General features: G+C 43.0%; 18 protein-coding genes, 2 long non-coding RNA genes and 2 pseudogenes across 31 annotated transcripts in view; 8 read left to right on the top strand and 14 right to left on the bottom strand.

Moving 5' to 3' along the window:
- The window catches only part of LOC110162772 (carboxyl-terminal PDZ ligand of neuronal nitric oxide synthase protein-like), a 193,626-nt gene extending 152,676 nt beyond the window's left edge, over window positions 1-40,950 (bottom strand). The window contains exons 1-2 of the mRNA XM_055164636.1: window positions 40,533-40,950; window positions 36,365-36,436 (exon numbers count right to left, since the gene is read on the bottom strand). Coding sequence (XP_055020611.1) covers window positions 36,365-36,436; window positions 40,533-40,637 — 177 coding nt within the window. The 5' untranslated portion in view covers window positions 40,638-40,950. The remainder of the gene's footprint in view (window positions 1-36,364; window positions 36,437-40,532) is intronic.
- On the top strand, window positions 13,874-14,650 carry LOC129412019 (uncharacterized). Its single transcript, XR_008633542.1, has 3 exons — window positions 13,874-14,048; window positions 14,123-14,185; window positions 14,511-14,650. It is a non-coding gene; the product is annotated as an uncharacterized LOC129412019 (long non-coding RNA).
- Window positions 40,951-46,799: 5,849 nt separating the features above from the next.
- LOC110162798 (fetuin-B-like) lies at window positions 46,800-52,498 on the bottom strand. Its single transcript, XM_020927696.2, is given in 9 exon segments — window positions 46,800-47,310; window positions 47,733-47,923; window positions 48,131-48,223; window positions 48,317-48,352; window positions 48,354-48,422; window positions 50,051-50,217; window positions 51,076-51,163; window positions 51,241-51,354; window positions 52,228-52,498. Coding segments are annotated over 9 exon segments (1,476 nt in total). The 5' UTR covers window positions 52,435-52,498.
- A 10,697-nt stretch (window positions 52,499-63,195) lies between these two features.
- LOC110162816 (fetuin-B-like) lies at window positions 63,196-74,644 on the top strand. The gene is given in 10 exon segments (XM_020927724.2): window positions 63,196-63,472; window positions 64,891-65,004; window positions 66,039-66,126; window positions 67,522-67,688; window positions 68,835-68,942; window positions 71,059-71,151; window positions 73,027-73,217; window positions 74,058-74,166; window positions 74,169-74,243; window positions 74,245-74,644. Coding segments are annotated over 10 exon segments (1,485 nt in total). The 5' UTR covers window positions 63,196-63,265; the 3' UTR covers window positions 74,578-74,644.
- Window positions 74,645-75,231: 587 nt separating this feature from the next.
- Window positions 75,232-112,909, top strand: LOC110162821 (epidermal growth factor receptor substrate 15-like 1). The gene is given in 27 exon segments (XM_055164635.1): window positions 75,232-75,366; window positions 79,272-79,313; window positions 80,231-80,320; window positions 81,605-81,652; window positions 85,337-85,432; window positions 86,015-86,083; window positions 86,393-86,518; window positions 87,119-87,178; window positions 88,938-89,207; window positions 93,737-93,894; window positions 94,360-94,407; window positions 94,409-94,514; window positions 96,117-96,179; window positions 96,762-96,847; window positions 98,088-98,160; window positions 98,557-98,718; window positions 98,969-99,166; window positions 99,730-99,906; window positions 100,304-100,436; window positions 101,118-101,168; window positions 103,319-103,452; window positions 103,789-103,855; window positions 103,926-104,068; window positions 104,161-104,254; window positions 104,925-105,065; window positions 107,432-107,448; window positions 107,796-112,909. Coding segments are annotated over 27 exon segments (2,826 nt in total). The 5' UTR covers window positions 75,232-75,339; the 3' UTR covers window positions 107,943-112,909.
- LOC129412220 (5S ribosomal RNA) lies at window positions 86,912-87,029 on the bottom strand (annotated as a pseudogene).
- A 2,634-nt stretch (window positions 112,910-115,543) lies between the features above and the next one.
- On the bottom strand, window positions 115,544-141,552 carry arhgap39 (Rho GTPase activating protein 39). 3 transcript variants are annotated; one of them, XM_055164632.1, is made up of 16 exons: window positions 141,193-141,552; window positions 140,896-141,120; window positions 140,655-140,819; window positions 140,409-140,507; window positions 139,871-139,999; window positions 139,602-139,671; window positions 125,921-126,352; window positions 124,387-125,620; window positions 124,094-124,258; window positions 123,692-123,877; window positions 122,797-123,010; window positions 122,118-122,191; window positions 120,824-121,023; window positions 119,126-119,217; window positions 118,859-119,028; window positions 115,544-118,468 (listed from the first exon to the last, which is right to left on the bottom strand). In XM_055164632.1, exons 1-16 carry the CDS (start codon window positions 141,470-141,472, stop codon window positions 118,274-118,276), a joined length of 3,930 nt encoding a protein of 1,309 aa, XP_055020607.1. In that variant the 5' UTR covers window positions 141,473-141,552; the 3' UTR covers window positions 115,544-118,273. The 3 variants fall into 3 exon arrangements, with proteins under 3 accessions (XP_055020607.1, XP_055020608.1, XP_055020609.1); XM_055164633.1 differs by lacking the exons at window positions 140,655-140,819; window positions 140,896-141,120; window positions 141,193-141,552 and adding an exon at window positions 140,611-140,627; XM_055164634.1 differs by lacking the exons at window positions 139,602-139,671; window positions 139,871-139,999; window positions 140,409-140,507; ... (1 more) ...; window positions 140,896-141,120; window positions 141,193-141,552 and adding an exon at window positions 129,686-129,921.
- Window positions 141,541-146,787, bottom strand: LOC110162801 (uncharacterized). Its single transcript, XM_020927698.2, has 7 exons — window positions 146,551-146,787; window positions 144,083-144,169; window positions 143,952-144,010; window positions 143,458-143,740; window positions 142,662-142,808; window positions 141,647-142,041; window positions 141,541-141,582 (listed from the first exon to the last, which is right to left on the bottom strand). Exons 1-7 carry the CDS (start codon window positions 146,654-146,656, stop codon window positions 141,541-141,543), a joined length of 1,119 nt encoding a protein of 372 aa, XP_020783357.2. The 5' UTR covers window positions 146,657-146,787.
- Window positions 146,788-147,125: 338 nt separating this feature from the next.
- Window positions 147,126-153,095, bottom strand: commd2 (COMM domain containing 2). 2 transcript variants are annotated; one of them, XM_055164639.1, is made up of 6 exons: window positions 152,930-153,095; window positions 152,632-152,709; window positions 151,062-151,144; window positions 150,402-150,476; window positions 149,689-149,791; window positions 147,126-149,377 (listed from the first exon to the last, which is right to left on the bottom strand). In XM_055164639.1, the coding sequence occupies exons 1-6, from the start codon at window positions 152,994-152,996 to the stop codon at window positions 149,130-149,132; spliced, it is 654 nt and encodes a 217-aa protein (XP_055020614.1). In that variant the 5' UTR covers window positions 152,997-153,095; the 3' UTR covers window positions 147,126-149,129. The 2 variants fall into 2 exon arrangements, with proteins under 2 accessions (XP_055020614.1, XP_020783395.2); XM_020927736.2 differs by having other exon boundaries at window positions 149,693-149,791; window positions 152,930-153,092.
- A 688-nt stretch (window positions 153,096-153,783) lies between these two features.
- Window positions 153,784-168,981, bottom strand: lmnb2 (lamin B2). The gene is made up of 13 exons (XM_055164638.1): window positions 168,577-168,981; window positions 166,515-166,651; window positions 165,676-165,832; window positions 161,087-161,212; window positions 160,881-160,979; window positions 159,805-159,876; window positions 159,112-159,237; window positions 158,336-158,556; window positions 157,916-158,150; window positions 157,469-157,576; window positions 157,202-157,321; window positions 156,926-156,997; window positions 153,784-156,072 (listed from the first exon to the last, which is right to left on the bottom strand). Exons 1-13 carry the CDS (start codon window positions 168,787-168,789, stop codon window positions 156,037-156,039), a joined length of 1,722 nt encoding a protein of 573 aa, XP_055020613.1. The 5' UTR covers window positions 168,790-168,981; the 3' UTR covers window positions 153,784-156,036.
- Window positions 168,982-172,478: 3,497 nt separating this feature from the next.
- Window positions 172,479-176,463, top strand: rfc2 (replication factor C (activator 1) 2). Its single transcript, XM_020927737.2, has 6 exons — window positions 172,479-172,729; window positions 173,008-173,113; window positions 173,221-173,322; window positions 174,310-174,568; window positions 175,057-175,317; window positions 176,108-176,463. Exons 1-6 carry the CDS (start codon window positions 172,519-172,521, stop codon window positions 176,216-176,218), a joined length of 1,050 nt encoding a protein of 349 aa, XP_020783396.1. The 5' UTR covers window positions 172,479-172,518; the 3' UTR covers window positions 176,219-176,463.
- Window positions 176,464-176,691: 228 nt separating this feature from the next.
- Window positions 176,692-191,379, bottom strand: ddx27 (DEAD (Asp-Glu-Ala-Asp) box polypeptide 27). 3 transcript variants are annotated; one of them, XM_055164702.1, is made up of 22 exons: window positions 191,058-191,379; window positions 190,362-190,517; window positions 190,060-190,119; window positions 188,096-188,267; window positions 186,130-186,182; window positions 185,972-186,055; window positions 185,795-185,900; window positions 185,178-185,351; window positions 184,900-185,050; window positions 184,702-184,801; window positions 184,487-184,628; window positions 183,987-184,140; window positions 183,814-183,895; window positions 183,530-183,707; window positions 183,315-183,421; window positions 183,139-183,229; window positions 181,925-182,016; window positions 181,398-181,518; window positions 181,218-181,323; window positions 180,533-180,592; window positions 180,436-180,456; window positions 176,692-177,014 (listed from the first exon to the last, which is right to left on the bottom strand). In XM_055164702.1, exons 1-22 carry the CDS (start codon window positions 191,139-191,141, stop codon window positions 177,002-177,004), a joined length of 2,307 nt encoding a protein of 768 aa, XP_055020677.1. In that variant the 5' UTR covers window positions 191,142-191,379; the 3' UTR covers window positions 176,692-177,001. The 3 variants fall into 3 exon arrangements, with proteins under 3 accessions (XP_055020677.1, XP_055020678.1, XP_055020679.1); XM_055164703.1 differs by having other exon boundaries at window positions 188,096-188,264; XM_055164704.1 differs by having other exon boundaries at window positions 188,096-188,261.
- A 2,184-nt stretch (window positions 191,380-193,563) lies between these two features.
- On the top strand, window positions 193,564-205,247 carry pltp (phospholipid transfer protein). 2 transcript variants are annotated; one of them, XM_020927715.2, is made up of 15 exons: window positions 193,564-194,217; window positions 195,365-195,487; window positions 196,964-197,063; window positions 197,503-197,631; window positions 198,579-198,734; window positions 198,949-199,012; window positions 199,300-199,455; window positions 200,677-200,853; window positions 201,738-201,797; window positions 201,883-202,047; window positions 203,369-203,436; window positions 203,523-203,565; window positions 203,646-203,709; window positions 203,804-203,880; window positions 203,947-205,247. In XM_020927715.2, the coding sequence occupies exons 2-15, from the start codon at window positions 195,379-195,381 to the stop codon at window positions 204,034-204,036; spliced, it is 1,458 nt and encodes a 485-aa protein (XP_020783374.1). In that variant the 5' UTR covers window positions 193,564-194,217; window positions 195,365-195,378; the 3' UTR covers window positions 204,037-205,247. The 2 variants fall into 2 exon arrangements, with proteins under 2 accessions (XP_020783374.1, XP_020783375.1); XM_020927716.2 differs by having other exon boundaries at window positions 193,564-194,238.
- An 816-nt stretch (window positions 205,248-206,063) lies between these two features.
- Window positions 206,064-222,193, top strand: trappc8 (trafficking protein particle complex subunit 8). Of its 2 annotated transcripts, none has more exons than XM_020927662.2 (29): window positions 206,064-206,339; window positions 207,135-207,341; window positions 207,599-207,688; window positions 209,068-209,242; window positions 209,613-209,766; window positions 209,873-209,930; window positions 210,109-210,338; window positions 210,649-210,764; window positions 210,877-211,027; window positions 211,122-211,222; window positions 211,466-211,571; window positions 211,718-211,849; window positions 212,142-212,366; window positions 213,314-213,416; window positions 213,579-213,773; window positions 213,846-213,982; window positions 215,522-215,587; window positions 215,683-215,773; window positions 216,159-216,304; window positions 216,393-216,814; window positions 216,919-217,099; window positions 217,168-217,264; window positions 218,548-218,616; window positions 218,721-218,770; window positions 219,342-219,461; window positions 219,570-219,665; window positions 219,855-219,997; window positions 220,114-220,203; window positions 221,529-222,193. In XM_020927662.2, the coding sequence occupies exons 1-29, from the start codon at window positions 206,183-206,185 to the stop codon at window positions 221,755-221,757; spliced, it is 4,137 nt and encodes a 1,378-aa protein (XP_020783321.2). In that variant the 5' UTR covers window positions 206,064-206,182; the 3' UTR covers window positions 221,758-222,193. The 2 variants fall into 2 exon arrangements, with proteins under 2 accessions (XP_020783321.2, XP_055020976.1); XM_055165001.1 differs by having other exon boundaries at window positions 213,311-213,416.
- On the bottom strand, window positions 208,010-208,127 carry LOC129412218 (5S ribosomal RNA; annotated as a pseudogene).
- A 423-nt stretch (window positions 222,194-222,616) lies between the features above and the next one.
- rpl36 (ribosomal protein L36) lies at window positions 222,617-224,914 on the bottom strand. The gene is made up of 4 exons (XM_020927725.2): window positions 224,805-224,914; window positions 224,471-224,565; window positions 223,550-223,684; window positions 222,617-222,730 (listed from the first exon to the last, which is right to left on the bottom strand). Exons 2-4 carry the CDS (start codon window positions 224,561-224,563, stop codon window positions 222,641-222,643), a joined length of 318 nt encoding a protein of 105 aa, XP_020783384.1. The 5' UTR covers window positions 224,564-224,565; window positions 224,805-224,914; the 3' UTR covers window positions 222,617-222,640.
- A 746-nt stretch (window positions 224,915-225,660) lies between these two features.
- mrpl55 (mitochondrial ribosomal protein L55) lies at window positions 225,661-232,271 on the bottom strand. Its single transcript, XM_020927720.2, has 3 exons — window positions 232,092-232,271; window positions 228,942-229,134; window positions 225,661-225,882 (listed from the first exon to the last, which is right to left on the bottom strand). Exons 1-3 carry the CDS (start codon window positions 232,133-232,135, stop codon window positions 225,730-225,732), a joined length of 390 nt encoding a protein of 129 aa, XP_020783379.1. The 5' UTR covers window positions 232,136-232,271; the 3' UTR covers window positions 225,661-225,729.
- A 96-nt stretch (window positions 232,272-232,367) lies between these two features.
- ctns (cystinosin, lysosomal cystine transporter) lies at window positions 232,368-243,447 on the top strand. Of its 4 annotated transcripts, none has more exons than XM_055165005.1 (11): window positions 232,368-232,644; window positions 232,843-232,941; window positions 233,602-233,680; window positions 234,231-234,321; window positions 234,742-234,842; window positions 235,060-235,197; window positions 236,078-236,177; window positions 236,844-236,963; window positions 238,545-238,715; window positions 239,945-240,062; window positions 241,328-243,447. In XM_055165005.1, exons 2-11 carry the CDS (start codon window positions 232,845-232,847, stop codon window positions 241,513-241,515), a joined length of 1,203 nt encoding a protein of 400 aa, XP_055020980.1. In that variant the 5' UTR covers window positions 232,368-232,644; window positions 232,843-232,844; the 3' UTR covers window positions 241,516-243,447. The 4 variants fall into 4 exon arrangements, with proteins under 4 accessions (XP_055020980.1, XP_055020977.1, XP_055020979.1 ...); XM_055165002.1 differs by having other exon boundaries at window positions 232,369-232,624; XM_055165004.1 differs by having other exon boundaries at window positions 232,369-232,685.
- A 732-nt stretch (window positions 243,448-244,179) lies between these two features.
- On the top strand, window positions 244,180-246,746 carry ndufa11 (NADH:ubiquinone oxidoreductase subunit A11). Its single transcript, XM_020927757.2, has 4 exons — window positions 244,180-244,339; window positions 245,300-245,392; window positions 245,660-245,782; window positions 246,569-246,746. Exons 1-4 carry the CDS (start codon window positions 244,261-244,263, stop codon window positions 246,679-246,681), a joined length of 408 nt encoding a protein of 135 aa, XP_020783416.1. The 5' UTR covers window positions 244,180-244,260; the 3' UTR covers window positions 246,682-246,746.
- A 631-nt stretch (window positions 246,747-247,377) lies between these two features.
- Window positions 247,378-257,598, bottom strand: pde6d (phosphodiesterase 6D, cGMP-specific, rod, delta). 2 transcript variants are annotated; one of them, XR_008633563.1, is made up of 6 exons: window positions 257,359-257,598; window positions 255,526-255,614; window positions 253,320-253,445; window positions 252,366-252,471; window positions 248,185-248,658; window positions 247,378-248,095 (listed from the first exon to the last, which is right to left on the bottom strand). XR_008633563.1 is itself a non-coding variant. In XM_020927743.2 (5 exons), exons 1-5 carry the CDS (start codon window positions 257,406-257,408, stop codon window positions 248,577-248,579), a joined length of 453 nt encoding a protein of 150 aa, XP_020783402.1. In that variant the 5' UTR covers window positions 257,409-257,598; the 3' UTR covers window positions 247,378-248,576. The 2 variants fall into 2 exon arrangements, 1 of the variants encoding a protein (XP_020783402.1); XM_020927743.2 differs by having other exon boundaries at window positions 247,378-248,658.
- Window positions 257,599-258,893: 1,295 nt separating this feature from the next.
- On the bottom strand, window positions 258,894-281,184 carry slc5a9 (solute carrier family 5 member 9). The gene is made up of 14 exons (XM_020927671.2): window positions 281,146-281,184; window positions 277,974-278,086; window positions 277,291-277,362; window positions 276,828-276,932; window positions 276,354-276,518; window positions 275,990-276,095; window positions 271,847-271,927; window positions 270,514-270,719; window positions 263,637-263,772; window positions 263,088-263,195; window positions 262,187-262,337; window positions 260,199-260,367; window positions 259,444-259,659; window positions 258,894-259,193 (listed from the first exon to the last, which is right to left on the bottom strand). The coding sequence occupies exons 1-14, from the start codon at window positions 281,165-281,167 to the stop codon at window positions 258,894-258,896; spliced, it is 1,950 nt and encodes a 649-aa protein (XP_020783330.1). The 5' UTR covers window positions 281,168-281,184.
- Window positions 281,185-284,750: 3,566 nt separating this feature from the next.
- LOC129412108 (uncharacterized) lies at window positions 284,751-285,551 on the bottom strand. The gene is made up of 3 exons (XR_008633579.1): window positions 285,405-285,551; window positions 285,269-285,335; window positions 284,751-285,191 (listed from the first exon to the last, which is right to left on the bottom strand). It is a non-coding gene; the product is annotated as an uncharacterized LOC129412108 (long non-coding RNA).
- Between the last annotated feature and the right edge of the window lie 606 nt (window positions 285,552-286,157).

The following is a 286,157-nucleotide window of genomic DNA, read 5'->3' as shown; positions in this document are numbered from 1 at the left end:
GTACTCGCACGGCGATCTACCCACACGACCTTGGCGATCGACTGGTAGATCGCGATCGACGTATTTAGCACCCCTGTTCTACACCAACAGTATTTTTGATCACGATTATGGTATTGTTATCAGTATTGAATATTGAATCTATTCCTTAGTATCAAAATCAAATTTGAAATGTCAGTATTGTGACAACACTAGTAAAGAGTACACACTACAGTCTATTTCTCCTTCACTGCACCTTTCATTTCTGTCCTTGTAGGCTCCAGTAGGGGTGGGCGATATCTCAAAATTTGAAATATATGGAGATATTTTTTAAACTCGATATGGATTCTGACATAATGTATATATCAATATAATGCTTATATTCAATTCTGATTTCGCTGCTTCGTTTGTTTGTCTTCTCTGTCATCGCCCTCGCCTCCCTGATTTTGCTGCTTATGTCTCATTCACTCGTCACTATCACCGTGAACGCTGAAAGTTGGTGCCAGTGAAAAGCTTCTAGTACCACGAAACTTTTCCACCATTTACAGACAAAACCATCAGCAGCACATCCTCATATTCCACCGAGTCGTGTCCTTAAGTCCAAAAGAAGCTGAACGACATCAGCAGCACAAGGAGTGCACTGTTTATGCAAATGAGTCATGTGCTTTTAAGTTTTGTTTCTGTAAAACGTAAACACAAGTGCACAAAACTGCATTAATCACATTATAATACCAAACAGGCTGATGTGGCTCTATAGTCGTTATGTTTTATATGTTGTAAAGTTTAGTCATGTAAAGTTTGTTTATGTAGAAGATTTTAATGAATAATCTGCTGCAGTGTCACTTGTACAATAGTGTGAACGTTGGGTTTGATCTGCAGTGGATTGTGGGAAACCTCAGTGCTCCTTACTGCTGGATAGGAACATGGATCTATTAAAATAAGGAACATCCTGAGCTTCCTTGCTGAAGGAGCTCATGGTTCTGGTTCTGGTCTGGAAAACAGAGTTTATGCAAAAATGAGCTTGAGTTGAGTTTTATTTATGAATGAAAAGAAGGAAATATGTTTTATTTCTTTTATTTTACAGTTAAATTATTATTTATGTAATTAGGGTTTTTTGTCATCTTAAATGTTCCTATATGAACTGCCGACCTCTTACACTTCAATTAAAAAAAAAATCCTTGTGGAATTTGTTTTTGCAGTTTTCAGTTTTAGAGGGTTATTTTTTCCTGTAAACATATCGAGATCCATATCGTATATTGAGAAATAACAAAATATATCGAGATATTTTTGATCCATATCGCCCAGTCCTCAGCTCCAGCACCTGAGGACACATCTCCAGGTCCAGAGCTGATCTTAGATGTTTGGGGGTTTGGGGTTGATGGAGAAAACCAGAGTGTGCAGAGGAAATCCACCAAGACCCCCCATGACCTCTGACCTCTCTGTGCACCCCGCGACCTCTGACCTCTCTGTGCACCCCGCGACCTCTGACCTCTCTGTGCACCCCGCGACCTCTGACCTCTCTGTGCACCCCGCGACCTCTGATCTCTCTGTGCACCCCGCGACCTCTGACCTCTCTGTGCACCCCGTGACCTCTGACCTCTCTGTGCACCCCGTGATCTCTGACCTCTCTGTGCACCCCGTGATCTCTGACCTCTCTGTGCACCCCGTGATCTCTGACCTCTCTGTGCACCCCGTGACCTCTGAGTGTGGTGACAGGATCTCAGCTTATTTTCAGAAACTGCCAAACACAGTGTGGCTGATTTACGACCCTGATGGAAATGTGTGACGCTTGTGAACTTTCAATGAGCCCCAGAAACCTCATTATGAAACAAAGCATCCAAACATACACGAGCAGGCAAGAGTTTGGACACACTTTTAGACTTTAGACTTCCTAGTCCACAGGGGGAATTCATTTGCACACAAACTTGTCTGACATATACAGCAGCAACACAACACAACAACACACACACATTACAACAGACATTATGATGCACTCAGCGAGGCCTTTTGCCCTGTACCGCCGTCCTGAGGGCAGAGGGGTGAGGGGTGAGGGCAGAGGGGTGAGGGCAGAGAGCAGAGGGGTGAGGGCAGAGGGGTGAGGAGTGAGGGCAGAGGGCAGAGGGGTGAGGGCAGAGGGGTGAGGGCAGAGGAGTGAGGGCAGAGGGCAGAGGGGTGAGGGCAGAGAGCAGAGGGTGAGGGCAGAGGGGTGAGGGCAGAGCGGTGAGGAGTGAGGGCAGAGGGGTGAGGAGTGAGGGCAGAGGGTGAGAGGGAGGGTGGTGAGGGCAGAGGAGTGAGGGCAGAGCGGTGAGGGCAGAGGGGTGAGGGCAGAGGGGTGAGGGCAGAGGAGTGAGGGCAGAGCGGTGAGGGCAGAGGGGTGAGGGCAGAGGGGTGAGGGCAGAGGAGTGAGGGCAGAGGGCAGAGGGGTGTGTGTTTGGAGCTTGTGTTTGCTTTCAGAGTGTCATACAGAATGGACTTAATGAGCCTTTAACTGTACAATATTGTTCCTCACTCAAAAACATACGGACACTCTGTTCGAGAGTTTCTGTAGTTAGGCTTGACAAAAATCTGATACTAAATTCATACTCAAAACTAGATAGTCATCTGAGCAGGTATCGATACAAAAAAAGTCACAGAAATGAGTCTTGTTGTAAATCACATATAAAAATGTCTAAAGAAAGTGTTTCTTAGTATCATAGGTATCGGTAACTACTAGCGCCCCCCTGTGGCACCTGATTTTCCCAGCAGTCTCCCATCCAAGTACTGATCAGGCCCGGTCCAGCTGAGCTTTTGCGAGCCGACCAGGTCAGGCTTTGACAAGGAGGTTTGACCACAGTGTGAAATGTGAGTATGGTGACAACACTACCTGTATTTACACTTGCTTCATTCACCCGTTTCATTCCCCTGGGCACTAGCTCCTCCTCCTCTGCACTCAGGGATCACTTTGTTGTGATTTTACACACATGGTAACACAGAAGTCTCCTCCCAGACACACACGGAGCATTTCTGCACCCAAATCACATTCACTAGAAGCATGAATTGCTTCTGTCTGTCAAATGACTATTGCTGTCAGCAGATGGAACTCATTCACATTTCATTGCTTGGAAATGGGACTTTGCTTTTAAAGTGTGTTTACCAAACACACATTATTCTAAGTTCTAAAACATAAAATAAGAATGTGAAAGGGACCAAACCAGCATGTTTAAAAGCCAAAAGGAAAGCATATTTCCACTATAAAACAGTTAAAGGCGAAGTATAGTTCTGCGTCGACTCAATGAGCACTGCCGCCGTCGCTTTGTCGCTGTCATTTTTGATTTATGGATCTGCGTCAAGGTCTATGCACCGTGAAGTAATTCACTTCAATTAGAATATATGTCCATTTATATATACAGTCTACGTGTGACCTGCAGACGTATAATCTCTGAAAAGTTTAACATGAATCATCTCTAACGTGATAAAAGCACAGAACAGACTCATTAGAACAATATTCCTCTGTCACAGAAAGAACACACATATTCCACTGAGTCGTGTCCTTTTTAAGTCTGACAGAAGCTGAACTGCATCAGGGCACAAGGAGCGAGCTGTTTTTATAGTGTTTAGTTTATGCAAATTAGCCATGTGGTTTTAAGTTTCGTTTTAAACACATTATTTTTCAGTGTATATTCAAAGAAAGGAAAGCCGAGTACAGGAAATGTGTGTAGTGCGGTGGTACGGAGGACCAATCACAGCTCTTATCATCTGCGTCGCTTCCCCTGCTGTCTGCGTCACTTCAACACATAGTTAGAAAATTTGGGAGTTGCACATCTGTCGACACACTCTGTGAAGGGGGTTCATGCTGACACAGACTCTCTGCATCGTGACGCAAACGATTCAGATTCAGATTAGAGTCAATGCTCCTCCACATAGAGACACTGTATATTATACATATATATACATATATATTTCAATAATTACTCTTTTTTTTATGCTTCCACTTTGTGGCTTATTAAAACTAGGGGTGTCAAATTGCGATTAATTAATTACAGTCATATTTAGCGCGTTATGTTTTTTAATCGCGTTAATCTCATTTTTAATCTCTAAATTTACTGTTTCTGTATGCGAGTTGCTTTATTATTAAACCAGTTTTTATGTGTTGTTGGGACAACAACACACACACACACACAAAAAACACATTTATACATTTTTTTTATTTCGGTAATTCCACTCATTGTCGGAAACCCACACAAAACGCGCGCAGTAAGAGCGATGTAAACGTCCAGTAGCCAGTAGAACAGAGGCAGCAGTGCACAGGTAAAACGCATTCGTGTCTTGGAAATTATTCTCCCGACGTGAAATATAAAAGAAAATAACAAATATACGCCTACAACTTAAATGTCACTGGTGAAAACAACATGCATAGGCTCATGATGTCTGCACTACTGTCCTATAGTGACCTGCCACATGAGGGGACACACACACAAACACAAACACACACCTTCATCATCGTCATTAACCTGAGAACGCGCGGACCACGTTTCCTTCCGTAGACACTGCGTGGACACCGACGTGCTGCCGTGAGCCGCGTGTGGATCGTGTTTTCTCACTACGCTGCGTAAACCGCGCTTCCTCCTGTGCGTCTCTAAACCAGAACTAACACCAAGACTAAAACCAGGACTAAACCAGGACTAAACCAGAACTAAAACCAGAACTAAAACCAGGACTAAACCAGGTCTAAACCAGAACTAAAACCAGAACTAAAACCAGGACTAAAACCAGGACTAAACCAGGTCTAAACCAGAACTAAAACCAGAACTAAAACCAGGTCTAAACCAGGACTAAACCAGGACTAAACCAGGTCTAAACCAGGACTAAACCAGGACTAAACCAGAACTAACAATAGGACTAAAACCAGGACTAACCCTTTAAAGGACTAAACTAGGACTAAAGTAGGACTAAAGCAGGTCTAAACCAGGACTAAACCAGGACTAAAGCAGGTCTAAACCAGGACTAAACCAGGACTAAACCAGAACTAACACCAGGACTAAAACCAGGACTAACCCTTTAAAGGACTAAACTAGGACTAAAGTAGGACTAAAGCAGGTCTAAACCAGGACTAAACCAGGACTAAAGCAGGTCTAAACCAGGACTAAACCAGGACTAAACCAGAACTAACACCAGGACTAAAACCAGGACTAACCCTTTCCAGGACTAAACTAGGACTAAAGTAGGACTAAAGCAGGTCTAAACCAGGTCTAAACCAGGACTAAAACAAGGACTAAAACCAGTGATCTCATATATAAAGCATTTCTCTATCAATAATGCATTTTAGTGCTTTTAGACCTGACTGCTGCTTTTGACACAGTTGACCATGCAACTCTTTAAAAACGCCTTGAAGAATGTGTGGGTGTCAGGGGGACCGCCCTGGAATGGTTTAGGTCGTACCTCTCTGGGCGGTCCTTCGTTGTAAGGCTGGGGGACTCCACCTCGTCATCCACCCCTCTTCTTAGTGGAGTCCCCCAGGGTTCAATCCTGGGGCCTATGCTTTTTGCACTTTATCTGCTCCCTCTTGGAGAATTTTTTAGAAGACATGGCCTGTCTTATCATTTTTATGCAGATGATTGCCAAATTTATTTACCCATTGGCAAAAAGGATCACTGCCCCCTGACACCCCTGCTCGACTGTCTATCGGACGTCAAGGCGTGGTTGGCCCAAAACTTTTTGAAACTCAATGAAGATAAGACTGAGGTGATACTGTTTGGGGCCAACAGTTCCCTCACTAATGTGGGATTCCTCAAAAATCATGTTCGTCCCACAGTCACCAACCTTGGCGTCATCTTAGACAGTGATTTTAAATTTGATAAACAGATTAACAATGTTTTAAAATCAAGTTTTTATCATTTGCGGCTTTTATCTAAAGTTAAACCTTTTTTATCTTTTAAACTATTTGAACAAGTTATGCACGCTTTTATTTCATCACGCCTGGACGACTGTAATGCACTTTATTCCGGCATTTCGCAAAACGCATTTTACCGACTACAGTTAGTCCAAAATTCTGCAGCGCGACTTTTAACAGGAACAAGAAGGAGAGAGCACTTTACCCCAATCCTTGCATCTTTGCACTGGCTCCCTGTTAATTTTAGAATTGATTTTAAGATTTTATTGTTTGTTTTTAAAGCTTTGAATGGACTGGCTCCACAGTACGTCTCGGATCTCATCCAAATTTATACCCCTGCGCTCTGAGGTCCGAGGTCCAGCTCCAGCTCAGGGTGCCTAAGACGAGACTTAAAACCAGAGGGGACAGGGCTTTCTCTGTGGTCGACCCTAAACTGTGGAACGATCTGCCGCTTCATGTTCGAGCAGCACCCACAGTGGAGAGTTTTAAATCGCGTCTGAAGACCCACTTTTATTCTCTGGCTTTTAACACCGCGTGAGTTGTGTGGTCCTCTGTGTCTTTTATTTATTTTTATGTGTTTTTATTGGTTTTACTGATTTCATTTATTTATTGGTTTATTTATTTCTATTCTATGATATAGTTTTAGTTTTATTTTATTGGTTTTATATTATTTTACTAGTTTTATTACTTTAAGACTAGTATTATTTTAGTAATTTACTTTATCATCTTATTGTTGTTATTTTTATGTATTTGTGCAGCACTTTGGAAACAGTTTGTTTGTGAAATGTGCTATATAAATAAAGTGGATTGGATTGGATTGAATAATATTTTTAATATGGTTAAGGAAAGACTGGACTTTTTATTGTCTTTAAGTACACAAAAGTTATTATGTTCAGATTTCCTCGTCTTTGCTACTTTACAGCAAACAGTTTCTAATTCATGGAGACTTGGGCTCAACAGCCAAATTGGAGAGATTTGTTAAACAATAAATGACTTTATAAAGTCACTTTTTTTATTCTATATCAGTCTTTTGATCTGCCACAATAATGTAATAATGAATTTTAATGAAAATACCTCAAATTGAAGGCTTTTCTCAGCAATTTTTAGGTGAGATTAAAATGAGATTAATTAGATTAATTAATTACAGATCATAATTAATTAATCTCTAAATTTTTTTAATCGCATGACAGCACTAATTAAAACACACTGTAGCTGATTTTTACTTATGTGAAAAACAGAACATTTGAAACAGTCTGTAGTGGTCCATCCAAAATATTCACCCCAGTGAGTTTCTAAGCACTTTTCACAAGATCAGGAGCCTCGTGTATAAAAGAGTGGGTCAAAATCTACTTGAAAGAGTTTGTGTGAACAAAACACAAATGTCACATTATGCAAAAAAAAATATGGGATATTGGGATTTATAACAGCTTCACTCGCGTTCCTCTAGATCATATGTACAGAAGAAATATGCGCACATGATCTCACCTCACACCACGCCCCTTTAATGCCTCCATTTCACCTTAAAGGGACAATGCCAAGTGAGTTCTCAAGATTTTACCTAAACATGAGCTGATAATGAGCGGGTTTGATTGACGCATGGAGGTAAAGCGGGAGGCTCAGGGGTAGGGGGCAGTGCAGCAGAGAACACAGTGCTCAGGTGCACGTGGAGGAGTGTGCACGTGGAGGAGTGTGCACGTGGAGGAGCGTGCACGTGGAGGAGCGTGCTCATGCGTTAGTCTTTATTCCCTCTAATGATCGCAACACTTTGTAAAATTTCCATACTCAAATAAACTGTGTACATTTTTAAGTGTTCAGTTCAGTTCTCTGTGTTTCTGTGAAAATAAAGTCAAAATAAACAGTTTCAAACTTTCACCATACCTGACTCAAACCCTCTCCCCTCACAGCTGCTTGCAGCTCTCTTCGGCCCTGAGTGTTTCTGGAAAGTGCGTACGGCGTACACCAACTCCACAGTCTTTCACGTTCATGTTGCTTTTTATGAAGAAGACCGCCTTTGGCGTGAGAGCTGTGTACCACACTCCCGTCCTTGTCTCATGTGCACAGAAGCTTCATAACCGACGCCCCACAGCACAGTTTGATGTCACGGTCAAGCTAACAACCGACCCCAGGAGGAATAACCATCATCAAGGCAACAGTTACTATAGATCCAAATAAACAAACAACAACTAGTGTGCTAACACACACTTCCTGATTCTCAAATAATAAAACACTAGATGCAGAGTCAGACAGCACACAGTGAACTTATTTTGCCCCCAAGAACCGTTATACAATACACAAGTACTGGGGCTCAGATACATGAGAGTAATTGGGTTAGCAGAGTTTGTAATTTGCAGCGGTTGTGTAAAAGGCGACACACTGCTGGCTCAGAACCTCATAAACTGGGCCAAGTGAAGAGGGCTGTATCCAAAATGACAAAAGAGAAATGTCCTTTATTTTTCTGACAACCAAAAAACACAGTGAAAAACACAATAGGCTGCAGGTCTATGGAGAGAGCAGATTAACCAGACTGCTTTAACAAAGGGAGGGCATCGTCGCAAACTTTTAATGGCCAGAATAAAACTCTGTGCGTATGTGTCTGCTCAGCTGTTGCCATGGAGACGACCCTTGAGACGTTTACAAGGTCACACAAGACAAATGTTTGGTCCATTTACCGCTATTCAAAATTACCACAAACATTGTCTGGCATCTTAAGAACTGCTGAGCTCTTAGCAGAAGGACACGATATCATTGTAACTGGAGAAAGTGCATTTCCATGCTGTACCAGACCCACACTGCCAGCTCAGCCCTCGTTATCTTGGCCTTTGCTTTAGAGATTCAATTCCTACATCAGATGCATAAACTGGACTAGACTGGACCAGACTGGAATGGACAATACTACCCTGCGTTACAACCTGAGCCTCCAACTGTCAGGCTTCAGCAGTTGCCCCTACACCAGTGATTATTCCAAATGTGGAAAATTTGATTGGAGTTCATTTTGCACTGAAAATCATTATTTGTGTTTAAATGTTTCAATTTATTCACTGACCAAAGTTGTAGAATTAGGCTTGTGCAACTAATCTAAAAAATGGGCATAGTGTGACCTCACTGTGACCTGAGCACCTGACAGAGGGACAGCAGGTCCCAGTAGCTCCTGAAAATGCCGTGAAAACCTCTACCTTTTTAAGCTGAGATATATTTTTATTTCTTTATTTTGATTACTTGTACATATACATTTATATAATTATGCCTTATTTGAGTCTCTTGCTATTTTTTCTACTTGTGTGCCCCGGCAACGAGGGCCTTGGGTCCCGGCGCCAGCAGCGAGTACCTTGGGTCCCGCCCGCTCATTTGCATTTTGACTTGAAGTTGAATTCACCATAACTGTACTGCACACAGCTCTGTTGTTATTCATTCATTAGCCTATAGCAGTAAGATGGTGCCAGAGGAGAGTTGGGGCAGGATAGAATGAGCAGCTGAATCACAATAGGTCAGGTGTGTGATAATGTTTATGAAGACCTATCACTTGATTTGATTTCACCAGCACACTGTGCCCCAAGACATACTCCAGGGCTGTAATGTAAAGTCATGGGCAGAAGCAACGTACTGATATCAGATTTTCTCAAAACCTCAGGCTCTTCCATAGAACTCACTTTATTTGATTAATGTGTTTGGGCTTTGAGTTCACTGGGCCAGAGCGAAATAAATGGGCAAACACATTAATCAAATAAAGTGATATGAGCACATTTAACATGAAAACAATATGTCTATACACATTCAATTTGAAACAAAATATTAAACATATAGCCTAATACAAAATAACAACTTTATACATTTTTTATCTAGGTCAAGTTAGGGCGTGCGGCGCACTAGCGCCCTCTATTGACCAGACACCACTGAGCTACTGTGTCCAAGTAATTTCCCTTGTGGATCAATAAGGTTTGTCTAAGTCTAAGTTTAAAAGGTCCAATAAATACAGAGACATGAACCATAAACCAGGTCAACAAATTTACCATCTGACAGTAACAGCGAACTCCACCTGAGGCTCTGACCTGACTTTGCTCAGGTCAGACCAGAGGGGACTCTGCAGTGCTGATGTCAGTGAAGTCCTGAGCCAAACATCGTGGTGATTGGTGCCTTCATGGAGCAGTCTGAGGACATGTATTGGCTCTCACCAGGGCTCCCCTCGTCACTGTCAAAGGATGAGGACATCTACAGGTACAGCTCATACTGTCACTCCTCCATCCTTCCTCCTCCATCCTTCCACCCCTCCATTCCTCCTCTGCTTCTCCACACTTCTACACATCCACTATTCGCTACTCCAATCCACCCCTCCCCCACTTCTCCACTCCTTTACTCTTCTCCTTCTCCTCCTCCACTCCTCTACACCTCCACCTCTCCATGCACTGCACAGGATGGAAGAAACGAGGGAGGGAGAGAAGCGAGTAAAATAAGAGAGACCATTAAAACTTTACGCAGACACACTGGCTGAAACAGGGATCAATAGCCCGGGTTGGGGCTAACCACTCTGCCGCACAGAGCCTGTCACAGCCTGTGACTGTGGAGGCCTGCACCTGAACACATTAAAGTAGTGTTTGTGTGTAAACTTTGTGTATAAACTTTGTGTGTAAACTTTGTGTGTGGGCTGTGTCCTGAAGGTCCTCTGCCTGCACACCAGCTCATTACACCCACTTCCACACTTTAGTTTAACGAACTCATATTAGACTCTTTTCTGAATGATGTTCTAATGTGGTTTCCTCATCACACACACACCTGGAGTTGTGTTTTGTTTCATTCACACATGTTTAACACACAAACCTGCACATTTAGCACGAGTTCTTCTTCCTTGTGATATCATGTGGTGATACAGGAAGTGCTCCATTGTGTTTTTTAACTCCACATACCTTCACTAGAATCATTTGGATGGTTTCAGCCCTTGGAATTGCCGATCTCTACTGAACTAAAAGGTAAAAGGAGCTGTTCACTTGAAAACTACAGTTCCACATGACGCGGTGGAACAGAGTGTTTGGAGCTCTAGAGATGTAGACAGACTCATACTAAAGAGTTACTCATGTGAATGAAACAAAACACAACTCCAGCTGTTTTTGATTATACATTATTTAGAACATGACTTAAAGGTCACAAGAGTTAGTTTTGTGTGAAACACAATGATACAATTCAGTATATTTAAGAGCCTATGCAGTTTGAGGGCTTTTTATACAACTTTGCACATGATAATATTGATTTTAAACCAGTGTGCAGATAAACAGTGTGCCCTGAGGGAGCCAAGTGCATCTTGGAAAAAAACTCCCATTTGAGTTAACTGATTCACATTGTCAGCTGATGTAGTCATGGGCCATTTCAGGAGAGTCCAGAGAATGTTTCAGAGGCAAAACACACCCACCTGAGCAGTATGGCAAAGGTCCACACACACACTGACTGTGTGCACACTTCTTGCTCCAGTAAGAGCCATTTGAGAATATTTGAGCATCACTTTGACATTGCTCCATGGGGTTTGACAAAAATTGATTACCAAATGTATATACGCAGGTTTAAATTAGACATCTTAATTGTGTGTGCCTGTGGATCATGATGTTATCATTTGGATATTTTAAAATCACAATAGTCATCTAAACGACTTCAGTAAAGAAACAAGAGCACCAACTCCTGTGTTAGAGAACTGTGTGGCTCAATGGGAGCTGAGGTAAACGTGATCACAGATTGTTACCTTGTTCACTTGTATGTAAAAGCATCAGGTGAATTTCAAGGTGTCTCATGGTCTCTGTCCTCACACTGAGAAAATGGGACTGTGGATCGGTGGGAGGGGCTGGGGCCCACACATCACACTGTGACTGGATGTGGATTTATTATTAGGTACAACACTTTGACTTTGAGACTCTGTCAAGGCCCCACACTGGATGTGTTTTCAGGTGGATATAATCAGGCGTGCTTATTCTGGCACTAAAACTCAGCACGGTCAGTCACTCACTCAGACTGGGTCGGGCTTCACGTTCACAAAGAGCTGAGCTGTTAAGAGATCAAGAGATGAATGCACCAAAGTGTAGGCCTTTTTAAAATCAAATACCCAGGGTCAGAGATGGCTTTACCTCTGTCTATGTGTGCTGTGTGCACCACAAAAAGCACAGTTTAGGAGCATTTGGAGACAAAAGTGGACGAGCCAGAATGAGGTGAATAGAGAGACTCAAAGAGTGAGAGATACAGGACTACAGTCAGTGTACTATACTCCATACACAAGTCAAAGTCTAAATCACATTTTAAATCATAGTTGACAGTGCATTTACATTTCGGGGAGTATTTGAACTCACATTAAGACTGCCAAAATATTTCATATATTGGGATGATAATACAATAATAATACATACTTTTAAAACAGACCTACAGTATCAACATTTCGGAGCTTCCTTTTCTCACTAACCCTCTGAATTTGGATTTGGAGTGATTTGTAAATGTTTGAGCAATCTTTAATTGCTTATTTTCAAGATGCCATTTTGCTGATCTCCCCCTATTTTCAGCACTTCCTTTTCCAGTTTTATGTTCTTAACTGTGATCCACATATGATTTGGCAGTGTCATGTAGTCATTTTGGTATGAATTTAAAAAATCTGCTGCTCACTATTGTGATGTGCAGCATTCCATAGGATACGAGTCTTGTGATCACAATTACGCCAACGTCAGCTCCCATTGGGCACGAAAGTTTTCTAAAACAGAAGCCAACTTTTTTCTTTTTTTTCCTTTTAGATCAATTCTGTGTTTTAAAATGTTATAAAATAATGATTCGTGAGGGTTAAAAATGATAACTGTAGAGCAGACACACTCGTCTTATCTTCTTTAAGTAGTCACATTACACTGTTGAAATGAAAAAGTCTCACCAAAATACTGAATGTGATCATAGATGAATCCTCCAGCAGTAGAGGAATCAGAGTGTCACTATCACAGTTCAATAGAGTTTTCACTCACCAACCTTCATGAAAAAAACAATGAACAGACAGAACGATCTCATCTTATATTTAGCCTCTATTGAACACACTGAAAGTACACCGACTCATTCTAAATTGATCTACACAGATGCACAACTACCTGCACACAAAAATATATGGTATGAATGTAGTCCTATACGTCCTGTAATCCTGGGGGGGGGGGCTGTATGGATCACAGTGGGAGCAGAGCTGTTGGAGCTTGTTGATTACAAAGTCTCAGCACAAATAATTAAAACCTGCAATCAATCCAATCACTACAACTGCTGCCTGCCATGAGTAAAGCAGCCCACATTTTGTTAAAGGACTTTCTTTATCGTGTTTATTGTCTGTAATCCCTGCAAAAGACCATTCATTCTGTCATCTTAAAGACTCTACATTAAACTCGTTGTGGTGAATAATTAGGATGTTCAGAATGCATAAGGGAAGAGAAAAAGAACTCTGGACCATGGCAAACTGGTTTAAATGAACTAATTCTGTTTTTCACATTCTTAACATGATCCGATACAGCCCATTGGAGAAGAGATACTCCTTACAGTGAACAACTAGTGTGTGATTTTTTTTTTACCTATTAGCATTAAGCTTTCTTTTGTGATTTTATAAAACAGAAAAGAGTCCAAAGCCAGAGTATAAAAAGTCTAACTTAACCCTCCCCACAGGACTACAGATGAGCACAGCCCCATGCTTCCTGGAGGAGTCCTGCTGAGAGCCAATCAGAGGCCCACGGCTTTAATAAAGGTGAGTGACGATCTCTGGTTCTCAAATGCACGGGACAATACAGCAGAGAGTGGAGAAGAAAGTCCTACTCTGAAATGAAGACCATCACTCAAATGAAAATCACCATTTTACTTAAGGCTGTGACCCACTCAGGATTGCATTTGAACTTATTTTAATTCATACTTTTTCAAAATCAACATGAAACCTGTTCAGATCTGTCTTCTTCTTTTATTTTCTAATGCTGAAGGCCTTTAGTCATTTAATTGATTAATTGGCCGGTAGCTCATCGATCTTGGTCTTAGTGTAACCAGGGTAAAGTTCAATTCCCTTATCCAGATCCAACCCAGGTTTTCCCCTCTCCACATGATTTGTCACCACCCATCACACCGCCCATTTCACCATTTATCCAATCACACATCCCCAATCAGAGTATATAAGGTCCCCTGACTTCTCTCTCCTCAGTTGTGTGGGAGAGGAGCCAGGGGACAGAGCTTGAAGGTCAGTACATATACACTGTTTCATTTCAAATTCTCATGTTCCCATTTTTTAATTTCACCATTCACATCTTTTAGAACCAAACCCGGTATGCAACATTGTCACGTGTGCTTTCAATACACCAAAACACTGCTGAACTGGTAAGTTAGAAGTGAACCCTATTTATTGATGTATTTAATGGCTTTTGTTCTTGTGGCTTTGTATGCTAGTGCTAATGCTAGAGCTAGCATGCTAATGCTAAGGTCAGCCATTTTGTCAGGGCCGTATGTCTTGCTTTATGTAGCATATGTCCATGTTAGCTTAGCATGAGCATGCTAACAGCTAGCATGCTAATGCTAACATGTGCTCCACATGATTAGTTGTAATCTTGTAACTGATTCACTTATGAATTCTTGTAATGTTAATGTCAATGCTAACGCTAACTGAAAATATGTTCTAAGAGGCCTTTTGTTAATGTGCACACAGGCCAGGTGCCCAAACTTGGGTTCAAATTGATGGCGAGCTAGGAACTGTCCTTTGAGAGCTTCGGTCTGGTAGGAGGCTAATCGCCTATCCTCGCTCTCCCACCTACTCCAGCTACCTCCACTACATAACTATTCAATCAACCGCGCTTTATGGACATCTTACAACCTCAAATAATAATACTGGACTTTAAAGTAGTTGGACTCTGTTTACACCCTGGGCAACCAGACCCAGTTCACAAGGACATTTAACTGAGTTTTTTGATTTTTGTTGCTGCAGCTGTTATATATTTTGTTGTCTCACTTACTTCCTGTATAATACACTTTCATTTTCCACTAATCCCATGCCTCAATTTACTGCCCCTGCCCTCCAGTAGCCTTACTTAGAATCTTCTGATCATTCAACCTTGAATAGAGACAGACTGGACAAAGAGACACTGAGCACTCTCTTAAAGGTAAAAAATGTCTCTGGGGGAGTTTGTAATTTATTTAAATTGCATAATTTGAGGAAAGCAATCAAAATGAGCTCTGCATACTGGCCCAAAAATATGGGCAGAGCTCATCGGCCACCGGTTTCTCTGGATTCTAAACAATCTTTACCTTATCAGTCATGAAAAAAAAAACATATTGGTCAGATACAGAGATACCACGTCCCCTTTTTAGTCGACCAATCAATGGGCAGCACATGTCTTAAGTCTACCAAGAGTTTTATTAGTACAGTACAGTACTACAGACCTATTATTTTGTGTGCTCTGTGGTCCATCCGTCCATCAGTGAAAGGCTGACCTGAGGACAGTGGTCAGAAGCCCTCACACAGTCTAGACTCTACAGGAGCTGTCACCAGGAAACAGCTGCTAACAGTTTATTGACTGGACAACAAGAGGATCGATGGAGCTCTGACAGGTTCAACAACAGCCTGACCACAAGCTCTTCTGAGAGAGCCAGAGAAGAGCCACGGCACAGCCACGGCCTTTCAGAGCTCCTACATTACACTCGATGGATTCTTGTGAGCTTTTATGCCATACCTCCTCCAAAACACACCTGCAGTTGTGTTTTGTTCCATTCACACGTTTGAGTAAGCCTTTATTATTAGTTGGTCTACATCTCCGAAGCTGAATATTGCTCTGTTTCACCTTGTGATGTCATGAAGTGTTGGTTTTCAAGCTGTTGTCATTTATTTTGGCCCAGAAGGGAAACAGTTAATGCAGTGTTCTCCACAGATGCAGTGACTAAACAGCTCCATGGAACCTCACAGCTGAAATATCTGAACAGAGGTGGGTTTTATCTTTCAGTTACTTTTGATTTTCCGTTGAATGTTTAAGCACAGGAGTGTGGGAGGAGCTGCGGTCTGTGCTGCTGCTGCTGCTGCTGGAGATGACACACGTGAACGGAGTGTGGGGAGAATTCTGGGGAAATCCCTAGTTTGTAATTATCTGTCATGTTTTATTACATTATAAAATGCAGTATTCAGAGTATTCACAGTGCAGTACTCTGATTGGCCCATGTAATAGAATACATTACAAGTGCAAGTTACTGGACCAAGGAAATATTATTTAATGACAAGTTTTGCAAATATAACCCATTAGATTATTGTGTTACCTAAAAGTAATCTGATTACATCAATGACTAAGTAATGCATTACTGCCCCACATGCACTCTGGACAGACATGGCCCTGTACAGCACACAGAACTAGCACAAGCATTAGGCAGTACAGTTCCTCGATCTCCACTGAGTGACGTGCACAGGTTTCACTGCTCATTTGACTAAATATTATGAACAGAACTCAATTACAACAGATTATTTCTAATTATATAATCCACATACAGCAATGGGAAGAATACTTTGAAAATGTAATTTTTATTATATTTATTCTTATCCATGGTCCATCAGAGGTTCTAGAATTTGATGGCGTGATCATCTGAGATGGAGGGCAGGGCTCTACAGAACTCGATAGGAGATTCACATCCACAAAACCTTCTCAGAATTTGTTTGGGATATGCTCCACAAACAATAATCTTATACTTATTATAAATTAATATTAATGTTATGTTTTAAAGCCCTTTCAGTTGAAACACTCACATCCTTTGAAGCGATTGTGAAAAAAACATTTTCCTTTAGTTTATTTCTCCTGATAGAGAAGAAGCTGAACTTTGTATTCTTAAGAGTTCATCAAAATTTATCTTCTGAACATGTCATGTGCATGTATTCACTGCTGAGCACCAACACTGTCCAGAGAACAAACACAACAGCTGCTAGCAGACCTCTTTTGCAAAATGGACTTTTCAGAGCTTTTACCCATTTTATATTTGTTTCCTCTCACCATTTGATCACTCAGAGTTGGAGTGATTCGGCACCGCAGTTTTCCAGCGCAGCAGGCCTGTTCCTTTTATTTAGTTGCTTTAGATATATATTGTGATTTAAAAGGTGGAAATTACAATCTATGACACCTGTGGATCTTTATGTTATAACTACAGCAGACGCAAGAACAATAAGTCTTTGATATCACTGGCAGAATGTTCTGTAACCGCTTTTAACACCAGCTCCTCAGCTGAATTATGATTGTGATCCTTTACACATTTCCTGTCCTCAGTGAAGGATACTTGGAGCAAAAACACAAGAAAAATCAATAGCTTTCAGCCAAAGACTTCATTATCAGTCTGGATGGACACACTGCTTCTGTCAAAAACTGTTCTGAAAAGTGAAAATGGCGTCATAATAATAATAATAAAGTCCCCTTAAAGCTCCTCACAGCTCCTCTGGCCTCTCATCAGCACTGGGCCTGTGCATAGCTCCACGCTCTGGTGTGTACGCCCCGCCACCATCCCCACAGCCCAGTGCCTTTAGTGGGCTGCACTTACTCCAAATTGCCCTCAATCAAAGTAATGTGGGTCATCTGGAGCTCTCAGCAAGACCTCTAGACTGTGTGTACTATGTGTACTTTGTGTACTGTGTACCACAGTCTCCCCTGGTCCTGTGTAAACTGAGTACTAAGAGTACCTCAGTGTCCTCTGGTCCTGTGTGTACTGTGTAAACTGTGAGTACTAAGAGTACCTCAGTGTCCTCTGGTCCTGTGTGTACTGTGTATACTGTGTATACTGTGAGTACTAAGAGTACCTCAGTGTCCTCTGGTCCTGTGTGTACTGTGTATACTGTGTATACTGTGAGTACTAAGAGTACGTCAGTGTCCTCTGGTCCTGCTCTGACAGGAGACATGGAGCATAGCCAGGCCTCAGGAGAAGCTTTTGTACGACCGAGACGTCTGACAAATGACCACAGGAAGTCCTTTTATGGTCGCGGACTGTCTGACCAAAGCAAACTGCAGACTGAGCTTTAAAGTGGAACTCAACATGATCTGCTTTTGAGACTTCACTGTGTATGTGGTGTTTGCAAAGGACTGTTCCTAGTCATTTTAGTGCAAACAAGGCTCATGTTAAACAAAGTGCACTGCTGTGCTGTACTGTGGGCACTCCCCGCCAGCTCAGTCCTTCTTATCTTCCAGTCCAGGATCAGCTCAGTTCATTCTCTTTGAACTGTGGATACACCCACCACCTCCTGAATCTTCCCTTCAGTTTTCCAGGTGTAAGGGTCTGACACCTGCTCATTAAGAATGCACCGTCCATCCAGCTTTTCCAGCTCTGATACTGATATCGATACTTAAGCTTTAAGTATGTGCTGATACTTAATATTAACCAAAACCAGTGTAGGGACTATCTGTTCTGTTATTTATCCTGCAACTAACTACTGTACAGCTTTGTATGAAGTGAAGTTCAAAGCTTTGCCTGAAATGTTCTTCAGTAGGTCTTTTTATTACATCACCTCTATGGCGCTCCACCACCACTAGAAAAGTTACAAGGTGTGCCTTTAAATCAAGACTCACACACCCTGGAGCTGTGATCTCCTGCTCATGGGGGTCTGGGGTTAGGCCCCTCCAGCATGTGCTATGTCTTTCCTGGGGCCTCTTCCCACTGGTACAGCCAGGGGCCAGAGCAGGCCCAGAAGCCTCAGCCTTAGCTGATGAGGTGGAGCAGCAGCTCTACTCCAAGCTCCTTTCTCTAAGGCAATGCCCAGTCACTCATTTCTATCACTCACATCTTGTCTTTTCTGTCACATATACATGAGTAAACTAGTACTGTGTCTATGTTGAGTATTGTATAAGTGTGTGCCCACAGATCTCCTCTCCACAGGGCGACCTCTGTCTCAGACCATCATCTCATCAAAGGTCAATTCTGCTTTGCCTTTAATCACAATTCTAATGTTGATTTATTCTTAATTACAAACTACTACTGGATATGCAGTAATTGTGGTGTTTTGGTTTTTAAGATGATTATCCAAACACAAACCCGTAGTGTCACTCCCTAAACCCCAGCACCTCCAGCCTATCATGAGTCAGTGCTAGTGCAGCATCTGCAGCTCAGGGTAGGACTTCTGGAGGTTCTGAGGCAGAGCTCCTTTTCCTGAATACTTCTGTGTTTTTTGTTGAGGAGTCTTCTCAGTTGCTTTGACACAGACACAGAGTTGGTCTGAAGGATTAATTGAAATCATAAAAGCGTGTTATTCTTGATTAGTTTAGCAGTTCATAGTTCAGTCTTCTCTCAAATGTCAATGGTTCTGGGTGGGTTTCAAATGCGCACTGCCAACTCAATTTGAAGTTTAACAAATATTATAAATCAAAGTTAGAAATGGTTTGTATAGAACTGTCTGTGTCCTAAACCAGTGATTCTTAACTTAGGGCTGGGGTACATAGGGCTGGGGTACATAGGGCTGGGGTACATAGGGCTGGGGTACATAGGGAGCCCTCTTGAGGGCTGCACAGTCAGAAGAATGTAATACATTTAATATAAATACTAGGCTCCATGAAGACAGCAGCTAGTGTACCCATCACCAGAAAAGGGAGCAGTGCAGGATCATTTAAACCAGGAGTGTCAAACTCATTTTGTTCCGGGGGCCGTATCCAACCTACTTTGATCCCAAAGGGGCCGGGTCAGAAAACTAATGGTATATAAACCCCAAAAATAACAATAAGTTCAAATATTTGTGCAGAGAAACACAAATTTATTACAGAAATCTTTTTTAATTGACGAACTCTTTCTTTTACAAAATATTATGAACAACCTGAAACTTTAAGAAAAATACAATGTCAACACAAAGTTTTAACATGAACTTGTTTGCAAATAGGAATAAGTCAATTTTTGTTGTAAAATCCTGCACTCGGCTCCACTTTTCTCATGTTGGACATTTTTCTGATGAGGGTGTCACGGTCAACAGTCAAAACGATCGTCCTTTAAGAGCGTTTGGAAAGGGACAATCTTCATTTGTGCTGCTCTGGTGGGAGGGGCCACGTACAGAGACGCTGCTGTGCTCAGCACCACAGAAAATTACTAATATTTTAACAGAAAATATAATTAACGTATTTTAGAAGAAAATCAACCAAGGGCCACATTAAAAGGTCTTGGAGGGCCAGATCCGGCCCCCGAGACGTATGTTTGACACCCCCGATTTAAAGGAATGGCAGTTTGTTTAAAAATATCTTCTTGGCAAATCAAATTAAGTGTGTAACTGCAAAGTGTGTAACTTCTAATTAAAAGATGCTACAGACTAAATCCAATCAAATAGTGTTGAGTCTCGGCAGACTGTTATTCTCCTCAGATAGAATCAAAGAGTGAATGAGCGAGCTGACGGAAGGAGGGTGTGGCATCTGAGAATACTTTGTTCAGTCAGTGCCTTCACTGTCTGAGCACATTAGAGAATACTAGGATACATTATTTTGAGTTCAGGTGCACAAATGGATCCGGAGAGGGCACTAAACATCCAAACTCAAATGGCCTTTGCCCAAAACCGGTCAGTCCCAGTCTAGAGCAGCTCAGAACCTCACAGGTGTGAACAGGTGTGAACAGAGGCCATGAGGCGTTCAGGGGCATCTAGTACTTTAGCATTAGCGCTAACACTTTGCAGCTGTAATGGATTTAAAAAATGACTCCCATACACATAACCAGACTTTTCATGGAAATAATTAAGCCACATCTCATTTATGGTGAGCATTTCAAACATTTACTCACATGTTATTTGCTCTCCACATCACAAATAAACTCGCTGAACTCCACTGAGTTGGTCCAACCTGTGCTGGTCCACAGTGGAGAGGCTGCAGTTTGTCATCTCTGCTCATCTAAAATGAATGAGTAAAGTCCAAACACATGTCTAATGTCCTGGCTGTTTCTTACCCCGTGCAGTTGAATGCCTCTCCTAGTCTGTGTAAATGTAAAGCTGACTGCACTGTTATATGCAGCAGGTATCTGAGGATGTACACACTTCTCCATATGTGTTCTGGGGATCACTGAGATTCGATTCACAACTCCTCAATCATAGTTCAGAGTTTACAGCATTTTGATGAATCTGTTTAAATTGGAGTAGGCCACTTATATATATAATATAACATACAAGCACCTCAAAAACATATCTAGAAGAATCTGGAGCAAGAACAAGCATAAGAGCAAATTGACTAGTGTATGCCCATGCACCACTGAGGGTTTACACACATATAAGGACACGGAAAGTACTACCTTTTAATGTTCACACTCTATTGTCTAAAGAAATCATCGTGGTATCAATATCAGTATCGGAATTGAGTAATGAGTCTATTTTCTAGAATCAAAAATGAAGTTTCAAATTTTGTATCATAAATCCAGTCCCAGAACTCAGAGCTTTGTGCGTGGGAGCTTTCAGTGGTCAGACAGGAGGAGATATTTGCTCAGAGAGATGAAAAGTTTGTGGAAGTTTGTGGCAGATTGCCTTTTGTCCATATAAACACATACTTTTACTAAGAATTCCACATGAAGTTTTACAATTGAGAGCCCTGGAGTTATAGTCACATTCATGCGTGTCTGACTCTGCTGTGTCCTTCTCCAGAGCCCAAACTGGACTCCAGTCACAAAGCTGCATGTGTGCTTCCTGAGGCTTTTTACACCAAACTCTGTCACGTCATGTATTTAAAAGGCTGATGCTCACTCCAGAAGCTCCTCGCTCTAACTGTTAGAAATGGCAATTTTGTACCATCAGAATATAGAGCTCATAGAAGTGATGCAGTACAGTACTCTCCGTACGTGTTGTTTTGTGCAATACCAAAACCATTTACAGGCACATTTCTGATGCGACGGACTGGAAAAATACGACTGGAGTATTGTTATTTTATTGAGTATGGCCCACCTTCCTATACCGGATTATGTTATTTTATTTCTATGAGGTATAAACTGTAACACATGCTGAAGTTAATATGATTGACTGAGATTCAGGAGCAGGAGCACGCCTCAACCTGCTCCTGCTCCTCTCCAGTCAACCACGGCTCAGCTCCACCACACTGTCAATTACCCAGAAGCCCTATGTATCCAGGCCTATCCCAACAACAACCCCCTCCCTCCCACCTTGTGTTTCTTGTTCATCTTTCAGCCTGAAGACCTCGTCATCTATAGAGGACGGGGAGGTCTTCAATGGGCTGGGCTGGCCAGAGACAGAGTCCTTCTTTAGTATATTTATGGGGAATAGTTGTGTGGGTGATGTAGGCTTGTGGGCGGAGCCTTGTTCAGGCTCATATTCTAACCCAAAGGACAGTTTGAATAGGGCCCAGGATCGCTTGCTGAAATACTCAAACAGATGGCATCGAAAAGCTTGTCAGGCATGATTTTGATGAGGGAACAATGTCATAAGATGGTAAAAAAAAGCTTTTGCATAATACCCCTTTTAATAGTGTGAGTCGGCTGCCAGCAGGGGGCATATGGACTCTTTGATGTCTTTTCTTTGAGCTGAAGTAATGATTCGCTTTTCCTCATTTTCACACAAAAACACACAGTATTAAAAGGGCCCACATCACACTATTTCATGATGATGATAATGTAGTTTCCTCATCACAAACAGACCTGGAGTAGTTTCATTCACACATGTTTAACAATCAAGCATATTTAGTTCTTCTCTCAAAAACAGAACACTCTGTCCCACCTTGTGATGTAATGTAATAATACAGGAAGAGCTCCACTGTGTTTTTTAAACTCCATACACCTTCACTAGAATCATTAAGCTCATTTCAGCCCAGGAATTTCCAATCCTTACTGAACTAAAGGCAAAAGGAGCTGTTCACTTGAAAACTACTACTACATGACATCACAAGGTGGAACATGGCATTTTGAGCTTTGAAGATGTAGACAGACGAAGAATAAATGGTTACACAAACAACTCCAGGTGTGTTTTTGAGGAGGTAAGAGCATTACAACATGGCTTAAAGCTCACAAGTCAGTTTTGTGTAATATTTAGATCTTTAGAACCACGATGTGACGATATGAGCAGAACAGCTGATCGTCCCTGGATGAGCTCACGAGTGGATTTCAGCTGCAGCTCCAGCACTGCACACACCGAGTCTCGCGCACACCGAGTCTCGCGCACACCGAGTCTCGCGCAGTCTCGCGCACACCGAGTCTCTCGTGGTCACACGTGGGAGAAGGAGTCAGCTTCACTTGATTTCATTAGAATTCATTCTATAAAACATGTGGTAAATAAAACATGACTTACTTAATAATGGAACAAATCCATTAAAGGGTTTTGGGGATAATTTAAGAATATGATTTAAATGTAAATGGAGACACCTCAGGCAGGTTCTACAAAATGTCTGCTCACACACACACACACGCACGCACGCACGCACACACACACAGGCACACACACACACAGGCACACACAGACACACACAGGCACAGGCACACACGCACGCACACACACACGCGCGCGCACGCACGCACACACAGGCGCACACACACACGCGCACAGACACACGCACACACACACAGGCACACACAACACACACGCACACACACCGCACACACATGCACACACAGGCACACACACGCACACACACACAGACATACACACACGTGCACGCACATGCACTCCTAAGATCTACAGCGCATGACTCAGTGCATGAAAGACTACACACTCTGCACCTGCCCCCGTCTCACCCGCCCCAGTCTCCACCACCCGCCCCCGTCTCCACCACCCGCCCCCGTCTCACCCACCCGCCCCCGTCTCACCCACCCGCCCCCATCTCCAAAAACCCACCTCAGTCTCCACCACCCGCCCCCCGTCTCCACCACCCACCTCTGTCTCCACCACCCGCCCCCGTCTCCACCACCCGTCTCTGTCTCACCTGCCCCTGTCTCCTCTAACATGGAGATGGAAATACCCAAATATTGAGTACAACCATATACTGTATTTATCACAAACATCTCCTGCCTCCTCCCAGGTGGCCTCCCACCAACAAAATATGAAAATATTGTCCTGAAACTAAAAGATGTCGAAATAGCGGCATCAAAAAGTATCTAATTTCTAATTAATGCGCCCAAAATTTGACTATGGCATACTAAAGAGTAACTCTATCCAATTATTGCTCTGAAACTAAGAAGATTTAATGCTAATGCTACAATGCTAATTGTTAGCTGACCATTTACTAGATTTAACATAATTAACTCTAATATATATAAACATTTTACATAATCTTTTTCCATTAAATATAGGATACAAGAAAAATATATTTGTTTTTCAAGCAAACACCATCAATAACGACCTTTTCATATTTGCCACAGATGTAAGGAAGCGTGCTGATAACTGATGGGGGGTACACAATCTGACACTATATGAAGAGATAAATCATTATGACTGCTGGATGACAGTGACAGTTACGTACAGAAAAAAACAGAGTGCGACGTTTAACCTTTAACTTTTAACAGCTATTTGAAAGAGACAATAGGAATACATTCCAAAGTAGTGTGACACTTTTAATTTCGTAAATAAATCTTGATTAAGTGATATAGAAGAAATTATTACATTAGTGGTTACAGTTATTTCATTTTAAAGTTTTATTTATTTATTTATTTTTTTTATTAAACCAGCCAATAATATAATAACTAGTTGATAATGTAATAACTTTCTACATTATTGGTAAAAGCTCATTACATTATTGGCTTCATTACATTTATTTAGTCATATCAGCCCCACCATAGACGCACACAAAAACACACACACACACAAAAACACACACACACACACACACACACACACACACACACACACACACACACACACACACACACACACACACACACACACACACACACACACACACACACAGCAGGTTTATCAGGCTCTCCTCACTCTGTTTACAGTGAATACAGAGAAGGAGAATGCACACAGAGACAAGTACACGTGTGTCATTTACACAGACACATACATGTGTCATTTACACAGACACATACATGTGTCATTTACACAGACACATACATGTGTCATTTACACAGACACATACATGTGTCATTTACACAGACACATACATGTGTCATTTACACAGAGACAGAGACAGAGAGAGCAGCTTTATCGGGCTGTGCTTGGTTTACTGTATTCCCTCTTTATACAGGGAGAAAGGGAGAGAGAGAAATAGACAGACAGAGAGAAAAAGAGAGAGAAACCGATGGAAACACAGAGAGAGAGAGAGAGACAGAGGGAGACAGAAAAATGTGAGACTGTGTCTGTGTGACCTTGTCTCACTTGCAGCGTTCTGAGCCTTTCAGCTTTTTAACCGTCATCTCCAGTGTGACTCAAAACAAGTTCCAAAACCGTGGAGTCAGCAGGACTCCCTGATCTATCAGTTTATTCATCTGTCAACCTAAGGCTGTGCAATTAATCACATTTTGATTGTGATTTCGATTTGTGTGTCAAGCGATCTCCAAACTCATATAATCGAGTTGAAATCATTTTTTCGGGTGCACTCACTCTAGGACTTAAGAACTGTGCCCAAGCACAGACCGCCCCTAAAGTGTGGCACGTTTGTCCAGTGTGAACACTATCAAATCATGTCCAGGCATGACACAGTTGGGACTTTGGCCCCGTTGGAGGAGGTGGGCCAGATGTTGTTCATGTACACGCTCGACGTCACTACACGAGCCCAGTGTGTGCACCTGTGTGCCCTGATGTTACTCATGTGAAAAAAATAGTGGATAATGTCCGCTCTAAAACACACAGTGAATCCACGCTCACCTTCAATAAGGACTGTAGAGACAAAAGTTTTGCAGCGTTGTCTCCTCCTGTCCTCACTCCACGCTGTTTTTATCTCTAGAAGCTCACGGAGGAGTGCATATGGCAGCATTTATTTTCTTGGTTAAAGCGTTCACTCTGCTGCCACATGTAAACAAACAGCACCGCGTGATGACGTCATGGGGCTGTGGCTCGGTTCAGTACAGTTCAGTTCAGTAAATAATCATGATGATGATTTTTTTCCATAATCGAGCATCAAGTACTAAAACAAGAATAACGTTTGAATGAATACGAGAAAACAAGAACATCAAGTCCACAGATATGAAATGAGGAGATGTTGAGGAGATGTTGAGGAGATGTTGAGGAGATGTTGAGGAGATGTTGAGGAGATGTTGAGGAGATGTTGAGGAGATGTTGAGGAGATGTTGAGGAGATAAACTCTTGTGGTGCACTCGTTCTCATTAGGCGGCTGTTCTGGCAGGAGCACTACATCTTCATAAACAGGTGGGGCCCAATAGCCCGACTTACTCATAATTATGGAGGAAATCAGCCCTCACAGCTCAGCGCGCCGCTAATCTGTCTTCACTAATATAAAGAGGGGGTGCTTTAAATACAGGACATGTTAGCATTAGCAAGAGCATCACAAGCGTTCACTATCACTCATTTGTGTCCATCAGTGTTGTGCACACAGGTCAGCTCAGGGGGAAAAGACACATTACATCAACAGTTAAGAGGTGTCTTATCTTACAGTATTATGTGTTAAAGAGGAGCTATTCTGCAAAATAAACACAACACTTTCTACCATGTTAGAACATTGTTCCCTCATCCAGAACATGCCTCAGGAGGTTTTAGATGTCAGCCATGCATGTTTGAGTAATCTAGCAATCTTTCACAAGCCATATTTGAACCCTTCTTATGGTTGGCAGTATGAGCCTGTACAAGGCTCCACCCACAAGTCTACATCACCCAGGCTCAGACAATTCAGCATAAATATATAAAAACAAGATACAAAAGCAACTTGACAAACCTGATGTGATGTGCAGTCGTTTCATTAGCAGGATGTACACTGATTGCGTTGTGGTAGTGCTCTGAAGGGAGAGTGACTTAGTGCGGGGAGCAAAAAGAGGGAGTCAAAAATGAAAGTGAAACTTATAAAACATGTAAATACATTTTCGGCAAATACAGCATTTTCAGAACAATAACAATAAAGGTGATGTATGTTAGCAGTTCCATACATTTTTATATGAATATTTCCTAAATATTACTAAGATATGAAGTCAACATGTTCAAATCCACTGTTGACTTTACAGTGGTGATGCTGCTCTGTTTTGATCCTGGGGTCCAGAACATACACTTTACAAAGATGTAAGTCTGGTCACTGGTGGAGTAGCCAATCAGAAACATTCATGGTCCATCCAAATTAACAAATATGGCAGATAACAAGAGGGGGAAAAACAAAACCCTAACCCTAAACATGGCAGATTTCAACAGAATCAGTGAAACATTAAACTCACGAGTCACAAATAAGCACGTTGGGTTCATGCTTGAGACACAATAGACCCAATGGTGACCAGACTCATGTGTCACTATCTTAATTTACAGAGGGAGATCAGTGTGTGTTTTCTTCCACAGAGGGAGATCAGTGTGTGTTTTCTTCCACAGAGGGAGATCAGTGTGTGTTTTCTTCCACAGAGGGAGATCACTGTGAACTCATCAGGCAGATGTTCTAATGTAAAAGTTGTTGAGATAATGATCCAATCTGTATGCAGAGATGTATGAAAGCACCTGCAGCTCTAGTGCAGGCCTCTCCATAGAAAAGCCCTATACTGAATATATTCGTACAGAGTTGCATGGTCTAACAGCAGTTCACATTTCAGGGAAAGAAATTGGAGCTTATTTTTTCACACACCACTTTTATTAAAAGATTATCTCATTTATTTTCAGGGAAAGACATTTTAAGACTAAATAATATTGAGTCGTACACTGTGGTTGATATGAGCTCAGTATTTCCGATCATCTCGTCCAAAGTAGATCCATGTTCCTGTCCTTCACAAGTACTGCATGCTTACAGTTACAGTACTGTCTCCAGTCCCTCCAGCTGCAGCCACTGATCACATTATACATGACCCACAGCTTATTCAAATAATCAAAAACTGACATGTGTGTTTCGCTGCAGCACACACCTGTGGGGCTGCACCACTGTGAAAAATCCAGATGTGATTGTGTGATTGTTGTGATGTGATTGTTGTGTAGATAGATTTGTGTGCAGATTGCAAACAGCGCCAGGAGCACTCACATTTGAGAGACTGAAATCTGAACTGATAGACCATTACTAAACACAAAGTCTACCAAATCACCCTGTGAGTGGTGTGTTTATGAAGACCAGAGCACCTGTGATGTCTGATGGCCTTAAACAGAAAGAGTCCAGGAGGTCGATGTGAATGGGAGGATTAAAAGTGTAAAGTCCTTTAAAGTCCACACTGAGAAGTGTGGGCAGAGGGAGGGCGGCCATGTTGTTTTTCCTCATCGTAAGTGAAACAGTCCAGAGTTAATCCCTCGTTAGGACTCATTATGTTCAGTCTGAGGAGCAGAGGGCAGCAGCAGTGATCACGCTCCAACAGTGTGTGAGCTCCACAGCAGCAGCCAGACAACTGCAGTTAGAAAAGTGCATTTAAGGTTCTCTGTAGTCCTGGTTCGGTCCTGGTTCGGTCCTGGTTCGGTCCTGGTTCAGTCCTGGTTCAGTCCTGGTTCAGTCCTGGTTCAGTCCTGGTTTAGACTAGAGACAATGATGCCTGGTTTCTTGCCGTTTGGTCTGAGCTCCTCTTACTTCCTGTTTCCTGTTAGAATCCCTTCCACTTCCTCTTGTGTCACTTCCTAAAAGAGAACAAAGACTAGACTCAAAATAACACTGTTTATGTGTCCGCTGTAGAACAGGAGCTGAGGTGGTGTGCCCAGACGCCAAAGGGGGACAAAGCTGTGAATATGATAATGACATACCAGTGCACACATAAACACAGGTGTCATCCACATGTGGACGCACACAGAGGCCTGCTCCTACACTTGTTGCAGTATTGATGGCTGTGTCCAGCAGATGCTCTAATTGCTGTGTCTGCTCCTCTCATGAGACGCTCATGTTAATAATACATCTGCTCTATGGCAGTGGTGGAATACAGATTCAGTGGAGACACTGTTTGTTTGGACAACATCCAGAGTGTCAAAGTAACACACGTGGCACAAAGAGAGGGAGGTCCTATATAACACAAAACAGACTCTTAAGAGCTTTAAGCTGTGTATAATGTCTATAATACTGTGACCTCCTCAAAAATAGACCTGGAGTTGTGTTTAATTTCATTCACCCATGTTTTAGTAATAGTATTAGTATTTATTTATTAAAGCGACAATGCATATTAAAAGACAAAGTAATGTCAGAGACAAACATGGACTTGTAAATATGCAGAATTGTAGCCAAAGCTCATTTCCATCCTTAGTCCCTGTTGAACCAAGGCCACATCGCCCATACAAGTCATAAAACATGACAAAAACTACAACCCCTGCTCCCACACACACCTCTCACTCATCATTAAAATGTACAGGTCAGACTTTCATGACTTCTCTCATGTTTCTGGAGCTGCACCCGATATTGTGAATAATCACCTATTAAAACAATCCACTTCAAGTAGAAAAACTGTTATTGGCTTTAAAAATAGAGCTGCAAAGGTTTCATAAACTTACTTTAATTCTCTGATGTTTAAACAGGCCACCTGGTTCAGTTTGACATTGTTTAAATAGTGTTTTAATAGAGTGTTTTATAATTGTAGTTTGGCTCCTTAAAGTAAACACATTATTCATAAAACAAAGAAGGACCGCAAGACACCAGAAATGAATCAAAATGAATTAGCAATTTGAATCTCAAAGGCTGAAATTATAGAAGAGAAGTCATTTCCTCAGATAACAACATTTTGTCTTCTTCTGTCTTAAACCTGCTAACGCTGTACTAAAATAAATCATGAAATGGCTCCTAAGAGACCGTTTAGGAGTGAGGCTGCAGGACCAAAAAAGAACTCAATTGGAGTTGGAAAAAAGAACACAGAGCAGGGAAGGTCACGACACATGCGGGTCCTGCAAGACTTACAGTGTCATTCAAATCAGTTGACCTCTGCCACTCTGCCACTCTCCCACACTGCCACTCTGACCTCTGCCACTCTAACACACTGACCTCTGCCACACTGACCTCTGCCACTCTAACACACTGACCTCTGCCACACTGACCTCTGACACTCTGGCCTCTGACACTGTGCCACACGGCCCTCTGCCACTCTGCCACACTGATCCAGTGTATTCTCAGGAGAAAATATCCCTGCACACTCCTGGCACGTCACAAATGTCCTTTAACACTGTAAATAGCCACAGTGTCTAAAAGTGCGACAAAGTGTTCATAGTGTGAAACGCTGCTGTTGTTCATCAAGGTGTACATGCTAATCTACGGCACTTTCCTCACTCTTGTTTAGGGCCACCAAATGTCTAGAACCACTGTGGTATAGGATTTTGAGCCCGCGGTGAAGTGACCCCAGAGTCAGAATCCTATTCTGGTATGTTGACCCCCTATAGAATGTTAACCCCCCCCCCCCCCCCCATGAAAATCTATATTTTATTAATAAACAACTTGAATTCTATAGAAGAACTTTAAATATTAATAATATATCTGCTAATTAAAACATATTGACATATTTAAAAGTGTTTTTTGAAGAACTCAGATGCATTTTTTATGTCGATTATAACTTTTGAATGTTAAAAATGACTTAGTTGTTTAAACATATTTGACTGAAAATGAGGTAAGTAATGAGTTCAGTAATTACAGTGTTGTATAATGATCTGGAATCTTGTTCAAATAGACAGGGCTGATCAGTTGAGTAGTTAAAGGGGAAACCTATGGCTTTAATAATCTGACCCCCCCAATATGTTTATTATAGTTATGATGATGTAAAGTAAGAAGTCATGTTAGTTGAATATTGACAATGATCAGTTATATATAAAAAATGTCAAAATCCTATGACTATAGTAATCTGACCCCCCAATATGTTTATTATAACACAACATGACTAAATTCAAGGTCATTATTCTTACAAACCATTGCCTAAATTGACATTAAGATTAAGGATTATCTGAACATATGAAACTAAAAACCATAACAATGTAAAACAATATAAAAAGTGACAAGATTACTGTGTATATGCAGTTTTAACAATACGTTACATTTACACAAAATATCAAGTCGTTCTCCATCAAAACATTCCTCAAAATACTGTATAAGAAAGTGAATATGTAGCAATATATAATAAAAGTAAATGATATGAGAAATAATGATCAGATAAGTAACTACTAAAGAGAAAATGTAAGGGGAGTCAAAATCCTATAGGGGGGGTCCCTTTACTATAGCCGTCTGCTGACCCTGGGGTCAAAATACTATCTCACACCGGCCTCAACATCTGACCCCTGACCCTGCAGGTTAGACCTCTACAAACATGTTCCAAAATGCATGATGCAGATTTTTCTTCTCTCAGATATTTATAGTCCTGATGAAAATGTGAAGTGAATGGCAGCTATTGAACACACAGCTGGTGGTTTTGTAGATGGGACAGAGCAGGGGGCACACAGAGCACAGCAGGCAGCGGTAGGCTCCAGGAGGATGTGAGTCATGTGCACTGGGCCTTTCCGCTGCCGACTCGGGGCCCCTCAGGAAGCAGCTCCACACACAGGAAGTGACCAGTACCAAGAACAATAGCCCTGATCACATGACCACTGGGCACAGAGCAGGAACATGGACTAAAGTCTAGACAACAACTGCTCTGATTCATTTACTATTTTCTCATCAAACACACATACATGACCAGACCAGTCAGTTTGGACACACTTATTCATGTATGATCTAGGTGTCCATTATTATTCACATTATAGATTCGCACTGAAGGCATCAAAACTCTGAAATGTGCATAGGCTTTACTCTTTTGCACATTTTTGGTTTTCCCCCTACAAACCCTGACATATCACACATGTGAAGCAAACATCTGAGCATCAATTTGACCAGAAAGAGCTGGCTTAGCCTGAACTACAGCAGGTGAGCTGATTTGTGCTGTCAAACATTACAGTCACACGCTCGATAAACAATGGTTACATGGGATTTCCTTTAGTCATTCTCACTTTTTTGTTGAAAACTAGGTCTGTAATGATAATAAATCAATTAATTGTACGATACATTCTATCGAGTGCGTTAAAAGTTATCTTGGCCGGAAAAGTTATTTGCATGTTTGTTTGTGGAGACATCGGGTGTTACAAAAGACTAAGGGCATACTGAGCCAACCTAACCATGTTCTGCACTCACAGTTCATGAAAATGCCCTCTGGGAGGCACTATGTCACCCCACAGCAAAAGACTAACCGTTACACCAAATCTTTTATTCCTTCTGCCATAAGGCTTTTAAATGGAAAATGAATTTGTTCCGGTGTCCCTGATGCTCTGTGGTTTGAACGTCTGGTGTCTGTCTTTCTATTTCTTTATTATTTATATTTATATATTGTGCGTGACCAGATATGTGCGAACTGAATTGCCCTTTGGGATTAATAAAGTTGTTGATTGATTGATTGTTTGTTTTCCTCGCTCTCTCGCTCTCGCTCTCAAAGAGAGTGAATGTTAGAAGCTTCTATCGCTCTCTGACTCCTCTCGTTTAACAAGTGTAATGACGCTTGAACCACATGCGCTGTCTTTATCAGCACAGCAGATGCGCGCGTAGTCTGCGTGCAGAAAGCGCCGCTGTCTGTGCGGCTAACATGAAGCCGCACCACAAGCGCCGCTGTCAGAGTGACAGAACAGTTCATCATTGAGTGCCAAAACAAGTCACGATGCCGAATCAGCACTGGTGAGTGGGACACGTCTCAACAGCCATGTGCGTCAAATACAGCGAGCACAAACGACGACAAGAAATGTCTCAAACCCCAGCAGTCGATAAACCCAAACCCGAGTGACAGAACAAGCCCCGCCCCCCGGGAGAACCCGAAATCCACTGAAATCCCATAAGACACCGACACGACACCAGACAGGACAGAGACTCCCTCATAACGAAACAGCATCCTGTGTCACAGGTTCATACGAACATTTAAATGATCAAAACTGCCGAGGCCACAACAGCAGCCACAGAGAGAGACACAATATACCAATGTAAGTCAATGAATAAAATCACTTTTACGGGCAATTTTGTTACAGAAACTTAATAATCCATTTTATTTATTGCTTTGATTGTATTTGGTTCAGCAATGTTTTATTCAAGTGCATTTTCAAGTCCTCGCTGTGAGCAAGACACATTATGTTAACAAGTCTGTTTTATTTAGGCCTGTTGTTTTTGGTTCTTACAGTTCCTGTGTTAAATGTTATTTATAAAATAAAATTTATTGATCTTTGAAAGGATGTGTTTGCATTTTTATTCCATGGTCATTATAATAGTTGAAATTGGTCTCAAAATGTCAATATTATCATTTATTGAAATAAATTCTTGGTCAATTAATCGTTTAGCAAAACCTGTTATTGTTACAGGCCTATTGAAAACCAAACTCCTAACGGAACCATGAACACTCGTATTCATCACTGGCTCATGAAAATCATGGTAACTGCTAAATATTCTGCTAAAGACATACATGCAGTACACCCCAGTGCGATGCTGCTATAAAGTATCAATGAGAAAAATCATATTTAAAAATACAACCATCTATGACAACGATATGCGCCCATCCACAGCTGTGTTCCCTTCAAAGCCGTGAGGGAAGACAGTAGACATTTTGTGTAGGATCCGTTTTGCACTGAAGTGTTCAAATCAAAGTTAATCAAGAGCTGAGATTAAAGGCTAAGAAGAAAAAAAGTGCAAATATACAGTATGTGTGTAGAGTTGGTTCAAATATGTAGATTAAAGAGATTTGATGATGTAAATCATAGAAAATCCTGTAGTCCCTGCAGTGTCCTTTTTCCTGTGATGTGCTCAATCTGCAGCCAAAACCATCAGCCTGAGACACAGGATAGAATAAAAACACTATATGGACACTCGCTGTGACAAACAACTGAAATCACTGAAAAAAAAAACTGATCAAAACAAGTCAAAAGTGCTCTGCAAACTACAGCTAATGTTACAAATCTGAACACACTCTGACATTCTACTGTGACACAAAAGGACAGTGCTGCCTCTTCTCATGCAAACACCAAACAAACCATGGAGGAGATGCAGGATGATGATGATCATGATCATGATACAAGACACAGTTTGGATGAGACGAGACACAACCTGAGATGTGGTTCACAAGGAAAAAGCAAGACCACATTGTGACATGTGACTGAACTTCAGTTTACAAATGTGGCCTCATCATTTCTGTTTCATATTCCTGCTGTCATTGTAGCAAGTTTAACCAAGAAAACAGAACCATTTCATTTGCCCCATTCCAAATAATAGTAGGCTATAATCTTTTAGATTCAACTGTAGTCACAAAACCGTTCAATGTCTAAAGTCGTAGGACATGTAACCTTAGGGGGACCAGATTTTCAAAATTAAAAGTGTGACAGTCCCACTTTGGGGTGGTTGGTAAAGAGTAATAATAGAGCGAATAATTCTTACGCACTCTGCCTGTTTTCAACTCACTTCTGAGTCACTAGTTCACCTGAGAGTCCCCGTCTGCTCATTTTCAAGTTTTCTGTATTTTAGTTAAACAAATGAGAATATATTTCCCTCTTGACTGTTGGCGAGGATCACACTGGTCTAGAATAGAGACACCTGGGACATTTCTTGAATAAAACTTGCAAGACACAGGTTGTATATAAATCTGTTGGGACAGAGGACACGGGCTCAGATGGGACAGAGGACACGGGCTTAGATGGGACAGGGGTCAATAGGGGACACATGTGTGTAGGAATGGGGTGAATTAAGTAAAAAGTAAACAAACTCAGCACAGCATTTAAAGAAGCGTGAAGCAAACGCACGGACGTGTTTGACGCACAAGTCAGTGGATGAACACACATTTACAGTTCAGAGGCTGTTATGTGGCTGCATCATAAAACCAAGGCTCAGCTTGTTCTCGTAAAAGCACCACACAGTTACTCGTGTCCGGTAAAAACATCAGCCCACACACCCTCAGAGAATGTATGAAAACGCACAGTCGCTCCAGCCAATAGGAGAGCACGAAACAGCAGAGCCCGCCTCCAGAAAACATCCATTTAACCAGAAGATTCCAGACTACTTTGTACCACCAACACAATTCTTCTAAAGCAAGAAAATCCCATGCAGACAACTCTTTAAATCACTCAGAATATTAAAGCTCAATATTTATAATAGATCTGATTTCTCTGTAAAAACTGGGAGATCTGGGGTATTTTTGTTGTAATACATACGATTTGAGGAGGTTAGACTTTAGTGGCCAATTATCAATTAATTCTTAATTCTAAATCTTATCTGTGACAGCTCAGACCTTTAATGATACATTCCATTTAAAATTGGTTTACTGGGATCATTCTTTTTTTTTTTTTAAATATTTGGTCAGTGGCATGAAGTAGTTTCAATGTCTTCATTTACATCTCTGTCATATCTCTGTTTTATCAAATCATAAACAGAAAGAGAAAAAAAAGAAGCTTCTCACTGGTGTAAAAAAGGTAAAAAAAAATAAATAAATAAATAAATAAAAGGTGGGAGAAGTACTGAAAAATGGATATTAATGCTATTGTTGTCTTGGAGAAGTGCAAAAGACAAATTTTGAGTATTTGGCCTATAATTCAGACGATTCAAAACGACCTCAAAGAGACAGAAGCATCAAGCGCTGCCTCCTAAACATGAGGAGAACGTGACAATTCATTTCCTGGTCCATTTATGATTTGTGACATACTTGAACCTCAACCAAGACTTTTACAGAGGACGGTAGTCCTCAGTTACAAAGAAAAAAGAAAGAAATTGGACTCTTCTAGCAGCATACTTTTACTCTTGAGTAATAGATATTTTTGAAGTCACAGTACAGTTACAGTAAAAGTTGTGTTTCTTCTTCCCACGCTGACTGAGTCTAAAGTGACAAAAGCTTTATGTGACAATCTGACATGCTTTGAACATTTGTGTTTTTTGAAACTTCTTCACATATGATTTAGTTTGTCTCTTTTCGTGTCCAGATTTTGTGCATTATTGAATCTTTTGTTCTTCAAATTATATTATCTTCAAATTTTCTCTTTCTTGAGTCACTTCTTGGACCATTACTTTGAATTATTTTAAAGTAATGTTGAGTACAATTTGTGGTTCCTCTACTCTGCCTCTAATAGTAAAGATATTGTCATCAAAACAAAATACAAATATTCATTTTTGTCAGTACCTCCCACTCCTACATGATGTGCCGAATATTTAGTATAGTAAACAGAGTACACGTGTCGTGTACTGCAGGGCAGGTCCTCGGGTGCCAGGCCTCTTTTTGGCACAGGGGGCACAGTTGCCAGGTCTGCTACTTTACAGTGCCTTTGGGCTTGTTTCTTTTATGATGTGAAAGTGCCAGTGTTTTTTTTTCCGATGTGTGTCATGATCACAGAGCAGCAGACAGAAGAAAGAAGGAAATACAGACTGTTAAATATGCTCTTCAAATACGTGCATCTGATTAACACTGGTTCAACAGCTTGGGTACTTGTTTTGGCACAAGACCGACCCTGACAGGACCGACCCTGACAGGACCGACCCTGACAGGACTGACCCTGACAGGACCGACCCTGACAAGAGGCAGGAGCAGAGAACTCACCCTGATCCTCCTCATGGCAGCCACGATCTCCACACGACTGCTGGGCCGGGCCACGTCCAGACTCCCGATGTACTGAGAACACAACACACACACAGTTACACACATAGTTACACACTACACACACACAGTTACACACTACACACACACAGTTACACACTACACACATAGTTACACACTACACACACACAGTTACACACTACACACATAGTTACACACTACACACACATAGTTACACACTACACACACATAGTTACACACTACACACATAGTTACACACTACACACATAGTTACACACTACACACACATAGTTACACACTACACACACATAGTTACACACTACACACACATAGTTACACACTACACACACATAGTTACACACTACACACACAGTTACACACTACACACACAGTTACACACTACACACACAGTTACACATTAGGTTTTACAATGGCACTTCCTGGTTGGACACAGCAGCAGATGTGATCTATGTAGCGGTACTCCCATAACTGTTACCTAGCAACCACAATGTAAACAAGGGCCATAGCTTGTCTAAATGACACATTACATTATGATTAGAATAATGCAAATGACAGTAACACACAGTTACACACAACAGCACACAGTTACTGTGTGTAACTGTGTGCTGTTGTGTGTAGTTACAGTTACACACAATAGCACATAGTAACGCACAGTTAACACAAGTTTTTTTTGTTTTGTTTTTTTCAATGTTAATATTCCATGATCAAGTGGTATCTCTGAGCACACTCAGACAGACGAGCCCTCCTGCTCCACCTCAAATGCAGATACATTCAGTTTTCACTTTGTTTGTTTGTCCTGTTTGTTTAAGTCATGTTCATGTAAAAGGAGAATACAGAATCTGTGTTGGCCTCAGCCCAGCTCCAACTTGAGATAAGTTTGTTTACTTTTATAATGTCCATCAAACAGCCTGCATATATATGACATATACATGTCATCAGCTGGTTTGGAATAAAATGTTTGTTGGCTTTTATTTTCACTTGACTCCCAGGTCTTCCCATGGCACAGGGAGCATCTACAGCAGGTACATATCACTGCATTCCTCTTTGTGTGTTTTTCAGAACAAATCCTGAACCTGCAGTGAAGCTCGAGCTGTAGAAGAATGACCATCATTTCACTCTACTGTGACACCTGTGCGTGGAGAACGGGGTTTAAACTCTTCCTCTGGAATCAGAGCCTCTGCTTATGTGTGCTGTTCTGATGTGACAGAGGTCCCCTCCTCAGAGTTTCTCCCTGACTGTTCAGTGAGGGAACACAGGAGGACCTGAGTGTGGCCCTGAATGACTTGTGCTTGTGCACAGTGAGTTCTGTTCCATACAGTCTCACTGACAGACCAGATTGAAAGTGAATAATCATGGTGGTTAAGCATGCTCCTTTTAAATGATCAGGTGCATACATTAAGGTCAGGGTGGGCCGTAAAAGCTCCAGATCTGGTTAATCAATTATGTAATTTGAGACAGGTTCACCAATGCTGTGTCCTGAACTAGAGTTATTAAACATTCTCTTTTATCTTTCAGGAGATGCAAAGTTTCTGGTTGATTCAGCTCAATAATATGATCAATTGAAAGATATATTTGTAATAAAATGGGTAAATGACAAATTATAAGTGTCATGTGTATATTTTAAAAATACTCACACAAATGATAACAGTCACAGCACAAAGCAGCACAAGCAAAATACAAGGGCTTTGTAGAATTTTCTGCTGTTTTTGAACACTATTTAACATTTTGAGGGACTGAATGAAACAATAAAAATCTGATAATATCTTTAGAACTACAAAAGCACAAATGAGCACAAAACAGCACAAATGAAGCACAAAATACTGACATAAGTTTGTGTGGTTTTAGAGCATTTTGAAGCTTCCTGGGGCCTGGCCCCCATTTGACCTATAAAAGAATCGTTAATATCTCCAAAACTAAAGCTGCCCAAACAAAACTTTTTAAAACACAAAGGAAGCACAATTGACAGTTTTTGTGTAGGTGTGCGTTTGTGCGTTTGATGGAGGGCCAACTTCATGGAGGTCCTAAAGCTGGACTACGTCACTTTTCTGTAGGAGCCTGCGCCCCTTGCTTGTCTCCATGCTTGGCCTAGAATGTGCTATAGGAAATCAGCTGGAAGGTCCCCAAGCCGGAAAGTCCCCCTTTTGCGTTTCAATGACCTATGAATGAATGAATGTTTCTGACCTAAGTGTAGAGCGTGCTGGAGCATATCACCTGGGCAGAACATCACTCAATCACCTGTGGTGAGCGAGTGATGAGGGAGTGAGGGCTACAACTATTTCAGAAGTTTATCTAACATATTTCAGTAGAATACATAATTAAGACTTTCCTAAAAGTGATTCTGAATGATTTTTGAACAAATTCTGTAGCTTTCTAAGTTTCTTGTGTTGCACTGCTTACAAATTATGCTCATAGCAGGTAAGGAAATAATTCATATTTCTTCCTAAATCAACAGTTACAGATGCTGTAGGACATGGGCAACAAGAAACTATTATTTAAAATATGATTTCAAAGTAAACACCTGTGACCAAATGAGGATTATATTGATATTACAGACTGAAAAAATGTGTGCCTCTTCAGAAAGATCTGTAAAATGACATAAACAAAGCTCCACATTTGGTCTGGTACATTCACATTTCATTTTATTATAATATAGAAGCTGATTTTCTAACTCGGTACATCTCAGTGCAGACACGGCCAACTAAAGGCCGGAGAGAATGCCCCCCCTCTCCCGGGCACAGCAGGTACTCCTGTGCCGCCCAAGAGAAGGGAGCGCCCGGAGGGAGGAGGGGATGTTCCCACCGAGAGAAGGGGATTCCCAGTTTTACTTCATTGCTAAACTGACCTTGAAAAAAGTGCATTGTTAAGATAAAATCCACTTCCGAGATCTGACCTGTAACTTCACCTGCTGAGACACCTCCACGCTAAGAAGTTTATTTAATTTATTTATCTGTTGACTTATTTTAGCAGTATTTGGTTGCATCAGGTGTGTCTCTACAACCTCTAGTATACATGCAGTACACTCTGCAGCACAGGTACACTCTGCAGCACAGGTACAGTCACAGGTACAGTCACAGGTACAGTCACAGGTACAGTCACAGGTACACTCTGCAGCACAGGTACAGTGACAGGTACAGTCCATACTGACGCTGGGTGAGGGCAGCAGACAAGCAAAGCACACTTTCACACTTGTACTATAATTAAATCACACCTAAGTACATTTCTGTCCTAAATCAGATTTAAGTTGTAAAGTTTTGTTCATCATTTCATCAGCTCAGTACTTTTAAAATGAAAAAGAGCTGTACTTAAAATCTGTATGACAAAATAAAAGGAAGTGTACGTTAGATTTAGATTTTAAGTTTCATAAACTATGTCCCCTGATACAATGGAAACATCTTCACCATGTTCTCCATGTTGAAGAAGTGTACTGTCCACGTATTCTACACATGTTGGACTCGAGGATCAAATAATTTCATTTATAATTTGGTGTTTTGGTTCAAGGCGATTATCCAATCAGAAAGCAGAATGAGCCTCACATGCTCCTCCCTAAACCTCAGCACCTGCACCAGTCCTGAGTCAGTGCTAGTGCAGCCTCTGCAGCTCAGGGAGGGAATTCTGGAGGTTGTGAGCTTCACATGAGGCCTGGTCTGTCCATAAACTGAGAATGAGACACACTCTGTCTGCGTCTGTCTGCAGGTGAAGCCTCTGGAGACACAGGATCAGTTGGGATTGTAACACCTTCGTTAAAACGGAAAGAGCACAGGATACAAACAGTTCCTTTCATTATGCTCAACAATAGTTACTGTTTTACAATGTACTATTATCAGATTAACGCACTACTTTAATGTGTTTATGATAATTACCAATTAACACTTTGGCGTTGTAGTCCATTTACGCACAAACTGTACTTTGACTATGCTATGGAATGCACAACTTCTACTGAGTATTCCACCGACAAGAAGACATGGTGCATTCTCCCACCTCTGTCTCACAGACCGTGCTCAGCTTTGAGCGCTACACGTGTCCAAAAGTACCAGCGGCCGCGGAGATAAACAGTTCGATGTAATAGAGCTGTAAGAGAAAAAGCCCGTGAAGCCCCCGCGCCGCCACACCACCGCACTTCAGAGTTTACCTTTGCCTCGAAGTTGATCCCATGCTGAAACGCTTCCTCGTTGTGCAATGGTATCCTCAGATCGTGCCCATCGTCCACCAGGTTATACTTGGTTCTTACGGGCATTTTGGCTCATTAGTGGCGCCGCGACACCTTCGTGAGCCGTGCGACAAACAAACCCGCTCCAACGGAACCAATCCTACGGAGTAATCCCCAAAACGAAAGCTAAATCCAGCGATCCATGGCAGCCCAAGTCCCCGGATCGCAGCGCCGAGAAGGAGAGGTCCAAGAGGCGGAAAGGGGACTCCGTGGATCCCCGGTCACGCGGTGTGGCCCGGGTAAAATCCTCGGGGAAAGCCGTGAGAGCGGAGGAGGGCCAGGGCGCGCAGAGGACATGTGTTTTTGGCCACTTTTCTGCGAGGTGCGTCCTGAAGTTGGTTCGGACAGACACGGCTTTGGATTGGAGCAGAGACGCGCCGTGAGTCAGAGAGAGGGGCGGGCCGAGGCTCTGGGACATGCCTCTCCGCTCCAGGGAGACCAGGGCCGGGCAACAGCACAACCACAGAGCCCTGAAAACGGAACAAGTCAGGCCCGGTAAGAACTCAGAGATTTAGAATGAGACCAATGAGAGTGTGGCCAATAACAAAGACATGGTGCGTGTAACTGAGCATCGATCATAAACTAAGATGAAAACGTGTGGAAATCTATTTAAAGGCACGCTTAAGTCACTTTCTATGGGTGGGACGTCACCTGCGCGATACCATGGAAACAGAAAGTTAAAACAACAATTTGGAACATTCTCCATGGAGAGAGATGGGCCTCAGTTTTATGGCATAGGCCTCCTGTGGAATGCCAAAGGAACAATGAAAGAAAGACGATACTTTTCTACGTTTTTCAGTTTAATAAACACAACCAAACTGAAAACACATGCTTTTATTTTAGATAACTATTTTTGGCTAAATAAATCACATACTGTGGCTTTAAAGAGGATGATAGAAAGTCTACAAGTCTTTCAGATGTATTTGTCTGGAGATGTTGAGATGTCTTGCCATCTCGTTTCCGATGTAATGAGTCCTAGAAGTTATGAATTTAACCTTTTACAGCTCAGCTCTCATCTTATAGACAAAAATAACTACACAATTCACAATAATGCAAAGAAAAAAGTTCCCAAGATAAACACTGAGCCTAAAATGATCTAACATGTATTGAACGATCTAAGACGTTATTGCTGAACAGTTTGCAGCTCTGCATGCAGAGTATAAACCATTACTGTCTACACCAGTGGAAAAATACTAATGTTATCTGAATAAAACAGCACTGTGGGCATACACTGACAAAGGTTAAAGCCACAATATGTAACTTCTCAGACAAAAAAAAACAGACTCAAATAAAAGCATTTTTTTATTGCACTGACAAACATAGAAAAACATCATTACAAACTTCCTCCTGCTTGTTTTCATGGAAATGTTGTTCCTTTGGCTGTAATATTCCACAGTATGGGATGTATGAGATACTGTATCTAGCTCCATGGAGGATGTTCCAAAGTGTGGTTTTACTATTTGCACTGAATCACAAAGGTGATGTGCCTCCTCCAGAAAGTTACACACTGTCACTTAAATGGACCCACAGATCTACAGGAGAGCTGATGGGATAGTTAAAGTGGCATTTTAACCTTCTCTGTAAAGCAGCAGGCTGAGTCTGAAAGAAGACCCTGTAATGGTCACGTACTGGTGATGTTAAGTACTATGCTGCCATCTAGTGGAGTGAAGTTAGCAAACAGGCAACACTAGATCATTATCAGATTTCTAGATTTTTATTTCAGAATTCTGAAAATATTATCCACAATATTTTATATAAAATATAACATGTCCACACTTAGCTGCATCCAGAACCATGTCAGTTTTCTGGCTGCACAGTTCACACCCGTTGCCATGGATGCATAAACCACTTGTTCTCTTAAGTATATAATGATAATGTTTGTTCTTCTTTTCTGTCTCCTTGGTTGTTTCACTGCCCTTAATCTGCTCCACTTTCACTTGTTTGTTTCTTAAGTAAACTGCTGTACATGTGGATGAAACAGTGGGGTGGGGTTGCTGTTGTTTTTAATCATTGTAATTTTTCTGTTGCATGTGAAGCACTTTGTGCTGCATTTCAAATGTATGAAAAGTGCTATGCAAATAAAGTTTGATTGTTTGATTGATTTTCCCTTCAAAACTCCGTACAGTTTACCTATCCAGCCAGAACCACAGGATTTGACAAAACTTTACAAAGATGTGTGGATCTGGATTTCAGAGGGTGTCTGAAGTCAGGATGCTGCTCCAGGTCCACACGTCTTTGCAAAGTTTTGTCAAATCCTGTGGTTCTGGCTGGACAGGTCAACTGTACGGACAGACAGGCAGACGGGCAGATTAACCAATCCAATGTTTACACATAATTTTTTATTTTTTTTTAATCCGACATAAAGGACTGAGAAACAGTGTGGATATTTACAGAATCAACAATCAAAGCACCAAACTATGATTTATTTCAGGTAAAAGAAGTTATATATTTTCTCCCTAATGTTATGAGAAGTTTTGTGAGGAGATGTCTTCTGTATTTGAGAGGAACGTGATACAAATTAGTGGCTGTGGTTGGATTGTCTATAGATGTTTTTCAAGTTCTGTTGTCCAGTTCTAGTCCCTTCTGGATTTGAACAGAATGTAGAACGTCCTGGCTGCTTGGGCAAACATACAGCAGCTTCTATGTCTAATGGTACGAGCATGGCATGTCAAAGGCCTTTGTTGACATGCACACACGAGACAGACAGATAACACGCATCATCAACACACTGAGGCAGATCTCCACCATGTCACACACACTGTTTCCTCTCTCATCCATTTAAAAAAAGAGTGAAATGTTGAGCTCCACATCGGCTTGTTCTATCTCAGCCTGTCACGTCAACTTATCGTTCAATACAGACAGATGGAGCAGTCTTTTATTAACAGTATTGTAGATTTAGAATAGTTTTTGTGGTTTAAATCTGCTCTTGGGTTTTTGTGTCAGCAGCATACATTTGTTTCAGTATTACTGTTTATCATCTGTAATTACTTAAGCAATAAATCTCTCCACAGAATGTGTTATCATGATAATTTTCCGGGTTTTAGTTCCATCTAGAGCAGGGGTGTCAAACTCATTTTGGTCCGGGGGCCGTATCCAACCTACTTTGATCCCCAAGAAAACTCATGTCATATAAACCCCAAAAATAACAATAAGTTCAAATATTTGTTCTGAGAAACTCAAACCTATTACAGAAATCTTTTTTAATTGATTGACTCTTTTACAAAATATTACAATATTATTAACAACCAGAAACATTAATTTCAACACAATGTTTTAACATGAACTTGTATGCAAATAGGAAAAAGTATTTTTTTGGGGGGAAAATCCTGCACTTGGCTCCACTTTTCTCATGTTGGACATTTTTCTGATGAGGGTGTCACGGTCAACAGTCAAAACGATCGTCCTTTAAGAGCGTTTGGAAAGAGACAAGTCTTCATTTGTGCTGCTCTGGTGGGAGGGGCCACGTACAGAGACACTGGAGACGCTGCTGTGCTCAGCACCGCAGAAAATTACCAATATTTTAATAGAAAATATAAATAAAATATTTTAGTAGAAAATCAGACGAGGGCCAGATTAAAGATCTTGGAGGGCCAGATCTGGCCCCCAGGCCGTATGTTTGACACCTGTGATCTAGAGCCACAACAAGTTAATCAATTAATCGCAACTAATCAGTTATTGAAATAGTAGTTAACGATGTGACTAATCAAATAATCATTAAATGGTCCACACACAGGCTCCAACATACACCATGAACTGAGAGAAGATGTTTCACCACACACAAATCAGCATTACAAGTGTCACTTTAAAAAAAGGTACTAGAATAAAGTCCTAACATTTCGACAAAAGAGAATAAAGTCGTAGTTAAAATATCAAGATTTAGCGGCCAGCATCATTGTTAAATGCACATGAATATTTTGCCACTGCAAGCAGAGTGCAAAAGAAAGAAGCTCATCTGAGTTCAATGCTTCAATAAAAACAAGGATGAGTGTAGAACTTTATATCATGTCCCTGTTAAACTGTTGAGTTCTCTAGAATGCTACTAATCTCCATGAATTGTTCACTTGGCGTTGAGCTTTCTACCCTTCTTCTTCACACTTGTGTGCAGACTTGTGGCACCGTGTGCGTTCAGACTCTAGAGCTCATGTTTACACAGTCTACCTCTTCCAGTTTGATCTCATTATCTTTTAACGCAAAGTCTTTTGTAGTCACTTTGATTCAGCGTTGGCCCCTAAATCATTAAATGTTCACTTTGTTTTTGGTATAATTATGTTTTGTTGTTTTTTGGCTACGACTTCAATCTCAAAATATTACGACTTTATTCTCGTAAAATTCCAACTTTAATTTCATAGATTTTATAGATGTCATAGAGTCTGCATAATACCTGTTTTCAATGTGACACTTATACTTCTATCTTCATATGAATTAAACAACAAATTGCTAAATTAAAAGAATAATCACTAGGTTAATTGATTCGACTAGGGTTGCAGCCTTAAAGGTTGTATAGAGGATTTTCCAAGAAACGAGAAATCCAGCGACTGTTTGTCCTTTTTCAAATGTTGCGCATGCGTGAAACCACCCCCCCTCCCCTACAGCTCCCTACGTAGAAACACCTCCTCCTTACGCCAGAAACAGGTTTGTTTACAGCCGGTGCCCTGTACATGACTTGTAAACAACTAACTACAGTGTTGGTTAGGCAAGACGGAGAAGTGAGGAGCGGGGGGAGGGGGTGCGCGGACATTTTGTGCGCGGACGAGAAGTGAGGAGCAGGGAGAAGAGCGGAGCGGAGAGGAGAGAGGAGAGAGGAGAGGGGAGCGGTGCGTGGAGATTCCGTGCCCAGAGAAGTGAGGAGCAGGGGGAAGAGTGGAATGGGCAGCGGGGAGAGGAGCAGGAAAGGGGAGCAGAGAAGGGTGCACGGAGATTCAGTGCGAATGAACTAGCTACAACACGCAGCAGCAAGCGGACTCTTTCTTTGCCTTGAAAATTACGTTTTCAGACATAGGATATCGCTTTTGTGTCCTGAAAAACATTTGACTAGCTTTTGGAAATAAAGTAAGTTTTCATAATAAGCAGAAGTGACCTGTCCAGGAGTAATTTGTGGACCAGTGCGTCAGTCTTTAGTCCCTGCGTCTGCTTCAGTCGCGCCATCGCTGGAATGAATCTTCAAGAATCACCTTAGTTTGGCTTCGCTGCTTTTCCCCTTGTCTTCTTCTTTCAGCGACCTCAAAAACGGACTTTCTTTTGCGGGGAACTGCTCCTGGATTCTTGTCGCCATTGCAACAAACTTTGTGCGAACTGCAAGGAAGATATAGGTCAAAAAAAGCCGCTAAGAACTGTTGTGTTGGTGGAGTAAACAGCGTCTGTGCGTCTGTGGACTGCGTGACAGGCGTACGTAAACCACGTACCGGCGGCGCGCAGGTAAGTCAGTTACGCTAGAAACGTAGGGAGATTGATTGACAGCCTGTCAGCTAACAGATAACGAGGCAGTGTCGTTATCTATTGGCAAATGTTTAGCCCCACCACGTCCAGAGTTGATGAATTTTTATTCTCTTTTTTTTGGTCATCATAATTACAAGGCTACTGCATCTCTATAATGCTATCATTGACAATTTGAAACAAAAAAAAATCCTCCATACAACCTTTAATTCCATCTTCATAAGAAAGTGGGACACCACTTTTGTCACACCATGGCGTCAAAGGCGTTGGGTTTACATGTCATGTCTACTGGAGACACACATCGAGGCAGGTCCAACGTTCATGCGGCATATTTGAGTGTTAATCCCACTGGTGTCAAGCACCAGAGCTGAAAAATCTGAATTTTGGGCGAAATTAGCCACGTGTCACTGAGCATCAAGCATCTGTCTTCAAATGTACTGTAGAGCCGACTAACTACAGGCACAACTTGACCATCGTGTCTAAATCAACACTGCATTTCTTATCACATTCTACATACCCTACCCTGAAGTTTGTGAAGAGTCCCATAAGGATTTTAGGGTTAGGACAAAATAATAACAGACACACTAGCCACTGTAAGCACATTTTTAATGAGAGTTTAATGAGAGGACAAAAAGACACGTCCATCCACATACAGCTGCTACATGTCTAATCCTCTAATCCAGCTGCTGTGGTGCACACACACTTATCCATACACTTACTTTACTATTTCAGGAGAACAACACTGATACTTTCCTATTATACCACCACCTTAAATTCAGGATCTTCTAGAAACAATTGATCCACAATGGTGGCTGCGAGGAGGGGAGGGGGGCACTGAGCAGACACTTTGGTGGGGAAGGGCCCGATGGTGGGCTCCACCTGTTCTGGGATCTGGGGGTCAGGTTTGAGGGGCAGGGTGACTCCCACCTCGGGGCCGGCCGCTGGGACATCGGGGAAGGCGGGCAGAGTGACGGGCGCGCCCAGGGGAGGGATCTGCCTCCACATGCCCTCTGGGTGATCGTGCGGGGTGCTCTCGTGCACGTGGCCGTGGTGGTGATGGTGGTGCTCGTGCTCATGCAGGTGAGCGTGCTTGTGGTCGTGGTCTAGTGCCATCTCGTGGTCGTGCTGGTGGGTGGACACGTCGGCGGCGTGCTGGTACTTGTGGTGCTGGTTGGGGTGGTCCTTGGTGTGGTCGTGCGCCTTGTCGTGGTGGGCGTGCACGTGATCGTGGCCGTGCCCGTGGTCATGGGAGTGGTCATGAGCATGCCTGCAGGAGAAGTGAGTATAAAGTGTATAAACAAATGAACTGTGATGTCACCCACAGCGTTCAGCTCCAGCTAAATGAAGCTCATGGGGCAAATCTGAGCCAAGTTGTATAGTTAGAATTCTAATCACAAGTATCATGGCAACCAAAGAGCCAATCTCGAGCAAGGCTGTTGAAGGTAACCCCCCTTCTCGTCTGCACCGCTGGTTTAGCAGAAAGTGGGCTTAACTTAACAACGCTGTCTATCGCTATCAAAATGATGAGCCAGACAGTAACAGAGGGGCAGTATTTTTGGATGCAGCAGGAAGCGCATCCATGCTCACTCCCTGTTTAGAACATGATGGCTTAGCTGTGTCTATACAGTCTATGGAAGTGAAGGAGGAGCGGGTCATTTGGCTGAAGGTCTCTGGTGAAGTATTCCTTACCTGTGTCCGCCGTGGTCGTGCGAGTGGTGGTGCTGGTCGCTGTCTGTGTGTTTGTGTGTGTCGTCATGGTGACCGTGGCCCTTGGTGTGGTCGTGCACGTGATCGTGGCCCTGCTCCTGCACGTGAGTGTCGTTATGACTGTGGTCCGTCTCTCCACCGAGCAGATGCAGCTTCTTCTCCCTCTCTGATGCCTGGGAGGAGACATCATCAGACTGAACTTTCTCATACTGCTTTAAAATAAACATATCTAGACTAACTACTATATTTTCTAACAAGAAAACTATCGTAGTATATAGACAGGTTTTGTTTTTTTTTAACGTGTTGACTACATATAAGTGATACAACAACACGACTGTAGTTTAAACACAGATCTGCAAAATCCTGAAACATGGACCTACCTCAGACTCATAAATCTCACACTTTACAGTGAGGAACTCCTCTTTGGTGGGAGTGGGAGCGTAGACCAGGGAGCCTTTGCACAATCCTCTGTGCTAAAGATAAACCAAGTGTTATGGTCATTTTCACGTGTTTGTAAAGCTAGCGTCCTTGGTCTGTTTTATATTCTTGTTTCAGCTTGTACTTACAGCAAACTCACAGTCCAGGGGGGAGCAGTCTGCTCTTGTCTGCACCAGTGGAGCAGTTGGTCTCCTGGATGGTGTACTCTGCAGCATAAACCACACCCTCTCCTATCTGTCAAACAAAATAACACATTAATAACACAGAGCAGATCATAACAGGATATTAATGTACATGATATTTCAAATGATGCATTTAGGTTCTACTTGAGACTCAGGAGACTGCAGATCAAATGAATTCCAATTTATATTATTTGGTTTATTACTGTATATAGACAAAGTCGATTTCTAATTGTTTTTAATCATTTGTAAATGATCATTAGTTTATTATCATAAGTTTGTACAACACTGTGTTAGGCTCAGCTCTGTACTGTTTATACTGTATAACACATTTGGGTGGCAAAATAATAGAGATTAAAACATGTATTTTTTTCTCAATGTCTGTAATGTAAAATACTCTTCATATACTCAAGCCTGTCCTGTGGCTACTCTGAGAAATCACTTCATATCTGAGGAGGTCCTGATATGTTCAGATATATTTAACAAACAGAACAGGGCTCATACGACACCTCTGCCATGTTCCTCACTCTACAGAGATGAGCACAGAGCTGCTTTAGCTTTATATGAATCAGTGGGCTTGGCTGTGTTGGTATCTGACCTGTATCTGATCTGGTTCTTTCTCTGGTATGTTGGACTTGTGCTCTGGGCTGATTTCCTCTGCATGCTCCTGCAGGTCTGTTATCCTGATTAACACTTCTATTGTCTTGTGTTTGTAACAAACAGCTTCATTCTGCATCTTACAACCTATTCTAGAGCTGTAGTCGACTGGAGAAATTCTTGCATGACCAAAGAATCGTCCTGCCGATCAATTAATCGACTAAAAAGGAGGTGTGGCAAAAGTTCTCTATGTATCTTACACAAACTGCACTCACAAGACTACAGCAACTAAAAAACAACCATTAATGAAGAAAAAGTCCTAGGAAACAACATTTTACATTAAATGCCAATTGACTCACTAAGTTCTTGACAAATTTTGCTACATCATTGACTCAATCAACTTAACAACTCCAGACCTACAGCCCAATCTTCTCTCCTATGACAGTGTCAGCACTGACATCCAGCACATCCCTCTTGTCCATTCAAGATGGTCTTTTTTAGGTTTCTAGTGTAAAACACATAGTTATCTCCCATTTCTGTAAAATGTTTCATTTGAGGAGGCCCATTTAAGTGCTTTTACTCACTTTACTCACTCACTTTACAAATTATATAACTTAATTTACTACAAACTCCACCCTTTTACAAATCACACATATAACTGAGCTGTATAGTCATGTTTGTGCAGTTATCTTCTTGCATTAAAGTGTTAATATAAAACTTTGTGTGTATCTTTTACCAGCAGATTGACTAAAACAGAAAATCATCTTATGCTGGAGATTTAAGGCCGTTAGCAGATCCACTAAAAAGCCCAACTATCTTCCTATCTCAAATTATTACACTACCTCTTCTCTATTATTATCCTATTACAGCCCATATTGATATACAGTCTAGTCCTTTATTGCAGTGTACTTTCAGTCAGGTTCACTCCTAACTCCACATGTGGAGGTGAGGCCCATTCACCAGATGATTACAAATGCTTAACAAGTGTTAATGAGATGCTAATCCTGGTCTGCTAAATACTCTGTCTGTGCCTTAGATAAGCTCCTCTCATGTTCCATTGTCTGATGTTCCATTGTGATGCATTACCGCCGAGGTGGCTCTTGTGACTTGCAGCAGTGAGAAGTGATGGGCCAGTTCACTCTCACTGTTGAACTTCTCCAGAGTTTTAGAGACCGTCTTTTGGATTTCTTCATTGTCCTTGTCAATATGTGTGGAACAGTCAGGGCATATCCTATGCACTTTCTCTGCAGACACTAAACACACAAAACATGTCTTATAAACCATGAGATAAAAATACACAGCAAATGTAATACAGTCCAACAACACCTCTAAGTTTGAAAACAACTTAACTGGCAGCATCTCTTTCATGTTACAACAGTAACTAAACTTCTGCATGTAATGTTTTATCAAAAAAAAAAAAAAAAAAAAAAAACAGACAAAACCAAAATCTGGCATTTTCATTTTGGTTGTGCTATTGCAGTGAAAAACATGCATCCTTATTGTGAACGGACCTCCATCTCCACAAACCTGATGCTTATTTGACCTGTAGGACACCCTAGTCCTGTTTGTTTCCATGAAAATGTTGTACCTTAAACTATAATGCTCCACAGTATCTATCACCATACAGAATATTCTGAATTTAAAACTTTCAATTTCTATGGAGTTATGCAGGTGACATGTCCCCTCCAGAAAGTTACACACTGTGCCTTTAAAGGTCCTATGTCATATCAAATTGACTCTTGTGAGCTTTAAGCCATGTTAGAATGCTGGTACCTCATCAAAAACCAAGAGTCCAGTTTTGCTCCATTCCATTTCACAACTACCTTTTATCTTTTGTTCAGTAGAGATTGGCAACTCCAGGCCTGAAATTATCCAAATGTTTCTACTGAAGGTTTAGCACATGACATCACAAGGTGGAACAGAGAAGAACACCATCTAAATATGCAGGGTTTGTGTGTTAAACATGTGTGAATATTATTTGTGTTTAATGAATGAAGATTGTTCTAACTCCTGTATGCTGTGTACAGTATGATTGCCCTGTGTCTGTGAAGTATTGAAACATGAACTTATGACCTAAGTGCACAACATGTACATGACAAAGTGTTGTTTACCTGGTCTGACCACACAGTTGTACTTGTACAGCCTCACCACTCGGTGCACTCTGCTGATGAAGATGGCCACTTTGCACTGTCCATAGACCTGCACAACAACCGAGGGCTCATATCGTGGGAACAGTCAAATAACACATAATGAGCCTGAACAGTTTTGGTCCTCACCGGAGTGTGGACGATGTCTCGAACTTCACAGTCCTTGTATTCAGCCTTACTGAGGACGCTGCAGTTGGTCTCCAGGACGTTCATGGTCAGATAAAACACATCACTGTTCTCTCCCTGTAACACACACATATACATGCATGCACACAGACACACGCACACACAAACACACACGCACACACACATGCACACACACATGCACACATAAACACATGCACACAGAGACACACACATAGGTTGTCAACACCGCAGCATGCTCAGATCTGTAAACATATAATATAATATAAAATGTGTATAGTAAATTCACTGAAGAGCTAATCAGCATTTACAGAGGTGGTAGTACTCAGTTACATTTACTTACCCCTACTTGATTAATAAAGTTCACAGTGTAACAGACAAATATGTACTTCCTCGTCCCACTGTGAGTAAGTCTACAAGTGACAAAAGCTTTATGTGGACAATATGAAATGATTTTGTTTTGAAACTATTATGACTTAAAGATGGAGTATGCAGACAGACAGCACACGGGACCATCTCTAGATCTGGAGCGGGTCTTGGTCAGGACTAACTTGGAGCTGGAGGATTTCATCAGTAGGGCTTGTTTTGGGTTGATGGGGGAGTGCCTGGAGGAAACCAACCCAGACACGGGGAGAACATGCAAATTCCACTCAGATACAGGGAGAACATGCAAACTTCACACAGACACAGGGAGAACATGCAAACTTCACACAGACACAGAGAGAACATGTAAACTTCACACAGACACAGAGAGAACATGTAAACACCACACAGACATAGGGAAGGTCTAAGTGACCAGGGAACCTGGAGCCTTCATGCTGTGTGAGTTGTAGCAGTGTCAATAATTGTCCAAACAAATACTCTTGGTGAAAATACATCCTAAAACAATGTCCAGCTCCTGCTGGTTCCAAACCTTCCTACACATGTGACATGGTCTCTGGAGAGACGTCCTGCTGCATGTGGTGCTCTTACATGTTTCTGGATGTGGGCGTTGGCTAGGTCGCGCAGGCTGTACACATATCCCTCCTTTCGGTCCTTGTTGATTTTGTCCATGGCCTGTCTGGCAGCTCCCAGCACCACGGGGTCAGTACAGGACGCCTGCTCGGGGCCCTCCTGCTCCACGGGGGCCCCCCAGGAGGAGCCCAAAAACACCAGCAACAACAGAACACAGGGCTTCATGGTGGACAGAGGCAGAGTGAGAGGAGCTCCTGGGCCTGGGGCTTTTATATACACTGAACAGACTGAGACCTCCCAGTGCCTCCAGCACCCCAGCCCCCTCAAGAGCCGTAAACAGGACCTTTGACCCCGCCCCCTTCAACATACAGGGCTGATCAAACACTGGGACCCCAGCAGCCTTGCACTATGGGCAGTACAGTCATGCCCCCCATGACTGGACTGAGGGAGCGTGACATCACCCATGGTGCTTATCTCCAGCTACATGACTGTTTTTATCTCATATGACATTTAAAATCACAATATTGATCTAAAATGACTTAATAAAAGAAAAAAGTGCACGTTTGATGTGCACGATGGTGTAAACATCATCCCAACAAAGAGCTGGCACCTCCGATGGATAGCCACAGATCACCCTCGCCAGCAGCAGATTTTTTTTCATTTGTACCAAAAGTGACAGAATCTATTATCAATTAAGAAAATAAAATTGAAGAACAAAGTACAGAGCAGAGGGCATATGCTGGTGGCGGTGAAAACAAATGGCATCTTTAAAATAATCAAATAAAGATTGCACAAACATGCACAAATTGCCACAATTACACCTTTGGGTGAGGAAATGGTGAGAGGAAAATAGGTCTACTTTAAAGGGGTCCACCACTCTGTGTCAGTGTTATTGCAACAATAAATAATAAAATGATAATAAAACACTCCATGGTAATGGAGTGGTTGGACGCTCTTGTGGCTATTTGTCTCACATATTGAGGAGTTTTTGAAACTTTTTGTTTTTGAGCTGAGTTTTGATCATTGTATCATGGGATTTGAAGTACAGAATGTGCACTTCAAAGAGAATGTGCAAGAGACTAAGGAGATGCTACAGGCTTTTTACACCATATGTGGAAGCTTCCAGAGGAAATACTCCACACTTTGAGGGAATGAACCATTAGATCACAACACCAGGGTGGAGTAAGAATGAGGCCTTCCCTGTTGTCCCTCCCTGACCAGTCCTCCTGTGAACCTGCTCTGAGACCTTCAGCTAAGACACAAAGGACTCTGAGACGCGCACTGGAAAAGTTGCTGCTGTAAAATCTCTTTCTCTCTCTTTCTCTCTCTCTCTTTTAAGTGACGTTACCTTTTTATTAGGTGTGAAAAACAGGATCTCCTAAATTGCAGGAGTACTGTGAAATTGTTACGGTTTGCAGTTTATGTTATTAGGTTCTTTTTTCAGACCAAGCGTTTGTTTTCATACCTGACTGCTCCCTGCGCTGTTCCTCAGAGTCACGTGATGTTTCTGTGTCGTGTCGCTCAGTTGATTTAAACAGGTTTTGTCTCTGTCTTCCTCTCGGTGGAGGCAGGACGACAGCGCCACCTGCAGTCCCACTTCCTCAGGACAGTATCCCAGGTGTGTGAGAGTAAAAAAGCCCCTCGTCCTGGTTTATCGTCCTGTGAGCACGTTTCTGTATTTCGATTGCCTCTTTAATCCAGCAGCAATGTTTGTTTTCCTCTGTGATGTTTTGTGATGTTTGCTCCATCCCAGTCCAGAATGTGCTTCTCTCTTTTACAGTGGTCAAAACTGGCCGAATTGAGTTGTTCTTGTTCTGCTTTGTGTTTTGTTGCTCATGTTTCGCCTTCGCTGTTTCCTTCTCGCGTTCTGTTGTATGTTCCATTTTCGTGGACTGAACGCCCTTCCTGTTTCCTCAATGTGTGTTTTTTGCAAAACATGCAGGGTATTTCATATATGACATTACATTTATGCTCTGGTTCTATTTTTTATTTTGGGTGAACAAGTAATTGCCTGAGGAAGAGCACACAGTCGAAACTGTCAGGTATAAAAACTAACTCTTGGTGTGAAAAAAATAGGCTCCTGTGATGGTAAAGCTCAAAACAGCTAGCATACTAATCCCACATTTCCTGATTCTATGATAAGAAAACGGTTGGTTGGTTTGGTGCTTTTGCAATATGTCTGTACTGGGGCAAGTCTCAGTTTGCTCAAATACATGGTAAAAAATCTGGAACAAAACCATTTAAAATCCCAGTGTCCAAACGTCCTTGTGTTATGTGAGTGTAGTGTATTTGTTAGTATTCACTCCCCTTTCTTCTGTCCTCACAAACTGGGGTATTCAAATATGAGTGGATATAGTAGATCTTTGCACAGTCTCCATCTTTGGGCAGACATTGCATAACTGTACCAGTTGGAGTTTGGCACTATTGCACAGAAACTATTGATTTGAACAGGGATTCTCTGAACTATTTGCCTTGTCATGACTGAGGCCAAAGGTTTGATGTTAAACTCAAGTCTAATGCAACACTGCTGTCAATACTGACGAGAAGTGCAGTTATAGATTTGTAATTTTCATATCAGGATCTTCAGCATTCACATTTTAAACATGTCCAGAAGAATTGACAGAGACTGAAATCAGAACTGACAAACTCGTAAAGAATCACACTTCAAAACATGTTTGTAGAGGTCTAAACTACAGGGTTTGCAGCCTTTGTGATTTGCCACTTTCATCTGTTGATTTTGATTTGATTTCAATGAATCTTGTAGCCCTAATAGGAATCCATTACGAATCAGTCACTTCTGCTTAGTGGGGCTGTCTTTAGAGATAAAAGTGTTGAAATAAATTAATGACAGTGATTAGTTTACTGTAAGGTTGCCAAAAATCAATACACAACTGATTCTAAACCTAATATCTAGATACTCATTTGAGCAGGTATTTCTTGTTACATAATAGGCTGGGTTCATGTGGCATCGTGACCTTCTAGAACAGGGGTCACCAAACTAAGGTCCATGGGCCGACTCCGGCCCTTCACACTTTGTTAACTGGCCCCCTATCCCCTCTGCCCCCCATCACTTGAACTGGCCCTATGAGGCAATCCTCCAAAGTTGTCATGGCCTATTTTTTTTTTTTTTTTTTTTTTTTTTTGGCAAATAACACATCTGCATCTTGTATTTTCTTGATTTTTTCAATAAAAATGATTTATATGAAGTATTTATATTTATAAATGTTGGGGTCATCCCCTCGTGGACCCACCACTTGCAGGAGGATCCATATGGGGCCGGTGCAGCGAGATCTGGGCAGCGGTCGAAGGCGGGGGCCTCGACGACCAGATCTCCAGACATGGAAACTGGCTCTGGGAACATGGAATGTCACCTCCACTCACAGTTTGGGCTCTGGAACCCAACTCCTTGAAAGGGGCTGAACTCTCCATTTCTCTGGCATTGGCCGCGGGGAGCGGCGGCGAGCTTTTGTGGGCTCATTGCCCCACAGCTCAGCCACCGTGTGTTGGAGTTCACCCCGGTGAACGAGAGGGTCGCCTCCCTGCGCCTACGGGTCGGGGACAAGTCTCTCACTTTGGAATCAATGAACAGCAATGCAGAGTACTCGGCCTTCTTGGAGTCCCTGGGAGGGGTACTAGACAGTGCACCTCCCGGGGACTCCGTTGTTCTGCCGGGGGACTTCAACGCCCACGTGGGCAACGAAGTGACACCTGGAGAGGGGTGATTGGGAGGAACGGCCTCCCTGATCTGAACCCGAGCTGTGTTCTGTTATTGGACTTCTGTGCTAGTCACAGTTTGTGCATAACGAACACCATGTTCAAGCACAAGGTCCATAAGTGCATGTGGCACCAGGACACCCTAGGCCGGAGGTCGATGATCGACTTTGTCATCATGTCATCCGACCTCTGGCCGTGTGTCTTGGACACTCGGGTGAAGAGAGGGGCTGAGCTCTCAGCCAATTACCACCTGGTTGTGAGTTGGGTCCGCTGGCGGAGGAGGGACTTGACCAACCAGTCCACATGTGCTTTGTGGATCTGGAGAAGGCATTCGACTGTGTCCCTCGTGGTGTCCTGTGGGGGGTGCTCTGGGAGTATGGGGTTCGGGGCCCTTTGCTAAGGGCTGTCTGGTCCCAGTACGACCGGAGCAGGAGCTGTGTTCACATTGCCGGCAGTAAGTCAGACCTGTTCCCGGTGCATGTTGGACTCCACCAGGGCTGCCCTTTGTCACCGGTTCTGTTCATTGTGTTTATGGACAGAATTTCTAGGTGCAGTCAGGGGCCGGAGGGGGGCCGGTTTGGGGACCAAAGGATCTCGTCTCTGCTGTTTGCAGATGATGTTGTCTTGTTGGCTTCATCAGACCAGGACCTGCAGTGTGCACTGGAGCGGTTTGCAGCCGAGTGTGAAGCGGCTGGGATGAGGATCACCTCTTCCAAGTCCGAGGCCATGGTTCTCAACAGGAAAAAGGTGGCTTGCTCTCTCCGGGTGGGTGGAGAGTCCCTGACTCAAGTGGAGGAGTTCAAGTATCTTGGGGTCTTGTTCACGAGTGACAGGAGGATGGAGCGCGAGATTGACAGGCGGATCGGTGCAGCGTCTGCAGTGATGCGGTCGCTGTATTGGACCGTTGTGGTGAAGAGGGAGCTGAGTCACCTATGGTCATGAGCTCTGGGTAATGACCGAAAGAACGAGATTGCGGATACAACTGCTCGAAATGAGTTTCCTCCGCAGGGTGGCTGGGTGCTCCCTTAAGGATAGGGTGAGGAGCTCGGTCACACAGGAGGAGCTCAGAATAGAGCCGCTGCTCCTCCCCATTGAGAGAAGCCAGTTGAGGTGGCTCGGGCATCTGTTCCGGATGCCTCCTGGGCGCCTCCCTTGGGAGCATGTCCCACCGGGAGGAGGCCCCAGGACACGCTGGAGGGACTATGTCTCTGGGCTGGCCTGGGAACACCTCAGGGTCCCCCTGGAGGAGCTGGAGGACATGCCTAGGGTGAAGGAAGTCTGGGACTCCCTGCTTAAACTGCTGACCCTGCGACCCAGCCCCGAATAAGCAGAAGAAAAAGAATGGCTGGATTATATATATATTTAAATAATAATATGACGTATTTACATTTGCTGCCAAATTTTCGTCACCTGACAAACTCGAGATCCAACAGTGACGGTCACGTGCAGAGTACTGTAGTGCAGAGTACTGTAGTGCAGAGTACTGTAGTGCAGTTAAGGACAGAGTACTGCAGTGCAGTTAAGGACAGAGTACTGTTGTGCAGTTAAGGACAGAGTACTGCAGTGCAGTTAAGGACAGAGTACTGCAGTGCAGTTAAGGACAGAGTACTGTTGTGCAGTTAAGGACAGAGTACTGTTGTGCAGTTAAGGACAGCAAAATGGCGAGTGTTAAAGTACAAAAACAAAAGTGAGTTTTTTTGTCCAGTGTAAGGAGCGTGCAGTTTGTAAAGAAAGTGTGATGTTTTTCAAAGAACATAATCTGTGTCATTGGGGTCATACAGTACAATTCTGTTATACAGCCGACCCGACTCCGGCCCCCATCACTGTCAAGAGCCATAATGTGGCCCCCAGAGAAGAAAATTTGGTGATGTCTGTTGTAGAACATAGTTTAACCTGAGCTGAGACAGGTCAGAATTCTCAGGTGGAGTTTGCTGTGTAACTGTCAGATGCAGATTTGTTGACCTGATTTATGGTTCATATCTGTAATTACTGGACCTTTCCACATGGAAAAACTGAACACAAGATCAACATCTTCTCAGTATAAATAAACTAAAGTGAAATGATTTTTGTTACAGTCTGTTTTCGTCCAGTCCTGCTTTTTCAGTTGTCTCCCCCTGTCATCTGTCTCCTGTCTGGGCTACATGATTGTGGATTACTCTTTTGGATATATATTTTTGACCATTAACCATGAATCTAGAGAAAGATCCCTGCCTTCCATGTGAGACTATGACATCTTCAATTTCTAGAGTATGAATCTAACCTATTAGGACAGATAGGTCTTGTTTATGGGTCTGGGTGCCCTGACTCTTGGTACGAGTCAAATCCTCCAGCTAAGGTAGTCCTGACCTAGTCTGGCTCTGATCTGGAGATGGATCCCAGGTGTAGCACTACACTGCCCACTTCTCCTGACATGTTTTGGCAACATTGATGCGGGCGGGAGAGAGATGCTTTATTGATCTTGAGGGAAAGTTGCTGTTGCTGCAGCATTTACACTACATGTCTCAGTGTCCTTTGTGTCTCAGTCAGTGGTCTCAGGTCACTTTAACAGGACGACTGGTCAGGGAGGGTCAGCAAATCTGGTGGAAGAGTGTCCCTCCTCTGTGTCCTGCAGCATCATGGTAGTGTCCAGGGTGAACCAAGTGAATACAACAGGAAAGGGCTTGTTCTCAATGAAACGGTCCATTCCCTCAAAGTGTTTCCTCTGGAAGATCTTCTGCTACATTTGCTGCCACATATGGAGTAAAAACCTGTATCAAATCAAATGTCCATTAGTCTTATATCGCGCTTTTCCACATGTTCAAAGTCACTTTACAATTTGGTGCATTATTCATTCGCTCCATAGCCGGTGGTGGTAAGCTACAATTGTAGACACAGCTGCCCTGGGGCAGACTGACAAAAGTGAGGCTGCTGGTCTGTGCTATTGGAACCTCCCACCACCACTTTCATAGGTAATGTGGGTGGAGTGTATTGCACAAGGACACAACAACAGTTTTTGCCACTGGCACCCTCCCTGTCGCACCTGATTTCCCCAGTGTCTCCCATCCAAGTACTGAGCAGGCCCAGCCCTGCTGAGCTTCTGAGACCTAAAGGAGGTTTGTCTCCTTCACAAGCTTCTTGCGAGGTGTCCATGAATACAAAACGAAACAAACAGCTGTTGTAATGAACAATGAAAATGACAATGAAAGTCAAAAACAGGATTTATTGATTACTAAAATGAGATGCAGGTTGCTGGGAGCTGGATCGGAGGCTGGGGTGAATTCCAGTGCTGGGTAGTCCAAAAACCAGGTCTGAGGAAAACAGGAAAAAGACAAACTAAGTACTAGGAAACTGGCAAAAATGTAAAAAACAAAAAAACACACAACTGGAGCCAGTAGTTTGTACCACAGAGGATAAACTGTTGACCTGGCGAGGTGTGGATGCTTGAGCTGGTCTTTAATACTGCAGAGGCTGGTTGGAGAATGAGCTGCAGATGAGTAGTGGGTGGAACCAAAGGCAAGGGTGGTGCCAGATTCTCCGCCCAGCTCCAGACACACAAGACACAGAGGGGAGCTCTTTTCACAAAATCCAACAGTCCCTCACTTATGTCCTTTGAAGTGAACATGCTGTACTTCTTACAATAAAGTGTACCTTAAATTATTTATATATTTTATAACATAATATTTGTTTTAGTTTGGCCGTGCTGATAGGCCCTTGCCCTCTGGACATGAGAGCCGACACAGCTCAGACCACCAGACCAAATTGAAAAGTGCCTGCATCACCAATCACCAAGACAATGCCCACCACACAGCCTCTGTCCAGGGGAGAGCTACAGGAGACACAGGGTATATCAGCTCCAGGATCAGCCCCCTCACACCAGTGTTGCCAAGTCTGCTTCTTTATAGCACTATAGGGCTTCTATTTTTTAGAAAGTCATTTTCAAATTTTAAGATTATTATTATAATTTTTTTTTATGTTTTTTTTTTTTTTTTTTTTTTAGCTTGTTTGAGCGGCACTTACATAAACTACATGTTTTTTTGCTTTATTTATTTCATTCATATGTTAATGCGACTGAACTGTAAGTGTGCCAGTGCATCTCATTCAGCGGAGACCAGAGTCCTGCATGGGTGTGTTTTTGGAGACCCGCACCCGCCCACATCCGCGGAGTACCCACCCGTAAACCCATGATTTTATCAAAGTTAAACCCGCACCCGCTCGGACCTGTTAACATTCCACCTGTTACCCGCCCGCGCCCGTGATAAAACATAGACTGAAGCATCCATCAGAATATGAAGTGAAAAGTTACGACTTCAAGAATTACAATCACAAAATGAAATGAAATGATTGCGATTTCTTCTGTACGAATACAAATTCACAGACGCGACTCGACTGTCATCACTTCACAGGCTTTATTTACTGAACAGAAGAAATACTGATTGAGATGCCGGATTTTTATGCCACACACACCACGCACTGAACTAAAACTAAACCAGGACTGACCCAGGACTAACCCAGGACTGAACCAGGACTGACCCAGGACTGACCCAGGACTGATTCCAAGACAAAACCAGGAGGACTAAACCAGGACTGAACTAGGACTAAAACAGGACTAAAGCAGGACTAAACCAGAACTGAACCAGGACTTACTGTAGGGACTGACTCACAGGTGCGCCCACGTAGACTGTCGGGTGACCGCAGGTGAAAGGACTGGAGCAGATCTCCGTGCACAGGGAGGTAAGTGCTGCCTTCGCCCGATCACGCTTTCTCTCTCTCGCTTGGGGTTCTCTCTCTCTTAAGTCCAAGATTAGTCCTGGTTTAGTCCTGACCCGCCCGTGTGTAATCACTACTCACCTACATACCTGCCCTTAAAATTCCAGAACGTTAAAACCCGTCCGTTTCAGCAATTGTACCTGCGGGTACCTGACTCTGGCAGAGACTCTGGGTTTCGTACACATGTTTTGCTCTATGTAAATCTGGCAACCCAGTTAATACTTATCCCACAGATAGCCCACAGATTATACTTATCAGATATCTTAGCCCACATTATTAAAGGTATAATTAGGGGTGTCAAATTATCGCGTTAATTGCGATTAATTAATTACAGTCATATTTAGCGCGTTATGTTTTTTAATCGCGTTAATCTCATTTTTAATCTCTAAATTTACTGTTTCTGTATGCGAGTTGCTTTATTATTAAACCAATTTTTATGTGTTGTTGGGACAACAACACACACACACACACACAAAAACACATTTATACATTTTTTTATTTCGGTAATTCCACTCATTGTCGGAAACCCACACAAAACGCGCGCAGTAAGAGCGATGTAAACGTCCAGTAACCAGTAGAACAGAGGCAGCAGTGCACAGGTAAAACGCATTCGTGTCTTGGAAATTATTCTCCCGACGTGAAATATAAAAGAAAATAACAAATATACGCCTACAACTTAAATGTCACTGGTGAAAACAACCTGCATAGACTCATGATGTCTGCATCATCTGTCCTATAGTGACCTGCTACATGAGAGGACACACACACAAACACACACAAACACACACCTTCATCATTGTCATTAACCTGAGAACGCGCGGACCACGTTTCCTTCCGTAGACACTGCGTGGACACCGACGTGCTGCCGTGAGTCGCGTGTGAACCGTGTTTTCTCACTACGCTGCGTAAACCGCGCTTCCTCCTGTGCGTCTCTAAACCAGAACTAACACCAAGACTAAAACCAGGACTAATCCAGTCGAGGACTAAACCAGGACTAAACCAGGACTAAAACCAGAACTAAAACCAGAACTAAAACCAGGTCTAAACCAGGACTAACACCAAGACTAAAACCAGAACTAAAACCAGGACTAAACCAGAACTAAAACCAGGACTAAACCAGAACTAACACCAAGACTAAAACCAGAACTAAAACCAGGACTAAACCAGAACTAAAACCAGAACTAAAACCAGAACTAAAACCAGAACTAAAACCAGGTCTAAACCAGGACTAACACCAAGACTAAAACCAGGACTAATCCAGTCCAGGACTAAACCAGGACTAAAACCAGAACTAAAACCAGGACTAAACCAGAACTAACACCAAGACTAAAACCAGGACTAAACCAGTCCAGGACTAAACCAGGACTAAACCAGGACTAAAACCAGAACTAAAACCAGGTCTAAACCAGGACTAAACCAGAACTAAACCAGGACTAAACCAGGTCTAAACCAGGTCTAAACCAGGACTAAACCAGAACTAAAACCAGAACTAAAACCAGGACTAAACCAGGACTAAACCAGGTCCAAACCAGGACTAAACCAGAACTAAACCAGGACTAAACCAGGTCTAAACCAGGACTAAACCAGAACTAACACCAGGACTAAACCAGGTCTAAATCAGGACTAAAACCAGTGATTTCATATATAAAGCATTTCTCTATCAATAATATTTTTAATATGGTTAAGGAAAAACTGGACTTTTTATTGTCTTTAAGTAGACAAAAGTTATTATGTTCAGATTTCCTCGTCTTTGCTACTTTACAGCAAACAGTTTCTTATTCATGGAGACTTGGGCTCAACAGCCAATTTGGAGAGATTTGTTAAACAATAAATGACTTTATAAAGTCACTTTTTTTTTTCTGTGTATCAGTCTTTTGATCTGCCCCAATAATGTAATAATGAATTTAAATGAAAATACCTCAAATTGAAGGCTTTTCTCAGCAATTTTTAGGTGAGATTAAAATGAGATTAATTAGATTAATTAATTACAGATCATAATTGATTAATCTCTCAATTTTTTTAATCGCATGACAGCACTAGGTATAATATGTCCTACAACAGAACAGTCTCACGGTGTCCTGAGGGTTCATGTGTCTGTGCTCTCTCCTGTACTGATGTAAATAAACTTCTGTGTTATTCCAGCTTGTGTTTTTATAACTTTCAGGCTGCTACAATTTATTCTACAACACTGGTGTCATAGCAGAATTGTCATTTTATTGGCCTAACTGAGTTTTCAGTCCTGTTCTCCTCTCCAAACTCTGCTGCATCTGTAGATGTCACTGGCTATTTTTTTTTTTTTTTACAACCAAAAAACACAAACTACCCCAGCCATTTTATTGGCATAAAAGGTTTATTTTATTCCTGAAAACCTTTGGCAGTTATGCTAAAATAGTGATATTTTAATAAACAGTGTAACTCGAGATTCTCTTCAGCTGAATTGCGCAAGCCTGTTTAAACAGTAAGGGGGCGGGGTCAAAGGTCCTGTTTACGGCTCTTGAGGGGGCTGGGGTGCTGGAGGCGCTGGGAGGTCTCAGTCTGTTCAGTGTATATAAAAGCCCCAGGCCCAGGAGCTCCTCTCACTCTGCCTCTGTCCACCATGAAGCCCTGTGTTCTGTTGTTGCTGGTGTTTTTGGGCTCCTCCTGGGGGGCCCCCGTGGAGCAGGAGGGCCCCGAGCAGGCGTCCTGTACTGACCCCGTGGTGCTGGGAGCTGCCAGACAGGCCATGGACAAAATCAACAAGGACCGAAAGGAGGGATATGTGTACAGCCTGCGCGACCTAGCCAACGCCCACATCCAGAAACATGTAAGAATCACCCATTCACTTCTTCTATAAATGAGTGCAGATAATATCATTTACATGCAATCTAAGTTGCCCATGGTCATTAAAGAAATCATCCTTTGTTAAAAGGTATTGTGGAGTGACAAACACCACTGTAACTGAATTGATGCTACATACACTACTGGACAAAAGTTTTAGAACACCCTATTTTTTCCATTTATTTATTACAATTCAAGTTGTGCAAGTCCAGTGAAGAGCTTGAAATGGTACAAAGGTAAAAACTGAACAGACAGAGGTTAAAAAAGATAAAAGATACAAAACACAAGTCCAAGCTCTGCCAAAACAAACTCAGGAAAAAAGAACATAATGGTGAGTTTGAAAACCTGGAGTGTCCAGTAGCACATGTCCAGACTTAAACTCCATGGAGCTGGTTTGGGATGAACTGGACAGAAGAGTGAAGCAACCTACAAGTGCCACACATTTATGGAAACTGCAACAGACTTGGGAAGAACTTTCTGAACAATATTTTCTATTGTAAAAAAGAACGAGCCGCGAGTGTGTTCAGCTGTTCTATCTGCCAAAGGTGGACACACACATCAATCAAAAGTTTAGAATAAGTTTTGGTCAACAGTAAACAGTAAAAACTGGAAAAAATGCGGTGTTCTAAAACCTTTGACTGGTAGTGTAGATAAGTTTAATGCCATTCCACGCAAAGTAGTAACTTCTCCAGGGAAACAAGCAAATACTGGATCTGCCATCAGAAAAGTTACATAGTAGTACTTTCATTAAATAATTTGGACAACTACTACTTAAGTAGTACTATCTCCAAGTAACTTGTAGGTTACACTTACTTGAGTAAAACTGACTTGTACTATTCTTAAATTCACATGTGGCCACTGTGCTTATCTCTGCCCACAGTCATTATAGAGTAATATACTTCAAATCACTAATTTTTTACTGTAATGTAAAATATGAAAAACAGAATTAAAGTTTGTGACAATTAGCATGCTAGCAGCACACTTCCTGATTCTTGGACAATTAAATGCTTTATAATGAGAATAGAAATGCAGATGCTTCTTTTGACCTGTCATCATATCTGATCTGAGCTTAGAAACACCACATACATGTCAAAATCAGGTTCAGGCCTTTAAATAAAAACATGTATTGACATGTTGACTAAAGTCTGTTTTGACATGTAGGATTCATTTATATAGTGGTATTGTCTTTATTGTAAAAAACTGTGTTTGTTTTATCACTCTGTGGGGACTGAAGACAAAATCAGATCCTCACAAGGTAAATACTTCAATGTTGCATGGTTTAAAGATAAAATATGGGTTATTTGGGTTAATTTAGTTAGTAGGTTAGTATCAGTGTGAAGGAAATGAATGCAAGTCAATGTACTGTCCCCCAAAGTCTGGAAGCCTACTGTGTGTGTGCTGCAGGGGGAGAACAGCATTTTGTTCTATCTGACCATGAACGTCCTGGAGACCAACTGCAGCGTCCTCAGTAAAGCTGACTATAAGGACTGTGAAGTACGAGACATCGCCTCAACTCCGGTGAGTGCCAGGCAAATCAACTCTCCATTTTACACTTCCAGGGCAGAATGGGATCAACTAAAATTTTGGGGAACTTGGCAGAATCTTTTTTTATCAATAGCCAGGGGTGTAGTGGGGACACGCCGTCACCCACTTCTCCCGGCGTGAGGTATAAAAAATAACAAATATAAAATAGCTACAATTTAAATGTCAATCTGAAGCTATTAGCAATGGTGAAAACAAACTGCACAGGCTCATGAAATCTGCAGGACTGTCCTATAGTGACCTGAGGACTGAACCAGGACTAAACCAGAGCTGAACCAGAAGTAAACCAGGACTGAACCGGGACTGGGTGTCGGGATGGGCCTGGAGGTGCACCTATGTAGACAGGTTGGGTGACCGCGGGCGAACGGACCGGCGCAGCGCTCCGCACCCCACTGGGCTAAGTGCAGCCATCGCCCAGTCGCACTTTGTGGACACCCTGCTCCGTGGGCTGTCTTGCTAATCTAAGATTAGTCCTGGTTTAGTCCTGGTTCAGTTCTAGTTTAGTCCTAGTTTAGACTTGGATTAGTCCTGGTTCAGTCCTGGTTTAGTCCTGGTTTAGTCCTGGTTTAGTCCTGGTTCAGTCCTGGTTCAGTCCTGGTTTAGTCCTGGTTCAGTCCTGGTTTAGTCCTGGTTTAGTCCTGGTTCATGTGTTGTAGCCTATGTTTTCTGTTCTATAGGTTATTATAAATCACATTAATGTTAATAAAATGATTCCCCATCAATTTGAGTAAAAAAAAACAAACATCAAATATTACTGATTTTTACTGGGCTGCCGCTTTATGTTTGTACTGTGAGTTTTTTTGTTTTTTTTTGGTAGGTAGGTGGGCGGGATTCATCCCATTGATGATTTCATGAATCACGTACCCCCACTTAAAAATCCCCACTACACCACAGTCAATAGAGCTAAAATAGCTTTATATAAAACTGTGTCTGATTCTGCCAGTGGACGGTCATCATAGGCCGTGTCCCCTCAGACTCTGGTTCACTGAGCACTGTGTGTTGTTGTGCAGGTCTATGGACAGTGCAAAGTGGCCATGTTCATCAGCAGAGTGCACCGAGTGGTGAGGCTGTACAAGTACAACTGTGTGGTCAGACCAGGTAAACAACACTTTTGAAATCTTTTTTATATTGATTTGTTTGGGACAGTGTATGCTCCTGGACAGACATGATACAACATGAACATTCCAGGCTCATTTCCATCCGTTGTCCCAAGAGGCTGGGGTCACAAAAGGGCCAAACACTAAAACAAATCCATGTCATGTACACAAGAAGAGAGACTGACGTTATTGCACACCTCCTCCTCTTATTGCACACTCCTCTCAGAGCAAACAGCCCAAATGATTATGTATAATGTGAATTCTGTCTGTGTATGTATGTTCAGGCTTCAGTATTTAAACGCAGTGAGAATTATGCACTGATCATAAACTGTATAAATAAATGGACATAGCTAACACATTAGCCATTGTGTTCCAAATAGGAAGTCCTCATGCAGCGCTTCCATCTCCCTTTGATTTACACTGGAATACCCTCTGGTCCCTGGTCTCTCCTTTGGTCCCTCTCTCTTTAACTGCAGTGTGAGCCGTGTCATTTTGGTCTTAAAATGTTCATATTAACCCACTCTACATGATCCTGTTTTTTGTTTTTTTTTGTTTTTTCGCTATTTTGTGTCCATAAAGAAAAAATTTATTCATAATCTAGAGCAGGGGTGTCAAACTCATTTTGGGGCCATATCCAACCTACTTTGATCCCCAAGGGGCCGGATCAGAAAACTCATGTCATATAAACCCCAAAAATAACAATAAGTTCAAATATTTGTGCAGAGAAACACAAATCTATTACAGAAATCTATTTTTAATTGATGAATTCTTTCTTTTACAAAATATTATAATATTATGAACAATCTGAAACTTTAAGAAAAATGTAATTTCAACACAGTGTTTTAACATTAAATTGTATGTAAATAGGAATAAGTCAATTTTTTGGGGGGAAAATCCTGCACTCGGCTCCACTTTTTTCATGTTGGACATTTTTCTGATGAGGGTGTCACGGTCAACAGTCAAAACGATCGTCCTTTAAGAGCGTTTGGAAAGAGACAAGTCTTCATTTGTGCTGCTCTGTTGGGAGGGGCCACGTACAGAGACGCTGGAGACGCTGCTGTGATAAACACCGCAGAAAATACAATATTTTAAAAGAAAATATAATTAAAATATTTTAGTAGAAAATCAGCAGAGGGCCACATTAAAGGTCTTGGAGGGCCAGATCTGGCCCCCGGGCTTTATGTTTGACACCTGTGATCTAGAGCCTGGGCCCTCTAACCGTGAGCATCGCGAGCTTCATTTAAGCAGCACTGAACACGTGGGTGACATCACACTCACTTAGTCCACTTTTACACTTTACATTCTATGGCACTGATGCATTGTGAGCGTATTGTGTGTGTGTTGCATTTGTGTTATTTCATTTTCTTTCATTATAAGACATGTTTTGTGTGTTTAGTGTCTGCAGAGAAAGTGCATGAGATTTGCCCTGACTGTCCCTCACATATTGACAAGGACAATGAGGAAATCCAAAAGACGGTCTCTAAAAGTCTGGAGAAGTTCAACAGTGAGAGTGGACTGGCCCATCACTTCTCACTGCTGCAAGTCACAAGAGCCACCGCAGGGGTAATGCATCACAATGGAACATCAGACAATGGAACATCAGAGGAGCACAGACAGAGAGGCTCCGAATCTCCATGCATTAACAGATTAGCACCTGACAGTCATTGGAATGAGTGAGGGGGCATGCTGGGAAGCCCACCACCTACATGGGTGTCAACACACCCACTGTCTATACCATACGAGAAAACATAGTTTTTTGTTTACATCAAGCTTTTCGGCACGTGCACAGTGGCTGGTAGACAAAAAGTCAGTGGGGCCGCTTGTTTGTGTTGACAGTTGCGTTGCATATGTCTGTCATGAGAGAACTCGTCTTATTTTGAAGTAGGTTTTGCATTTTGTTTTTTTGACACAACTTCATCATCTTACTCTAAGTCACGGAACGTTGAGGATCAAAATGTTAATTTGAAAAGTTAAAACTTGGCAATAACTGTTGACGATGTTTATGTTGACAATGTTGATGTTGACTTGTTGATACGGACGCTTTTTGTCTACCAAAATGGCTGCTGCCCCGAACGTGACGTCAACGTGTTTTCTCGTATTAACAACACTCTCTGGTCTACTCTGGGCTAAGCAGCATGCTAGTTAGCTCACTGTCTCGCAAAGCTAACTTTTATTAAAACACAAAACATTAAAAAAATAACCAATTAATATTTAAACAAAGTTTAACTACAACCAACCCACGAGTTTTTATATGTAGATTACTACCATTTGTGGCGTATTTCCACTTCCATTTTTAAATGTATTTTATTTATTATTCCTCAATATTAGCATTAGAGTTAGCATTGACACAAAAACACCCATCTTTATAAACACAGAGGTGTTTGGGGGAAATATTCAACTATTCAACTATTAAAGTATTTCTCATGTTGCCAAGGACATCCACCCACCGCTCGCTCTCCACTGCCTGGTCTTAAAGTAGATCTAATTATTGATTTTATTGCCTCACTAAAACCCCCATAGAACATCATATCATTGAACAGGAAGTAGTGATGCTAACAGTGAGCTGCAGAGCACTGTTGTGCACACAGGAACAGAATGGTCAGATTCTAGAATGTGTTGAAGTCATATTCCCAGATGGGGTCAATAGAGACATTTTTCCTTATGACACTGCTTTAAAAGAATTTATTCCTACTCCTGTTTCTTTTACAGTATGGAATGGGTATGATGTACAATGCAGAGTACACCATCCAGGAGACGAGCTGTCCCAACACCGCAGACAGGCCCGCAGACTGCCCCCCTCTGGACTGTGAGTTTGCTGTAAGTAACAAGCTGGAACACAGAGAAAGTCACACTAGCTCTGCAAACCAGGGCTGTAGCTCACAAAGAAATTCTTGTCCTGCTGATTGGTTATTCTCTACTATAAAGGTGGCAGGGCAGAGGCTCGCAAAACTATTACTTAGGCAAACAAAACCAATTATTACGTGTTAGTCCAATATTACACAAAATTAACTTTTGTGAGATTTTTTGTCATGTTATTATGTTGTTACCTCCTCAGAAACAGATCTGGAGTTGTGTTTTGTGTCATTCACACGTGTAATCTTTCATTATTAATCTGTCTACATTTTCAAAGCTCAAATGCTTTATTCCACCATATGATGTCATCAAGTAGTGGTTCAAAGTTAACACCTCCTTTTACCTAGAGATCCGCAGTCACAGAGCTGAAATCATCTAAACAATTCTGGTGAACATATATGAGATTTAAAAACACAGTGGAGCACTTCCGTTGCCACATGACATCACAAGGTGGAACATCGTGTTTCTGTTTGAGAAAAGAACTCAGCCTAGATAAGCAAGATTTGTGTGTTACACAAAACACAACTCTAGATATATTTGTGACGAGAAAACAATATTATAACAAATCAGAAAATAGCAGAATATGGGCCCTTTAATCTGCCTTTTTACATAAACATATATACAGACATTATGTTTGTTGGTACCCTCTGGTAATGAAAGAAAAATCAATGGTCACTGAAATAAATTGAAACTGAAAAAAGCAATAATAAATAAAAAAAAAACAACTGAAAAATAACCAGTGAAAATCAGACACTACTTTTGAATTGTTCTTCAACAGAATTAACAAACTAATGAAACTGGCCTGGACAAAAATGATGGTTCCCCTAGAAAAGATTATAAATAACTGGACAACTGGGACATGTTAAACTTCGGTGTGTCTCTAATCTACATCACAGGTGTTTTCAAATTTGTCCTCAGTCAGTCTGTCTGTTTAAAGGGGGACATGTGTCATTGTGCTGTTTGGAGACATGATGGACACAACACTGAACATGGACCAGAGAAAGAGAAGAAGAGAACTGTGTCAGGAGACTAGAAAGAAAATGATAGACAAGCAGGTTAAAGATAAAGACAATAAGACCATCTCCAAGCAGCTTGATGTTCCTGTGATTACAGTTACACATGTTCTTCACAAGTTTAAGTTCCACAGGACTGAAGAGAACCTCCCTGGACGCGGCTGCAAGAGGAAAATTTATGACAAATTCAAGAGATGGATCATACAAATGGAAACCAAAGAAATGAAATGTGAACTTGAAGGGCAAAGTACATCAGTGTCAGATCACACCATCCATCAGTGTTTGAGCCAAAGTGGACTTCATGTGAGGACACCACTGCTGAAAACAAATCATAAAAAGTGAGACTTTGTCACAATCCAAATTGACAAGCCACAAAGTTTCTGGGAGAATGTCCTTTGGACAGATGAGACAAAACTGGAGCTCTTTGGCAAGACACATCAGCTCTATGTTCACAGACACAAAAATGAAGCAGACCAAGAAAAGAACACTGCCCCTACTGTGAAGCACAGAGGAGGTTTGGTTTTGTTCTGGGGCTGTTTTGCTGCATCTGGCACAAGGTGTCTTGAATTTGAGCAAGGTACAACAAAATCTCAAGACTATCAAGGTATTTTGGAACAAAATGTGTGGACTAGTGTCAGAAAACTTGGTCTTAGTCGTAGGTCATGGTTCTTCCAACAGGATAACGACCCAAAACACACAGCTAAAAACACACAAGAATGGTTAAGAACAAAACACTGGACAGAAAAGGTGAAATGAGCTGAAAGATGCTGTCTGGAGAAGGAACTCTTCAAACCTGAGACAACTAGAACAGTTTGCTCACATAAGTTGGTCAAAATACCAGTTGACCAGAGCAGAAGTCTCATTGACAGTTACAGAAATCATTTCATTGCAGTGATTGCCTCAAAATGTTGTGCAATAAAATATTAAGTTCAGGGTACTAACAGTTTCATTATTTTTGTTTTTTTCAAATGATTCTGTTGAACCACAGGTGAAAAGCAATGTTAGGGTTTCGTGGGATAATTTTCAGTAAATTTCAAAATGACCATAACTATTTATTTTGTCTTCAGCACAAAGGCTTCTGCAAAGGCTTTCACATGCATCATCCCAATCCCGCTGGTGAGGAGTTTCTGAGTGTGGAGTGTCACATCTATGAGCCTGAGGTAGGTCCCATGTTCCAGGTGAGAAATCCTAAGGCACTGTTTACACTACAACACTCCTCCAGACAACACAACGCTCAAATGATCTTCACGTGCAGCCCTAAAGCAGCACCATAATATATATTCCAGAATACCAGTGGCGAACCATGGACCTGGACCCTGGGCCTTCACTCGGACTAACTGCTGGCTATCATCACATCATTATTTAAAAAAACACCTAAATGAAGTGAATCGCACATTCACTTACTTCATATATTTGTTTAATAATCATTAGCTACTGTTCAACAACTAATCTGAGTCCACGGCCCGCCCTGGTCGGAGCATCTGAATTCAGATACAAAGGCGTCCAAATACAAGTGCTAATGTTGCAGTCTCGCTTATATTTGCTATCACAGGGTATTAGCAAAGGCCCAGAAGATGTCGTGTTATGATCCTGCCCATAACTCAATGAAATATGATTGGCTAAGACAACTGTCAAACTCAAACTCAACCTCACATTGACTTGAATTGCATTGGTCTTCATTCCAGCCACTGAAGGTCCTGCAGATGTTTCTTTAGTTCAGTGCTGCAGGAGGAGTCACTGATTTACCCAGATATCACTGGAAGAAAAATGTGATTGGTCCATTTCCATTCCATTATATCACAGGTGTCAAACATACGGCCCGGGGGCCAGATCCGGCCCTCTAAGACCTTTAATGTGGCCCTTGGGTGATTTTATACTAAAATATTTTAATTATATTTTCTATTAAAATATTAGTAATTTAAGTCTCATTACGTGGCCCCTCCCACCAGAGCAGCACAAATGAAGATTTGTCTCTTTCCAAACGCTCTTAAAGGACGATCGTTTTGACTGTTGACCGTGACACCCTCATCAGAAAAATGTCCAACTTGAGAAACTGAGTGCAGGATTTTCCAAGAAAAATGTACTTATTCCTGTTTGCAAACAAGTTCATGTTAAAACATTGTGTTGAAATTGTATTTTTCTTAAAGTTTCAGGTTGTTCATAATATTATAATATTATAATAAGAAAGAGTTCATCAATTAAAAAAGATTTCTGTTATAGATTTGTGTTTCTCTGCACAAATATTTGAACTTATTGTTATTTTTGGGGTTTATATGACATGAGTTTTTTTGATCCGGCCCCTTTGGGGTCAAAGTAGGTTGGATACGGCCCCCGGACCAAAATGAGTTTGACACCCCCTGCATTATATTAACCTTTTCTTTTCAATGATCTAGAAATTATTACTAGTGCAGTGTTTATTACTCACTGAATAAAAAATATTGAAAAAATATATTAGTAGTGCAAAAAAATCTTTCAGTATTTTTTCTTGGGCCTACACTGAATACATTGAAGGCCTTGACGGTTCCCCTCTGCAGAATGCGATTGATACTTTGCAATGGCATCATGGTGGGGATGTTATACAAGAACATCTATAATGGAATGTTCAGCAGTAACCATGGAGACACAATGCACACATTAACAAACACACAAACAAACACAGCTAAAAAAGAAAAAGAAAAACTAGAAAAAAAAGTGATTTAAACAACACATTTTCAGGAGCCTGTGATCAGTACAAGCGTTCATGAGCGTTCTTGAGCTTGTGACTGCAATGCGTGAGGGACTTGTTTAAGAGCGCAAATCATCTCACCTGTTGTAGTTCCAGCTAAGTCAGTTATTTCTGGTCAGATTACGTTAAATTAAAGATCAGATTAAAGTCTTAAATAACAGAGCAGTTCCTACAGTTAGCATCACAGCCACAGGGAATGTTAAACTGCTCTGCAAAGTATCAAAACTAAAATAACTCCTCACATCTCCACACAATTACCTCTGCATTATAAATCTGATGCTGTGTTTGAAGAAATGATGTCTCCTCCCAGGCATCAGAGAGGGAGAAGAAGCTGCATCTGCTCGGTGGAGAGACGGACCACAGTCATAACGACACTCACGTGCAGGAGCAGGGCCACGATCACGTGCACGACCACACCAAGGGCCACGGTCACCATGACGACACACACAAACACACAGACAGCGACCAGCACCACCACTCGCACGACCACGGCGGACACAGGTAAGGAATACTTCACCAGAGACCTTCAGCCAAATGACCCGCTCCTCCTTCACTTCCATAGACTGTATAGACACAGCTAAGCCATCATGTTCTAAACAGGGAGTGAGCATGGACGCGCTTCCTGCTGCATCGACTCTGGCTCCACCCCTGTCTCTGTACTTAATGTTGGCAGATTCATCATTTTGGTCTTAAACTGCACATAGGCTAATGGCCCTGATGGTGTGTTTCATGGTCATACTTGGTTTCTTATTTATTCATGTTCAGTGTTTTTTGGTCTTCTGTAGCTGTGAAGTCTTTTCTCTGTGTTGAAGCATGTGACCCCCTGTCCCACGGGAGACTGTAAATGATCATTTTTATCTGAAATATTTTGTCTATAAATCAAGGTACAAACATTAATAAGAGACAAATCAGGCGTCTTCTTTCCCTGAGGTCAGTCCATGGATCTATAATAAAAACTGGATAAGACTGCTCTTGTATAGGTCCTGCAGCTCCCAGGAGCTCTGGCCCTGTTAACAATTCTCCCATAGAACACAATGTACCTGACCCCTGACCTCTGACCTGACCATAGAACACTGCATTTTTTGTGAAAGTGCCCATGTTCGCAACAGTTTGGATTGACAGTGTTGCTAAGCACCTGCACCGCTAGTTTCGCTGGGAGCGTTACCTTCATTGGCACTTTGGTTGCTATAATACTTGGAGACAGAATTCCAAATATGGAACTCGGCTCCAAATTCACCCCATAACTGCCGGCCTTGATGAGCTTCATTTAGCTGGAGCTGAATGCTGTGGGTGACATCACAGTTCATTTGTTTATACACTTTATACTCACTTCTCCTGCAGGCATGCTCATGACCACTCCCATGACCACGGGCACGGCCACGATCACGTGCACGCCCACCACGACAAGGCGCACGACCACACCAAGGACCACCCCAACCAGCACCACAAGTAAGTACAACACACGCCACCAACGTGTCCACCCACCAGCACGACCACGAGATGGCGCTAGACCACGACCACAAGCACGCACGCTCACCTGCATGAGCACGAGCACCACCATCACCACCACGGCCACGTGCACGAGAGCACCCCGCACGATCACCCAGAGGGCATGTGGAGGCAGATCCCTCCCCTGGGCGCGCCCGTCACTCTGCCCGCCTTCCCCGATGTCCCAGCGGCCGGCCCCGAGGTGGGAGTCACCCTGCCCCTCAAACCTGACCCCCAGATCCCAGAACAGGTGGAGCCCACCATCGGGCCCTTCCCCACCAAAGTGTCTGCTCAGTGCCCCCCTCCCCTCCTCGCAGCCACCATTGTGGATCAATTATTTCTAGAAGATCCTGAATTTAAAGCAGCAGCATAAGTTTGAGCTGAAGTTATGGTGAATGTGTATTTTCATTTTTCTTAAAACTCCCATTAAAAGACAGTATTACAAATAATAAATGGTTTCACGTGTTACTTTTTATGAAAAAAAAAATTATTGTGTGTTTAAACTTAATTTAGCCTGGAATGTTCCATTTAGCATTTATTTATTTATTACTGGTGTTTCTATTGCTCAGAAATACCATCATTCCTTCTGTGAACAGGGGTGAATCTCCACAGATCTGAACTGTAATGTAACCTGCCTGTCTCACTCATGATAGATATGTTTAATCCATACAGTAAGAACATTAAAAAATTACATCTTACCTCCAACCGCCACTAGAAATGTTACAAGGTGCACCTTTAATACTGAGATATATTTTAAAATTAAAATCACTTGAAAAGAGCAGATTGCGCTATTGTATGTGTTTACATCAATTCAAGACATAATCAGAACATAAAGCTGAAACTTTAAAGAAGCCATATACGTGCTCACTGTATTTATGTTATTCCAGAGAAAGTGTGTTAAAAAAAAAAAAAAAAACGTTTGCGAAAGAAGGGGTTGGTGGGAGGGCATTTTGGCAGGGGTAGTTTTATGGCATAACACGGGGCCACGCAGAGACTCGGAGCGTCCGTGCGTGGAGCGTCCGGAGCGTCCGTGCGTGGAGCGTCCGTGCCTCGCTCCTGGGCTCCCGAGCTCCTGGGCTCCGGAGCTTTGGCCTGTCAGCCTGTGGGAGCGGCTCCGCGGAGGGACAGCACAAACATGGCAGCGCTCACATCGCTCACTCAGGTACTTTCCCCTCAGCCTCCCCCCGTGACCTGCTGTAGACCGCGGTTTAGACCTGGACTCTGCTTTCTCTCATCGTTTCACTGTTCGATTTGGAATAAGCATCTTAATCAAAGGCAGGACAAAGCAGATCCATGAGCCGGGCCTGCGCAGAACCGTTATCCAGCCGACTGCCCTGCGCTCTGCACGCTAGCACCGCAACCCAAGGCTCAAAATACTGCATGATTTTATTACACATATCGCTAACTTTCAGTATGCCAAATTGTGCCTGCATGTCCAAGAGCATTATGTATTTAAGAGGAATAAAAACGCACTCAGGGGTAACCGGGTGCTTAGTTCTCAGCTAACGGCGGCTAGGCTAGCTCTGTGATTGAAGAAGAGGAGATGGATAGAGCGGAGCGCAGTGAAGATGCACACGCTAGCTGCGCCAGACCAATACTGTAGTCAACCTAAAATAAAAGTCGAGGTGGAGACCTGGGTCTGAACTCGTTTGGTCCGCATTTAGACCTATGACACTGCTGCAGTTTAACTTTAGTCCTGGTTCAGACCTGAGTTCAGTTTATCTGCTCTAGTCCAGATTGAGTCTAGACCTGATTTGAACCTAACCGCTACATCATCCTGATCTGATCCTCGTTTAAATGTGGATTAGAACTACATTGTCCCGGTTTAGTTCTCGTTTAGGTCTTATCTTGTCCTGGTTTGTGCGTTATGGTCATTCATTCTGTAGCCTTTCCAAACACAGCTGACTCAAATGCTTAACGCAAAGTAAGACGCGTTTTGGTGGTTTTGCAGCCTAAAAAAAGCATGGACGAAACCATGGACACAATGGTTTGAGTATCAGTCACTGACTGTGTATAGGTCAGATGGGCACACGACTGGACGTTACTGCAGAAATACCACACACCGTATAACTGAGAAATACACGCAGAGATTACGCACAGTGGAGAGGTGGTCACGTGATGACGGTGCTTTGAGGTGGTGTCCCTCAAATGATTCCAGAGGGACACAGAATGACGTCACAGAGTTATTACTCATGAATGATGTGTAATGATATATAAATGTGTCTTAGTTACTGTGAGAAGAACCGTCATGTCCTTTTATCCACATTGTCTAATAGGGTTGTCAAAAGTTTTGAAAATCTGATACTAGATAGATAATAGATACTACTAAATCATAAGACATTTTTCACAGTACTAAAAAAGTGCCATTGACAGGACAGAAATGAACATTCCTGAATGTCTATAAAATGATGTTGAGCTGGATCAGAACATGCAGAAGAGCACATAGACCAGTACACACACATGGACCAACATGAACCTACTGCACCACTGACGATCACACACATATAAAACACATGGAATAGAAAAGAAAGTACTACCATTTAATAGGGATGTAACAATAACCAAAATATCGTGATACAGTATCGTCAAAAGTCTCACAATAATATCGTGGGCACTCACAATATATCAAATCCTTTGCTTAAATGCATGGTTTTATTGTAGTAACAGTTTATAAACATAGGGAACTACATATCCCATGATTCATTTCAGTGCAGCAACATGAAGAGATAAATTTTTTCTTCAATTCTTGGGATTATGACAGTAATAATTCACACCACGTAGGCATGAGAGGCTTGCCAGGAGTGGATAATGGCAGGAAGACCAAGATATGGGCCTGTGTATGAACAAAAGAGGGTCACAAATGCTTGATATAAGCATGCAGTGCGTTTTATAACTAATAATGAACCAGCTATGAGAGCGGACTCGAAAAGAAGTAAAAGCATGACTGCCAGTAAATCCTCACTGCCATGTGCAATAGATGGCACCTCTGGCACTGAGAACATTTTGGAACTTTGGCGTCAGCATTACAGGAGTTTATTTAACTGTATTCAGAGTGAGCCTTGTATTTTGAATGATGTTGACTATGCAGATGTAATTCTGTCACATGAAGTCCTTAAAGCTATCACCAAACTGTCAAATAATAGGTGTTTCAGCAGAGCATCTAAAGTTTGCAAGTGTGAGGTTAGCACCACTGCTTTCCATCTGCTTCACAGCTTTCCTTGTTCATGGATTTTTACCTGACTCTGTGTAAACTATGTTGCTAGTCCCTGTCATTAAAGATCAAATTGGGAAAGTTGGCAGTTCTGACAATTACAGACCTATAGCTTTGGCCAGCATAGTGTCAAAAATTTAAATAATCCTGTTGGACGCGATCTCAGAGTTTATTAAATCTACGGACAACCAGTTTGGGTTTAAGGGTCTGCTGGGCACAGATATGTGTGTGTTTGTGTGTGTTTGCTCTAAAAGAGATTATTGATAAATACAAGAGGCAGAATTCATCAGTTTGTATGTGTTTTTTAGATGCTTCCAAAGCATTTGATAGAGTGAATCACCGGAAAATATTTATGAAGTTGATTCAGAAGGGTGTGCCCAAATACATTGAGCATAATTTGATGTACTTGTTTGCACAGCAGACAATGCAGATTAAGTGGGGAAATGGTGTGTCTGCCCAATTTAGGGTCAGCAATGGGGTCAGACGGGGGGATTCTGTCCCCAGTTTTATTTAAATTGTATTTAGATGAATTGTCAACAAAGCTAAAAACATGTAAAAACTGGTTGTGTGGCTGGAAATCTTGTTGTGAATCATTTAATGTTTGCAGATGGCTTGGTTGTTTTCAGTCCAAGCACCGCTGGTCTCCAGCAGCTACTCAACTTCTGTTCTTCTTACGGTGTGGAGCACGATATAAAGTATAATGCAACTAAGAGTCTGGTCATGATCTGTAGGAGAAGATAAGCACATGAGATTTCCTGACTTCTGCCTGTCAAATGTTGTCTTGTCTGTTACAACAAAAATTTAATATCTTGGGCATATCATCACTGCAAACATGACAGATGATGATGATATGTACAGACAGATGTATGAGCTATGCTCAGACAAATCCTCTTATGCATAAGTTTGGTTCTTCTAAAAAGGATGTAAAGTTGTTATTGTTTAAATCATGTTCATAATCATACATAGTATGCTGTTGTACACAGCTCACCGCTGGATTAATTACAAAAAAGCCGGTTTGCAAAGACTGCAGGTGGCCTACAATGACGCTTTATGGGTGCTTTTGAGGAGGCCACAATGGACGGCTGCAACTGAGATGTTTGTTACTGCACGAGTGAACAACCAAGAACTTGAATGTACTCGCAATGTCACTCACAAATATGAAATTCAGTGCAATAAGATATCAGTCCAATATGTGGAGAGACTGGTGTGGTTGTCTTTTAAAAACATAAATGTTTGTTGTTTTGTAATGTCACTGTCCTTCTCTGTTTTAAAAATGGACCATGAGTCTGGATGATGATGATGACACCAAAATCTTGTCAAGGTATTTTAAAAGCAAAAAAGTGTCCCACCTACAGTTATATTAGCCTCTTCAAAATATCGCAATAAATATTGTACAGTGAGATGCTTATCGTGATAATATTGTACCGTGAGATTTGGATATTATTACATCCCTACCATTTAATGTTGAAAATCAGTTTTTTCTTATGTCGTACCTGACTTGGTATTGAGAATCTAGTCTATTCCTTACTGAAATTTGAAATTTGAGTATCATAATAACACTCACCATCATTTTGTCATTCAAAAAGTTAATAGCTAATCAAATTTAGCTTCTAAATTTCCTCACAAATCAACTATTGAATAATCACAAAAACATGAATAAACACAAAATCTAATCCAAACAATCTGGACATCCAGAGTGTTTATAATGTGCAGGATTCAGACACATGGAGATGGGCTCATAGACTAGTCCACTCAGGTCAGACTGTGGTGGACTGCTCTGAGCTCAGATATCTCCAGCCTTTTCACATAGTTCCCCAGAAGTTCTTAACCTGATGCTGATGCTCCTCTGTCCACAGCTGTCCAGTGGGAACCCCCTCTTTGAGAGCTTCTACAGACAGGTGAGTCATGTCTATAGAATACAGGCGGCGTTCAAATCATGTCTGAGTTTTAAACAACACCTATGCAAAATGACCTGGAGTTGTATTAGGGATGCATGATTTGAGAAAAGTATGCAATATTCAATAACCATCTTTTGTATTACTAATAACAACAATAGTATTGCTGCACAGATTTTGCTTCATTCACACTTGCGTCAGTAATTCATAAATCCAAAGCTGTCATCTCTGAGCCTCAAAAATACTTTGTTCCATTTTGCCTGGATTGTTGAGTCATAGATATAACTCTTCTGTTTAAACCATCACTGTCCTCATTCTGTGGTCACACTGTTCACAATGAACACATGGCTCTGTTAGCATAGCAGTCACAGAGCTGAGGACTTCAACTGTTTAGGTTCTCAGTGTTCTTTCCCACTGCCGACAGCAGAAGAAGCTCCAGAGCTTAAATGCCTCTATGGAAACAGAGATGAAGTTTATAAAGTATATTTTTCAAACCTAGACATTATTTTTTGAAGGTTAGACAATGTGAAAACTTATCTCAAGTGATCAAACACATGTTTTAAAAAGAATTAAAGCCACAACAATGCTGTTGTTTAAAACCTTTTGTGACCTACTTATTTTTAGTAATTTGTACAAAGTTCACTATAATTTGATAAGCTGATATAAATTGATGTTATGTATGATATGCAATATATACTGCCTGATAAACAAATTCCCTTAGAGATAATAAAGTGTTTATCAATCTTTCTTTTGAGTATGTTTCTCACAAAAAAATATACAAAATGCATAGTCAATAAATAATAGGTATACAATGCAAATTTAATGTTAAGTATTTTAGCACATTTCAGTAGTTTTGACCTGAGCTAACCTGAGCTGACCTGAGCTGTCTGACCTGAGCTGACCTGAGCTGTGTTTTCCAGGTGGACCCAGGGAACACGGGCAGGGTGGGGCCCACTGAAGCAGCTCTGTTTCTGAAAAAGTCTGGCCTGCCTGACACCACACTGGGAAAGGTATGTGCTGCTGTGTGAGCGCATTGTGTGAGTGATCAGATGTGAGTGTTCAGATGTGAGTGTCCAGATGTGAGTGTTCAGATGTGAGTGTTCAGATGTGAGTGTTCAGATGTGAGTGTTCAGATGTGAGTGTTCAGATGTGAGTGTTCAGATGTGAGTGTTCAGATGTGTTCAGATGTGAGTGATCAGATGTGAGTGATCAGATGTGAGTGTTCAGATGTGAGTGTTCAGATGTGTTCAGATGTGAGTGATCAGATGTGAGTGATCAGATGTGAGTGTTCAGATGTGAGTGTTCAGATGTGTTCAGATGTGAGTGATCAGATGTGAGTGATTCAGATGTGAGTGTTCAGATGTGAGTGTTCAGATGTGTTCAGATGTGATCAGATGTGAGTCAGATGTGTCAGATGTGAGATGTGATCAGATGTGAGTGTGTTCAGATGTGAGTGTTCAGATGTGATCAGTGTGAGTGTTCAGATGTGAGTGTTCAGATGTGAGTGTGAGTGTTCAGATGTGTTCAGATGTGAGTGTTCAGATGTGATCAGATGTGAGTGTTCAGATGTGTTCAGATGTGAGTGATCAGATGTGAGTGTCAGATGTGTGTCAGATGTGAGTGTTCAGATGTGTTCAGATGTGAGTGTTCAGATGTGAGTGATCAGATGTGAGTGTTCAGATGTGTTCAGATGTGAGTGATCAGATGTGAGTGATCAGATGTGAGTGTTCAGATGTGTTCAGATGTGAGTGTTCAGATGTGAGTGTTCAGATGTGTTCAGATGTGAGTGATCAGATGTGAGTGATCAGATGTGAGTGTTCAGATGTGTTCAGATGTGAGTGTTCAGATGTGAGTGTTCAGATGTGTTCAGATGTGAGTGATCAGATGTGAGTGTTCAGATGTGAGATGTGAGTGTTCAGATGTGAGTGTTCAGATGTGAGTGTTCAGATGTGAGTGTTCAGATGTGTTCAGATGTGAGTGTTCAGATGTGAGTGTTCAGATGTGTCCAGATGTGAGTCAGATGTGAGTGTTCAGATGTGAGTGATCAGATGTGAGTGTTCAGATGTGTTCAGATGTGAGTGATCAGATGTGATGTGATGTGAGTGTTCAGATGTGATGTGATGTCAGATGTGAGTGATCAGATGTGAGTGTTCAGATGTCAGATGTGTTCAGATGTGAGTGTTCAGATGTGAGTGTTCAGATGTGAGTGTTCAGATGTGTTCAGATGTGAGTATTTATGTATATAGTATTTATTTATGGCTTCTTGGATCTTTGTTTGGTCTGTTCATGCTCAGATCTGGGACTTGGCTGATCCTGATGGAAAAGGCTATCTGGACAAACAGGTATGTGATACTAAGCTCATCACAGTGTTTGATCCGAGCGCTGCCAAAATGAGATAAGATAAGATCAATTTTACAAACAGTCATAAGGCTGGAGTCTTAAACCATATATTGTTAAGTGATGATGTCACACATAGCGGTTCCAGGTCGAAGGTACATCAAACTAAAGATTAGGAAAAGAAAGGATATAAGGTAGACTTGTTATTTAACTTGCATTTACTTTTTAATTTTAAATTTATTTACAATTTTCACTCTGAAGGACTATTGGCTTAATGGAATTTATATATTTGAAATGAATGTTTCCCTTCTGCGTTTTGCTCTTGGATGTTAAAGGTCCTTCATTACACTAAATTAATTCTTGTGAGATTTAAGCCATGTTATAACCTCCTCAAAAACAGATCTGCAGCTGTGTTTTGTTTCATTCACTCATGTTTAATTAACTCTTTATTATTAGTCTGTCTATATCTCCAAAGCTGAAAATGCTCTGTTCCACCTTGTGATGTCATTAAGTGGTAGTTTTCAAGTTATCTTGATTATCTACTATCTTTTGGCTGTTATTTAGTAGAAATTTCGGGGCTTAAATCATCCGAATGATTCTAGCAAAGGTGTAAGGAGTTTAAAAACACAGTGGAGCACTTCCTGTATTAACACATGGCATCACGAGGTGGAACACAGTGTTTTCTGTTTGACAGAAGTACTCAGCCTAAATATTCAGGGTTTTGTGTTAAACATGTATGAATGAAACACAACACAACTCCAGGTGTGTTCGTGAAGAGGAAACTACATTAGAACAGATCATAAAATAACATAATATGGAGCCTTTAAACTAGAACAGTAGTACACTTGAAATTTTTATTATGCACTATTTGTAAATTGGTGACCCTTAATAATAATCTTAAAACAACAGAATAGGGTCCAGGGCACATCTGTCATTTAATTTAACACCAACAAGGTTAGAATTGTGACCATTTGTTATGTTAACATTGCCACAGACAAAACAGCTGCTAGCTCCCCTTAACCACTCAAACTACTTTTTTGTGTTATTCTTATCCCAGAGAAATCAATGACAGAAAGCATTTCCATCCTCTGTGTACTGAGTTTTGTTCTGTTTAAACAATAAAGAACTCAGCACTGTGGCGTTGTGTGGAAAACAAAGCAAAGCCAGCTGTGAAGTGGACAGCTGCTTGGACTCAGAAATACTGTGTGCAATCCATAGTTGGACTGTCTGTCCAGGGCAGTGTCCAAACAGCTTTTTATTGGTTTCTATGCTTAACTAATTGCCGTAGAAAGTACTTATAATTACACATAAAAATAAACACCTCAATAAAAATTTTTTGTGTGAAATATAGTAGACACCGGACACTTAAATCTACATACACTACTGGTCAAACATTTTAAAACCGCACTTTTTCCAGTTTTTGCTTTTTACTGTACCAAAATCTATTCTAAACTTTTGATTTATGAAAGTGTCACCTTTGGCAGATAGAATAGCTAAACACACTCGTTCTTTTTACAATAGAAATCAAATATTGTTCAGAAAGTTCTTCCTAAGTCTGTTGCAGAAGTTTCATAAATGTGTGGCACTTGTAGGTTGCTTCACTCTTCTGTCCAGTTCATCCCAGACCAGCTCCATGGAGTTTAAGTCTGGACACTGTGCTGCTGCTGGACACTCAGTGTTTTCAAGCTTATCATCTTTTTCTTTTTTCCTGAGTTTTGTATCTTTTATTTTTTTTTTAACCTCTGTCCGTTCAGTTCTTACCTTTGTACCACTTCAAGCTTTTCATTGGACTTGCACGAATTGAAATGCAATAAATAACTGGAAAAATGAGGGTGTTCTAAAAGTTTTGACTGGTAGTGTACACACTGCATAGTTTTCAATCTTAATCCTGAAGAGGTGGGTTTATGCACATTAACTTTCTGGAGCTTTCTACCATGTTATAACTTTGTTTACTCATCATGCCAACAGGTTTTAGATGTCATCCATGCATGTTTGAGAAATCTAGTGATCTCTCCCAGCCATATATAGTTAGCAGTACAAGTGTGTATAATGCTCAGCCCACAAGCCTACGTCACCCATGCTCCCACACAGCTATTTTCATAAATATACAAAAGCAGAATACAAAGTAATACACTACAGATTCACAAGCCTGATACTATGTGCAGTAGTTTCATTCGCAGACGCTGATAGTGTTGTGATAGTGCTCTGAAGGGGGAGTGACATGCGTGTGGCGCAGAGAGCATCAAAATCAAAACTGAAGTTAAACATGTTAATACATTGTTTTTGGCAAATTTAGCATTTACAAAACAATAAAAGGTAACATGCTGATCTAAATATGTGATGTGTTAGCAGCTAATACCTCATACAACTAAAATATCCCCACTTTTACTCAAGTAAAACCTCGTCGAAGTGTCATACCCCCTTGATTACACAGGGGTATTACACCATGGGATTTTAACTGCCAACACATCATATTTAGCTCACCTTGTTATTTGAATCACCAAAATCAACATATTAACATGTTGAATAAGGTTAAGTTGCATTTTCTGATGCTCTTGAGTCAGATTTGTGAAGATGTAGTGTCTTGTTTTGTATATTTATGTAGAATTGTCTGGGAGCATGGGTGATGCAGGCTTGTGGGAGGAACCTTGCACAGAATCTTACAACTAACTGCAAAGACGGTTCGAAAAGGGCCTGGGAGAGATCATGAGATTAAACATGGATGGAATCTAAAACCTCTTCGGGCATGTTTTTGGTAAGGGAACATTATAATGTAAGCTCCAAAAAGTTGATTTGAATACCCCCTCTTTAACCTGTATAATAAACAAGGCAGTGTTTGTTGTGACTTATTGTGAATTCTAGATATAGACAATTTGTAAAAGTAAATTTGTCCGGACTGTAATGACCAAGGCCTGCCAAAATCACACAACTTAGAATACTCCAGTGCATCACATTTTGGAATATCTTCAACATTTAGTTTGGTGCTAGAACACAGAGCAGAGTCTCTACAGGACGGAGGGGCTGTGGTCATTAATGGACCCCTATTCTGCTCTTTACTGAGCTACTGGATGTTTATTTTTATTTTATTTATTTATTTGAGAGAGGGACAGCGCACAATTTTTGCATTTTTACCTTAACAGGAGAGATGCATTGTACATCAGGTTGTAGCATCAGTGCTAATTTCCACCTGTAGTCCCTGGACAGATTCATTGATTGATTGTATTTAACTGACCTTGACTATCAACTGTTCTGGAGACCTGTAGCATGTTTTGGGTTGTTGTTGAGATGTTCTAATATCGTTTCCTCATCACAAACAGACCTGGAGTTGTGTTTTGTTTCATTCACGTTTAACACACAAACCCTTTTTCAAACAGAAAACACTCTGTTCCACCTCGTTATGTTATATGATAAAGCAGGAAAATATTTTTGATCTTTTAAAGGAGTTGTTAACTTGAAAACTACCACTACATGGCATCACAAGGTAGAACAGAGCATTTTGAGCTTTGGAGATGAACATCTATCCATCCTGTCTATAGCTGGATAAACATATATAGCTTTAGTTTTTGTATAGTAAACTAAAAGAAAATAAACAAATGAGAACACATTAGTACTTTTTCCTCCTGCTGTCAAAGTGGTCAAGTCCTTTGTATTTCTCAGAGTAACAGAGTACTGCCCCTCTGTCCCTTCAGGGCTTCTATGTGGCTCTGCGCCTGGTGGCCTGTGCACAGAGTGGCCAGGAGGTGGCACTGTCCAGCCTCAGCCTCACCGTTCCACCACCCAAATTTGTGAGTATGCTTTGTCCTTTAATGCACTTTTATCATATATATTATACCATTAGTTAATTAAGTAATTCAGTTTCAAAATATTCAAAAGTATTTTGTTTAACCACATTTTGCTGATTAATCTTATTAACTCATCCATTTAAAACTCAAAATTGTTGCATTTCCGATACATTTTCGGAGTGTCTCTAACTGTCTCTGAGTGTCTCTGAGTGTCTCTGGCTGTCTCTGAGTGTCTCTGGTTGTCTCTGAGTGTCTGCGGCTGTCTCTGGCTGTCTCTGAGTGTCTCTGAGTGTCTCTGGTTATCTCTGGTTGTCTCTGAGTGTCTCTGGTTGTCTCTGGTTGTCTCTGGTTGTCTCTGAGTGTCTCTGGTTGTCTCTGAGTGTCTCTGGCTGTCTCTGAGTGTCTCTGGTTGTCTCTGGTTGTCTCTGGTTGTCTCTGAGTGTCTCTGGCTGTCTCTGAGTGTCTCTGGTTGTCTCTGAGTGTCTCTGGTTGTCTCTGGTTGTCTCTGGTTGTCTCTGGTTGTCTCTGAGTGTCTCTGAGTGTCTGCGGCTGTCTCTGAGTGCTCCGTCTTTGTGTTTCTTACAGAAGGATAGCAGCAGTCCGTCTCTGGGCAGCGTGGTGCCGGGTGCTGGGGAGCAGCACTGGGCTGTCAGGGTAAGTCTAGACTCTTAGACTCTGAGATTTAGTGAATAGAAATGGGCCCATTGAATTTCCATACCTGGATGAGTAAAAAGATAACATAGAATTCATAGCATAAAATTCCACTCTAGGGAAAAGTGTATTCAAGTTGATTTTACATAATATGTCTCCTTTAAGTCCAAGTCTAAGTCACCCTTTACTGTCACCCTCACATCCTCTGTCACTGCCGACCTCTGCTGTCTCTGTGCAGAAAGTAAATATTAATATTATATATTAATATTACAAATATTAGTCATGAATCCAAAAGTGTGTGTGTGTTTCCAGGCCGAGGAGAGGAGTAAGTTTGATGGGATCTTCGAGAGCCTGGCTCCTGTGAACGGGCTCCTGTCTGGAGACAAGGTCAAACCTGTGCTCATCAACTCCAAGCTGCCTCTGGACATCCTGGGCAAGGTGGGTCACACTCATGGCTGTCAGCTGAGGACTGAGGAAGAGTAAACTAAACTGTTACTTGGTTAGCAGTATAGCTCAGGCAAAATATTATAAGTAGTCATAAAACTACTACAATATAGTAAGTAAGTAAGTATGTTTTTTTTAATTTATATAGCACTTTTCACAGAGATTTGTCACAAAGACACTTTATAGAGCATTATTCATTAACACCATACTCCAATGGTAAGCTACTTTTGTAGCCACAGCTGCCTTGGGGCAGACTGACTGAAGCATAGCTGCCGGCACCATCGGACCCTCAGACCCCCACCATCACTCACACGCACACCACTTTCATACTAGGCAATGTTGTTGCAGTGCCTAAGGACACAACAACAGTTTTATATGTCTGGTGCCCCCCTGTGGCACCTGGAATTCCCAGTGGTCTCCCATCCAAGTACTAACCAGGCCCAGCCTTACTTAGCTTCTCAGATCTGACAGGATCAGGCTTTGACAAGCCAGTATGGCCACACAAGTACAAATACTTCAAATAGTTACTCTAGTAAATGTAGCTGAATAAATGTAACTTCCCAAAAACAAATGTTCTAATCTGTTCTGTCTCAGGTGTGGGACCTCAGCGACATTGACAAAGATGGCCACTTGGACAGGGATGAGTTTGCAGTGGTAAGTGAGGCACTGTGAGTCCAAACATGTAGGAGTGTCTGGAGTTGGATCATTTCTTCATGTTTAGTCCTTGTTTGAGCTCGGTTTAGATCTGTTTTAGACAGTGGCAGACAGTGCACCTAGGCCTTCAGTAATGCTCTGCCTGAAACAATCCACTCCTCAATAACTATTGCATAAAGCATCTTATTATAAAGAGCCGTGGAGATTCTGTGCACGAAGAAGTGAGGAGAGGGGGGTGTGCGGTGCACGGAGAAGAAGTGAGGAGAGGGGGGTGTGCGGTGCACGGAGAAGAAGTGAGGAGGTTGGGTGCGCAGAGATTTCATGTGACGACCATAGTTTTGCGAGGATTCACGTGATACGGAGGGATGTAGCCAAGGTGGGGACCACTTGTTGTCAAGGCGGCCGCTTTAACTCTAAAGTGCTGCAGGAAACACTGATATCTCCAGTACCATCCTATAGTGACCTGCAACATGAGGGTCCAGGACAAAAACAGGACTAAACCAGGTCTAAACCAGAACTAAACCAGAACTAAACCAGGTCTGAGTGCGTGGACTGGCCCAGAGGTGCGCCCTCGTATACCGTCAGGTGAAAGGACGCGCGCACCTGTCGGCCGCTCGCGCTGCTCAAGTCCAAGATTAATCCGTGTAGGCCTGGTGTAGTCCTCGTGTAGGCCTGGTATAGTCCTCGTGTAGGCCTGGTGTAGTCCTCGTGTAGGCCTGGTGTAGTCCTCGTGTAGGCCTGGTGTAGTCCTCGTGTAGGCCTGGTGTAATCCTGGTTCCATTACTTACAGATGCAATTTGCCGCTTTGGTATGATTCGCTCTGTGAATGTCTAATAAACAGGTCTGAACACAGTGACATTGGCGTACGCCTGCTAGAAGGCCCTGGTGACACCAACTCAAAATCTGATTGGTTGGAGCAACAGTTTAATGGACATTTATTTTGTGTTGGAGGACCTGCAGAATGGATTCTGAAGGCCTCAGGCACACTTCTTTAAATTTGAAAATCCATGTTTGGGAGCAGCACAACCATCGGAAAAGCTCTGAAAGAAAGCGGACAGACATCCATCTGTGATTCTGATGTTTTATTTTGGCCAGCTGAGAAGGCCTTGCAGGCCTGACAGCCCACCACTGGTTTTAGATCTGTGTAGTCTGGGTAGTAATGCCTGTTTTAATGCTTGCATGTTTCCACAAACAGGAGTCCCTAAACAGGCAAAGCTTATTGTACAGTCGTTTAACATGCTGAGGTGCTCAGGCATGTTACCATAGAGATATACTCAAACAGGAAGTGATCTAGCTTCATAGTACTAGTAAACCAGGGATACCCCCAAAGTTACCTGTAGTTAATTTGAGTATTACAGGGCCAGGTTTAGTCTGCATTTGTCTTGTTTTAACCTAGGTTAAACTTTCCTGCTTTATGACCATCGTAGTCCAATGATTTGGACCTGTTTCAGGCTTAGATATACTTGTTTTGATTAAGCCTTGATTGAGTACTGCTGAAGTACTGTAAGTGTCTACACATTTCTGTTGTGAATCAGAGTTAGGTGGTTGTCCTGAGACTAGTAGAGACCTCTTACAGTCCTGCTATAGTCCTGTTTAAATCCTAGTTTAGACTCTACTAGACTTTACTCCATATTCAGCCCTGGTCTAGTACTGGTTGAGTTCTGGTTTAGTCCTGGTTTAGTCATGTTTTAGTCCAGGTTTAGTCTTGGTTTAGTCTTGTTATAATCTGTTAAATTGACATGTTTTCTGTGACCACCAGGCCATGTACCTGGTTTACCGCGCCCTGGAGAAGGAGCCTGTCCCATCAGTGCTGCCCCCCTCGCTAGTCCCTCCATCTAAGAGGAAGAAGAGCCTGGTGTCTCTATCCGGGACATTGCCAGGTGTACCTGGTGTACCCGGTGTGCCCGGTCTGCCTGCCAGCCCCCCACCCCCCAAAGACTCCCTGAGGTCCACCCCGTCCCACGGCAGCATGACCTCCCTCAACAGCACGGGCAGCCTGTCCCCCAAGCACTCTCTCAAGTCTGCTCAGGTAGAACACACTCTCTCAAGTCTGCTCAGGTAGAACACACTCTCTCAAGTCTGCTCAGGTAGAACACACTCTTCCCCAAATATTACCAGTTTACCCCTACATAAATCAGTCCTTTGTCCAACAAATTGTCTCCATCCATCCATTTTCTTCCGCTTATCCAAGGTCGGGTCGCGGGGGCAATAGTCTGAGGAGGGCCTCCCAGACTTCCCTCTCCACACACACTTCCTCCAGCTCTTCCAGGGGGATCCCGAGACGTTCCCGGGCCAGCCGAGAGACATAGTCCCTCCAGCGTGTCCTGGGTCTTCCCCATGGCCTCCTCCCAGTGGGACATGCCCAGAACACCTCCCGAGGGAGGCGTCCAGGAGTCATTCGAAACAGATGCCCAAGCCACCTCAACTGGCTCCTCTCAATGTGGAGGAGCAGCGGCTCTACTCCGAGCTCCTCCCGTGTGACTGAGCTCCTCACCCTATCTCTAAGGGAGCGCCCAGCCACCCTGCGGAGGAAACTCATTTCGACCGCTTGTATCCGCAATCTTGTCCTTTCGGTCATTACCCAGAGCTCATGACCATAGGTGAGGGTAGGAACGTAGACTGACCGGTAAATCGAGAGCTTCGCCTTTTGGCTCAGCTCTCCCTTCACCACAACGGTCCGATACAGCGACCGCATCACTGCAGACGCTGCACCGATCCGCCTGTCAATCTCACGCTCCATCCTCCCCTCACTCGTGAACAAGACCCCGAGATACTTGAACTCCTCCACTTAAGGCAAGGACTCTCCACCCACCCGGAGAGGGCAAACCACCTTTTTCTGGTCGAGGACCATGGCCTCGGATTTGGAGGAGCTGATCTTCATCCCAGCCGCTTCACACTCGGCTGCAAACCGCCCCAGTGCACATTGCAGGTCCTGGTTTGATGGAGCCATCACGACAACATCATCTGCGAACAGCAGAGATGAGATCCTGTGGTCCCCAAACCGGACCCCCTCCGACCCCTGACTGCGCCTAGAAATTCTGTCCATAAACACAATGAACAGAACCGGTGACAAAGGGCAGCCCTGGCAGAGTCCAACATGCACTGGGAACAGGTCTGACTTACTGCCGGCAATGAACACAGCTCCTGCACCTGATGGAGAGTGTAGAGCTGGTCCAGTGTTCCACGGCCAGGACGAAAACCACACTGCTCCTCCTGAATCCGAGGTTCGACTATCGGCCGGATTCTCCTCTCCAGTACCCTGGCATAGACCTTACCGGGAAGGCTGAGAAGTGTGATCCCCCTATAGTTGGAACACACCCTCCGGTCCCCCTTCTTATACAGAGTGACCACCACCCCGGTTTGCCAGTCCAGAGGTACTGTCCCCAACCGCCACGCGATGTTGAAGAGGCGTGTCAGCCAAGACAGCCCCACAACATCCAGAGACTTAAGGTACTCAGGACGGATCTCATCCAACCCCGGAGCCTTGCCACCAAGGAGCTTGCCAACCACCTCGGTGACTTCAGCCAGGGTGATGGATGAGTCCACCTCTGAGTCTCCAGCCTCTGCTTCCTCCTCGGAAGACGTGATGGTGGGATTGAGGAGATCCTCAAAGTATTCCTTCCACCGCCGGACAACGTCCCCAGTCGAGGTCAACAGCTCTCCCCCCGCACTGTAAACAGTGTTGGTGAAGAACTGCTTCCCCCTCCTGAGGCGCCGGATGGTTTGCCAGAATTTCTTTGAGGCCGTCCGATAGTCCTCCTCCATGGCCTCCCCGAACTCCTCCCAGCTCTGAGTTTTTGCCTCTGCGACCACACGGGCTGCAGCACGCTTGGCCCGCCGGTACCCGTCAGCTGCGTCAGGAGTCCCATGAGCCAACAAGGCCCGATAGGACTCCTTCTTCAGCCTGACGGCATCCCTTACTTCCGGTGTCCACCACCGGGTTCGGGGATTGCCGCCGCGACAGGCACCACAGACCTTACGCCCACAGCTCCGAGCGGCCGCATTGACAATGGAGGTGGAGAACAGAGCCCACTCGGACTGCATATCCCTCACCTCCCCCGGAATCTGTGAGAAGCCCTCCCGGAGGTGTGAGTTGAAGATCCCCCTGACAGAGGGCTCTGCCAGACGTTCCCAACAGACCCTGACAATACGCTTGGGCCTGCCAGGTCCCTCCGGCTTCCTCCTCTGCCAGCGGATCCAACTCACAACCAGGTGGTGATCAGTTGACAGCTCAGCCCCTCTCTTCACCCGAGTGTCCAAGACACGCGGCCGGAGGTCAGATGACACAACGACAAAGTCGATCATCGACCTCCGACCTAGGGTGTCCTAGTGCCACGTGCACTTATGGACACCCTTGTGCTTGATATGGACACCCTTGTGCTTGAACATGGTGTTCGTTATGGACAAACTGTGACTAGCACAGAAGTCCAATAACAAAACACCGCTCGGGTTCAGATCGGGGAGGCCGTTCCTCCCGATCACTCCTCTCCAAGTGTCACTATCGTTGCCCACGTGGGCGTTGAAGTCCCCCAGTAGAACAACGGAGTCCCCAGTTGGTGCACTGTCCAGTACCCCTCCCAGGGACTCCAAGAAGGCCGGGTACTCTACACTGCTGTTCGGCCTGTAGGCTGACACCACAGTGAGAGACCTGTCCCCGACCTGTAGGTGCAGGGACACGACCCTCTCGTTCACCGGGGTGAACTCCAACACGTGGCGGCTGAGCTGTGTGGCTATAAGCAAGCCCGCACCAGCTCGCCGCCGCTCCCCGTGGGCAACACCAGAGAAATGGAGGGTCCAACCCCCTTCAAGGAGTTGGGTACCAGAGCCCAAGCTGTGCGTAGAAGTGAGCCCGACTATATCTAGCCGGTACCTCTCAACCTCCCGCACAAGCTCGGGCTCCTTCCCCCCCAGCGAGGTGACATTCCACGTCGCCACAGCCAGATGCTGTGTGTGCGGACCAGGCCATCGGGACCCGACCGCCGCCCAGTCCTCTATGCACCCGACCCCTATGAACCCCTCTGCGGGTGGTGAGCCCACAGGAGGGTGGACCCACGTCGGCCACCAGGCGCTCGCATTCGAGCCCCAACCCCAGGCCTGGCTCCAGGGTGGAGCCCCGGCTGCGCCATACCGGGCGACGTCACGGTCCTCGATATTACACTGTTCATATGGGTTCTATGAACTGCTCTTAGTCTGCCCCGTCACCTAGGACCTGTTTGCCATGGGAGACCCTACCAGGGGCATAAAGCCCCGGGCAACATAGCTCCTAGGATCATTCGGGTACGCAAACTCCCCCACCACGGTAAAGTGGCAGTTCAAGGGGGAGGAGAAATTGTCTTATCAAAATAAAAAATTCAGAGCTCTGAGTAAAAAACTATTGTGTCTCATCTACCCGGGTAGTATTATTTTTTGTTTCTTTCTTTTGTTGTTGCACAAGATCTTAGCTTAATTCAGCTGTACTGCAATGAAGGCCAGGTCCACCATGGAGAGATGTTTAGGCATCCAAGAGGTCCTCAGGTCCTGGATCCAGTGAATCCAGCCTCACACCGAACAGTCCCAGGTCAAATCGGGACAACAAAAAAACCAACCTGCACAAGCAGGGTAACATTAATACAATTTTCATGAAGTACAAAATCAGTTCTGGTTCAAATCATTTCAAACTACTTCAAACTGGATTACAGTAGCTTGTAGGTTTTTTACACAATGCGCAGTATTCAACACGTGGCACTAGCAGTGCACATGATAGTGTAACAACCTTTCAAATCTGTTTCTTTGTATAAGTTCTGACTTGTATATTGTTATACATTTCTCCAGTTGTTTTTTTTATACATTCTCTGAATCATGTAAATAATAAATTGTCATTGCATCATGTAATTAAGTCAAGGTAAAAAACAAGATGAAGCTAACATATCACTTTAGCACACTCACCGGAGAAGAAGAACAAACAAAACCTGGACAAATCTTCCTCTCCAGAACTCTTTGCAATTTGATTTATCTCTAAGAACCAAAAACAAGTTCTTATAACCATTTAAGTAATATTTTACCACATTTTTGCACAGTATAGCTTACATGTGCTGTCCAGTTTCTTCACAAGATGGCGGTGCATTTTCAACAGAATCTACAGCATCCTCTGCTGGGCGCATATGACACCGCATAGTTAAACGAAAGTTAAAGGAACACACTCACACAATTAATAAGTAAAACTTGGGTGGGTTACACAGGTATCACACTTTAAACTTCGTCCTGGCAGCCAGGTTACAATCACAAACAGCTGGCTGTAATCCGGGCAATCCTGTGTGTTGTCATGTAGTACTTGAAGTTCCAGTGACCACTGGAGGCAGCACACTTTTGACTGTTTTTTGAGGAGGACCCACTACTAGTGAGGTAATTACAGTCAATAACAGCTGTAAGAATTTTGTACCTCGTAGAACCCTGGGGTGTTTGACTTTGCCGAATCATGACAATTTATGCTATTAATAAAACACACACAAAATGCACTTGAAAACACTAAATGAGTAGAAACAATATAACAAAAAGTAAATCCATGCATTCTTTTCTCAGCAGCCTGTGAATTGGGTGGTGCCTGTGTCAGAGCGTGGTCGCTATGACGACATCTTCCTGAAGACAGATGCAGACATGGACGGCTTTGTGAGCGGGCTGGAGGTCAAAGACATTTTCATGCAGTCAGGACTCTCCCAGAATGTCCTCGCACATATATGGTACGAAGAGACCATGGCCACTGTTCACATCACATCTTTGTAGTAAACAGTACTTATGTCAAATCTGCTGTAGGTTTTACACAGAATAAACAGGTTTAGGGTTCTAGTGCTACAACCTGGCACAGTGCAGCTCTCCTGTTAAGGTTCATGTATATTGTGCACTGTCCCTGTATCATAAATAAACCAAATTAATAAATATAAAATAAGACATTTTGTTGTTTGCTGATGAAATTTAGTAGTTTATAGCCTGATGTTACAGTCTTAACATTAAAAACAGAGATAGTTCATTTTAAACGGTTTGCAGTCGTCCAAAGTTTTTCCTCACTTACCTTATGCATTCTGAGCATCTCATGCAATGACTTATAAGCATTTTTCACAACTTTCAGAAACTAGTGTGAAGTTTTTCCATGACTGTAGAGCTAACAAAAACTAGGGTGCTAACATGCACTTCCTGATTATCCACAGGGCTTTGGCAGATACCAGGCAGATGGGGAAGCTGACCCGAGAACAGTTCTCTCGCCATGCACTTGATCCAGCAGAAAGTGAGCAAAGGCCTGGACCCTCCCCAGACTCTGAGCGCAGACATGATCCCCCCGTCGGAGAGGGGGACCCCGGTGCCTGTAAGTCCACCTCTGGTTAACGATGGTGTGGTGGTGTGGAATAGGTTTGACTCACATATCTAAATTTGTTTAACTATGAGCTGGAGATAGGTCAGAAATCAGTATAAAAATGTGGATTTAAGAATGCAGATTCTTAAAATTAATATTTCTGTCATTTTCAGGCCTTTTTATGCAAAACAAAAACAGTCACAAAGTTCAACATGTTAAATAAATAAATTATTTTTTCACTATAGCTTCATAAAGTGGGGTCAATTCCAGAATGAAATTACTTTAAACGTTGCTCTAGTCTAACTGGTATAACTACAACAACCACAAGTGAACCTGTGTTGCCAAAGCCTTAGATTAGATTAGATTTAGATTTATTGTCATTGTACAAAATACAAAGAAACTTTGACAGAGCAAATCTGTAGCAGGAAAAAGGAATAAATATAGACACATTCTCACATCCATATCAATAAAAACATTAAATAAATAAATAGATTGTAGCACTGAGTCCCTTCAGGCGTTTTATCAGTGCCTGTACTCCTGGAGCACATCCACTGCTCGTGGGTAGAAGCAAGTTTCTGTGTGTGAGGGAAGTTTGAAACCTTCCCGAGGGGAGAGCCCACCACCCTCTCAGCTGTTCTCACTGTTCGCTGTAGGTCCTTCTCTTCAGGAGCTGTGTAGGCTCCGTACCGTGATGTGCCGCAGTACATCAGAACACTTTTGATATTGCACTGAGAAAAGTTGATCAGCAGCTTCTGGGAAAGTCCATTCTGGTGTGTTCACAGAAAAAATTCTCTGCTGGGCACGCTTTACAATGCTGGCCGTGTTTAGGCTCTATGTCAGGTCCTCACTGATCTGATGAATTTGTTTGTTTTTCCTCAAGTCAATTATTATTTCTTTAGTCTTCTTAGTAAATGATCATGGCCAAAGCGCTTTACAACAAGGAACCACTCACCCATTCACACACACACACCAGTGTACATGGACCCTGGGGGTGAGGTGGGTTAACACAACAGCAGCATTCATCTGTCGGAGCTGGAATCGCACTGCCAGCCTGTGGCTCAGTGGATTGAACTGCTCAACCAATGATTTTTTTAATGTTGAGAGCAGGATTCGAACTGCCAATATTCAGATCAGTGGACAAACGCTCTGAGCTACTGCCACCCGGTTATAATCTAAACCTGCAGATAGAGACACATCCAAGTGTGTCTCATTCTCAGAATATGGACAGACCATGGCTCATGTGAAGCTCAGAACCTCCAGAATTCCCTCCCTGAGCTGCAGAGGCTGCACTAGCACTGACTCATGACTGGTGCAGGTGCTGGGGTTTAGGGAGTGACCGTTCAGATCAGAGAGAGACATTTTTTAAATATTTCCAACCGGCTTAGTTAACTCAAATATGAGGCTCATTCTGCTTTCTGATTATTATTATTGTCTTAAGAACCACAGCACCAAATGACAATATCAACAACTTACCTTTTTGTAATTAAGAATAAATTAGAGAGAATTGTTAGCATTGAAGTTTACCCTTCCTGGAGTGAAATGACGTGAGCTTGAGTATTGGCGCTCGTCACCATCATTGGTGCAGTCTCATTGTTGTGCCCTTTGTGTGTGCAGGGCATGGCAGGATACATGGCCCCAGCAGGATCTGACATGGCAGCTCTGTCTGACATGAGGAGGGTAAGAAAGTTATGCCTCTTCCCCGCCTCTTTTCATCCACTTCCTGTTTGTATTCCTAATTTTTTCGTTGTCTTCAGTACCGGAGCGTCCTCTAGTCTATTTTGTTGGACAGGAGAGGTTTAGAGGGGCCAAGATCAGATGACAGATGATCAGATGAAATCACAGTTTGATTTAGTGCAATCCTCAAACTGCACTTATTTATCTGTGAACAATCAAATGTCAGAACATACAGGCTTATATTCTAACCCTGGGTCAAGGGTTCTTGTATTAGTTTAGCTGTTCATATTTCATAACATTTCTTCTAGGATCCTAAACATATATTACACATGTATCACGATATTTAATGCCACACTATGGAACCTTTTAGTCAAGAAATACACAAAATTTTTTTTTTTTTTTTTTAATCTTGGTTGGATTTATTGACTTAAAAACTTAGAAAAACATGCATTTTTACTGTGAGCAGGCTTCTCAAACTTGACTCTTATTTGGCCTGGAGGAGGGCTTCCTGTTTTTCTCTGACCGTTAGCCCTGACTGCTAGCCCTGACCGTTAACCTGACCTCACTCTGCTCTGTCTGCTGCAGGACAGTTCCAGCTCTGTGGGGTCAGGAGAGTTCACCGGCATCAAAGAGCTGGACGACCTGAGCCAGGAGATCGCACAACTGCAGAGGTGAGACAGCAGGGGATCAGACAGGTGCATTAGACAGGTGCATTAAGACATGTGGATTAAACAGGTGTGTTAGACAGGTGTATTAGACAGGTGAATGGGCAGGGTTCTATGTGACAGGTGAGGTAAGAAAGTGGGATAATGGGAGCTAGGCCTGTCATGATAATACATATTAAAGCAGAGATATACTGCGATAAACGATATTATTGAAACTACTTTCTTTTTCATTTTTACTTTATGCCACTGACACGAAGCAGGATAATCCCAGTAAACCCACAGTGTCGTTAAAAGCCTTGTGCTGCAAGAAATAATTAGCAGAATGAAAGAGTAATTAGCCACAGAAGTTACTCTTTCAAACCTCTGCATCTCATTTCTTATTGCATTACAACAAAAATACCCCAAATCTCCTTAGTTTTACAAAGAAAATGTTGATACATTTTGGGGCTCAAAATGGATCATATTTATTTATTTGTTTATTCAATAGGGACTGTACATCTTGATGAACATCTGTGAGATTGCAGTGTAATTACACCAGATTATAGCAAAAATGCTCATTTCCATGTGTAGTCCCTAGGCAGGTGACACCACAAATTTAACAGTAAAAACAATAATAAGTGACAAGCGACACTAAAAGTGTCCACAAGTCTGGTTTTCCTTTAGCCTGTTTCAAGTGTGATTTGAAAGTGACCAGTGTTGGAGTCGTTCTTATTGATAATGGGAGAATGTTCCAGAACTTAGTGCCTCTGACTGAGACACATTTTGTCCAAATGTGGTGAGTCTGTGTGGAGCTCACAGTTCCCCCGGGCCGTGGCCCTAATTCCCATCACACTGACAGTCTATGCAAAACTTTCAGTACAAAACATCCATATTTAAAATGAAGAAAATTATAAAAAATATGCAAGTTGTATATTTTTATTTTGTTTATTTTTACAGCTTTTTTTTTTTTTTTAAGTGATTCAAATGGTTTGAGTGTTGTGCCAGCAGCAAGTGACCATGTGTTTATGTATTGGTCTCTATATGAGACAATCATGGTGAGTCATAAAGGATCTTACCTGTCTAAAATTCACTAAGTTAAAATGAACAGTTTTTGTGAGGCGCTTAATGTGTTTCTTAAATGTCAATGATGGGTTCAACATCAGTCCCAGGTATTTGTACAGACAGGTGAGTTTAGGAAGTGAATTTCATTTACTGTGCAATAGTTGTTTATTTATAACCAATTGTAGAACGATTGTGTCATCGCCAGGGAGAAGTACACTCTGGAGCAGGACATCAGAGAGACTGAGGAGTCCATCAGGCACAAGACCACCGAGGTCCAGGTGCGCACCTGTCTGTGTCTAATATTCCTGTTGAGTGGACAGATCTTTATTTGCCTGGAGTCAGTAGCTCTATTACCAGGATCATTCTAAGAGCCCATAGACAATCTCGTTTTCAGGGTTTTTAATGAGAACTTTTAAATCACTGCAAATATTTTCTTAAGATATGTTGCAAATGATTACATGAGATGAGATGCCAAGAATTCATAATGTAATGTGGACTAGTGTAAACTGATGTAGATTCAAATAAAATGGGACACTTTTTAGTTAAAAATTTTAATTTCTTCTTAAAGTTATTCATACTCAGTGGTGGAAGGTAACACAGTGCAGCACTGTAAAAAAATATATATATATTTTGCATACATGTCCCCTCTCATGTCTCCGCCTGTCCCCTCTCAGGACATGCAGAGTGACCTGGACAGGGAGACGGCCGCCCTGCAGGAGTTAGAGGCACAAAAACAGGAGGCGCAGGAGCGGCTGGAGGAGATGGACCAGCAGAAGAACAAGCTGGAGGACATGCTCAACGAGGTCCGCATCAAGTGTCAGGAGGAGTCGCACATGGTGAGATGTTCTGCTGCACTGCTGCACACAGGACACACTGATGATACTGAGGCTGTTATTTTGGTCCCAATGAATTGAATTGAATAAATATAAGAGGTAAGGCTCTTAATCAAATTTACTTCTGTCTCTGATCATGAGAATATATACAGTGTATAATTTGAAGCTGTTACTTTATTGGCAGGTTTGGTCATCAGAATGTTTCTCTCAACCCATTGGGCGTATTGTTTTGACGTGTTTGTTGTGTGCGCAGATCTCCAGCCTGCAGAGCCAGATCCACTCTCAGGAGTCCGACCTCCACAGTCAGGAGGAGGAGCTGAGCCGGGCCAAAGCAGACCTGGGCCGGCTGCAGCAGGAGGAGAGCCAACTGGAGCAGAGCCTCAGCGCGGGCAAGATCCAACTGGAAACCATCATCAAGTCCCTGAAGGCCACGCAGGACGAGATCAACCAGGTACTCACAGCCTCCAGCAGGTACTCACAGCCTCCAGCAGGTACTCACAGCTCCAGCAGGTACTCACAGCTCCAGCAGGTACTCACAGCTCCAGCAGGTACTCACAGCTCCAGCAGGTACTCACAGCTCCAGCAGGTACTCACAGCTCCAGATATATATATTTTTTGTGAGGGAACAATGTAATAACATGGTTACAATCTCACAAAAGTCAATTCAGCACAATATATGTCCTTTAATCTTTGTAATTATGGTAAGTCACATGTGTTGAGAGATTAGAGATGTTTAGAGATATTACAGAGCAGCTCTGTATATTTGCACTCATACTGACACTTCCCTAACACCCACCATTACACATAAAATGTTCAAGGTTATTTTAGGCTTTGGACTTCCTGATGTCAGTGCTTCTGGGACAGGGGGAGGCACAATAGCCCAAGATAAGAACTGTTTTCTAACAGACAGCAGTAAAAATTAAAAGATTTTTAAATAAGGGGAAATGAAACAAAACACAACTTCATGTATACTATATCCCTCCCTGAACCTCCTGTGACTGTGCTGTGCCCCAGGCTCGCAGTAAGCTGTGCCAGATCCAGGACAGCCAGCAGGAGGTGTCTCGGAGCATCGAGCAGTTCAACAGCACCCTGAACGGCACCCACGGGGGCAGCATGACCAACCTGGCAGACATGGGCGAGACATTCAGTGACCGGGAGAACGGGGGATTCACGGCACCTAGACCCACCCAGGTAGGACTTTTAGGTGTCTTTTCTAAGCACTGGCTTTTTCAGTTTGAATCCTCTGATGGTGCCTTGTGATTGTATGTGACGATAGCACATCAGAGTTATTTATTAGAGGCAACAGTACACTGCCCCAGGAAAATGGATGGAAAATGATTGGATAGAAAATGAATGAATGGATGGATATTCTATGTAAATGGGCCAAATTTACCCAAATGGCACCTAAAGAGGAAATAAAAAGCATTTAATGAAAACAACACATGACAGAACTAGATCATAGATTGACAAATGCCCCTACAATAAAATGTATCTTAACCATAACAAGTCTATGTGTGTGTGTGTGTGTGTGTGTGTGTGTGTGTATGTGTGTGCGTGTGCGTGTGCGTGTGCGTGTGTGTGTGTGCAGGTGGAGGATCCATTCAAAGTGAAGGCGTCGGTGTTCCCTGGCCAGCCCCAGCCGGTGTTCCCCAGCCAGCCTCAGGAGCTGCACTGTGACCCCTTCCACTCTGAGGACCCCTTCAAGAGTGACCCGTTCAAAGGTAACTTCACCCTGCAAAATCCATAATGCCACTGAGCAGCCTTGTGTTTCATTTCAGCAGGATTCGATGATGTGCTTGTGCTTTCAAGTGCATATGACAGGTTTTCATATTTTTCTCATTTTTGACTTGGTTTGATGAGGTAGAATCTGTGGTCAATATTGATCAGAGTTTTTCAACAGTCAGTTTGTGAAAAAATGTATAAAAATACAAGAAGTAACTAAGTACTAAAGAGTTCTAAATCAGAATCTCTCTACCTATGTCAGCACCAAAACATCTATTCAAAATGAAGGAACAATTAAATGCACAAGTAAGACATTTAAAAAAAACTTAATTTAACTAAATAAAGATGTTTAAAGAAGTTGATCCTTGTTTACTGTTTGGTTGCTAGGCAACAATTATGGATTACATGCTGCATATGTCACATCCGCTGTGTAACCAGGGAGTAAAATGATATATTTCACCAAAATGAAAATGTGTTAAATATGTTTTAGTGAAGTGAATCTAACCTGGCATATGCACTTGATGCCTCATTGGATGATGATGTGCCTGTAGTTTCTTTTAATCTGATGTCTGGATGATGTGTTGGTTTCTGTTGGATGCTCTCAGCCTTTTGCTTTCTGCTTGTGACTCTTCTCTTTTCTTGCTGTTGCTTTTTTCTTCCTTTGCTCTGTGCTCCTGAAGGTGACCCCTTCCAAACTGACCCCTTTGCAAAGCTGCCCACAGGACCTGCAGGTACATGCTCTGTTAGGAACAACAATCTAAGCCACATAAAGCCAACACACATTGGGCTGCTTTAACGTGCATCAAAATTGCCACCTCCATTATTTTCTATGAGCCAACATACACCAGACCTGTGCTCCGCAGCACTTGACCAAGTGCCACAACTAGGGTTTGTTGAAACGGGACACACCGCTGCATCTGAAAACACATGCATTTTGCACTTGTGCGGTGAATACAGACATGTCTCTGCACTGTAACTGACAAAAGGAGCTCTGTAAACTTTGAGAAGAGGCACAAGCTGCAGGAGAGACAGGGAAATCCCTGGTGTCAAAACACCGCCTCCTCTCCTGCTTTACTACATGCAGGAAAACTCACGCTGTGTCTCTTATTTTATAAATAATCTGCAAATAAAATTTATTTATTAATTTATAACACAGCCAGAGTTGTGGTAAAGCCTTTTTAAGAGCCGTGATGTTCAGTGTGTGTTGACACGTAGGTTCAATATGCGGCTCGCCGTGGTTTGGCGTGTGTTGGCCTAAACACTCTACTCCCCAGGCTTTCAGTTATTGATACACAGAGCTGGGTAGAGTGGCCTACTTAAGAAAACAGTGTTAATATTTAAAAAATATACATCTTTAATGGCTACTATTCTATAATATTACTCAAGTACAAGAACATGACAATACATCAGGCAAAACCTTCTCTTCTAAACAAATGAAGGGAGCAGAAATTGTAATCAAGTAAGCCTTGTATTTGGGGAAACTACTCAAGCAAGAGTCATTCTAAGGGCAACACAGGGTACACATCTTTATTATTTTGAAGTTTATGTAATTAGAAGGACAAAATAGTAAATACTGCACTAATTCTACTTTTCTACATTAAAGAACATAAAGTACCTTAAAAATGAATGAGAAACACAGTGGGAAGAGTAACCAAAACTTTTATTCAAGTTAGAGTACAGTTACACTGTCAAATATAAGTCAAGTAGGAGTAAAAATATAATGTCTAAACTACTAAAAGAAGTACAATTTCATTAAAAAGTTACTCTAGTACGTGCACTTGAGTAAATATATCTGAGTATTACCTCTCTTTTCTTCTTATAAGTGATAGTCAGAGTAAATGTGACATCTTATGTACACTGGCTCCCATTTATGAAACTGCCGTACAGTGAAATTGATGTGTACCATGTATTTGGTGTATGACAAAATTCGGTGCTCTGCAGGGACTGACATGAGCGCATGGTGCGCACAACTCATACATACCACATACAGCCATTTCAAACACGCGCATGGAAAACAACTTTTAACTACATGAAACAGATTACCCTTAATCTATTTGTTTTTTAGAATCAGTTGAGCCAAAATTCTGTTTATTTTTTTTAAGTTTTTTAAGTGTGTTTTAACTATATTTTTGAAGCTACACTCCTAAAACATCCCAAGTTATCACCATAAACTCATTACTTTGAATATAAACAATAGCAGTTCTGTCCCTCGCATCTTGTTCCAAGGTCCAGAGCAGATCCAGTATGGGAAGTCAGAGTGGCGGCGTCCTCAGCGTTCCATTCAGGGATAGGAAGACAGTGCGGAACTGGTCTAGTGCATTATATCTTGTTCCGAGTTGCCCAACATCCACACACTTGGTTATTCATGGAAGAAGCTCTGCTCAGACTGAGGCACCTAATGCCACTCCAACTCATCTGAGACCAGCTGGAACCAGAACTGTATTCCACTGGTTCAAGCGAGGCTGTTAGTGATTTGGAAGTTGAATAAATACATAACAATGAGCCAAAAAACATATTTATTTTTTTTATGTCATTCTTTATAATTCTCTCAACAAATAAATGCAGCATTTTGCCGTATTCCACACCTTTATGCCCTAAATCCTGGGGGTGAGGCCACTTAAAACATTCTAATTCAAATGACACTGGTTTTCACCTGTCACATTTATCACTCGCTGCTCGTGCGTACGGTAAGATCAGAACTCATCGCACAAGTTGATAAATGCCACGCGCCCTCTGCCATATGTGAAAATATACACTCAAATATACACCCTTTTCACCGCAGTGTTAGTAAATGAGGGCCACTGTCTTTCTCATGTTTTATCAGCTCAAAGCTAGTTCAGCATTCCCCTGTGTGTGTTTGTGACTGTACGGTCCTGCTCAGATCCATTTGGAGGAGACCCGTTTAAAGAGACAGACCCGTTCAAGTCGTCCTCCGAAGATTTCTTTAAGAAGACCACCAAGGACCCCTTCTCTTCAGCAGACCCCTTTAACAAAAGTGCTACACTGCCATCCAAGGTACACTACACTCTCAAAACTCACACATCATGCTCTATTCTACTGCCCCTGTCCTGGGCCGCCCTGGGGAGGTATTCATGTCCTACTTGGAGGGCTTAGCTTCTGCTGGCCACAGGGTTATGGTGAAAACAACTGCTGTCACTAGAAAGAGGTTATTATCAGGAACATGTATTTAAAAACTCTAAATTCACATTCAAATAATCTGGATTTACAAATCAAATTCCAAAACTTTCTCAGTCTTTCACAACTGATCCAGTATAGCACCTTAAAGGGTACCTTTAAAGGTGCTATACGGGTTTTCTCTGTTCTTTACAGTTCTCACTGTGTCCTTTACAGCAGCAAACCAGTCACTTTCCGAGCGCTGACCCCTTCTCTTCAAGCAACCCAAAGTCTAAAGGAGCCGGTACGCCCCTTGCAATTCAGTAATGTAACTGTGGCCATGACTCCTGATGACTCGTTTATGTTGGGTTCAGATTTGTTCGGCTCCCTGGACCCGTTCGGCAGCAGCTCCTTCAGCAGCACTAACACCTCCGCAGGCTTTGCAGACTTCAGCCACATGTCCAAACCCAGAGACCCATTTGAGGGCAGGGCCAGCTGGCTGCCAGACTACCAGAAGGTGGCCCTTTAGATGCTCTCCTCATAAATGAGTACACGTGCATTTTCAAAATCAGCGTTTCACTGTGGTCATGTTGTGTTTCTTTTGTTTAGTCAGTATTTGCAGAAGACCCGTTCAGTAGAAAAAGTGACACCCCAGCTCTGCCCCCAAAGAAAGGAGTCCCGCCAAGACCCAAGCCACCCAGCGGTTAGTGTTCACAGCTCCGACACTGCACACGGCACTCCAGTACTGACTGCATGTTCTACCTGTGTCTGGGCTCTGGATTACCCGTCATATTAAATATGCATTAGTGCTATTAGAGGTGTCACCTCATTTGTTTTGTTATGACTTTAGCTATGGCATTTCATATTTTAGAATTTAAAGTAATGGCTAATTATAAATACATATTTTTCAACTTCAACACTCTGAGATTGCAGTTGGAGTGAACGTGATTTAATGAATGAGTCTGGTGAAACTATCTGGACTTTAAAACTGCTTAGGGTCTCTACCTATGACGCAACAATCCTGGTGCTCAGAAGACTTTTTTTTTTTTTTACAAAGGATTAGATTAGATTCAACAACCACATTTCTGATGAGGGAATAATGTTATGCAATTGTTAAAAACTCAAAAAAGTCAATTGTGCATAATGTGTTCTTTAAAATGCACAATAGGATACTCCTCCAGCTGAAAGCAAACCCTTCTACCAAACCCCTCTAAAGATCTGGAGATGGATTTCAGGGTACGGTTCAATGAAACTGATTAAGAAAACATGCAATGTGTAATCTCTTTCTCCTCCTCCTCCTCCCAATCCTCCTCTTCCTCCTTTTTCTCCTGCCCCTCCTCCTCCTCTCTCTATGTTCTCCCCTTCCTCCTCAGGTAAAAGCACGCCTGTGAGCAGTGAGTCCAGGAGCGATCCGTTCCAGCCCTTTGGCTCTGAGCCTGTGGACCCCTTCCACAGTAAGAAGGGAGTGGACCCCTTCAGTGGCAAAGACCCCTTCGCTCCAGCCTCCACCACAAGTAACTCTCTGAGCTTTTAAGGTTTAACACATATACTTCAGCTCCTTCTGACCTCTTTATATAACCTCATATAACTTTCCAACCATAAAAGATAGAAACCTTTCTATCTAGACTTTCAGCTTTCTGGCATTATCCTCCGTCACATGCTGCGTGATGACGTCAGAAAAACACGTGTCCAGTAGGAACTTTGTTTTCCTCCAAACACTTGCGCTCCATCCATTTTGATTGGGCCAAACTTTGCCAAAGAGTGTAGTGAGTCAAAACGGTCGATGCTCTGAGTGTCTGTGTTCGTAACAATTGAAAAAGCCACTCTAAGTGCAGATATTTCTCTAAGAAAGTGCAAATTACACATCTCATGTTTATTTTTTATTTTTTGTTTATTTCAAATAAACAGTAATAAACACCCTGGAAATGCAGGAAGTGATGTGGCTCTGTGCCCTGGACCTGACACCAGCTGTTTCCATGAGTCATTTTTTGTTTTGAGGCAATAAGGAGATTCTTAGTTTACTTACAGACTTGATATGTTGCGCTTTTGTAGCTAAGGCTCCAAAGAAAGCATTTTCTTATGTCCAAAAAGTATTTTTATATATATATATATATATATATATATATTATATATACACACATACATATATATATATATATATATATATATATAGTATATAGTATAGTATAGTATGAATATAATATAGTTTATATCATAGTTATATATTATAGATACATATTTGCTGTGTGTTTTGTATGAAAGAGTGGAAATTTTATTTTCCATTTTCTTTTTTTTATTTGTATTTCTGGTCCCGTAGCTTTTATTACAGTCATATGACACAACTCCAGCAGCAGATTGTGAAACAGGTTGTACTAAAGAAAAGGATATATAACAGTTCATTAGGGGGTAAAGAGGAAGTTTTAATAGCAAAATAAAAAAAAATAAAAATCCAGGCGAGGACAGATGTACTAAAATTGCCCTTAGGCATAACCTGGCTCCAGATTCTCTCCTGAGCATCACCGTGAGCATCACAAGCTTCGTTTGACTGGAGCCAAACTCTGTGGGCAACATCACACTCACTTATTCCACTTCTTTATACAGTCTGTGGTTTAACACAATGCAAATGGAATCAGCTTCACCAGAGATAAAATAATGTGGCTGGCTGTTATTTGTGTGACAGGTTTTTATGTTTTGCTAATTATTACTAGGTGGAATGGTACCTGTACTGAATATTTACAGTATCATAGTTTTACATCAGGGAAGTGCCAGTATGTGGGAAAAAAAATTAAGAAGAAAAGTACAAAATGAACTGAATTTGGGCTGAGTGATAATCCTGTATTCTATGTCATCAGCACAGAGAACTCCATCCAAAAAACAGATTCTATTTATATTAGTCTTGTCATCAGTACTGTGTAATATAGGCATTATGGTTCATTGGTAACAGAGCTGGAAGTACCTCTACATATGTCATACTGCTGCCCGTGTCCATCCAGGAAGTAAAATTATTCACTAAAATAAAAATTTAAATAAAATCTTAAATATGTGAAAAAATGCTCAAACCTGTCACATTCAGTGATGGGAAGAATACTTGGACAATGTATTTAGTTACAGAATAGTGAATAACTACATTGAAATGTATTTGGTAACATATTCTGATACATGGCCCAATCAGTCCAAGTCCAATCAGAGTATTCTGAATACAATATTTAGAATACCTTTCACGCAGAATTGCATTTTAATGATAGAGTAATGACGCAACATAGGGTTAAAAACAGCTTTATCTCTTTCACTGTTTTCTCTACATTTATGTATCACCAAGTGAAGAAAGAAACATGAACCACAAGAGCCGTGTTTTATATTTTTCTCACTGATTCAGTGCAGTTTGAAGCCTAAATTATGTGATCAAGTACTGCTGTGTGTTTCTCATTTTTGGAAAGTAACTGTATTCTGAATACCACCAAATAATTAGAATGCAGCTTCTCAATCTAGAATACGTATCCTCACTACATGTATTCAGGCATAGTAACAGGCATTTAATAGGCACTTTAAATCTGCACCGTAGGCCTGGCTACTGACTAAAGGATTTCACTTTATTTAGTGCAAAGATGGGACTGCACAAAATGGGACGACACAGCTCTCTTCTGAGTTTACAGTGAAATAGGGCTTTGCATACACATGTTGGGGGAAATTATCAAAATTATCCCTAACTGTGGGCCCCAAACTAGCAGCACAGTTTATCAATCATCGCTGGCTCTGGTTGGCAATGAAAAAAATCACTTGGGCCCATCTCTAAACTGAATTACTTATGCTTGTCTCTGTGTCATGTGTCTTGGTGGATAATGTGTTTTTAATGTGGGTTTTTTTGTGTGTGTTTTGACAGGAGGAGAGAAAGGCAAGGTAAGACTTGATGAAATTCATGTTCTGTTTATAAATCAGAAGTTCTAATTTCACACAATGTTCTAGTACAGTGTGTTTGCTCTAGTGAGATAAATAAATGTGCAGAATATAGATATAGTCGTCTGAAGTTGTCTACAGTGTTCACCAAGGACGATGCCTGATGGGGCTACAGGGATGATCTCAACTGAAAGTAACTAGAGGCACTGCTCTGTCTAAAGCTCTGTTACTCAAGTTACACTTTAATATGATATTTGTTTTAACATAATCTGACCATAAAGGAGGGACTATCTAGCCATGTGGAACACAGCAGCACGTGCATTCTGGTCATGTGCCTTTTTCTTCTTCAGTTTGGGAACGAGGCGCAGCAGCTGGAGTGGGCCAAACGCGAGAGCGAGAGGGCGGAGAGAGAGAGACTCAAGAGACTCAGGCAGCAGGAGCAAGAAGACCTGGAGCTCGCCATTGCACTGAGCAAGGCCGAGATGTCCAACGCCTGAGGACATGTCCCCCAACATGTCCCCCAACATGTCCCCCAATGGCTGAAGACATGTTCGCCCAACAGCTGAGAGGACATGTTCACCCAGCAACCTAGGACATGTCACCCTATGGCCCCTGACCTACACCTCAGAGGACATGTCCCCCTGTCCCACAGCAGAGAGGACATATCCCCCCAGCGCCGGAGAAGACATGTCCCCATCGCCTGTGAGGACATGTCTACTGTCTACTCACTGTTTATTATGAAGACTAATGGTAATTACTGTACTTTGGAGAACTTCAAACTAAGCCTGTTGATTGGTGAAGGAGGATGGTTCCAGCTGAATGTCCCTCCCCCAGGACTGAGGGGCTGAGGGGACACAGAGCCAGGACTGTCTTTGCTTTGGACCTCCCTTCCTCCACACTCAGAGTTTGGGTGGAAGTCTGCCTATTCTCCTGGGGTTCTCCAGAAGCTGCTGCTCTACACTGGTCTGAGAACTTCAGGACTCTTGTATTATAAAATGTCCCATGTGTTGTGTCTCCGCCTACGTCTCGACTGCTTATCCTGATGACTTCCTCCAGGGATCCTACATAACAGGTCCAGTGCTTTTTACAGTATGTTACATGTGGGTGAGTCTGCAGGGGGTGGAGGTGACCTCACAACATTCTAGAGGCCTAATCATTAAAGGTGCACTATGTAACTTTTCTGGCAAATGAAGATGAGAGACTGTGAGACAGTGATATGCAGATTTTGTTGTAATATTGCAGGTCTAACCAATAGAATGTCATTCACTGATTTCAGCTTCCTGTTTGTAGGCGCCACTTTGAGGATAATGATAAAATATTTTCTTTTGACTTTTTTATCACTTTAGCAACAGTGCTAATTTTTCATCTCTCTGAAACCCATGGATTGATTAATTGGTATTTTCATAAGAAATACCCCAAAAGATATTGGCTCTGATCAGTAATGACAATAATGGTCCTTATAGTTGCTATTACAACACATACACTACTGATCAAAAGTTTTAGAACACCACACTTTTTCCAGTTTTTTACTGTTGACCAAAACATATTTTAAACTTTTGATTGATGTGTGTGTCCAGCTTTGGCAGATAGAACAGCCGAACACACTTGCGGCTCATTCTTTTTACAATAGAAATCAAATATTGTTCAGAAAGTTCTTCCCAAGTCTGTTGCAGAAGTTTCCATAAATGTGTGGCACTTGTAGGTTGCTTCACTCTTCTGTCCAGTTCATCCCAAACCAGCTCCATGGGGTTTAAGTCTGGACACTGTACTGCTGCTGGACACTCCAGGTTTTCAAGCTTTATCATCTTGTTCTTTTTTCCTGAGGTCGTTTTGGTAGAGCTTGAACTTGTGTTTTGTGTCTTTTATCTTTTTTAACCTCTGTCTGTTCAGTTTTTACCTTTGTACCATTTCAAGCTCTTCATTGGACTTGCACAACTTGTTTTGAATTGTAAAAAATAACTGGAAAAATAGGATGTTCTAAAACTTTTGACCGGTATTGTATGTGTGGGATAGTAGACATAATGTAAATGCATCATACCTGCATCGATTCCATATTACAGGCCTGTAGAAAGTAGAGATGTCATCTGAAACGCAGTAATAGAGTGAATCTTCTCTGTCTAATGCAGCTCTATGGTCAAACACAGACACCCCCACCCGCTCCTACTGTTGGTCAGTCTCTGTAAGGTTCTGAGTGAGTGACAGGTGGTTTCAACCAATCACAGTGAAGTATGAGCTCTCACGTGAAACAGATGGCTTTAGTTACCTCATGATATAAAACTAATAACTGTACCAGAGCTATGATAAACATGTACCTAACCTTAATGAAAGCCCTGATGTATGGTTTAGTTTTACTCTGTGGCTGGATTGATGAGTCTATTATAAGGGACAGTTTTATTTTACATACAACTGTACAACCAACTTAAAGAGGGGGTATTATGCAAATTCATCTTTTTGGAATTAGTTATAACGTTGTTCCCTCAGCAAAAACATGCCTGGAGACATTTTAGAGTCATCCATGCATGTTTGAGCAATCTAGCGATCTCTCTTGGGCCCTATGGGAACCCTTCTTATGATTAGCTATAAGATTCTGTACAAGGCTCCGCCCACAAGCCTACATCAGCCATGCTCCCACACGACATTTCTCCATAAATACACGAAAACAGGATGTGCAGTAGTTTCATTAGCGGCATGCACGCTGATTGTGTTGTGTAGTGCTCTGAAGGGGAAGTGGCTTAGTGCAGAGAGCATATAGAGGGGAGACTCGTAGCATCACAAATTCAACTGAAACATATTAATACATTGTTTTCAGTGAATGTACCATGCATTTTCAAAACATTCAAAGATAACATGGTGATCTAATCCGTGTATCATTCTTTTTTTTTTTTTTCAAAATAAAACCCAAAATAAGAAAACAAAAAAACCAACTATTTTCTTCATTATTTGTCTCATTATTTGTTTTTTCCATTATTCATTTAAACACAAAATTGAAAAAACTAATTGTTATCTGTTTTTTCATTTTGGTTTTGGAGACAAATAATGAAGACTTTTTTTTTTTTTTTTTTCATTTTCTTACTTTAGATTTTATTTTGAAAAACGAATGAGCGAATAATACACAGATTTGATCTAAATTTATACAATGAATCCCTCACAGAAGTGCAATACCTCCTCTTTAAGTACTGCTTCTGTGTCTGACCCAAGCACAAGCTGCTGTTACACAGCGACCTACTCCAGCCATGTTCGTTACATTTAAGAAACATGACTCCAACACATTAAGCATTTTGTATTCTTCTGACTAAAACTGTGATTTTGTCGAGGGCACTCACATTTTCATGTACATGTGGAATAACATTTGTATTTATTTATTTTAATTTTTTTGTGCTAAATGTGTTTAGTTTTAACAAGAATTTGTCATGATATGTTATTATTACCACTGGTTGTTTACAGCTGCGTTAAATCACAAATGAACTGAAGGGAAGAAGTGGTTGTGATGTATTTTAATGGAATTGTTTAAATTGTGTGTTGTAGAGGTGGGCAATATATCATTAACTGAACAGTTCTGAAGATATGCAAGGACAATGAGTATATTGTCTATAATAAAACTAAATATAATATTAATATAAGCAAGTGAAATTTCTGGATTTAATGTTAATTTGACAGTCCTTTCACTTTTGTTTGACCAGGACATTTAAGCCCCATGCACACATAAATCCCAGAAAACTGCCGGGTACAAAATGCCAGAATGGAACCATGTAGTGTAACCAGGAAACCAAGCTCGTAACCAAGGAAACTAAGCAATGTTACTGTCAGTTTTCTGGCTTTATTCACACACAAACCGTCCCTGTGTATTTCCATTTACCTGGGAAATCTGCAATTCAAAAGCCTCATTCACACACGCAGCCTGACTTGGGAATGTACCTGCATTTTGCCAGAAGAAAGCCAGAATTTAACTATATACTCAATTATGGCCATACCACTTCTTGGTTTTCTCGGTTACAAGCTTTTCTGGTTATTCTACATGGTAATGTTTCACTCTGGTTCAGTGTAAATGATGCTGTTGTGAGAAAGAGCAGCTGCACAAATGCAGGTTATGTGTGAACAGAGCAGACCCAGCAATGTTCTGGGACTGGTGCATGTGTGAACGGGTGCCACTGCTGAATGTTCTTTTTGTACCCAGGGAACTATGTGTGAATGGGGCTAAATATGCAGGAAAATAGTTGTGGCTTTGTTCACACATGACCCTGTTCTGGTAAAGTGCAGGTAAACTCCCAGGCAAGGCTGCATGTGTGAATGGGGCTGAGCAAACCAGTTTAAGCACATTCCTGGTGGATTGTAAAAATAGTTGATTACAGTTCTTGGGGAAAGTAGTTTTGTGAGTATGGCCCACCCCTACTGTATAGTTTTGTTTCTCCAGTTCTTCATATCATACATGTTCTCTGGAAAGCAGACAGTGTTTTCAGTATTCCTGATTTGAATTGCTTTGTTTTGCACACGCACGGCCAATGCTGATGTGGCTCATGTTAAACGGAAGCGAGCTCCTGTAGTTTCCTCTGGTGTTTGTTTGGTCTGGTCTCTGAGGTGGACGCCTGAAGCAGGTGTACAGACGCTTTACTCCTGGGCTGCATGATATGAACGCTAAAATACTACAATAATCAACAAGGCCTGTCTCATTTATATGCTGCAGAAAATATGACGATAAATTCCACAAAACAATATTTTAAATTAAAGTTGCACTCTGGAACCTATCTGCTTGCCTCCATGGAGATGTTACTGCTTTCCCTGAAATGTTCCACAGTATGGCATTAAACAATGACTTAAATAATCTTTTTTCAATTACAGGTGTTGTTAATGCTCAAAAATAAATGCCTTCCACAGATCTGATCTGTAACTTGACAGTGTCTCCCAGTTGTCTCCAGTGAGATGGGTGAGTTAAATGCTATACTTTGGAACATTGCCTTGAATTCAACATACTGAACTTGTTTGTTGTTTGAGTAGAGAGTTCTTTGTCAGAAGGGCCGCTGGTGCAGATTGGCATGTTCACGTCCTACAGTCTGCCCCAGGGCAGCTGTGGCTACAATAATATCTGATCACCAGTGAGAGTGTAGTGAGTGAATACTGCACTGTGGTGTTCTGTCTGACTTGGAAGGCACTAGCTCACAACTTAAATATGACTGAAAATCTTCCAACACACTATAGAAACAGAAATAATAGTTTGACTAGTTGACTGCTTTTCCTCCAAATATAAGTTTCTCATTGTTGGGCCATATTCAAGAGGAAAAGTGTGTTAGGTGGAAGGGCACCAAGTGCTACCATATCTTTGTTTGTTTTAACATGAGTATTGCAGTATTTCTATCATTTGTGAGTATTTTATGCAGCCCTGGTGTAGCTTGACCTGGACAAATGTCTGCGTGACACGTACTGGCTTCATTCCTCAGTTGTGCAATAGATGTTACATACTTTTTAGTCTGACATGTGTGTACTGTACTGTATATTTCAATCATATTTATAACTGTCTATATTAGCTTCCTTTTCATTTCATTTCTCATTGAGAGTTCAGAATGTGACAATGAACTGCCCTCACACAAAATCTCACATTATTCACTACAAAAGAAGGGCCACTGATGGAGAAAGCACTGACCTGAGAGTACATGTGGGCGGGGCTGGAATAAAGACCTGCCAAATGAAATGTGTTTGTGTGTCCACTTGTCCCTGGTGTTTGAAAACTCCTTCTGACTGGAGACTGTCAGCTGCATTTCACCACCTTTCTACACGTGGAGGCCAGTAGGGTGCACCTTCAGCACTTTATGTACAATTGTTATGTCACATTTCACAAACAGGACCCAGTGGTGTATGACGTCAACGTGTTCAAATCATTTATTCATGGCTACAAGCTTAAAGATTAAAGAGCCTAACTAAGGGTCGTTATTGTGATGTTTCCTAACTCATCTTCAGTGTTGCCATTTGATTAAATCCATTTGGTTTAAACCTAAAAGTACTCTCAGATCTAAATCGTCATTACCCCGGTTCCAGCAGCCACATTGTGAGTGCAAAATTCTACTCAAGAATTAATGCAAACTAATACACTGATTTCAGGGAAACAAGAATCTTGTTGCCATATCATTAGCAATTAGCAACAGGTGACATTCTTTGTATTATTGTGACCACAAACATACAATTAAAAACACTTTATTCAATTACTTACTTTTCACAATCTTATTTTTCACATGATTTTCTATTTGCTCATGCTCTTCCTCCACTCACAAGATGGCCGCCGTGGCAACAGAAGCCATTGTCTCCAGCCTTTTTTAAGTACTTTTTGGACGGGAGTGTATGGAGTAAGAAAGCTTTCAAAAATATTTGCGCGCATAGAATAGAAATCCGTGCGTATTTGCCATAAAATAAATATTTGTAAACTCTCAAATGAGCCCAGCTGTATAACAAATTATCTTCCTCAAATAAAAATAAATAATGCAAACAAACCTTTTTTCATAATTTTGTACAGAGTAAATACTTGAATTTCCTCAAAAGATTAATGACACTTTTCCAAACAATGTACCACAAATAATCTCCAGTTGTTTTCCTTTATAACAAGCAAATAGTGTTTAAGTCTATTTGAGATAACTGAACCTTTCTGCAGGTGGAGAAGTCCCTAAGCTCCACCAAAAATGACCCATGAGACCTTATTTTCAAAAATTCCATTTGAAGTTAAGTTAGTAGATGTTTTTATTACTTTAAACTAATCAGAATATGCCAAAGTTTCTCTGGTAAAAATTTTATCAACATCTAACTGTGCCCCCAAAGAAGGGGCCAAAAAGATCACATTTGGTTTGTGACCATATTTGGAACTCTACACCATCCACATGAAAGCTCAGAAAAGTGTGAGATTATTGTCAGAAATGGTCATTCTCTCAAATATTCAGGTTCAACAGTTAGTTTGTAAATATCTGCTTGAAGTAAATAGATCTTGGACCTCAAAAATTGACAAAAAATGTATATATGACCAAGAATCTACAATAATACACATTTTCAGCTTCCTAGCTCTATTCTTCATGAAGTACTGGTCTCTCAAACATGCTTCTAAATTAAGGTATCTGAAAAAGTGAGTATGACCCCAAAATTTCAATGGGCCATAACTCAGGAACGACTCAAGGAATTGAGCTAAAATTTGAGATTCTTTCATTTGGTGATTTTAGAATTTTTTCGAAATTTTTTCAGCCAAATCTGAGCTGGCTCATAGGGGAGGGTGGCTGATTTCATATGGACTGACCCTCTATTGTACTGTATATTACTGAATATTACTGTAGTACATTTGAGGATACCATATCACAGTACCTCAGTTACATCCAAAGTAACAAACAGAAGTGGGAGGGACATGTTTCAGTTTGTTCTTGTAAAATTCAGCACCACATGTATCAACTGTAAAGAGAAAAAGCATCAAGAAGCATCAAGTCTAAGTCAAGTCCAAGTCGAGTCCCGACTCTTAGTCCATTTTATCAAGTCAAGTCTCAAGTCCTAAAAATAGTGACTCAAGTCTGACTCGAGACCAAGTCACGACTTGCAAGTCCCAACCTCTGATTAGCACAATGCCCAGAGAGAATGGAACGAGGGACGTGGCCATGTCCCAGCAACAGAAAGTCCAAGGAAATTTAAGATTGAAAACGTTTATTGTCATGTGCACAGTTAGAAAACATGTTTCCCTGTACAGTTCATTGATTTCTTTGCTGCCCACACACAACGACAAAAAACTCAGATTCTAAGGCATAAAACAGACAATAAATAATATCTATGTATTTTTAGGTGAGGTGTTTGAGACCAATTCTTGTTTTAAAGACTGAACTCTGGAGCCTGTTGCCAGAAGCCAAATGATAAACCCACAGCTACAGTTAGTGCAGTTAGATCCCTGACAATAATGACTTCAGTCTATAGAAGAGGAGAACTTATTTTTGGCTCAATATCAGTTAGTTTAGATTTGAGTGAAAAACTGGAGGGTTCTGGAAATAAAGGTTGATTTTATACACACACACACTTGTGTCATTCATTCCATTATTTATATATATATATATATATATATATATATATATAAATGACACATTTAGTGATATAGTTATTGATAACAGTAAAAAAAGGGACAGCTTCATAGAACATTCAGTCTAGAGATGTGTATGCATGTGTGTTTGTGTAGGGGAGGGGGTCTGACCTGCACGCACTCTGCGCAGACACTAAACATGAAGAACACAAGAGAAGGTAGGAGATACTCAGCTGACATTGTGGTGCCCATCCTGGACTGTAAGTGAAAATCATGCTTGTCAAAATGTGTTCTGGCGCCAGGCCTAACTGCAGTTCACATGCCAATGTGGGTCTTTGAATTTCATTATGGGCAGAACAGTGAAGGTCTGTTACCATGGTACCATCAACTCTGAGTTTGCTCAAACCTATCTACCCTGAACTAGACCTTAAGTGGGCTTCCAACATCAGGCCTCAGATGGTCCAAAAATCTTCAGGATAGAATCTTTTAAACACTTGTATTCTACAAGTCATTACCTGGACACTTCAGAGGCACCAAGCACTAGTGTTTTACATTTCCATTTTAGTGTCAAAGTGTGAGTTCAATTTGTGCTCGATGACTTTCATGGAACACCAGACAAGCTCTAGGGGATCTCATTTATAAAACTTTTCCATACTGTACTTGTTTTTTTTTCCACTATTAATCAAAATGTGTCCTATCCCAGTACAGATGTGTCCTTCCTGCATCTTAATAGGCCTGGATGATACAGCCAAAAAATAATATCCCAATTATTTGGCACAATCTGGACGATTATGATTGGAATGGATTTTAATGGAAGTCAGAGCAGGGACTTTTTCAAACAGGCGAAGTTCTTTACATTTTTATTCTTATCACATTCTATTATTTAAGACATTATGAACTGCCTTACTGAGCTTTTTTGTTTGTTTGTTTGTTTACAGTAGCAATAGTTTAATTGCACAATAACCCTGCAAGGTCAATTGTTTAACTGCCCAGCCCCACATCTTAAGTATAAAGAATTTTATTGTCCATTAATCAGGAAGTGCACAGTTAGCCTGATAGCTGGCAGCTTTACTGTGATTGCTTAACTGCACTCTGGCCTCTGAAAGTTATGGAAAGCACTTATAAAGTCATTGCGGTGAATAATTTGGATGCTCAGAATGCACAAGGTAAGTGAGACAGTGACAACTGCTAAACATTTAAAATTGACTACTTCTGTTTTTCATGTTTGTAAGATTGGAAAAATCACACATAACATTTCAGTACGCTGTATAAATGAGACCCCAGGACCTATATGTATGAGCACTTGTAAAAATGCAATGGCAGTATCAACAATTGCTTCTATGGCATACATGGATGTGACATTATAAACAGGATTCCTTTCTCACTTTTCAGATTAGACTTAATAGTCGCCAGTTGAAGCCTGGAGACACAGTTCCACAGACAGCTTGGTTTACACACCACAACATCACGATAGAAAACAAAGCAGAAAATGTCTGCCCACGAGAGTCCCGGGCACTTTGAAGACCCACGGGTATGTTCAGTCAGAGAGCGAAGGCAGAGCTGTGAGGGACACATGTGGTGATAAAGGGTGTTAGATGCACCGTTCACAGTCAGTTTAACGAGTCACAGAAACAGTACAAGACACATGCTCCCGGGAACCACAGCCTCACGCTCCATGCGGCCCCACACTCCGTACACACAGGGCCTTTCCATGGATGAGCTGAGGGCTTCCAGAAGAGCCCCTCATCCTCCGTCCATGTTAGTGTACCATCATTGCACCAATAACACATTCAACCATTTAATGTCAGTAGACTCAGGCACGCACTCATCCATGCCTTTGTACACAATATATGTGCTGTAAAAACGCACACTACAATACATATCTCAACAAGGCATTACTGACAGGAAATAAATATTAATAAATAAAGTCTCCTAAAAAGAATACTTCCAAAGAGCAACGAGTGCCTCTTAGCAAATGTATCAAAGACTTGGGGAACATATATTGACAGTGAAAAGGGACGGCTTCATAGAACATTCAGTCTAGGGATGTGTGTGTGTGTGTGTGTGTTTTGTGTAGAGGAGGGGGTCTGACCTGCACGCACTCTGAGCAGGCACTAAACATGAAAAACACAAGGGAAGGTAGGAGATCCTCAGCTGACATTGTGGTGCCCATCCTGTACTGTAGGTGCTGGCAGTGAACAGAAAGTGTGAGTGTGTGTGTAGTGGACAGGGCAGGTCTGTAGATGGGCTTTATAAATTAGTTCATCCGAGTACATTGTAATAAAAAACAGACACGATCCTTTTCAATGTGCATGTGGGAGGAGCCCTGATCGTGTCTACCCTTACAAAAGCCATGGGTGATGAAGCATGGGTGTCCCTGCTTGGATCAGTATTGGACAGAGACAGACAGGAACGCACTATGAGACAAAGAACGCAACTGTTTACTGTGCGGAAGGGCACACAGGCAGAGTCTGAGCTGAGGCAGAGGCTGTAGAAGGAAGCGCAGGGACCAGAGGGACGAAAGGGGCCGAAGAGTGGGCCAGGAGGACCGGAGGGGTCAGAGAAAGGACCAAAGGGGTCAGAGAGAGGACCAAAGGGGTCAGAGAGAGGGCCAGGAGGAGCCAATGGACCGGTGAGAGGACCATGAGAACCAGAGGGTGTGGAGAACGGACCAAATGAAACCAAGGAAAGGACCAGGAAAATCAAAGGGACCGGAGAGAGGGCCAGGACGGCCAAAGGGGCCCGAGAGAGGGCCGGAGAGAGGGCCAAAGAGTGGATCAGGGAGGGACAGGGAGAACGAGGGCGCTATAGAATGCCGTCCATAAAGCTGGTGTCCAGGCGCTGGATGAGCAGGCGGATGAAGGACATCTCCTTGCGGGTATTCTCAAAGATGATGCGAGGGTCATCAGACTGGCAGCGGAGACAGTTGGGGGCCATGACCATGGCCAGGTTGTTCACGTCCATCTTGGTGATGGTTACATTGGCAGGCTGGGCGAACACCTACCAAACACATAACAGGTGTCAACAACAGATCCACCTACCAGAGCGGCCAGCACACACAACACTGAGCCCAGAACTTAACAATGACTCTTGATGTCATATGAAAGAGAGATGTCTCAGTGGAGTTGGTTTGACTGGAGTGAAAAAGCAACACTGAAGAAAAGACAAACCTTGGTCAAACTTTTCATCCATCCAGAAAATGCAAGTGTCGCCCATAGATCAGTGTTAAGAGATCTTGGACCGGATGTTTTCTGAATGGCTTCAGAATGACACAAGTACAGAGGTTTTCTCCAGAGCTGATGCTAGCAACATTCTCTTGGGGTGTGATGCTAACCTGCCAGAGCATCTGCACCTGTCAGAGAACCTGCCAGAGAAGAAGCAGGGGTTTACCTGGAGGAAGCGGATGAGGTAGCACAACACCAGCTTGTTGATGTGTGGTAGGCCCAGCACCACGGTGACGGCGGCCTCTGGGTTGTCATAGTGACGGATGCACTCGTCATAGAACTCGTGAGGGATGAGTGGCTCCTCCAGCTCACGGTACCACAGCTTCAGCAGAGACGCTGCAACAGCACACAGCTTCAGACAGAGGCCTCAGACTTACAGTACTCCCCTGCACGGGAGAATACTGCACAGGAGAGGAGTGCACGGGAGGAGTACCTGGAATGTGAGGATCCTCCAGGCCTGTGGGGATCTTCCACTGGTCCACCTGTAGCTTCAGAGCATTCACCTCATCAATGTCCCCAGGAACTCTGCACAGATCATATAGAGACCACACACAGAGAGGTCATATATATATATATATATATATATATATATATTATATATTTATATTAGGGTGGTCCAGAAAAACATGTAAAAAAATAAAAGTTTTAAATTTCTCGATTTGAACCCAGCAAACATTGACCATAAATACAAAAGCAACAGGGTTAAAATTTCAGTGAAATCCAACATGATTTAGAGGTTGCACAAGCCTTTTTAAGTTTCAAGAATTCTCTCTCAAATAACAAAAGTGTGTCTGTTTGTCACACTGCTTTGTGTCTGATGAGCTGGCAGGATTACATACTCTACATTTTGCCACTTTTCATTAAATAATCCATTATATTCTTTCAATAAGCAATAATCTCTGCAACAGTCATACCAATTTAGCAGAGACAGAATAGTTGTCATATGAGATCAACACTCACAATCAGTTTACAGTCATGTATACTGTACAGCATGACTGCTGAAGACAAACTTTAGAAAAAGGCTATGAGGAAAGATTTGTCAGCTTAACATTGCTGATAGTGTTGGTAAGTAAATTTCTGTTTTCTATATACAAAACCTATGCAATAGTTTGTCAAATTTAATATGAACAGTGCTAATATTAATTAAACACTGACAGATTTTTTTTAAGTTTGTACAAAATTTAGTGGATTCATGCAAGAAAGAGAGGGATCACCCCACGTTCCCCACCGTCTTGATGCAAATGGAAGCTATGAACAGAAGACCCTCAGTAATTTTGTGACAAAGAATACAAATGCATTCTTTACTATTCTTGGTCTGCCACAGTCATTTCTGCAAATGCCACCTGAAATATGGAAGGAAAATGAGGAGTTCACTTATGCAGAGAAGGTAGTACGATCCCTGAAAGTTGTGAACGACACAGCAGAACGGGGAGTGAAGTTGATCCAGGACTTCAATGCTATATTAACCAAATCAGAAGAACAGAAACAATTCCTACTACAGCTGGTTCAAAATCACAGAAAAAGCTACCCTGACTCAAAGAAAGACACAGTTGTCAAAGGTCTTGCCACTTCTTCAAGTGAGCAGGCAGTTTGAACTGACTTGGTTATCGGGTTAGTCATTTTCATCAAATGATAATTTTTTATATAAGTTTCATTATATTATGTTACAACATGTGCTTTATGCATATATATTATATAAATATATATATTAAACCTATAGCATACAAGGAATAAATACTTTGAAAATTGATATTTCTGCTGATTTATACTATTTGGCTAATAAAGAGAGATAAAAAGGTGATTTTTCTATGGTGTTGTGCAACCTCTAAATGTCATTTAATGTAGCTCAAATTTTTTATGTGTTAACTGGTAGTAGGCCAAAATGCATGGTTCAAATTAGAAGATTTTTTGGGTCACCCTAATTATATATTATATATATATATATATATACATATACACATATATATACACACATACATAAATAAAACAATATCTATAGATAGCTGGATATAGATATAAAAAATGCACTAATGATCAGTTTTATTTCTCATGGTAAATCAAACACAGCGAACAATGAACTCAAATATATTTCATCCCCATGTTTGGTGACGTGGTTAACAGTCTGACTGACCTGAAGATGCCCTCTGTTTGGTCTCCATTGAGCCCCAGAACCTCCTCTGAGAGGCGGGTCTGCACCCATGGGAGCTGATGGTCAGGATAGCGCTCCTTCTGCAGAGCCATGACCTCCTCCAGAGACGAACCAAACATGGAGGGGCTAAAGATGGCCTTCTGAGCGTGTCTGATCTCATCCAGACAGGGCTTCTGCAGACCCTGCACACACACAGCACTGTCACCAAGAGACCCACCCAGTAGGGGAATTATTGTGCTATGTGTGAAGGCGTGGGTGTTTAATTCAAATCTGATTTAATTAGGATAACTAGGGTAAGGTTGTATTTTAGTTTATTTATAAATTGTGTACGTTCTATGAATGCAGAGGGGAGACAGCACTGCCCAGCACTGCCCAGCACTGCCCAGCACTGCCCAGCACTGCCCAGCACTGCCCAGCACTGCCCAGCTGCTTCAGTGTGTTGGGTTTGGTCTAGACCAGGGGTGTCCAAACTTTTTTCATCAAGGGCCACATATGTAAACACAGACGAAGCAGAGGGCCGATCGAGGGCCATAGACTGGAGCTCAATACAGTGAATAATTGAAATATGTGCATGTTTAACACGTTAGAATGAACCATCAGTCTTTATTCATGCTAAGATCCTTAAAACCACATACTAAATATTAAATATTAGCTTTATCCAGGTAGATTCTCAAAAAATTTGCAGTAAAAAAATATTTTTTAATTGATGCAAGGTAATTGGGCCAATTGACCTGGAAATCTGAGGGCCAATAAAAATTTGTCTGAGGGCCGCATTTGGCCCCCGGGCCATAGTTTGGACATGCCTGGTCTAGACAGTCTGCCCTCCATTTTCTGAGTGAGTTTCAAGTTCTCTGTTATACAATAGTATTTTAGTTTATATGTGCACTTTAGATATAGTTGTGTTAATTCTTAATTGTTTGTTGGAAAGTAAACCCTACTGTTGTCTTTAATTAATAGTTTTGTTTTTCTTTTTTAAAAAAAGGGAAGAGAGGCTGTAAAAGGCCAACAATTAACGCTGTGGGGGCCGTTGGCAAGATTAAACACCCACATTATTTTTCTGGAGGTGCAGCTGTCTGGTCCATTATTGTATGCCTGACCACACAACAACACAGAGCACACTCTGCTGCCCTCTGCTGACCATACAACCCATTTGTCAATATAATATGAGCTTTACTGTTCTAATGCTGCTGTTGTGTTGTGTTGTGTTGTGTAGATTAATCCTAACAGGCCTTTTATACACAGCAGACAGACATAAGCAGAGCTATAAGTCCCATACCTTCTTGGCTCCAGTCAGAGCAGCCTTGGTCAGCTTTCTGTAGCAATATTTGGCATAGCTGCTGATGGCCACTCCTAGAACATGAGCAGAACATGAGCAGAACATGAGCAGAACATGAGCAGAACATGAGCAGAACATGAGCAGAACATGAGCAGAACATGAGCAGAACATGAGCAGATGGAATACTGTGCATTATTCCACACATCACACATACAGCGCTCTTGTGCTCACTGACTGCTGCAGCCCACACGAGTTTGATGAACACATTAGTTCCACATGAGCAGCGGCTCAAAGTCAAGGGCAGGGCATCATCACCCTGTGCTCCTGTCACCCTCTTGTGGTAGATCCAAGGTTCAACTAAGCCAAGCTATATTACTATGCATTTTTAATATTGGGCAATGCACATGAAAGTAAAATAAAATAAATCAAATCAAATACACAAAGACTGTTTGTGTGTTTGTTGTGAAATGTGTTTATTCATGAAAAGGGTCTAAATTCTACATTAGAGGTTATTTTTACCCAAATGTGTGATATGCTGGCTCTTGAGCTAAAGAGGAAAAAATAACAGTAAAACGGCTAATAAAAAAAAATGCCTGCCCCCTGTTGGCCCGTGCCCTGTTGGCCCACCCCTGATGCCCTCTCCCTGGTAGCCCTCTCCCTGGTAGCCCGCATGCCTCACCCTTGTTGTCATTGAGCGGGTCCATGTGCCTCTGGATGTAGCCCTCCAGGTAGTTGTGGAAGCGGGGTGTGGGGGGGAAGAAGGCCAGGCAGATGGCCATGAGCTCCCAACCACGCTCCAGGCTGTCGTAGCGGAAGTTCTCTGTAGTCTGACGACACAGCTGGATGTACAGCTCGTCGCGCAGGCCCTGGTTACTCCAGCCGCGCACCACCACCTGAGGAACACGAGTGGAACTGAATCTTTGGCTATCCACAAGTTCCACGTCTTCCCTACTGACTGCCAGAGGGCGGAGCTTAAAGCACATGCAGTGAGTCACGACAATCATGCAGGATTCATAGAACCAGTCTGGTTACAGATGGATGGTTTTACTACTAGTGTGTATTATGGCATTTTCCTGAAACTTGGTGTGAATACTACAACAAAAATAAAACAATCACAAGATGGAGGCTTGTGAGCTGAGCATTGCATAGGATCGTACTGCTCCTGTAAAGACGGTTCGAATAGGACGGCTGATTGCAAGATCACTGCAACATGCATGGATGACATCTATGGTAAAACCTCTTCATGCTTCAAGTTTTTGATGAACAATGTTACAACATGAATGAAAGCTCCAAAGTTAATTTTGCATTATACCTCCTCTTTAAGATTACCATGTAATCTTATAATTGTTTTAAGACTATTCTATAATTATACTAGTCTATTGTGCCATAAAGGTTCAGTTTTGGCCTATGTAATTTGTTTTACTTATCAATGCTTATCAGTCAATAATCAGTTTTATTTCATTGATTAGAATCTGGGAATCTTTTTTGATAAACTAAATTATTACATTTTTATTAAGCAAACAAAAAAAACACATTTGTGAGAAGACTGTGAGAAGACTGTGAGAAGTCCAGACCTCCAGAGCCACACTGAGGGGGTCAGCCTTGCAGCGTCGGTCTCCCATGAAGGTCTGGATGAGTTTGAAGATCTCCACAGCTTCCTTCTTCACAGTGCGGTCTGATGTCACAATCATGGGCTTCTTGATGGGCTCACTGCTCCAGGCCAGCATGTTGGCTATGGACACTTTCCTCCGGAACAGACCCTGACCACAGCAGAAAGAGTGAGGGAACTCCCAGCACAGCATCCAATACTCAACGATAAGTTTGAAAAATAACTCAAAAGTTCAAATGAATATACAGAAGGTTTATAAGTAAATATGTAGAATTAGTTCCCCATAAAAACATGTTTGTGCCAAAAATAAAAGATCACAGCAGTTTGGTCTCCCGAACTGATATTGGAGTGGTCGCCTGAGATCTACCTGTGTATGTTTGTTGAAGTGTTTGGAGGCCCAGTTCTCGATGTCTGTCTCTGAGGAGGGCTTTCTGAGGGAGAATTCTGGGAAGACCCCACAGCTGGCACTGGGCATCATATTCCTGGCATTCCGACTGGCCTCAAACTGGGCACAGGCTCCCAGGTCTTCTGACTGTGACAGCAAACAGGAAGACATGCCCAGTTAGGCATTAGCTAAGTTTACATAGATATGACAGCATATCCAGCTCTGTATAAAGCAGTCACATGACCGTAGCTGCTGAAGGTAGAGGACTGGCTCACCTGGGACGGGTGGAGGTAGGGCTCTGGAGAGGCCAGGTTGGTCTGGACAGACAGGCTCTTCTCCAGCAGGGCTTGGGGAAAGCCCAGACGGTCGAAGGTACTCCTCTTCCAGTGATGCTCAGTCTGAGCCAGGCCCTCGTCCTCACTGAAAGCCCTGACCACAGGCCCGGGCAAAGGCAGAGGCACGGCCCCGTCACTCTCATAGCCATCCTTAGAGCCCCCCACCTGCCCTGAGTCCCAGCTGCTCCTCTGCTTCATCACCTGCTGAGCCTCCCAGGCAAGCCGAGCCTGTGCCAGCATGGCCTCTGATGGAGAAACCCCCTCTCCTTCTGTCCCGCAGCGGGCCAGCTCCTGGGGCAGGGAGGGTTTGCGGCTCTTGCGTTTGCGGTTCCCACCTGGAGAGAAGGGTCTGGGGCCGATGGTAGAGGAGGATATGGTGTGTGTTTGGCTGGACGACCATGAGATGGAGTCCTCATACAGGAGCTTCTGAGCATCCCCACCCTCCCCGCTGTAGTCCAGGAGCAGTCGTGGGTCCCTGATCAGAGACTGGCTGTGCTGCAGGGTGAAGGAGCCCCCATAGGAGCCCCCATAAGAGCCACCATAGCCTCCAGAAGTGCCATAGCGAAGCAGGCGATCTGCAGTGCGAAAGCGCGGGCTGGATGTGGACTGCTCTACATACACCAGCTGCTTGACGTACTCCTTACCCACAGGGCTGTACTCCAGACTCTGGGCCTTCTCGGGACACTTCTGCCGGGTCAGGACCAGCTGGCCATAGGGGGACTGCTTTGGGGAGTGATACAAGGGCACAGGGCTTTTGCGAGCCGGAGACTTGGAGCCGTACATGGAGGAGGAGTCAGACAGCTGCATGTCCGCGGGGGGCTCCTCGTAGATGGGAGGGGGCTGGTACTCGGAGGGTGGCTCTTCGTATAGGGGAGGCTCATAGGCATAGCGAGGAGAAGGAGGCTGGGAGTCAGCAGAGGAGCGGCGGTTGGTGCCAGTCCCACCCAGCTCGGCTCGTTTCAGGAATGGAGACTGGCGTCTGTCTGAGTAGATGACCACGGAGCCATCAGGTTCAGAAGAGTTTCCCCCTGAAGAGCGGCGTGTCCGGCCGGTCGGGGGGGGCTCACTGGAGGAGTAGCCATTGTCCTGGTGGGCCAAGAAGCTGGGCTCACGGTCCGTCACTTTGATCAGCATGCGCTCTTTTGTACCTGTATTCCACCTAAAAGGAGAAACTCTGACAGGACAAGAGAGTTCAGTGTTAGATTTTAAATACTAGGCACTGTCATTCAGATACACTGGAGGAGAGAGAGAGTCCATGGTCAGGACTGTGTTCACACAGACTGAGAGAAATGCAACAGAGAGGACGTTGGAGGAGCATAATGTCTTTACTCAGATGACCAGAGGAGAAGAGGAAAGACCTTGTCAGAGGGACAGCTCATGGATTTGCAGCCTGCATTTGTGTTCTTGAAAAACTACGTATTTTCCTATTCCTCATATTTGATATGATATAAAATACATTTCCGTGTTGTCTCACCTGTCAGGCCCATCTCTGGAGCTCGGCTTGTCGGAGCTCTCCTGGTCCACAGAAGAGGAGGTGCTGCCCTCCTGGCTCACAGCGCTGTTCCTCCCTGGGCTGTTGTGAGCAGAGGGCTGCTCTCCAGGCTGTTCTCCGGGCTGTTCCCCAGGCTGAGGGGGGCTGGAGGCGTCCGTGTGTTGTTTAAGGGTCTGCAGCTTGGCCAGGGGGATGATATCACAGGCCTGTGGCCGGTGCCACACAGTGCGCTGGCTAGAGGCGTTGTAGTAGTAGAAGCGGGACGTGTTGGGGTCAAACAGCTCCCACCACTGGTTGTCCCCAGTGCGCTTGATGCGAACCCCCTGGGGAGGGTCCCACACGCACTCGCCCGTCAAAAGGTTAGCATACATGCGCTCCCGAGTGCGGGGCTCGATGATCTCCACCCACTCCAGCCTGAAATCACAATCAACTTTCACACTTAGGCATTATGCTGTTGTCTGTGTGTGTGTGTGTGTGTGTGTGTGTGTGTGTGTGTGTGTGTGTGTGTGTGTGTGTGTGTGTGTGTGTGTGTGTGTGTGTGTGTGTGTGTGTGTGTGTGTGTGTGTGTGTGTGTGTGTGTGTGTGTGTGTGTGTGTGTGTGTGTGTGTGTGTGTGTGTGTGTGTGTGTGTGTGTGTGTGTGTGTGTGTGTGTGTGTGTGTGCGTGCGTGCGTGCGAGTGTGCGAGTGTGTGTGCGCGCTGTGTGCATTTTCACTGCCGGTTGGTTCTGTGGGCACTGGGCAGATCAAGCCTTTGTGGTGTCCAAAATAAATAATTCAAGGAGTGTTTGATGTTAATGTAGATTCTGTTAGTTTGATTAAGGAATTTTCAATATGTTTGATGATTTCAAAAACCTTAATTTGAATCAAGACTGTAAAATCCCTCATTTGTACAGGAGTGGTCCAGTGTAGAGAAGGTTTCAGAGGTAAAACTGGAGAGAAATTCCAGAAACTGAGCAGAGCAAAAACACCACCTGTGCTTTAATCTGAGAAACCTCGCACACACACACAATCACACTCGCACGCACGCGCACACAAACACACACACGCACGCGCACACACACACACTCACACGCACACAAACACTTGCACGCACACACACACACGCACACACACACACGTACGCACGCACACAAACACACGCACACAAACACACGCACACAAACACACACACACAGCACACCACACACACATAGCACACACAAATACACAGAGCAGTAACAAGTGGACAACACTGTGGTCACTGACTAATCAATATTTTTTTAATTCAACAAGTCAAATAATAATTATAAATTTTTATTTTTAAATACATTTGTGTAAAGCATGACCTCTAATGAGTTTAAATAATCACTAGTGAGCAGCTCTCCCCTCTGACCCCTGCTTTACTCTGCTTTGCAGAGTTTGTTCAGTTGGCGCAAACTGGCCTGAAGTTGTGTCTCAGCAGCCCGTTACATTGTGATAATGGGTTTCCTCCTCACTTTTGAAGTGATGACTGAGTGCAGTGGTGATGCCCACAGTTGGCTCTTTTGTGTAAGCGAGGGGCCGTGTGTGGTAAGGGGCTGCGTGCCAGGCCGCTCCACTTAATAAGGACAGCGGCCATATTGAGCTGTCAGCTCCAGTGTGAGGGGAGAATGGTGAGCTCTGTCAGGGAGGATTGTGCCGGAGCGGGCAGAGTTCAGAATGGCCGGGAGCATTAACTGCTCCTAAAGCTCTGTGTGTGGGGCTCGTCCAAATGACCCACTTGAGCTGGCTCTAAAACACTGAGGATGCAGAGGTCAGCAGGGACAAGGCCCTGGCCTTCACAGAGACGTGAGATACCTTCACATGGGACAGGATTCCGGACAAACTGGAAGATTGCAGTTCTTTGATCAATAACTTAAAATAAAATAGAGAAAATCAGTTGCAGTGTACAGTTATGTCACCAGTGAGATGATCACTGATGAGGTCTGATCAGCATGACAAAAGCTACAAACTTCAAAACAAACTTAGTCTCATTCTCAATAATAATCAATAATGACTGTCCAGTCTCGGCTGCTCTGGTGCACTAAAATGCTCGGTCAGCCAAGACTACACACTTTCCCTGCACAATAGATATACATAGTCTGGGCCCTGGTCTCATCTCTCAGAGTTCAGATCGCATGATTCAACAGGTGGATTAACCAACTGAAAAAGGATGGTACGTCCTTATACCAGCAGGCAGGTTTATGAGTGTGTTTGGCCTGAGACGCAGATGAGATGTGTTTTTTACGCTGCCTTTCGATCAGTCGACATAAAAGAGCTTTCACTCTCAGAGTACTGCTTGGGCCGCTGTGAACATAACACACACATTCTGATTAGCATTAAATGGTCCCTCCAAGAGCGCTTCAAACAGGAAGTCTCAGATCAGCCAACCTCGGCCTACCTACACAGTCCACAGTGACAGTAACAGGAACAGGAATTGAACAAAAAACACTTGGATCATGCTCACGCTTCTCACATGGCTCATGGTGTGTGTTTAGGGTGAATGAACAAGACCAGCCCAAAAGTAAGGTAAATAGAACCAAATCTATGGCACAGTAGGGAGAGTGCACCAACACGACCTCTAACTTTGTTTACCTGCAACACTATAGGGATAAGAAGAAGACCAAGCCCAAAGAAAAGGTTCATGGGTCACCATTTCTTCTCCTTACTTTCAGGTGAGTGTTATCACTCACAGCAATACTCTGCTTGGTCTCTGAAAGTTGAGAAAAGCTCTAATAAACTCATCGTGGTGAATAATTAGGACATTCTAAATGCATAAGGTAAGTGAGGAAGAACTATTTTGAATCACTGCAAACTGTTGAACTAATTCCGTTTTTCAAAATGTTAAGAAAGTAAAAATCAGGTACAGTGTCTTTAAACATGGATTTAGAGGTAAAATAATAATTTGAAAGGTAGGAATGCATTTGTGGATCACTAAACACACACACACACACAGTGAGGATCGTGCAGATGGAATAGCATGTAGTGTCAAAAGCCTTGTTCAAAGTGTAGTCATTACAATATAGCAAACTAATTATTCATCTGGAGAGGGTCACAGAACCCTCTTTGCCAGCAGGGGTATGGCGCACACAGCTGCCCTCTTCACCCAGGGCCAGAGTCTCCAGCAGAAACACAACAGAGTCATGAGCCCAGCCCTTTGACGGGCCCGTAGCTCTCTGGACCGGACACAGTGTCCAGAACGCAGCAGACGTGGAGCAGAGATGTAGAGAGCAGAAGGTCTACAGGCTGGAGTGACCAGAGCCATGTGACCACACACTGGGACATGTCATATCCCAGCCCACCCGAGAGCACGGGGCTGGAGGACAGAGGAGCTCCCGGTGCTCAGCTTCCCTCCCAGCAGAACGAGGGACCGGGACAAACCGTGGGACGTGGACGGGCCGCATTCCAGCAAACAGACACTAGAGTCCGACAGGTGCATGAGCATCACTAGCACCACCCTCCATCACTCTCCTCCAGCTGCGGCCATTCTCCGCCATCACCGCCCCGATAACCGCATATCAGCCCCGGCTCACGGCGCACACGACCGCTGTCCGTGAGAGGACATGCCCAAACGGGAGGGAATCCTCTCCACTGAGAAAGAGCCGGATGCCGTGGAACAACCCGAGCGGGTTAGCTAAAAGCATCCGAGTCCGAGCGCCGTTAGCCCGCTCCGCTAACAGGACTCCCGGTGCTCCGCCTAAAGCAGCCCGAATCACAGCGGTCCCGGCTCGGTCCCAGAGCCACACTCACCTCTCCGCCATTGTCCCGGAGCCTCTCAGCAGTAGCGCAGCAGAAAGCCCAGCAGAAAGCCCGCAATGTCCCCCATGGTTCAGAGAGCGGACGGTCGCCGCAGTCACCGAGTCACTCCTTTCAGAGCAGTACTAAGCGGCCGGGCCGCGGAGCACTGTGTCCGGCCGGGCCTTCACAATAAAAGCCCCACGTACCCACAGCGCGTGTGCCATGGCCCAAGGCATGTCAAGTACTGCAAGAAATTAGCTTTAAAATGTGTCTTTAAGGGCACTTATGTTTGTATTTTTAAAGACAGAACACTAGACACAGATAAAGCTGTGAAAACTAAGAGCAGCGAACGGACCGGAAACGGGCTGCTCGCTTTAGAGCCAACTTTCCTAAGCCACATTGTGCAGCCGCTTAACCCAGTGTTTTCCAACCTGGGCACGGGACCCGGGGCCGCCGCCGTTAGAGAGGCTGTGTGTTCTAATAAGATGTGAAGTTACATCGCAATATATCATTAAATATTATAACCCTATAAGACAAAAAAATAAATAAAAATTAGGTGATAGTTTGATCTATTTCTTTTCCCTTGTTTTGTTTTCCATTTAATGAACTGTTATACTTAAAACCAAAAAAAGCATGATTCACATCCTATACTGGGCGTAGCCTCTTCAAATTCACGTTATCTTCATTATAGCATTTATACATATTAATGGTTATTATTAATCTAACAAATAAGTAACTTTAGTACATGTGGCACATCAATATGGCTTCAATTCTCAGTCTAGTCTAAATCTCTCATTCTGTGTGAGATACCCTCCTTATATTCACCCATAAATCTGTTAGAATTCAGCCTGCGCAGTTTGCACACTTGGGATTAGAGTCTGACAACAGAGGTCAAAGCTCCAGAGGTCTGCTTCCCCAGCTTATTTGCTCCAAAGAAAAAAAAAAACTTCACTTAAGTGTATTGTAGTTTTAGTCAGAAAATCATTTGTAATAGCTTCATTATCAACACCAAAAGCTTTCACTTGTGTCAATCAGTGGTGGAAAGAGTACTGCAAATTGGTACTCAGGTAAAACTATAGTTGGCAAAAAATGTGCTCAATTATAAATACTGCTTTCAAAATTTAGTATTTTATATTAATTTAACTGTTTAAAGCAGTTTTAATCGTTTTAATGCATATTCTCTGGGCTCTCACCAGTCAGAGCAGGAGATGCTGTTATGTCTGTCGGTTAGGGAGGAGGAGAAATGGCCGTGGATCGGGACTATTGTGACTTGTACAGTACTCTTATAATTTTGAATGTTACTACAATTGCATGGCAAAAATCATACTCATAGCCTGTACTTACAAGTAAGTACAGATGGTGTCAGTCAATATTATTCAAAAATACTTGCGCACACAGGCGGATAAATGATTCCTTTTAAAGAGTTTATTACTAAAAAACTGTACAAATTCTCTCCTGATTCCTGTACATAGTGACATAATTCCAGTCTAAATGAGTCGATAAATATTGATGTGCTGTCCCAGGGTCTGTGCAGGGCTGCAGGTCACATGTTGCTGATGTGGTCCACCATGGTGTCTGTGGACTTCCAGCCCTCCAGCAGCAGGTGGCAGCAGAGGGACAGGCTGCTGATCGCTACACTCCAGGTGTGGGGGTCCCGGTCTCCGGGGTTCCTCCGGAGGTCCAGAGTGATCCTGCGCCCTGACCTGAGAGCCCTGAGCCGCTCAGAGAACTCCAACAGGTCCTCCGGCTGGATGAAGTTAGAACTACACAAAATGTCAAATGATCCATAGTTAAAGAGTTATTAAATATGACACTGTACTGGCTGCACTTACTGTAATGAGAATAAAACTCTTTTAGACAAAAGAATGATTTTCAACATTAAACGGTAGTATTTTATTTTCTATTCCCATGTGACCTTATATCTGTGTAATCTGTGTCATCCAGGAAGGTTCCATAGTGCTCCATGGGCCTCTACTAGTCTATGTGCTCTTATTCAGGAAAGGTTCATTTCTGACCTGTGAATAGGACTTTTTTTTCTCGCTATTTGTTTTAGAATCGATTATTCCATCCTGCCGTCTAAACAGGGATTGCCTACAACTCTTTATCCAGTCTAGAGTTTATGGAGGTGCTAATCTGAAAAACCCAAGGAGATGATGACATCATCAGGATGTGATGTCATGATTTTAGGGCTGAGTAATAGTAGAAATATACGGAAATACACAGTTAAACTGTTAAGTAACTATTCTTTTTTGTCCGTCAGTCAGAAGTTTTTGTTACCTCCGCCGGCATTTGTCTGTTTGTGTGTTTGTTTGTTTGTTTGTCTGTTAGCAACATAACTCAAAAAGTTATGGACCGATTTTGATGAAATTTTCAGGATTTGTTGGAAATGTGAAAAGGAAGAATTGATTTCATTTTGGGGGTGATCCGGAAGAAATCCTGGATTCTGGATCACTTTGAAATTTTAGTTAACATTGTGGTAAATGGGGCCAAAAATTTAATTATTGACCAAACCCCCATGAAATTTGACTCAGGGATGGACAATCGGATCCTCTTTCATATTCCAAATTGAAAGATACGAGACAAATATTTATGGAAAACGCAATTAATATGAGGGGGACTGTAGTCCTTGGCGGAGGTCTGCGCTCTCTGAGTGCTTTTCTAGTTATACCTGCTTTGCATAGGAAGGCTACTTCCTGTAGCCTTCCTCACAATATATAAACATAAGTATACTGTGGAACTGACCGCTCTATGCTCTCTTCCTATTGGTCAAGCCTCCTTGTGCTCTGAGTGAGTGACAGGTAGATCTTACAAATCCCAGTGTAATGTGAACTCTCAGGAGAGGCAGGAATCAGATAGCTTTAGGCCCCATTTACACGTACACATGTATTTTTAAAAACAGAGACATTTCCCTTTGTTTGTACACATCTTTTACACGCAAATGGCTTATTCGCCTCTGAAAAAAATCTTTCTAAAAACTCCGGCTAGAGAGGAGATTCTGGAAAACTATGGTTTTGGTTTGCGTGTAAAGTGACATAAACGGAGTTTTAGGAGCTGACGCACCGAAAGTGCTAACAATGTTTACCTTTTGCTCCGATGATGACAGTGTGCGAAACACAGGGGGTGCGGGGTCCGACACCCCCGATTAACCCATCACACCCCCTAAAAAGCTTCAAAAGTTTGGGGTCACCCAGGCAATTTTGTGTTTTCCATGAAAAGTCAAACTTATTTACCACCATGAGTTGTAAAATGAATAGAAAATATAGTCAAGACATTGACAAGGTTAGAAATAATGATTTGTATTTGAAATAATATTTTTTTCCATCAAACTTTGCTTTCGTCAAAGAATCCTCCATTTGCAGCATTTTCAGCATTGCAGACTTTTGGCTTTCTAGCTGTTAATTTGTTGAGGTCATCTGGAGAAATATCACCCTACGTTTCTAGAAGCCCCTCCCACAAGTTGGATTGGCTGGATGGACACTTCTTGTGTACCGTACGGTCAAGCTGCTCTCACAACAGCTCAATGGGGTTTAGATGTGGTGACTGCGCTGGCCACTCCATTACAGATAGAACACCAGCTGCGTGCTTCTTCTCTAAATAGTTCTTGCACAATTTGGAGGTGGGCTTTGGGTCATTGTCCTGTTGTAGGATGAAATCGGCTCCAATCAAGCTCTGTCCACAGGCATGGTTTTGCAAAATGAAGTGATAGCTTTCCTTATTCAAAATCCCCTTTTGCCCTGATCAAATCTCCCACCTTACCAGCACCAAAGCAACCCCAGACCATCACGTTACCCCCACCATGCTTGACAGATGGAGTCAGACACTCTTCCAGCATCTTTTCAGTTCTGCGTCTCACAAATGTTCTTCTGTGTGATCCAAACACCTCAAACTTCGATTTGTCCGTCCATAACATTTTTTTTTCCAATTTTCTTCTGTCCAATGTCTGTTCTTTTGCCCATATTAATCTTTTTCTTTTATTGGCCAGTCTCAGATATGGCTTTTTCTTTGCCACTTTGCCCTGAAGGCCAGCATCCCTGAGTCGCCTCTTTACTGTAGATGTTGACACTGGCATTTTACAGGTACTATTCAATGAAGCTGCCAGTTGAGGACCTGTGAGGCATCTATTTCTCAAACTACAGACTCTAAATGTACTTATCTTCTTGCTCAGTTGTGCAGCAGGACCTCCCACTTCTCTTTCTACTCTGGTTAGAGTCTGTTTGTGCTGTTCTAAGAAGGGAGTAGTACACACCGTTGTAGGAAATCTTCAGTTTCTTGGTAATTTCTCGCACTGAATAACCTTCATTTCTAATAACAAGAATAGACTGTTGAGTTTCACATGAAAGTTTTCTTTTTCTGGCCATTTTGAGCGTTTAATCCACCCCACAAATGTGATGCTCCAGCAGACCCGCTCAAAGGAAGGTCAGTTTTATAGCTTTTCTAACCAGCTAAACTGTTTTCAGCTGTACTAACATGATTGCTGACACTGACACAATGAGACAATGCTTAAACACATTGTACCATTAGAACACTGGAGTGACAGTTGCTGAAAATGGACCTCTATACACCTATGTAGATATTGCACCAAAAAACAGACATTTGCAGCTAGAATAGTCATTTACCACATTAGGAATGTATAGAGTATATTTCTGATTAGTTTAAAGTTATCTTCATTGAAAAAAACAGTGCTTTTCTTTCAAAAATAAGGAAATTTCTATGTAACCCCAAACTTTTGAAAGGTAGTGTGTATATATATAGAGAGAGCGAGAGAGCGAGAAATAGATAAGTAGATATACAGTCCCTGACAAAAGTCTTGTCGCTTATCCATTTTGTAGAAACAAAAGCTTATAACCTGACTTTAAATTAATCGATTGGTTTTAGAAATGTCTCATATGAAGCTAAAACCCTCCCAAATCATGTTCAATATACTAAAATAAATTTGCTTCACTGAAGAAAGATTGATCATTTAATGAACACAGAAAGGTCAGATTTTGGCAAGACAAAAGTTTTGTCGCCTACAGAAAATTGAACAAATAATTTACTTCAAATACAAAAATATGTTGCATAACGTCAGTGAATTAAGTAGTGGTGCTGTGAGATCCATATTTAATATCTTGTATGACTCCATGAGCTTGAAGGATGCATCCATGCGGTTCAACAATGATTCATACAATTTGTTGATGAAGTCATCAGGAATAGCAAAGAAAGCGTCTTACATGCCTCCCAGAGTTCATCAAGATTCTTTGGTTTTGCCTTCCATGCTTCCTCTTTCATTCTACCCCAGACATGTTCAATGATGTTCATGTCTGGTGACTGGGCTGGCCAGTCCTGGAGCACCTTGATCTTCTTCACCTTGAGAAACTTTGATGTAGAGATAGAAGTATGTGATGGAGCACCATCCTGCTGCAAAATTTGACCCCTTTTATGGTTGGGAATGTAAGAGGAAGCTAATACTTCTTGATATTTTAGGATATTGATATTGCCTTCCACCCTGCAAATGTCTCGCACACCCCCATACTGGATGGAACCCCAGACCAGGATTTTTCCACCACCAAACTTAACTGTTTTCTGGGTGAATCTTGGATCCATGCGGCTCCAGTAGGTCTCCTGCAATATTTGCGGCGGCTGTGATGTAATTCAACCGAGGATTCATCTGAGAAATCCACCTTCTGCCACTTTTCCAGTGTCCATCCTTTTATCAGGCTGTGGGCCTTGGCAAATGCCACATGGTTTTTTAATTGCCTTTTGTTTAGTGCTGGTTTCTGTGCACTGATTCGACCATGGAGGCCATTTCGAGACAGAATTCTACAAACTGTTGTGGTTGACACAGGGACTTGAGGTGACCAGGCCTGGTGGAGTCTGCTGCAGTGGAAAAGGGCAGCCCCTTTTCCACTGCAAATCTTGGATTTTTAAATCGACAAACGGTCCTCCCGAGCAATTGTCTTGCGGGGTCTGCTGGACCTGGGCATGTCAAAAACATCTCCAGTCATTTCAGATCTTTTTCTTGTTCTTTGTACTTGATGCTGAGACACATTGAAGGTGTCACCACCTCAGCAGTGGATCTGGTCTTCAGCCTCTTGATAATTAATGCTTTGGTCTCAGGGTGGATCTTAGGCATGTTGTCAGAGGTCAAGTTGCAGTTGATGTGAAGGTCTGGTGTGCTGGGGTTCTTTTTATGCACACCCGCTAATTGATTGATCAGTAACTGATCACAGGTGAGGCTGTAATCTAGGATTGGGTGCATCATATGACAAGGCCACAAGACTTTTGTCTTGCCAAAATCTGACCTTTCTGTGTTCATTAAATGATCAATCTTTCTTCAGTGAAGCAAATTTATTTTAGTATATTGAGCACAGTGTGGGAGGGTTTTAGCTTCATATGAGACATTTCTAAAACCAATCAATTAATTTAAAGTCAGGTTATAAGCTTTTGTTTCTACAAAATGGATAAGTGACAAGACTTTTGTCAGGGACTGTAGATAGATAGATATAGTCAGTGTTGGGAAGGTTACTTTTAAAATGTAATCCCCTACAGATTACAGATTACACACCCCAAAATGTAGTTTGTAACGTAATCCATTAAATTACTTAAAGTGAGTAACGTAATCTGATTACTTTGGATTACTTGATATTGTCATGTTTTTTTAAATGACATGAATGTAGCAACCACATCCTGAAAATTCTTGTTTGTTGTCTTCAAATTGTCTGAGCCCAAGTCTCCATGAATAAGCAACTGTTTGCTGTAGAGAAACAAAGATCACGATATCTTAATATAAGAGGTTTTGTCTGTTAAAAGACAGAAACAAGATAAGACTTTCCTTCACCAGATTAAAAAATATTATTGATAGAGAAATTATTTTTTATATGAGATCACCTTTAATTATGTCAACCTACTGTTAGGTGTCATGTTGTTTAGACCTGGTTTAGTCCTGGTTTAGTCCTGATTTTTAGACCTGGTTTACTCCTGATTTTAGACCTGGTTTAGTCCTGGGTCAGTCCTGGTTTAGTCCTGGTGTTAGTTCTGGTTTAGAGGCGCACAGGAGGAAGCGCGGTTTATGCGAGAAAACACGGTCCACACGCGGCGCACGAGACGGCGGTGTCCGCGCTGTAACTACGGAAGGAGACGTGGTCCGCGGGTTCTCAGGTTGATGACGATGATGAAGGTGTTTGTGTGTGTGTGTCCCCTCATGTGGCAGGTCACTATAGGACAGTAGTGCAGAGATTATGAGTCTATGCAGGTTGTTTTCACCAGTGCCAGTAGCTCCAGTTTCACATTTAAGTTGTAGGCAATTTTATATTTGTTTTTTTATATATATATCTCACATCGGGAGAAGAATTTCCAAGACACATGCGTTTTTACCAATGCATTGCTGCTTCCACTGTGTGACTGACACCGCCAACTTTAACATGACGTTTCCATCGCTCTTATTGCGCGCGTTCTGTTTGGGTTTCCGGCAATGAGTGGAATTACCTAAATAAAAAAATAAATAAATGGGATGTAGCACAAAATGTGAAAACAGGAAAATACCGCCTTGTAATCCACTTATTTCAGCAAAGTAACTGTAATCCAATTACCACTCATTGAAACAGTAACTGTAACGGAATACAGTTACTCATAATTTGTACTCTGATTACGTAACGGCGGTACATGTAATCTGTTACTCCCCAACACTGGATATAGTCCATCCCATACGGATTGCGAAAGGAATTTGTGTTCCCCTTAACACCGCGGGCCATCTTCATCTCAAGTTCTCACCATGAACTCATAAATCAGCAGCATGTAGAACTTTGTACGCATCTCACCGCACATCAGCCTGGAGCAGCTCTGTTCGGGCAACAGCGCTAAACACACGGGATCACTCACCATAGCATGGGGTCCAGTGTTGGTCAGATGGTCTGGAGGCTCCATCCTCCATGTCCTGCTCCAAGCAGGGGTGAGCAAGAGCAGTGCACAAAGGACTGGGCCCGAGTGCTTCAGCCTTCATCTGCGTGTTGGTTCCGTGTGGGTTGCTCCGGTCCTCCGCGCTCGACCGAGGCTGGTTCCAAGGTGGTGCAAAGCATCCAGACAGAAGCGTCAATCCCATTTGGTCCGCTATATGTTGTTCTGAGTGGTCCGTCCGTGCGTTTAATATGTTTTTCAACGTATTTTTGAGTCATACTTACAACTGTAATGAAATAATCCAGGTGCGCCCAGAGGCTCGGTGTAGTTATGACGGTGCTCGATGGAGGATTTATGCGGGTTGATGTAAACGAAAACTTTTTTGAAAACGATGCTGCGTGTACGATGTTATTTTGGAAAACGGAGGGAGGGAAATATTCATTCGCAAAATACCCGCCATGTGTAAACGTTGCCTTAGTTACAGACAATAAAGCTCCTGTATACACTGTGTGCACAATTATTAGACAAGTGGGTATTTTGACCATATCATGATTTCTATGCATTTTCTCCAAATCCAAGCTGTATAAACTTGAATTCTTATTGGATTTAAGCACCTTATATGAAGGTGAGTCAACACCTTATATCAAGGTGTGCAGAATTATTAGGCACATTCTTTTCCTGAACCAAAAAAGAGATTTAACTGACTCTGAGAACCCATTACCCTCCAGCGCTGTCAGATTCCAGAGCTGCAGCCAACCTGGAGTGCCCAGAAGTACAAGGTGTTCAGTGCTCAGAGACATGGCCAAGGTAAAGAAAGCTAAAACCCAACCACCACTGAACAAGAAACATACGCAGAAACGTCAAGACTGGGAAAAGAAATATCTAAAGATGGATTTTTCAAAGGTTTTATGGACTGATGAGATGAGAGTGACTCTTGACAGAGTAGATGGATGGGCCCATGGCTGGATCAGTAATGGGCACAGAGCTCCAATTTGGCTCAGACACCAGCAGGGTGGAGGTAAGGTACTGGTATGGGCTGGTATTATTAAAGATGAACTTGTTGGATGTTTTCTGGTTGAAGATGGACTCAAAATGGAAAAAACCTACTGACAGTTTTTAGAAGACGCTTTCTTCAAGCAGTGGTACAGGAATCTGCATCTTTCAAAAGGATCATGATTTTTATGCAGGAAAATGCTCTATCGCATGCATCAAAGTAGTCCACTGCATGGCTGCCAGTAAAGACCTTAAAAGATGAAAAAATTATGACATGGACCTTTTTCTCACCTGACCTAAAACCTATTGAGAACTTATAGGTTCTTCTTAAATGGGAGATTTACAGTGAAGGAAAACAGTGTCTGTTGATCGTCAACAAACCCACAAACTCCATGAATGGAAAGTTTATGACCATTATTCAGAAGAAGGGTGTCTAATATTGGTCCCTGATTTTTTTTTTTATGTCAGCAATGTTTATGTGTACATTTTGTTTATGTTTACTACTCTGACATATGAACATAAACAAGTGAGAATGGAAAATGTTCATTTTTCACTTGCATAATAACACATAGATTTTCTCCTAAGAAAGCCAAAACTTCACTTTCACTTTCATAAATATTCAGGTTTGAGGTTTATTCACATTTTGGATTGACCGAGAGCACCTTAGTTACTCAATTATAAAATTAATCCTCATAAATACAACTTGCCTAATAATTATGTACACAGTGTACATGGATGAGAAAAAGTGCACAGAATGTATACATCTTTTCCCTTTAGTAGTTCAAACAGAGGATAAACTATTACTTATTCTCAAACATGACTAAGATGCTCCAAGGCAGGTGTGTCCAATAATGGCTCTGCACATGGTCTCACTACATTTGCATTAGCAGTGATGAGTGGCAACGGTGGGATATGAAATCTGCTTCTGCAGCAGCTCAACTGAAATCCTTAGATGCTTCCACTTGATATTTCTAAAAGAGAGGTACTTGATTCTGCACACATGTCTAATGATACTACTCTTTGTTAGCATACACAATTGGTGTGGAGAGCAGGAGGAGTTTACCTGAGGTCCAGTCTCTGCAGGACACTGCGGGGGGCAGAGAAGAGCTGAGCCAGCACTGGGACATGTCTGGCTGTAGAGACAGTGACACAGGGTTAAAGGAAGGCACACTCCCCCTGTGTGAGCACTAAAGTATGATGTGGTCATGTGCAGTGTGTTACAGATGTGGTTGTGATGTGGCTGTTTGCAGTGTGTTACAGATGTGGTTGTGATGTGGCTGTTTGCAGTGTGTTACAGATGCAGTTGTGATGTGGCTGTGCACAGTGTGTTACCGATGCGGTTGTGTGCCAGGCTCAGAGATTGCAGAGTGTTGTGGGCAGCCAAAGCAGTGATCAGCCTCTGTAAACTGTCCTCTTTGTTGTTCCATTTTTCCATCAGCCGACAGTCCTTCAGGCACAGTTCTGGGAAACAGGATCAGATTTACAGATGAGGTAGGGGCAAATATTAATGTTGACTTGCAAGTTCCATGTGAAAATGTGCTAGATACCACTGGGGGCTGACTGTCCAAAAAAAATCAAGTACATCTTCAAATATTACAATATTAGTAATTTATAATTAAAAGTACAATGTGATAAAACTACCATTTGATGTAACTTTAGAAAAAAAAAAACAGTTTGACCAGAAGACATCCATCCATGTATTTAACACACCCCTGCTGTGTTATGTTTAAACAGTTTTATGTATATTACTCCAAATGGCCTAACTGCCACTGCAAAAAAATTGTGACAATGTTTAAACATAAAAAAAACAAAGACGCACATTACAGTTTTAGAGCAGAACATAAAAGGAAGCAGATGGACAGAGGATTACCATGCAGCTGGCAGTGTCTGAGCAGCAGAAGGATGTGCTCCAAACAGTCGGACAGGTTCACATCCTCCAGGGAAAGGCAGCGCAGACCCCCACAGCACTCTTGAGACACACATGACACAGCTGTCATTGTCATTCACCTGCACTAAGAGGACCACATATATGGGACATGATAATAACATTTAAAGGGAGCAACTCCTAGGACCTGTGCATGTCCAGGTCGACTCCTCTGATCCTGTCTGCGTGTACCTGTCAGAGAGGTGATGAGCTGGCCATAGGAGGCTCCAGTCTGCAGCCTGAGCCCACAGACATGCAGGGAGCAGAGCTGGGGACAGCACTGGAGAAGAGAGGGCAGCAGCAGCCGAGGGAAGAGCTGCTGGTTCAGGCTCACACTCAGCTTCTGGAGGGGGAACTCTGCAGCACACACAGTACTACTTTAACTAAGAAGCAAACCCTCCATCTGTTACAGGGCTGAGCCATTAAAACTCACGGAAGTGGTTCTGTGGCAGGGACAGTCCCCGGGCCCCAGAGGGCCCCACAATGCTGTGGACCTCCACAGAGAAGGACAGCAGCCGGGGGCAGGCCTCCAGCAGCTGCTCCAACAAAGATGGGCAGGGGAGAGTGCTGATACTGAGCTGGGTCACACCTCCACCTGCCCTGCTCTGCTCCTGTAAGGCACGGCTCAGCTCCACAACAGCAGATTGTGAGAACAAGGCTGTGCAGAGAAATAATAGACTTAGACAGATGCACAAGTGCTGATCACTATGCCACTGCACCCTCTACTTACTATAGCTGTGCAGAGTGAGGGACCTCAAGGAGCTCCAGGAGGGCAGGGCACAGAGCAGAACTCTCAGACAGTCCACCTGGCACTGCCTTAACTCCAGACTCTCAATGTGGCCACGTGGACATGCCTCAGGTGATATCCTGCCACCCACTCTATTCTCAACACTCTCACTGCCATCCTCACCGACCCTGCCACCCACTCCCTCACCCAGTCTATCGCCAACACTCCCACTGCCACCCTCACGTCCACCGCCATCCTCTCTGTCTCCCACACTCTCACCCATTCTATCACCAACGCCCTCATCCCCACCGCCAACCTCACCCAGTCTGCCACCCTCACCCCCACCTCCAACTACACCCAGTCTGCCACCCACACCCTCACCCCCACCTCCATCTACACCCAGTCTGCCACCCACACCCTCACCCCCACCTCCATCTACACCCAATCTGCCACTTACACCCTCACCCCCACAACTACCCTCTCTGCCACCCCCACCCGGTCTTGCACCTACAACCCTAGTCGGTCTGTCACCCTCACTGTCACCTACTTCCCCACCATCTCCATGACTCAGTTGGCCCAGCTTGGGGTCCACTTGTCCTCCCCCATCCCTCTTTCTGTGGTCCACTCTGAGCCGTTTGCAGACAGGTTCCTGGTCTTCATGACTGGATTTTCTTGGTCCCCAGCACAGGGCAAATGTGTGGGTCTTCTTCTCAGGCATGTGCTGAGTCTGGGAGCTGCGTCCGTGCAGTATCCAGGCAAGGGTGATGGGGCAGCGAGCCTGGAGCACCACTCTCCTGGCCTGACCGTGGTCCAGCAGCCTGTGAAGCACCAGCAGAGCCAGCTGGTTCTCCGCTTTAACAACACAAGGATTTATTCATTATTGAGGGCCCAACAAGAGATATTCTTTCTGAAATATTAGTGACTAGTACTGAGTTTTTATAAACCCACATGGTAAATAATGCTCCTACTCTAACTGAAACATCCCAATCCCATTGTAGGTAAATGTTTTCTGTGATTGTGATCCTAATACGGGTGGATCAATGAGGCCAAAAAGTCAATTCACAATTTTTATTTTAGCATGATTCAAACTCCTGGGTACCTCCCTCAGGAGGTGTTCTAGGCATGTCCTCCCAGGAGGAGGCCCCGGGGAAGACCCAGGACATGCTGGAGGGACTATCTCTCTCGACTGCCCTGGGAACACCTCGAGGTCCCCACGGAGGTGTGTCTAGGGTGAAGGAAGTCTGGGAGTCCCTGCTTAGACCGCTGCCCCGCGACCCAGCCCCGGATAAGCAGAAGAAAATGGATGGATGGATGATTGAAACTGTTAGGATCTTTTTATGTGTTATTAAGAAGTAACTAAAGTCATCTGCTGCTCTTGGACCTCTCAACCACCAACACTGTTGACCATAACCTCCTGCACTGACAGCATCATTTCATTGGCCTGTCGGACACAGCAATGGTTTAGGTCCTACCTGATTGATAGAGCTGCATATGTGGCCCTTCAGGAGGCCAGATTGAGGCCCTGTGGTCGGTTCTTGGCCTGCCTTCCATTGCTATGCTGATGCTACTTAGCTCTATGTCAGGTGGAACCTCCTCTACATTCTCCATCAGTACCTGACCTGCCAGGAGGAGACAAGGGAGTGGATGAATGACAACTTCGTCTAGCTGAGCAGCTCAAAAACTGAAGCCCTTCTCATTCGTACTCCACACCAACTCAAAACTCCCCCTTTATAGTTTTTATAGTTTCCCTCTCATTCTCTGTCACAAACCTGGGAGCCCATGTGGACCCCAACCTCTCACTTGACATTCATATTCAGCAAGACAGGATTCTCTTATTTCTGCCTGATGCTGAGAAGCCGGTCCACACTTGTCTCCTCCAGGTTGGACCACTGTAATGGATCAGGATCTTTGGCAGGATTCTAGAAAGGATTCAGTCAACTCAGAACTATGCTGCCAAGACAGTGAAGAGGGTGTCAAAACTCAACACATCCCTCCCATCCTCCGTAACCTCCATTGTGGCAACACAAGAAGTGTTCCAGTGTGTTTTTAAACTTCATACACCTTCACAAGAATCATTTGGATGATTTCAGCCCTGGAATTGCCCATAGAGCTGCATTAAATGTGCATTATGTAACACATGATGAAATCACAACTCTCAATAAATTCCACTTTTGAACACCAGAGGACAGATTTTTTTTGTGTACTTTTCTACATCACCATCAAAAGACACTGTACTGTGTCTTGTACCACATGTGCGAGTGCACAGACCTTTGTCCGGGTCCAGGCTGTGTGACACTCCCACACTGCTGACGCTCCTCTCCAGCAGCTCCAGCACCGCCCTGTGCTCCCCCGTCAGCCTTCTCAATGGCTCCACCATGTTCAGTAAGATAAAATGTCGCAAGCACCTAGCCGCAGTGCCCAGGAACCAGGAGGTGTTCAGATTGGACAGGTTTTTGTTGATGAAGTCGCTCTTAAAGTCATACAGAACAGAGGAGAACAGGCCCTTCATCACCAGGTGCTTAGCCTCTTCTTCACCGCTCACGTCTAGCGCCTGTAACACGTGCATAGAACTGCAAGATTAAGCACAATCAAATCGTAATTGCAATTCTTGTAAAAAATAAAAAAAAGTCAATTCAGCCCTACACATGGACATCCACACTTTACATATCAATACAAAAGTGAGTATTTGTGAACAGAATATACTACTGTACAGTCCTGAATGCCTGATTATACACTGGCAGTGTTTTAGAGACACCACCTACAGAAGATGGTCCACGCATGAGTCTCAGGATCTCCCTCCAGGCGCTCAGTGTAGACACACCTGCACACACAAGCACACATTATGTATGTGTGTGTGCATGTGTGTGTGTGTGCGTGTGAGGGACAGTTGTACCTCTGCGGTTAAGCGCTGGCTGAAGATGGTCCAGCTGACATACAGTAAGATGAAGCTGCAGCTCCTCTAACAGGCCACATGGGAGAACTACACCAGCAGACACAGTACAGGCTCAGTCAGTGACTAGTGTTGGCACTAGTGTTGTGATTGATGATTATAAAAAATAAAAACTCTTTATTTAAATAACAATGTGATTTTCAACATTAAATCATAGAACTTTCTTTTATATTCCCATGTGGACTTATATCTGTGTAATCCCTCAGTCGCCCAGGTAGGTTCCATAATACAGTCCCTGACAAAAGTCTTGTCCTTACCCATTTTACAGAAACAACAGTTTATAACTAGCTAGAATGTGATACAAAAATGCCATTAGGCCGACCTACTGTCTGTAAATATGACGTAAAGAGTCAGAATAACAATAAATGTTCCTTAAATAAACCCAATTTAAAATCCACTAGAGCCAAACCTAAGTTTTTTAAACAATTCAAGATTTACAGAGAATTTTTACATCACTAAATATATCGGTGATTATATCGGCTATCGGCAGCTCCAACTCCCATTATATCGGTTTCATATATTGGCCACAACAAAATCCATATCGGTCGGGCCCTAGTTGTGTGTGTGTTGTGAGTGCGTTGTGTGTGCGTTGTGTGTGCGTTGTGTGTGCGTTGTGTGTGCGTTGTGTGTGCATTGTGTGTGTTGTGAGTGTATTGTGAGTGTGTTGTGAGTGTGTTGTGAGTGTGTTGTGTGTTGTGAGTGTGTTGTGTGTGTTGTGTGTGTGTGTTGTGAGTGTGTTGTGAGTGTGTTGTGTGTGTGTTGTGAGTGTGTTGTGTGTGTGTTGTGAGTGTGTTGTGTGTGTGTGTGTGTGAGTGTGTTGTGTGTGTGTGTTGTGAGTGTGTTGTGTGTGTGTTGTGTGTGTGTTGTGAGTGTATTGTGAGTGTGTTGTGTGTGTGTTGTGTGTGTGTTGGGAGTGTGTTGTGAGTGTGTTGTGTGTGTGTGTGTTGTGAGTGCGTTGTGTGTGTGTTGTGAGTGTGTTGTGAGTGCATTGTGTGTGTGTTGTGAGTGCGTTGTGTGTGCGTTGTGAGTGTGTTGTGAGTGTGTTGAGTGTGTGTTGTGAGTGTGTTGTGTGTGTGTTGTGTGTGTGTGTGTGAGTGTGTTGTGTGTGTGTGTGTGTGTGTTGTGTGTGTGTTGTGTGTTGTGTGTGAGTGTGTTGTGTGTTGTGAGTGTGTTGTGTGTGTGTATTGTGTGTGTGTATTGTGTGTGTGTGTGTGTGTGTGTGTGTGTGTGTGTGTGTGTGTGTGTGTGTGTGTGTGTGTGTGTGTGTGTGTGTGTGTGTGTGTGTGTGTGTGTGTGTGTGTGTGTGTGTGTGTGTGTGTGTGTGTGTGTGTGTGTGTGTGTGTGTGTGTGTGTGTGTGTGTGTGTGTGTGTGTGTGTGTGTTGTGAGTGTGTTGTGAGTGTGTGTGTTGTGAGTGTGTGTGTTTGTGAGTGTGTGTGAGTGTGTTGTGTGTGTTGTTGTGTGTGTGTTGGGAGTGTGTTGGGAGTGTGTTGTGTGTGTGTGTGTTGTGAGTGCGTTGTGTGTGTGTTGTGAGTGTGTTGTGAGTGCATTGTGTGTGTGTTGTGAGTGCGTTGTGAGTGTGTTGAGTGTGTTGTGAGTGTGTTGAGTGTGTGTTGTGAGTGTGTTGTGTGTGTGTTGTGAGTGTGTTGTGTGTGTGTGTGTGTGTGTGTGTTGTTGTGTGTGTGTTGTGTAGTGTGTTGTGTGTGTGTGTGTGTGTGTTGTGTGTGTGTGTGTGTGTGTGTGTGTGTGTGTGTGTTGTGTGTGTGTGTGTGTGTGTGTGTGTGTGTGTGTGTGTGTGTGTGTGTGTGTGTGTGTGTGTGTGTGTGTGTGTGTGTGTGTGTGTGTGTGTTGTGTGTGTGTGTGTGTGTGAGTGTGTTGTGAGTGTGTTGTGTGTGTGTTGTGTGTGTGTTGGGAGTGTGTTGTGAGTGTGTTGTGTGTGTGTGTGTGTTGTGAGTGTGTTGTGAGTGCGTTGTGTGTGTGTTGTGAGTGCATTGTGTGTGTGTTGAGTGTGTGTTGTGAGTGTGTTGAGTGTGTGTTGTGAGTGTGTTGTGTGTGTGTTGTGTGTGTGTTGTGAGTGTGTTGTGTGTGTGTGTGTTGTTGTGTGTGTGTTGTGAGTGTGTTGTGTGTTGTGAGTGTGTTGTGTGTGTGTATTGTGTGTGTGTGTGTGTGTTGTGTGTGTGTGTGTGTGTTGTGTGTGTTGTGTGTGTGTGTGTGTGTGTGTGTGTGTGTGTGTGTGTGTGTGTAGTGTGTTGTGTGTGTGTGTGTGTGTGTGTTGTGAGTGTGTTGTGAGTGTGTTGTGTGTGTGTGTTGTGAGTGTGTTGTGAGTGTGTGTGAGTGTGTTGTGAGTGTGTTGTGTGTGTTGTGTGTGTTGTGTGTGTGTGTGTTGTGTGTGTGTTGTGTCAGTGGCACTGACCCGTCGTAGCGTGCGCGCCCAGGGCGCTGAAGTGCTTCCTCACGGCGCGGAAACACAGCAGCTTCAGGCCGAGGCGCAGCTCTGTCTCGTCGGCCATAGCGACCATGACGGCCCGCTCTCAGCGGCGGACACGGTTCCTTCAGCCCAGGCGTGAGGATACAGCGCGGCATGCGCTGGTTTGGCACCATGGGCACGGAGGACCGAAGACGCATGCGCGTGATTCCAGACCCGTCTTCTTCGGCTCTTGGTTTAAGTTGTACTGAGCGAGCTGTGGCAGTGTCGCCCCCTCCTGTTCTGAGGTCTGGACAGAGACTGTATCTGGTGGCAGTTATGGATTTAACCCAACTTTCCATCCATATGTCAAGAAAATAAACATTAGCATGTTTTAAATATAGATCCAGATCTACCATGGTGCATATAGTCACTGACGACTGTTCACGATATGAACACAACTCTAAAACTACAGGTGATGCTAAAGACTTAATCTTTTATCAAATACAGATTACATGTACAGTATATGTTTTACTCTACCTCCAAAAGAAGGAAATAAAATAAATTATTTTAAAAGACCAAAGGATTGTTTAAGCTTTTATTAAAAAACAAAAAAAAACAAAAACACAAATCTGTATCTACGAAGTAAAGCACTTAATAGGTCACATCTGTGGAGAGGAGACCATACTCACAGTCAGAATGCACGTTTTCATGGTATTTGTGAGCAATTAAAACACTTGTAATGAGTAAAGATAGATACGTTTAAAGCCATACTGTGAAACATCCTGTCTACCAGAAAAGTTACACAGTGCTCCTTTAAATGTAAAATCTCAAGGCACAATGGCACTAGAAAATACATCTGTTGTAATTCTACTCACAATTTATATACATTCTACATTTTTGACACACTACATCCTTTTCCAGAATGTGGAACAAAGGCGCCCCCTTTGGTCTCTGGAGTCATGTCAACATTGTGAAAGGTTAGTGCTAAACAGTCTGCTCTGGAGGGATGGAGGTGATCACATAGAAGCTCTGTTTGTTGCTACAGGCCTAAAATGTTATAGCCTATTTTTGACCGTTTTATTTTATGGTGTAAGTTGAGAGGTGAAGCTTTTAAGTGACACATTTTATAATTGTTTCTGCAACATGTTATCTACCCCAAAACATTTTCCAGTTCTGTTCCTAACCTTAACCACACCCGAACCACCGCACCCTTAAAGAGCGGGTATTTTACTTCGATGGGGTATTAACTGCCAGCCTGCTTCATCAGTCAGTTTCACTTTGTGGAAACCGTTTGATCTTGCAACGTTAGAATTTGTTTGCTCGACGGTAGGCGAGTACTTTTTTTATTTAACCATTTTGCTACTATTTGGTTGTGATGTATGTAATGCGCCGCTAACAGGGCTAACTGGTATATTAAGCTTTTCCCAAATCCTGTAGGAAGAAGGACAATAAATAAATTAAATAAATTTCCCCTTGATAAAATTCACCATTTTCTTTGTTCCGGCTTTAAATCCTCAATCTCGAGAATCAAGAAGAAATATATGGCTCTTCGCTGATTGGCTGGTGCTCAGGCTCACACTTCCGGGGTTCTTGTAAACCGTCTAGTGTATTCCAATTTCTGACCTAGTCACTGGAGAGAAATTAAACTGAGCGGAGGCACTGGGTGGCACCAGCCTGGCTAATTACCTGCTAACATGTAACATATTTAGATCACCATGTTAACATCACCTTTAACATTTTTGAAAATGAGTCCCCCCTTCCTTTGGTCTCCGTGTCAAGTCACTCATTCAGAGCACAATCACAACTCAATCTGCGTGCATTCCACTAATGAATCTCCTGCACATTACTTCATGTTTGTCAAGTTGCTATGCACAGTTTTGTATCATGTTTTTGTGTCTTTATGGAGAATTGTCATATGGAGCATTGGACAGAATCTTCCAGCTAATCATAAGATGGGTTTGAATAGGGCCCGGAAGAGGTCACCAAAATACAAAACATCCAAGAATGACATCTAAGACCTTGAGGTTTTGAGGGTACAAGGTAAGGAACATGGTAGAAAGCTTTAAAAAATTATAATACCTTCATAATAACAATTCTTTAATCAAACCCTAACCTTAACCATAACCTGTTTCCTTACTTTAAAAATCACCATGTTCCTAAATCAGAAGTACAAGGCTTCATATCTTAAGTCATTGTCCCGAGCTCAACCTGTCCTGAGCGTCTCCATAGTCATGTGTCTCTCAGAAACATGCAGCAGGTTCATTTAATCAGTGCTTCTCAAACTGGGGGTCTGGCAAAGTCTTAAACATGACTCTTCAAATACAGTGAGAACTGTACATTCCTATTAGTTGGCCTAGCATATTATTTTATCTAAGCAAACATGAGACAAAAGACTTTCTCTTTCTGCAGTAGCCTTCCAGCTGTTATTACGGGGGGGTCATGATTGAAAAGGTTGAGAACCAGTATATTAGATGTTCCTCAGGGTGTGGTGGGAGAATGCAGCAGGTGCAACATTTTCACTTAATGTTCCTCAGAACACACAGGTGTGGCAGGTGTGGCAGGTGCGACAAGTGTGGCAGGTTAACTTAATATTCTTCAGGATGTGGAGGATGTGGAAGGTGCGGCAGGCTCACTTGATGTTCCTCAGGATGCGGCGGGTGTGGGTGCTCTTCATGGCATCCAGGGCCTGTTCCAGCACAGACAGCAGGTGCAGGAGGGTCCCGGGACGAGCCTGGAGCAGTCTGCGTGTCTGCCCACTGGCGCCCCCACTGGCAAGGCCCAGGCAAAGCGTCACGACAGGACACAGCTGCTGCCTCAGGGACCGGCTGGACATCTGCACACAACACAAGACATCTCAAAGCCTTTTCTAGCTCAAGACTAGGCACGTCATTTAAAGGTCCACTTTGTAAATTTTATGGTTGACTTAAAAGGGAGGGCCTACAACCGCCTGGTCGCCATAGAGATGTTACACGTCTTTGTCAAGAATGTTCCACGCTATGGCATTCTCAGTGAACACCACAACACTAAGAGGAGTCCCACTGTAGCATTACCAGTGGTCTCACCTCTGGGACATACATGGACTAAAGCCAGTGTTTGGGATGTGTTTTTGGAGGCATGTCTTGGGGGTGTGTCTTGGGAACATACTCACATTGATGTCCAGTCTCCACTCCAGACTGTGGTAGACAGGCAGAGAGGGAGCGAGCTGAGCCAGGACAGAGCGCACCTGAGCACTCTGCTGCAGGTACAACTAGAACACACACAGGACATGAGGGTATGGAGACAGAGGACACCAGTGTGTGTGTGTGCAATTTATTGCTGAAGTAAATGGACGATAAACAATAATATTGAAACTAACTGACCCAAAGAGCAGATTTAAACCACAAAAACTTTTCTAAATGTACAATAGTGTTAGAAACATGAGCTGCAGCTGCAGTAAATAAATAGCAGAATGAAACATTTGAGTTCTTAGTTCTTAGTTTACATCTTTAAATGAGTCGTAGAAGTTATTATGTAATCTTTTCTACACTTGTAATGCACTTTACAGGCTGTTGAAGCCCCTCAAAGTGCTGCACTGTCATTCTTCATTCACCTCACACTCTGTGGTGGTAAGATACTGTTGTAGCCACAGCTGCCCTGGGACAGACTGTCAGAAGCAAAGCTGCCAAACTGCACCATCAACCCCTTGGTCAAAGCGGAAATTGCTCCTCCGACTTTTGGGCTGGGAGACCGCTGCTCTAATCACTGAGCCACTGAACCTTCCGTGGCTCAAATGACAGCCACAGAAGGAAGAGGTCACCAGTATGAATGCATGTGAGGAACAGGGGACATGAACATAAGGGACGAACATGGGGACAGACCTGAAGCAGTGTGTTGTTGAGGTCCTGGCTGAAGCCCAGCACCAGAACAGAGTCAAGGAAGTCGGTCTCAGAGAGCTGCACAAAAGACAGAAGTCACACAGGAGTCTATAGTCTGCTCACTAGTCTGGATCTACATTTCCTTTAAAGTGCTTTAATTTAGGCTGAGTTCTTCTCTTAAACACCCTGTTCCATCTTGTGATGTCATGTGCTAATACAGGAAGTGCTCCACTGTGTCCTCCATACACCTTCACTAGAATCATTTCAATGAAGTCAGCCCTGGAATTGCCAATCTTAAGTGAACTGAAGGTAAAAGGAGCCGTTAACTTGAAAAATACCACTTCATGACATCACAAAGTGGACATTCTGAGCTTTGGCGATGTAGACAGACAACTAGATCAGAATACTAAACATGTGTGAATGAAATAAAACACAACTCCAGATATATTTTTGAGGAGGTAATAAGATTCTAACATGATTTAAAGCTCAGTGTTGTGTAATATATAGGACCTCTAAGCTGTCAAAAGCCCCACTGATATTACAAATCAAAACAATATTATTTCACTGTCATATATCAGTTCTAAAAATGATATTATGTTTAAAATCTCAAATGCAGTCAGTCACAACATTGTTCAGAAAAGAGGATTTTGTGTGGATACTGACCGTGTGTCTGCAGCTCTCCAGCACCAGGAACATGAGGCCCTCCACGGCACACTGCACCCGCTCCACTGACACACCCAGCTTCCCTGCAGCACCCACAGACACAGTTTTTATACACAACAGCACCCACACCACTCCATAACCACATTATACAACTCCCGCTATCTCAGCAGAGCGAGAAAAATCATCAAAGACAATACAGTACACACCCTGGATTCCACCTAATCAACCTGTTGTCTTCTGGCAGGCGCTTCAGGTCAATTCCAGCGAGTACAGGAACTGACTAATGAGCTAACATTTTTTGGCATTCAAATATTTCTTCAGTGTAGCAACTAGTTGTCAGTTTTTGGGAGCCCTGCCTATTATACTTTGTCTGGACAAAAAGTATAATAGGTATAAACTTTGAAGTCATTTTCTCTGTTTCACACTCTGGAGAGTTAAGATCTTTTGCCTTTGTAGGGCAGTATTGATACTAAAAAACTTCCATTAAGAGGACAGAAATGAACCTTTCCTGAATAGGGTTAGAATGATCTTGAGCTGTATCAGAACAAGTATAACCCCATGGACACTATGGCATCTACCTGGACCACTGAGGAACTGTTAGGATAAATAACTGGGCTTAGCTATTTTGTATAATCACTTCTATAGTTCATTACTGTATTGAGGTTATGTGAAGATCAGGTCTCTGATCACAGCTGTGCCACTCATAGATATATGTCAAGACAAATGCAGGATATTCCAATGTATCTAATAGCAAACTAACTAAACAGAACAAGAACTACTGATAGGAATGATGTCAGGACTTGGTAGATAGATAACAGCGTACCAAGACGCCTGGCTGGTCTGTGCACCAACGAAGAGGCGCTAAGTCTAAACCACGGTAGCCTCCTGCTATAGTTTGTGTATAAAAGTCATTGTATAGGTGTAAAACATTGAGTCTCTGCATGGGAATGTGAGCACAGACTCCTTGTACAAGTATGACTTTCTAATATTGGAATAAGTAAATTATCTGGACTTTATTTCTGTCTCAAGTGTAATTTTTTATCTAAACAGAAACTAACGAACATGGGAGGAAAAGATTGTTTTCCTCAACAGGACAGCAGATATAAAACCACATGAATGTTGAAAATCACATTCTATTGTCACTGTGGTATCAGAATCACTATTGAGTACTGAGTCTGTTATTCCTAAGTATTGAGTTTGGAATTTTAGTATTGTGACAGTGGAATGGTCACTTCAGTTCTTTCAAAGTCTGCACACAGAAGATACGTGATTTCAGCCAGTCACTTTCAAGAGCTGCTGCTTATTGTAAAGGCATTCTTCTGTACAACCCACTGAAGAAGACTGAAGCACTGGAAGGAATTTCAAAGATTTCAAAGATTTGCACAAAGATATGAGTTCCTTTCAGAAAGCAATGAAATTTGGCTTTACTTTAAGAAATCAATATTTGTGTCTATAAAACGTGTGTGTGAGTGTCAAATTATGAACCACTTATACAACATTTGTATTTGTACAAAATATTTCAACATATCTGAATAATACTGTTGTCTTTACTGTTGTGTGGAGCTCTTACTTGCTGCAGCCTCGTAGATCTTGGGGCTTGTCCCTCGTCTCAGGAAGTCCAGAGCGATCCGTCCAAACTCTGCCACCACTGATATCAGAGACCAGAAGAGGACACAGGAGGGACAGGAGAGACAGGAGAGACAGGGGAGGGACAGGAGAGGACACAAGACGGACAGAAGAGGACACAGGAGGGACAGGAGAGGACACAGGAGGGACAGGAGAGGACACAGGAGGGACGGGAGAGGACATATTAAGCATGGGTAGTTTCACAGCACCGGAGCGATCCATGGGAGCAGCTCGGGCCTTACCCTCGGGCTCCACGGTGGACAGGAAGGACAGATGTCCTTTGTGCTGCTCGGACAGAACCAGCAGCATCGTGTCTCAGCATCAGTCCACGGTCCGGTCTGGTTCAGAGGCTCTGAGAGCCAGAGTTCAGATCACGTGATCCCGGTGTCACATGACGCCCAGTGAACCAGAAGTACAAAAGCCACGATCCCAGTGCTGCCCCCTACCGGAGGCATCACGACTATTTATAGGCCAGTAATATTTAATGCCGATGGGGGCAGCCAAAATATAGTACAAATGCAAATTTAGTTGTAATATTGTATATAGTCATTAATATAAATTATCAAATTCAACATTTGTGTATTTACCTTTTTTAGATATTTCATTGTAAAATACAACATAATCAATCCCCCCTGTGCTTGCCTCCATCAAAATTTTTAGAAAAAGTACCAATAGTGATTGTGATGGAAATGTATATTTATGCTGTGAAGCAATAGTCATGTCTTTGTATAAATGCATCTGATCTCTGCGATAGACCTAGAGCAGACCTAACCTGATGAGGCTCAGCAGATAGAGCCGGCTCCTCTTTAGGAAACCTTGTGTTCAACTCATCACTGTGAACAGTCCCTCTGCCTTTATGTGTGAAGTTTAGTAATCCAGGTAGAAGAACTGAGCGCTCAGAGCCACGGAGAGCAGACTGGCACCAACTTGCTCAGTGACAGAGGCTGCTGCTCTCTGGCCATGGTTGGCCAAGGCTTTGGAAATTAATTATTACTGACAATATCTTCTACAACAGTAGCTGCAACAATTACATGATTTACATGTTACATCATAACATCAGATAGTTGTTTGTACAACCACATATGAATAATCACAATTGTACTGATAAAAAAAGATTTATTACAAGTTGAAAAGTACATTTATATTGGTGCCACTGCTCAAACGGAGCGCTTCTGTTCAGACAGCAGCTGAGTGTTTCACAGAGATTATCTGGACCTCAAGTTTAACCAAGCTTCAGACAGAATCATGATTGACAGTTCATCATAAATCACATTTAGCTTATCACATGTGCATGATAGCATAAAAATAAAATACAAAAGGAGTGTGAAGGCTTCAGTGCAGTCCACTGATGAGCAGAGACTGAAGCTGTCTCTGTCTGTGCCCCCTTGGCTGGGCACGGTCATCATTTGGAGGACTTTGTCAGGAGAAGGCCTGGACCACTGAGAAAATGGGTGCCCTCTGATGGGACAGCACAGCCCAAGGACACCAGTTTATTTTTGACAAGGTGACCTCTGGCTGCATTGTTCCTGTCTTGCTGCAGGCCTGTCAGGTTAGGAAACAAGTTGGCCAATCAGTATCAGCAGTGGTGTAATGAGTACTGTAAAAGTACAGTTTAAATAGATAAAAATACACCCAATTACTGCTTCCAAAATCATACTTAAGTAAAAAGTACACAGAATTTAGAGACATTTTAGAGCTGCAATCTATATAAACTAAATTATAGCCTGCATATTTTCTGAGTTCTGACCAATCAGAGCAGGGATGCTATTATGTGTGTAAATTTAGAGTAGCGACAGAGGTGACAGTTGAGACAGCTGTGGATCGTGGCTATTGGGGCTTGTACTACTACTACTCAGTATTCATGTTGTCAACTGTAACCAATTTCAATTACATGGCTAGTATTATACTCAATTGCAAGTATAAGGACAAGCTTTAAAATACAACTAACCAAATATCTACTCAATTACAGTAATATGAGCATTTGTAATTAGTTACTTTCCAGAGGACGTGCCAAAAAAAAGTGGCCCCAGCACTCTGTCCGTGGCTGTAGTGGAGCTCATGACACCCCCTGAGAGTTAGAATGATGAAGGCTCTCTCTAAGGCAGCACCTCCCCCCTCTCACTTCAAACTGTACGCAGCACTGCCATGGCCCTTACTCCAGCAGCAAAGCACTGTCCCCTAAACTCAGCCCCACGGGAAGATCACCACGAGAACCAGTACTCACATTTCACCTTTGACAACAGAATGCATTTTGGGCATTTTTTAATTCATGTCTACAGGATTAGAATTAAAAAACTAAAAGGATTTATATTATAATTCCATAAACATGAGCCATCTGTGTCCCTGGATATAGGGTAAAAACATGTCCAAATCAAAAAGAGTTTTTACTGAGAACTATTGTAATGTCAATTTATTCTTGATCACAAAAACATTGGACATGATGGACAAGTTATTTGTGTTATAATTTGGTGTTTTGGTTCAAGACAATTATCCAATGCCAATCAGAAAACAGAATGAGCCTCACATTTGGTTTGCCATTTCAATGTTGAAATCCAGTTGGTTTAAACCTAAAAAGGACTCTCACTGATACGACAGGTCACTATATAAACCCTAGCACCTGAAACCGCTCAGCTCAGTGAGGGAATTTTGTAGGTTCTGAGCATTCACATGAGGCCTGTCCATATACTGAGAATGAGACAAACTTGGCTATGTCTCTATCTGCGGGTTAAGGCTCTGGTGTCAGGTGTAGTTGTGATTGTAGTGTTTGTAGTGTAGTGACTGTGTTTTGTTTTTTTGTTTTTTTAACTAAGCACACAGGCTGCATATAGTTTCTTTAAATCTTCACTGGACCAAGTTTGCCGTAACTATTTCCAGTGAGTGAAGGTTAAAGGGTCTGAGAGGGAGAAGGGGCAGTTTGAGAAAGAGCCAAAACAAAGTTCTACACAACATTCTGCAAAGATATGACAAAACTAGCATAATTTTCACTGTAGAGTAATAGTGGAAATATGTGAAAAAAATGGGTCCTTCCTCACATTATTATAACAACAACTAAAAGAAAAATGATACAGTGCAATTGTCTTCAGATAAATCGTAAAGTCATGGTTTTTCATAAGCTTGGATCCAGAGCGGCCTCCTCACACAGGTGGCATCTGCTGTTCTGAGGACTTATCGTCATAGAAGTTTGGGAGAAAAAAAAGAGGTTGAACTGAGTTCTGAGTTAAATTTGAAAATTTCAGAGTCTTAAAAACACACAAGCTAACAAACTTTTTTTTTTTTTCATTTCCACGTGTTTTTTAAGAAAGGCTGCTTTTGGAGTGTTCCGAAAAGCTTGCTCCTCTGGCGGTGTGGATCACATGACTGCACACTCCCGAGATGAGCCACGCCCCTGCAACAAACACAAGCTTTCAGCACTGCATCAGGGATAGGGCATTTCTGTAGGTGCCGGAGTTAGAAGCGTGTATCCATAGCTTTGAAGTGCTCCGTAAAAACATTTCTTGGGGCAGTGTTCATGTGATATCACAGTATAGTTCTATACTTAAAATCTAAGTGGATCGTTATATTATAATTTGCACATTTTAAATCACAATATTGACCCAAAATGACTTAAAAAAAAAACAGGTCCACTGATTTCCAGAAAGGAAAATAAGCCAATTTAAATCTCATCACAACCAATCACTGCATGCTGTGGGCCCAGAGGATGGATCACTGCACATCACACGAGAGCAGCAAATTAAGTAAACAAAGTGCATACAGCACGGTGGGCTTGAATCATTCCAAATACAACTTCAGAGGGTAAATGAGATGGAAAAATGTTATATCATGGTTAAAAGCTTTGAAAAGACTTTGCACAAAGTCTCCTGAAATGCTAAACACAGAAGAGTTGGCTAAAAGCTGTGGCTCCCAAAATGGGGTCCCAAAGATTGTCAAGACCACAACCAGAGAAAAGAAAAAACTTTACATAATGTGTTTAAATGTATTGAAACCATAATTAAAGCCACCAACAATAGCCAATAAAGTTCGGACTTCTAATTGTAATTTGAAAAAATAAACATTCTTTTGAATAGAGTGGGAATTATGGCGTGTGATGGGATCTTTGGATTGTTAAGGGAATGGCTGGGTTGGAGCATAAGACTAAATATGGAACGTAAATGATTTAACTCAGTGTGACGGAGTTAGATATGGAATTCTCCCTGTGTTGCACATTGAGGTGATCACTACACCACATAGCCTGTACTGACCGTGCCATTGACTTCCACCTCCTCCTCTCCGTCCTCCACCTGGGTTCTGGTGGCTCTCCTCCGGGCCACCTCCTACACATACACATTTGCTTTACAAACGTTATGGGGCATTACACTGACTTCCATTAATTTCCTGGGGCCTTAATTGCAATTACTACTTGTCTAAACTTAACCCAAATCTAAATAACTGACACAGTATCTTTAAACCATGTTGTTCTAAGAACACGAACACAAACACAAACTAATTTAATAACCACGTGTAAGCCAATGGCGTACCTCTCCATCAGTGTCAGTCAGAGAGGTGATGACATCATTTCCTGTGCCCCATGAAGCCTGGCTCTTCCACAGCAGGTCAGAGGGAGGGCTGTGTGCTACAGCAGCCCCTGCTGCCCAAACCTGGAACATCAGGATTGAGGGAACTTCATTAATAATCTGTGTTCTTAACATTCATGGTGATGGGAGGCTATTGGTGAAAAAAACAGCCACTACAAAAGGGGCCCTAGCATGATGTGTAGAAGGTGCACGGTTAACAGTGATCCTTACCGTGACAGACTGACCGGCCTTCAGCACATACTTGGGGGAGAACTTGTAGACCAGAGGCTCTCCTCCGTCCACCTGCCGACTGAGCCTCCAGCTGCCCAGTGACTGGTCCTGCAGCACACACCACAGTCAAACCATCTCACACTGTTACACTGACACACACATTAATCTGTCCTGTATGACTGTAAATATGTATATATGTAATATATCAGGCCAAATGGGACTATAGTTTTACTTATTGATTGACTGGATGAATGACTCATCACTATTTTATTGGCATGTACACCATTTATGACATCAACCTGTCCAGGGACTGAAGGTGGAAATGAGCAATTTTGCTGTAACCTAGCACAAGCATATGACCTCTTAGTGTAGCTCAATCTTTATGTGCATTGTCTCTGATAAATAAATAAACTAAACTAAAAATTAAGAAACCAGAGTAGTTCTGACCTGCTCGCTGAGGTTGCTCAGAGTGACCGCGTTACCGTCCATGTCAGTGGGGGAGATGCTGACTGCTCCAGAGGACGTGGACTCCTCAGACAACAGCAGCTCACCTCTCAGCTCCTCACTCCTGAGCTCTTCTCCTTCCTCTGCCTCCTGCCTCTTTCTCTTCGAGCGTGATGATGCTGAACCGCTGACCCTCGTCACAGCGCCCCGGGAGGATGGAGAGGGAGACAGCTTCAGTCTGGGCACAGGGAAACACAGGCACTTTAGGACTCTTTCGGTTAGGTTTTAGGTTGGTTTCCCTGCAGCTTCTTCTACTTAAGCTAATGCCCATAAAACATTTTTTGAAAAAGTTAAAATAAGCACCCAAGGTTGACTCAGAGTAGCCCCAGTTGCTATAACTGGTAGCTCCAGCCTGGGTCATACCTGCTCTCCTCCCCCTCCAGGAGCTTGCGGTAGGCATTGATCTCCATGTCCAGGGCTAGCTTGACATCGAGCAGCTCCTGGTACTCTGAGAGTTGTGTGTTCATGCGTTCCCTCAGCTCACTCATCTCGGCCTCCTTTGCCTCCAGAGTGCGCCGCGCTCGGTCTCGCTCTGAGGACAGGATCTCCTCCAGCTCGCGGATACGGTCCTCTGAGGTGGCCAGCTGTGGGAAGAGGGGTGAGCTGTAAATTGGCTATTTTTGATAGTAGTTTTTTACTAGTTGTATTAGCACCTTTTCTGATCTTCCCCTGAAACTCATATCGTAAACTGTAACTGACCACAATCATTTGAAAAACAACTACAGTATAAACCTGCTACACATCACACACAGCATACAATGTTCCTAATTTAAAAAAAAATTATTAATCAGTAATTTTGTAATTTCCTGTCCATGTAAAGTAAACGCAATCGAATAAAAAATTGCAATCTCAATGCATGCAATTAGCAAATTGCAAAGGTTGCCGTTTCCACAAAAAGAAAACTAACTCTGTAGTTTAGATCTGTACAAACATACTCTGAAATTAGTTTCTTGTTTTCATTTGATAGGCCCATTTTAGTGTTTGTCTATCCTGCTTGTCAGTTAAAATTAGATTCAATATTTTTCCAACTCAGTCAGCCTTCATGTAAAGTGTTGTTGGTTTAGCACAGTTGGGTAACTTGCCAATACAAAACCTAAAAACCTGGTGGAGGGCCCCTGGTGGAGGGCCCCTGTTCGTACCTGCTTCTGCAGACTGCTGAGCTGGAAGCTCAGGCTCTCGATGCGGCTGCGGGACTCAAGCACCTCCTCTCGGGCACTGCTCATTGCCTTGTCGCTCAGGTCGGAGGACACTTTAGCATTCTCCAGCTGCACAGACACACACAGGAAACTGACTTTAACCACATATGTGTTCCCTCATCTTTGGCTTTCTCAGAATTATAGTTTGGGTGATTCATACATGTTTGAGTAATCCTTTATTGACCTGTATTTGTGGCTTGAGTTCTCAAAAAAGTCAAACACAGAAGTTCATGTTCAACAGTTACATAGCAACCAGAGAATCACTTCTGCAGTCTTGAATAGGAAGTTACCATTTCTGTAATTAAGTTGTTTTACATCAGTTTTGCTGATTACAAAAAACTGAAAAAGTCTGTAAACTGGACAAATTCAATGCAATTTTCTTTTGCAATGGACCCCACTGGACAGTCTGGCTGTTTATAATGGACAGAAAAAAGCACAAAATGTCTCTGAAAAAGATGGGGACTAGCTGTGCTTTTTAGCTTCCTGTTAGATGCAACATTTTGAGGACTTTTTTTCATTCAGAAGATCTAATATTTTGTTTACTATGGCTGTTCACTATGGCAACAGTGGTTGATTCTCATAATTCTGAAACCATGCACAGAGAAGTGGAGATTTAAAGACAAAAGGGAGTCTTACCTTGGCCTGAAAGGCGTGCTCCAGCTCCTCTTTGTACAGAGACACCTGCTCGTCATGCTGCTTCCTCAGGTCCTGCAACATAATAACATAACTGTCATATCAGGGGCACTTTTCTTTTTGTCTGCACTCTGGCTCAGGTCGTTTTCACACTGCCTCTAAGTTCAGTCGAAATAAAAGAGCTGGAGTGTTCAGTTCTCATGGTGTGTTTGGCCTCATGTGAAAGACCATCGCGTAAGGAGCATGTGGGTGTGTATTCACATTGCCCTCTGTGGCTTAAAGCACGTTGTCATGGAAATAAGTTTTACAATCAGCTGATGGATTCTCACATGGTTCATGGTGCATATTTGTAGTGAATGATGGTGTATCTCAACATGACTGATCCAAAAGTAAAGTAAAAAGAGCTAAATCCAGTGCGCACTGGGATCCAGAGAACATACGAGAACATGTGTGAAAACGACCTCAAAGTGTTTGTGATACTATGAGTAAACGCTGCAACAAGAAATCATGCAATTCAAATGAAGCTACAAATTGGACTTTATTTTTTTTAAGGTTCAAAACTATTCTTTATGGAGATGTGACCATTTTGGGCACAACAGTGGCTCACTTGCCCACCAAGGTGACAGATGACGATAGCTGTAGATCAGGGGTCCCCATCAGGGGTACCAGGCCGCAAAAGCGTGAACCCCCCCCCCAGGATTTAGCCAGGACTTAACCATGCCGTCGGACCGTCGGAGGTTGGGGACCACTGCTGTAGATGGATCCCTTGTGGCTACATTAGTGTCTTACCATCACCGAGTATGGCCTGTTAAGTTCATTCTTTTGCATTAAAGTGTGTGTAATTGAATAAATGCAAGATAAATGTGCTTGATACTAACCTATACATTATACAGTACTATACATACAGGCAAAGCAGTAACTTATCCGTGACGCAAGTGGGTGGCAGGCAGAGGACGCTCCACCAGAAAAATTACATACTACAGCTTTAAGTGTGACATATTTAAAATTTGTGTGGTTTATGTTCATGAAATTTTAACATTATAAAGTGTTGTCAATCCAAAGAATAAGCCTGTGTGTACCTGCAGAGCCTGGGCCAGTTTGAACTCATAGTCCTGCCTCACTCCAGAGTCCACCTCCACGATCCTCTGCTCCTGACGCCGCCGCGACTCCAGCACCTCCTGGAACATGCACTTAGCTTAGTTAGGTCCATCGCATGCGCATGCGACCCCACACACCCACCCGCCCACCCACCTGCCCACCCACCCACATACACACACAGCCTGACCTGCTCAAACATGCTCTTCCTGAACTGCAGTTCCTCAGTGAGGGACTGGCAGCGGTTCTCCAGGTCCACTCTCATCAGTGTCTCTGCCTCCAGCTGCCTCTTGGCTACAGCATGACTGTCCTCTGCCTGTGGACCGCACACCAGAGGAACAAAGTTTAAACATTAGACATATTGTGCTTGTGTTTGCTATAGAATTATAACCTATGACATCCGTGGATCATTATGTTATATATTTTAAATAATCTTAAATGGCTTTGAAAGAAATAGTCTGCTGACTTCCGCATTTCCGCCGTGTGCTGTGGGCCTCTCCTGTGGACAGCTGCAACATCACACTAGAGCAGAGGATTTTTCTCATTTATACCAAAATGACTACTCAATGCTGCTGAATCCTACGAGTATCACCATCTAAGGCAATAAAACTGGAGAACGGATTAACTACAGACGTGGACAAAATTGTTGGTACTCTCTGGTAATGAAAGAAAAATCAACAATGGTCACTGAACTAACTTAAAACTGAGAAAACCAATAATACATTTTTAAAAATTACTGAAAAATAACCAATGAAACTCAGACACTGTTTTTGATTTGCTGTTCAACAGAATTATTTTAAACAACAAACTAATGAAACTGGCCTCGACAAAAATGATGGTTCCTCTACAAAAGATTGTAAGTAACTGGACAATATGGACATGTTAAACTTCGGTGTGTCTCTAATCTGCATCACAGGTTCTTCAAACTTGTCCTCAGTCAGTCTGTCTGTTTAAAGGGGGACATGTGTCATTGTGCTGTTTGGAGACATGATGGACACAACACTGAACATGGACCAGAGAAAGAGAAGAAGAGAACTGTGTCAGGAGACTAGAAAGAAAATGATAGACAAGCAGGTTAAAGATAAAGACAATAAGACCATCTCCAAGCAGCTTGATGTTCCTGTGATTACAGTTACACATGTTCTTCAGAAGTTTAAAGTAGAGGTCTGCGTGGGACAGAATTTTCAGTCCCGCTCCCGTCTGCTCCCGCATTGTGCAGTCCCTCTCCCGCAAAGAATTCTATTTTTCAGTCCCGCTTCCACCCGCATCTGCAATATTTTGTCCCACTCTCGCAAGTCCCGCAGGATGGGAAACTTTGCTTTCTTAAGCTCTATCAAACATGGAGAAGCAAAAGGAACTGGGCTACATATGGGAGGAGGTGTGGTGGGCTGTCCAGTGGCATGGTTAAGTCCTGGCTAAATCCTGTTTTAGTCCTGGTTTTAGACGTGGTTTAGTTCTAAAATGTTTTTTATTAATGACAAATAAAATATCCAGCACAAATTATGCATGATATACTTACATTCATCATTTGTATATTTTACTTTACACTCAGATTTAGTTTGCGGGACAGCAGATTATCATCCCTCCCGCGAACGGAGTGAGCTTTCAAAATGTTTCCCACGCTGCACTGTTTTGCGTTGGGTCCCATGGGAGGCCCATGGGATTGCAGGGCTCTAGTTTAAGGTCCACAGGACTGTAGCCAACCTCCCTAGACATGGCTGCAAGAGGAAAATTTGTGACAATTTGAAGAGATGGATCATACGAATGGAACCAATGAGCCCAGAACAACCTCCAAACAAATAAAATGTGAACTTGAAGGGCAAAGTACATCAGTGTCAGATCACACCATCCATCAGTCACCAGACACCACTGTTGAAAACAAATCATAAAAAAGTGAGACAATTTGTCACAACGCATATGGACAAGTCACAAAGTTTCTGGGAGAATGTTATTTGGACAGATGAGACAAAACAGGAGCTCTTTGGCAAGACGCATCAGCTCTATGTTCACAGACACAAAAATGAAGCAGACCAAGAAAAGAATACTGTCCCTACTGTGAAGCTTTGCTGCATCTGGCACAGGGTGTCTTGAATCTGTGCAAGGTACAACAAAATCTCAAAACTACCAAGGTATTTTGGAATGAAATGTGTTGCCTAGTGTCAGAAAACTCAGTCATAGGTCATGGTTCTTCCAACAGGATAATGACCCAAAACACACAGCTAAAAACACACAAGAATGGCTAAGAACAAAACATTGGACTGTTCTGGAGTGTTCTTCTGTGAGCCCAGATCTTAAACCTACTGAACATCTGAGCTGAAACATGCGTCTGGAGAAGGAACCTTTCAAACCTGAGACAACAGTTTGCTCACAAGAAATGGGTCAAAATACCAGTTGATCAGTGCAGAAGTCTCATTGACAGTGACTGAAATAATTTGTTTGCAGAGCCTCAAAAGGTTGTGCAACAAAATATTAAGTTAAGGGAACCAACATTTTTGTCCAGGTCAGTTTCATTATTTTGTTTTTTTAATGATTGATTCACATAGGACCATTTTCAGTAAGTTTTTATTTATTATTGGTTTTATCAGTTTCAAGTTATTTCAGTGATGACTGTTGATTTTTCTTTCTTTGCCACAGGTGTATCAACAATTCTGAGTGTACGAGTGCAAAAATCACTCTAAATACATACTTCAATAATTACTTTCAGTGAGAAAATGGTGATGGGAAACAAGTATAACACAGTCAAAAGTTCAGAAAAGTCCATTCTACAGAATAGGTCTGCTTTAAAGACAGCACAGAGACAGATTGTACAGTTGAGACGGGGACATACAGCGGCTTCAAGAGGTGTGGGTGGCACAGGGATTACATGATGCTCACCGGTGGTCGGGATGGCGCCCTTGAGTTGATCTTGTTACAGTTTTGATACCACAGTGCAAATGATATGGGACTAAAGACAATATTAAGGCTATAATCTGCAAAATAACAGTCTGTGGATTGGCTGTCAAATCAAACAAAGGTGTTTAAAAGGGACCGTGCCAGACTAGTGTCATGTAATAAAGTCTCACTTCTCTTGCCCCAGAAAAGATCATGTAAAAGCACCTGTGTCGGTCAAAATGAGACTATTGTGGGCTATCTGCATCTAATTAGAGCGTTTTTATCCTCCATGAACCAGAAAGTAAGGATGGTGTGCTGCTAGCATGCTAGTTGTTGTTAGGCCCCTGAAAGTTGGGAAATGCATTTATAAACACATTACAGTCAGTATTTAGGATGCTAGGAATTAATTTGCAAATGTTTGTTTAAAGGGAACTAGTTTTGTTTTTCATATTTAAAAAAAAAAAAATCTGGTGCAGGGTCTTTAAATTAGTCAGTTTTGCTTCCATAGAATCCACTGAATTGGATGTTCATGTATTTAAGGCTTGACCGCTGCTCAGGGAATTAGCACTAGCATTAGCAACAATACAGTAAACTAAGCCAATGATGTTCATTATGTCTTCTTATATACTTTAACTTCTTAGGTTCTTTTTAAAGACAATGCAGTAAAGTGTATTTACCTTGTTGACATGTTTCGGCTGCTAGCTGCAAGCCATCTTCAGAACTGTCACCGGTGTTGGTGGTGACGTGTCGTATATCAATGATCCGAGCCCCGTCCCAATCCATAATGTGGTTGTTCCTTTTACAGTGGTCTGATATGGCGGATTTTAGGTTTTCCTGTTCTGCTTTGTCTTTTTGTGTTCTGGTGAGTCTCCCTGACAAAGCAGAACAGGAAAACCTAAAATCCGCCATATCAGACCACTGTAAAAGGAACAACCACATTATGGATTGGGACGGGGCTCGGATCATTGGATCGGAAAACAACAAGTTCAAACGCTGGATCAAGGAGGCCATTGAAATCAGAAAGCGAGGCACGGACAGCATTAACCGTGATGACGGAGCGTTCCTCCTTTCACACACCTGGGACACCCTTCTTCAGAGAACACCGGGCAACGGGAGGCGTGGTCAGTCTGAGCGACCTGCCAGGTCCATCAGGTTGACCACGCCTACAGGAAGTAACAACAGCTGATATACGACACGTCACCACCAACACCGGTGACAGTTCGGAAGATGGCTTGCTGCTAGCAGCCGAAACATGTCAACAAGGTAAATACACTTTACTGCATTGTCTTTAAAAAGAACCTAAGAAGTTAAAATACAGTAAACTATGATATACAATACTACAATACAATGCCTAAAGGTTTTGTGATTTTGAGAGCATTTAAGAGCTCCAAAGTGCTGTAATCCTGCCCTCAAACCTTACGGTTATTAAAGGTGTGCAAAAATATCAAAATATCAATATATCGTATCATTTAATGTAATGATACAGTATCAATATCGTGGGCTGCTGTATTGATATATCACCAAGAGTACATTTTGGTATATTTTACTAAATTATTGTTATAGCGCTACAGTTTTGTTGCTTGTTTAGAGGAAGGAAACTCATTTATGCGACACATTTGACATTTTCACTGTTTTGAGGATTAAAATGTTTGTGTTTCATATGAACTTCGCACAAGAAGTGGTTTCACAAAGGCTACTAATACAGCAAAAAAGGTTAAAGGCTACTATCACAGCCATGATTTAGCTTTTATTTTTTATTGAACTGTATCGCAACGATTTGAAATATTGTATTGAATCAAAAGTGCACCGTACTGAGATATCATATCGTGGCCTATGTACTGAGGTATGTATTGTATCAGCAGCTTCTTAATGATACCCAGCCCAGTGGTTATAGGGAGCAGGATGTACCTTAGCCAGCTGGCCCTTGACGTCCCCCAGCTCTGCGCTCAGGGCAGCACTGTGGCTCTGAGCAGAGGACAGAGCAGCGTCGCTCTGGTTCAGTTTGTCCTCCAGAGTTCCAGCTCGGGACACGGCTGCTGCCAGCTCACCGTCCTTCTTCTTCAAACTGTTAAAAGAGGAACACATGTTCCCCATTAGTCACTCTTTGTAAAGCAATCAAAGATGATGAATATCCAGTGGTGGGAAGAATACTGAAATTTGTACTGAAGTAAAAATACAGTTACATGGCTAATAATGTGCTCAATTACAAGGGCAACCACTGCCCGAATTGTACATCAGTGAAAGTATGTAATGAAGTAGTAATGAAAGTACAAATGCAAAATATTATTTACTCTTACTTTTTAACACAATTTTAGAAGCATTTTACCTCACACTTTTATACAAAACTTGATTAAAAAGTGTAAAACTTCATTTAAATATGAGTATTTTCTGTGCTCTGGCAGATCAGAGCAGGTGACAGAGAGCTGTTATTTATGTTTTCACTATAGAAATGAGCAGAGACAATTTGTACAGTAATCGCTAACTTGTGATTACATTTTAAATCAGAATTACATGGCTTTAATACAATAAGCATAAAGAGCTTTTCAAATCTGATCAATTACAGTAACACAAGTTTTTTGATCAGATACTTTTGACCTTGACAATATCCAATAGGAAAGATCATGAAGAAACCCTTGTCAGAAAGTGATCTTGTCTGTGGCATGATGTGAAAGTGAAAGTAAAACAGCAGAGTGGTGTGTGTGTGTGTGTGTGCATGTGTGTGCGTGCGTCTGCGTGCAAGTGTGTACCTCCGATTGGCCTCGTCCAGCTCACTCTGAGCCTTGCCCAGGTCGATCTGCAGTCGGGCCCTCTCTTTGGCCGTCTCATCCAGGACCCTGCGAGCGTCTGCCAGTTCCGCCTCGTACAGAGCCTTCAGACCGCTCACCTACACACAGCACAGGAGGCTCACTTCACTGTTAAGGCATTAGAACCACCTGCAGGTGGTTCTTTGCTCAAAGACCTGAATCGGATTTCTTTCTGTCAGTGGTTGTGGTTACATTCACACAATAATCTGATTTGTATCTCATTTCTGGAGATTTAAATTTACTAAAATAATATGTAAACTGCAAAATTTTAAATCTGCTGACTGTTGTATAATAACAACCATTAACCCTTTCTGTCATTTTAGTAGAACTCCACACACTTGCAAATAATCAGATCTGAGTGTGCATGTGCCGCAGTGTCAACAGCCTGAAGAGGATTTTTCTGAAGGTGAGCTGGGCCCGTGTTGTTTCAGATTTGAATCTGATCTTTGGCAGTGCAAACACACATTTACCCAACTTCTACCGTGTTAATGCAACCAATGCCACATTTTGGTCATGGGAAAATGTTCACTGGAAAAAAAACAATCACACATTCAAAACATCTGCCACACAACAGAAGAGGAGTTTAAAAAAGTGAGATTTTAAAGTTAAGTCTGCCAAACATAAAGATCAACTTTAGTCTGTTTAGTACAAAGTTAAAAAATAAACTCATTTAGGTCATAATATAGTGGCTAATTGTTCACACTATCCATCCATCTTCTTCTGTTTTATCTGGGGCTGAGGTGTGGAGGCAGCAATCTGAGCAGGGAGGCCCAGAAGTTCCTTTCCACATACACTTCCTCCAGCTCTTCCGAGGGATCCTGAGGCCAGGCCAGCAGAGACAAACCAACCATTCTGAGAAGAATCTGGACCAGTTTGTACTCCAAACCCACCTTTAATATTAATTCTGCAATGAGTTAATTCTTCCTAAATCTAATTTTTAGTGACATCTGCTTCAGCTTTAGCAAGTAAATTGTAAAGATCCAACAAATGCTCAATCTGCTTTCTATCAGACCATCCCCAGGGACACCAGCTATACCTACTCTTATATTTACCCCAAATAATTCACGTGTAATTTGAAACCCTGACTTTGCTGTGTAGACCTTGTTCTCACTTAAAATAAGAGTAGATCAGACAGCAGAGGCCAAAACTACAGAGCCTCAGCTTCACAAAGAGTCCAGCCATTTGTTTGTGCTTCAAAGAGTTCAGAAATAGATTCAGTTTGAACTGAGAGTCATTTGAGGAAAAATAGGCCAGAATGGTAAGAGGTTAAAGATTGATGGATCATTTATGTTTTTATTATTTTTGCTCAACTTTAAACTGCTTTAACCAATATCTAACCCTCCCAGTGTGATCAGCACATCCCTGTGATGCACCTCACTGCTCCTTTGCCCTTTGTGCTGCTGCTGCTCAGACTCTTACTGTTTATTACATATCTTTTACACTGAAGCATCACTGTGCTCTTGTTTACACTGGGGTTATTTATGGGGTCTTGCATCTTCGGTATTACACTTTGCATTATAAATCTGCAGTGTTTGAAGCTCTAAACCTAATTTCACTGTGTTCCATGACAATGAAATCTAAAATCTTGACATTATTAGGGATTCCCCCAAATGCTTTTATGAAGCCAGGTTAAAGTTTGATCTACAGGTCACTACACAAACTGAGGCACCCAGCTCAGACTGAGTGACCTATATGCTTCATTTCAGTAAGCACATGGATCTGATTTTTGTGAATGGTACTGAATCCCAAAGTTTCTAAATGCTCAAATTAAAACTGAATCACTTAATCACCTCTGAAGTGGCAGAGTTAACAGATACCTGATTACATCTTGGATAATCTATTATATATTAGACTATTTGAATAAGTAACAGTCTGTGGGCGTGAGCTCAGTCACAGGTCTCCACGCTGCGGGCCTCCAGGCTCCGCTCTGTGTACACAAGTTTAGCTGCTGCTACGGCCGCTCCAGCCTCCACATCACCGACACTCACACACCCGAAAAACTCACCTCTCTGGTGGACACCTCTTCCTTCTCCGACACTCTGACCATGAGGCGGTCATTCTCCAGCTCCAGAGCCCGCACTCGGTCGATGTAAACGGCGAGGCGGTCGTTGAGCTGCTGCAGGTCCTGCTTCTCCTGTAAGCGGGAGATCCTGGTCGGGGACAGGGGAGTGGAGGCCGCCGGCCGCCCTCCCTCCCTACTCGGTGTAGCAGTCGACATGGTGCTTCTTTAGCGTAGAGTATCTGCTCCTCAGGCTCTGGAACATGCACGGAGAGCGGCGGTGCGCGGGAGGACGGAACGGCCACAGGGAGAGAAGTACCGGGACTCAGGCGGCTCAGACGGGACACACGGCGGGACAAGCGGCGCTCAGGATTTCCAAGATGGCCGGTCCGGAGCCCGCGCAGAGAGCGGCCCGCCTCCCGCCTTCTCCCTCTGCTTCTGCTCCGAGGACTGGCTGCAGGCAGCGGCAGCGCCTCCCGCTGCTGGACACGGGCATGGGCACGGACACGGACACGGGCATGGACACGGACACGGGACTCTCCACAGTTTCTTCTGTCCTGCGTTAGTGAAATGCTCACTGCTCAGCAATACACTCACCGTCCTATTTGCTCAACACTAGACCTGAACACTATAAACATGAACACTATATACCTGGACACTGTAAACATGAACACTATAGACATGAACACTATAAACATGAACACTATAAACATGAACACTATATACCTGGACACTGTAAACATGAACACTATAGACCTGAACACTATAAACATGAACACTATAGACCTGGACACTATAAACATGAACACTATAGACATGAACACTATAGACCTGAACACTATAAACATGAACACTATAGACCTGGACACTATAAACATGGACACTATAAACATGAACACTATAGACATGAACACTATAGACATGAACACTATAGACATGAACACTATAGACCTGGACACTATAAACATGAACACTATAGACATGAACACTATAAACATGAACACTATAAACATGAACACTATATAGACCTGGACACTATAAACATGAACACTATAGACATGAACACTATAAACATGAACACTATATGAACACTATAACATGAACATGACACTATAAACATGAACACTAAACATAAACATAAACATGAACACTATAACATGAACACTATAAACATGAACACTATAGACCTGGACACTATAAACATGAACACTATAGACCTGGACACTATAAACATGAACACTATAGACATGAACACTATAGACATGAACACTATAAACATGAACACTATAAACATGAACACTATAAACATGAACACTATATACCTGGACACTATAAACATGAACACTATAGACCTGGACACTATAAACATGACACTATAACATGAACACTATAACATGAACACTATAACATGAACACTAAACACTATAAACATGACACTATAAACATGAACACTATAACTGACACTATAACACTATGACACTATAAACATGAAACTATAATACACTGGACACTATAACATGAACACTATAGAACACTAAAACTATAAACACTATAGACATGACATAGACATGAACACTATAAACATGAACACTATAAACATATAAACACACTATAACATGAAACATATAAACTGGAACACTATAAAACATGAACACTATAAACATGAAAACTATATACCTGGACACTATAAACATGAACACTATAAACATGAACACTATATACACTGGAACACTATAAACATGAACACTATAAACACATGAACACTATAGAACATGAACACTATAGACATGAACACTATAAACATGAACACTATAGACATGAACACTATAAACATGAACACTATAAACATGAACACTATAGACATGAACACTATAAACATGAACACTATAGACATGAACACTATAAACATGAACACTATAAACATGAACACTATAACATGAACACTATATACCTGGACACTATAAACATGAACACTATAAACATGAAAACTATATACCTGGACACTGTAAACATGAACACTATAAACATGAAAACTATATACCTGGACACTATAAACATGAACACTATAAACATGAACACTATAAACATGAACACTATAGACATGAACACTATAGACATGAACACTATAAACATGAACACTATAGACATGAACACTATAAACATGAACACTATAAACATGAACACTATAGACATGAACACTATAAACATGAACACTATAGACCTGGACACTATAAACATGAACACTATAGACATGAACACTATAGACATGAACACTATAAACATGAACACTATAAACATGAACACTATAAACATGAACACTATATACCTGGACACTATAAACATGAACACTATAAACATGAAAACTATATACCTGGACACTGTAAACATGAACACTATAAACATGAAAACTATATACCTGGACACTATAAACATGAACACTATAAACATGAACACTATAAACATGAACACTATAGACATGAACACTATAGACATGAACACTATAAACATGAACACTATAGACATGAACACTATAAACATGAACACTATAAACATGAACACTATAGACATGAACACTATAAACATGAACACTATAGACATGAACACTATAAACATGAACACTATAAACATGAACACTATAGACATGAACACTATAAACATGAACACTATAAACATGAACACTATAAACATGAACACTATAAACATGAACACTATAGGGTCTGAACCAGGGGTCTCCAACCTTTTTCCTCTGGTGAGCTGCCTTTACAAAAAGAAAATACCAGAGCTGCTCATTTTAGCAGTAGGGCAACCGGATTTTCAAGATTCTAAACTGGGAAACACCCAAACTGAGATGGTCAGTATAAATACAATTGTGAAAAGAGTGTGCAACATAATCTGAGGGACGTCTGACACGTCATTTTTTTGCTTTGTCATTTTCTGTATTTTGGCTAAACAAATGATAATTTATGCTCCTCTTTACTGTTGGCTGGGATCTGATTAGTCAAAAATTGTGATAGTCCTGGTTAAGACCAGATGTAGTTCTGGTTTAGTCTTAAATTAGTCCTGGTTTAGATGAAACTGGTCAAAAATAGGAACACCTGAGACATTTCTTGTATAAAACTGGGAGAAGTCATTGGTTTTGTATAAATCTGCTGGGACAGGGGACACAGGACTCAAAACTGGGACTGTCCCGGGTAAACAGAGACATCTGGTCTCCCTGTTTAGCAGTCACAAGAAACTGAGCATAGGAAAGTCTTAGATGGAGAACAGCAAGATATACTTATAAAACATAAACCTTTATCCATTTATTAGCATGCAAAGTTAGGTAGTAATTAGTTAGTTTAATTAGTTAATTCAAAAATCCTTTGATGAGCTACTTAGAAGAGGGTGGAGAGCTACTGGTAGCTCCCAAGCTACAGGTTGGAGACTCCTGCTTTGAACACTATAGGCCCTGAACACTATAGGCCCTGAACACTATAGGCCCTGAACACAAGTGTGTGAATACTTTAGGCACTAAACACTACTCTGTGCCTCATTAGGCCTGGGGCCTGGGTTGGCCTGTTCTCATCACTGAGAAATTTTGTGTGTCTGGACAGTTTTTGTGTGTCTGGACTACAGCTGCACTGCAGTGTTACACCTAAGCATATATTTGGACCCATTCGCAGCTGGTCAATTTAAAGCTTATGTAATTAGGCTATTGTGTATTGTTTTGCGTTAGTTTAGGCCTAGACTATGGGGCAGCAGTAGGGTTACAAACAGATGGTCAGAAATCTCAGAGCCTAGCTGCACCTGAATTGTCCAGTATTGTACTCACACATTGTTGCGCTGAAACGTCTGTTGTGTTGACAGTGGTGCACAGCCCTTTGTCGCCAGAGAGAGGAGCCACTGAGCCACAGAGAATGATCGCACAGGAAACCTCTCGAGCCGCAGAAGCAGAAAAACGCGCTAAACATGGAGGTTGATATGGAGCAGGAGCCCTGCATCGCATCCAGCAGCACGGCCCCGGAGAGAGCCGTGGAGAGAACCGCGGGCGCGTACGAGCTGCCCTGGGTGGAGAAGTACCGGCCGCTCAAACTGTGTGAGATCGTGGGGAATGAGGAGACGGTAAGCCGCCTGGAGGTGTTCGCCCAAGAAGGAAATGTGCCCAACATCATCATAGCAGGTGGGATTTGTGCACGCACTACCCGGGAACAGGGGAATAAAGAGTTTGTTAAATAAACTCCAGACCACCAGGCCACGTGCATGTGCGTGCCAGGGGCAATTGTCATTTCAGTAGAAGAGGGTATAGTCATGCAACTCGAAGTGCACTTTGATTTGTTTGGATTCTAAAGGCTTAGCTATTACAAACTTTGCTTTATGATCTGATGACACGTACCTGATTTCTGCAGAGCTGAGTTTAGTGCACATCTCACAGCTCTTCATGCGCTCTGTGCTCCTCAGGGCCTCCCGGCACTGGGAAAACCACCAGTATCCTGTGCCTGGCCCGGTCCCTGCTGGGAGCCTCCATGAAGGACGCAGTGCTGGAGCTGAACGCCTCCAACGACAGGTCTGACCCCTTGACCAACACGGGGATACGGGGAGGGTTGGGTATATACAGGGGGCTTAAGGAGGGGGCTTTAGGCCTAACGTTTGTATCTTTGTATTCTGTTGCAGAGGTATTGATGTGGTCCGAAATAAAATCAAGATGTTTGCTCAACAAAAGGTGACCCTCCCCAAAGGACGACACAAGATCATCATCCTGGACGAGGCCGACAGGTTAGTTGGCTGAGGAGGGAGGGAAGGAAAGGAAGGACAAGGACATGAGGCTTATGGTTTGGCTTATTTCAGAGGAGACATTTATTGAAATACATCACTGCTGTATAGAAATGAGAAGTGGGACTCCAGTCCACAATATGAGACAATGCAATACTTTTATGAATAATTTTATAAATAAAGACTTCTATGGGGTATTAACTGTTAACACATCACATATTTAGATTACCATGTTACTCTTTATTGCTGTGAAAATGGTAAATTAGCTGAAAACAACACTAACAGGTTTTATAAGCTTCACTTTTTAATTTCATATTTTTAATATATTTCTTATCTTACAATTGTTAAGTTTTTAGATTGCTGAATGTAATGTCATAATCTCCACATGACTCTTCCCTGTTGATGACAGGATATTTTTCAAAAGGAAAATTCCGTTTGGACCTTGGAGTACAGTGCACTCTTTGGATGACATGATTTACCTGCCCCCATCTCCATTAAATGTTCTAGGCCTATGGGTCTATGTCCTATGTTATTCCATTAGACAATACTGCGATAACTTATGGTACTTGTGATGTAGGGTTTTTAAAGCTGGATCAATACGAAAACTAATATGGGAACCAGATACTCATTTGAGCAGGTATTGATACTACAAAGTCCCATTCTCAGGACAGAAAGGAACCTTTCCTGAAAGTCTTTAGTCTTGAGTTGTATCAGTCTTGAGCTGTATCAGAACGAGTATAAGAGCACATAGACTAGTATGTGCCCGTGGACCACTATGGAACCTACCTGGACCACCGAGGGATTACACACATATAAGGAGCCATAGGTTACATTGCCTAAAGACATTTTTTTCTTTCTTAATTATTATCATTGTGGCGTAAAAATCTGTACTGTGTCCATTTATTTTTAGTATTGTGACCACACTACTCTGAAAAGAATTGATTATCAGTATGTTAAATAATTCTAGTAGATAAAAGTGTGTGTGTTTAGCATGACAGACGGTGCTCAGCAGGCTCTGCGGCGCATCATGGAGATCTACTCTAAAACCACACGCTTCGCTCTGGCCTGTAACGCCTCAGACCGAATCATTGAGCCCATCCAGTCACGCTGTGCCGTGCTGCGCTACTCCAAACTCAGCGATGGCCAAGTCCTTGCACGCCTGCAGCAGGTCGTCCAACAGGAGGGGCTGAGTGTGACCGATGATGGGCTGGAGGCAGTCATCTTCACCGCGCAAGGGGACATGAGACAGGTACACATGGAGACACAGGGGGACATCACACTGTAGCATACAGGGAGATGGCTATTTTAGCTGCATTGCTTCAGATAACACTATATCAGCTCATATTAATTAAAATCATTCATTAAAATCATTAATTTAATCAAATTTATTGACCAGCCTGAATCACTCTAATAGATGAGTCACTCAGCCTTTATTAGTCACATGTTTTAATGACTGTTGACACGTATAGACCCTTCTGAATACTTCATTTGTAGAAGCATTGATGTCTATTAAAAGTCAAACTTTTATCGTGGTTGATTTGGTCATGTGACACAGTGCAGTTGCTCCCTCTGGAGCCTGTTCCAGGTGTGTGAGCTGGACACTTGGCTCTGCTTCAGAGGAGCCAACTCTGGAGGAGGGCTATGGAGTGGGGGACAAACGTGCACCACACACCCTATCATCCTATCATGTAGCACCATGCACCCTCACTGTAAGTTTTCTCTTCCCCCCTGCACCAGGCGCTGAACAACCTGCAGTCCACCCACTCAGGCTTTGGCTTCATCAACAGTGAGAACGTGTTCAAAGTGTGCGATGAACCGCACCCCCTGCTGGTGAAAGGCATGCTGGGAAACTGTGTGCAGGGACAGGTGGATGAGGCGTACCGTGTCATGGAGCAGTTGTGGAGACTGGGCTACTCCCCCGAGGACATCATCGGCAATGTGTTTAGAGTGTGCAAGACCTTCAGCATGCCCGAGTACCTCAAGCTGGAGTTTATCAAGGTACTCCCACAGCCAACAATTATTGAGCTGCAACACCAAGGTTATTTTTGTTGATGTGGGCATCAGTACTTCAATCAATAATGCATGTTGTTACCTCATCAAAAACATACCTGGAGCTTTGTTTCATTCACACGTTGCTGTGTACAGCTACAAAGCTCATAATGTTCTGTTCCACCTTGTGATGTCATTAAGTGGCAGTTTTAAAGTTTAACAGCCATCTTTTATCTTTTGTAAGGGCAAAAATGAACCTTTAGTGAAGGTGTGTGGAATCTGTAATTACAGTGGAGCTCTTCCTGTATCGCCACATGACATCACAAGGTGGAAGAAAGTATTTTCTGTTTGAGAGAAGAACTCGGCCTAAATCTGCAGGGTTTGTGTGTTAAACGTGAATGTAACAGAACACACCTCCAGGTCTTTGTGATGAGGAAAGTACATACATCAGATAATGGCGTAATTATGGGCCCTTTAAAATGATTATAACTCTGTTGTTCCGGACCAGCCTGTTTAAACCTTAAGTAACAGAGTGGAGATTTGGCAAAAACATTTATCATATCAGAATTTGTGACCATTCTCTGGTTTGGTTTGATCTCATGTCTTTTCATCTACGTGGTCTGAGAGACACTTGACTGATTGGTTAAATCAATAGGAGTGGATGGGGAAAGAGGTGTCTCTTTGAGCAAGTGATCTATTTGACCAAAGCATCACATCACAGGACTCAGAGCGCATGTTTTGCTAATCACATCTCTCCAGCCTCCTTCTGTCCCCTCTAACATGGCTGTGTGTGTTGCAGGAGATCGGCTACACTCACGTGCGAGTGGCTGAGGGGGTCAACTCTCTGCTGCAGATGGCCGGTCTTGTAGCCCGGCTGTGTAGCAAAGCAGCGCCCCCTGCAGCCTCTTGAGGAGTTCTGCAGAGGACAGAGCATTAAAACTGGACTCTTTCGCATTCCTAATGTTGGAATATCCTGGTTGGCCAGGCGAGGCCTGGGTTTGGGGTCAATCTACACTTCAGTCTGCTCCGTGGTGTGGTTTTTTGCCTTTACAGTTTTCTCACCTGTACCTTCTGCACAGGTCCGTGTGCTGCAGGGTCCTGTGCTCACTGAAGTGTGGGCCACATGTTCATATGAATAAAACCATTAAAACTTCATATTGTTGTCTAACCTGAGTAAAGTAAGTGGTGGTGCCAGGGGCAGATCGTGCAGTCTCATCTGTATGTGTACTTGAGAGAAGATCACTTTGTTTTTGGAGGTTTTTGTACTTGTTCAGAAAGAGCAGTTGCATGCCATGAACACAGCTTACCAGACAAACCAATCTCAAGTATTTAAATACATTTTTAAGTGCACTTTAAAAAGCATTGATACATGTGTAATGTCAGAACCAGTTGCAGAAAAAAATGGTTTATTAAGAATATCCGATTTGTCAGTGTTTTCATACAGGAAATAACTGCAGCAGTCTGAATGACCCCGACTCATAGCTCTGATGGGCCTCTCTCAAGTGGGCTTAGCAAGAAATTCAGAACTGCCCTCATCAGGAGAATCTCATTCACTTAGATTTAAAAATGTGTTTGTCAAATTTTGAAGTCACTGTCCATCTGATGCTTTGACCACACTATAGGAAGCAGGTTTTTGTTGGGTCTTTAAGTCAGGGACAGATCCTGAAGCAGCTGAGATGCTGAGATCACATGATCACTTTTTAAACCTGAAAAGACACCAATTAAAAATTAAAAAAATAGGTCCAGTACAAAGTTAAGAGATAATGGAGGGAAAACATGTATTCAATATTAGGACACGATGTGTTATTATAGACTAGGAGTATTTTCATAGAAGAGCAAATATGAGGAAAAGTCAAACATAATTTGAGGGGTGCTGCTTCAGAAAATTTTGTTTACCAAGCTGGATTTTGAGTTGTAAGCCTTCTAATTTGCATATTTTATTTATTTATTATATATCTATCTATATAGAGAGAAATATCTATATATCCATATATGTATCTATATATCTATCTACCTCTATATATGATGTAAATATATAAAAAATCCATCCAAACATCCATTTTCTTCCGCCTCTCCGGGGCGGGGGCAGCAGTCTAAGTAGGGACTCCCAGACTTCCTTCACCCCAGACACTTCCTCCAGCTCCTCCAGGGAGACCCTGAGGCATTCCCAGGCCAGCCCGGAGACATAGTCCCTCTAGAGCAGGGGTGTCCAAACTTTTTTCATCAAGGGCCACATATCTAAACACAGACCAAGCAGAGGGCCTATTGAGGGCCATAAACTGATGCTCAGTACAGGGAATAATTGAAATATGTGCATGTTTAACACCTTAGAATGAGCTATCAGTCTTTATTCATGCTAAGATCCTTAAAACCACACACTAAATATTAAATATTAGCTTTATCTAGGTAGATTTTCAAAAACTTGCAGTAAAAAAATATTTTTTAATTGATGCAAGGTAATTTGGGCCAATTTACCTGGAAGCCGGAGGGCCAAGAAAAATTTGTCTGAGGGCCGCATTTGGCCCCCGGGCCATAGTTTGGACATGCCTGCTCTAGAGTGTCCTGGGCCTCCTCCCATTGGGATGTGTCCAGAACACCTCCCAAGGGGGGCGTGCAGGAGGCATCCGCAACAGATGCCCTCCCCTCAGCTGCTCCGCTCCATGTGGAGGAGCAGCGGCTCTACTCCGAGCTCCTATTGTGTGACTGAGCTCCTCACCCTATCCCTAAGGGAGCGCCCAGCCACCCTGCAAAGGAAACTCATTTCGACCGCTTGTATCCGCAATCTTGTCCTTTCAGTCATCACCCAGAGCTCATGACCATAGGTGAGGGTAGGAACAAAGATTGACTGGTAAAATCAAGAGCTTCGCCTTTGGGCTCAGTTCCCTCTTCACCACAATGGTCCGACACAGCGACCACATCACTGCAGACGCTGCACCGATCCACCTGTCAAACTCACCCTTTACTTCCCCTCACTCGTGAACAAGACCCCAAGATACTTGAACTCCTCCACCTGAAGGACTCTTCACCCACCCAGAGAGGGCAAGACACCTTTTTCTGGTCGAGAACTATGGCCTCAGATTTGGAAGAGCTGAACTTCATCCCAGCCGCTTCACACTCGGCTGCAAACCGCCCCAGTGCTGCAGGTCCTGGTCTTATGAAGTCATCAAGACAACATCAGACAGGTGTAGAGGCCCAGTGTTGCACGGGCAGGACGAAAACCACACTGCTCCTCCTGGATCCGAGGTTCGACTATTAGCTGGATTCTCCTCTTCAGTCCCTGGCATAGACCTTATCAGGGAGGTTGAGGAGTGTGATTCCCCTGGAGTTGGAACACATCCGGTCCCCCTTCTTAAACAGGGACCACCACTCCGGGCTGCCAGTCCAGAGGCACTGTCCCTGACCACCACGTGATGCTGCAGAAACGTGTCAGCCAAGACCCACAACATCCAGAGACTTAAAATACTCAGGACGGATCTAATCCATCTCCGGAGCTTGGCAACAACCTCAGTGACTTCAGCCAGGGTGATGGACAAGTCCCCCCCCCAGCCTTTGCTTCCTCCTCAGAAGACGTGATGGTGGGATTGAGGAGATCCTCAAAGTATTCCTTCCACCATCCGACACCATTTTTTTTTTTCTAAATGGGATAAAGATAACAAAGCAAATCACATATGGAAAAAAAAAAAGTCTTAAACTGGAACTCAGACTAAGAATGGATATGAATCCAACAAATACAAATCAAATTTATTTACAGCATTTTTAGTTTAACAGAAGTTCTCTCCTCTCCAACTCTAGGAGACACTTGAACCATTAACCATGTTCCACCAAGTCACACATCAGGATTTTATGTTGTTTTTAATGTGTGCTCTTTTATGTTGCGTTTAATGTGTGACAAAGAGTTTAGATAAAGAAGTGCTAGTTTACTTTAATTCTGGCTGCATTCTTAGTCCGCACTAGCAGCATTCTGGCATGGCTGATCTGAAATACTTCTACATTTGTAGCCACTTATACAGAACAGACCTGCACTGTGACAACTGCATTTGCTTGTCTTACAGTCGTACTTGCATCTGCAGGTAACCATCAAGTTGCGGGTTTTTGGGATTGCATCAGTTTGAGTTCCAGGTTTCCATTGATTCCATTTCCCCTACAGATGGTTGAACTGGATTTGTTCTGTTCGATTGTCTCCGGACTAGAGCTTGGTAAAGTGCTCTTCTAATAGGCCATGAACAGCAGCACTTTAGGGGGTAGAGCCTCAGGTCCCTGACGTCTGAAAAAAAGAGTGGCTCTTTGCAGCAGTAGCTCAGTTGGTCAGAGCGTTTGTCCACTGATCTGAAGGTTAGCGGTTCGAATCCCGCTCTCGACATAAACATCATTGGTAGAGTGGTCAGATCTACTGACCTAAAGGTTGGTGGTGCGATTCCACCTCCCACAGGTGAATGCTCTTGTGTCCTTGGGCAAGACACTTAGCCTGCCTCGCCCCCTCAGTAACTTTTCCTGAAACGTTGTGATATAAAACAGAACAGTGGCCTATATTTTCAATAAAGAATGAAAGCTGTCGATGGCAAACACAGATAAATGACTTCCAGAAATAAATGAGCAATCACCTAGAATCCAAATCTGAATCAGGAATTAGTTTCATTTCTGCTCATCAAATGAAGGAAATGAAGGACGCTAGCTTCAAAAAGCTGCACTATAGCCTTGTTTTTATTTCAGTATGCTAATTAGGGGTCATGTGGTGACTTCTATCTTAGTTATAATATTTATCTGATATGTATGCAGTATACTGGTATTTGTTTTCTAGACTTTTTATGAAATCCATTCAATTAAAGAGAACTTTAATTTGATTAGCCTGGCGTTTATGCTATTATGCTAATTAGCATTCTTGCAACTCAAAATTCAGCTTGGTAAACAAAATATTTGGAATCAGCACCATCAAATCATGGGAAATGGCATGTTTACCGACTTTTCCTCAAATTTGCCATTAGAACTTTTTCTGAACATATTTCTTAGAACTATTCTCAGTTTAATTAAGACCCTCAGCAATTGTGGAAGTTGTGACCTATGAACCATCAAATATGGATCATTCAAGTAAAAGGTAAATCTTGACTCTCCTGACAGTAACACTTGTACCTGGCTGCACCGCGTCCTTTCCTGGAAGAGAATAGAGCCAGTGAGTGCATGATTGGACAGCATGAGGCCTACAGTCGCCATGGTGACAGCACACTACCTCTGTCCGTTGGCTGTTTTGCGGTTCAAACCCAGGCGCTTCCGGTCTGCAAAGGATGGTCTGAAACAGGCACCAGAGAAGGAGGTGAGAAGACGCTGTGTCAAACCACTGTTCTAGCTGCATACTTTTACTCCTACTTGAGTAAAATTTCAATTGAAGCAACAGCACTCTTAATTGAGTAATATATTGTATAGTGTAGAATTTGAGTACAACTGTTGGCTTTATGTTTATAATCAAATGATTTGAACGTTTGTAGTTCTTGCACTGCTCCTTCAGATTTAGCTTGATTTAGCTTGTCTCATTTTTGTGTCTGTCCTGTCCAGATTTTGTGCATTATTTAATATTTGTTTTGCAAATGACATGCACGTAAAATTATAAATCAGACGCTATGTCCCAACAGTTACTCTTACTTTTCCCAAATACTTTTTAACTTACTTGAGTAATTCTTGCAACACTACTTTATACTTGAAGTAACCTCACTCTTACTTCAGTGCAATTTTTGCATACTCTACCCACCTGGGCACATCTGCTGTAGAATCAGGAAATACAAAAATAATATATCTATTTCTAATTTAACTTTAAATACAACAATGTTAACCATTTTAATGAAATGAATAGCCTAACCTGTCATTTGCACTTTAAACCACAGAAATTGTTGAACATTATTTGTTAAGATGATACCGACCCCGCTCTGTACTGCTTGAGCACGCGGCCACTCGTGTTGGTCAGCTCCTTGTCAAACACAGACTTCTTGCCTCCTTTTGCTCCTTTGTCTCCTTTGCGTTTGGCTCCTGGAGCATCAGACACACAGATGAGTGAACAGGACCTCGTGCGGTGTGAAAGAGGCGGCTGTGTACAGATTTACCTGGAGGGGGTGCTTCCTCCTCCACTATGGCGCGGGCTCGTTTGGGCCGGCGCTCTCTCTTCGCAGTGCGTTCAGCAAACATCTGGGCCTTCAGGATCTCGAACTGGGCGCGCTCCTCAGCCTGTGTGAGTGTGAGTATGTGGAGGGGGAGAGGGTTTTTTTTTTCTCTACAACTGTGTATATTAAGTTTAGATAGTACTATTTAGTAATTTTATATGCAGATTTATGGTCAAAAATATGTAAAATGGTTTCAAACACCTGGCTGCAGGCACCTGTTAAACCAATCACAGTATTGTAGAACATGTTCTATATGTGTAACTGTAAATGCATTCACATGACAGTTAATAGCAAAATCTATATTGTGGAAGTGCCTTGAGTGTCTCAGCAACTGTAACATTACACTGCGTGTGAGACATGTCTGCAACTAAATTTTATTTGAAATTGTCTACTTCATATCTGAGGACATGTATATGAATTATGCCAAATTGGAATCATTTAAATCTGTTAATAAACCCACAGTGACTCACAGAGATGTCCTTTCTCTTGGCGTCCTTCATGAACTGCTTCCTCTTCTTCTTTCCTCTGAGGGCCTGGTCAAAGTCCTGCAGAGCCTTGGACACTGGCACACACAGGGAGGAGGGGCACAAATGAATCAAACCTGTGTAAAGTACTACAGTCCTGTCATTACTACACAGTCCTGTCAGTACTACACAGTCCTGTCATTACTACACAGTCCTGTCAGTACTACAGTTTGAAGTCTTATTATTAGGGCTGGGCAAAAAAAAAAAAAAAATTTTTTTATCGCGATTAATCGCATGAGTTCAAGCGATTAATCGCGATTAATCGCATGTTATACGCAAAGCCAATTAATGAATTAAAAAGTAGAGTATAGCGCTCTTTTATTGGAAATGTAAATGAAAGAGCCATACATTTGTTGTGCAAACAGTATTTCTTTCACAGGGGAACCTCAGAGCCTTCAAGGTGTTCAGGGAAGGCACAAGAAAAAATATTGAATGGACGTTTGTACTATTAATATATTTATTGAATATTTTTTATGCTGTTAGTAATGAACACTACACTAGTAATAATTTCTAGATCAGTGTTATAAACTTGGACTGATACTTCTTAGGAAACAAAGGGTTAATATACAGTAATGGAATAGAAATGGACCAATCACATTTTTTCTTCCAATGGTATCTGGGTAAATCAGTTACTCCAGCACTGAACTAAAGAAATAAGCTCAGCTCAGAGCGCACGGTTGGTCCGGCCAGAGCCGGGCTGAACCCGCGGCCAGAGCCCGAGCCTGAACCGGAGCCGGCGGCCGGAGCCGGCGGCCGGAGCCGGCCGGCCGCCGGAGCCCGCGGCCGGAGCCGCGGCCGGAGCCCGCGGCCGGAGCCCGCGGCCGGAGCCGAAGCCGAAGCCCGCGGCCAAACTCGTGGCTCGGGCACGTTGCATCTCACGTGGTCAGAAAAAAGTGAAAAAAGTGTAAAGAAAAGACGTCAAACTTAAAGAAACGCTCACGGTGGACTTTTTCAAAATAAAAGCCAGTGAGAAACAGACGTTTACAATAAAATAAATAATAAAAACTGCGTTAACGGCGTTAAAATAATTGTCAGCGTTAATGACTTAATTAGTTAACGCGTTAACGTGCCCGGCCCAACTTATTATCAAATGAAGAGTTAAACACAATGAAGCACTTTCCTCCACAGAGGAAACCCTGTAGCAGGTGTGTGAGACTCACTGCGGCTCTGCTTGCGCTCCTGTTGGCTCTGAAACCACACCCTCTGAGGCTCCAAGGCTCCACCGTCCAGACGTTTGTGGGCCACCGACAGCTGCACAACAGTCAGCAGAGTGTTCATAAGCAGGTACAACTGCACACAACCATGTCCATGAGCAAGTACAACCAGAAGACCTCACCTTGGCCTCGGATGCAGCCATCTCGCGTTCCTCTCGCTCCAATTTGAGTACAGCCTCCACATCCTTCTCCAGTTTTTCGATGTGGTCTCTGAACTTGAGGATGACCTCTGAAAGAAACAAGACCTACATGAGCCTTGTGAATGATCTTATGATCTCCTCCTAACAGATGTTTTCATGATTTTTTCATTCCTCTCCTCATGTCCCCTGGAAAGTACCTGGAGGCAGGACACGGGCCTTCACCGCACTCTTGGCTGTCTTGACGACCTCCTTGAGCATCCTCCTCTCTGCTTCTCCCACCAGTGACACCGAACGCCCAGAGCGGCCTGCGCGGGCTGTTCGACCCACTCTGTGCACGTAGTGCTTCAATGTGGAGGGCATAGTGAAGTTTATCACCTGCAGAACACAAAACACACACATGAGAAGCTGTGGGTTTAGGACTCATTATTAAAAGCTCAAATGAGCAGGGCCACAGTGAGGGTCATATGTGGGATATACTCACAGTCTTCACCCCATCAATATCCAGTCCTCGCGCTGCTACATCTGTGGCCACCAGCACATCCACCTGCTCATCTTTGAATCTCCTGAAACAGAGCACAGTGTCAGGAGCTCCTCTCAGATCCACAGGAGAAACATCAGAGGAACATCAGAAGATCCTGATGGTGCAAAGCAGACCTGAGGTTTTCCAGGCGCTGTGTCTGGCTTAGCTCTCCATGGAGTTCGCCCACCTTCAGCCCCATCAGCCCCAGCAGGATGTGCAGCCGGTGGGCCTGTTTCCGGGTCTGTGTGAACAGCATCACATGGTCCTGGAAAGTCCTGGTCAACAGAGCTGTGGGCACCAGAGCAGAGGGTCTCAATACACACCACTGGTGTAAGGAAGCACACCTAACCCTCACCTTATTCTCAAACCAACTACTTAAACATAGTACCTATAACTACTACTGTTACATAGCATCACTAAGGTCTAGGACTAGATAATGGCTGTTATAGTTTCATCAGTTATATTTTTGATTCATAGAACAGGGACTAGGCCCAATGACAGATGTGTTGAGGCCTGGGCTCACTGTTTTCTCAATTTCTCAAACTCTAACCCTGGCCAAGTCCTGAAGCATTCAGTCCACATTCACAGTACAGCTCAATAGTAGAGGCTGATTAAATGCTGAGGGATGCTTTACCGGCCACCACAGCCTCCCGGTCCCCCTCACGATTGGCTCGAATCCTCACAAACTCCTGCCGCAGAAACGGAGCCACATCTGTGTTACTGTTCACAAAGATCTTCACCGGGTCCTTCAGGGACACTGTAGCCAGGTCCTTCACCTGAACAGAGGGGTCACAGGTCACACACAGAGGTCACAGAGGTCACTCAAAGGTCACAGAGTTAGTGGAGTACCTGGTCAGTAAGAGTGGCTGAGAATAGCATGGTCTGTCTGTTATGAGAGCACATTCTGATGATCTCCTTCATCTGTTCCTCAAAGTATTCATCCAACATCCTATGAAGCACATACGACACAGTTGGAACCATCCCTCTATAGGAACTCATACCATTAGAGATCAATCACATTATTCTTATGTACAGAGCCCAAAGTACCTGTCAGCCTCGTCCAGCACCAGGATCTCCATGTGGCTGAGCTCAAAGCTGGGCGTGTTGTGCAGGTGGTCGATGAGGCGCCCTGGGGTGGCGATCAGGACATCCGGCCCCGCCCTCAGAGCGGCCTCCTGAGACTTCAGGTCCAGCCCGCCTGCACGCACAGACAGACAGACACACACACACAGACAGACACACACACACAGACAGACAAACACCCATGCTTTAGTCTCCTAGCTCTGAACACCTGAGAACATGACCACAGAGCTTGGAGCACAGACCCACGGCCAGGCAGGTGGTGATGCTGGTGAACTGGGCCAGCTGGCGGGCCACAGAGTGCACCTGGATGCCGAGCTCTCGGGTGGGCACGAGCACCAGGACACGAGTGAGCTGGGCACTGCGGGGCTTGTACAGAAGTCGCTCCAGGATGGGCAGCATGAAGGCAGCGGTCTTCCCTAAAACAGCACACACAGGTCACTCAGGGGCAGGACCACAGACCTGTTTTATGATGTTCCTCCTATTCTCATGATAACTCATTTTTAAGTACGATATATCGCTGAAGAAAATAGATGAAAGATAATGCTGAAACTAATTTATGCCCCTGACACAATACCCCTAAAGCAGCATTATTCCAAAAATATGTATGTACAATATTGTAAAAAATAATAATAAAAATTTATTACGTTACGATTAAAATCACTTGCTGTCTATAATCAGTTGTAGAAATTAATTGTTCAACCTTCAACTGCTCTACATTACAAAAAATAACCAAAAAATCCACACTAGCACAAAGAAAATGCACACATGATATATATTGACTATGAGCCCCCAAAAATATATATTAAACAATAAGCAGGTATCATGACAGGCCTACTCTTCTCTTGGTGGGGCTACAGACCTGTTCCTGTGGCGGCGCAGGCACACACGTCTCGGCCCAGCAGCCCTACAGGGACACAGGCTTTCTGGATGGGAGTGGGCTGCTGGAACGCCATGGCTGTGATGGCCTGGAACACACACAGAGACTGAGGAGGTTGCACCCTACTGGAGGAGCGGGGTTGGGGTTAGCATGGCTCACCTTCAGGATGGGTCTGGACAGGTTCATGTCGCTGAAGGTCAGAGAGGGATCATACTCAGAGGCATCCTCAAAGACCTGCGCAGACTGCACGCACACACACATATACACAGTTACACGCGTGCTGACACAGACACAGCCCCGCGTCTACACCGGCTCACCTCGTCCTCTGTCCTCCTCCTCTTCCCTTTACGTTCCTTGTCTTTCAAAGTGTCTGGACAAACACAGCACAATGATATTTACAAAGCCTGGAGAGAGATCTTCAGCCCTGTTTTCAGACCCAGTACATTACTACTCTCAGGAAAAGCAATCACTAAACATGACATCTACAGAGCATCTATGGTGATGGTTTGGTCAAAGTGTAATGTCACTTGAGAGCGACTCCAGGTACTCTACTCTCCCCCTTTTCCCCTTTCATTTTTTAAACAGCACTTCAAACTGGAAGAATAAAGTTTTGTGGATTGGCGGTCATTGATCTCTGGAGAAAACTATACTGCTCAAAAAAATTAAAAGGAACACATCAGATCTCAATGCGAAAAAAATGCTGGATACCTATACACATATAGACAGGGCAATGTCTTAGGAACAACAACAGAAGGATGCCACCTCCGTTAATGGAAACATTTTCAGCCACAGAGGGCTTAATTTTATAGACACCCTGAAAATCACAGTGAAATAATGATGTGGCAGCCAAGTCCATTTCGCCAAAATTTGCTACTGCTTCTCAGTATGTTGTGTGGCCCCACTTGCTTGTTTGCATGTTTGACGACATTGTGATTTCTAAGGAGACGACGTGTCTCGATAGTGTATTGTGAAATGTTGTCCCAGATCTGTGTAACTGCATCAGTGAGCTCCTGTAGAGTTTGAGGAGCAACCTGGCGGCATCTGATGGACCCAAACATAATGTCCCAGACGTGTTCTGTCAGGTCTAAGTCAGGTGATCATGAGGTCCATTCAGTTGTATCAATCTTTTCATCCTCCAGGTTGTGCCTGCAGAGTCTTGCCACATGAGGCTGGTTATTGTTGTGCATCAGGAGGAACCCAAGGCCTACTGCACCAGTGTAGGGTCTGACAATGGGTGCAATGATTATATCTCAATATCTAATGGCAATCAGACTGCTGTTTTATAGCCAGTAGAGGTCTGTGTGTCCCTGCATGGATATGCCTCCCCAGACCATCACTGACCCACCACCAAAACAATCATTCTGAACCATGATGCAGGCAGCAGTGTTCTTTTCCAGACTCTTTCACGTTTATCACAGGTGCTCAGGCTGAATCTGTTCTCATCTGCGAAAAGCACACAGCACCAGTGGTGGACTTGCCAGTTCTGGTGTCATCTATCAAATGACAATGGAGCTCCATGGTGCAGCACAGTGAGCATTAGGGCCCATTATAGGACGTGGCACCCTCAAGCCGCCCTCATGAAGTCTGTTTGTTTGGGCAGAGACATTCACACCAGTGGCCTGGAGGTCATTCTGTAGGGTACGAGCAGTGCTCAACCTGTTCCTCCTTCCACAAAGGAGCAGATAGGGGTCCTGTTGATGGGTTAAGAACCTTCTATGGCCCTGTCCAGCTCTCCTAGAGTAACTGGAAAGCAAATTTAGATTTTTCCACATTGAGTCTGATGTGTGTATATAAAAGAACATGGATGATAATCCAGTTTCAAAAAGGTACCTGATGTATTCCCATGTATTTGAGCAAACTGTCTTGCCCCAGTACAGATATATTGTATAAGCAGCTCTTGAGGTCAAAACAAGTCCACAGGTCCTCTGCATCTTATTAGAAATTATTTTACAGTCTTTCTAGTAGTTAGCTTGACCACCACAGCAAAACTCCACACTGGCCTCTGAGAGTAGTGAAAAGTGCTTAAAAACTTTTGTGGTGAATAATTAGGATGCTTGGAAAACATAAGTTACAATGTCTTTAACCTCAACCTGTGTTTGTATCCAGATCAGCTCCAAGTCGCACAGACACACACGAGGAGCACAGAAAACATGAGGGATGTTTAAGCAGCACATCAGGGCCTTTTGAGTGGCAAATGGCCACGAGTGCACAGCAACACTTATAATGGAAGAGCGGAGTAGGATCTAACAGAACAATAGCAGATAAAAACTCAAAGTTTCAGACCAGATTTCGTGAGGATTGCTTCTTCTCCAGAGCTGAACTCAGCCTCCGACTCCTCGTCCTCCTCTGAATCGTCTGAGTGCTGCCCCCCAGTAGTACCCTCTGCACAGTCCTGGCTCTGTCCAGCCTCTGGGTCCAATTTGACCTCCAGAGAAGCCTCAGCGGAGCCCTTCTCCTCAAAAATGAAACAGGTTTATGTTATGGTCTGCATGTGATGAGGTACAGTTCAGGCATACACAGCACAGGGATCATTTTTGGACATTTAATTACAGTCCCTGACAAAAGTCTTGTCGCTTATCCATTTTGTAGAAACAAAAGCTTATAACCTGACTTTAAATTAATCGATTGGTTTTAGAAATGTCTCATATGAAAGCTAAAACCCTCCCAAATTATGCTCAATATACTAAAATAAATTTGCTTCACTGAAGAAAGATTGATCATTTAATGAACACAGAAAGGTCAGATTTTGGCAAGACAAAAGTTTTGTCGCCTACAAAAAATTTAACAAATAATTTACTTCAAATACAAAAATATGTTGCATAACGTCAGTGAATTAAGTAGTGGTGCTGTGAGATCCATATTTAATATCTTGTATGACTTCCATGAGCTTGAAGGACGCATCCATGCGGTTCGACAATGATTCATACAATTTGTTGATGAAGTCATCAGGAATAGCAAAGAAAGCGTCTTACATGCCTCCCAGAGTTCATCAAGATTCTTTGGTTTTGCCTTCCATGCTTCCTCTTTCATTCTACCCCAGACATGCTCAATGATGTTCATGTCTGGTGACTGGGCTGGCCAGTCCTGGAGCACCTTGATCTTCTTCACCTTGAGAAACTTTGATGTAGAGATAGAAGTATGCGATGGAGCACCATCCTGCTGCAAAATTTGACCCCTTTTATGGTTGGGAATGTAAGAGGTAGCCAATACCTCTTGATATTTTAGGATATTGATATTGCCTTCCACCCTGCAAATGTCTCGCACAGCCCCATACTGGATGTAACCCCAGACCATGATTTTTCCGCCACCAAACTTAACTGTTTTCTGGGTGAATCTTGGATCCATGCGGCTCCAGTAGGTCTCCTGCAATATTTGCGGCGGCTGTGATGTAATTCAACCGAGGATTCATCTGAGAAATCCACCTTCTGCCACTTTTCCAGTGTCCATCCTTTTAGCAGGCTGTGGGCCTTGGCAAATGCCACGCGGTTTTTTAATTGCCTTTTGTTTAGTGCTGGTTTCTGTGCACTGATTCGACCATGGAGGCCATTTCGAGACAGAATTCTACAAACTGTTGTGGTTGACACAGGGACTTGAGGTGACCAGGTCTGGTGGAGTCTGCTGCAGTGGAAAAGGGGCTGGCCTTGGATTTTCGAATCAACAAACGGTCCTGCCGAGCAGTTGTCTTGCGGCATCTGCTGGACCTGGGCTTGTCAAAAACATCTCCAGTCATTTTTCTTGTTCTTTGTACTTGACACTGAGACACATTGAAGGTGTCACCACCTCAGCAGTGGATCTGGTCTTCAGCCTCTTGATAATTAACGCTTTGGTCTCAGGGTGGATCGTAGGCATGTTGTCAGAGGTCAAGTTGCAGTTGATGTGAAGGTCTGGTGTGCTGGGGTTCTTTTTATACACACCCACTAATTGATTGATCAGTAACTGATCACAGGTGAGGCTGTAATCTAGGATTGGGTGCATCATATGACAAGGCCACAAGACTTTTGTCTTGCCAAAATCTGACCTTTCTGTGTTCATTAAATGATCAATCTTTATTCAGTGAAGCAAATTTATTTTAGTATATTGAGCATAATTTGGGAGGGTTTTAGCTTCATATGAGACATTTCTAAAACCAATCGATTAATTTAAAGTCAGGTTATAAGCTTTTGTTTCTACAAAATGGATAAGCGACAAGACTTTGTAAGGGACTGTATATCTAAATTATATTTTGTTGCTTGAAATTCTCCTCTTACCTGGGCCTTCCTCCTCTTCCGGACCTGCTCAATCTTCTGGTCCAGGCTGGTGGGCGTCCTCTGCACCACACAAAAAACACACGAAACTCTTGAGTCTCAAGTGAACTCAAGAAGCCTCTTGCCTCAGTGGTCACACTGCCACACTTTTGCCTAGAAACTAAATATGCAGACTTCCTTTGCATTTCTTTTTAGGGGACAGATAAAATAATTCTGACTGTGAACATTGTTTAAATAAATAACAAAGATAACACCTTATTAGTCACATATATTGCTGAGCAATCTCTGGTGTCCCCCTCTCTTACCTTGGTCTTCATCTGGCTGAGGACGTCCTGTGGGAGCCAGGGCTGCTCTGTGTGGCCCACATCCCTCTCTCCAAACTCAAAGTCTGCGTTAAAGTCCCTGGCACCACGGCGACGCTTGGCCTGCTTCTTTTTACGGTTCAGCACGATGGGCTCCTCCTGAGGTCACACAAATACTGCATCTACACAACTTCCACAGGAGCTCACAGGGCTTTTGAAGCAGAAGTACATATACATCAGTCTGATCTGCCACTGTGTGTGCATCATTCATTTCCTCACAACAGTCGACTGACTGAAGCCAAGCTGTCGATGCACGTCCACCAACCAACACTAACCATTCACACAGCACCTACAAGCTGGGAAAGTGTCTTGCCCAAAGACACAAATGAACGCACTGATAACGAACTGGATGCATGGCCTTCGTGATATTTTGCAAATACTCTAATCGCTTAAGCACTACCCTCATCCCAATATCTTAAAGGTTAGTGGATTCCATCCCTATTGAATGCTGTCATTGTGCATTTGAGCAGTACACTTCAGCCTCGTATATTATACATTCTTTTTGTACACTTTTAATGTCATCTTGTCCTATGTGCCTTATTACTAGATGCAAGAGACGTTTCTGATGTGAACACTCGTCACGGTTCTGTTCGTCTCCAGGCGCCGTGTAAACACACGCTTCTACCCCCGCTCACTCACCTCACTGTCGGACTCGGAGTTGGGTTCCTCCGGGCTCGGGTCATCGTCCTGGAGGGTCCCGATTAGGCCCAACTGCTCCAGCATCCTGAGCGCAGAGGGTGAGTGTTGGCCCGGCAGGTGGCACAGCAGTGTGGGTCAGGGTTCCTCGCAGGGACCTTCAAGCGGCTCTGAGCTTCAGAGCTTCACAATGTTTGGATCAGCGTGAATACAACACACGCACACGTGCAGTACTCACACGGCTCACACGGCTCACCCGGTACTCCAGTACACCAGCGCTCTCCACTCGCACACGTGTGATCCGGAAGTGCGCTGCTCGCTTCTTCTTTTTTTAATTTTTGTCAACAACTGAGATGAACTTTTAGCGCCCTCCACAGCGTGGAGGAGAACGCTGTCTGCACAGGCCGCAGCACAGCTAAGAGTAAAAGCTACAAGTAAAAGTGGAAGTGTATTTTACACTAGAATAAAAAGTGGGTTATTTTAAAGGGATGGGCCTCACAAGTAATTGATCATCTGAAGTCAAAACATGAAATCAAAGAATAAACGACTCAAATCTGAAGGAGGCAAGCAATACAAATAATTTTATATAGTCACCATCAACATAAAACTTTTATAGACCCACAATGAAATGAGTAGGCTGACTAAAACTTTTACTCAAATAAAAGCACTGATAACATTGTAAAATCGTTTATTAGCCTCCTCCTGTGGCCAGGCTGCAGAATTGCTCGGTGGGACTACAAGCTGTTGATTGTAATGCAGCCAAGGTCCAGTGAAAAGCGTCAAGTTCAATAGACGTTTGGAAATGACAGCATAGATCAGCCCACACAGCACATTTGGGTCTGATAGTCTTTCAGTAGACTCACATATTTAACCTTCTTCCTCTGTTTGTTTCATTTGTTTTTGCAAAACCAATTCATACATCCACAGGGCACATTCGAGACAGACTCCAGTGCAAAAGAGCCGAGCAGTAGATGGAAGACGGTTCTCCTGTGAGCAGCTGCTGAAGCTCTGCTAAAGCTCTACTGAAGCTAAAGACTGTCCAAGACCCTGAGGTGTGGACGAGGTTAGTTTATAGTTTATAGTTATAACAATTAATAGGCCTCCTTCAGTATGCAGCTCTTCTGCTTTCTCTACTATTCTCACCAGCACAGCTAGCTTTGGCCTCTCTCTGGATTCACTCTTGTTTGAACTTCTGCGATACACAGTGCACTCAATGTAAGATTTAAAAATCTGTCTAAAAACTAAGAAATAGCAGTTTTCTCTTTAGTTCTCCTTCCGCAGTTGTGAGCAGTGACCCCTGTGAAAGGTGCTCTCACAAACCTCTTCAGCAGGGGGCAGTGTCAGGACAGTTTCTTGAGTAATGTAACTGTCTCCCTGCTACACCACTGTAAAGACAGGCTTGTGTTAGTAAAGGTTACTGTAGGTCATGAGCTGCTGAGCTGTTTCCATGGTAACACATGTTCACTGTGGGACAAAGTGACCCAAAACAACATGAGGAATCTGCTGACCAGGTCATGTGATTCAGGACAGGGGACACAGTGTCCCTCCTCCGGCCCTGAGCACTGCCTCTGTGAGTAAACTACACAAGCTGTACTTCATGTTTCACTAACATTCCTCAGTCCTCTCCAGATTGCCATGTAGGTGCTCAGAGGGCCTTCACTGTGCTGTCTTATTTATTTTAACCTGAGGAATAAATGCTTTCTTCTGCAGTGTGCCATCTGAGAAGTGCGCCCTCTGCTGGTGTTTTCTATTCACCTTATTCTTCCCCTCCCACTTGTGCCGTAATTTCTTTTAAACCACACTTTTTTGTGGCAGCACTTTTGGTCAAACATGAAGCCCATTCCTTTCAAAGGAGAATTTTAAAGTTTCACAGGTAAAATCTGATATAAAGGTGTTCGATTTGTGTAAAATGTGCATGTGACCAAAAGGTCCCTTATAGAACTGACATGCGGTGAAGATCAGCCCCATGCAAAATAATATAACCCCAATGGTGATGGCAGGGTCCATGCTAACTCCCAGAATAAGGTGAATAGGCTATAAAGACATTTCAAAGGACACTGTGAAGAGGAAAAGGGAGAGGACAGTTCCTTGGAGGCAGGAGAGAATTGCTCATCCACTCCAACTAACTCCTCCTGCATTATCCAAAGAGAACGTGGCAGCATTAGAGGTTCAGCTCAGTTTTACAAGAGAAAAGTCACACTATGGCACACATCTATGGCACACATCAAAAAGCAGAAATAAACTGGCTTCAGACCACTCCCTTTTCAAATGCCCCACTGAAAATCCGTAACTGTTAATGGGACACAATTACTCTATGCCTTTCCCTGCTACCCTCTAGTTATGATGTGGCTCTGATTCTTTGTAGTGGATTGGCCATTACACAGTTGTAGATTGAAGAGAGTTTCCCTCTGTCCTAGCACCATAAATGGCACATGTCCAGCTAATACACTAATACGGATTCAGAGTGTGGAGCCTTTGGTCCAGTCTCCATGTGGGTGCTGTTCCTGTAACCTCTCAGAGTAAACAGGAAGTGTTCTGTGAAAATGACTTTTTTTCCTAGAATTCCGTTGTTTACACTTACTGTACATCAGCTGATCAGCGACTACGAGGGCAGCCCTCATATGTCCCTCTGCAGTCAGTGATGAGTCTGTGCGGCCTCCATTCACACTACAGGGACATGGAGTGTTTGGAAAAGAGGAAAGAGTGTTAAAACATGAGTGGTTCCATCATTTGGTCAGGGCACGTGTTCATGGGCAGGTTCAGACAGCACCCACAGGGTTTTTGTGTGAGTGAGTGTGTGCGTGTGTGTACACTTGTGGGGGGGTGTATGTGTTTAGGGGGGGGACTCTTCTAACCCACTGAAGCAGAGCCACAGACCAGACCACTACAGCCAGGGAGGGAACAACCCAGACTCCAGCACAAGGCAGAAGACACGTCCCAGAGGACTGAAAGAGGACAGTGAGAGGACCCAGTGGACAGAGAAGACAGTAAGAAGACGGAGAGGCCAGAGTGGACAGTAAGAGGACCCAGAGGACAGAGTGGACAGTAAGAGGACACAGAGGACAGAGTGGACAGTAAGAGGACCCAGAGGACAGAGTGGTAGCAGGAGTGACAGGACAGACCTGGACATCCTGGGAGGCTGCTGCTTCATCTGTTTCTAGAGGTATCAGAGCATCTTTGAGCTGTGAGTTTATTCATCTTTATGCAGAGGTGGTAGAGGAGCCAAAAATTGTAGTCAAATAAGAGTAACGTTACTTCAAAATAATATTACTCAGGTAGAAGTACAATGTAGCGGTCCAAGAAATTACTCAAGTAAGAGTATTTGGGAAAACTACTCAACTACTTGTAGCTTTCAGTGTAACTGTCTGGATTGTCACTTAAAGCTTTTGTTTGGAAGAGGAAGCACTACCTTTACTACTTTTTAAAAACTTTTTTAGTACTTTTTTAAGAGTACTGTTTCACTGTACAATATATTACTCTAGTAAGAGTACTGTTACTTCCATAAAAATATGATTTTATCATTTCTTTGTAACTGAGTAAATATAAATGCGTAGCAATAGGCTACATCTATTCAACTGTCAAGTCCCATTACATGTTACGCTGGTGTTACACTTGTGTTTAGATGGCAGTTTGTGCAGCAATAGTTTTGTTTCTTGTGTTTAGTGCCATTCTCTACAGAGCTGCCTTACGGTGGCACAGTGGTTAGAGCCCCTGCCTCATAACAAGAATGTCCCAGGTTTGATTCTAGATCAGTATGTGCAGTGTCAGTGGGACTAGCCTGGTTAAATTGGCTCAAATAAAAGTGACGTGCATTAAAGTGTATAAAAAGAAAGTTGTTAGCCATAGCTTTTCATTTGGATCGTCATAGCAACGACCCACTGGCTTTGTACCGTGTGGAGCCGGCCTCTAATTAGAGCTCATTACAGAGCAGAGCGCAGCTTGTTCTAAAAGTGTCTGTTGCTGGCTCCCACAGCCGAGGTTACTGCAGTTCACTAGTACTTTACACCCCTGTCCCATGTCCCATAATTTCTGCTTTTAACTCTACTTTACTGGTTTTCTCCATTTTAAACTGACTGAAACTTGCAAATAGTAATTATGTCTTAACTATATTTGGTATAATGTTTTAGCACTTGGTCTGCAGTGGTGCAGTGAGTTGAGTGACTGAGTAGTCAAACCTCACATCAGCACTGACCTTTACTGGGTTCCCCAGGCCCATTGCTCACTCATACATTTGAACAGGAAGGGCATCTGGTGTAAAACATACAACATAAATGTCACTCAAATACCTACAGACTAAACTTGTGTTTCAGGTGTTGCTTGTAAGATGACTACTTTCTGGTTGTGGCTCCTCTCCTTCCTGTCAGCATCATGTGTCCTTTCTTCTGAACCGCCTGGGGTCAAAATCCGAATCACTGACCGGGGCCTGGACATGTGTAAGTTGTTTTCATCATTATCACGCAGTATAATTACTACAACAGACTCCAGACAGTTCTGTTTAAGACCGATGGACATATACATGAACCCTAAAGACTTGGATCTTCACTCAGACTTGTGAGTTTCTGAGGGACAGACAGAGATTCGGGACTCAGGCTCTGAATTAGGACTTGTGCACCATGGACTCTCCCTGGACTGAACTGATCATACATGTCAAATAGGGTCTTTGAATAAAACACTTAAATACAAAACACAGACACAAGGGCAGGTGCACAGATAGACCGCGTCCACGGTGAGAAGGGTCAACTGAGATCCGACCTACTCGCCCTAAGTCCTGGGGGCATACAGGAGAGGAGGAGGTTGTAACTGTTCACCTTCTCAGTGGAGCACCCAATGCTCTGCTGCAGTCTGTGTCTGTCCCAGTGGTCTGGGACCACACTGTGATGGAGGAGGCGAGGATAGACTGTGAGTGATGCCTGAGTAGAACTGCACCATCATCTGGGTTGGCTTTCCTCAGTCGTTCTCCACAGGTGGGCTCCACTGGAGGTGACTGATGGTGGGCTCCGCTGGAGGTCCTGGATGATGGTGGTGCCGAGGAAGCAGAAATAGTCCAGGGTGGTGTCTAGAGGTGCAGCAGTTGGCGAAGAGCCAACTGCTGCACAGAACATGGGAACATGGCACAGCCCTGTGGAAGTCCGATGCTGATAGTCTCAGTGTCTGAGACATTCTTCCAGCTGCGCTAACTCCAGTCTGTCAGGTGGACTCAGGCAGAGCAGAGTAGAGCAGGGAGGATGGTGTTGAATACAGAGCTGAAGAAAACCACAAACAGGATCCTGGGGTAGCTTCCTGGGGAGTCCACATATTCATACAACAGAGACAGATGCTGGGGGCAAGGAGAGTTTCAAAATGACAGTATGCACCTACTGGAGCTGGGATAAAGCCACCAACCTTCAGATCAGTTTGACTCTACCCCTCTGTTAACAGGCTTATGTTGAATTATGTTGTGCCGAGGAGTAAAGCAGTTTAAATACATTTGTCTCTATACAAGTCTCTAACTAGTGTATGACTTAAATTATGAAGACTAGGGATGTCAAGAGTAATAGCAATTTAAGAAACTTTTTAATTCCTAATTTTGCTAGTTTTTAAAATTGAATGTTGAAACAGTGCAATACAACATTTAGGTGTACATTATAAGCAGGCTTAATATTTAATTAATGTAATTCTAAACTTATAAAATCATCACTTTCACGCCAAGCCATTTTGTTGTTGTTGTTGTTGTTGTTGTTTTTGTCAATAATTGTGTCTATTCATAATATTTTTCTCACAATAACCGTAACTCAAACATTTGATATGGTGACATCCCCAAGAGGATTCAGTAATTATTTGGAGTGGAGAAATGGTCACTACTCCTCACTGCAGGGTGATATGTTCTGTCCTGCATGTCCTCTAAGCGTCCTCTGTCCCCTGTCCCACAGTGAAGGCAGAGACACAGCGCTTCGTGGAGCAGGAGATCAGTGACATTGTGATGCCAGAGATGCTGGGGAAGGAGGGCCGCTTCCAGTACACCATCACAGAGTAGGGTCTGCTGCATCCTCCACACTCGTACTCATGGAAACTTGACTTGTTGCTGTAGCATTCTGCACTAATAACACTTTGGGGGTTATTTACCTATCAATCAGAATTGTGCTTCATTTGTTAGAATCATTCACTATGATCTTATGGCTCATTTCTACACTTTATCCTGTGAAACGCTTTAGGATCCTGTGCACTCTGCACATACATCATACTGTTGTCCCAAAAGCACTTTAATTCATGTCTCCCTGTAAACCACTGGAGCATAATGAAACATGTCATGAGACAATATGCCAAACAAACAGGACAGTTGTTACCAGCTGCCTGCAAGTGTGCTGGTGCAAAACTATATCAATGAAACCATGACTCTGTGGACTCACCCCTAGTGGCTTCTGACCCCTGGAGCACCTAACTGTTTATGCCTTTGTGTGTGTGTGTTTAGTATAAAGATCATAGCCCTGGACCTGACCAATGTGGACTTGAGCTTCATCCCCACAGTGGGACTCCTCTTCGACGTGCAGAACTCCTCCATCACCCTCAGCTTCCACCGTCGCATCCTCTACTGGTTTTTGTAAGTCCTCTACTATTTTTTTTAAGTCCTGCTTTAAACACAACAGTGTGTCCTATTTATTAGAACCGTAATCAGCTCCATACTGTTCAGTACTCAGCATAGGTCCTCACTAGGGTTGTGAAAAAGTATTGAAAAGAAGATACTAATTGATATGATAACTAGTATCAAAACTACATACTCATTTGAGCAGCTCAAAAAAGTCACATTCACAGGACAGAAGTGAACCTTTCCTTAATGTCTTTAGAATGATTTTGAGCTGTATCAGAACAAGTATAAGAGCACATAGACCAGTATACACACATGGACCACTGAGGATTACACACATATGAATCCACATGGGAATAGAAAAGAAAGTAGGCTGCTATCATTTAATGTTCATCACATTCTATTTGTAGCAACAATTGTATTCCTAACCGTTTGTTGTTTCTGGGTGTAGAGGATCCAGTCCTAATGCGCTTCAGAATCCAGGTTGTGGTACATTACATTATAGAGCAGAAAGGAGAAGAGTGGGTGGATAGGATAGGATTAAATAATATTAATGAGTTGAATAGTGAAAGCTAGACCACCGGCCTGAAAGAGAGCAGTAAAAACTGTGTGACCTCCTGTCAGCCATACACCCAATGCACTGGCACCTGTGCGTTCATATGGGGCTTGACTGCACCTTGCCCCCTTGTGGCCAAGCCAAATATAGGTCACCCTGTGCCCAGACATAAACAGTGACCCAAATTAACCCCAGCATAAACGAAAGAAGAATGACTCCTACACTATTGTCTAAGGTAGAGTTTATTTTGTTTTATATTGTCATAGTTGTTTTGGTATTGGTATTTTGAGTATTGAGTATCAAATCTATTCCTTAATATCAAAATTGAGTTTGAAATTTTAGTACTGTAACAACACTATTTCCAAGTTCTGTTGTGGTTTCAGTCTGGTATTTGTGTCTTGCTCAGCTATGACACAGGTCTGATCAACGCCTCAGCAGAAGGGGTCAACATCCACACAGCCCTGACCCTAATACGAGACCTGGACGGAAGGCTGAAGATCGGGAACATGAGCTGCGATGCCAAGATCAACCGCATGAGGGCAGAGTTTAGTGGGACACTCAGGTAACAGCGATTACAAGAGGGCACAGTTCAACAAGGCACCACATGAAGGTGCAATTTAGTGGGACACGGGTATCAGCTATCATTAGCTATCATAACCCAAACCCTGAAACAACTATTGGTACTAGTCCCCAGCAAACCAACAGCAATCCCACGATCATGTGTGTATGTGAAGTATGTGTATGTGCAGTGATGTATCTCAGCTTGTGTGTTGCAGTAAAGTGTACGACTTCCTAGCAAGTTTCCTGACTACCGGGATGCGCTTCCTCCTGAATCAGAAGGTCAGTCTGTCCTCATCCTACCCTTGTCCTGTCATTGCCCAGACTCTGTTCTCATCTTTTCCCTGTCCTTGTCCTATCTAACCAGGCTCATTTCAGATAGGTATGTGTGATACTCTGATTCCTACACATTTAACAATCTGGACTGGCCCCCAATGAAAGTGATCAGGAAAATGTGGAATGTCTTGACACCCTATCTTTAGCCTGTGCCTATTCTCACCCTTACCTGTCTCTGTCCTGTCGTCTATGTGTGAGCTATCCTCTGACCTCTTGTCCTTTGTCTCCTGCAGCTGTGTCCCGTGCTGGACCATGCTGCTTTGGTCCACGTAAACTCCATGTTGGACACTATCCCTGTGCGCACTGAAGTGGACGACTATATTGGCATAGACTACTCTCTGCTGAGAGACCCGCAGGTGTCCCAGCGCAGCCTGGACATGGACTTCAGAGTAATTACTTCACTCTGCACACTACCTAAGCACTTAATCTGCACGTTTGTATCTACGGATGGAAACTAACAATGACCTAAATCCAGTATATTTCAACTAGTAAATTGTAATCTGAATCTCATTTAAATAATAAACTAATCTTCACTATCCCATGACATGCCACACTAATCATATATCTTATGGTATGAGTACATAATTATTATTATATGATCATATAATCATTAAATGAAGCTTAAACTGAAGCTGTCCCTACCTCCTGCCTGTTACTCACCTCCTGAACCATTTCTGAAACCAAATGTGAAGGGTGTGAAGAATCCCTCAGTCGTTCAAGTAGAATCCATGTCGAGGAGAAAATTCAGTTTGTCAACTGGACAAAAGTTATTTTGGTTGAAGACGTTTTGCAGCTTGGATGAGCTGATGCCATTGAACCATGCAATCTGTGCTTTATAGACACCTGCAGCTAGAACCTGCGTATGTAAATCCACGTCACATTACGCCCTCTCCACACCTCCACCTTATCATAAAAGGAGCATTCAAAGTGACTCGTGAATGAGATTGCCCTAAACGCGCACGGTTTCAAATGTATAATATTGTAGAAAATAATGAGTGGAATAAACAGCCCTTCTCCGTGGTTTGGCTAACCTCGATTTAAATGCTCAAATCTGAAGATCATTATTTGATATGATATTTGATGTGGATTTTCTGATGATTTCCTGATCAAACTCTTTTTCCCCGTGTCTCCAGACTTTGCGTAGAAGTTACAGCAGGGTCCTAGCTGCCGTAGAGAAAAGCAAAGAATGGCACTTAGGACAAGTTTCATAAATCCCGCAGTTGGCGTAACAAGTGCCTATGCAATGATTTGTGCATAAGTTAGCTTTATAAATGAGGCCCATGGTCTATTATAAACCTCAGACAAGTATATTCTTTCAATGAAAGGATCTGTAACACCTCGCTGACTGTGATATGTGACATATGCTCACAATATGATAATGTAACAATTATGCAGTACATGCAGTAGTCAGTAGTCAGTCATTTTAAAAACCAAATGCATTTGAATGACAGTATTTCTTTGTTAAATCACCAGTGGCACAAACCTTTGATGAAATACGGCTAACAAATCAGTGAATATGAAATCATATATTAAAAAAAAAAAAAACTGCTCCAAAAAACGTAAGGTCCTACATATTATAATAATGAGACTTGTTGTGTACGTGTTTTCAGGGCATGTTCTTCAGCCTGGCCAATGAGAATGAGCATCTGCCCAACCTGGCAGTGGAGCCGGTGATCCAGGAGTATGGCCGCATGGTGTACTTGGCCTTGTCTGAGTACTTCTTTGACAGTGGCATGTTTGCATACTACAAGGCCGGCATATTCACTATGGACATCGCTAATGAGAGGGTGAGCTGTGAGGACGTCATTTACATTGTACAACACATACTAGTACAATTTGACTTGGAATTGGAGTACATTAAATGGCCTGTATGACGTTATTCTTTTTATCTATGTTCTAATGTTGTTGCAATGTTGTGTTTTATTTCATTCACACTTGTTAAACACAAGCCCCGCCTAATGCTGTCATGTGATAATACAGGACCTTCTCCATTGTGTTTTAAAAGTCCATACACCTGGATGATTTCAGCCCTAGAATTTCCCATCTACTGAAATATAAGTAAAAGGCAGAGGCAGAGCTACCATTAGGCAAAAGTAGGCGGCCACTTAGGTCCCCTGAACCTGGAGGGACCTCCATCCAATTGCCCTCAGTACCACTAATGGCCAAGGCAATTTGATTTTCTCTCGATATGACATTAAATGAGAGTGGTTTACTTTTAAACAAGAAAACATCACCAAAATAGTATCTGATTTTCAAGTCTATTTTAACTGTCAAAGTCCATTTGACCCTGATTTGAACATAATCAGAGCATAATCATAATCATATGTAATGGATGTAAACACAAATGTAACTCCACCACTGGTAAAAGGAGCTGTTAACTTGAAAACTACCACTACATGACATCACAAGGTGGAACAAAGCATTTTCAGCTTTGGAGATATAGACTAGTATTAATTAAGGGTTATTCAAAGGTGTGAATAAAAAACAAAACACAACTCCAGGTCTGTTTTGGGTCAGCTGAGGGATGCAGAGATGGGTTCAGTTCATGTACAAGATATACATACATAAATAAACGCTCACAAGAGTCAGTTTGTTATTATGTAGAATCTTCTGAACATGGTTTAACATGAGCTTATTTGCCCACTGACCCTCTGGCCTGGCAATGTTGCAGATGCCCAGGGATCTGGAGGTGCTGTTGAGGACCACATACTTAGGAGTTATTGTCATGATGGTACGTATAACATGCTCCACCACCTGCCCCACACTCACCCCTCCACCCACCCTACCCTCACCTCTTCTCTTGTGCTGTCTTCCAGAATGCTGCTCTGGTGGACTCGCCCATTGCTCTGTACCTGACAGTCACGTCTCCACCCAAGACATCCATCAAGACATCAGGGGCCACCGTGTCTGTAACAGCTAATGTCCGTGTGATGCTGCTGCCCGCAGGGAGAGAGCCCATCCAGCTCAGCAGCATGACCATGGTACAGCTTGTCCTTCTCTACTTCACTTCTGACTCCAGTTAAATCCATTTCAGAATCTAGAATGTTTTTTTTTTTTACAAACCGTCCCACTGATCACGAGCCTTTTTATTTTTGTTCTTCTATGTGGTTTCAACACATTGCTAACACATAATATATCGAGATTACCATGTTACATTTTATTGAAAATGCTATACTCGCTGAAAACAACATATTAATTAACATGTTTATAAGTCTCCCCTCTCTTTGCTCCCCATGTTAAGTCACTCCCTCTTCAGAGCACTATCACAACACAATCAGCGTGCACTCCATTAATGAAACTACTGCACATTACATCAGGTTTGTCAAGTTGTTGTGTACAGTTTTGTGTCATGCTTCTGTATATTTATGGAGAACTCGAGTGGGAGCATGGGTGATGTTAGCCGGATTCATCAACCGGTTTCACTTCGTGGGAAACTGTCTGACCTCATAGCATTAGGATTCGTTCACTCGACAGTAGGCGGGTACTTTTTTATTTAACCAGTCTCTGCTATTTGGTCGTGATGTATGCAATGCACCAAATCCCGTAGGAAGAAGGGCAATAACGCCTTTCCCCTTGATAAAATTCACCAAACATTCTTTTTGTTCCAGTTTTAAATCCTCGATCTTGGAAATTGTTGCCAACACAGAATGTCTGGCTTTGTCTACATCCATCTCGACTGCTTTGTTTACTGTTGTGTTGTACCACAAACGAGACTCAGACAGGTACTTGAGTTTGAAGTCATGGCTTCACAGCTCACAGCTGATTGGCCTGTGTGCGGTCAACAACCTCCGGGGTTCTTGCAAATTGTCTAGTGTATTCCAATTCCTGACCTAGTCGCTGGAGAGGAATTAAATTGAGTGGAGACACTAGCTAGGGTGATGTAGGCTTGTGGACTAAAATTCTCAAACATGCAAGGACGATATCTAAAACCTCTTCAGGTGTGTTTTTTGATGAGCAAACAACATTATAACATGGTAGGTGCTTAATACCCCCACTTTAAAGTGGAACTAAATGCCAAATCTACTTTAAAAAGAGTTTTAATAACTGTTCCTTGTAATTTTTTTTGCAACTTTAATACAAACAAGGTCAATTTCAGATTTCTGATCAAAAACTCCTAATCTAAGCGTGTGCTGCCTCCAGTGGCCTCTGCAAGTTCAAGTTGCTGGTGACGTCATAAAAGACTGTCGTTATTACAAGAGAGAAGTCAAGCTGCTGTGTTTGTATAGCTCCAGCACACTCAGATGCTCCTGTATGTTACATATGTAGCTGTTGTATGTGATCTTTTTTTTAAATCTTTTTCAGGAGAACAAATTTAATGCTAAAGTGTCAATGAAAGGCAAGAGACTGGCCGTGCATGCTGACCTGCGGAGGTGATGTCAAACTGTCCCTCTGTCCCTCTGTGTCTGTCACAGTTCCTCTGTCTCAGTCTCTGACCCTGCAAATGCTTTGTTCTCAGGTTTAAGATCTTCTCCAATCAGTCAGCTCTGGAGTCTCTGGCGGTAAGACTTATAATGTTTCTTGGCTCACTCATGTCCTCTTGTCCTCTCATGTCTCACATTTGTGATGCTCTCCTCCTCAGCTTATCCCACTGCAGGCTCCTCTGAAGACCATGCTGCAGATGAGTATAGTCCCCCTCATCAACAGTAAGACGGCTCTCTCTAGTGGACACTTTTCTGTTAGCGCCACCCTCTGACAGTTGAAATGTTCCTGGTTCTGATCCTTGCTGACCTGTTGCAGACTGGACCAAGCGTGGTGTGAGGATTCCTCTGGCAGATGGCATGGACTTCATCGAGGAGGTGGTGGAGTATCATAATGTGAGTACTATATGTCTCCACAGAATATCTGCTCTTGGGGAGGTCTGACCACGCTGTGTCTCACAGGGCTACATTGTGATCGGAGCAAACCTGCACTTCAGCAAAGGCCTGAGGGAGATGATCCAGGGGAACACCACCAGAGCCTCAGACCTCTGAATGCACCATAACCCCTTATTCACCCCCTTATTCACTACATTGTAGTAGGCTGGGAGAATAGAATCTGTTTCTCTAACATGAATACGTCATTTTGTGCAAATGTTTTCTTTCTGAGATGAAATGTCAAACCTCACCCACAGGGTGCCAAAAGGGTGGGGGCCGGTTCTAGTGTGTGCTCCAAGAGTTGAGTCTGACTCAACTACAGTCTACAGGACTGAGGCCCAGACAGAATGACCAGCCCATCCTGGTGCTAAGCACCAACACAGACTTCCCCAGGCCATTAAAGGATTCTGATTTCAAAGGGTCACTGTGTAAGTGTGAGCGAATGTCTGCTTTTGGACACTTTGTATTTTTCTATTCATTCTGTTATATAGGCTACAAAGGTAGACCCCTGATAAACTCATAGAGCGATAAAAAGCATTGTGTCATTTTTAGGTTTAAGATTGAGATTGTGTTACTTGTCATATTTTGTATGTGCTCATTTTTATATAAAGCACTTTATAGTTTTGTGTGTTTACTTTATAAATAAAATGGATTGTTGCTCAGAAACCCATATAGGCTCTCATATAAACGCATATGCCTGCATTTTCAACCATGTTTGTGCATGTTAAATAATTCAAATTATTGTGTATGTTAAATGATACTAGTCTATTGCAGAAAACTGAATATCATGAAAAGTTCAATAGCTTTTACTCACTTCAGAAAGTCAAACCCAAATATTATCTTGACTCATGACACTTTGGGGCTGATCTTGCCCCCAATCTTAACTACTGCAAGCGTTAAGGAGGGGGCGTGTCCAGGTCCTGTACTTCGCTGCTGGAGGTTAGAGTGGGACGGTACAAGTACATATATGGTGACGGCATCTGAACCAATCTGTGACCGCTTTGGCATTTAAAAGCACTGTCTGTGTGGGTATATCTGTGTGGGTATGTCTGTGTGGCATGAGCGAGTGGGTCTACCTTGAGGTCTTGTGGTAACTACTGATTAAACCAATAATTAACAATTACATTAACAATTACTCACATAACTAGAGGAAAAAAACAACAACGCCACCTGGGGGAACCAGCTAATATAAAAGGCACACAGGTTCGTTGTTGATGAACAGAGGCATAATTCTTTGTATAGGCGTAAACATTGAGTTTCTGCATGGGAATGTCAGCACAGACTCCTTGTACAAGTATGATTTTCTAATATTGGAATAAATAAATTATCTGGACTTTATTTCTGGTTCAAGTGTAATTTTTATCTAAGCAGAAACTAACGAACACGAGAGGAAAAGATTGTTTTCCTCAACAGAAGTCCCATCCACAGAGGGGCCAAGTAAAGAGAGAGACCACTGAGACCAGTTTAATTATTTTATCTGCCTCCCTCAGGTTTACTTCTTCCTTGAGTTTTTTTTTTTTTTTTGGGGGGGGGGGGGGGGACTGTTGAGGAAAACAATCTTTTCCTCTCATGTTCGTTAGTTTCTGCTTAGATAAAAAATTACACTTGAGACAGAAATAAAGTCCAGATAATTTACTTATTCCAATATTAGAAAGTCATACATGTACAAGGAGTCTGTGCTCACATTCCCATGCAGAGACTCAATGTTTTACACCTATACAATGACTTTTATACACAAACTATAGCAGGAGGCTACCGTGGTTTAGACTTAGCGCCTCTTCGTTGGTGCACAGACCAGCCAGGCCTCTTGGTACGCTGCACAGTCCAATCAGACTCCATCTGGGGTGTTATCTATCTACCAAGTCCTGACATAATTCCTATCAGTAGTTCTTGTTCTATTTAGTTAATTGATTAGACATATAGATAGATATAGAATATCTTGTACATGAACTGAACCCATCTCTGCATCCCTCAGCTGTAATCTAGTCCCTATTTTCTGTGTCATTGTATTAGATGTATGTATTATCTGCCTCAATTTAAGTTTACATGTATGTTGAGAGAAATGAGAAGCGGCCCTTGAGTGACAGCCTAGCCCCGCCCCCTCAGACTCCGCCCCCACCCATCAGCTGACTGCACACCGGAAGTGTGCTCATGTGTCATGGCGGACTGGAGCAGTTGCCGCTGAGTGTTTGTGTTTTTCCCGTGTTTTACTTGTATTTGTCGTATGCTGTAGCGTCCCCGCGGGAGCCCAGCGCGCTCGGCCATGGCGCAGTGCGTACAGTCAGTGCAGGAGCTGGTCCAGGACTCTTTCACACCGATGGTCGCGGTGCTGTGCAGCGCAGAGGCGGAGCGGGTGAGCCGCAGGAACAGGCTCAGTTTCGCCGAGCTGCTGCGGCCCTTCTGCAGGCTCACGTCCGAAGGTACGACCTATTTAGACAGGCTATAGTGCGACCTTATGGACTACATCTACAACCAGAGCTAAGACATACTACTGTAAACAGCCTATAGGTTTATCCTGAATCTTAACCGTGCATAGGCTAACTGTAATAAGCTTTACAGAGGCTTTATGACACAGTAAGACTCAGCAACTCATGTACTCATGTTTAGTTTTTCTTTATTTTGATCCACGAAGAAATGTCTTTATGAAAATCGGAGGTACTTTATAATTTCTGTTGTGTTTGAGACAAAGGCCTATTACACTGTCTTCTGTAGAGTTTACCTCAGATTACAGGGACAGATCAAATGTGTAGATTTTGTGGTGTGGTTGAGTAAACAGTAGTTTGATTGACCTTTATGCTGCTCCTGTCCTTCTTGCCCTCCTGACCCTCCTCATCCTGTCCCCCTTCTCTCCCTGTTCCTCCTCTTTCTCCTGTTCTCTTCCTATCTTTCTCCTGTCCTTCTCTCCTTCTCGTGCTGCTGTCCTCCTCCTGTCCCTGTCCTCTTGTGTCTGTCCTCCTCCTGTCCCTGTCCTCTTGTGTCTGTCCTCCTCCTGTCCCTGTCCTCTTGTGCCTGTCCTCCTGTCCTTGTCCTCCTCCTGTCCCTGCCCTCTTGTCCCTGCCCTCTTGTCCCTGCCCTCTTGTCCCTGCCCTCTTGTCCCTGTCCTCCTGCCCTTGTCGTCCTCCTGTCCTTGTTCTCCTCCTGTCCCTGTCGTCCTCCTGTCCTTCTCCTCCTCCTGTCCCTGTCCTCCTCATTTCCCTGTTGTCCTCCTGTCCCAGGTCACATCCGGGACCCGAACAACGCTGTGCTGCAAGTGAAAGGACTGCGCATCAGTGTGACCAGCCTGAGCCCCAGCCTCAAAGCTCCCTCCTCCTCCCTGACCCCCGCCCAGCGCTCCACCCTACACCACATCGTCCTGTCCTCGCAGCCTCCAGAGGGCGCTCTCAGCAGCATCACCGCAGGGGACTACCAGCTCAGCTTCACAGGTGCACAGTTCTCTACACACTGGGTGGGGCTGCTTGTCTAGACCGGTGTTTGAGATCAGAGTTGTGTTCCACTAGGCAATATTTTGAGTTATTATTATAGCAGTAGTAATAGATTGTTGTAATAGATTTTGTTTTTGTCACACCAATGATTGCGTGCTCCGGCCCTCCGCCACTTGTCTGGATTAGAATATGACCCCAGGTCTAGGGGATATGATTGTGGTAGGTTTACAGAATACTGATGTGTAGTTTGTGTGTAGGCACTACTCCCTGGTTTGAGGCCTACAGAGAGGCCTTCCTGCAGACCATGCCCTCCTCGGACCATGAGTTCCTCAACCACTACCTGGCCTGTATCCTTTGTGCTCTAGGGCAAAATTATTGCCCACTTCCTGTTTGCTCCTTCTAAGCACTCACAAACACGTAATAATGCATCAGTTTTATATAGCGCTTTTTTAGACACTCAAGAACACAGAGCATTATTCATTCACTCCATACCTGGTGGTGGTAAGCTGCTACTGTAGCCACAGCTGCTTTGGGGCAGACTGACGGAAGTGAGGCTGCCAATCTGCGCAATTCGACCACCACCATCACTCACACACACCACTTTCATACTAGGCAATGTGGGTGAAGTGCCTTGCCTAAGGACACAACGACAGTTGACAACTGGCACCCCACCGTGGCACCTGATTTTCCCAGCGGTCTCCCATCCAAGTACTAACCAGGCCAAGCCTTGTTTAGCTTCTGAGATCTGCTGGGATCAGGCTTTGACAAGCTGGTATGGCCACATGTGATGACTGAATTTCCCAGATCTGTAATGTCATAAGTAAAGGATAAATAAGGAAAGCTCCATAACTCATAGGCTCCTTGCATTAGTAATGGCATGCTTGGGGGCAAGATAGGTTTTATTTTTCTCTCCATGGTTATGCTGACAGGAGTGTTAATGCCATTCCTGATGAGGGAACACCTGACCGGTGTAAAGTAATGTATGCAATCTATGTCTATTGTCCACTGAAGAATTTTTTCAATTAAAAGACATGTCCTGTGGATCTAAAAGTCAACTAAAAAGGTTGTTTGGCAAAAGCTCTCCAAACTAACTTCACTCACAAGATTACACTTTCATGGGAGGTCATGCACCTTTAAGACTTTTAATACCAGAACATACCAACTCTTCAACTAACTTACTCAACTTCGCTCTTGTGCTGTAGGCCCATATAAATTTGTTATAATGTAAATAAAATGATAAGCCAGATAATACATCATCAACTGATTCATTGAGTAAACGACAGAAGGTCTACAGCCCTAATGATATAACCCACAAGAGAATACTTCACTCTGAATACTCCACACTATGGGCCCCATGCTCCTGTGTGTCTTCCTGTGTGTTCTCTTTTGTGTCCTTTTGTGTGTCCTCCTATGTGTCCTCCTGTGTGTCTTCCTGTGCGTCCTCCTGTGCGTCCTCCTGTGCGTCCTCCTGTGCGTCCTCCTGTGTGTCTTCCTGTGTGTTCTCTTTTGTGTCCTTTTGTGCGTCTTCCTGTGTGTCCTCCTGTATGTCTCCCTGTGTGTTCTCTTGTGCATACTCTTGTGTGTTCTCCTGTGTGTTCTCCTGTGTGTTCTCTTTTGTGGCCTTTTGTGCGTCTTCCTGTGTGTCCTCCTGTATGTCCTCCTATGTGTCCTTCTGTGTGTCCTTTTGCATGGCTTCCTGTGTATCCTCCTTGACCTGTGACTGCAGGCCTGCTGGTAGTGTCCTCTTCAGAGGCTGTCCCCTTTGAGCAGTTCCTCAAGCTGTCCCAGGAGCAGCACCAGGTCCAGCATAGTGGAGAGTACAGCGCCCCTAAGTGGTTCATCCCCAACACACTCAAGTACTATGTCCTCCTGCATGACGTTAGCCAGGGTGACGACCACAGGTAGGTTATGAAGCTACATTAGAGAGTTTATAACTATGACTGAATGGAGGCCAGATCTGGTTTAATTATCTGATAATCAGGAAGTGCGCATTAGCATGCTAGTTCACGTTAGCTTTATCATTATTGCAAAACTCTACACCAGTCCCTGAGAGTGAAAAGCATGAGAAATACCTTTGGACAATACCAAAATGTTTAAACTGAAATAATTCTGTTTTTCAGGTTTTTAAAACAAAAAAACAGGTACAGCTTTTAAGGTGCTTTAATTCTCTAGGAATTCGTGTGACTGGGCCCGAGGCAGGTCTGGCAGGAAAAGGTGAAAGTGCCCCTCCCTGCACATGTGTAAGGATGTCAGGAGTGTTCTGTGTTGCAGAGCGGAGACTGTCTATGAGGACATGAAGCAGAGGTATGGGACTCAGGGCTGCTATCTGCTAAAAATCAACTCGCGCACCGAGGGGGCATCAGAGGAGGAGCAGATTCCAGACCCCTGGAGCCAGTACCTGCACAAGAGCTACCTGCACTCTGTGGTGAGACCCACTCACCTTCATCTGCCCTTCATGCAAATGTGTGACCCATCCTCTGCCCATCGTACAACTAAGAACATACTGTCTGTGTCCCTGTGTGACTGTGCAGGACGGGGACTCCACATCAGGCAGTGTGACAGCTGAGGCTCCAGAGCAGGCAGACACAGGTCAAACCCCTGCACACACACACATACTCCCCGTACATGCACACACATACTCCCCCTACACACCCCCACACACACACTCACACACACTCACACTCCACCTACACGCACACACGTACTCCTCTTACATGCATACTCGCTCACTCGCTCACTCGTTCAAATGCTGTGGTTTGTTTTGTAGGGGAAGTATCTCACAACCATAGTCAGGCTCTGGACACAGGAGCCCTCCCACCCCTGAGTGCCTGTGACACTGGCAGGAGAGCATCAGACAGCACGAGTGGGGCCCCCGGGGGCCACGGCACCTGTCTCACACTCAATGACCACGACCGCATCAGACAGTTTATCCAGGAGTTCACCTTTAGAGGCCTGCTGCCACACATTGAGAAGAACATCCGCCAGCTCAACGACCAGGTTGGTCCGTCAGCTGTGTACCTCACACACTTCAGTTGAGACACAAGAGCATGTAAAGCCAGTGATGATGATGGTCAGAGTGTTCTGTTGTAAATGGGAGCATTCAGGTGCAGTACAATGTCACACACATACACAAACTCCACAAATAAATATTAATGGTTTGCAACATATTTGGATATTTATGTGTCTGTAAATTGGATTCAGTGGCTCTGTTCTAGAGAGTCTAAACTTTCTATTGGCCATATCGGAGTCCAATATATTAGTTGGGCCCTACTGTACACATGTGCTAAGAGCCTTCCTGTGCCCACAGCTTGTCTCCAGGAAAGGCCTGAGCCGCTCCCTCTTCACGGCCACTAAGAAGTGGTTTGGTGGAGGCAAAGCCCCAGAGAAGAGTGTGGCTGAGCCCAAGAGCACCAGTGGGCTTCTGTAAGTACTGATCCTACATATGTGATGAACATGCCCACAAGGTGCTCTTTCTCCACATAATTTTGATTCAGCTGAAAACCTGACTATAATGAAGTGCGTTTTCCCAATGGAGGTACCCCCCAGAGGCCCCTGAGCTGCAGATCCGTAAGATGGCCGACCTGTGCTTCCTAGTGCAACACTACGAGCTGGCCTACAGCTGCTACCACACAGCCAAGAAGGACTTCCTGTCAGACCAGGCCATGCTGTATGCTGCAGGGGCGCTGGTGAGCTCAGTCTCTCTTACCTACATCTGTTTCTCTGCCCACCTAACTGTCATCTATGTGTCCCTGTTGACCTGTCCTGTCTCTGTGTGTACAGGAGATGGCGGCGGTGTCGGCCTTCCTCCAGCCTGGTGCTCCCAGACCATACCCAGCACACTACATGGACACAGCCATCCAGACGTACAAAGACACGTGCAGGTGTGTGTGTGGGGTGGCAGGTGTGTGCATGGAGTCAGGCGTGTGTGACAGGTGTTTGTGTGGGGTGTGGGTGTGTGTGTGTATGGTGGCAGGTGTGTGTATAGAGGCAGGTGTATGTGGCTGCAGTTGTGTGTGAGGGAGGGACCTCCAGGGACCTCCAGGGACCTCCAGGGACACACTCCCGCCTCTCTACCCACTCACTTATTGAACACTTGTTCAATAAGAAAAAGTGTGTGTGTGCAGGAACATGGTGTTGGCCGAGCGCTGCACGTTGCTCAGTGTGGAGATCCTGAAGAGCCAGGGCAAATATGCTGAGGCTGCCACACTGCTCATCAAGATGACCAGTGAGGTATGCAGGTTTTCTGTTTTTCACTGGACAATAAAAGATATTTATCATCTTCAAATTATCAGTCCTAGAGTAATGTTTGTAAAAAAGAAAAAGTTTCCAAGACTGGACCTAATAGTTGAGATTGAGCTGCTGGCTGTGTGTTCCAGGACTCTGACCTGCGCAGTGCTCTGCTGCTGGAGCAGGCGGCTCACTGCTTCATCAACATGAGGACCCCCATGGTGCGCAAGTTTGCCTTCCACATGATCTTGGCTGGGCACCGCTTCAGTAAGGCTGGACAGGTGAGCTCACCTCTTGCTCATGGACAGGAGGCACTGCGTGGATCAAATGTTATCACCTAATTTCAGATACTGCACAGAGCAGGACTTTATAATTATGCTCTGAATAATTAATAGCTTTTAAATAAACTGGATGCATTTTGGGAAATACATGTTAGCGGGGGTCTGGAGCAGTACATTTAGATATGCAAGTCTACAAATGGACCACCCCTAGTTATAAAAATGCTGTTATATGAATGTTGCTTTGACTCATTTTAAGCTACTCGCCGTATCCCCTCTGTGTGTGACTGTTCAGAGGAGGCACGCCTTGCGCTGCTACTGCCACGCCATGCAGGTGTATCAGGGCCGTGGCTGGTCTCTGGCAGAGGACCACATTAACTTCACCATCGGGCGCCAGTCCTTCACACTGCAGCGGCCAGACAGAGCTGTGGAGGCCTTCAAGGTCATCCTGGAGAAAGAGAGCCAGCAGACAGCCACACAGCAGGGGGCCTTCCTCCGAGAGTACCTTTATGTCTTCAAGGTGAGCTCCTACAGGATACACCTGGGCCCAGCAGCACTGAATGAACAACTGTTACAGATATGACACATGTGTATACTGTTACAGATATGACATATGTGTATACTGTTACGGATATGACACATGTGTATACTGTTATGGATATGACACATGTGTATACTGTTACGGATATGACACATGTGTATATTGTTACAGATATGACACGTGTATACTGTTACAGTATACACTTAGTGTTGGGAATCTATGGGTGTCTCATGATTCAGTTTGATTACAATTCTGAGGCTCATGATGCAGGATTACCTTTGCACCTTTATGTTTTACTGCATTTTACTGTTCAGATCAAATGAGGACTTGTAAAAAAGTTTACACTACAAGCTAATGAAGTGCTGCATTTTGCTCAAGTTTTCCTGAAACCTCAAACATGAATGAAATAAAACAGGGAGATATTCCTGTGGGTCACTGTGTGACAGTGGACTGCTCTGAGGACAGGACAGTAACAGCACAGTACTGTTCAGTGCTTCACTGCTGTTCTGAGAGAGAAGAGGGAGGAGGCAGGACTCAAGGTGAGAGACACAGGAAAAATAAACAGGCAGGGCAGCAGCTTCAATTTAAATTCTGATTATCATTATTAGAATCCAAGATGCATCTAATAAATGATTATTTTTCCCAGCCTTATTTTTGCTCCCTGTGACCCCAGCCCTTTGGGACAACGAATGAAAATTGGCCTTAGGCTACAATCCGGTGTGTTTAGACTGATGTTGTCATGTTCATTAACATGTTCTGTCCCAGTCAAATACATAAATAAATTACACCTGTATACTCTTATAGATATGACACATGTATTCTGTTACAGATATGACACGTGTTTTGTGTTATGGATTTGACACTTGTATAGTTTTAGCAGAAATGTGTGCTCTCTTGTGTAGCTCAGTGGTGTCTGTGTTCAGCAGAGTGGTGTGGGGGGCACAGAGACCTGCTCTGACCTGCCTCTGCCTTGCATCCAGAGCTCTGCCACCAGAGTGTACTTCGGCCCCGAGCGCCGTCCTGCAGAAGGTAAGGTCCACCTGTGTTCATGATAGCGTCTGTGTTAGTACACTCATGCTTATCTGGGCTTTTACTCTAAATGAGAGTCCTCCTGCTGCTACCCAGCAAACAGGATGCCTTAAACACGTGATTATACCACTATGAGCTGCGCGCGTGTGCATGTGTGTGCAGGAGAGAAACAAGCAGCCACACACGTGTCTCTGGATCAGGAGTATGACCAGGACAACGCTGCCATGTGGTGTCAGCTGGAACTGCAGCTGGTGTCTGCAGCTCACCGTGGGATCGCTCCTGTAGCGTTTCAACCCACACAGTACTGCCTACACAGCCAGACAGACAATCTGCGACGCCCCCTGGCTGTGCTTCAAGGTCAGTACACACACAGCACATATCATTACCTCATAACCATATGACCTCAGCCCTCAGATTACATGTGTGCAGAGCCCATCATCGTGGAGGTGCTCCTGAGGAACCCCCTGAAGGTGGCGTTGTCTCTGTCTGAGCTCACACTGCTCTGGAGGTTCACCGCAGATGGAGCCTCCACAGAGCTGTCCAACGAGGACACTTCTGCAGTTCTGGTATGCACCACCCTGGAGGTCACTAAACTCTCATTATAATGGAAGTGTGATGCAAGAGTGAAAAATTGCAATGTTTAATTAAACACCACTTAGTTTATGTATTTAGAAATTATGCTGCTGAAAACTGAACACATCAGATCAGATGTGAAAAGATATGTTGGTTATCTATGTAAATATATGTCTTAGGAATACATTGATACCACCTCTGGAAATAACATTTTCAGCCACAGATGGCTTAATTTTATAGACACCCTGAAAATCTAAGTGAAATAATGATGTGGTAGCCTAGTCCATTTTGCCAAAATTTTATTTTTGCAACTCAAAATGCTTCTCAGTATGTTGTGTGGTCCCCACGTTCTTGTTTACATGTTTGACGACATTGTGATTCCTAATGAGACGACGGATAGTGTCTCGTGGGGTGTTGTCCCAAATCTGTGTAACGGCATCAGTGAGCTCCTGTAGAGTCTGAGGATCAACCTGGCGGCATCTGATGGACCCAAACATAATGTCCCAGACGTGTTCTGTTAGGTCTAAGTCAGGTGATCATGAGGGCCATTCAGTTGTATCAATTCCTTCATCCTCCAGGTTGTGCCTGCAGACTCTTGCCACATGAAGCTGGGTATTGTTGTGCATCAGGAGGAACCCAAGGCCTACTACACCAGTGACAATGGGTTCAAGGATTTTATTTCAGTATCTCATGGCAGTCAGGCTATCCCTAACCCACTACCAGAGCACTTATGCTGAACCATGTTACGGGCAGCAGAGTGTTCTCCTTGTCTTCTCCAGATAACACACAGGCGCTCAGGGTGAATCTGTTCTCATCTGTGAAAAGCACAGAGCACCAGTGGTGGACTTGTCGATTCTGGTGTCATCTAGCAAATGCCAATGGAGCTCCATGGTGCGGCACGTTGAGCACAGGGCCCCCTACAGGACGTGGCACCCTCAAGCCACCCTCTTGAAGTCTGTTTCTGATTGTTTGGGCAGAGACATTCACACCAGCTCTTCTAAAGTCTTCATCTCCTCCATGTTCTGGAAATTGTACTGGGAGACACATTCAATCTCTTTGCAATGACATGTCCAGATGAAGTTGGACAATTTGTGCAATTTCTGTAGGGTTAAGTAGTCACCTCATACTGCCAATAGTGACGATCACTCTAGCCAAAGCAGCAAAAGTGGCAAACCAGCCAAAAAGACCAAGAAGGAGAAACTTGAGATGACCTCCACATGCAAAACCAGGGGTTGTCTCATTGGTGCCACTCTAGGGCATCTGATGTTCATTTCCATTAAACGAGGTATTATCTTTTTGTTCCTAAAACATTGCTCTGTTCATATTTGTTTAGATATCCAACTGATTTTTTTCACATCTGGTGTGTTTTCAAAGTGTTTAATTTTTTTGAGCAATGTATTTTCTGATGCGTAGAGGTTCTTTGGGTTCACACTGTTGCCTCATTAATATGCATGAGATGTTTATAACCAGAAGGATCAGTATCCTTTTTATCCCAGCCCTCCTCATCTTAACATTGTGCTGATCCCTGATAGACAGAGGAGGTGATGACCAATGAGGTGATCGCAGACTTTCCCCTGGCCCCAGAGGAGACCAAAGTGGTGAGTGAGACGGTGGCGAATGTGTAAACAGTGTTTGTGTGGAGGTGGTCTTGACACTTCCCACACACTGCTGATGTTGTGCTTGTGTGTGTCAGGCTCGTCTGAAGCTGGTTCCTCGGAGGACAGGCCAGCTCAGTGTGACGGGGTTGGGCTACAGCCTGTCTGCTACAGGGGATACTGCAGAAGGTACTGTAGGTGTTTCCACTGTCTGTGAAAAGCCTAGAGCTCTGAGTGCTAAGAAGAGCAGCTAACAAACATGTGCATCGAAATACAATCAATCAATCAACAACTTTATTAATCCCAAAGGGCAATTCAGTTCACACATCAATACATTTGAATAGTCATGTTAGTTTCAACATGCTTTAATTGTTCATTCTGACACTGCAGTAGTAATATCAGAATGCGGTAGCAGTTTCAGATTAAGTACAAGTTGGTCTAGAAGAGGTGGAGGTGACAGAGCTCATGTCTAGTATTGTCCTGTCTGGTTCAGCGTCCTGTTCTAATAGGAGTGGGGCTTAAGTTCAGTGTTATTGACGTGCTCCTAACTCTGCCAGTGGTGTTGTCTATGCAGCGGACATGCTGGTGGTACGGGGCAGGCAGGAGCTGAAGATCCAGGGCCCACGTCTGAATCAGACCAAAGAGGACAAGATGTCTGTGCGGCACGGACGAGACCAGAGGCTCCACCCCATCATCACGGCGCCCATGCCTTTACTGGAGGTGAGTGTGGTGTTCCCCTGTGCTCCTGTACTCCTGTAGGAGGCTTTATGAGGCTCATGAAGCTCACTGTACATGTTCTGTCCTTCAGGTGTTCTTCCTGCAGTTTCCATCAGCACTGCTTTGTGGAGAGATCCGGAAGGCCTACATTGAGTTCTGTAATATGAGCTCTGTGGGACTGTGTGGCCTCAGGGTGGTGTCCACTCATCCCACCTTCTTCACCTTTGGCTCTGCCACTAGCAGCCCACTGACCCCTCTGACCCCTGGCTCTGCTGAGAACTGCTCTGCCTACAAGACTGTGACGGGGGTACCCCAGCACTCACATGTGCTGGTGTCAGCTCAGGACTTCCTCCAGCCCTCCTCTGTCATCTCCATCCCCATTGAGGGAGGCGTGCTCAGGCCAGGGGAGTCCATGCAGCTGCCCCTGTGGTTGCGGGGCCCAGATAAAGAGGGAGTGCATGAAATCAACTTCCTATTCTACTATGAAAGCACAGAGAAGGGAGGCAAGATCAGGTAAGACCAGTACACTGTAGCAGTGTTTTTCTGTGTGCATTGTTACATCATTGTATAGTTCTAGTTTAAGAGCTCATCTCAGCTGTTGACACTGTTGTCCTCAGCCACAGGGTGCTGCGCCACACTGTCTTCATCTGCTCCAGTCGCTCCCTCAGTGTGACTGCCTCTGCCTGCCATACCCCCGGCCCCGCCCTGTCCACCCCTCACCAGCCTGACCCTCATCAGTCTAACCCGGTCCAGCCCAGTGGAACTCTTGTATTTGTGGATGTAGAAAACGTCAACCTGGTAAGCTCTGGTGTGTGCGTAAGTGTGCGGCTCACTTTGTGCTGTGTCTGACATTGTGTGTGTTGCAGAGTGAAGCTGGGGTCAGGGAGTTCCACATCGTCCAGGTGTCGAGTTGTGGTCAGCGCTGGTGCCTGCAGACTTGCATTAACCCCTCCCACAACAAAGGTCTGCTCCGTCCATACTGTCCATATGTATAATAGTCATTTCAGAATGTCAAACACATACATTATATAGACTCATGACACATAAAGTGAAAACTATTCAAGAATAGTTTATTTCTTGAATTTTTATGATTATGACTTACAAATAATGAAAACCAAAATTCAGTATTGTCATGGTGTCACACTTTAATCAGCTAATTAAGTAAAAACACCTGCAAAGGTTTCCTGAGACTTTAAATGGTCTGTCAGTCTGGGTCCGTGGGCTACGCAATCATGGGGAAGGCTGCTGACTGGACAGAAGACAGTCACTGACACCCTCTAGTTGGAGAAAGCCACAAGAGGTCACTGAGATATCCAAACATCCAAACATGTTCATAAAAACTTGAATAGAAGAAAAATCTGTGGTAGGAAATGGTGCACCAGCCAAAGGCATGACTGCAGCCTTGAGGGGATTGTCAAGCAAAATCCACTCAAGAATTTTTGGGAATTTCATAAGGAGTGGACTGAGGCTGGAGTCAGTGCAGCAAGAGCCCATGGGACATGAGACCATGTCAGAAGAGTCTGGGCTTTGGAGAAAACTGCTGCTGAACTGTTGCTCAGTGGTCCAAAGTCTCTTTTCAGCTGAACATACATTTTGCAAATCTTTTGGAAATAAAGGTCCCAGAGTCTGGAGGAAGAGTGGAGAGGCACAGAATCCACATTGCTTGAAGTCCAGTGTGAAGTTTCCACAGTCAGTGATGATTTGGGCTGCCATGTCATCTGCTGGTGTTGGTCCACTGTGTTTTCTGAAGTCCACAGTCAGCGTTGCCATTTACCAGGGCATTTTAGAACATTTCATTCTTCTCCAGACAAGCTTTATGGAGATCATGATTTCATTTTCCAGCAGGACGTGGTACCCGCCCACACAGCCAAAGGTACCAAAAGATGGTTCATTGGCCTTGGTGTTACTCTGCTCGACTGGCCTGCAAACTGAGAGACACCAGACCCAGCAATGAAGATGACCTGAAAGCCACAATCAAATGGGCTTCCATTCCACCTGATCTTCTCCATGGCACAGTGCACTGAGGCAGTGATTCATGCCAAAGGAGGCCCAGCAAAGTATTGAGTGCATGGAAATAAACATACATTTTCAGAAGCCTGACATTTCTGTTTAAAATGTTTTTTTTTTTAAATTTATTTTATGTAATCTTCATTTTTTCTTAGACACATAATTTTAGTTTGGACTAGTATGCTGCTGTCTATATGTGCTGTGTGACCCTGACCTTTGACTTGTGCTCCTGGTGACAGAGTGGCGCCTCAGCAGCAGAGAGAGAGCCAAGCTGTGCTTCAGAGCGGTGCAGTGCAGAGCTCCTTCTGGTACGACGTCACATACACACACACTCACAACACAACAGTCTGCGCTCATACAGTTCACACTCACACAGTTCACACTCTTTTCTCTTTGTGTCTCTGAATCCCAGATGCAGCTGACAAATTCACCTTTGTGGATATGAACCTTGCCAACGAAAGGGTAAAATGTTTTTTCTTTTTTTTTCTTTCACTCCAAAAAGAAACAAACCCAGTTATGCTCTTTTCCTATGCAATGAATATTTTCTAATACCAATGTGTAGGACAGGGGTGTCCAAGTGCACCTAGAGCCACATCTTAAAACATATTTGAAGCAAGTGGGCGATGGTCAATACAGTGGATCATTCATATTGGTGCTTTTATTATTATTTTATGTTTGACAGAGCCACCAAACCAAGGCTTGGGAAATTAATTTTACATGTGTCTCACAAAGCAATGTGATGTTATTGAGGTTATAGTGGTAGAAGTACTTAAATGTGCTGTTAAAATGACTGCCTATGATCAAACGGGCCATTTCAGTAGAATAAATTGGGTTGAGGGCTGCCTTTGGCTCCTAGGTCACAGTATGGAACACTCCTGGTGTAGGAGATTATTGTAGTGTGTACATTAAACATGTTACACATTACAACATTCATAGCCAAGGCTAATTTGCAATGTCCATCCAGAAAGAGTTGTTTTTTACACAAATTGTGATCCCAGAATGAGAATAAAATTGTCTGTGGTGTTGTGTGCAGGTGGTCAGCTCAGCCACTCCCTGTGGAGACTTCTTTTTTCGCTGCTGTGACACCAAGAGCCAGAGCCCCACAGAGCTCTCTCCTACTGAGCTAGACCTGCACATCATCGTCATCTGGAAGGTAAGGACCAGAGGGGGCCGAGAGGGGGTCGAGGAGAGAGAGGGCAGACCACATAAAAAAAGCAGGACTGTGCTGACCCTGGTGTCTTCTTCTGGTGTCTGCCCACAGGCCTTTGTGGTGGAGGACAATAAGCAGCTGATCCTGGAGGGACAGCTCCATGTGGCTCTGCAGGACATTGGTCAGAAGACCCCTGAACTGCACAATGTATGCACTACTACACACGCGCGCCACTCGCGCGCCACACGCGTGCCACACACACATGCTGGCTTGTATGGTTTTTGAGGAACATATCATTGTCTTACATTCATTTCCTGGAGACTGATTTTAACATTAACTATAGTTGTTTATTGCCTAACCTTAACCTTAACCTCTTTTTCTCTGCCTGTGTTTCAGCTGGACACTGCAGACATGATGCTGCTCAGGTTCCGCTCGGAGCCAGCCCTTCCTCCTGCGGTCCCCAAACTTGACTTCAGTGAGCTGGTCCGGACTAACCTTAGCTACCCTGAGAGTCACAGCCATGCCTTTGGCTCCAGCAGGTCAGTGCCTCTCAAATATTGCAGATAGTAAAGCACACTGTGATGGCAATGTGGCACAAGTTATTAAAGCCTAGCAAGACAGGACCCATATTATACATTTCCACCTTTGTCCTCAGCATGTGCGTGGTGTGTGTGAGCCTGACCCTCACCAACATGTCTGTGAGTGCTGCCCAGGTCAGCGTGGAGCTGCAGCACCGAAACTCTGGGTGAGAAATCCTCTTTCTGTTTGAGACTATAGTGAGACTAAGGTGGGACTGGGGTGACATTAGTGACCCTAAAGGGTGAAGTATAGTTCTGCATCGACTCAATGAGCACTGCCGCCATCGCCTTGTCTCTGTCATTTTTGATTTATGGATCTGCGTCAAGGTCTATGCACCGTGAAATAATTCACTGCTAAAACGCCAGCAGGCTAGAATATATGTCCATTTATATATACAGTCTACGTGTGACCTGCAGATGTATAATCTCTGAAAAGTTTAACATGAACCATCTCTAATGTGATAAAAGCACAGAACAGACTCATTAGAACAATATTCCTCTGTCACAGAAAGAACACTCATATTCAACTGAGTCATGTCCTTTTTAAGTCTGACAGAAGCTGAACTGCATCAGGGCACAAGGACTAAGCTGTTTTTATAGTGCTTAGTTTATGCAAGTTAGCCATGCGGTTTTAAGTTTCGTTTCTATAAAACGTAAACACATGTGAGCAAAGCTGCTTTAAACACATTATTTCTCAGTGTAAATTGAAAGAAAGGAAAGCCGAGTACAGGAAATATATGTAGTGCGGTGGTAGGGAGGACCAATCACAGCCCTTATCGTCTGCGTCGCTTCCCCTGCTGTCTGCATCGTTTTGATGCGTAGTTAGAAAATTTAGGAGATGCGCATCAGTCGACGCAGTAGCGTAGGGGGTATGCTTCGACACAGACGATTTGACGCTGGAGCGTAAATTGGCCTTAAGGTGGCACTACGGGTGAGACTAGGGGTGGAGAGGGGCTGGGGTGAGACCTGGGAAGTGATCTCTTCATGCTGGGTCTGAGCAGTTAGTTTACTAAATAAATACCTCAAAGTGAGTGGGAAATGTGGCAAAAATGAGTTCACTGTTTTCCTAGAATGAGCAGATTCAACTTGCGACCCAGAGGCCAAATCAGGCCCTTCTATAATTTTAACCAGCCCACAGCCCACCTTCTAAATATATATATATTTTTTCTTCTTTACTGGTCTTTTAAATCCTGATACCTGATAGTCCTAGTTTAATTCTGGGTTAGTCCTGGTTCAGACCCAATGGTACTAGTCTAGTCCTAGTTTAATACTGGTTCAATACTGAATTGATATTCTGTATCTTGGTATTTATTGCTGTCAAAATTGTGGTGGTGTGTTGTGTGTGTCCGGACCAGAGGCCATAGCCCTCAGAAAAAAAAAGTGGAATAGCCGTCCTAGAGCTTTGTAGTGAAAATAAATCTGAAAAGTATGGATTCACCATAGAGCCAGACTGACTGCTCCATAAGTGTGTTCCTTTTGTGACATGTGGCAGTGAGGCAGCCGACCCGTGCACTCTGTTCTCTTGGGTGGGGAAAAGCCAGTATCGAGTAATGCTGGGGCCAGAGGAAGTGCGCTGTCTGCCCCTGCACGCCTGCTTCTACAGCGCTGGAGTGTACGACCTGAGCAGTTGCAGAGTCCTGGTGAGACCTGCGCAGTCAGATGCCCTTCCAGAGAGCATCCACAGCCACGGCCCCGCACTCATCGTCATCAACAATGCCTGAACTGCACCGCACTAGACTGACCCTTACTCCACAGTCAGACTAAGGCATATGCAGCTGGTTGATACAACAACTGGGGATGCCTTGTGGCCATCAGCTTTTTTCCTGGTTTTCACCAAAGCCCTGTTAGGACCTCTTCACATCATTAATGCACTTAACAGTTCAAATGTGGAGTAACCTCGGCAGGAGCCAGGTGTAGCATGAAGCAGGAATTAGATCTCTGTTTAGGTGGTGCAGTGATGCATCTGCAGCACTAACTGAACTCTTGATGTTATTTGACTGCAGAAGTGTGGATTTTCAACTACATAATTCATGTCTCAAACACTTCTTTTGGATTGTTTTGCATATTGCACCATTGTTTGCTTGTAATATATATTCTGGGATCAAAATTAACTATTGTTAATATTAATCATATTAAACATGTCTGTGAATCTTCTGATCCTGTGCTTCATCATTAACAGTAGTCTGAGCACACAAGGGCCAACCTCACACACAGCTTAAAAGTTCGGGTTACAGTTTAGGTTTAAACCAATTGGATCTCAAAAGTGGTGACTCAAATGACTTCTTCACTGGTTTAAGAGGATTACTAAACAAATATCCAATGTTTTTTCAAATAAATTCAATAGAATTTAGTACAAAAAAGTTCATTTGAACATGTTTTATCTTGTATGAGGATACAAATTTAAAATCCTAGCTCCTTTAAAGCCAAAATGACCTGGCTAGGTAGTAAATGGCCTGTGGATCCCTTGTTTTCCTGCCCCCATTTCAACTTCCAAAAATGAGATGCACTGAAGTCTACACTTGGTGCATAATTAAAAGGGCATTTAAAAAAACTCAAATACCCAAAGGAAGACTAGCAGAATTCTTTTCAGAACTTTATTCAAACTTAATCTTTCTTGGCAGCAGCTTTTCTCATGGCGGCCAGGACATTGGTCAGCTCCTCTCTCTTTCTCTTGGCACGAATGTGAGTTCCGATCTGAAAGCACAGGGAGAAAAGAGATTAACATCTTCATGTCAGGCAAAATAAGACCCTATGACTAAACCCAGTCTCTACACACAGTATGTGTGAGAGAAGAGTCCAAGGAGCAAAGCATGACTCAAGACATTTGTGTCGATAGGAAACAAAAGTCCAAGCTCTGCCAAAACTACCTCAAGGAAAAAAGAACAAGATGGTGAGCTTGAAAACTTCTGCTGCAGACTGGGTAAGAACTTTCTGCAGAATATTTGATTTCTCTTGTAAAAAGAACGAGCCACGAGTGTGTTCAGCTGTTATATCTGCCACAAGTGACACTTTCATCAATGAAAAGTTTAGAATAGAATATGTTTTGGTCAACAGTAAAAAAGTGTGGTGTTCTAAAACTTTTGACTGGTAGTATATGTCAACACTGAAAACTCCATCCAAAATGCAGAGAATTAGCCACAAGGCAGGCATTTCTCCTCAAGATTAAACACTGATTTAACAAAATAAAGGAGTCATCCATTTCTATTAGTCTAGTCATAACTATTGTGCAGTTATGGAGAAAAAAAAAAAAAGGAACATTTGCAAATGTTATGGAATTACCATATTTGCTCCCCTGACTAACCAAGAACTAAAATTATAAACTTCATTTTTTTAAGTTTATAAATTTTTTTGTACCTAAAAACTAGACAAGAATTTTACAGTCCTGCTTTAGAAATGTAAAACTTTTCAGGAACGATAAAATTTTGTCCCATTGATACTCATTTGATAAAAGGGAAATGGTATTTATCTATTGTGATACTAGATTTGCCATTTGGACCCCCTTAATGTACTGACCCTCTTCTTGATGAACTTGAGCGCCCTCTTGTCCTTCGACACCTTGAGCAACTCCATGGCCCTCCTCTCGTAGGGAGCGAAACCACACACCTCACGGATCATGTCCCGCACAAACTTGCTGTGTTTGGTCAAACGCTGCAACATAAACAACACCAACTTCAGCAATCTCACCACGTTCTACAAGTTAGAAAAGTGTGCCGCTTAAACAATCTAAATTCAAATGACTGAACCTATAGGCATTACCACCAGCACAAATCAACTCCAGCTCTACTGGAGGGTCTAAACATTATTTTGAATGCGAAAAAAAGTGTTGAATAGAACAGTGCTCAGGACTGGGTCATCACACTGCACTTTGTTGTATTCGAATGCCAGTGTGATAAATGCATTTACCAGTAGTGACAAGGGTGAATGATCTGGGGGAAAATATTCAGCACCAATATCAGATGTATACCAATATTGAAACATTTAATCAGATATCAACTTCTAACTATAGGTTCAGCCAACATCCTGGTAGAGCATAAAATTTGATGTAATATTTGCTGGCCCTGAAAGTCTTAATGACTGAATTGTATTTACAAAGTTATGTAGATGTTATTTATTTCATGTAACTACAGAACACATTTGGATCAGCTTTGTCCCATTTTATTTTTGTTTCAACTAAATAAATGTGGTTCTCAGTCCACACTGGTATCGACTGATTGATGGTAGATACTTAAAACTGTAGTACTTTGTTTTAAAAGGGTTTGAATATTACACAAATAGTGTGAAGGCCAGTCCATCAGTCTTGTTTACTACTGGGACTTCCAGACGCTCTAGCACCAAAACACTACCAGGGTGGACACACTCTATGGATTTAGTACAGGTCAAAATTATGTTTCCGATGCGCGCTGTGCTCACGGCTGCACCCGGAGCACAGCTTACCCCGCGCCGGCGGCTGTGCTTCGGAGCGGACTCGTTCTTGGTGACCGGGTGGCCCTTGTTCAGGCCCACGGCCATGGGGTAGCGGATAGCCATATCTGCAGGAGAGGGATGTTAGAATGGCCCGGCTGTAGAGACGTCAGTGTGGGCTACAGGAGCGAACAGAGCCGGCCTATGATTCTAAGTGTTTATCTCTGCTTTATTGTCACCAATGTTGGTCAGAAACTCTGCACAGAGGCAACATGTATCTGTATCCCGCGTTACACAAAGCGAAAGTAAAAGATGGCGCAGATAAAAGAAGGATTCCAGATGAACTGTGTAAAGGGCTAATTCTTACCTGCTGTCTGCAATGGCGGTCAAACCGGAAAGACGGCAGCGAGGGCCAAGAGGCCGGAAGAGGCCGTTTAACAGCGCGGGCTGCAGCGCCCTCCTCTGGACATGTTCTCATTACACCCAGTGTTTGTGTGGAAAATTAGATCAGATTTTATGACAGGGATCTTTTATTTTATAGCCGTTACTCCAGGGCTTTGTCTATTGAGTGAGGCTTTTAAAAAAAATGTTATTATTACAACCATACAAAACATTTGCAACAATTAACAATTTACACTAGGGGCACAGGAGGCATTTTAAAAAGTACATGTTAGTACCATGGATCTATAATAAGAATACCTCAATCATCAGTACATACAATTATGCAACATGAGAAAAGATAAATAAAATAGGGTTTCCTCCACTGGTCTGGGACTCCCTGAATAAGGAGCTCAGAGGAGGAACTGAGAGTAGAGCTGCTGCTCCTCCACATTAAGAGGAGCTGCTGGGCATTTGATCCAGACACCTCCAGGGCCCTTCCCTTAAGAGGTGTTTTGGGCATGTCCCACCAGGAGATGGCCCTAATGAAGACCAAGGACAGGTTGGAGAGCCTATGGGCCTGTGTTAGCCTGGGAACACTTCAGGATTCCCTTGGAAAAGCTGGAATAAGTGTGTGTGGAGAGGGAAGTCTGAGCCTCCCTTCAGACTGTTGCCTCTGTGATCTGGCCCCAGGTCAAGTGGAAGATAATCGATGGATTGTCTCTATAATATAATCAATAGGTGCTGACAACACAAATGCTGAGTCATAGATGTTTGCACTATAGGAGTTGAAAATCCATTCATATTAGACTGACTTATTGTTGGTGCACAAACAGTCCACACGGTGACAAATGTATGAAACTTTATTGACACACCAAACAGATACAAAGCACAGCAGACACAGAAAAGTCTGCTTATTTCTTCCTCCAGAAGTGTTTGTACTGGTCGGCTCTGAACTGCTCATGGTACTCCTCCTCTGGGGGTCTCTGGGTGCTCCTCTTCACCTCCCTCCTCTTCAGCCTGGATCTGCGCTCCTCCTCAGACAGCGTGGACACATCTACGGGCATCTGGAGGAGCATGACAACACCTTAAGGACTGTACCAGCAACTGTGGGCTACCATTTTGATTTAAACCATGTTAGAAAGGTATCTTCAGAAACCTAAAATGGTATTTTGTAATATTTGTATATCTAGACCTCCGTCCAGAGCTCTCCCTGTCTGTCATCCAGTGGTAATCAGAGTCTATTCACTATTCATGTCTTCAGTGCAAGGAAATTCCAACCAAGCAGCAATCGTTTTGACTCCATTTAAACTGCATCTCTCATCAGTGTGCCAGCAAGGGGCAACAGTAGCATTTTGTATGCACAAAAATCAATGGTTAATTAAAGCCGCGCGCGGCGATTGTGGCCCTCGCCCCGGGCACGCACCGCCCCCCCGGCGAACGCCGGGGACTCGCGACCGCCCCGACACACCGCTCTCTCTTCCCGACAGCTCCCGAGGCCAACAGGTCGTCCACCAGAAAAATGACATAGTGTACCTTTAAAATTGGATAAAGTGAATGATTCTAGAGACAAACTGTAGACACTAAGCCACAGGTCACGTGACTTTAATGGTCAAGAGCACTGTCACACTAAGACTAAGTGCATGAAAACACATCCTCCACCAGAAAAGTTACATAGTGTGCCTTTAAATTTCTCAGAAGTGAAATTATTCTAGAGGCCAAAGTGTCAAACTAGGGCATAGGTCTTACTGACTTTTATGATGAGGAGTACGTCAGTGAATGTTTTGGCAAAGTTTTACAAATGAATGTAAAACTAATTTTATGTCACACAATAATAAATTGTGTGGATTCATATAGGTGGCGCTGTATCCCTGATAACAGTATTTGACATATCAATGGAATAAGGGTCATGCAGTGTATAACTGATAGAAATTTCATCACAATCGGACAAAACATGTGCATATAATAATTTTTACAATATTTTTGGGGGGATTCTCTGTGCCCCTGCTGGCCAACCGTGAAAAATACACCATGACTGTAATAGACATTTTTGCTTATAATCATGCAAAGAATTTATTCCCCGACTTTGGTCCAAGTCCGATAATGTTGACATTTCATGTCTAAGGTAGGGGGCGCTATACTGTTCACTTTTCATATGTTTTATAGTTTATTATATTCAGACCAATATCCCGCATTAGTGATTCAAATTTCAGCACAATCAAACTAAGCATGTCCCTGTAATAATTTTAAAAATATTTTTTGGGTGATTCTTTGCGCCCCTACTGGCAAACCGTGAAAAATGCATCATGTCCGTAATAGACTTTTTTGCTTGTCATCATACATAGAATTTATGTCCCAAATTTGGTACTAATCCGATAATGTTGATGTTTCACGTCTATGCTAGGGGGCGCTATAGAGTTCACTGTTATTAAATTTCATATTTCATTACATTCACACCAGCATCACGCAATTGTGTTTTGAATTTGAGCTCTCTAGGCCAATGCCTGTGGCTGTGACAGGTCACCGAAAAAACAGGAAATGAAGGCGTTATTCGCCGGCGTGCTACTGGCGAACCGTAAGGAGTATCCCAAAAAAATTTGGCAACTTCTGTGAGTTCATGTCTGTAGATGTGACATGTCAAATTTGAGCTCATTTGGACCAAACCCCGGGGACTTCAATCTTTTTGTAGACCCCCAAGTCAAAACGGCGGCGAATGTTTGATCCAATATGGCCGACTTCCTGTTCGTCATAGGGGTGCAGAATGATTGACTTTTTTGCTTGTAATCATGCGTAGAATTTAATCCCCAAATTTGGTGCTAATCTGATAATGTTGACATTTCATGTCAATGGTAGGGGGCGCTATAGTGTTCACTTTTAATATGTTTTATACCGTTTTATATTCAGGCTGAGATCACACATTAGTGATTCAAATTTCAGCACGATCCGATTAAACATGGGCATGTAATCATTTTTTAACTATTTTTGGGGGGTCTTTGCGCCCCTGCTGGCCAGTGGTGGAAAATGCATCATGTCCGTAATAGACTTTTTTGCTTGTAATCATGTCTAGAATTTAATCCTCGAATTTGGTACTAATCCGATAATGTTGATGTTTGTCAATGCTAGGGGGCGCTATAGAGTTCATTTTTCATATGTTTTATATTGTATTATATTCAGGCCATGATCAGGCATTAGTGATTCAAATTTCAGCACGATCGGACTAACCCTGTGTGTGTAATTATTTTTTAACTATTTTTTGGGGGAGTCTTTGCGCCCCTGCTGGCCAATAGTGGAAAATGCATCATGTCCGTAATAGACTTTTTTGCTTGTCATCATACATAGAATTTATGTCCCGAATTTGGTACTAATCCGATAATGTTGACGTTTCACGTCTACGCTAGGGGGCGCTATAGAGTTCACTTTTATTAAATTTCATATTTCATCACATTCAGGCCTGGATCACGCAATTGTGATTTGAATTTGAGTTCTCTAGGACAATGCCTGTGGCCATGACAGGTCACCGAAAAAACAGGAAATGAAGGCGTTATTCGCCGGCGTGCTACGGGCGAACCGTAAGGAGTATCCCAAAAAAAGTTGAAAATTTCTGTGAGTTCATGTCTGTAGATGTGACATGTCAAATTTGAGCTCATTTGGACCAAACCCCGGGGACTTGAATCTTTTTGTAGACCCCCAAGTCAAAACGGCGGTGAATGTTTGATCCAATATGGCCGACTTCCTGTTCGTCATAGGGTCATGCTACAATTCATCTTTTGGCTTGTCTCATTGTTCTCTATCACTGTCCCGAATTTCGTTTCCCTGCGACAAACTTTGCCTGTCCCCACTCCCATAGGGGTCCAATTCTAGGTGGCGCTGTTGAGTCGGGTCACTCGGGTCATTGTTGCGATGCCCATTTTATCAAATTTTTCGCCGGGCCGATCGATCTGGACCCTGGTTTGGGGACTTTTCGTCCATGTTCAGGGGGTCAAAAATGCAATCGTTTGGTCGGAAAAGGGAATAAAAAAAAAGAAACCGACGAAGAACAATACCCCTTGCCCCTAACTTTGTTAGTGGCGAGGGCCAATTACTTTGGATCTGTTTTGTACACCCGCTCACAGGGCTTGTCACTCACCACCAGGAGGCGTCGTGGCTCTCTGTATCGGATGTGCACTGTGGAGCCGTCGGGGCGGAGCAGCAGCACAGGGAAGCTCCTCTCGTACACCTGCCTCCCACAGCGTACCACACTGGAGCGGTTGGAGCTGAGGCGGGCAGTGTGTGTGTGGAAGGAACAGGCCTGAGACACAGCCGAGGAAACTGCCAGAGCCCTGGACACAACAGACACATTCAGAACACTGTTCTGCTCATCTCATGCTTCAAAATATTTCAGCTACAGACAGATGAATTTGTAGTCCACCCAGTCATACTTAAGGCTGAATGATGTGTGAGGGTCTAAACTACAGGTTTAGCTTCTTGTTATGCAGAATAAGACAGGAGATTTTGTTGTTTGTAGACAAAATAATGTTACTTCAAAAACTGCAGCCTATGTGATTTGCTAATTGCATCCATTCAACTGTGGTTCTACCTCTAGGTAGCCACAATGTGGGTGAAATGTTTTGCCTAAAGACACAATAGTGGTCCAAGGGTTCAATCCTCCAACCTTTGAATTAGGGAACTACAGCTCTAACCACTGAGCCAGTGTCACCACATTTGCGTGTGCGTGTGCGTGTGCGTCGGTGTGTGTGTGTCAGGGAATTTACCTAAAGACTCAATCATTAAAGAACAAGCCAGACACAACACAGTAGTTGATTTTACTTGTAGCAAGGAGTGCGAAAGCTGACTGACTGAACCTAGCACTGAAGCTCTCGCCCTCCTCACAGCTCTTTTATTGAAGCATCACACAATAACCTTGACATGACTATACGACATGTTTTACAGTTGTTATCTCTGACTAATGGACTACAGGTGACGATGCATATCATGGTGTACATACAGTTTCTTCTTAGCCCACTTTATCCCGTGTCAGCCCCAATTTATTTACAATCATTAGCAGATTTTCTATCATGTTTTCTTTAAATGGGTCAGCTGGTGCGTCAGCAGCTCAGCTGATGTTTCTGTTGTTACATACAGTTTTGAACAGAGCACAAAGCAATTTTGATAATCTTATATTGTACAATGATTAAACATAGATTAATACTTTTAAAGGACTTGATGTGTTTAAACATACATTAACACTTTAAATGACTTAATGTCTCATGACCCAAAAAATTCTATAACAGTGTGTCTGTGTGTGTGTGTCTGTATGTGTGCGTGTGTGTGTGTGTGTTGCTGACCATGTTCAACTTCGTGCCCTTTTCTGTTTCATGTGACATGGCAAAAACTATTTATTTAAATTTCACACTCGCAAGATGATTACGATTTTAACTGGTTTTAATGAATGTCAGAGCAGGGCCTTTTCAAACAGATTAAGCTCCATGACCTATTATTAATATACTGTGTCAGACACAGAGCCAAAACAGGCTGCTTTATGGAGGACAGATACATTCACTCTTCTGTCGTTTATGTGTAATAACCATACATTTAATTAGTGGGAAGATCTCAAACTGTTTATAAGTTAGAAAAAATATCTCCTGAGCTGTGCATTTCCTTGTTTTCTTTCAAAGAAATCAGTTATCTAAGGACTGAATGAGTAGTAATTAATAGGGCTGTATGCCTATAGTTACTTAGTCCATTAATCGATCGATGGAGAATCAAAATGTGTATTAAGTCGACAAATCAGGTTATTTAGATGATCAGGATTGAAGGATTGAAAGCAGAAAGGTGAGTGAGTTGGCTGAGGATTTGCTATTTTTTGGTATTTATTTCAAAAGTCAGATTAAACTCATGATTCACAAGTTTTATCTGTCTTTATAGAAATGCATTGTTTCCTAATACCTTTTCTGCAAAAATTTAAGGTTTTCTAAAAAACTCAAAGTTTTTAGTTTTTGAACTCCCCGTGCAGGTGTACTCTTGCAGCTGTGTTATAATTTGGAGAGCTTTTGTCACACCCCCTTTTTAGTGGACTAGTCAATAGTTTGGACATGTCTTTAGTCCATCAAGTATTGGCTGTATTTATTTACAGCCATAGTAAATTAGATTTCTTTTCCAAGAAGTAATCAATAGTCAGTAATCAGATTAGTTTTGCAAAGTAATCTGACCAACACTGCCCGACTCACTCAGAGCATGGTGGGGGCTGGCCAATAGGAGGAGTGGGTGTGGTAAAGTGTCTAAGCAGAACTGCAAGAACAGAAACACTGAAGATGGAGGGTAATAATAATTTAAAAACTAACACTGCATGACATCACAGGCGGGAATGGAGCATTTTGGGCGTTGGCGATGTAGACAGACCAGTAATAACTGTGTGAATGAAACACAACTCCAGGTATGTTTTTGCGGTGGTAACAACATTAGAATACGACTAAACATTCACAGGGGTTATAGAACCTATAATAAAATACAATGGAAGCTTTTCCTTACATCTGGGAGAATAACATCATCACATTCTAAAATCTGTTCTAACAACAACACAAAGCGTTATGGACACGTGTGTTTCAAAGGGCTGAAAGAGAGTGTGCCGATGAGTTTGTGCAACAGGGGAAACTAATGGACCACCAGCACCAGAGAGCACCACCTGCACCAGAGAGAACCACCTGCACCAGAGAGCACCACCTGCACCAGACAGCACCACCTGCACCAGAGAGCACCACCTGCACCAGAGAGCACCACCTGCACCAGACAGCACCACCTGCACCAGAGAGCACCACCTGCACCAGAGAGAACCACCTGCACCAGAGAGCACCACCTGCACCAGACAGCACCACCTGCACCAGAGAGCACCACCTGCACCAGAGAGAACCACCTGCACCAGAGAGAACCACCTGCACCAGAGAGAACCACCAGCACCAGAGAGAACCACCAGCACCAGAGAGAACCACCAGCACCAGAGAGAACCACCAGCACCAGAGAGAACCACCAGCACCAGGTCAGGTCAGGTGGGGTGAGGTCAGGGCAGGGACGCTCTCACACGAGGGTTCATTGTGTTCAGAGTCATGGTCTGAACACTGTCTTCTGCTAATTAGCCTGTGCATCTAATAATAATGATGTTGTGTTGTCTGACGTGATCACTGAAAATCTCTGATGAATCCTGTCTCCTCTGTCCTCATCGTTGGTTTGCCCGTGCTCAGCCGCCCGGAAGCGTGTCCCCGGTCAGTGCGTGTGGAGAGACGTGTGTGCGGTCGGTTCTTACCGGTGCAGCAGGCTCCACGGGCGGTACGCACTCCCCACAGACATGCTGGACTGGAACACCGTGGATGTCTTCTGGTGGTTCTGGTCCCTGTGACACCAGTTCGCTGCGCACGCGCGGTCACGACCTAGCCACGTTTCGTCGGCTCTTTTTGGCTTGCGTGGTTCGGTTGAGCGCCGCCCTCTGGACTCTGCGTGGCACTACTGTAGATGCGTAACCCTGGGACTGTGAGCTTCACTTTCTCTCCAGGAGGCGGCGGCTTGCTCGCGTCACCGCTGCGCCGCTGCTCTCCAGAAACCCGCAAAAAAGAAAAGAAAAATACTTCCGTAAACTAAAGCCGGGTCGGTGTCCGGTCCGTGTGTGGCCAGCGCGTCTCCTCTGTTTACTGTTGGTTCCAGAGGTCCAGACTCCGGTCCGGATGCTTGTCCCGGTACGTGAGCGTACACTGTAGTCCCGGGCCGGCTCTGTACGCTCCTGCGCGCTCCTCTCCCGTGATCAGCGCGTGATGAGGAACTGACGAGGACGACAACACAGAGGTGAGGACGACAACACGGCGGTGAGGCGTTCGGGTCGTGTCCCCTTGCTCCTTTTGTCCAGGTGTCGTTTGGGGTTCGGAGGGGGGCGGGGGGAGAAGAACGTACGCGTGGTTTTGGGCTGCACTGTAAGCTCATCACTTTCGCTTTATCACTGTGTGACTCTGTGCAGGTGTTTGGCCCCTGTGGATAATGTACTCTCTGCTCGGTGTATGTTTCAGATATGTCTATCGAGTGGAGCTCTGGGATCGGGGCCCTGTCCCCGTGGGGGGGCCCAGCCTCCCTGCTCTGGACCCTACTGCTGCTGGTAGGTTTCTCAGGTAAGTGCTGCCCCACAAATAGTAGATAAGGACTTTTATCCTGTCAGTTTGTGGCGGAAGCTCTCAGTACATGACTATCTCTACCCTTTACCCCATGTCACTTATTCAAGTGAGGATTGTGGCTGTGCATGTTCTGATGCCATTTTTGTAAACTCCCTCAGTCTTCCACGTAGAATCTATGACAAAGGAGGAATTTCTCCTTTCTATGTTATTGTGTGGTGGATCCCAGTAACACTGAGAAATTTACTCTGCCCCAGCTCAGTGTGTCAGTGTGAGCAGAGCCTCTGGTGTCTCTTCCACTGCACTCCTCTTTTTTCTCAGTCTGTCTCACTTACAAACAGCCCTGGAGCATTGTGTAGATGGTATTTGGAAAAGGTTTCACTCTTCTGCACATCTCCTCCCTGTGTCCAAACCTGCACTCTCAGAGCTCCTGTGGCCTGGCCTGCTGACTCATCTATCTCGTGACTCTGACTTAGGACTTGACATATTCCAGTAAAACTAGGTTTTGCTCACCACCTGTGTCAATGTACAGCTGAGGGCGCGCTCAGAGAAAGAACACTGTAAAGTGAAGAGTGTATAGAAAATCCATTGTGTCTCTGTTCTTGTCCCACACTTATGTCTCTGCTCTTTGTCTCACACTCGTGTCTCTGATATCCTCAGAGTCCAAGCTGCAGCTTTCTGCTCCAGAGGCTGTCACCCTCCAACTGCTTCATCAAGACACGGTCCACATCAGCAGCAGGTGAGCAGGAATGGGGACATATATCCAGGTTAAGAACAGACAGGACAGAGGGTATACAGGACATGGGACATGCAGGACAGTAGTGATGTATAGATGATACCTCTGTGTGTAACATTCTACTAGTGTCAACACTGTGTTGACACTGTGTTTGTGCGTTCTAGAGTACATTCTGAGCCTCACGCACTTCGCTCTGCACAAGCTGCTTCAGCACATGAGACACACCACAGACACAAGACATGTATCAGTCACATGACATTTCTTAAAGTGATACACACAGAGACACAGCAACACAGGTGTCACTTTCTGAGCTCGACACGTGTTAACACGTCTACTCATTTGACCCAAAACTACAGGACAGCACCAAGGACATGTGTCAAGGACAGGACAGGGGACATGTGTCTAGAATGGGACAGGGGACATGTGTCTAGAATGGGACAGGGGACATGTGTCTAGAATGGGACAGGGGACATGTGTCTAGAATGGGACAGGGGACATGTGTCTAGAATGGGACAGGGGACAGTCGTCGCACTCAGTTCTTGTGTGTTTACAGTGCTCCTCTGAACGAGACTCTGATGCTGCATCTCAACGTGACATCCAGCTCCATAAGTAACTGGTCCTGTGTAGTGTCCTTGCCTCAAGAGGTAACGCCCAGACCCCAGTACCATATCTGTAATACTACTACAGTACTACCGCCCCAGTACTACCCTAATAATACTAACTCAGTATCACCCAGTACTACTACCGGTAGTACCCTCATAATACACATGTAATAAGCCGATACCATCACTCCATCACAACAAAACCTTTACTCCTGCCCCAGTCCTGCCCCAGTCCTGCCCCAGTCCTGCCCCAGTCCTGCCCCAGTCCTGCCCCTGTCCTGCCCCTGTCCTGCCCCTGTCCTGCCCCTGTCCTGCCCCTGTCCTGCCCCTCCAAATGCCCCATACTCCCCTGTACCAACCTCAGAGCCCTTCAGGTCGTATTTTTGCCCTGAAACTGGAGCTTCTCTTAGACATGCCAGGTCAGTATGAAGTGTGTGACACTGTGTTCTGTTCTTACCTTAGGTTCTTCTGAGTGTAGGCAGCTCAGGGGCCTCGTTTAACGTGAGTGCACTGGCCGTGGGACAGGTCACCGCCTTCCTGATCTCCAACTGCTCAGACCTCAGGTGTGTGTGAGACTGCTGTGGCAGAGCATCTGACTGCTCCTCCTGTCTGCTTTTCTCTATTTTTGTCTGCTCCTCCTGACTGCTCCTCTCTATTTTTGAGGACTCCTGTCTACTCCTGTCTGGTCCTGACAACTCATCAGTGGTCCTGACTGATCAAGCCTGCTTGAGTCTGCTCCTGACCACTCCTATCTGCTCCTGACTGCTCCCTGTCTTGCAGTGTATCCCTGCGGATCCGTTTCCTGGTCATCCACAGTCACGTAGTGGAGCTGCTCAGTGAGGTGATTGGATGGATTTATTTCCTGGCCTGGTCGGTGTCCTTCTACCCACAGGCCTGGGAGAACTGGACCAGGAAGAGGTGACTCGCACGCACACGCGCACAGAAATACACACACACACACACAAATGCACACACGCACGCACACACACGCACACACACATGCACACGCACACACACATACACAAACACAAACACACACATACTCAAACTCAAAACTGTACACAGCAACTTGACAAACCTGATGTGATGTGCAGTAGTTATGTTATGTTGGTCATAGGTTTCGTCATGATTAGTCTACTTTTATTTGTCATATTTTTGATGACTAAATAATAAACTATTAAAAATGAAAAAATGCATAGCATAGTCAGATGGCCGATGTCCAAAAGCTTTTTTTAATTTTTAAATTATGTTTTGGCAAAATGTCTTCATCAGATCATTTCCACAGTACACACAATGGTTGCCAGCCCAGGTCCTCATATCCACACCAATGAACGGGAGGTCCCAAAGTGAGGTCACCCAGTGAGATCAGCTCATTCTACAACAAGAACATAACATAAAGACATTCTCATAAAATACAAAAATAGTTTGACAATATCACAAAACATCTTAGGTCAAAGTCCACATTACGTCCATGAGGAGCAAGAGTCAAGTTGGTGAATCCAGGAGCCTCATTTATAAACCTCTCTTAAGCACAAATCATTGCGTAGGCGCTCTAAGCCAACCACAGGATTTATGAAATGCCTAATAAGTACTGTGCTTTGCTTATCTCTCCGGCAGCTAGGCATTTTTGCTATGCATATTTTTCACTTTTAATTGCTCTTCCTTGCATTTGCACTTCATGAAGAACTTTGGTGTGCGTTTTCTGTTTCATTTAAATAATAAACTATGACAGAAATATTAGTTAAAATGAGCAGCAATGTGTCTGAGCAGACTTGTGAACTCTGCTGTTCTGTTCCAGTGTGGTGGGGCTAAACCTGGACTTCCTGGCTCTGAACCTGACGGGGTTCTTCGCCTACAGTGTCTTCAACATTGCTCTCTTCTGGGTGCAGACGATAAAGGTACTGCTCCACTGGGTTGAGTAGGTGACGTTTTGGTTTAAGGCGAACATGTGTGGTAACTGAATGTCTCTACCCTTTCTCCCCTATTTCATGCTATAGCAGTCCTGTCAAATAAAGCCTCTGAGACAGATTTTATTTTGTTTAAGTCAAGATGAGTAAATCAGTTGCCCTCTATCTTCCGTATCTCTATTTGCCATAACTAGATGTCCATCTGCTGATGCCCCTCTTGCCCCACTTACAGCTGTTCTGCTGTCGAGTACACTGGGACAACAGTGGTCTGACTGTCAACAATTCTCTGGAGAACCTAGACATAAATCAGATCTAGAGCTCAGCATACTCAAACCTACCTGTGCAATGTGAACAGAGAGATTTTAAATGGCTTGCATTATTGTACCTAGTGCCAAGGATATGCCCAGAATAGAAGAAATAAATTAATTATAAAGAAATTGTTAGTTTTCAGAATGTGATGATGTCATACTCTCAGATGGAGTCAGAGACAGATTTCCCTCTTGAATACGTTGAACTATGGAAAAGTTGTACTATGGAATGTCTAAAATGTCAACTCACAAATGTCTGTAAACAAAATCTGTCTGTAAACATGTTTGTCTGAATAACACTGACAGCTGAAATAGAACAAAGACTTCTAAAGCATGGTGTTGTTGACAGGAGGAGTTTCTGCAGAGGGATCCAAACGGAGTGATCCCAGTGACAGCGAGTGATGTGTTCTTCAGCCTTCATGCCGTGCTGCTGTGTGTGCTCTATGTGTGCCAGGCTGCGCTCTATCAGGTGAGCCCTCATGCCCGTCTGAGAAAGCCACAGGCCTTCTGCAAACACAACATATCACTGACGTATGGAAGAACAATGGCATTTTGATTATGATGTTGTTGTTGTTGTAACCCAAGCCGCCTTTCATCTTCGTCTTCTAAGTTAGTCCTTGGAATTCTGCAGCTCCTCTGGGGTCTGTCCATAGAGCTCCCACGTGGAGATCTGATGGTGCTCGCTGAGCAGGGCAGGTGAAGAGGTGCTGTGTCGTGTGAGATGTTTGGCCGCACTCTGGACAGGTGTCAGTGATGTTAGTGTCAATCCCACTGACGTATGAGTTCAAGAGTCGACTGTATCGTGAGCGCAGCTGAGCCAGAGTGCACCTGGAGTCTCTGGGCAGCTGCAGTTCTTCAGTGCTCACTTTTGGGACAGGATCACCTGAGTGTGGAGCCCAGACAGAGGGGGTATAGGCTGAGGCAGCTTGTATTGCCATATGCAGGTGTATGAACCAAACCCCATTTCTGTAACTGTCCTAGTTGGTGTTGGAGTTGTCGGTGCCTATGATTTTTTTCACCTGCTTTCTGAACAGGGTGTCTCTATGATGTGTACGGTTTCTGTATGCAGAGTGGGGGATGGAAGTATTTAGCAGCCAGTCTGCAACCTCAGAAGGAATTGCATGCTAAGCATCACATTGTGGTCTTTTAGTTTCATAACACCCGTTTTATGATGGAGATGGTCAGTTGGGGTCATATGTAGACAGCCTGTTACTGTCCATTTTGTTTAATTTGGAGGTGCCCCCCAGTTAGTGTGAGACACGTTGGGAGTCCAGACTGGTGCTGTGCACAGGCAGTGGTGGCTTTGTAGCTTGTGAGGAGCACCTCCAGTGAGCATCCGCATGTACCAGCAAGCTTTTTTAGGATGTTGCTTCACTCACCTAATTTAGTTGCAGTGTTGTTACAGGGTTTTAAAAATATCAAAGACTGGTCAAAAGTCACACTTAAAACTTCCCGAGCTGTGGGCATTTTGATTATGATCCAAAGTCATGACTTTTGGAGATTTACAGCTTTTTTATTATATTATAATGTAGTTTCCTCATCACAGACATAACTGGAATTGTATTTTGTTTCATTCACAGCTATTCTTCTTAAAACTTATTTAAAACACAGTTCCACCTTGTGATGTCATGTGGTAACACAATATATGAGGAACAATATATTTTGGGTCATAATATTTATCGTGTTTATATTTTTGTTGCAATAGTGGGGAGATTTCTGTTATTTATTTATGTAATATTGTAAAAAACTGAGCTGTTGAAAAATAATTTCCAGGGCTAATTATTGATTCAGCTGTATATTTATTGTAGCTCAGCCCTTTTAATGATACTGTATTAAATAAATAAAAAAAAGGTTACTGGGATTATCCTGCTTTATTGTGATTGTGTCTGTGGTAAAAAGTAGTTTTAGTATTAGTCCCGCATTGCTCACGTAGCAGACCCTCAGTCCCATTTCAATAAGAAGATTTCAATAAGAAGAGTCATGCTTTGATTACATGTTCACAACTGATAAAGGACTGTCTGTGGCCTCATCTGTGTGTGTTGTGTTTCAGAGGGGGGGGCAGACTGTCTCCTGGCCCGCTCGAGGCCTTTTGCTGCTGGGCTGGACCTTCGCTCTGGTCAGCCTCTTTCTGGCTGTGGCCCGGGTCATCAGCTGGCTACAGTACATCTACTACTTCTCCTACATCAAACTGGCAGTGACACTGGTCAAGTATGTGCCCCAGGTGAGAGACGCAGCCAAGTACGACAACACAACACTGCTCTAGGCTTGTAGACCCTTTACAAATGAGAATGAAGGCATCTGGAGGCAAAAGTGAAGTGTCACATAATGTGATTTCAATGGGGAAATTGGATTGGCAGATGAGTTTGGCAAATAAAAAGCACTCAGACACATGTGAGTGAGATCAAACCCCAGTTTGGACAGTTACTATTCTGTTTCAAGTATGTGTTTATTTAATAGAGGATATGTCCATCATATGCTCCTAAGTATTATTAGAAATGTTGAGCCCACTACAGTTTTTCACTTTCTCTCCATAGCAACTACACATTTCATCATAAATGATACTTTATGTGAAGCTGAAATGCAATTTTGAGGCATCCAGATTGTATTTTTCTCATCCTAACTGAGAAGCAGATTAACTGGCATTTCTAATTTGGAAATTCAAATTTGTTTGTTTTAAACTATTGTTATAAAGTCTTTGTATAATGTATGCTTCACTTTCACTCCACTTTCCTCTAGTGTTGTCATGATACTAAAATTTCAAACTCTATTTTGATACTAAGGAATAGACTTGATCCTCAGTACCGATTCTGATACCACATTGACCATTGACAATAGAATGTGATTTTCAGCATTCCTTTTACTATATTCCCATGTGTCTTATATGTGTGTAATCATCAGTGGTGCAGTAGGTTCATAGTGTCCATGTGTGTATACTAGTCTATGTGCTCTTCTACTTCTGATGTTCTGATACAGCTCGAGATCATTCTAAAGTGATTCAGGAAAGGTCCATTTCTGTCTTATCAATGGGACTTTTTTAGATTTTGATACTAGTTTTAGTATCAATTAGTACCTGATTTTCAATACGTTTTGCAACCTTATTTGCCTCCATTCTGGAACATTCTGATAACGGAGTATTTTAAAGGTTCTATTGATGCATAGCATACTAGTGAATCTAATTGTTGTATAACATACAGCCACTAATCCGATATAACCCATCCCTAGGACCAATGCAGAGGGGGAGGGGCCTGTAACCATGATTACATGCAGTACCTGAGTCATATTGTTCTGCTGACATGTTCATGTTCATGACATTTGAACAGTTTGTACAACAATTGAAATCTGCATTGGACCCTTCCTGGACCACTTCAACAGCTCCCCTCCACAGACAGTCCCTCTTGTCCTGATATGTCTGCTCTGTGCTGTGTTATCTCATGTGCTGTGTTATCTCAGGCCTATATGAACTACCGCCGCCGCAGCACTGTGGGCTGGAGTATTGGCAACGTGCTTCTGGACTTCACTGGAGGAGTGCTCAGCATCCTGCAGATGGTACTGCAGTCCTACAACAATGGTATGCTCTCATCCTCACTATCTGAGTATGGGCCAAAGGCTAATCATCTAGAGGGGCGTACTATGAAGCCAGACGGGTGGCTAAACTGGGTTAGAGAAGCTCAAACCTTGGACATCCTGTATGACAAAGGTGGCGCTCTTTTCAGCAAGGTGGCATCACTGTAGTAACAGAGGCAGAATGCACCTGGTCTAGAGCAGGTTAAGAGCCACAGTTAAGAGTTGGATCAGATCTTTGTTTTTGCACGTTATTGATCATTACTATACTGTAGTCAGCGCTCTTACGCACAGCTCTTCAGTCCTTTACAAGATTGGTTTCTTTAGTCTTCTAAAAAAAAAGCCTTGTGATCTAACCACCTTCATGACACTTTTGTTATCTCTGAGTTGAACTGAGAAACCAGCTCACTGGATTAAAGCCTGGCTGTGTCTAACAAGGCAGTATACTGTATTCCCCTCAGAGCACACAGGCTCACTGGAGGCAGAGGCCCCAAGCCCACAGTTCAGGGTCAGGACAGGCTCAGAAATAAATGTGTGCACTACAAAAAAGGGCACACCATCTTTTTTTATTACTGCTACATTTTAGATCCATACTGAAGATGTCAAATGTATGAACCAGACATATGGAATTATGTATCTAAGATACATGTTAAATTAACTAAAACTAAATAGGTTTTTGTATTTTAGATTTTGCGCCATTAAAGTATACACTCTTTGCTTTGTTGACAGTTGCAAACCCTTGGCCTTCTCAATGAGCTGTATGATGAAGTCTCCTGCAATGGTTTTCACTTCACAGCTGTTGGGGTTTATTAGTGGAAGGCCAAGTGTATCCAACGCAGTGGTCAAAGCAAAGGACAAAGGCTATTTTGGGCTATTTTTGAGTAATTCTCACTTTTTTGTTTACTACATTCTGTCTGTATTCATTCATAATTTTGATGCCTTCGGTGAGAATCTGCATGTAAATAGTCTTGAAAATAAAAGTAAAAAACATGTCCAAACCTGATAGTGTATATTTAATGTACCTCATGTATGTGGTTTAAAGAGACAGGCACTTATCCCAGTTTTGTAAATATGGACAGCTCCTCTATAGAAGAAATTCTCAAGCTTGAGTAAAAATTGGTTTTGAACATAGTACTCAGTCTGGTGAGACAGTGTACAGTATGTTTATGTGTGTGTACATGTGTGTGTGTGTACATGTGTGTGCACTTGCATACACTCATGAGTGTGCCCACCTGAGTGTGCGCACCTGAGTGTGTGTACTTGTGTTTGCAGACCAGTGGATGCTCTTCTTTGGAAATCCCACCAAGTTTGGACTGGGCCTCTTTTCTGTGCTCTTCGACCTGCTCTTCATCAGTCAGCACTACTGCTTGTATAGGACACAGTACCAGCCTGTCATCGAAGAGGAGCAGGGTCCAGATGAGGACTGTCCCAGGACTCAACCCGAACTGCACCAGGACTAAACCAGGGCCACTGTAGGACCAATAGAAGTATGGATCAGGTGCTGTTGGTCCCCGTGCTCAGTGGCGCCTCCAGGATTTTGACCCAAGGACAGCTAACTTGACCACACGGGTGGTTAAGATTGATGTCTTCTCTTTTTTTTTTCTTTTACAAGGGTGTAGGGTCTATTGCTTTTGCAATTTTTTGTCAACTGTCTTATAAAGTTGAGCACTCTCGAGCTCCCCACGTCACCTCGCAAAACAAACAAAAATACAGAACACAACAAAGTATTGCATGGAGGGTCAAAAAAATGTATGAAATTTGACAGAAAATTACTTTACATACATTTTTTTGATAGAGATGACTTAAACTATATGGTATTTTTAACCTTGTTGCCACGGTGATGCACAAAATCTCCAATGAGATTTTGTTGGGGGAGATCCCCAAAGTTCCCATTCATGATAATATCATGGAATATTGTGAAATTTGCCACAATGACTCTTCATGTCATCCTGATCAAAAAAAGACAATGACAATCATATGGAATATTTCACTGGGTTGCCATGGCAATGCGCCAAAATGCCCATGTTATCCTTATGGCAAAATTTCAAAATATTCCTACATTTCAAAGTGATAAAACAACTTATTAGTTTCACTGAAGAACGTCACTTTTGAAGAACGTCACATTTGGCACAGGTCACTCCGAGCAAAAAAGTCCAGGGGTCAATGTCGTATTTTGCACAGTGTTGCCATGGCAATGTCCCAAAATGCTAATTTTTATCTATGCTAGCACATCAACATCTTCAAGATGTGCTGTTTGTGTTTAGTGAAAAATACAGGCCAAATAACACATAAACAAAAATAACACAGACACGTGTCAAGGCCAAGTGTGAGCCGCAACCCATTGAATGCTACTTGCAGTTTTAATTAGTTTTTATTTTTACAAAATTATGTTGTTTTTCTTTTAGTAGCCTTTTTTTTTTATTAGTGGAGACTGTAAGGGTCACCAGAGAATTTTTAAAATGACAACCCACTTTTATACTCAAATCGATTAATTGTAGTCGAGTTTTATTACAATTTACCATACTGATGGTAACATCAGATAGATTTGTTTTGGTGAACCAGATTGCAACTTCAAGTTTTTCTTGTGTTTACTGTACTGATTCACAGTCTGTACAAGGAAATAGTACAAGGACAGTTAGAATACAACTTCAACAAAATATATTTTAAAACCTTATTTATAATGAGCTTTTGTGTGTGAGAGAGCAATGACCAAAACGCATCCAAATGTTCAGTCACCAGCCAGGCCATCTGACATGGCCGAACCTCAGGGGGGACATTTAAATTCCAGTGGTTACGCATTGAGGACGCCTTGTACTTATGCATAAAGGGCATTTTACTTATTTTATTGTACTTTTATATTAATATCACCTACAAATGAAGCCTCACATGTTTGTAATTGCAGATGTATTTTTTCATTGTATTGTCTTTTATTTGAAGCTACTTAATACACCATATTAGTTTCTTCTGGGTTAAAGAGAATACATTATGCTTTTTTCAGGTATTTAGTTTAAAACTAAATACCTGAAAAAAGCAACAGTAGCTCAGTTGGTAGAGCATTTGCCCACTGATCTGAAGGTTGGTGGTTTGAATCCAGTTCTCAACCTAAAACATTGCAGGTTGAGTGGTCAGATCCACTGACCCACAGGTTGGCTGATGTGATTCCAGCTCCCACAGATGAATGTTGTCTTTGTGTCCTTGCCCACAGTGTCTGTGTACACTGGTGTGTGAATGGGTGAGCGGTTCCTTTTTGTAAAGCACTTTGAGTGCCTTGAAGGTAGAAAAGCGCTATAGAAAAATGTGACCATTTAAACTAACATATACTTGGTTCATGATCTTGGTTTTAGTTTATTGTAAACTACAGTATTGATATACTACTGTTATAGCTGAAATAACATGAACTGGCATTAATCTGATCACAATCACAATGATAATTGAGGCCTGCATCTGCACAGCCCAGAGTGTGCACCATGAGGGGCCCTTTTTCAACCCAGAGATCCCCATGGGTCCCCAATAATAATCTGCACTCTAGTCAAACACATGTTTTGATTTTCCTTCAGAGTTACATAATCACACAAATAATATTGTTTATAGGCTTAAGAGTCAGTAGCTCAGTTGGTAGAGCATGCGCCCACTGATCGGAAGGTTGGTGGTTCGATTCCAGCTCTCGACATAAACATCACAGGTTGAGTGGTCAGATCCACTAACCCACAGGTTGGCTGGTGTGATTCCAGCTCCCACAGATGAATGCTGTTGTTGTGTCCTTGGCCAAGACACTTAACCCACCTTGCCCACAGTGTCTGCGTACACTGGTGTGTGAATGGAAGAGTGGTTCCTTGTTGTAAAGTGCTATAGAAAAATGTGACCATTTACCATAAGAGGGATTTAAAGTGCCTTAAAATTTAGCAGTTTTAAAAAGGCACTGCACTCCCAACTGGACCTGTGTCACCAGAGCCTTAACCTGCAGATAGACACATCTAAGTGTGTCTCATTCTCAGTATATAAGCAGATCATCGCTCATGATTGGCTGCAGGCGCTGGGGTTTGTAGTGACCATTCATTCATGCTTCAAGAAATGCTCTCCATAAATGAGAGCTGCACTTTGCCCGGGAGCCCTGCAGAGGCCGCTCTCGCCCGGTGCAGCTCAGCGGAATCCGGAAGGGCAGAAGTTCCGTCCTTGAGTCAGTCACTGAGCTCTGCAGCAGAGAGATGGGATACTGGGACAGTCCCGAGGGCACGGCGTGTGTGGAGAAGACATGGATCACCACCAAATTAGGCACTGCGCTAGGTGAGTGCAAGCCGAGGGACAGTGCGTGGAGCCCGGCCGCCGTCCGGAGGATCCACCGCTGTCTCCTGCCCGATGCTAAAGCGAGCTGCTAACAATGCTAATGCTGCTGCTTGTTTACATGGGCCCCGTATATAAACCATACATATATATATTATATAATATATATATATGTATATAATATTTATATATATATAATATATATGTATATAATATTTATATATATATATGTATATAATATATATATTTATATGTATATATATATATATATATATATATGCGTGTGTGTGTTTTATACAGTCTGCGGCCGAGCTGTGAGAAATACTTTTACCAAGAGAGTCTAAGACAGGTGCTTGAGTAGGTGCTCTGATGTGTATCGGCTCATCACTCACATGTTTGACTTTAAAACAGCTGGATGTTTAGCCATGAGTCAGACCGTGTAATTATAATAAAATAGATCAGACACATAGACAGAGGCCTGACTATCTGAATACACACGTCCCGGTTGGATCCAACTAAGTGAAGTGAGCCATCATATTTGAGCTGTACCAAGTAAGCTTTCTGGTGGATGTTCCACTTCAGCATTTCTCCGTAGGTTTAGTGAGGTTATAACTTTGAAAGTACCACAATATGCATTCAATATTGTATCAGTGGAGACAGTGATGGCAGTATCAGATCACATCTGTGGAGAGAAACCTTTGTTAAATGCGAGGATTTTCTCGGTATTTCTCCAGAGTGAAAACACATGAGATAAATGCAGGAAACATCTACCCTTTACGGTTTTTGACCTTGGTAATAAGGTCACTGCATAGTGCACTTCACTAGTCAATTGACACTTCTGCTCAAGCATCTGTTTTGTGTGCTGTCTTACTGATTCTTCTCAGAGTTTCCCAGATGCATGTTGTAGTTAGACTGGTGAGACCAAGAGGCAGTGAGAGCTTCTTCTAACATGTGTGTCTGTAGGGCTTGTGGGTTCAGCCTATCACATCGTAGCCTTCCAGCCTGAGTCAGCCCTGGCAGCTCTGCAGAGGACCACCAGCACCACCGTCACTATGGGTATGACTCCTCACACATACGCACACGCACACACCGTCACTATGGGTAGGACCACACACATACACACACACCGTCACTATGGGTAGGGCCGCACACAAACTTGTACACACACATACAGTCAATATGAGTAAGACTCCTCACAACTTGCACAAATCCACACACATGCACAGTCCTTATAAGTTAGAAAGAAGTGCATTTATACTAATTATTTTTAAAATATAGTATTGTAAGTAAAGTGTGTAAATGTTTGTGTGTTGTACTGTGCAGCCTCTCTGGGGGCCATCTTTGGCATGGCCACCTGTCTGAGCGCCCAGGCCCGAGGGACCCCGGATGACCCACTCAACTACTTTATTGGAGGCTGTGCCTCAGGAGCTTTCCTGGGGGCCCGCAGTGAGTGCACTTCATGTTCCACACACATAAGTGTTGCAGTGTTGCCTCGCATAAACATACTAGTTCTTATGTTTTACTTATCCTCCAGAGAACCTAATGTACTGTCTCACTCTGTGGTTTAGGCCTCTGCAGAAGTGTCAAAACATTATGTAATGATCATGTAAGCATTAAAGACATTGGCTTTCATATTCCAATATCTACCAGTAAAAAGGTTTGATTTAATCAAAATGGTCAGTTTCAAAATGTGCCATTCTGCACTGTGACCAGCAGAGGGTGACAGCACCTAAGTTTTCTGAGGGTAACAAAGTTTGTATGTACATTTGTAAATTGATATGTTCTTTGTATAAAATACTATGTCTCTTATCTTCAAAACTCTGAAAGGTACAATGACATTACCCTTATTCTTCCTCATCTTCCTCCTAATCCTAATGACATATATTCACTATAGTTTACTAAAGCAGCCCAGTGCACAGTGCATACACTGACCCTCCACTGTCCGACCCTCCACTGTCCAACCTTCCACTGTCCGCAAAGGCATGTGTGTGGCCTTGTATCCTTCATCAAGTCACAGGGTGGAAGGAGATATTATTACTGACAAAATTATTCTTAATTAGTAGTTTGGAAGATATCGAAAATATCCAGTTGTAACAATAAAAAAAAAAAATCAGCAAAACACAGTGTGCTGCTGTGTGCAGAAACTGGGAAATCCAAACATGGTTTCATTTTTGATTGTTTTTTCTCATCACTGAAAGTTAGATTAACAAAACATTTGAACTGTTCCTACAGCCCACAATCCCATGACAGGGACGTCGGCGTGCCTGGCTTTGGGCACTTTGGCATACTTCACTAAAGTGGGCAAACAAGAGGGCTGGAGATTGACCGGACCCCCGCGACTGTGAGGCGTACCCTGTAAAATAAATCTAATGTATCATAAAGTCTTTGTGTAATAAACCTGTAAAAAGAACAGTGTGAGTATGTGATGCTTTGAAGGACCAGTGTGTGGTGCTGTGTTCCCTCTGCACCTGTGATCTTTCAGCTTGTTCCTGTCGGCCTTCTCCTGTCAGCCTATGAACACTTTAATCCACTTAGTGTTTAATCCTGAGCTAGCTCCGCTGCTACAACACAAACCTCTCTTTAGTACACTCAGTTTCAGTGTTAAGTTTACTTGCCTTTACTCAAATGTATATAGGTACACTTCAGTGGCCTCTAATTTCAAGTAGTTAATGACATCACAAGAGTTTGCTATGATTAGAGCCAAGGATTTCTGAATAAATAACTAATATTTCATACAAGTAGAGTGACTATTGTAACCAATAGGGCTGTAATTATCCAAATGATTCTAGTGAACGTGTGTGAAGTTTAAAAAGACAGCGGAACACTTCCTGTATTACCACATGACATCACAAGGTGATAAAGAGTGGAGTGTTTCCATATGAGAGAAGAACACAAAATATGCAAGATTTATGTGTTAAACATCTGTGAATAAAACAAAACACAAGTCCAGGTCTGTTTTTGATGAGGAAAATAACAGATTAGAAAATTGGTTAATGTGGGCCCTTTAAACCTTACTCTTAAGTCAAAATGTAAAAAACACCTTTTACATACTTCATATTTTATTTCACAACCTATAAACAACAATGGATGCGAGCATATTATACACAGTTGGCTAAAAATGCTTGGACATAATAACTAGAACATATAAAAGAGCCACCTTTACATATGTTACAGTGAGACAGGTGCGGGTCAGACACAGGGCTAGTCCAGCAGTGACCGCTCACACAGATCCTACATTCACGACCATTTGGAAGACAACCAATTGATACTTTGCAATGACATTATGCTGGGGGTGTTCTACATGGATCTCTATGATGGAATGTTCAGCAGTTACTATGAAGACACACAGTTGTAAACACTGTCAAAATGTAAAGATTGTTTGAAAACACAATGAATTTGAAGAGCACATTTTCAGGAGTCTGGATTTCAACAAAAATGTTGAGTGAAAAACTGTTGCTGCGAGACGCTTAACAGTACAAATCACCAGTTCCATTTAAATCAGTTCTTTATAGTCAGATTATGTTAAAATAAAGTCTAATAGAGCTTCAGACAGGGCAGTGTCTACAGTTACCGTCACACCCCCGGGAATGTTGATAACGTCAGCTCCAAAGTATCAATAGAAAGAGAAAGCAACTGCACTCAACAAAAAGCATCAAATCCCAACGTCTAAGCTTTGTCCTGGAGTCCAAACGCCGGACTATCCATCTGTCAGCTAACCCTATGCTCCGGCTGCTGCTCTGGAGATCCACACAACTTGTTCTAAACACAACCAAAACCAGTTAGTACTAATGTAAATGCACAAAGCAGTGACAGCGAACTGAGGCCATGTCCCATTTCTGTTTACTCACCTCTTCACAGCCTCAGTACCACAGCTGTCTGTCATCCACTGAAGAAACAGGGGCAGAGGAGACTGGGTCATAGAAAAGGAGACCGGGTCATAGAGGAGAGACAGGGGAAGGGCAGAATACATTGTTTATGATAACTGAAGAAAGAAGGCTGTGAGGAGGCAAGTGAGCAGAAATGGGATGCACCCCAAATGTCAGATGAACGTGTCCATTTTGAGAAGGGGCCCAGGTGAAGTGGTGAACAGGTAGTCCATGTGCAGCTGCAGTCACACAGCTAAGACAGACTAAGCAGTGACACACAGGAATCATGAGGCGCTCCCCTGAGTTTAAACGGTCAAGAGTCCTGTGAGGGCCTGTGGCGCTCCTCGGCCAGGGGCCCTTGGCTGGGGGCCCGGTCACACGTAGAACAGGCGCACTCTCGAGGTGCTCACGTGGAGGTCGTCGTCAAAGAACTTGGTCTCAATTATGACATTCCCCCTAGAGGACAAACATCGCAATTAGACTCTGTGAAAGGCTATTCATTCCAGTCTGAGAGCACAGAGTTAAGAACACATTAGGATTAGATGGATGGATGGATAGATAGGGGCACCACACACACACACACACATGCGCACACGCACACACACAAAACTGGTCAAAAGTTTTATACCAGCCTAATTTTTCCAGTTATTTATTGCAATTCAAGCCGTCCAAGTCCAATGAAGAGATTGAAATGGTACAAAGGTAAGAACTGAACAGTCAGAAGTTAAATAAAAAAGATAAAAGATACAAAACACAAGTCCAAGCTCTGCCAAAGGGTCATTCAATGCCAAATCTCCGAATGCCCCCACCCGACCATCTCAGATTTGACTGAAAAAATTCTAGGAGGTTCACACATTTTCCAGTAGGAAAAATATTTTGTCAACCCCCCCTGACCTGTTCTGAGGAGAGTTTTCCGAGGAGCCACTTTCAGATTGCTGTATCTAAAAAAAAACTATTTAAGGTAGGTCCTTCAAATTTTCAAGGGTTAAAATCTGGCAAATGTACTTGTACAATCTGAACTTTCACACATGTGCTTTTGATTTATCACAGATTTCTGGGGGCTTGAATTTGGTTGAAAATTCTACTCTTCAAATCCAAGGGCATCTTTGAAAGACTGTGGAAACTGAAATTTCAAAGACAGAGGTTTGATATTGAACATTCACCTTCCCACACATGCTGTGTACTTTGTATTTTAAAACTGACCCTCTGTGATGAAAGCTCTACAAGATATTAAGTGTTCAAAATGGAAAAAATTAATTAAGTGCCATCTTTACCATGTTATACCAAAAAAAATGACAGCATAAACAACATAACATAAAACAACATAAAATGGACTATTATAGAAAGAAGTCTGTTTTTAACATATCCAAAACTTGTCATGGTGTTCTGCCTTATTTTTGCAAAATGAATTTTTGAAAATGTGGTGTCCACATACATGCAGAGCATTCATGGACTATGAAGACACTTTCAGAAGCAAAGAAAACACTCTGAATATCTGACACACAGCTTAAACTCATTTCATTTTTAATAAACTATATTTGAAGTATAACTTATATGTAGTCTTTAGATATAGAAATAAAAACATGTGCGGTGGGTTAAAGTCAGTCATCAGTAATGTGCATGTTGTTTGCAGTGAGATGTTCTGAGTGTGCTGTTACTGTGTCAAAATCAAACTAAAGATGACATGAGCATGTGAAGTCCATGGCTGACAAGCTGGAAAGTAGATTTGCAAATGCACTGGCAGTGCCAGGTACCAGAGATAATCACTGTTTCAAGTCAATTCAACATCATCTGGGGTCAGCAGTGTGTCTGGAACTGCTGGATTTTTAGTCTATTATGAGACAAAACATGCAGAAGAAGAGGTTTCACAGGGCTTCCAAATCAGTGACATGATACCTGGCCAACATGTAACCTGTGTGTACAACCATCACTGGTGGGTGGAAAACATCACAGAGACATCTGAAACCCAGCAAGATGTTCAGACATAATTCATACATCCACACAACCCAGCAAAAAGTTTCTCTTGGCCCAGAAGAAAAGACTAGTGCTGGATACGTTTACAACACATCATTTCTAAAATAGATGTTCCAGCACTCCAACAAGGTGCCCAAGGTGCTTTAAACAATTCAGGAGTGTTACACCAAAACATCTGAAAGTTTTCTCAAAGAATTGAGATAATTTACAATAGTTGAGTAATCAAATCAAGCATTTTGTTGAGTTTAAGCTGTGTGTCAAATATTCAGAGTGTTTTCTTTGCTTCTGAAAGTGTCTTCATAGTCCATGAATGCTCTGCATGTATGTGGACACCACATTTTCAAAAATTCATTTTGCAAAAATAAGGCAGAACACCATCACAAATTTTGGATGTGTTAAAAACAGACATCTAGTCTTTCTATAACAGTCCATTTTATGTTGGTGGGTGCTGTCATTTTTTTGGTATAACATAGTAAAGATGGCACCAAATTTATTTTTTCCATTTTGAACACTTAATATCTTGTAGAGCTTTCATCACATAGGGTCAGTTTTAAAAATACAAAGTACACAGCATGTGTGGGAAGGTGAATGTTCAATATCAAACCTCTGTCTTTGAAATTGCACTTTCCACAGTCCTTCAAAGATGCCCTTGGATTTGAAGAGTAGAATTTTCAAGCAAATTCAAGCCTCCAGAAATCTGTGATAAATCAAAAGCACATGTGTGAAAGTCCAGATTCTACAAGTACATTTGCCAATTTTAACCGTTGAAAGTTTGAAGGCCCTACCTTAAATAGTGTTTTAGATATGGAAATCTGAAAGTGGCTCCTTGGAAAACTCTCCTCAGAACAGGTAAGGGCAGAGTTGACAAAATATTTTTAATGATAAAACTATAAGGAGTTGGGAGCTAAAATTTGGGACTTTTCCTATTGGAAAGTGTGTGAACCTCCTAGAATTTTTTCAGTCAAGTCTGAGATGGTCGGGTGGGGGAATTTGGAGATTTGGCGTGGAACGAGACCAAAGCTACCTCAAGAAAAAAGAACAAGATGATGAGCATGAAAACATGGAGTGTCCAGCACAGTGTCCAGACTTAAACTCCATGGAGCTGGTTTGGGATGAACTGGACAGAAGAGTGAAGCAACCTACAAGTGCCACACATTTATGGAACTTCTGCAACAGACTTGGGAAGAACTTTTTGAAGAATGTTTGATTTCTATTGTAAAAAGAACAAGCCACGAGTGTGTTCAGCTGTTCTATCTGCCAAAGGTGACACTTTCTTCAATCACAAGTTCAGAATACGTTTTGGTCGACAGTAAACAGTAAAAACTGAAAAAAGTGTGGTGTTCTAAAACTTTTGACTGGTAGTAAAGAGAGAGAGAGAAAGAGAAAGAGTTTCAGATTAAATTATGTTTCGATAAATAAATTCTTGGAATAAAAGAACATACTATATAATATGTAGACTATCATTTAATAATAATATAATAATCTAATATAATAATATGTAGACTATCATTTCCAGTGTGAAGATGCTCCACTATAGTTCTCTTGGCTGCAGAATCTGAAGGGTTTGTGTGTTCTGTGATCTTTATTGGGCCCATAGCCGTTAATCTTCATAACATATGACACACTTCCACAATAATCATGGTAAGAAACATACCTCTCCAGTTAGCAGCACCTCTATTACTTTTATCTGCCCCTTTTATAGGCACATTTTGGCTCCTACAATTTGATTTCATAAATATGTTGATATAATGTAGTCTAGTAATAATTCTTAGTGTGTGATTTTCACCATTACCCCAACAGTACAGTCTGACACAGCAGCCTCCATAGCTGCAGGTAATAAATACACTGTGTAATGTAGGGTTGTCAAAAGAAAATCAAATACTAATCAATAAACTAAAAGTAATATCAAAACTAGATACTCATTTTCATAAAGTTTAATGGATTGATTTGAGCAGGTATCAGTACTAAAAAAGTGACATTCACAGGACAGAAATGAACCAAGTTTCAGAATGATCTTGAGCCATATTAGAACATGTAAAAAATCTCATACCGTGAAGGAAGTACTATTATTTTCCTTAGTATCAAAATGGAGTTTGCTATTTTAGTATTGTGACAACACTAGTACGAGCATCTCCATGGCCCTTCTGTGAGGTGTTACTGCTCAGGTGAAAGATCTAGACAGGACTCACGTTAAAACATTAGCGGGCATCATCTGTGACTCGGGCGCCGCCTCGATCAATGACTGCCATGTGTTGGTGGAGTTTGGAATGACAAAGCCAAACTCGAAGAACCATTCTGTGAGACAAAGGGGTGATGGGTAAGGTCAAAGAGGAGGGCGAGCAGCTTATCACTGAACACAGGCCTGTACAACACAAACTCATCCAACTGCTCAAACAAAGGTTCCTGAATTTACAATGGTTAGTGCTAAATAGTCTGCTATGGAGGGATGGAAGTGATCACGCAGCTCTGGTTGCTATGGTAACATGTCAACTTCTGTTGCAATGAACAGGCTTAACATGCCTATTTTGGACCATTTTAAGTTTTATATTATGGTGTAAATTGAGATGAGGCTTTAAAGTGACAGATTTTAAAGTTACTTCTGCAACATGTTAACTACCCCAAAACATTTCCCTAAGCTTAACCTAAAACCTAACCTTAACCTAAACCAGGGGTGGGCAAACTACAATCCGGGGGCTATGTGTGGCCCTGTAATCTTTTTAATCCAGCACGCTAAACATGAATAATAGTAATAATAATAATAATTTTCAGTGTCATTTCAATAAATAGTAAATACTGTGGGACTTGAAAGACAGATATTTTGTTGTAATGCTTTGTAATGTTTTTCAATTATGGGACATTTCAAAAACCTGGTATATGTTTTCTATATATCCCATGTTATTTTTTTCTCTTATGGGGTGGGTTAGCAAAAACTCCATCCATCTGCTCCTGGTCCGGCCCTTCCATCAAATTTTAGAACCCTTTGTGGCATACAAGTCAAAATGTTTGCCCACCCCTGACCTAAACCCTCACCTTAACCTAAACCCTAATCTTAATCTAAACCCTTAACCCCAACCTTCGGGGAGGGGCCGATGGGATAGCCCCCCCATGTGGACACCTGTTGTGGACAGGACCGCAGCACTGACCTTCTAGACACTGTCCTTTAAAGAAGACCTTCTGCTCCAGCCTGAATTTCTCCAGTTTCTCGGAGGAGGAGAAGTTGAGTTCTCGGGACACGGCTTTGCACTTGAGGATCTTCTTGGGCACTCGAGCTGAAAACACACACAGTTATGAGAAAAACTGTCTGAGGCCACTAAACCAACACACACAGTCAGTCTGCAGGACTAATCGCTGTCAAGTTACAATATACCATTTGAAATTAGCACATGTCAAAAGGTAGCCATTTATCCATGTTAATATAACCCAAGAGTCCTGTCTCTTTGGTCTTATTGCTGTGATATTACAACATTCTAGGCCAATAAAATGTAATAAAGATGGGGGCAGTTAAAATTATTACTGTTCAAATTAAATTTTTTGATATAATACAGTGAGTTTTTAGGTCTAGTCAGTAATGGACTAGACCTAAAAATCAGGTTCAATATTTGTGAATTCACCTTTTTTGGATATTTCATGATTAAGTACAATGTGTTCAATAGAGAAAACTGTTTCTTGCCCCCAGTCTGGCAGTATGACATCACCACTTTCCAGAATCTGAAAACCACCAATTTTGTAGAAAATCTTGTTCCTAAACTTGTTTTGCAAAACTTTTCCAGGACATTTTATTGTAGATAACAGAATTGCGGCCTCTACATTTGCATTACCCGCTGCCAACAGTTTTGAAAATAAGATGTCTGTAGCTCTACTTAAACAAATAAGTATCAAAAATCAGATTACTAATCAATACTAGTATCGAAACTAGATACTCATTTCAGCAGGTATTGATACTAAAAATGTCCCATTCACAGGACAGAAATGAACTTTTTCTGAATGTCTTTAGAATGATGTTGAGCTGTATCAGAACAAGTAGAAGAGCACATAGACTAGTATACACACATGGACCACATGGTAATATAAAAGAAAGTACTACTATTTAATGATGAAAATCACATTCTGTAAAAATCACATTCTAAAGAAAGATCGTGACAACACTAATTAATATCTCCATAGAGGTTCTGCAGGGTGATATATGCAGGTAATCTGGTTTTATATAAAAATATGCACAAATTAAAATTAGGGATATACCGATACTGAAAAATTTGGTGGAGCAGGTATCCGTTCTATGATATTGGTTAGGCCTGACAGAGTCTTTAATTTGTCTTTAATAAGTGATAAAACCATTTACAGGGTGATTGTTTGAATCCATATGGAAATATTTAGTAGTCATTTGAAGGATAATTAACAGTTACAGAACACAGTTGTCTCTCTTGCATTATAAGTTAACTGAGTAAGATGGAAATAAGTGTCTTTTTCCATCCCTATTGGTTAAAAAGTTCAAGTATCAATATAGGTATCAGAACTGAAAAAGCTGGCTCAGTGCTTCTCTAGTTAAAATGCTTTGCAAAGCCTGGCTTTGGCTGAGATGACACTAGTAACTGCATGTGATAATGATTTTACTGGACATCCAAAAACACATCACATTTAGGCCGACTGTCAGCAGAGCATTGGGTGGAGCATACAGTTTATGGGGTGGAGACATATTTTTAAGGACAATTATTTTCTCCATGACATATGGAAAAGTTTCAAATTTTCTAGCACATTATTTCTCAGGTTTTTCCATGTGACTAAAATGTCAAATTGACACCACAATGATAATAAAATACAGTCTTTCTTTCAACAATAGAACGTGATTTTTAACATTAAATGGTCGCATTTTCTTTTCTATTCCCATGTGGCTTTATGTGTAATCCCTCAGTGGTCCAGTAGGTTCATAGTGGTCCATGTGTGTATACTAGTCTATGTGCTCTTCTGCTTGTTCTGGTGCAGCTCAACATCATTCTAAAGACATTCAGGAAAGGTTCATTTCTGTCCTGAGAATGGGACTTTAGTACAGATACCTGCTCAAATGATTATCTAGTTCTGATATTAGTTTCTAGTATACTAGTATACTAGTTATTATCTCGTATTCGATACTTTTGACAGACCTGTGCATGGTACATGGGATTTTTTAATTTCTTCTATCAAACCTAATGCTTTTGGGTAGAGTCTTGATTATTTGTTTACACTGCAGTATTGCCACTAATCCTTGTCCACCATGCTTGATTCCTAATGCAGAGAGAAATGTAGGTACCGTTGGACTGACTCTAGTAGTAGTAGTAGTAATAGTAGTAGTAGCAGTAGCAGTAGTATTATTACCTTCATGCTCCACCCCGGGCACAGACAGGTCCTCAGTCCCTTGCCACAGCACTTTGCCAGTCTCCGCATCTCGCAGGTTCATCCAGTTTCTGAAGCACCACAGTTAAGTCTCAAAGCACAGAGTGAAAACCAGCTCAACACAAACCACCAAAACCTCACAGCAGCACGGCCCGCCAGTGCTCCTCAGCTCTACAGAGTATTCCTCACCACTACAGAGTGCCTCTCACCATTAGAGAGTGGTCCTCACAGAGTGCCCCTCACTATTACAAAGTGTGTCTCATCATTACAGAGTGTTCCTCACCATTAAAGAGTACTTCTCACAATAGACCAGGCCACAATGGTATTCAAGGTGGAAAACACAAGTCTTCTCTTAACTGCCATTAAATTTTAATCAGACATTTACGAGTCCTTAAAAGGGCATAAAATGCTTCAAGGTCAGTATTATTACATTATTATATGCTATTATTATTATGCTCGGTGGGTAGTCCTTAGTTATACTCAATTACATTTACTTGAGTTTCTAGCAGCATATTTCTATTTGAGTAATATTTTTATTGAAGTAACAGCAAAAGTAACTTGACTAAAATTTGTGGTTCCTCTCCCCACTATGAGTAAGTCTAAAGTGACAAAAGATTTATGTGGCAATCTGAAATGATTTGGAACATTTGATGGAACTTTTGTGTCTCTTGCAGCGCTCCTTCAGATATGATTTATATCTCTCTTTTGAAAACACCAGATTTTGTGCATCATTTATTGTTTTGCCCTTCACATTACATTCACTTCAAATTAGAAATCTGTTACATTAGAGTAAGTTACTCTTGAGTCATTTCTTGGACCACCACTTTATCTTACTTGAGTAAAATTTTTGGCTCCTCTACCCCCTCTGTATATGCTAAAGCCTTATTAAATAATTGATGCATAATTATTTTGTCATATTTTCAAAGTAAATTAGACACATAAGGTTACCAGATTCTGCCCAATGATTTGGCCCGGTGCAGACTGTGACTTTGGGGTCAGGGAACAGAGGCAGGGGGCAGAGCTGTCACCGTCAGATCTACTTCATGTCACCCACACGTGGCTCCACTCCAGTCTGTCTAAACATGAGAGGCAGAGAGCGGGATGCCGTCAGGAACAGCAGGCACGGCACCGGAGCACAGGGGACCATCCCCCACGAGTAGACGCTCACAGGAAGGGAGCCGGGAGCCGTCCTAATCCTGGCGTCCGTGTGCAGCGTGAAGACTGTGTACAGTGGAACAATGGAACACTTGTGTTGTACTAAACCTCCAGGGTGGATACAGGAGCCAGTGTGCGCCGTAATGAGCCCCAGGTGAGGCAGAAGACACTCTAACACACCCTAATGTCCCCTGTCGGAGCCTGTCGGAGCCGTGCACCTGTCACAGCCACGGCCCGAGAAACAGCAGATCATGAAGCGACTTATCCGCTCCTCTAACGTCCTAATGCCGCATGCATTCTGGACAAGTCCCTGCAAACAGACCCTGGCTCTGTGAGGCAGGCTCAGCATCTCTGTCCCGTGCACACGCACACATACACGCACACATCACGCACACATACATACACACATGCACGCTCCAGAGAGATGTGTGCGCACAAAACACAACACACACCAACCAAAGCATTAGCCGCTAGCGGGACTACGGAGGACTACATGAGCTAAGAGCTAATACAAAACTCACATAAAAGGACATTTGTAGCGTTAGCACTAATGCTAGGCCGATAGCTAACCTGAGGACCCCCGACAGTCGCGGCTCCATCAGCCGCGGGGAGGCGCAGCAAACCCGGGGACACACAGGGAGAGAGCCGCGGAAAGGATACAGTTTGAAGCCTTTCAGTATCTCCTTGGCCCTGTCTTCGTCTGAAGACATCTTCAAAACTATCTGGAAACAATAGTCTTAACAATTGCTACCTAAATAACGACGAGAAAAGCATAAAATACGCGTACTTTCCTCGTTTTTGCGTTAGTGCTAGGTAGAAGCTGATCCGATAATGCAATGAGCTAAATATACCCCGAAGTCAGAGCTAGCCTAGCCGCCTTTGAGTGGCCTGTCCCGTCCCTCTGCGGACCAATCACAGCGCGCAGCTCGGGCCCGGAGGCGGGACTTATAAGGCAGAAGAGACGCGTCACCAAGGCAACGGCCGCTGCGCGCGGCCCTGATCACGGCCTGATTCCTGCTCTGCTCCAGGACCAGGACCAGGTCCCAGTGACTCCCGTCACCCTGCGTCCAACACCCGGGACCACAGGGGCCAAAAGAGACACATGAACACTATAGCTATAGCCATAGCACAAGATAGCTGGGCACATACATAAATGGACACATTGCTGGGCATACAGCTGGGCAGGCTCCCACAGAAGTGCACTTCTCTTGGCGCTGCAATGGTGATAACACCTAGTTCAATATATGTTTTAAATGTCACTTGCAGGCCTAAAAACAAACTGAAAACAACGTTTTTATTTTATTTTAATTACTATTATTTAAATCAAAGTTAAAACAAGCACTGGCCTGTGCTTATTAGGGTACTAGTTATTGTAGCCTCTTGTGTGGGGACATAATTACGTCACAACATTACACTTGGTTCTTGCATTTAGCCCCTGGCAGAGGAGCCTGCTTAACTCAATACAGTATATACACTCCTTATTTATTTATTTATTTATTTGTATAGCACGTTCAAGCTCTGGCCTGTACAGTCACTAGAGGGCGCAATTGTAGAGCAAACAGCAGACTCAGCGGGTCTGAGGGTAACAGGCTACCTACAGGTTATGTCACTTTTATTAGTGTGATTATAGTAGATTTTTTTTTTATTAAACCTGTAATTTTTACAATTCTTTAAACTATTGTGGTTTCATTTATTTCACCTTAAATATAGCTTGTAATGTAATGCAATTTTAATTAAGTAATTGCAATTTTTATTAAACCCTGATGAAGACCAGTTAAGGTCGAAACATGTTGGCTTTGGCCATTTAAATAAAGGCCTTTTACTATATTTTTACTTGTGCATTTTTTTTTACTCTTTTTACTTCTTTGGAGTGCCCGGAGTCCTGTTGTGTTTGATAGCTTGTAATGTGCTGTGCTGGTTCCATAAGTTTCTCATGCTTAATGGTAATAATACTTCTGTAGTCACAGCTGCCATGGGGCGAGGCCACCATCGATCACTTATACACCACATTCTCCACACCACAAGTGTCATGCCCTTGATACACAAGAATAGCAAACAGTACTAGATGACATTTTTTCACAGACAGACAGACAGATCAGTATATCAGCTTATTAAGTATAAAAAGCCCTTCAGATTGGGGAACAGTGTGCATGTGCTCCATACATATTATTATTAAAGTGTAGTCTAAGAGCTGCTCAGGCGAAGTACCCCCACAAGAAGATGTTGACTGTGAGTAGCAACAGAGCATTGATGTTACACACATGTCTCCACAATGGCTCCTCCTGCAGGGACACCAAGGGGCTGCAGTCAGGGTCCACAGAAGAGCTGCTTTGCCCAGTCAGACCACACATCCACAGGAGGGCCCTGTAGCACCAGCCCCTGGGGGCCTGGGAATCTGAACTGGAGGCCTGGGGACTCTCTGACCCAGAGGTCACACCTGGAAGCTCCACGCGGGGCTCCTGACTGTGTCTAGACCACCAGGTCAACCGGTGCAGCTGCGGCATAACACCACACATGTATTAGATATGTCTAACAGTGACAGCATTACCAGAGAGGTGTGTTTATCTACGCTCTCTTTTAGACTGCACAATGGTGATTTCACATCTCATTTTTGAAAAGAGCAGAATCTTTTTCTATGTAATTATTATACATTTTACACTAACTAATGCTGTACCAACACAAGAATCAGCACAGAAGCAGAGCATTGACACAAGTGAGAGCTTTGTGTACTCTGAGGTCTCTTACACTGTGAGGAGGGATGGGCTCTGTGGCCAGGCTGACAGCGCAGATGAGGAGCGTGCTCAGAGCGAACAGAAGCATGCTGAAGTACAGGTAATGCACCTGTGCCAGGACAGAGGGTCTTAGGTCAGGCTGCCCACATGACGGAGCAGAGTATGAGAACTCCAGGGCCATCCGTATACCACCGACGATAAGTCCGCCCATCAGTCCCCAGAACGCCCCCTACACACACACACACACACACACACACACACACACGCACACACACACATACACATACACACATACACATACACATACACATACACATACACATACACATACACAGATACACATACAGCACAATATGTCAGGTTTAAGGTTGTCAAAAGTAATGAAAATCAGAAACCGATTGTTACTGAAACTGGTATAGATACTATAGGTACTCATGTGAGCAGGACTCAGGACAGAAATTAACCTTTTCCTGAATGTCTTTAGAATGATGTTGAGCTGTAGTAGAAGAGCACATACACACATGGACACTATGAACCTACTGCACCACTGAGGGATTACACACATATAAGACACATGGAAATAGAAAAGAAAGTACTTCCATTTAATGTTGAACATCACATTATATTATCTAAAGAAAGAGATAAAGTCAAAATCTGTACTGAGTATAGAGTCTATTCCTTAGTATCGAAATCGATATTGATCGCCTCTTCAAACAAGAACACAGTCACCACACTGTGTGCGTGTGTGTGTGTGTTTCTGGTTCCTACCTGCTCATTGGTCCGTGACCAGAAAATAGCCAGTAGGAAAACAGCTGTAATAGGCGGGGCTAAAAAACTGGTCACTGATTGGATGTAATCAAAGAGTTGTCCACTGTTAGCTGTTTGAATGACTGGAATCCACAGCAGACTGATGCAGACAAGGAAGAGGATGAAGAGCCTGAAGCACAGAGTTCACAGACACAACACACACAGGTCATACACAGATCACACACAGGTAACACACAGATCATACACAGGTCATACACAGGTCACACACAGGTCATACACAGATCGCACACAGATCACACACAGATCACACATAGATCACACACAGATCACACATAGATCACACATAGATCACACACAGATCACACACAGATCACACACAGATCACATACAGATCACACACAGATCACACACAGATCACATACAGATCACACACAGATCACATACAGGTCACACACAGATCACATACAGGTCACACACAGATCACACACAGGTCACACACAGATCACACACAGGTCACACACAGGTCACACACAGATTACACACAGATCACACACAGATCACACACAGATCACACACAGATCACACACAGATCACACACAGATCACACACAGATCACATACAGGTCACACACAGGTAACACAGAGATCCCACACAGATTACACAGGTCACACACAGGTCACACACAGATCACACACAGATCACACACAGGTCACACACAGATCACACACAGATCACACGCAAGTCACACACAGATCACACCCAGTCACACACAGATCACACACAGATCACACACAGATCACACCCAGTCACACACAGATCACACACAGGTCACACACAGATCACACACAGATCACACACAGGTAACACAGAGATCCCACACAGATTACACAGGTCACACACAGGTCACACATAGATCACACAGGTCACACACAGCTCACACACAGGTCACACACAGAACACACACAGGTCACACACAGACCACACACAGGTCACACCCAGTCACACATAGATCATACATACGCAGGTCACACCCAGGTCACACGTAGGTAACACGCAGCAGCTTCTGAGGAGGTTCCATGTACTGGGGTGCGTGTATTTACAAAATGACATTGTGGTTAGTTTGTTGAAGTCCATATGACAGGTTTAATTCATATGGACTTCAACTATTCTTACTATTCTTATTAGGCTTTCTACTTCTCCCAATTTTAAAATGCTCTCTTCCAACTTGTGATGTCATATAGTGGTAGTTTTCAAGTTAACAGCTCCTTTTACCTTTAGTTTCAGAAGGGACTGGCTGAAATTATCCAAATCAGACATGTCAGACTCAGGCCCAAGGGCCAAATTTGGCCCGTGATATAATTATATTTGGCCCGTGAGATCATATCAAATATGTATCAGAGCTGCCCCTCCGGTTACAGACAGACTATAGAGACATTATTTATTTAAAATGTTGTTATTATTTTATATTATGCTTGATCTGGATTCAATGTTTAAGCAAAACTATTATTAAACATTTATTTTAATAAGAAAAGGTTGAACTTTACATATCTCGAAGTAAGAGAAAACAAGCTAATTTTTTCAAAAATATTTAGTTTGGCCCACAGCTAAGTCCCAGTTTTTAATTTTGGCCCTCTGTGAATTTGAGTTTGACACCCCTGATCTAAATGATTCTAGTGAAGGTTTATGGAATTTAAAACCACAGTAGAGCATTTCCTGTATTATCATGACAACACAAGGTGGAACAGAGAGTATTTTTAGTTTGAGAGAAGAAGCGTAAATCTGCAGGGTTTGTGTGTTAAACATGTTTGAATGAAACAAAACACAATTCCAGTTTTCATGTTTTTCTAATTACGACTAATTAGAAAAACATGAAAACCTGATGCACACTTGTTGTTAATGTAATTTAGTCCCAGCGTGTTCACTGTGCTCATTAGTAAACGGGTGCTCCCTGTGAAATGGCAAATGTAAATTTTAGAGAAGGCGTGCACCTGCCCACCACCATGAGCTCCCTCTCGCTGGCGGCAGGGCGGAGCCTCTGGTACAGGTCCAGGGTGAACAGGGTGGAGCTGCTGTTAAAGATGGAGGTGAGGGATGACATGAGGGCCGCCAGCATCACTGCTAACATGAGGCCGCGCAGACCTGCAAGAGCAAAGAGCGCCTCAGCCCATCAGTGAGAGGGACTGCACAACAGCCAATCAGAGATCAGGGGAGAGCACAACAACCAATCAGAGATCAGGGGAGAGCACAACAACCAATCAGAGATCAGGGGAGAGCACAACAGTCAATCAGAGATCAGGGGAGACCACAACAGCCAATCAGAGAGAGGAGGAGAGCACAGCAGCCAATCAGAGACCAATGGGACAGCACGACAGCCAATCAGAGACCAGGGGGATAGTACTATAGCCAATCAGAGACCAAGGGGACAGCACAACAGCCAACCAGAGACCAGGGGGACAGCACAACAGCCAACCAGAGACCAGGGGGACAGCACAACAGCCAATCAGAGACCAGAGGGACAGCACAACAGCCAATCAGAGACCAGGGGGACACCACAACAGCCAATCAAAGACCAGAGGGACAGCACAAAAGCCAATCAGAGACAAGGGGGAGAGCACAACAGCCAGTCAGAGAGAGAGGGAGAGAGGAGCAGCCAATCAGAGAAAGGGAGAAAACAACATCCAATCAGAGAGAAGTTAGAAAAGAACAGCCAATCAGAGAGAGAGGGCGAAAAGAACAGTCAATTAAAATGAGAGGGACATTACAGCAGCGAATCAGAGAGAGTGAACCAGTCAGTCTAACGTGGATACAGATACAGATACAGATACACATACACATACAGATACACATACACATACAGATACACATACACATACACATACACATACAGACCTGAAGGCATGAGCTCCACTACCAGTTTGGGGTAAGCGAGGTTGGAACAGCCCACTGCCGTCCCACACACCTTCTGACACAGCTCTGGGACCACGCACGCCACCTCATCTAGAACAACACACAGTCCTCAGCACTCTCAGCCAATCAGAGCAAGAGGGAGAACACAGCAGCCAATCAGAGAGAGGGACATGTCTAATGCCTCATCAGAATCACACACAGGTCTAAGCCTGTATTTCACTAAAAGGATCAGTGATGGACACAAGATATGTTTTAGGTTCTCTAAAAAGTGCTACTATTTATGCAGATAATGCATGTAATTATAAAGATATAAAGAGAATCATTACTTTAATAATTACTTTTACATACGAATACCAAAGAAATTGCATATCCTCAGCTAACTCATTCACCTGTCCTTTCTGCTGTATTCCATTTCAATCCCGATCATCTAAATAAAATGATTTGTTCAAGAGCACATTGTGTACATGTAACCTTTCTTCTATCACAATAACAAGCACACACACAGTTGGTACAGAGGAGGAGTGCTCAGACCTGGGTACAGGGCACGGCTGATCATCCCGGGCATCACGACGAAGAACATGGGCAGCAGTTTGAGGTAGGCCCCCAGCACACTACCCCCTTTGGCATGGGACAGGGACTTGGCCGACAGGGACCTCTGCACTATCACCTGCAAACACACACACACACGTACACACACACGAGTGAGATTAAAGTGGAACTAACTCTAACGCTTTGAATGCTTAATATTGGAATTTTTCAAAAGGTCTATGTGAATGGAAAAAGTACTTAATACATAGAAATTGCTTTTAGAAATATGAAACAAATAGATATTAACAGTACAATTCTTTCAAAATAAGCAAATCAAGAAAATAAAAGGAAAACAACAGAAAAGATATGATTCATAAGAGGAGTAGAGAATGTCCTATTTTAGTTTGTGGAGGAAATTGCTGTTGAAGTATTTTATAGTCTGTATGCTTTTCTATTTATTATATTTCAAATAGTTTCTATATAAATGTTTAGATCAATTAAGAAAAGATTTGTGCATATGGAATGTTCCCTTTCGAATGATTAGGTTGGTGATCTGGTTTAGGTCATTATTGTTGAGTCGTGAGTGTGTTATTATGTCCTTAATGGATAAATGAATATTGCAACCATAATTATAAGAGAGGAATTCCATCCATCCATCCATTTTCGTCCGCTTATCCGGAGCCGGGTCGCGGGGGGAGCAGCCTAAGCAGGGACTCCCAGACTTCCTTCACCCCAGACATGTCCTCCAGCTCCTCCGGGGGGACCCCGAGGCGTTCCCAGGCCAGCCGAGAGACATAGTCCCTCCAGCGTGTCCTGGGTCTTCCCCGGGGCCTCCTCCCGGCGGGACATGCCCGGAAGACCTCCCGAGGGAGGCGCCCAGGAGGCATCCGGAACAGATGCCCGAGCCACCTCAACTGGCTCCTCTCGACGTGGAGGAGCAGCGGCTCTACTCCGAGCTCCTCCCGTGTGACTGAGCTCCTCACCCTATCTCTAAGGGAGCGCCCAGTCACCCTGCGGAGGAAACTCATTTCGAGCGCTTGTATCCGCGATCTCGTCCTTTCGGTCACTACCCAGAGCTCATGACCATAGGTGAGAGTAGGAACGAAGACTGACCGGTAAATCGAGAGCTTCGCCTTTCGACTCAGCTCCCTCTTCACCACAACGGTCTGATACAGCGACCGCATCACTGCCGAAGCTGCACCGATCCGCCTGTCAATCTCACGTTCCGTCCTTCCCTCACTCGTGAACAAGACCCCGAGATACTTGAACTCCTCCACTTGAGGCAAAGACTCCCCACCCACCCGGAGAGGGCAAGCCACCTTTTTCCGGTCGAGAACCATGGCCTCGGACTTGGAAGAGCTGATCTTCATCCCAGCCGCTTCACACTCGGCTGCAAACCGCCCCAGTGCACATTGCAGGTCCTGGCTCGATGAAGCCAACAGAACAACATCGTCCGCAACAGCAGAGATGAAATCCTACGGTCCCCAAACCGGACCCCCTCCGGCCCCTGACTGCGCCTAGAAATTCTGTCCATAAATACAATGAACAGAACCGGTGACAAAGGGCAGCCCTGGCGGAGTCCAACATGCACCGGGAACAGGTCTGACTTACTGCCGGCAATGCGAACACAGCTCCTGCTCCGGTCATACAGGGACCGGACAGCCCTTAGCAAAGGGCCCCGGACCCCATACTCCCAGAGCACCCCCCCACAGGACACCACGAGGGACACGGTCGAATGCCTTCTCCAGATCCACAAAACACATGTGGACTGGTTGGGCAAATGCCCATGAACCCTCGAGCACCCGATGGAGAGTGTAGAGCTGGTCCAGTGTTCCACGGCCAGGACGAAAACCACACTGCTCCTCCTGAATCCGAGGTTCGACTATCGGCCGGATTCTCCTCTCCAGTACCCTGGCATAGACCTTACCGGGAAGGCTGAGAAGTGTGATCCCCCTATAGTTGGAACACACCCTCCGGTCCCCCTTCTTATACAGAGGGACCACCACCCCGGTTTGCCAGTCCAGAGGTACTGTCCCCGACCGCCACGCGATGTTGAAGAGGCGTGTCAACCAAGACAGCCCCACAACATCCAGAGACTTCAGGTTAGGGTTAGGGTTAGGATCTCACGGATCTCATCCAACCCCGGAGCCTTGCCACCAAGGAGCTTGCCAACCACCTCAGTGACTTCGGCCAGGGTGATGGATGAGTCCGCCTCCGAGTCCCCAGCCTCGGCCTCCTCGGAGGAGGACGTGACGGTGGGATTGAGGAGATCCTCAAAGTATTCCTTCCACCGCCGGACAACGTCCCCAGTCGAGGTCAGCAGCTCTCCCCCCGCACTGTAAACAGTGTTGGTGAAGAACTGCTTTCCTCTCCTGAGGCGCCGGACGGTTTGCCAGAATCTCTTTGAGGCCGTCCGATAGTCCTTCTCCATGGCCTCCCCGAACTCCTCCCAGCTCCGAGTTTTTGCCTCCGCTACCACACGGGCTGCAGCACGCTTGGCCCGCCGGTACCCGTCAGCTGCCTCAGGAGTCCCCCGAGCCAGCAAGGCCCGATAGGACTCCTTCTTCAGCTTGACAGCATCCCTTACTTCCGGTGTCCACCACCGGGTTCGGGGATTGCTGCCGCGACAGGCACCACAGACCTTACGCCCACAGCTCCGAGCGGCCGCATCGACAATGGAGGCCGAGAATGAAGCCCACTCGGACTCCATATCTCCGGCCTCCCCCGGAGGTGCGAGTTGAAGGTCCCTCTGACAGAGGGCTCCGCCAGACGTTCCCAACAGACCCTCACTACACGCTTGGGCCTGCCAGGTCCCTCCGGCTTCCTCCTCCGCCAGCGAACCCAACTCACAACCAGGTGGTGATCAGTTGACAGCTCAGCCCCTCTCTTCACCCGAGTGTCCAAGACACGCGGCCGGAGATCAGATGACACGACGACAAAGTCGATCATCGACCTCCGGCCTAGGGTGTCCTGTCCTGGTGCCACGTGCACTTATGGACACCCTTGTGCTCGAACATGGTGTTCGTTATGGACAAACTGTGACTAGCACAGAAGTCCAATAACAAAACACCACTCGGGTTCAGATCGGGGAGGCCGTTCCTCCCAATCACCCCTCTCCAAGTGTCACTGTCGTTGCCCACGTGGGCGTTGAAGTCCCCCAGGAGAACAACGGAGTCCCCGGTCGGTGCACTGTCTAGTACCCCTCCCAAGGACTCCAAGAAGGCCGGGTACTCTGCACTGCTGTTCGGCCCGTAGGCCGACACCACAGTGAGAGACCTGTCCCCGACCCGAAGGCGCAGGGACGCGACCCTCTCGTTCACCGGGGTGAACTCCAACTGAGCTGTGGGGCAATGAGCAGGCCCACACCAGCCCGCCGCCGCTCCCCATGGCCAACGCCAGAGAAATGGAGAGTCCAGCCCCTCTCAAGGAGTTGGGTTCCAGAGCCCAAACTGTGCGTGGAGGTGAGGCCGACTATATCTAGTCGGTAACGCTCAACCTCCCGCACAAGCTCAGGCTCCTTTCCCCCCAGTGAGGTGACATTCCATGTCCCCAGAGCTAGTCTCCATGTCCGGAGATCTGGTCGCCGAGGCCCCCGCCGTCGACTGCCGCCCAGATCTCTCTGCACCGGCCCCATATGGATCCTCCTGCGGGTGGTGGGCCCACGTGAGGACGACCCCACGTCGCTCCTTCGGGCTGAGCCCGGCCGAGCCCCGTGGGGGGAGGCTCGGCCACCAGGCGCTCGCTGGCGAGCACCCACCCCAGGCCTGGCTCCAGGGTGAGGCCCCGGTGACGCCAATCCGGGCGACGTAACTGGCCTCTGTGTTGCACTCATCATAAGGGGCTTCTGAACCGTTCTTCGTCTGACCCGTCCCCCCGGACCTGTTTGCCTTGGGTGACCCTACCAGGGGCATGAAGCCCCTGACAACATAGCTCCCGGGATCATTCGGGCACTCAAACCCCTCCACCACGATAAGGTGACGGTTCAAGGAGGGGAAGAGAGGAATTGTGCCACATATTTTTAGAAGTTTATAAAGAACATTTTGATCACAGAAGATGCAGTTTGTGCTTATGTTGGCAAATTTAGAGATGATACTATTGCATGGATAGATATTATCTAGAATTTTGAAATGAACCTTGTGGACTTTGTTTGTGATACAATATTGAAAAGGTGATGTCCACGCTTTTTCCAGTTTATTTGACTAATATGTGCATTCCAGAATGATGCAGAATTCAAATCAGGCTTGTATGGCTATGGTATGGCTATAGATTTTCTAATTCTTTATTTTATGTTGATTTATTTGGAGCGATCATTAATTCCAGTACAGTATTATTGCGTTTTTGGTATCTCAGATGAGATTTTATTAACATGTGAATTGCAGTAGGTATTGCTTTTATTAGATCACTTCTTTGTATTTGACAGGAACTGATTTATCCTGTAAACAAACATATCCAATACAAACATGATACCTCCATTGATCCATGTTTCTTTATATAGACTATGTTTTTTTATTGTGATCCATCTATCCATTTTCTTCTGCTTATCCAGGATTGAGTCCGGCCAGCAGGGACTCTAAGCAGGGACTCCCAGACTTCTTTCACCCTGGACACTTCCTCCAGCTCCTTCGAGGGGACCCCAAGGCGTTCCCAGGCCAGCCCAGAGACAAAGACATTTTTATTGTATTTTTGCCATTATTCCAAATTATTTCTTCATGAGGAGAAATTGTGAGTAGAACATAGCTTCCATGCCAGTAGGGCCTGTTGGTGAAATTTTGATTAAGTCTAATGGGAACTTTAGATACATGTGAAAAATCCCTCAGTCATCCAGGTAGAATTCATGGCAAAGGAGAAATTCAATTTGTCAACTGGACAAAAGTTTATTTGGTTAAATACGTTTCACAGCTCATCCAAGCTGTTACTTCAGTTCTGGTCAGATGCTGGTGAACACTTCCTTAGGAGCTAACTACAGTGAAACTACTCTGAAACTAACACACCTACTTGTTTACGGTTTCTGTTTGTTAGCTCGGACTATTGAACTGCACTGAATGTGGGGTCTTTTTAGTGTAACCATTCAGGTCCATAATGGAGCTTTCACACCTCTGGGCCTGACCTGGCTACAGCTGTTGTTCTCTTGTTTGTTTTGATTTAGGTTTGAGGGTGGAGTTGTAAATAGGAGACACATGGTGTCTGAGTCCCCCATTTCTGTTTAGAAGAAGGATTCTCGTTCTTCTTTCTCCTTTCAAACCAATTCTTTTCTCTGTGGCTTTTAGATGGAGATGTACAGCAGACTGAGGACCACTGCTGCTCTTGTGGACTGGCTGTTTTGTTTCTCCAGTGTAGTGCTCAGTGCAGTCTTCACTACACTGAATGAAGTAGACCACATTGCTTTGTCTGTGGCTCGGTGTTTTGTCCTTTGGGTGGACCTGAATGATTCTCCTAATAAGACCCCACACTCTGCAGTTCAATAGGCCTAACAAACTAACAGAAACCGTAAACAAGTAGGTGTGTTAGTTTCAGAGTAGTTTCACTATAGTTAGCTCTTCCCTGCAGGCACATATTCTTCATATGTACCCACCAGCATTCTGACCAGAACTGAAGAAGCTACAGAAGCTCTGAGAGGCAAGAGGGGAAAAAAGAGGCATGTCATTTGGGGTCTATTTTCTAAGTTTTTTTTTTTTTTTTTTTTTTTGCATTAACAACTCAAAAAAAAAAAGTATGGGTCTGGGGGGCACCCTGATGTGGAGAGCAGCTGGGACCGCCGGCTGCTGCTCATCATGGGGAGCAGACATTTTGCATTTTGCGCATTCTCGTTGTGATGGATTTGTGTGGATATTTGTGTTATTATTATTACCATATAACTCATAAAAGAGAATGCAAAAGTAAAACTCATGAAAAGACTGGTTTCAACTGAAGTAAATACACTCACAATCAGGAGCAGGTGAGTTTTAAACCCGAGCCTCCCACATCCTAACCCACAACCTAACACAATGAGCTATTCTACCACTGGCTCACCAGTGCTGAAGTTTTGGTATTTACAGGAATATACTGGGAAAACACTTAACAGTTAACTATTTATTTATTTATTATTATTATTATTATTATTATTATTACATTTTTGAGTTGTTGGTGCAAAATGGAAATGTTTTAAAAAAAATTTTTAGGAAAACATTTCTTCTTTTTTTTTAGATTTTTTTCTTTTTCTTTTTTGAGTTATTGGTAAAAAAAAATAAATAAATAAATAAAAAACAGAGCCCAAATGATGTGCCTATTTAATTTTTTTTGGCCTATTTTTCTTTAGGTACAGTGTAGTTACAACTCATGAGAAACTTTTCAATGTGTGCAAAGTTATTGTTCAGTATAAAGTTCCATAAAGATGTGAGCTTTTAAATCCAAAAGGTTGATCACTTCTGTCCGCCCTCTGATTCTAAGCCAAGCTTTACTTTCTTCAGGTAGTACTTTCTGTTTTTCCAAACAAAATGAACGAAAGCATTATTTCTGTCTTTGCAATAAGAATCATCAACATAAAGGGACAGTGTGGAATAAACACATCTCCATATATCTTCAGCTTCAGTAATACTCGCTCATGAATGGACAGATCTCTCTGCAGCCACATGTGGGGACTGATTTAGTCAGGTGTAATTTAGGTGCAAAATGAAGCTGTTGCCTTTGAGCTGTGTCTCTGGAGACACGGAGGCTTAAACATTTCACATAATTTTTCAGTTTCTACTGTCTCAACAGAATATTTCACTTTTGGAGATGTTATGTTCTTGTGACTTGTAATGCTTTAGGAACTTGTGACTTGCCTCGTAGGGACTGCTGAGCTCCATATAATCTGCTGCATTAGACTTGTCTCATATGTTACAGGTAGTGGCCCGTTGGTTACCTGGTCCGTGCACCACACCCAGGTGGCGAGCACCGTGAGGCCGAAGATGAGGCCGGGCCAGGGCAGGTCTCCGGTCAGGGGGTCCCTCAGCAGGTGGAAGGCATCATGGCGCGGTAGGTGACATGTGGAGTTTGGCACAGTGACTGAGGGCACTGCCTTAGGATACAGTTGCTCCAGCCCCTCGTACCAGCCCACACGCGAGAACGCTGTGGACCAACACACGTGAGGACAGATAAGGCTCCCAAACCAAATATCCAAAGTACCAAATCATTCATATCAAGGTTAGGTAGAGTAGCCAAAACAGCATCTGCTTTTTGTCTTTGTTTATTTAAAAGGCCTATATTACATGTTCCATTGTGTTTTTAAACTCCATACACCTGCTCTAGTATCATTTGGATGATTTCATACCTAGAATTGCCAATCTCCACGGACAAAGAAAACTACTGCTTCATGACATCACAGAGTGGAACAGAGCATTTGGAGCTTTGCAGATGAAGACAAACTAATAATAAAGGGTTACTCAAACAAGTGTGAATGAAACAAAACACAACTCTAGGTCTGTTTTTGAGGAGGTGACAGTATTAGAACATGGCTATGGACGTTTATAATAGTGAATTGTGGAAATTGTAATTTAATACTGTATGTATTTTTATAAGATGAAATTCATGATTTTATAAATACCTAATGCTTTGTTGAGGTGTGTGGTTGTATTGTACATGTTTGAGTGTGTGAGTGTGTGTGGGTCAGAGAGTGGACAGTGTGAATAGTTCTTATTGTGTGATTGTATCATTTATCCTATAAATCAGGGACTGTAAATTGAAACAATCTTATCTTTAATCTGGTGTGGAACATGTGTTTCCTATTATTTTAATGTCTCTGTACGTTGTCCTTTCAAATAAAGATGAAACTAAACGTAAACTCACAAGAGTCAACTGGCTACCACTACCACTAAACCAAGAGTAGACAGATAAATATTTTATTGATCCTGAAGAAAATTCTATTTTTGACAGCAGCAACAATGAAACAAACATAATAATAACAATAGAGCAGTCCATCCTCTGCATTCATCATTTATAGTGATAAGTTGTACAGAAGTGTGGCATGTGGGACAATCTCCAGAGTCTGTCTGTGGAGCAGGACAGGGACAAGAGCCAAAATATATCTCAAGTAAGAAAGAGTAAAAAAGTATTTACAAAAACTTCAACTCAAATAAGAGGAACATAAAGTGGAACATAAGTGATTATAAATTTGAATTCTACTGTCTAACTGTCCGATGATCATGTCAATGTCAGTGCATTTTTCTCTAGATATATTAGGCTGGTGCATCTCTTACCTATGAACATGAGGGAGAAGGCCCCTCCCACCATGATGACTGTCTGCAGGGCATCAGTGTACATGACCGCTGCCAGGCCGCCTGCACCAAAAGAGAAAATTATAAACCAAATAGCTATCTGAAATGTATATTAGACAACAAATTATTTTATTTAGATTAAAAAGATCTACATGCACGGAAGGAGAGAGTATGGAGCGAGCTGAAGATCTGGGACTAAATCCAATTTAAAGTGGGAATGAACACCTAAACACACCCACACTAGACAGAGCTGCTAAACTGGGCAACACCTGGAGGACTGACGGGGAGAGGGAGGAGGGAGGAGGGGCGGGGTCTGGCTGTATAAAGAACAGTGTGATCTCTCTCTCTCTCTCTCTCTCTCTCTCTGTCTCTCTCTCTCTCTCTCTCTCTCTCTCTCTCTCTCTCTCTCTATATATATATATATATATATATATATTAGGGGTGTCAAATTATCGCGTTAATTGCGATTAATTAATTACAGTCATATTTAGCGCGTTATGTTTTTTAATCGCGTTAATCTCATTTTTAATCTCTAACTTTAGTGTTTCTGTATGTGAGTTTCTTTATTATAAAACCTGTTTTTATGTGTTGTTGGGACAACAACACACACACACAAAACACATTTATACATTTTTTTATTTCGGTAATTCCACTCATTGCCGGAAAGCAACACAAAACACGCGCAGTGAGAGCGATGTAAACGTCATGTTAACGTTGGCTGCATCAGTCGCACAATGGACGAGGTCGAAGAGCCAGTAGAACAGAGGCAGCAGTGCACAGGTAAAAACACATTCGTGTCTTGGAAATTATTGTCCCGACGTGAAATATAAAAGAAAATAACAAATATAATATCGCCTGAAAACAACCTGCATAGGCTCATGATGTCTGCACTACTGTCCTATAGTGACCTGCCACATGAGAGGACACGCACACAAACACACACACACACAAACACAAACACACACCTTCATCATCGTCATTAACCTGAGAACACGCGGACCACGTTTCCTTCCGTAGACACTGCGCGGACACCGCTGTCCTCCCGTGAGCCGCGTGTGGATCGTGTTTTCTCACTACGCTGCGTAAACCGCGCTTCCTCCTGTGCGTCTCTAAACCAGAACTAACACCAAGACTAAAACCAGGACTAAACCAGGACTAAACCAGAACTAAAACCAGAACTAAAACCAGGTCTAAACCAGGACTAAACCAGGACTAAACCAGAACTAAAACCAGGTCTAAACCAGGTCTAAACCAGGACTAAACCAGGACTAAAACCAGGTCTAAACCAGGTCTAAACCAGGACTAAACCAGGACTAACACCAGGACTAACACCAGGACTAAACCAGGTCTAAACCAGGACTAAACCAGAACTAACACCAGGACTAAAACCAGGATTAATCCATTCCAGGACTAAACTAGGACTAAAGTAGGTCTAAACCAGGTCTAAACCAGGACTAAAACCAGTGATCTCATATATATTTCTCTATCAATAATATTTTTAATTAGTGCTGTCATGCGATTAAAAAAAATTAGAGATTAATTAATTATGATCTGTAATTAATTAATCTAATTAATCTAATTTTAATCTCACCTAAAAATTGCTGAGAAAAGCCTTCAATTTGAGGTATTTTCATTTAAATTCATTATTACATTATTGTGGCAGATCAAAAGACTGATATAGATTTAAAAAAGTGACTTTATAAAGTCATTTATTGTTTAACAAATCTCTCCAAGTTGTCTGTTGAGCCCAAGTCTCCATGAATAAGAAACTGTTTGTTGTAAAGTAAAGACGAGGAAATCTGAACATAATAACTTTTGTCTACTTAAAGACAATAAAAAGTCCAGTCTTTCCTTAACCATATTAAAAATATTATTGATAGAGAAATGCTTTATATATGAGATCACTGGTTTTAGTCCTGGTTTAGACCTGGTTTAGACCTACATTAGTCCTAGTTTAGTCCTGGAATGTATTAATCCTGGTTTTAGTCCTGGTGTTAGTTCTGGTTTAGTCCTGGTTTAGTCCTGGTTTAGTCCTGGTTTAGTCCTGGTTTAGACCTGGTTTAGTCCTGGTTTAGTCCTGGTTTAGACCTGGTTTAGACCTGGTTTTAGTTCTGGTTTTAGTTCTGGTTTAGTCCTGGTTTAGTCCTGGTTTTAGTCTTGGTGTTAGTTCTGGTTTAGAGACGCACAGGAGGAAGCGCGGTTTACGCAGCGTACGCGAGAAAACACGGTTCACACGCGGCTCACGGGAGGACAGCGGTGTCTGCGCAGTGTCTACGGAAGGAAACGTGGTCCGCGCGTTCTCAGGTTAATGACGATGATGAAGGTGTGTGTTTGTGTTTGTGTGTGTGTGTGTTTGTGTGCGTGTCCTCTCATGTGGCAGGTCACTATAGGACAGTAGTGCAGACATCATGAGCCTATGCAGGTTGTTTTCAGGCGATATTATATTTGTTATTTTCTTTTATATTTCACGTCGGGACAATAATTTCCAAGACACGAATGTGTTTTTACCTGTGCACTGCTGCCTCTGTTCTACTGGCTCTTCGACCTCGTCCATTGTGCGACTGATGCAGCCAACGTTAACATGACGTTTACATCGCTCTTACTGCGCGTATTTTGTGTGGCTTTCCGGCAATGAGTGGAATTACCGAAATAAAAAAATTTATAAATGTGTTTTGTGTGTTTTGTGTGTGTGTGTTGTTGTCCCAACAACACATAAAAACAGGTTTTATAATAAAGAAACTCACATACAGAAACACTAAAGTTAGAGATTAAAAATGAGATTAACGCGATTAAAAAACATAACGCGCTAAATGTGACTGTAATTAATTAATCGCAATTAACGCGATAATTTGACACCCCTATTTTTAATATGGTTAAGGAAAGACTGGACTTTTTATTGTCTTTAAGTACACAAAAGTTATTATGTTCAGATTTCCTCGTCTTTACTTTACAACAAACAGTTTCTTATTCATGGAGACTTGGGCTCAACAGCCAAATTGGAGAGATTTGTTAAACAATAAATGACTTTATAAAGTCACTTTTTTAAATCTATATTAGTCTTTTGATTTTGATCTGCCACAATAATGTAATAATGAATTTAAATGAAAATACCTCAAATTGAAGGCTTTTCTCAGCAATTTTTAGGTGAGATTAAAATGAGATTAACTAGATTAATTAATTACAGATCATAATTAATTAATCTCTAAATTTTTTTAATTGCATGACAGCACTAATATATATATATATATATATATATATATATATATATATATATATATATATAAATATATATATATATATATATATATATATATATATATATATATATATATATATATATATATATATATATATATATATATATATATATATATATATATATATAATAATTTGTAAATCATTGTTAAAAACTTGGACTAATATTTCTTGGGAAACAAAGGGTTAATATAACGGAATGGAAATGGACCAATCACATTTTTCTTCCAGTGGTATCTGGGTAAATCTGTGACTCCTCCTGCAGCACTGAACTAAAGAAACACCTGCAGGACCTTCAGTGGCTGGAATGAAGACCAATGTCAATGTGAGGTTGAGTTTGAGTTTGACAGTTGTCTTAGTCAATCATATTTCATTGAGTTATGGGCAGGATCATATCACAACATCTTCTGGGCTTTCGAGAATACCCTGTGATAGCAAATATAAGTGAGACTGCAGCATTAAAAAATGCTCTGGACACCAGGGGCCCCTGACAGAAGGAGAAGAAAGAAACGGGTTCCATCCATGTTGAACAGTAGCTAATGATTATTAAACAAATATATGTAGTAAGTGAATGTGTGATTCACTTTATTTAGTTTAAAAAAAATAAAATAAATGACAGGCACTGAAAATGTGTTTGCACCAATAAAAAATGAAAACGCTTATAACTTTGGCATAGAACTTGACAGAACCAAGATTCCAAGTGTATAAACACAACTGCAGGTATGTTTGTGATAAGGTAAAAAAAAAAAAGCTTAAAGCTCTCCAGACTAATTTTTTTGTAATATAGGATATTTAATAGACTAAATGACTAGAGGCATACAGTTTTTGTACGTCATGTCTTGTTTGAGGTGTTGCGGAGTGGAAAGAGACCTGCGATGGTGTAGGCCGCGGTGACCAGGAGTAGCACAGCTGTGGACAGGTACAGATCCCAGCCCAGAGATACCTGGATGAAGAGTGCGCCCGAGAAGATGTCTGTCTGCACACAAACACACACACGCTTACACAGACTGGATACAGGACATGTGCCTTGATAGTGACCGTGTTTTATCCTAGTTAATCCGTCTGACAGGATATGGTCCCAGACGCACGTCTTTGTAAGATTTTGCCAAAGGGTGTGGTTCTAGCTGGTCTAAAGCGTAGACAATTAGTTGAACATGCTACAGTAATACACATAAATGTGTAGTGCCTTGTTAATAGTCCTAAATCTGCTTAGAGGCCGAGTGTGAAGTCTGACCGAGATCTTGGTGAAGATGTAGAGGATGAGGGAGAGGAGGGATATGTAGATGCGTATGCGTGCCCCTCCAAAGCGTCGGCACAGGTACTCAGGCATGGTGAGGACTCCAGCTGCGATGTACACAGGGATGAACACCCAGCCCAGGGCCACCAGCACCCACGCTGCCTGCACCCAGCACACATTTACTGCTCACTCTGTCAACACTGTGGAGCTTTGAAATTAGATTGTGTTTTTGGTTTACAATAATAATAACACTAATGCCTGAGCATTCTCACACACATACACCACATTCAAATTAGTTAAAGTGGGCAAAGTGTCTTGCCTAAGGACACGATGACAGAACATGGTCAGAGCTGGAATCTGTCCTCTGACTTTTGGGCTTGAGGAGCACTGCTCTCAGTGTGGCCCCAAACACTTTGTAGCTGTGCTCAGAGTGTGTTTGGAGTCTGGAGCACTGGAGAGGGTGAGACTCACGTTCCACTCGAAGCCGCCCACAGCCAGGCCCCCTGCGGCCCCAGTGCCCGCCAGGCCGATGAACAGCCCACTGCCCACATTACTGGACATGAGTGATGCCCCGATCTGCAAAAACACAGAGTCACATCTCATATGCTTTTACAACTGCACATCTCAGACCAAAGACATATGCCATGGATTAAATCACGTGAACAACAAAATCACATATACGACACAACTGAGATTTTCACTGTGCTTTGGATCGGGAGCCGAACATCAGGTGATGCTCTGACTCCTCTGTGAAGAAGTGAATGTACTGAAATGTTTATCTTATTTCATTCTATACGGTACACTGTTGAATGTGCAGAGTAAAAAAAAGTAAGTTGTGTAAGACTAAACTGAATGAAAAGTTCAGTGCTTATTCTGTCAGTAAAGCCTGCTCTTCCCTCTGTGTGCAGCGTCATGTTGTGAACAGAGCACTCACCGGCCACCAGGTCATGGAGCGGCCGGCCATGAAGTATCCACCCACTGTGCTGCGATTGGCCCGTATGGATGACTGCACACACAGCACAATGTATCACCACCTTTATACGATCATATTACATTAAACTATCATGATGAAACTGTGATAATATCATAACATGATTCAAAATGATCATGAAGTTATGTGATAAGAAAGTATAAGGAAATTGTACTGACAAATGGCAGTAATTGTAGTACAACAACTAGTAGTAGTAGCAGAAGGAAAAGCCTGCTTGGTGATCAGAAAGTTCGCCTCCACATCACAGATGACTGAACAGTTATATGTTAACATAAGCTTTGGTTCAGCGTATTCAGAGCTGTGGGATTACAGTGGAAAGTCAAAGGAACCAAACGCAGAGCAGCGTCCACATCTTCAGCTCAAAGGCACGATGCTCCTGTAGTGTCCATGGGACACACGCCTCATCCACCCCTGCCCCAGGGTTTTTGTGGATCACACATTTGCTGATGAAGTGTGAAGTTAAAACAAGATGCTGGTTTGATTTGAAGCACACATGTGGCCGTTTTGATTGACCATACATCACATTAGGCCTACATTATTCCAACACACTTTCATGAATCAGAGTCTGGGCCGAGCAGGAGCATTGGACTCTGTGGTGCCCTCATATAGACTGAGATCATACGTACCCAGATGCCCACTACCATGACAAACACAAAGTATGCCACCAGCACAGCGATGTCAGCCGTGCCCAGGCTCAGGCGAGACGGAGGGGCCGCAGTGGGAGGAGCCACGCTGCTGTCTGGGGACATAGACACAAAACACATACACAGCCTAAGTTTCACTTGATTTAAAGCAGACAGACTGATCAGACATAATAATGACCTGTCAGTCACCTGTCAGTCGCTGCTACACTGTGCACACGCACAAAAGCCAAGGGGCACTATTCAAGTAAAGTGTGAATACCTTACATTTAATGCTATTTTTGTATTCTATGTTTTGTCTGCAGATGGAAATGAGCCCAAGAGCGACTGTTGTGTACTCTGGTACAAAACATCTCTTCAAGGTTTGTTTGATTAATGCTCCTGTGCATGGTCCGTGTCAAATAAACTAACTAAACTAAACTAAATAGAAAACACTTCTTGTCAATGTGAATTTCTGGAATTCAGTTAGAAAATTGGTAATTATTTTCAATTTTGAGAATCATCAAGATTATATGGGACTGAATAAGGTTAAACATGGAATAACACTGCTCAAGCTCTGCAGTAAAAGTGAGACACAAACATATCTGAGCTCAGGTATCTGAGTTTAAATATCTGAGCTTATCAGCTCCAGCTAAGATCAACAGCATCAGAAACGCATCATTGTCATGGGAATGAGGAAGTAGTTTCAGGCATCAGTCCAAGTCTGGTATTTAAGGAAATGGATCTGTTCCACTGAATAAACACTGTTCACTAAAGCCGTGTGTCTGGATGAAGAGCACCCTCAAACTGATGAAGAGCACTCGCAAACTGATGAAGATATTATTAATATTATTAATATTATTATTATTAATATTATTACAACATTACAAGCAAATAATAAGCAGCTTTGATACCAAAGAAATCTCCATAGGCTCCATGTTTGTGGAAATAGTGGAATTTAGAGAGATCGAGATCAAGTTTGTTTTTGAGCTGTCATTCTATAAATGTGATTTTCTGTTGATTGTTTCACAGTGGTGTTGATGTCCATAGCTGCATGGTGGTGAGGATCAACATTTAAATACCAATTTAAAATATTGGTGTTAATTTTAATTTTGGTATTTCATGCTGGTCACAAGCAAATAAGCAATCTGTCTGTCTTGGAATCTGTCTACAAACAAGCTCTTAGGATCCTTCAAAACTGTGACAATATCATCACTGCAGCATACTCAGCAAACATCAAAAGGAAAGCTTTGATCACATGATTTAATTTGCAAAAAACAGGACTCTTGTTCAAAATGATTGACAATATGGTTCCTCCACCACTCAAAAGGTTTGTCACATTAACATCTGAACAGATGATCAGAAGAGCAACGTCCACATGAAGTGGCCAGTGTGGCACCTAAAGAAAAACTGTCTTAATCAATCAGCATTCTCTTTCCAAACTAGAACAGTATGGAACAAACTATCAACACACTTAAAACTATACACTTCAGAAAGTTTAGTGCTGAATTGAAAGAAAATACTTTTAACAAGGCAGAAGTGCCAACTAATCTAGGAAAAACAACATATACTAACAACTAAATGAAATCTGATTAAGGGCGCAGAGGAGCAGGGAGGGAACGGGATACAGATATTTACTCTAATTCTACTTTTATAACTGTTTGTGTATTGATTGCATTTTTGATGCTGTTTTTGTATTCCATGTTTAGTGCAGATGGAAATGAAATGAGCTCAGAGCTACAGTCTGGTACAAAACATCTCTTCAATGTTTAATCATTGATTAAACCCCTGTGCATCTTTCCTGTCAAATAAACTGAATCAACTAAAGCTGTGTGGTGTTATGTTGTGTTGTGTGGTGTTATGTGTGGTTTGGTGTGGTGTTGTGTGGTGTTGTGTGGTTTGGTGTGGTGTTGTGTGGTGTTGTGTGGTTTGGTGTGGTGTTGTGTGGTGTTGTGTGTGGTTTGGTGTGGTGTTGTGTGGTGTTGTGTGGTTTGGTGTGGTGTTGTGTGTGTGTGTGTGTGTGTGTGTGTGTGTGTGTGTGTGTGTGTGTGTGTGTGTGTGTGTGTGTGGTGTTGTGTGTGTTGTGTGGTGTTATGTTGTGTGGTGTTGTGTGTTTGGTGTGGTGTTGTGTGGTGTTGTGTGGTGTTGTGTGGTGTTGTGTTGTGTGGTGTTGTGTGGTGTTGTGTGGTGTTATGTTGTGTGTGTGCTGTGTGGTGTTGTGTGGTGTTGTGTGGTGTTATGTTGTGTGGTGCTGTGTGGTGCTGTTTGGTGTTGTGTGGTGTTATGTTGTGTGGTGTTGTGTGGTGTTGTGTGGTGTTGTGTGGTGTTATGTGGGGTGCTGTGTGGTGTTATGTGTGTGTGTGTGGTGTGTGTGGTGTTATGTGTGGTGTTGTGTGTGGTGTTGTGTGTGTGTGTGGTGTTTGTGTGGTGTGTGTGTGTGTTGTGTGGTGTTGTGTGGTGTTATGTGTGGTGTTGTGTGGTGTGGTGTTGTGTGGTGTTATGTGTGGTGTTGTGTGTGGTGTGTGTGTGGTGTTGTGTGGTGTTATGTGTGGTGTTGTGTGTGGTGTTGTGTGTGGTGTTGTGTGGTGTTGTGTGGTGTTATGTGTGGTGTTATGTGGTGTTGTATGGTGCTGTGTGGTGTTATGTGTGGTGTTGTGTGTGGTGTTGTGTGGTGTTGTGTGGTGTTGTGTGGTGTTGTGTGGTGTTATGTGGGGTGCTGTGTGGTGTTATGTGTGGTGCTGTGTGGTGTTGTGTGGTGTTATGTGTGGTGTTGTGTGGTGTTATGTGTGGTGCTGTGTGGTGCTGTGTGGTGTTATGTGTGGTGTTGTGTGTGGTGTTGTGTGGTGTTGTGTGGTGTTATGTGGGGTGCTGTGTGGTGTTATGTGTGGTGCTGTGTGGTGCTGTGTGGTGTTATGTGTGGTGTTGTGTGTGGTGTTGTGTGGTGTTGTGTGGTGTTGTGTGGTGTTATGTGGGGTGCTGTGTGGTGTTATGTGTGGTGCTGTGTGGTGTTGTGTGGTGTTATGTGTGGTGTTGTGTGTGGTGTTGTGTGGTGTTGTGTGGTGCTGTGTGGTGTTGTGTGGTGTGGTGTTGTGTGGTGTTATGTGGTGCTGTGTGAGTCTGTGTGAGTCTGTGTGGGTCTGTAGTACCGTGCCGTGCCGTGCCGTGTGGTGTTACAAACCTGTAGTAGACGTCGTGGACATTGCTCGTGCAGCTTTCAGTTCTCCAAGAGATATGACACTGCTCCTCTGAGTTCCACAGCACTGGACAATCATTGATGACTTTATCATTCAGTTAAAGTTCAGCCAGAGCCACACTGCAAAAACACTCTCATATCATCTTACCTACTTTTAAATGAAATCTGATATTGATTTACAAACTGTCATAAATGTCCATGAGCTGTTCAGTTTGCCTGGCTGGACTGCATAAAAAAATTAGGTTTTAGGGAAATAAAAGAGCTCTTCAGCTGCCTACTGTCCATGTACAGTTGTTGTTACATGATTTGCTTTGCCGTTATCGTTTTGTTTTACTAAACTAAAGGTCCTGTATCATGCAAAATTGACTCTTGTGAGCTTCAAGTCGTGTTAGAATGTTGTTTCTTAATCAAAAACATATCTGGAGCTGTGTTTTGTTTCATTCACATGTTTGAGTAACTCTTTATGTTTGTTTAAATTTGTTCTAACTACAGATGTCATGAAGCGCTAGTTTTCAAGTGAACAGCTCCTTTTGACCTTTTGTTCAGTAGAGCTTGACAATGCCATGGCTTAATCATCCAAATGATACTAGTGAAGGTGTATAGAACACAGTGGAGCACTTCCTGTATTACCACATGACATAACTCCAGGTTTGTGATGAGGAAATAACACTGTATTAATATGGATACGAAATAGTGTGATATGGGCCCTTTATACTACTGTTTATTGTTCATGCGTGTCATTGCAACCCTATATATTTTTAATGTGCAGATGAAGTTGTAACGTCCCTGTGCCTATAGAGCATTTTGTCACACTTGAAGATGTTTTTAAGATTGTGTACAAATGCAAATCTAATGAAATAAATAACAAGATAAGCCTCCTGAAGAAAGACTTGTCCTGAAAAAATAATTGCACATCTACCAGAGGCTGAGACTTGCAAGTGACTTGGACTCGAGTCAGACTTGAGTCAATATTTTTAGAACTTAATAATAATAATAATAACTAGAAAAGCACTCAGAGAGCGCAGAGCTCCTCCAAGGACTACAGTCCCCCTCATATTAATTGTGTTTTCCATAAATATTTGTCTCGTATCTTTCAATTTGGAATATGAAAGAGGATCCGATTGTCCATCCCTGAGTCAAATTTCATGGGGTTTGGTCAATAATTAATCGAGATATTGAGAAACAAAATTTTTGGCCCCATTTACCACAATGTTAACTAAAATTTCAAAGTGATCCAGAATCCAGGATTTCTTCTGGATCACCCCCAAAATGAAATCAGTTCTTCCTTTTCACATTTCCAACAAATCCTGAAAATTTCATCAAAATTGGTCCATAGCTTTTTGAGTTATGTTGCTAACAGACAAACAAACAAACAAACAAACGCCGGCAAAAACATAACCTCCTTGGCAGAGGTAATAATAATGCTTCAGTTCCGTGCCTTTTTAGACACTCAGAGACACTTCACAGAGCATTATTCATTTACTCCACACCCGGTGATGGTGAGCTATTACTGTAGCCATAGCTGCCCTGAAGCAGATTGACGGAAGCGAGGCTGCCAATCTGCGCCATCGGCCCCTCCAGACTTGACTTGGACTTGAGTCCTGTGACTTGAGAATACTTGATGCTTCTCTTAAAAATATATATGTTTTTTGTAAATACTTTTCTCTTTACAGTTGTAGGTGGTGCTGTGATGTGGTATCCTCAAATGTACTACAGTAATACACAGTACTACACAGTAATATGTAGTACTACAATACAGTAAAACAGAGGGAACTACAGAGAACTACATGACAAAATAACTCTTATTTAAATTTGAATTCTGATTGATTGTAATGATTCAGTGATTAAAGATTTTGTCAAGACATTTAAAAAGTAAATTTTTTTTACAACTCTTATATATATGCACTTTTTACAACTCTTCTATAGACACTCTTATATAAATATACCATGACTTTTAAATACAATTTATCTTAAAATTCATATCAATTGCAAAAATCTAAACTATATTTGGTACTTTGGTTTAAAGATTTGAAATGACTTGAAGCTCAAAGTAGACGACTTGGACTTGACTTGGACTTATGGGCCAGAGATTCGAGACTCGACTTGGACTTGCCTGGCTTTGACCTCGGACTTGACTCGGACTTGAGGTCAAAGACTTGAGACTTACTTGAGACTTGCAAAAGAACAACTTTGTCCCACCTCTGATATCTACATCTCTTTATAGTTCTGACATTATGGGCTCAGGCTAGAGGATGAATTGACAATGAATTGGGTGAGGAGGCGGGTGTGGAGGCGGGTCTGGTCTCTGGAGTGGGTGTGGTCTCTGGAGTGGGTGTGGTCTCTGGAGCGGGTGTGGGTGAGGAGGCAGGTGTGGGTGAGGAGGCGGGTGTGGGTGAGGAGGCGGATGTGGGTGAGGAGGCGGGTGTGATCTCTGGAGTGGGTGTGGTCTCTGGAGTGGGTGTGGTCTCTGGAGCGAGTGTGGGTGAGAAGGCGGGTGTGGGTGAGGAGGCGGATGTGGGTGAGGAGGCGGTGGGTGAGGAGGCGGTGTGATCTCTGGAGGGGGTGTGGTCTCTGGAGTGGGTGTGGTCTCTGGAGTGGGTGTGGTCTCTGGAGCGGGTGTGGGTGAGGAGGCAGGTGTGGGTGAGGAGGCGGGTGGCGGAGTTCTAGATGTATTGCCGTTTTTGGAGGTGGGTGGAGGGGGCCGCGAACAGGAGGCTGTTGCAGTAGTCGAGTCTGGAGGAGATGAAGGCATGAATGAGGATTTGTGTGGTGGGCGGAGAGAGGGAGGGGCGGAGATGGGCGATGTTGCAGAGATGGAAAAAAGCTGTTTTGGTGATGTGGCTGATGTGGGTTCTGAATGAAAGGGAAGGATCCATGAAGGTATCTTCATGGACCCTTCCCTTTCCCCAGTGTTGCTTAGAGAGATGGAGTAACGGTGCAGCCATCGATGAAGAGAAAGATGTTCTGAGCTGTTAGGGGCTTCTGAGTTAACGTCAACACAACTCCCAGTGGAAATGTGTCACACAAGAAATATAATATAACAACAACTTTATTATGTCATTATTTTATTGCCTCAGATGACAACTATCACAACTTTAACAGAACAAAATAATTTAACATTAAACTTAATTAACTAGGTGTAGGTCCCCGTGAAGTGGGATAATCAGGAGGGCGGCACACTACAGATACCACCTGTAGTGTGCCGCCCTCCTGATTATCCCACTACAGGTGGTAGAACAACTGTTGTTTAAGCCTTGAACATCCCAAAATCAGTGGCAGCTGGACAGGTTGGCTGAACCATGTGTGCTTGCTTACACACAGCCAACTGCTGCAGAGCTCGGTGCAGATGTAATAGAAAGGCATCTTCAGTTGGTGGAAGACAACACACATTTCCTTTGATGCTCACAAAGAGATGTGCTCAGAGTGTGTCTAGAGCACCACCAAAGTCACTCCTGTCATAGAGTGACACCTGGTATTGCCGTGCTGCCGTTATAACCTCTAGCGCCTTACTCGTTATGATTATTTTTTTGCATTAAATTGAACCAAAATCATGTAGAAATCTGTTTTAAGAATTATTTTTTCACTGAATGTTGTCACTCCCTGTGTTCTTTGTGTAGCAGAGCAGCATATTTGTACATGTACTTCAAGGTAGTAAAGTTGCCAACAACGCCACCTGGTAATGCCAGGACACAGTGTTTTTCCCCACCCACTATAGACACACAGGTTCGTTGACTGAATATGGCGTGAGACTTGAATATACTTTACATTGAATTTATTATCCATTTTTGCAAAGGGGTTAATAACAAATATCCTCCACCAGTCCTGTGCGTTCATTGGGTCGCATGGCCTCGTTGCTTGGAGTTACCTTAGGACCATTATCACAGTCAATATTGCGCCTCGCAGTAGCTCTTCCCCCAAGACGAAGACTTCAGAGAGCGAGTCCTTTCACCAAGGGCCACGACCACAGAACAGACCAGGTACACGGAGAAAGAAAATAGAAAGAAAAGGGGAGGCTTCCCGCCAGCAGGAGCCTAAATATAACATGTTACATTTAACGTACAATACACACGACAAAGAGGAACACAAAATAAAAACCATAGCGACATACCGTGTAGAATTCACCGCGGCACGCCACCCAAACACGCAGAGGACCGCCCAGCGCCGAGACACAAACGCTAAAAACACAACCTGCGTTAACCTCACACACGGCGTTACTGAGCCAACAAGACGATTTCCCCACTTACCCCCACGATGCCCGCACACTCTCCGCAATTACTGCGCTGAACACCTTGCAACAGTAAACTTAGTGCGCCTAAACGTGGTCCACTCGGGGCCTCGCGTCTTGCGGCCATGACAGCTTGGCTCCGCCAGCGTGCAACGTCAGCGGTCGGCGTTCAGGAGGGAGGGGCGAGCGTAGCGCATAGTGCCCCTTTTATAGGCGGGTTTGTGACCCATAAACCCGATACTATCACATTTGCATCTAGAATGCATTTATGCTTACCCAAGCCCCTGAGGGTTTCAGGAATTTTTTTCAAAATTTAAATAAAAATCAAAAAATGAAGAGTACATACACTAAAATGGCCACAGTTTTTTTTGCAATATTTCCTGAAGAGCAGACCCTGCAATTATTGATCCTTTGGGTCAAAGTTAACAAAAAAACAAAAACAAACAAACAAAAAACAACAACAACAACAACAACACAAATGTATGTAAAGTATGACAGACCATGTCAGGTTCAACCCATTTTATTGAGCCTTTGAGGCTCCCCAACTATAACAGCAGTGGGCTTCATCACCTTCTTAAAGGGCTTATATTACACTATTTACTGATCTGTTCTCATGTAGTTTCCTCATCACACACAGACCTGGAGTTGTGTTTTGTTTCATTCACACATGTTTCACACACAAACCTGCACATTTAGGCTGGTGGGACGACCCATTGCACCTTGTGATGTCATGTGGTAATACAGGATTGGAGAATGTCAACCCTAGAATTGT

This window comes from Boleophthalmus pectinirostris, unplaced genomic scaffold (assembly GCF_026225935.1).
Source record: "Boleophthalmus pectinirostris isolate CB_2022bp ecotype Guang Dong unplaced genomic scaffold, ASM2622593v1 HiC_scaffold_7, whole genome shotgun sequence".
In the NCBI taxonomy this organism is placed as follows: domain Eukaryota; kingdom Metazoa; phylum Chordata; class Actinopteri; order Gobiiformes; family Gobiidae; genus Boleophthalmus; species Boleophthalmus pectinirostris.
Note: the sequence above shows the minus strand (reverse complement) of the source record. Positions and strands in the feature narration are given on the sequence as shown.

Coding starts and splice junctions, on each gene's coding strand:
- arhgap39 (XM_055164632.1), bottom strand. CDS start 141,472: ATGGGTGAGAGTGTGGGAGACAGAGAGGATGGCGGTGGACGTGAGGGT. Junction 139,672..139,870: donor CCTGGCACACAACCGCATCG/GTAACACACTGT, acceptor CTGTCTCTACAG/CCAGACATGTCCCAGTGCTG. Junction 123,878..124,093: donor ACTTCAACAAACATACACAG/GTAGATCTCAGG, acceptor TGCTGTGGTCAG/GGTCTGTTCCGGAGGAAAGT.
- LOC110162801 (XM_020927698.2), bottom strand. CDS start 146,656: ATGGTCGCTATGGCCGACGAGACAGAGCTGCGCCTCGGCCTGAAGCTG. Junction 143,741..143,951: donor TCATGCGTGGACCATCTTCT/GTAGGTGGTGTC, acceptor CACGTGTTACAG/GCGCTAGACGTGAGCGGTGA. Junction 142,042..142,661: donor TATGCAGCTCTATCAATCAG/GTAGGACCTAAA, acceptor GTGTTGTTAAAG/CGGAGAACCAGCTGGCTCTG.
- commd2 (XM_055164639.1), bottom strand. CDS start 152,996: ATGCTGCTGGTTCTGTCCGAGCAGCACAAAGGACATCTGTCCTTCCTG. Junction 149,792..150,401: donor TCAACAACACACTGCTTCAG/GTCTGTCCCCAT, acceptor TGTGTGTTCTAG/TTGTACCTGCAGCAGAGTGC. Junction 149,378..149,688: donor GAGACTGGACATCAATGTGA/GTATGTTCCCAA, acceptor TGTTGTGTGCAG/ATGTCCAGCCGGTCCCTGAG.
- lmnb2 (XM_055164638.1), bottom strand. CDS start 168,789: ATGTCGACTGCTACACCGAGTAGGGAGGGAGGGCGGCCGGCGGCCTCC. Junction 160,980..161,086: donor GGAAGAGCATGTTTGAGCAG/GTCAGGCTGTGT, acceptor TGCATGTTCCAG/GAGGTGCTGGAGTCGCGGCG. Junction 156,073..156,925: donor AGGTGGAAGTCAATGGCACG/GTCAGTACAGGC, acceptor TGTTTGTTGCAG/GGGCGTGGCTCATCTCGGGA.
- rfc2 (XM_020927737.2), top strand. CDS start 172,519: ATGGAGGTTGATATGGAGCAGGAGCCCTGCATCGCATCCAGCAGCACG. Junction 173,323..174,309: donor ATCCTGGACGAGGCCGACAG/GTTAGTTGGCTG, acceptor GTGTGTGTTTAG/CATGACAGACGGTGCTCAGC. Junction 175,318..176,107: donor TCAAGCTGGAGTTTATCAAG/GTACTCCCACAG, acceptor TGTGTGTTGCAG/GAGATCGGCTACACTCACGT.
- ddx27 (XM_055164702.1), bottom strand. CDS start 191,141: ATGCTGGAGCAGTTGGGCCTAATCGGGACCCTCCAGGACGATGACCCG. Junction 190,120..190,361: donor TCAGCCAGATGAAGACCAAG/GTAAGAGAGGGG, acceptor TGTGTGGTGCAG/AGGACGCCCACCAGCCTGGA. Junction 184,141..184,486: donor CCGGGAGGCTGTGGTGGCCG/GTAAAGCATCCC, acceptor TGGTGCCCACAG/CTCTGTTGACCAGGACTTTC.
- pltp (XM_020927715.2), top strand. CDS start 195,379: ATGACTACTTTCTGGTTGTGGCTCCTCTCCTTCCTGTCAGCATCATGT. Junction 203,437..203,522: donor GTGCATGCTGACCTGCGGAG/GTGATGTCAAAC, acceptor CTTTGTTCTCAG/GTTTAAGATCTTCTCCAATC. Junction 203,881..203,946: donor AGGTGGTGGAGTATCATAAT/GTGAGTACTATA, acceptor TGTGTCTCACAG/GGCTACATTGTGATCGGAGC.
- trappc8 (XM_055165001.1), top strand. CDS start 206,183: ATGGCGCAGTGCGTACAGTCAGTGCAGGAGCTGGTCCAGGACTCTTTC. Junction 213,983..215,521: donor AGGACACTTCTGCAGTTCTG/GTATGCACCACC, acceptor GATCCCTGATAG/ACAGAGGAGGTGATGACCAA. Junction 217,100..217,167: donor ATGTAGAAAACGTCAACCTG/GTAAGCTCTGGT, acceptor TGTGTGTTGCAG/AGTGAAGCTGGGGTCAGGGA.
- rpl36 (XM_020927725.2), bottom strand. CDS start 224,563: ATGGCTATCCGCTACCCCATGGCCGTGGGCCTGAACAAGGGCCACCCG. Junction 223,685..224,470: donor AGCACAGCCGCCGGCGCGGG/GTAAGCTGTGCT, acceptor TTTATGTTGCAG/CGTTTGACCAAACACAGCAA. Junction 222,731..223,549: donor TCAAGTTCATCAAGAAGAGG/GTCAGTACATTA, acceptor CTGTGCTTTCAG/ATCGGAACTCACATTCGTGC.
- mrpl55 (XM_020927720.2), bottom strand. CDS start 232,135: ATGTCTGTGGGGAGTGCGTACCGCCCGTGGAGCCTGCTGCACCG. Junction 229,135..232,091: donor CCGTGGAGCCTGCTGCACCG/GTAAGAACCGAC, acceptor TGTTGTGTCCAG/GGCTCTGGCAGTTTCCTCGG. Junction 225,883..228,941: donor AGCCACGACGCCTCCTGGTG/GTGAGTGACAAG, acceptor ATGCTCCTCCAG/ATGCCCGTAGATGTGTCCAC.
- ctns (XM_055165005.1), top strand. CDS start 232,845: ATGTCTATCGAGTGGAGCTCTGGGATCGGGGCCCTGTCCCCGTGGGGG. Junction 235,198..236,077: donor GAGAACTGGACCAGGAAGAG/GTGACTCGCACG, acceptor GTTCTGTTCCAG/TGTGGTGGGGCTAAACCTGG. Junction 238,716..239,944: donor TGGTCAAGTATGTGCCCCAG/GTGAGAGACGCA, acceptor GTGTTATCTCAG/GCCTATATGAACTACCGCCG.
- ndufa11 (XM_020927757.2), top strand. CDS start 244,261: ATGGGATACTGGGACAGTCCCGAGGGCACGGCGTGTGTGGAGAAGACA. Junction 244,340..245,299: donor CAAATTAGGCACTGCGCTAG/GTGAGTGCAAGC, acceptor GTGTGTCTGTAG/GGCTTGTGGGTTCAGCCTAT. Junction 245,783..246,568: donor AGCTTTCCTGGGGGCCCGCA/GTGAGTGCACTT, acceptor CTGTTCCTACAG/CCCACAATCCCATGACAGGG.
- pde6d (XM_020927743.2), bottom strand. CDS start 257,408: ATGTCTTCAGACGAAGACAGGGCCAAGGAGATACTGAAAGGCTTCAAA. Junction 253,446..255,525: donor GCCCGGGGTGGAGCATGAAG/GTAATAATACTA, acceptor GTGTGTTTTCAG/CTCGAGTGCCCAAGAAGATC. Junction 248,659..252,365: donor ATGCCCGCTAATGTTTTAAC/GTGAGTCCTGTC, acceptor TTTGTCCTCTAG/GGGGAATGTCATAATTGAGA.
- slc5a9 (XM_020927671.2), bottom strand. CDS start 281,167: ATGTCCACGACGTCTACTACAG. Junction 262,338..263,087: donor AGTGGAGCTCATGCCTTCAG/GTCTGTATGTGT, acceptor TTGCTCTTGCAG/GTCTGCGCGGCCTCATGTTA. Junction 259,194..259,443: donor AGCCCATCCCTCCTCACAGT/GTAAGAGACCTC, acceptor GTTATGCCGCAG/CTGCACCGGTTGACCTGGTG.